The 288,358-nt window shown below is 52.1% G+C and overlaps 2 protein-coding genes and 2 long non-coding RNA genes across 6 annotated transcripts; 2 read left to right on the forward strand and 2 right to left on the reverse strand.

Annotated features, from left to right (window-relative positions):
* Positions 1 to 19,869: 19,869 nt before the first annotated feature.
* Positions 19,870 to 133,399, reverse strand: LOC116949495 (uncharacterized). Its single transcript, XM_076072419.1, has 6 exons — positions 133,268 to 133,399; positions 106,858 to 107,876; positions 87,020 to 87,147; positions 33,674 to 33,832; positions 30,457 to 31,064; positions 19,870 to 27,626 (listed from the first exon to the last, which is right to left on the reverse strand). The coding sequence occupies exons 2-6, from the start codon at positions 107,799 to 107,801 to the stop codon at positions 26,379 to 26,381; spliced, it is 3,087 nt and encodes a 1,028-aa protein (XP_075928534.1). The 5' UTR covers positions 107,802 to 107,876; positions 133,268 to 133,399; the 3' UTR covers positions 19,870 to 26,378.
* Positions 133,400 to 155,441: 22,042 nt separating this feature from the next.
* On the forward strand, positions 155,442 to 174,920 carry LOC142930190 (uncharacterized). The gene is made up of 3 exons (XR_012946252.1): positions 155,442 to 156,589; positions 171,211 to 171,304; positions 173,666 to 174,920. It is a non-coding gene; the product is annotated as an uncharacterized LOC142930190 (long non-coding RNA).
* A 64,214-nt stretch (positions 174,921 to 239,134) lies between these two features.
* Positions 239,135 to 251,666, reverse strand: LOC142930192 (uncharacterized). Of its 2 annotated transcripts, none has more exons than XR_012946253.1 (3): positions 251,558 to 251,666; positions 244,280 to 244,521; positions 239,135 to 239,789 (listed from the first exon to the last, which is right to left on the reverse strand). It is a non-coding gene; the product is annotated as an uncharacterized LOC142930192 (long non-coding RNA). The 2 variants fall into 2 exon arrangements; XR_012946254.1 differs by lacking the exon at positions 239,135 to 239,789 and adding an exon at positions 242,880 to 242,959.
* Positions 244,520 to 255,435, forward strand: LOC142930191 (uncharacterized). Of its 2 annotated transcripts, XM_076072421.1 has the most exons (3): positions 244,520 to 245,770; positions 249,223 to 249,470; positions 251,541 to 255,435. In XM_076072421.1, the coding sequence occupies exons 2-3, from the start codon at positions 249,260 to 249,262 to the stop codon at positions 253,463 to 253,465; spliced, it is 2,136 nt and encodes a 711-aa protein (XP_075928536.1). In that variant the 5' UTR covers positions 244,520 to 245,770; positions 249,223 to 249,259; the 3' UTR covers positions 253,466 to 255,435. The 2 variants fall into 2 exon arrangements, with proteins under 2 accessions (XP_075928536.1, XP_075928535.1); XM_076072420.1 differs by lacking the exon at positions 244,520 to 245,770 and having other exon boundaries at positions 247,769 to 249,470.
* The last annotated feature ends 32,923 nt before the right edge of the window (positions 255,436 to 288,358 follow it).

Below are 288,358 nucleotides of genomic sequence, written 5' to 3' on the forward strand. Positions count from 1 at the left end.
GTACCCCTAACCCACACACACACAGTGTACCCCTAACCCACACACACAGTGTACCCCTAACCCACACACACACACAGTGTACCCCTAACCCACACACACAGTGTACCCCTAACCGACACACACACAGTGTACCCCTAACCCACACACACACACAGTGTACCCCTAACACACACACACAGTGTACCCCTAACCCACACACACACAGTGTACCCCTAACCCACACACACGCAGTGTACCCCTAACCCACACACACAGTGTACCCTTAACCCACACACACACAGTGTACCCCTAACCCACACACACAGTATACCCCTAACACACACACACACAGTGTACCCCTAACCCACACACACACAGTGTACCCCTAACCCACACACACAGTATACCCCTAACACACACACACACAGTGCACCCCTAACCCACACATACACAGTGTACCCCTAACCCACACACACAGTGTACCCCTAACACACACACACACGCGGTGTACCCCTAACCCACACACACACACAGTGTACCGCTAACCCACACACACACAGTGTACCCCTCCAACTGCCCAGTAGCGTCCTTCACGAGCCTCCTCCACAGAGGCCGATCTTGACACCGCTGGTACCAGTCATCGGCAAGTCCACTCAGCTCCACGTCCTCCTGTACCACATCACTCCATCTCTTCTGTAGCCCGTGCCGCGCCCGTTTTGCCCCCTCGATCCGGCCGAACAAAAGCTAGATTTAAAGCTTTCATGACTGCAAGGATCCATACTCTTTTGTTCTATTTTTTTGTTTTATTTTTTACCTACGTGACTTTACCGAATAGAACCAAAGAGTACGAACAAAAGCTGTTTCGGCAAGCGGTGGCTGGGCATGCGGGCTACATGACCCAGCCAACGCAGCCTTGCCTGCCGGAGGAGCTCACTGATGGGACCTTGCCCAGATCTTTCAAGGAGTTTTGAGCTCCTCACACAATCCAGCCTGGTTAAACCCAGGATGGATCGTAGGCAGGCCAGCCTAAATGTTTCCAACCGGCGAAGACGTTCCATTAAGGGGGTCCACGTTTCGAAAGCGTAGAGAAGGGAGAGAATGACCGTGGCCTAGAAGACCTGAAGCTTAGTGCGGAGCGACAGACCAGGTAGCTTCCACACAGCGTTACGCAACCGATGAAAAGATATTGCCGCTCGACTGATTCGGAGTGAGACCTCTGTTGTTAAACTGGAGCCGGTCATAAGCACACTGCCCAGGTATTGGAAACTCTCCACTCTCTCCACAACTGCCCCATCACTGATTGGGAGTTGTGGGGGTGGAGTGTCCGATGGTACAAAATACCCAGGCAGGTGCTTAGTTTTGGTGGGGCTGATGGTAAGGCCCCATCTCTTAGTGGCACACTCCAGTCTCAGCAGCAGCGTCTCCAACTCCTCCTCTGAATGAGCAGCTATTACCAAATCATCAGCATACATAACGTGGTTGAGCAATAGGGAGCCATCCCTTGACCACACCCGGGCATCGATCAGCCTCCCATTATATCTGTACCAAATGGAGATTCCCCCGGTACAGCTATTGAAGGCTTCACGAACTACGTGGTCAAAATAGATGTTAAATAATGTGGGAGCCAGAGGACATCCCTGTCGCACCCCAAGGTGTACAGGGAATGGCTCTGACTCCCGGCCACGTAGTTTTACCCGGGCCCGCTCACGATCATGAAGGTCCTTAATGATCGTAAGTAAAGGGTCAGGGACTCCAAAAGCACGAAGAACAACCCAGAGCCCAGGCCTACCGATGGCATCATAGGCCTTAACCAGGTCAATAAAGCAGAGATGTAGGTATTGTTGGAATTCCCTACACCTCTGCTGTTGCAGACGGACAGAAAATATGGCATCTGTGCAGGACTGCCCTTTCCTGAAACCGCATTGGGGCTCCGCAAGCCTCTCCTCAGCGTGCCTGGCGAGGCGATGTTGAATAATCCTTGCCAGGACCTTTCCCGGCACACTGAGGAGTGAGATGCCCCTGTAGATGTTACAGTCTGTGCGGTCCCCCTTCTTAAAGAGGGGGACCACCAGGGAATCCTTCCAATCCTGCGGAACCCGTCCAGTAGTCCAGACTGTTGTTATGATGTCATATAGGGCAGTCTGTGCACAAACGCCACCCTCCCTCAGCATTTCGCTTGGGAGATCATCTGTGCCCGCTGCCTTTTCTGGTCTCAGACTCCGGATCGCCTTTAGTACTTCCTCAACAGATGGTACTTCAGCCAGCCACTCACAGGGGGTGACTTCTTCCAATATTTTCCCTCCCCCAGGACCTCACATAAATGCTCAGCAAATCTGCAAACCTGTTCCTGGGGGTAGGAGATTGGATCACCGTTTTTTTCCCCTAATGATGGTAATAGGTGTGGCGCTGCAGGTTACTTTTTTGATGGAGTTAAATAGAGATTTGTGATCGCGGGCCACTGAGGCAGACTCCATCTCCTCAGCAACCCGCGACCATCACCCATCCTTGCAGCGCCTCACGGCTCTCCGAACCTCCGAGCGAGTGCTGTGGTAAGCCTCCTCATTCTCTGACGTGGGATTCTGTAGCCGATGACAGTGGGCCTGTCGCTTTTTCTCAACCATCCTGAACACCTCTGTCAGCCAGGGTCTCTGGGGAGGTCTGGACCGCGTACCCAAAGCAGCCATTGCAGCTGCATGAGTCACAGTCCTAAACCTCGCCCATTTACCCTCGACATCAGGAGGAGTGTGGGACGATGCCAATGCCAGCAGCAAGCGATGATGAAATTCTCGCTTGCAACTTTCATCAGATAACTGAGACCAGGCACTTTAGGTTGGAATGGGATCCTGGGTGTACACCCACCACACACACAGTGTACCCCTAACCCACACACACACAGAGTGTACCCCTTACCCACACACACAAACGCTCACTAACCCACACACACACACAGTGTACCCCTAACCCACACACACACAGTGTACCCCTAACACACACACAGTGTACCCCTAACACACACACACACTCACTAACCCACAGACAGTGTACCCCTAACACACACACACACGCTCATCAGCGAGTCATGTTCCCATGTACACCTCCCACAACTCCAAAGGCAATCGGGATTTTAATTGTGGGATGGATCCTTTGAAGCTAAACCCAGAGAGGGGGGGGGGGGGGCTAGGGGTGGTCACGTGGATTGCACAGTCGCCACGTGGTGCAATGATCGAGCTCAGGGTTCGGGCAACCAAAACAAGAAGAACATTTTTTTATTCCGAATTCGGTAAATAAAACAAACAGACCCCGTCAATATTTCAACAACAACAACAGCAGCAGCAGGATAATAACTCGTGGTAATGTTTCACACAGCCAGCGTTATGATTCGTGATTGATTTTGTTGGCCCAGGTCGCGCAACGATCTGGTCAAGTCTCGTGTCGTAAATCCCCTCCAACGCCGCTGCCACCCGAAGTCATTAACAAGCCACGAATTCAGAATGAAAACAAAAACAAATAAACCCCCGCCACACCCCAACCGCCCCCAATTTTTCAAGAATCCCAAAGCACTGTGTGGTGAATACGAGAGACACGGTGGTCCACGTGGCAGTCCTGAATGAGCTGGACAAAATGCACGGCGGCCTAAGCCTCTATTCAGGGGCGGAGCCAGGGTGGGGGGGGTGACAGGGTAGACAATTGTCACCCCCGAAAAAATGTAAAAAAAAAATCGAAAATCTGAAACATTCTGCGTATAAGTGCACGACACTCGGTCTGGCGGACTCCGTGCAACTGCATTGTCAGAGTGTGTCACCAACCGATGGCGTCTAGTTCAACAGCCTGACTCTCTAAATCATTCTTGAAATTAAAATGTGTTGAATGTCAACCCCGGGCTGAAAATCCTGGCTCCGCCCCTGCCTCTATTGCTAGACATTTATATAAGCGCGGCAAACCGTATCCTTTTAAACATACAAATATATATTCGGTTACCGGTAATTCAAAACAACGGCGTGGTTTTTGTTCTCTGGCCCGTGTCGAAACGAGTCGCAGATTCACGTTTCTCTCCCGCGCGTGACACTTACAGAGTCGATGCACGCGGTGGCAGTGCAAGCCAGAGTTTGTGGGGCTACCGTTTGGATTGTGTACAAAATGTTGGGGGCCTGCATCGCATGGGTTCACCGTCTTCGCCGAAGGATTTTGCCTCCAGCTACACGCAGGACCACCACCCCCACCCCCCTCCCATCATTAGCGTTCGACTTCAGAGGCCACACTTTGCTGATGAATAGCTCGCAGAGGTCAATACCATCAGCGTCAGTTTTGATGAATCCACTTGCTCGATGAAGGCCTCCCCAGGCTACTGTCCTTGCGATAGAAATGATCCACCTAGCAACCTGCTGCACACGAGTTGACTCCATCGCTCCGTCTCCCACGGGGTCGTCCTCTCTCGTGCCGCTATCGTTCGTCTGGACCACCGGGCATCAGATCCGGTGGTGAGATGTTAACTACCTCGCCTGGTACACAGGACGTCGTGGGTTCAATCCCGACCTTGACGCCTCTTGTATACATGTAGTTTGCGTGTATTTTTCTCCGGGACCTCCGGGTTTTCCTTCCACGTTAGGAAACACGCGTTTAGAGTATTTGGCTGCTGTAAATTCCCACGTGACAAGCCGCTTCGTTGAGCTTTCATTTGTGGCCAGGTCGCTTCTGAAAAAAGAGTTGGACAGCTCAGTGGGCCTTACCTGGTCAAATAAAAAATATAGTTTAGTTAGATGGTTTAGTTTAACACTCCTTAGAGCCACATGCCCTGCCTAAGCCCCACTTTTCTCTCCGATCGGGGCTCGACTCTGGCCATCATCATCATCATCATATCTGCGTGGTGGATTAAATTAATATCATTTTGTGGGACCTCAACAGCAGTCATACACTATAGAAAGTGACTGATACCCGTCATCAGAACGTGGAATGCGCACCACTGGGTAAGCGGTTATTAATAAACTGAATGATCACGTGCCATTTGTGGGGTCTCAACAGCCGTCGTCTCTCGCATGCAGCGTGGATTGACAACTCGCCATGGGAATGTGGAACTTCCACCGCCGGTTCATCGCACGCTAGTGGAGATGTGCAGTGGAGACAGAGAGGCGGAGAAAGACACTTTGACTTTTATTTGACTTGACCGCAAGAGATAAGTTATCAAACATTTAGAGACGATCTTTAAATTAATGCACGATCTTTAAATTCATGATGTTTGTTAAAGGCTATCGAGTCTCTTCGGGAGATTCAACGTTTTACCGAGTACACAGCGTGGGGAATGGAGGTACTTATTTTGAGGCTGAGTCGACCTAGGGGAGGCCCAGGACCGAGACCGGTTCAGATAATCGTCACCGGTGTTCGCCGTGAGCGGGAATCGAATCCGGGTCGCCAGGTTCGTAGCGCAGCGCGCTAACCGCTACACTACCGCAGACACGGAGACACACATACACCGATACATATGCAGAGAGACACACACAGACACAGAGACACACGCAGAGACACAGACAGACACTGACACACACACAGACACACGGACACACGCAGAGACACAGACAGACACTGACACACACACAGACACACGGACACACGCAGAGACACAGACAGACACTGACACACACAGACACACGGACACACGCAGAGACACAGACAGACACTGACACACACACAGACACACGGACACACGCAGAGACACAGACAGATACTGACACACACACAGACACACGGACTCACGCAGAGACACAGACAGACAGACACTGACACACACACACAGACACACGGACACACGCAGAAACACAGACAGACACTGACACACACACAGACACACGGACACACGCAGAGACACAGACAGACACTGACACACACACAGACACACGGACACACGCAGAGACACAGACAGACACTGACACACACAGACACACAGAGACACACCCAGAGACACAGACAGACACTGACACACACACACAGACACACGGACACACGAGAGCTGTCCAGCACAACCGCGACCGCCTACGCAGCCGGCGTAGTTTTGTGCCGTTCGCGATTCCACAAAGCGACGCTGCAACTGTCGCTGGTGACAAACGCGTGCGACAATTGCCCCAAAATTGCCGGTGTCACGGTGTGTATCACGGTTTTATTTTAGCCAGCGCCTGTCGCCCCCCCCCCTCTCCTCTCCCCCCGTGGACTACTCGGATTAAAATGAAGACGTTCTGTCTCTGCGCGTTAGCCCAGGGAGCGTCGCGTGAACGCGCGGACCCACGGCTTGGACCCCCCGCCTCCTACGCCCACCAGGGCCCCGCACGGCCACTGTGAGCCACCCTCCGATGTGGCCCACCCTAGGGGCCTGGCGCTAAGTCGCGAAGCGCCGCTGTGCGGATACACCGGCGCCGGGGGAGACGAAGGCGGTCCGGGGCCGTGGCGCTGGCCGAAATGTCCCTCTCGCGTGCGCGAGTTCGAGTCTTGTGATGGGCGCTCGCTGCTCACAGATCTCGTGCCACCACCACCCACCCCCCCCCACTCACCGACTGCCTGCTAGAAGGCTGCTGCGCGTCGTCACTTTAAGATGTTTTTCTTGTTCGTGTTTTTTGTTTGTTGTGGTTGCACCCGATTCAAGAGCCGAATGGCTCACAGGGCTATACCAAAATAAATAAACTGAACCGAAAAACAAAACCATGGGCGATCTGCGTCTTTGCGGGCGAAGTGAACGGGGAGCGCGCTCGCGTTAGAAGCCCCGTCCGTGGAGGACGGCGGTCCAATGTGGGATCTGAGCCTGCTGTGGACCTCCTCTCCTCTAGGTTAACTCAGACGAGCAGCCATTGGTGGTTGTGGTGATTGCTGTGGTAGTTCTAGGGGGTTGCGGTCGTGCAGCGGTTAGCGCGCTTGCTACGAAGCCGGCGGCCCGGGTTAAATTCCCGCTCACGGCGAGCGCCGGTGACGCTTATATGAATCGGTTCTGGGCCTCCCCTGGGTCGACTCAGCCTCAAAATTGAGTACCTGGTGCGGTGTGCAAACATCGCCACTGGGGAGACAAAGGCGGCCGGCCGTAGTGCTGGACACCCACCCTCTCGCGTGCCGTGCCGGCCTTCGTAGGTGTTGGCTAACAGCACTTGCCTCAACAGTCTGTTAAGGCCACACGGGGGATCTTTATCTATGATGGTGCTTGTGGTGGTGGTAATGGTGGTTGTGATGGTGAGACACAAAGACAAAGAAAGACAAACACATTCCTGCGGAGCGAGCTGGTAGGAACGTTGGGTTGCTCGGACAATGGCCAGGGTCAACGGCGACGTGGTGCATTCCGCAAATATGCCCGACTGTGAGGGCGGGCGTGAGTAGGTAAAACGTTGAGTTTTATAAGGGCACCACGGGGTGACCAGCCCCTCCCCACCTAGCCCCACCCCTCCCACCCCCAACTCAGCCCCTCCCCACCCAGCCCCTCCCCACCCAGCCCCTCCCCACCCTCCCCACCCAGCCCCTCCCCACCCAGCCCCTCCCCACCCAGCCCCTCCCTCCCCACCCAGCCCCTCCCCACCTAGCCCATCCCTCCCCACCCTCCCCTCCCCACCCTCCCCTCCCCACCCAGCCCCTCCCCACCCAGCCCCTCCCCACCCAGCCCCTCTCCACCCATTTTTGGATGCACGACGGACGGACGGACGGACACAATAATCTCCTGTGGGCTGGTGGTGTAACCAAGAGGTTCCTACCGGTAACATCCCCCGTATCGCCTTTAACAGGCCTTGATAGCGAGTGCTGTTTGGGAGTACCGATTAAGACTGGAATGGCGCAAGAGCATGTGACTTGGCTAGCGCCATTCCCGCTCGCCTTTGTCTCCCCTGCATCGATGTTTAAACAAGGCATCAGCCACTCATTTACGGCTGAGTCGACCTAGGGGAGACGCAGGATCGGTTCAAATAAATATTCGCCACTGTTATTAGTCGTGAGTGGGAATCGAGCTCAGGACGCCTGGTTCGCAAACCCCAGTGCGCTAACCACTGCGCCACCGCTCACCACATCCTACGAAACAACGACAAATACAAAGATCCCCCGTATAGCCTTCAGATACTTTTGGGGCAAGTTCTGTGTCGGGAGCAGCTATGAAGACCGGCACTAAACACGCCGGAGAAGCACGTGGTCAGATAATTCCTTTACAACCGTGAATTTTCCATGTGTTGCTTATATTGTTGTAGTCCAGAGTTAGTCTGATAACTTTAATGTATATTGTCTTATGGTTGTTATTGTTTGACTTGCATCCCACTGGGATTTTTGCACACAGCGTTGAAATACGGTCTTTTTTTCTGGAAGACTGTTGCTGTTTTTTCCAGGATTTTTCTGTTTTGCGCGTAGTCACTTTAAGATGTTTTCTTGGTCGTGTTTTTGTTTTGTTCCGGTTGCACCCGAGTCAAGAGCCGCACGGCTCACAGGGTTATACCTAAATAAATTAAACTGAGTAAATGAAACCGAGTATATCTAATATAAAAAAAATAGAAGGAAAAAAACTCGGGCATCGTTGAGAAAGGGAAAAAAAAGCCTTTTCATTTTCTCTTCATATTTTTTTTATTCACACAACATGAAAACACCAAAATGGCTGTCGGCAAAAAGCACTTGTAGTTGGTGGCATTTAAAGAAAGGCGATCGCAAAGTCTCTGGTCTGACATACGAGGACGCGGCGCCAGTGGCGGCAAGCGTGGCCATCTCGTCGAGTTGGCAAACATACTAAACAAAAAGTTACAAGAAGATTTGACCGAATGCCGTAGTGGCATTTAGAGATGTCAATTCTTAAAGGAAGTTGAATGGAATTGGCCAAACGTCCCAGAATTGTTGGACCATCGTAATAACGGAGACGCGGGAAAGCCCTCTCGTGTAAATAATCGCCAGCGTTGTTCTTGGTTGTGTGAGTTGAATGAAAAAAAATAAAGAAAATAACAGCCGCACGAATCTGAATGAAACTGAGATTTTCTGAGATACATTTGCAAAAGGTAATCCAAGAATTCAGAACAAACGTGAGGATACATGCGGAGGAGCCTGGGGAGAAAATTGGAGGAACGATCTGCTTTAATCGGGAGTAACGTAAACCAGATAAACTCGAGGAAAATCTTGGACAAAACGCAGCGCTTGATCTTGACCTGGCTGCCACGTGCCCTCATCACGCCTCCCACAGTTGGACCAAACTTCACACGTGATGTCATTTTGCCTGTGACGTCGTCCGATTATGACGTCGTCAGTTGACGTCAAAACCAAATTTGGTTGAGAGGCGAGGCAAAGGCCATCCAACTGGACACCGGACCGACAGAGCCCCAGCGAGTGAGGCCATCGGTGAGCATCAGCGGACCGCGTGGAGGGGATCAGCGGTGGCCGATATGACGCTGTGCACCGCTAATCACGAGCTGGTGGGTCGCGACAGATGATGTCTGTTGTTGGAGCTTTCTTACCCTGATCTGCAATATATATTGTTTTATCTATTCATAGCGCCTTAATCCAAGGCGTTGTACAACCCTTGGATTTGATTGTATTGGGACCTTTTTTTTGCCAGTATCAAAATGATGGAAAAATACAAGGTTGTGTATTTTTCACCATTTGTCTTTCTGGCAATGAAACAGGAGGCGTTAAGATGTTCAAACACCACGTAAATAACTTTTTGCAAGGCATCAAGTCTGCATTAACCACACGCGCGTGTGGTTACAACATGCAAACAAACATGCTCTGATAATACAATCTGATTGGCCTACACCAGAGACAGCCTTCTTTATGGACTCATCTCACCACCGGCGTTAGAGCAGAGAACGCCAAAAAGCGAACAGTACAAAGACAATGCCACAGTATCAGAGCATTCGTAGCTCTGATTGAGCACGTTATATTTATATTATCACCATTTGGATTCAATTCTCCCCGTCACTGCTAACGTCGGTGACGAATATCTGAACGAAGATTAAAAATGTGTACGTAACTTGACAGTGGTTGAGCTAGTAAAGAGGACGGGTTGTTATTACGAGTGGTGGTGGTGGTGTAGTTACGTATCTCAGAACACACCATAACCAACGCCTCGAACGTCAAGCGCGCAAAACATTCCCCCGAAACCAAGAATTCACGAATACGCTCACCACAATAACGTCCACCAACAGACGGCGCTAGTACTTTAACGTCGCAACGCCCTAAACTTGCATGACGGGGTTGCGCAATCCATCCGGGTAATTGTTGGTGATCCGCTTCCGGTAATGGGTTGCGTACTAAACCCTTCGAGATCCGCTGGGATGGATTGCTGTGTTCGCTATATTGGCCAAGCGCTGGTGTGTAGAGGAACAACACACATTTCACGGGAGATCAATGGATAGTGATTTCAAATTAACTATTACTAAACAATATATTTATTCTAGATTTCATCTAGATTTACCATATTCTTGGTTCTTTCGGTAAAGTCACGTAGAAGGGAAACAATAAAATAAAAAAATATAAAACAATAAAATTCTCAAGACGTTTCGACTGCAACACAAGCAATCATCATCAGGGTGAAAACCACAGCAAGAAAATTTTCAAATTTTCATGCTGAGAAAATTTTCATGCTGTGGTTTTCACACCTGATGATGATTTTCAAATTTTCATGCTGTTGTTTTCACACCTGATGATGACTGCTTGTGTTGCAGTCGAAACGTCTTGAGAATTCTATTGTTTTATATTTTTATTATTTTATTGTTTCCCTTCTACGTGACTTTACCGAAAGAACCAAGAATATGAATCCCTGCAGTCACGAAAACTTTAAATCTAGAGTTACCAGTTACAAAGGCCCACTGAGCTACGCAGCCCTTTTTCAGAAGCGACCTGGCTATCACAAATGATAGCTCAACGAAGTGGCTTATCATCACGTGGCAATGTGGAGCAGCCAACTGCTCTGAACGCGTGAGTGACGTCGATTCTAACGGCTCTATATAAATCCGAAATAGAGGAGAATCAACGTGGAGGTGAAAACCGGAGGAACCGGAGACACGCAAACTCCAAATATACAACAGGCGTCAGGGTCGAGATCGAACCTACGACCTCCCGTATACAAAGCGACGGAGTCAACATCTCCTAGCCACCGTGACGCCATCATCATAGTCACGATTTGCGCTCATGTCAGGGCACAGATTTTTACCATCTACGCCTAAGCCCCCTACCCCGGCACACCCACCCGCGTACTCTGAGTACCTGGCTAGCTACGCGTTTTGACGCCTCATACGACGAGACAATTGAACGATAGCTTTATAATATACACACACGCTCTCTCTTAAAGAACGAGTAAGTGTGGTTTTCGTGTCACGGACTGGGGCTGCACTGCTCCAAGACTCGCCCTCTTGTATCCTCGCTTAGCATGATGAGAAATCCACAACGATTTTATTTTCTAGGTCAAACCCGCTGAGCTAAAATCTGTTTTTTTTTTCTTCTTCAGAGGACGACCTGGTCACACGTGGTGATCGCTCATCGTCGAAGTGGCTGACATGATCATCATCATCATCATTACACGTGGGAATGTATTGTATCAGCAGAATGGTCTAAGCACGTGTTGATTATTAATGATTAGGAAGGCAAAACAATCCATGCGACATCCACCGGGAGAGAGAGAGAAAAGAGCTTCATAGCTCATCGGATTACTCATCCAGTCCAAATAAAGATTCTGCTTCAGACAACAGCAGGCATCATCGTCAGGGGTCTGGCATCGAACCCACGCGATCTGGCGTCGCAGGCGAGGCAGATCCACTTCTCCTCGCCACCACGGCGCCCCTAGACTCTTCCCTCTTGCCACGTGGCGAGATGTCATCTCCATCGCCTGGTATGCAGGAAGTCGTGTGGGTTCGATCCCGACCCTGACGCCTCTCCCCCTCTCTGTGGTCACGTAGATTCTTCTCCGAGCCTCTCCGGGGTTTCCCTCCACATTTATAATCAATGATCAACATCGCACGGCCAGAGTGTTGGGCTGCTATACATTTCCACGTGATAAACCGCTTGGTTGAGTTATCACTTGTGACGAGGTCGCTTCTGAACAAAAGCCACGTGGCTCAGTGGGTCCTTTCCTATGCTTAGCTCTTTCGGTAAAGTCACGTTGAAGGGTTTGCAAACCGACACACCTGATGACGACCGTTTGTGTTATGGTCGAAACGTCGTGAGAATTTTTATTGTGTCATAGATATTTTATTATTTTATTGTTTCCCTTCAACGTGACTTTACCGAAAGAGCTAAGAATATGAATTACTGCAGTCACGAAAGCTTTAAATCAAAATTTAGGGTCCTTTCCTGTTAAAATAAAATGAAACGTTTCGTTTAAGTGCCACGCAAATGCTGCTTTGCTAGTGGCGCGTCCTCTACGAGTTGGGTCCACCGGTGGGCGCGATGGTGGTGGTTTCGACTGGGTCAGGAATCCCGAACTCCCGAGCACGATTCCCCCCCCCCCCAAAAGTCGCGCGCAAAACGCCAGTGACGACTATCTGAAACGACTGCACCGCTTCACCAACACGCAGTGAGCAGCGTGGTGAAGTATGGTCAACAACCGACCCTGCCTCCCCCCCCCCCGCTCCCCCAATAACCGACACGGCGTGGCCGCAGTGGTTGGTTGTCAAAGGGCCTGAATATTAGAATTGTTATTACATTCTTATATAATTGCCAAGTTTAATGGCATGCCTATGCCAGTGAATTTGTTTATAACCAGGCAACAGCCCATTGAGAATGAAGATTCTTTTGTAATGGGAGCCCGGGGTATCGTTAAAGGGAGAAATATCAAAGATTTGTACGCGCAATATAAATTTGTTGAATTCCCAGATTAGTTTATACCAGGATCTGCCAGCAACGCATTTGGAAACATTTACGCGTTTAAATTCCCACGTGAGTCAGTTTGGAGGGGGGTGGGGCAGGGGATTGAGGGGAGCGGTGGCGCATCGGTTAGCGCACTGCACTTGTGAACCTGGTAAAGATACGAGTGTTGATTACCGGGCCACGGCTAACAACCAGTGGTCGCCCTGTCACCCACCCGCACTGATCAGAGTGGTGAAGTATGGTCGATCAATACCCACGACCGAACTGGTTACGGGGAGGGCCTTCATCCAGCAGTGGATTGACAAAAGGACTGTAAATCAATATTTATATAATTATATGCATCGAAGACACCTTATAGTTTCACCAGACTGTTGGGGAAAGTGCTGATAGCGAGTAGCAGCTACGAAGGCCGGCACGGCACACGAAGGCGTGGGTGGCCAGCACCACGCCCGGCCGCCTTTGTCTCCCCAGTGGCGATATTTACTCCACTCCGCACCAGGCACTCCATTGAGGCTGAGCCGACCTATGGTCCAGATAATCGTCACTGCTGTCGATGGGCGTGAGCGGTAATCGAACTCGGGTCGCCGGGTTCGTAGCGCAGCGCGCTAACCGCCGCACCACCGCTCACTACTGGATCTAAATACAGCAATACCCCGGTTTACGTCTGGGATGCGTTCGTGAAAGGTGCGACGACGAACATCGAAACGACGCAATTCAAAGCAATTTACGGGGGGAGGGCTGAGGCGCGACGGATAACGAGAAAGAACGGACGATGCTGTCAGCGGCGTAAGTGTGGGGTTGAGGCGACGCAAATCACGTGGTCGTGTTAATCAAGTGACGACGTATTTGCGAAACGACGTAAAAGGAGGGGGGGAGACGTAAATCGGGGTATTGCTGTACACACACGCACACACACACACACGCGCGCACACGCACACACACACACGCACACACACACACACGCGCACGCACACACACACACGCACGCACACACGCACACACACACACGCACACACACACGCACACACACGCACACACACACACGCACACACGCACACACACACGCACACACACACGCACACACGCACGCACACACGCACACACACACACACGCACACACACACACGCACACACACGCACACACACACACGCACACACACACACACGCGCACACACGCACACACACACACGCACACACGCACACACACACACGCACACACACACACGCACACACACACACGCACACACACGCACACACACGCACACACTCACACGCACACACGCACACACGCACACACACACGCACACACTCTCTGTGAGGCAGCCCAGGGCTCAGGAGCCGGTCATTATGAATGTCAGCGCTTTCTGGACGAGTGTGTCCGCTAACGACGAGAGGACACGCACCTCACCACAGTTGCCTCTGAAACAAAGAAAAACAAATGAATCGCCTTTGCAACAAACAAACAAAAAAGCAATGCCATCGCTCATCGAAAAAAGCTTTCCAAAAAGTACAATGCTCAAGATGCGCGCATTTAGGAATGAGTAAGTAATTAAATGCTTCCATTAAAACCAATACGTATTACACGACAAAAAAAACAACGATTGAGTCGATATGATTATACAGAAATTATGCGAGGGCGGTTCAAGGTTAACCTGTAACTTTTTTAATTGTTCGCTCTGGATCGTCGCAAAGGAATGGCGGATCGCTTCTGAACGATTGGCGGTGACAGGCGGTCTGTCAACGGACGCCCTTTGTGACGTCACACAGCTCTGGCAACAACAAAAAGCGGTCTGGGTAGAAACCTCGTGCCGTGTGCTTCTGGCAACAACAAAAAAAGAATCGTAATGTCAAGACGGCTGTGTTCAGTTCGGTGATAATGTCGGCAAGGTTTGTTTGAGTCACGCAAAAAGGTGTTTTTTTGTTTAGTTTTTATGGACGCGGTGTTTGGTTAAAAAAAAATAAAAATGTTATGCGAATGTTAAAGCAGATTGGCCCTGGAACTGCGAAATAATTTCTTCGCTTTCGGCATTAAGGCATTACGACACCGATAAGACAAATGCATACCAGTAGCAAGATGGCAGATTGAACACAGAGTTAAGTTTCAGGCGATGGACTTATAGGAATTGCCTCGGACAAACAGGTACATCTTAACCTTGAACCACGATCATATATATTCACCTGGAGCCGATTAGGGGACATGAAACTTACACCTGTTGACGTCAAGGAAGCTACAGTATTTGGCACGGGCAAGGCGTTATTGAGACAGATCCGCCCGCACGACTATCCATAAAATCCGAACGTCGTCTCCTGCCACTTAAAACGTGGTTCCTACGGCAGTATTTTTACACTCCCATCTTCATCCTCTAAAAGTTCCAGCTTAAAATGACGCTTCAGTTGGGGCAGTCAACAGCGGCCAATAATGTGTACGGAGTGACCCCCGCCGTAGCAATTTAGAATTGCCACCAATGGCTCAGGGATGTAAACAGGAGGTGAGCACCAATGTCTCAATTATCGTTTGAGCAGAAGATTTTGGAAGTCTGAAATATTTGGGAAGGTCCACCACAGTCGTTGTGCAAACGGTCTATAACTAAATTTGTGATTTAAAGCTTTCGTGACTGCAGGGATTCATATTCTTGGGTCTTTCGGTAAAGTCACGTAGAAGGGAAACAATAAAATAATAAAAAATATATAAAACAATAAAAATTCTCACGACTTTTCGACTGCAACACAAGCAATCATCATGATGAGAATTTTCGGTAAAGTCATCATGATGAGAATTCTATTGTTTTATATTTGTATTATTTTATTGTTTCCCTTCTACGTGACTTTACCGAAAGAACCAAGAATATGGTCTATAACTACTTAAACAATTACCCATAATTCCTGAGTACACCAAATGGTAAAAGGTGGATACCTTGAAATTCCTTGTTGACGATACCTTCTCGGGAATTGTTTGGCCCTCATCTTTCATTCGTGGGCCCATCAGTTCCAAACCACATGCCAACGTTGGGCCAACGTTCGTCCAACGATTAACACCACATGCCAACGTGGGGCCAACGTGCGGCCAGCGTCAGTCCATCAGGTCCAAGCCACGTGCCATCGTTGGGCCAACGTTCGTCCAACGGTTAACACCACATGGCAACGTTGGGCCACCGTTCGTCCGACGGTTAACACCACATGGCAACGTTGGGCCACCGTTCGTCCGACGGTTAACACCACATGGCAACGTTGGGCCAACGTCCTTCCGACGGTTAACACCACATGCCAACGTTGAGCCAACGTCGCTCCATCAGTTCCAAACCACGTGCCAGCGTTGCGCCCAGACGTCTTGGAAGGAGTTTGTAGGAGCGACCCTTTTTACCCCTTTAACGCCGCAAGCGACTTGCCTGCCAAACGACTGCGGAGTACCCCGTTCGTACTTGCCGGGGTGGGACAGTAGCGGTGGGCAGTGGGGGAGTGGGGGGGGTAGATTGACGATACCGGAACCAATGTTTCAACCGCTGCGCTGACCGTCAACACCGCGGTAAGAGATTTATTTTATTTTGACACCGTGTTAAGACGAGAAACACAAAAATAAAAATAAAAAGAAACCCCCATAGGACATTTTAAGCTGGAGATGTTTGCAAAACAATTTTTTCTTTGTTCCAACAGTTGAGTATCAATGACACTAAAGTAAATCCGTGTAAATATATATATACTTTAAAATATATAACTGACAAGAACGTATGCATGAATATATTACAGTATATGTTGTGGTGACAAGTTTTTGCTGGTACTTCACACGCGTAATTAAATACTGTGCATACGTAAACCGATCAGGCAGGGCGGGCGTCGCTATAGCAAAAAGAGGCGACTAATTCCAATACACTTTAAAGGGAATTGGCCGGCGGGTATTGAACGTGGTCTGTCACCCTAAGATTCCCCTTTCGGTCACGCCCAATCAGCTGTCGAGGTTATTTCACCACACTGTTCATCACTGCGAGTGAGGGGGGGAATGAGGCAGGAATCCAGAGACGTGGAATGGGTGGGTGGGGTAGGGGGGGTTCCATAGAAGGACGGTCGTGTGTACAGCACAACAATTGAACCCTTGCTCCACCACTAACCCTCTGCAGACAAGGTGGAGCCGCAGCCTACGACACCTGGCGCACGGTGGTCGACCATGGAAGCGCTATCCAGGCTAAGAACCTGCTTAGCTAGCGAGACGCAGAATTCCGCGTGGACTCGGTCGTGTGGCCTTGTCTGGGTGCTGGATGACCACGTGGAGACAATACGTGAATGTCACTGGATACATATACTGTACACCGTCCCACTAGATGGCGATATGGTTTCGGGAGATCCGAAGTCGCCGAGTTAAAATCCTAGTCGGGGGAGACCGAGATCCCTAAGGGGCCGTCCATAAATGACGTCACGCGATTTTGGACGATGTTTGACCCCCCCCCCCCTTCGTCACACGGCGTCACAAAGTCAGACCCCCCACCCCTCAAATATGACGTCACAAAGCTCTGTCCCCCCCCCCCCCCAAAATTAAACATGCTTCAAATCGCTTTAAACTATTGTCATTGTAGTGCGTATTTAATGTGGCGCTGCACCCTGATGTTGTAGGAGAAAACATTTATTAAAAAGTCTATTTAATTAAGTAGAACGTGTTGTCTATATTTATTTAAAGTTGCGCATTTTGATGTGACGTCACACTTCTCAAATCCCCCCCCCCCTCGTCACACATCGTCACAAATGTCTGACCCCCCCCCCGCCAGGTGCGTGACGTCATTTATGGACGGCCTCTTAACACAACAGGTACCTCTTTGTGGAAATTAAGACAAAACAAACAGGGGGCATTCTTTTGCAGTCCTTCGAACCTCCCTCTCCCCCCGCTCCCGTCATAGGAATGTGGAATTTCCGCCACTTGCTCAGAGCAGCGGAAGCAGATGATCGCTGCTACCGAATAACTTCGTTACAGCAGGGTGACGCAGTTAAACTTGAATCGTATGACCATATAAAGTACTGTAATAGTATGCACGCACAAATGTAACATTTTAACAAACTACCTTCACATTACAATACTGTAATATATATTGAAAGTTTATATATAATATATGGCACTTATTATTCGTTTGAAATACGACTGTCAATTTTTTTTGTAAACAGGATATTAACAGTACTCACAGACTCACACGTATGACTTGTTTATATGCACTTTGCCTCCCCCCCCCCCCGGCCATAGCAATGTGGAATTTCCACCACTGGTTCAGGACCTCCGAACTCGTTCGACTCTTGATCAGCGGCGTAAACTAGTAATCATCCCTCCAAAAAGTATTCCGTGAAATATCGGCACTCCCAGTCCATTAATCGTGCTGATTCGGGGGAGGGTGGGGGTGGGGGAATGATTATAACTCAATAATAAATTGCCTTTTTTTTTAAAACACTGTGCTTGAATGTAGCGACCTCTAGTGACTGCATGGGTCACGTTAATCAATTTACATAAAAACGAGTGCGAATCGAAACACTTTTGAGTCTGGCTCAGTGAGCCTTGGGCATTAACACTGAACCATAGTGTCTTAGTCTGGCTCTGTGAGCCTTGGGCATTAACACAGAACCCTAAGACGTTTAGAGGTGTCTGAGTATGGCTCAGTGAACCTTGGGCATCAACACTGAACCCTACGAATCCTCGTCAATTGTTTCATGATTGACACCTTTGAAACACTACAAAATGTGTATGCACATGGTTACTGATTATACAAGGAACGTAAGTCCATACTGGATGTATCAAACGTAACGTACTACACCTTCTTAAAACTAACATATATTGGGTTGAGATAAGCTAAATATATATAATCAGCACCTCGGCTGCGACTCGGCTGTATTATGCAGTGGCTGCTCCCAGTAAACATGTGGTTGGCCCAACGTTGGTCGAACGTTGGGCCAACGTTACACCTAACGAATCCACGTTTACTGGGCTCACATCGGAATAATTGTACGTACAAACTAAATAATATCCATTAAAAAAACACTGTAAGTAATCCAATCAAAGTAATCCACTGGCACATGCTAGCAAAGCAATGGGTAGTAGAGTAAATCCAGTTACAGGCGAATAACACATTGGATTACCGGTAAGCCGCCTTTGGTAATCTGATTACGGTAACGCTTCACGCTCCAACGTCGCGGGTGCAGGAGTGTAAACATATGCTCAGCGACTCGTGTCATTTGCCGTGCCCTCCGCATTACAGGACGCAAGGGGGGGGGGGGGGGTGCGTCTTATAATCCGGTACATAACGCCTCCTTCCCACATTTGCCTCTCCACGTAAAAGAATATGCCATCGGCCGCACGGCCTTCTGGGAGTGCATCTTATCAGCAATACAAGCAACGACTCTGCTCCGGTTTTGACATCCAGCCTCTCGTCGGCGGGGGTCAGGCTTGCTTGAACCAACGGGAAGGAGCCTTCGATTTGTAACTAACGTCCTCCTTCGATGACGACAACGTTACACCCGGCATACGTGCGCGTGTGCGTGACGTCACTTTGGCACAGCGGGGGAGCGCATTCGGCGCATCTTGTCAAGTCACCTCAGGCAGTTGACCCATAACAACCTGGGTTCTGTCCCGTGACCTCCTCCTGCCAGCGGCGAGCCATCGACGCCTCGCGCCACGTGGCCTCAAGGCGCGCCTAGCCTGGTGACGTCACCGGGCCACTGGGCCGCTATTGTTTGTTAACCGCATATATCCGGAACGCATTATAATCCGGAGACTACGGTAATAAGACAGCGAGCCGCAAGCGCCCGTTATTGGTTATAAAGCGCTGCAAGTCTTCACATTTTAGGTTGCGAATGTACACTATACAATTTCCACCGATCCTGTAAACACGTCTAAGGGTGCGAATTCACAGTCAAGTAAAATAACGCGAGTGATATATATAGAGTAGCGAAGTTCACACCATTATCCATACAAAGTTTACAAAGTACATTGTCGTGTTCGGGAGAAGACTGCCATACCCCGCCAAGGGAATGTGGAGTTTACACTACCACCGGACACGTCCACCCAAAGCTCAGTCGTATATATTCGTACGTACGACGCGTTTGTAATGCGGGTTTGTGTCTTGTCTTTTAAGCTGAATTTTCAAGAAGTGTGTTGACTCAATGTAAGGGTTGATATCAAACGCACCGATTCGGGATGGTTGTTCCCTTTTGGTCAAATAGGCCCCGGCAATAAGAATGTGGAATGGCTGTTGATCATCAGCGGAGATGAGCAAAACCACCCCGTGTGACACTGTTAACACGTGTTCTTTTACGGCGTGGATATGCGACATTTTAAGGTTGGACACATTTTATTTTATTTAAACAATCAAAGTTTGTTTGTGCTATGAATAAGGGCCATTGCCCTAAAAGTCACCTAGTACATACTTTCCCTTTTAAGGCCACACACACAGCGGTGTCATTGGACGAATGTGTTGAGTTTTTTTGTTTGTTGATGTGTGCTTGTGCACCACTGCCAACGCAGCAGCAGCAGCACCAGTTGATGATTTGTTCAATTTCCAAGACAACTGCGGAACCTTCTCGCTGGACGAAGACCGCTCCCACCAGACCACAGGGGGCTCTGGAGAGGTGAGATTGTTTCATTAATACGTAGGCTTTCGCAACCAATATTTTGTAAATATTTTGTAAATCAGATTGTAAATGTTGTGGCTTTGCTCTCCAACATACCGGTGTGCTGAACTAGTAACCAATTGGCATGTTCTGTTTACGTGACAAACCTTACTAATTGGCTCTGTCGGGTGGTGGCAGGCTCAACGACACATTTATATATTTATGCGATCTAACCCAAAAAAAACGTATGGAGATTTTGTCTCTGTTCCCGCGACTGTCTTCTTTCCTGCTCTCGAACTGCGATATCTCCTACCTCTCAGACCCTCACTACTTATGTGCTGTTAAGAAAGGCCCTTGCCCAAAACGTCGTCCACTATACGCTTTCCCTTTAAAGGCCACGGTGTTATTGACTAATGTGTTGGTGGTACCCCCCCCCCCCCCAAAAGCACGGAGGTGGCCGGGTGTCATCAAGTGTAGCGAGTTTGATGGTCTTAGCCCGGTCACCAATGAGTGCATGGAATAATTTAGGAAATTAAAATCGGTTCTGCACAGAAATTGTCAAAGTTCCAGCTCTGTTGTTGTCCAACCCTCGCACCTCAACATACAAACGTAAGTATCGGTTTGACTGTCATGCGAAGAATATTACTCTCATAGGCAGAGCGTGTGAGAAAGTGCGTATTCTCAACTGCGTGATCCAGAGGTCACTTGAAGGGCTCTCAGAGGTAGTTCTGTGTTACTCACTTCTGTGGGCCAACACGAATGCATGTGTCATCTCATGACGTCGATAGCACAGTCTTCTCCATAGGCAGTGTTAGATTACCGTGATTGGCTATTGAAGCCTTCATCGCCAGTGTGTGCGACCTACGTGATTGGCTATTTATGCCTCTATAGGCAGTATTAGATCACTGTAATTGGCTACTGATGCCTCTATAGGCAATGTTAGGTCACTGTGATTGGCTACTGATGCCTCTATAGGCAATGTTAGGTCACTGTGATTGGCTACGGATGCCTTCATAGGAAGTGTGTGAGAGATCAACACGAATGCCTGGAATTGTGCCCTGATGAAAGCTGAACCGCTGCTGTGTCGAACCTCAGATGAAACATGTCTGGCGAAAGCAATTGAAGTGTGAGGCAGCCAATTTCTGCATGTGCCGTGCCTTGAAGCTTGTTGAGCACCCGCGCACCACCGAAAGAACAAAGACATTTAACGTCCATTTGAATTCACCAAACAGGTCTTTCTGAATGTATTATTACATGCAAAAGTGTACTGCGTAGTAGCAGTATACACTCAGGATGGATGTTTCCGATTCTAGAACTAACCCCAAAATGTAGCCGGGATCGGACATTTCAGATTATTTATTTTGTCTCGGATTTGTCCGAGACTGTGACGTCAGGTGACGTGACGTCACTTCCGGGCGACGCCACGTTCGTTAGCACGAAGGCGCGGTTCTGTAATCGCAAAATTACCCGAAAATCCGAAATAACATCTGAAGTCCTTTTAAAAAATAATAATAATAATCTGACGTCCTTTATAATCGACGCAGAGGCGACTAAACATTAGGGCCGCGATGTGTGTTGTGCGTGCGTGTGTCCTCTGCGAGTTTGTGTGTTCAGAATACGGCACCTGCTTTCTCGCAGCGTGGTCGCGTGATTTTTAGTCGCACGTGGGGGTCGTGGAGAGGGGGAGGCGATCAAACGTTGCGTGGGACTCATTTTGAAAGGAATTGTGGAAAAGCTAAGCGGCGCAGCCCTACAATTGCTCGCTCACGCCACTGCTGGCTGAAGGCTCCTTCGCTAGTGGGAGCTTTAGAGGGTTATTGGTAGGGAGAGGAATGGCTACGAAAGGGTTATTAATAATGTTTGGTCGAAAGTTACCAGCAGAGGACGTTTCCCAAATGTCACGATGATATATTGTGCCGAATTCTAAGGAGAATAAAACTCCATTGAAGGAAAGGCCAACTGTCACGTTGCGTGTGCCAGACATCCTCTTGTTTGTGAATTGACTGAAAAGTCTGGATGTGAAAAACACCCAAATAAATTTGTGGAAAGCCCACGCGAGGCATTACACACACACACTACCACAAAGCATACACACACACGCACACACCATACATCACACGCCACATGCAGCATACACACAAACCAAACATCACACACACGCCACACGCAGCATACACACACACACACCCAGTGGCGTCACTAGGGTTGCTGTCACCCAGTACGGTATCTCACGGTGTCACCTCCCATGGACCTCCTCCCGTACCAGACCATACACAATCCTTCGTAATGTTTTTTGTACTAATGTTACTCGTAAATCGTATTTCCCGTATATCACTGAATGTAATGGCAATAGTAATGACATAAACAACTAGAAAATTAAAATGACACCTTTAAATTACAATATAAGTATAGCCTAAATGTATTTACTTTTACATAGTTTCAGGTGATTAAAATGAAAAAAACAGTAATAAAACAATAAAATTCGAAGTACAAAACGTAAAAACATCTAAGAACTACGTTAAAATCAGATATATATTTCCAAGACAGTGATGTTTTTAATACATTTAAAAAAAGACTAAAATAAAACAAATATTTTAAGTTATATTTCTAAACATGGATCAACAAACATAGCAGTCCCCCCCCCCCCCCACTTCATGTTTTAAATTGTCAATTTCTCTATTTAGTTATCAAAGATTTATATAATCAATAATTGAATCCTTTGGCGGGACCCCGGGGTCCCGCAAAACTTATTATTTTTCAGTCCGCCCACTACGTGATCCCGACAGCAACGCGCCGCCCGCCCAGACTCGCCGCACCAACAAGCGCCAGCAGCAGGCGGCGATCAACACGACGGGCGCCACCCCACCGGACAAACGCGAGCCCCGGGGGGCGTCCGCCGCAGTCGCGCGCGGCGACGACGATGCCCTCCGGTCAGCCGTCGATGCCCTCCGGTCAGCCGTCGATCCTCAGCTTCCAAGACGAGCCCCGCCGCCCCCCAGGCGGTGAATTTAACGTGTTTATGTAATTTTTCAACTTTTTACGAAACTTAGTGCCCCGAGTAGCTCTCGACGAGGCCAATCAATTGACACCAGTTTTGTTGTCGGTAAGGCAGCAAGACTCGTGTCGCTACGCGGTTTTTCCCACCCCGGGGCAGTGATGGGACCCCGGGGTCCCGCCAATTGCTTCAATTGTTCTCCATGTAAGTTTATTATCAATATTAATCATGGACTAATATGTGATGTGGTTGTAAATTTCTTAAATTTAATATTTCTTAGATTATGTGAATACTAACAAAATTGTTTCGTAAATTCTTTCTACATTAAATTGCAACATTATTAGTTACATCATTAGTAATGGAGCGGAATCCTTTTTTACATTTTTCTCCTTTTCCTTTAATTACTACTTCATTCTCAAAAAAAATATTGAGATAGGTTCACAAATACTAATTACCACGATATTGTGGCTAAAACACCAGAAAATTTGACAAAATCAGCGACTATAAAAAGGCCAGCAGCGACGAACACAACAGCACGTGCTCGTAGTGCGTGCAGACGAAACCACGTGACTCGAAGCGTCACTGTCGTTAGGTAACAATGACGGCTCTGACCCGGAGCACCATTAGAAGGTTCAAGAAGTAAATTAGCACAGAGTATGAGCCTTGTAGGTATATTGATACAACACGTGTAAGCTGGACTTACGAAAAATGTTTTTGTTGTTATAACTAACTACAGGGATATATATTTTTTTATAAATAAAAATACATTTCTGCAGAAACACTGCACAAAAATTGTTTATAGTCACTTTGGTGTCACCCCTCGCCACCTCTGAAGTTGTCATCCAGTGCGGTCCGCACCCCCCACACCCCCCTAGTGATGCCACTGCACACACCATACATCACACACGTCACACGCAGCATACACACACAGCAAACATCACACACGCACCATACACCAACACACGACAATATGCAATAGACACATGCACACCGCATTCAAAATTCATACAGATGTTGTGAATGCTATCTGGAAATCAAACTAGGATCGTAGTGCATTGTCGCCACCAATGTCGCTGTATATATCAACACCCACACACACGTACACATATTCATTGGATGATTACTGTGTGTGTGTATACAGCACACGCAAACACACACACATCACTACCTAGTGGTGTGACATCGCTGTAGCCTCTGTGCCAGGCTAGGTGCACTTTGGGGTCATGTGAAGTCGCGAAGGCTCGCTGGCAGGAGGTTCTACGCTAGACACATATGATGAGTGAACTTGTTGAGGCCACTCGCAGATTAACTACCCGTCCGAACACGCTGCGTTTTAATCGCCCCGGCTTTCTCTGCTCGTTGTAGTGAGGATCATGCCTTGAACTGCCCAGTAGCGTCCTTCATGAGCCTCCTCCACAAAGGCCGATCTTGACACCGCTGGTACCAGTCATCGGCAAGTCCACTCAGCTCCACATCCTCCTGTACCACATCACTCCATCTCTTCTCTAGCCCGTGCCGCGCCCGTTTAGCCCCCTCGATCCGGCGAACAAAAGCTGCTTGGGCATGCGGTGGCTGGGCATGCGGTCTACATGACCCAGCCAACACAGCCTCGCCTGTCGGAGGAGTTCACCGCTGGGTCTGTGTCCAGATCTTTCAAGGATCCGTGAGCTCCTCACACAATCCAAGTCTGGTTAAACCCAAGATGGATCGTAGGCAGGGTCAGCCTTAAATGTTAAACCCCAGTGGAGCATCTGGAGATGCCGTTGTATCCAGGTGAATGTTTCTACCCTACACTCTAAACTGGTTTGCATTGCTAAGTCTTCCCGTAACGGGGACCACATATTGCGAGCATAGAGCAAGGAGGGCATGCCTGTGGTCCACAAGACCGGGGGAGACTCGCGTGGAGCAAACAGGCGGGGACAATTTCCAACGCAGCGTTGACGCAGCCGATGAGAACGACAATGCCGCTTGACCGATGTGAAGTGAGACCTCTGCCACCAATCCCCGGGGAGATGGCCAATGAGCACCCTGCCGAAGTACGGGAACCCCTCCATCCTCTCCTCAACCGTCATCGTATTTAAACTAAACTAAAACGATACGCTTGTGTGTGTTTTTTTTACCGGGTAAGGATCCACTGAGCTATGTGTAGCTCTTTTTCAGAAGCGACCTGGCCACACAGATGACAGCTCAACGAAGTGGGCCCATCGCGTGGACATTTCCAGCAGCCGAATGCTCTAAACGCGTGGATGTTGATTGTAAACGTGGAAGGAAAAACCAATCCACGCGACCACGGGGAGAGTGACACGCAAACTCCAAATATACAGCGTCGGGATCGAACCCACAACCTCCTGTATACCAGGCGAGGTAGTTAACATCTCCTAGCCACCGTGGCGCCCGTAAAATGGGGGGGGGGGGAGTTAGACGGTAATCCAAAGTACCCAGGGAGGTATTTTCTCTCTTGTAGTGGGAGAGGGGCACGACGGTAAGATACTGCTTCTGTGTGGCCGGCTCGACATTCATGAGTAGCGTCCCCAAGGTCTCCTTAGCATGGGCGTAGCGATCAGATCGCCGGCTGGGGAACCTCGACTCGGGCTCTACTGGAGGGCGTCATCAACGTGCGATGGCATTGATGATGGCCTGTGCGGGGACCGGGGAGCCTCGTTGGTACAGAGAGGGGGGCTTTCTCGCACCGCGTCATCAATCAGCAAGGGGCATTGAATCCTGCAGGAGCGAGGGCACGTCCTTGTCGCGCCCCTAAAACCACACGCGCGAACGCGCGCACGTCACAGGTAAACATCGAAAATCCTGACACAGTTACCCAAATCGGCACAGTTCATGCTCCAAGTTGGTCGTTGATTGTTGTTGTTGATTTCCGCATGGCTCTTTCTCTCTCTCTCTCTCGTTTTCTCCACTTGACATTTCCATGCCTGTGGAGTGTAAAATTGCGTGTTCAAAATTCCCCCCCCTCCCACACCCTGCAATCGTACTCCGTCAACACAACCACCACCACCACCACCACCACAACAACCATCGTCATTGTCACACTGTAACCTCATTGCTCAGCCCATACATCGTCTGATGCTGATGCGGCTGCTGCTGCTGCTGCTGCTGGTGCTGATGATGATGTTGCTGCTGCTGCTGCTGCAGCTGCAGCTGCGACGAGGAGGGGGTCACGGCGGCGTGCGGGCCGACGTAGTTGAGGTGTTCCAGCGTCATGTGCCGGCGACCGGCAAACGCCTGCCGCTTGGCCGCCGTGTTCGAGAGGCTCCACGTGCGGTAGTTGTCTCCGCGCGCGACCTCCCGCACGCTCTGCATCCTCATCACGCGCCCCGTGGTGCTGGCACCTCCGCCAGCGCCGCCGACTCGCTCGAACCCGACGCGTTCGCCACCGCCACCTCGCTCGGCCCAGCCCTTGTGGAGCGACGGCGTAGACCCCAGGTGGGCCTCGGCCCTCCGCGCCCGTGCCATCACGCGGTCCGGCGTCATGGTGCCGCCCGGCCGGCCCGAGCCCGAACCGGAGCGCGCCGGCAAGCGCGGAGGGAGCGGCGGCGGTGGCCCGGCCCCCGAGGAGCCCGGCTCGGACTCTGCCTCCTCGTCCAGGGACAGCCGCGCCAGGAAACCGCGCCGCTGTTTGCCCGACTTGGATTGCGACGACGACGACGACGCCGACGTCGACTGCTGCTGCTGCTGCTGCTGGTGATGGTGGTGCGGCGGGGGCGGCTGGGCCCGGTGTTTCCCGTGCTGCGCCACGGGACCGTCGTGGTCGTCCGACGAGTCGCCTGTCGGTTGGTCGCTGTGGTGCGACGAAGACGCCGGCGCCATCGGCTCATCATCAACTACCGCGGTCTGCTGGTGGTGCAGGGCCGATGACGCGGATCGCCCGAGCGTCCCAAACGAGAATCCGACGCCGGCGCCGCCGCCGCCGCCGCCGCCGCCGCCGGTGGACCGCGGAGGAAGCCGCCCGCGGTCGAGCGCCGGCGTCGAGCCGTAGGTCTCGCCGGGGTAGCGGAGGGACATGCGGCCGGCGCGACGCTCGCGGTCGCTGCCGCCGCCGCCGCCGCCGCCGCCGCCCCCGCCCCCGCCGTAGCCCGGCGCCCCCAGCAGGGAGCCCCCGGCGTGGTGAGCGGCGCGCTCGTGCGGCGCGTGGCGCGCCGAGACGTGGTGCAGACGGCGCGCCGAGTGGTAGCGGCTCGGCGCGTCGTCGCTCGGGAAGTTGGGCAGCCGCTGCGAGAGGGTGCGCGACTCGCGGTTGAGCGCCGGGGTGGAGCCGAAGACCCCCGAGCGGTCCTGGTGGGGGGGGGGGGCGGTGGTTGGGGGGGCGGGGGGGACGCGGGGGGGGGGGGGGGCGTGGAGTCACGTGCCGAAGTGCTTTGTGAGGCTGGGTGGGAGCTCGAGGGAGTTCGTTTGCGACGGCGACTAGTCTGAGGTCACCGCTCTCGTGCAGGCAATGCAGAAACATGAGAGTGAGTGAGAGAGAGAGAGAGAAAAACACGAGACGAATTTCAAAAAGCCAATAATAATAATAATAATCTATCTTCTATCTATATGAACGCCGAACTTGATCTGTGATGAACGCTGCACGTGCCGTCGTTTTCATGCAGGGGGCGCGTGGCTTTGAACGGCGGAGGCGCACGGACGGACGTTCGATTACGTTGGAATCGATCTGCAGAACGAGGCGATTCGGTGTTGATTCCCAGAATCGACTTGGCCCCCACCGACACGACTTTGCCATTTGTTTTGCGACGACGACAATTTCCAATTCTCCCCGCACACGCTATCACAAATCAACAAGTCGCAGGGACAGACGTTCCATTGCGTTGGTAAGCGCACAACTTTATCTTTCTTTCTATGATGAACAGTATAACAATATAAGACAAAACTTCTAGACGGAGCATCGGGTGCTTGCGGGAATGCGTCGTTCGTGTGCAAATTTTGTGACTTTCCTGGCCACAGGCGCCCCCCAACAACCCTAACCGGAGATGAAATACCGTGGAGGCACGCAGGTGCTAGGCTGACGGATCAGATGCCTTCCGTGTTCGCTAAAGTTTGGGGGGGGGGGGTGGCCCCCGGGGGGAGGGGGATGCCCCCCCCCCCGATCTCAAGCGTCACCGCATTGCATCACGTCAATAGTCGATGATGTGCAGGAGTCGCCATCGTAAGGCATTGGTCAGATCGGGCTCGACCACAATCAAAGCTTTTGGCGGGGAAAGATCGAGAGAGAAAAGGGCCAATTCTGTCACCAATTCTGTCACCAATTCTGTCACCAATTCTGTCACCAGTTCTGTCACCAATTCTGTCACCAGTTCTGTCACCAATTCTGTCACCAATTCTGTCACCAGTTCTGTTACCAATTCTGTCACCAGTTCTGTCACCAATTCTGTCACCAGTTCTGTCACCAGTTCTGTCACCAATTCTGTCACCAGTTCTGTTACCAATTCTGTCACCAATTCTGTCACCAATTCTGGCACCAGTTCTGGCACCGGAGCGCCGTTGGTGGCTTTGATGCGTCAGTGTTGAACCCAGTGCCCAATCATCCTAGTAGCAAAAGTAGCTACACATGCTACGGGCCCCGCACTTTCAAGGGCCCCGCGTTAAATGTTTTCAAGCTATCAATTCGGGTTCAGTGATTCTGGGACTTGCTATATTACTATAGTACTACACTGCCTTCAAATTTTATGAACGACCGGGTGTTTAAGGTTAGCGATTTGTCGTATTCTCTGGCTGTATAACAAGTAAACAAAAATACAATTACTTCACGGTGCAAGTAAAAAATGTGTTTTTAATATTTACGGGGTTTTATTTATTTATTTAGGGCCCCTTCATAACATATGCTACAGGCCCCGCACTAGCTTCATCCGGCACCGGTTGAACCTCTTTTGCACCACACGTAGCCAACCGCGCTAACCGGAGGTGCTGGGGTAATGACAACAGACTAAACATAAAACGGCAGTTCTGAAAGAAATTCCTGTTCGACCTCGATTCAAACGGTGCCATAGCTTTCCAGTGGCTTCCTCGTAATCGGAAGGAAAGAGCGTTCCAGACGGCCGCAGAAGCGCCGCATCTGAACGCGCGCGACGCCGTGACCACCCGTCTCTGCTCGATGGCTGAGCCGGAGCTTCGCGTGCTGGTGGTCTACGCTCCTTGCCGAGATCAGCGAGGTACCTGCGGTTCATTTGTAGCAAGCACCTTGCGTGTAATTAGAGCGGCCTTGTGACGTAATCGTTCGGCAAAACCGGAAGTCAACGTAGCACGGCGAGCACGGATCTGGATCATAAGGTCGAAGGTCAGCAGCAGAAAGAAAGCTCTAGGAAAGCCCCCCGCCCATATAGCCTGCAAAGGTTGTTGGGGCAAGTGCTGTTCGCGAGCACCTATTAAGGCCGGCACGGCGATCGACGGCCAATGCTGATGTTTACGTGCCACGCCAGGTATTAATTTGAGGCTGAGTCGACCTAAGGGGCAGGGGGCCAGGAACGATTCGATTATTCGCCTCGCTCTTACTGGACGCGAGCCGGACTCGAACCTCGCTCGGGTCGCCGGGTTCGCAAAGTAGCGCGTTAACCACACACAACAACAACACAACAACAACACAACAACAACCAATTTGCGCCACTCAGTGGAGGTGACATCATCACGGCGCTTGTGCCAGGCAAGGTGCACTTTGAGGCCACGTGAAGTGTCGACGGCTCGCTGACAGGTCACGAGACAGACCCAGCTGCCATGGGTTGACTGACTGAGATGCACCACCTGTGCCCCCTACTGCTGTGCCAACTCGCTGCGTTTTAGCCGCCCGGCGCCTCCGCTCGTTGTTGTGAGCGTCGCTCCTCTGCCCTCCGTTGCTGCTGGAGGGCGACTGCATGCAATTAACCAGAAGCAGCGTCCTACGCGAGTCTCCTCCACACATATAACACACAAAGACAAAGATCCCCCATATAGCCTGAACAGACTGTCGGGGCAAGTGCTGTTAACGAGCATCTATGAAGGCCGGCAGGGCACACGAGGGGTTGGGAGGCCAGCACCACGCCCGGCCGCCTTTGTCTCCCTCGTGGCGATGTTTACACACCGCGCAAGGTACTCATTTGAGGCTGAGCCGACGCAACACGCGCGCGCGCACGCGAACCTTCTCGGAGCCGCTCCTCCACGTGTGCTGCTGGTGGTGCCGGTGCCGGAACGACTGCGGCGTCGCGCCCGTCGAGACGCTCGCGGCGACGGACGGCGCCGGCAACGCTCCCCCCATCCCGCCGCCGCCCACCACCATCACCATGCCGCGCTCGCCCTCGTCCGAGTCGACGAGGGCCGCCGACACGGAGAGCGTCACCTCGCCGCCGGCGCCGCCGTACGCCGACTCGTCGAGTACCGGCGTCGATCCGTAGGCGCGGAAGCAGCGGTGGTGCTCGCCCCTCGCGTCGCGGTCCACCGGCGCCGCCGAAGACGAGGCCGCCGCCGCCGCCGCCGCGGCCGCCGCGGCGGCCGCGGCGCGCTTCCAGTCTCGCGCCCACTCGTCGGACGCGGAGCGCGGCCCGGGCTCGGGGCTGGGCCGGTGGGACAGCGACGACACCGCCGCCGTGGGACCCACGACGCCGCCGCCGACGCCGCCGCCGCCGGAGGAGGAGGAGGGCGCGGAGCTGGGCAGCGGCGGAGTGAGGGCGAGATGCAGAGGCAGCGTGCCGCTCGCCAGCTCGGCCAGGTGCCGCTTACGCGAGTAGTAGTCGCTCATCTCCTTCTCGGCTACGGGGACGGGGGGTGTAGGTGGAGGGACGGGGGGGGGGGGGTGAGAGAGCGCAGTGGAGGAGGTGGAGGAGTTGAATTAGAAGTGGTGAGACGCGGGTGGTGAGGGAGGTTGTCGAGGTGGTAGAGGAGGTGGTGGGGGAGGTGGTAGAGGAGGTGGAGGGGGAGGTGGTAGAGGAGGTGGTAGAGGAGGTGGTGGGGGAGGTGGTAGAGGAGGTGGTAGAGGAGGTGGTGGGGGAGGTGGTAGAGGAGGTGGTAGAGGAGGTGGTATAGGAGGTGGTGGGGGAGGTGGTAGAGGACGTGGTAGAGGAGGTGGTGGGGGAGGTGGTATAGGAGGTGGTAGAGGAGGTGGTGGGGGAGGTGGTAGAGGAGGTGGTAGAGGAGGTGGTAGAGGAGGTGGTGGGGGAGGTGGTAGAGGAGGTGGTAGAGGAGGTGGTGGGGGAGGTGGTAGAGGAGGTGGTAGAGGAGGTGGTGGGGGAGGTGGTAGAGGAGGTGGTAGAGGAGGTGGAGGGGGAGGTGGTAGAGGAGGTGGTAGAGGAGGTGGTGGGGGAGGTGGTATAGGAGGTGGTAGAGGAGGTGGTGGGGGAGGTGGTAGAGGAGGTGGTAGAGGAGGTGGTGGGGGAGGTGGTAGAGGAGGTGGTAGAGGAGGTGGTAAAGGAGGTGGTAGAGGAGGTGGTGGGGGAGGTGGTAGAGGACGTGGTAGAGGAGGTGGTGGGGGAGGTGGTATAGGAGGTGGTAGAGGAGGTGGTAGAGGAGGTGGTAAAGGAGGTGGTGGGGGAGGTGGTAGAGGAGGTGGTGGGGGAGGTGGTACAGGAGGTGGTACAGGATGTGGTAGAGCAGGTGGTAGGAGGGTTGCCATGGCATCGTGCGAATGCCTCCCTGTGTGTGTGTGGGGGGGTTGTTGTTGCAACGATGAAAATTAAAGCGCCCTGCTATTTTCAGGAAGGAAAAAAAATATTAAAGGTATGATTATTTAATATGTATGGTTGCTATTAATAATCAAATTAATGTATATGCTTTATTGGTATAATCCATTCATTAATATGTATGATACTCTTTGGTTCTTTCCGTAAAGTCACGTAGGTATAAAATAAAATAAATCACGACGTTTCGGGCGGAACACAAGCGTCCATCATCAGGTGGGAAAGCATGGTCTGCTGCTGAGGCAGACTGCTTTAATATAATATGTATGTTTATTATTAATACCATTAATTAATATTAATAATAACGCATTCATATATTTATTTTTACTTTCTGCCCATCTGAAAATAAAAGGGCGCTTCAATTGTCATCATTAAATCTTGACGTAAGGCTTTCGTGACTTTAGGAATACATATTCTATGGGTCTTTCGGTAAAGCCACGTAGATAGAAAAAAATTAATAAAAAATATCACGACGTTTCGATCGCAACAAAGCAATTGTCACCTGAAGACGGTTGCTTGTGTTGCGATCGTGGCTTTACCGAAAGACCCATAGAATATTTCATCATCATCATCATTATTAATAATAATCGCTGTTGGCCGCGCAATGGCGTGGAGGGAGCTTTTTACATTTAATCTGCGGAACTCCGCCTCGGGTTGTTGCCACCTGGCCCGGTGTTTGCGGTGTCGTCGTCTTGGGCCGAGGGGGGCTGCCAGCTGCTGTCCCGGGTGAATCTGACAGTCTTACCCGGACGTTAAAGACCCACGTGTGTCTGTTTGCCTGCCTGCTGGGCACCACATGGCATGATGCTAAGGCGCCACACGCGTCTGCTGGGGTCACGTGTTAGTGCCACCGTGTCTGCCTGCTGGCACCACATGGCATGGTGCTAAGGTGTCTGCTGGTGCCACACGACGCGTCTGCTGGGGTCACGTGTTAGTGCCACCGTGTCTGCCTGCTGGCACCACATGGCATGGTGCTAAGGCGTCTGCTGGTGCCACACGACGCGTCTGCTGGGGTCACGTGTTAGTGCCACCGTGTCTGCCGGCTGGCACCACATGGCATGGTGCTAACCGTGCCTTCTTGCTACCACTCATCGTCTTCTGGTGCCCGGCACGGGCTGATGCGATGCGTGCACCTGACTGGTATATAAGCATCACAATAAAGGGTTTTTTGGGTTAGGTCACGTAAATATAAACGCGTCGTTAAACCGCCACCACTCGACGCAGACAATTAGTGAGGTTTGTCACGTGAACGAAGCGTGTCAATTAGTTACTGCTTCCAGCACACCGGTGTGTTGGAGACTAAACCCACATCTCAAATTTGAGTACGACGTTTCGCTGGAGATTACAACCAGCTTCATCGGGTGGCTTGCCACAAGTGTGAAGAAGTCTTCCTGTTACGGTATTACATCGAGCAAAGGTGATGCCATCACTCTTAAGCCTACCAGGTGCGAAGAACAGAGTAAGAGGAGCCGGGGGTTACTGTAGTCATATAAATTCCAATAGATTATTTTCATCTGGGAACATTATCATCGATAATCATATTGGCGGCGCAAAGCCTGGCGTGTTCAACCGATATAAATGCCACGTTGCCAGCCCGTACCAGCGACGCACGCTGGAGGCCTGCACGGCACGGCACGGTTGTGTCTTTTTTCCACCGGTGCGCGCACCCCGGCGTGAGAGACCCACCGAGGCGCTTGAGCGAGTTGAACTGCGCCACGTGCGGCTTGGAGCCCGGAGCGACGCCGTAGGCCTCGGAGAGGTACAGGAGGTGAGGGTGTGAGTGCGACGGCGCCAGCGGCGTCATGAGGGCGGCAGTCACGTGGATGTTGTCCAGGCGCGGCTTCTCTGCGGGCGGCACCACGGACACGGTCGCGAGTTCAGCGAGTTCGTTCGTCGCTCGTCACCAATTCCGTTGGTTTGCGAATGGACCGGATGGGTCGGATGGAACCGGATGGGTCGAATGGAACCGGATGGGTCGACTGGAAGCAATGGGGCGAATTGAACCAGATGGGTTGAATGCAACCGGATGGGTCGACTGGAAGCAATGGGGCGAATTGAACCGGATGGGGCGAATGCAACCGGATGGGTTGAATGCAACCGGATGGGTTGACTGGAAGCAATGGGGCGAATGGAACCAGATGGGTTGAATGCAACCGGATGGGTCGACTGGAAGCAATGGGGCGAATGGAACCGGATGGGTCGAATGGAACCGGATGGGTTGAATGCAACCGGATGGGTCGACTGGAACCGGATGGGTTGAATGCAACCGGATGGGTTGACTGGAAGCAATGGGGCGAATGGAACCAGATGGGTTGAATGCAACCGGATGGGTCGACTGGAAGCAATGGGGCGAATGGAACCGGATGGGTCGAATGGAACCGGATGGGTTGAATGCAACCGGATGGGTCGAATGGAACCGGATGGGTTGAATGGAAGGGATGGGTCGATTTGGTCACGTGGATGTTGTCCAGGCGCAGCTTCTCTGCGTGCAGCACCACTGGTCGGTCGCGAGTTCAGCTCGTGTGTTCCTTCATTCGTTCCATTCCGTTCATTCACGAATGGGCAGGATGGGTCGAATGGAATGGATGAGTGGATTTCGGTCAATCGCGAATGCAAGGAATGAAAATGACGCGTCGATTTGGGACGGATGCAACAAATGAGTCCATTTCTCAGCCCCCCCCCACCCCATCTGTACCCCCCCCCGTAAAAAATTAAAACGGAGGTCACCCCGACACCCCGCCTCCCGAAGTCAGGAAACCCCCTCCGCTGTCAAGCCACGCCCGACGTAACGCGGCAAATTATGCCGATGACGTCACCACACCCATGCCCGTCACCACCCGTCCAGCGGCACACGTGAGAGCAAGAGGCTGAGGCTCTTCCCCACATACCCCTGCCGTTCCGTCTCCAGCCGAGTTAAATCGGGTCGGCGATCAAATCGTCGGGCACGGCCCTGGCTCCTCCGGCGATGAGGTTCGCAACAAGACGCAACAGCAACGCGCAGAGCAGCAGCAGCAGCACGGAGGGGCGTGTGGTGAAGCGACACACGGACTTGGTGTCTTTAGTTTGTTGTCCTTCCCCCGCACCTCCGACTAGCGCGGTTGGCTACGTGCGGTGTGAAAGAAGTTCCAACACACACACCAGCAGTCCCTGAAGCACTGCGTTGTGGTGTTCTCTGGTCTAGGGGTCAGCATTAATAACACATTCTGAGCGACGGGATATGTTTCCCCCCACCCCCCCCTCCATCATTTACAGATTCGATTCCTGCGCCGATGTGAGTCAGCCCCCGCCGGGTATCGAACTCGGGTGCCGAACGTCCCCGTACCGCCGTGCGGCACGCATCGCCCGGTGCGGTGAGAATAAAAGAAATGTCGATGGAAATATGAAACGAAATGAAATATTTAGGCGGCGTGCTTTCCACCCGCAGGGAAGAGCCGACGGGAGTAATGAGGTGACATCGGGAACAGCTGCGCCGCATGCGAGCGTGTTAGCGAACGAGCGAGCGAGCGAGTGAGCGAGCAAGGGAGCGAGAGAGTTAATGAACGAGTGAGTGAGCGAGTTGGTGAGCGGGCGAGTTGGTGGGCGGGCGAGTTAGCGAGCGAGTTGGTGGGCGGGCGAGTTGGTGGGCGGGCGAGTTGGTGGGCGGGCGAGTTAGCGAGCGAGTTGGTGAGCGGGCGAGTTGGTGGGCGGGCGAGTTGTTGGGCGGGCGAGTTGAGTGAGCTTTAAAGTGGGTGGAGGAGTGAAAGAGCTAGCGGGCCAGCATTGTGGATAAACGACTCCCGCCGTGGCTTCTGCGATGGGTGCTGCTTCCGGAGACGCGGCGTTCCCAGACGGAGCTCGTGAAGGTCGCGGAAGAGACGCCTGCTTTGATTTCCCTGCTCTTAGATATCGGCATAAATAACGTACCCGTCATCACCACCACCACCACCACCACGATCCATGGGCAAATAGCCCGTAGGTGTCCACTGCACTGTTCCTCATTTGTCTCCACTTTGCTCAGCGCCGTGCCGATTCGCTCAAGTTGTTGCCGCATCGTTTCTGGCAGCAATCTCTTCTTGTCGTCTTCAAGACGTTCTCTGTGAGGTCTTCCTCTCTTTCCGGCTCCTTACGTTTTTCCGAACAACAACAACAACATGTTCCTGTTGTAGTCCATCCTACAAATGCGTCCAAATAGTTTCCTTCGCATCACTTCCTGCATCATCGGGGTCGTCTTCTCTTCATTGTGCAACTTTTCTTTCTTAGTTCTACGTTGGTCACTCTGTGGGCGCAGCTTCGATGCGGCAGCAGCATCCTCTCTGTAGCAATGCATTTATATTCCCACTATTACTGGGATACACGTGCACGCGTCTGCGCACACGTGGTTAATGCACACATGATTCCTTGTAAAAGGTTTCAGTTTGGTGTTTTAACATCTTAACAGCTGTTTTGTTGCCAGAAAAAAAGGGGAAACCCTATTCTCATATTCTTTGGTTCTTTCGGTAAAGTCACCACGTAGAATGAGAATAAAATAATAAAATAAAACAATGAAATTCTCACGAGACGTTTCGGCCACAACACAAGTAGCCGTCCTCAGGTGAAGAAACAGGACTGTCCCAGAAGACAGCGCGTGAGTGAACCCTGTCAAGCTTGACAGCGTCTTTCAAGCTGTGTGGGAGGAACAGAGAGCCTGGACAAAGGAGCATGTAACTGGGAGATTAGCATTACGGAGAGCGAACGAGCTGGCGACTGGAGGAGGGGGGAGAGGGAGTTTACATATAAATTAGCATGTAACTGGGGGATCAGCATGATGTTGGTGTGAGGGATTAGCACCACGGCGAACGACGAGCTCGGACCGGGGGACGGGGGGAGAGGAGTTTACATATAAATTAGCATGTAACTGGGGGATTAGCGTTGGTGTGAGGGAGAGAAGAGCACCATATTTTGGTACTGGCAAAGGAGATCCCATGATGATGTTGTTATCGTTTGGGTTGTGTACGTAACCAGCCGTGCTAATGGGAGGTGTATCATCATCATCATCATGACCATGTTGATGATGGTGATGGGACACAGGAAAAATCCACGTTCAATCGTGATTTTTCTTTTTCATTTAGTGTCATTAAAGTCCGGGCTGCGACCATCACCATCACTCAATCGTTCCGACTGGAGGATCCGATCGCATTCCGCGGTTCGGGTGGGATCTCGGGCCATCTTGTGCGAGACACGGCCACTGTGAGACTTCTCCCGTGAGCCTCGTGAATCGATCACTGTTGGGGTTTTTTTTTTATAATGATGATGATGATTATGCGGCGGAGAGAGAGAACGAGACAGAGATGGAACTGATTTTTTTTTATTTACCAAAAGATTCGCGTCTTCTCCCCCGCCCCCAAAGGGATCGCCACACCTTGATCATGAACGCGCGCGCGTTTTTATATTTTATTTTTTTGTTTTTTTATATTATATATGCAGTCACGAAAGCGCCAAATCAAGTTTATATTATATGTTTTCTCCCACTGAGCGGCGCGGCTTTGAAGACAGAATAAGATAGTGGTAGAGCTAGTATTAATGTATTTCAGAGGTGAGTGCGTTTGTGTGCGCGTGCGTGCGTGTGTGGTAGTGTAGTGGTTAGCCCGCTGCGCTATGAACCTGGCGACACGGGTTTCCGGGCCTCCCCTAGGTCGACTCAGCCTTAAATGAGTACCTAGTGCGGTGTGTAAACATCGCCACTGGGGAGACAAAGGCGGTCGGGCGTGGTGCTGGCCACCCACCCCCTCGTGTGCCCTGCCGGCCTTCATAGGTGCTCGCTAACAGCACTTGCCCCTACAGTCTGTGAAGGCTATAGGGGGGTCTTTGTCTTTGTGGTGCTCGCTAACAGCGCTTGCCCCAAAATGATGTGAAGGCTATAAGGAGGATTTTCTCAAATCCTGTCTTTGTGTCTGTGGTGGGAGCGGTGGCGCAGTGGTTAGGTCGCTGCGCTACGAACCCCGGTGACCCGAGTTCCATTCCCAGTCACGGCCAATCAACACCGGTGGCGATTATATCTGAACCGGCCCTGGACCTCCGCTAGGTCGACTCGGTCTCAAATGAGCAACCTGGTGCGCTGTGTTAACCTTGGCCACTGGGGGGAGACAAAGGCGGCCGGGGCGTGGTGCTGGCCACCTACCCTGTCGTGCGTAGCGTATCGGCCTTCATAGGTGCTACTCGTTAAGAGCACTTGCCCCAAAAGTCATGCTGGTGCCTTCCGGGGATCTTTGTCTGTTTTATTGTGCGTAGACAGAGATGACAGCCACCTTCAATTGACTGAGTTCACAAGGACAATAATACATATATAATGACGACGACGACGACGATGATGATGACGGTCGGACAAAATGATGGCATTCTGGCTACTCGGCAGGTTATATAATAATAATACGATGAATAATTTACGGCCTTTTGTCATTATTGAGAGAGATTGTTTGGAGTTATTTCGTCCGCGCCGGTGAGTGCGAGTTGATGAAAGTGGAGGGGGATGGAGGCGAGGACAGTTGGGTGGAGGGGGTCAAGGGTGGGAGTGTGTGGGATAGTTGGGCGGATAGAATGAATGGAAGACCGATGTATATTTCACTCGACGACCGATGTTCGCCGTAGCCGGGAAGGCAAACTCAGGCTGCGTGATGCTTCGTGCGTCGCTACGCCACTGCTGTACCACCGCTCCCCCCCCCCCCCCCCCCAGCCAACTCCTTGGCAGGGATGCGGGTAATGGAACAGCAAATCTAATCTACGAGATGGGGCTCGCAAGAGAGATAATCTTCGGGTGCATTGGCCGACGAGTCTACTGCCTCCAATGTCCCGTGCACGTGGCAGCGTTTCGTTTGCGAGAGGGACATCTGAGCGCCCCCGCTTCAACCGATAGCTGTTAGCGCTACGCTGCGCTACGAACCTGGCGACCCGGGTTCGATTCCCGCTCACGGCCAACATCAGTGACGATTATCTGAACCGGTCCTGGGCCTCCCCTAGGTCGACTCAGCCTCAAATGAGTATCTGGTGCGGTGCGTAAACGTCGCCACTGGGGAGACAAAAGCGGCCGTGCGTGGTGTTGGTCACCCACCCCCTCGTGTGCCGTGTCGGCCTTCACATGTGCTCGCTAACAGCACTCGCCCCAACAGTCTGTTAAGGCTATACGGGGGATCTTTGTCTTTAGTGGTTTTCCATCTAAGGCGGCGTTCTTCATCGCAACGCCCGCGGGGACCCCTGGAGGCCCCTGGTGCCCTTCAGTGCGGCCCCCCCCCAGACAATTACACAAAGAGTGACAGCCTCCCCATCATCATTATCGTTGTGCTGCTGTCAAACCCCCCAATGGTTTCAAATGTGTGGCTGTCCTCGCACTCATGACGACGTCTTATCGAAGGCAGTGAAAATGAGTGCTAAACAGGATTAAATTCAGCTTATCTTCCGAGATGTGGGACCCTGACGCCCGCTCACAATTGCCCCACTCCTGCGAGTATGGATTTGGCTCTCATGAAGAATTAATTGGGATGCGATATATACAGTAGATCATTATTATTTTTTTTGGGGGGGATCTTTAACGTCCGCTGTCATTGATGCGGATCGCGCGTTGTATATTATTTTGGTATTGTTGTTGACGCACACTGCAGTATTAATCAGGGCGGTCCCTGGGTTTCGAACTGCGAACGCCTGCAGCAAAGCACGTGTGTGTGGAGTTTGAATGTTCTTCCGCTTGTTCTGCATGGGTTTCCTCTGGGATTCTGCGCTTTCTCACCAATGGCTAACCAAAGACAAAGCTCCTCCGTATAGCTTTCACAGACTGTCGGGGCAAGTGCGGCGAGCACCTATGAAGGCACCACGCCCGGCCGCCTTTGTCTCCCCCGTAGCGATGTTTACAAATCGCACCAAGTGCTCATTTTAAGGCTCAGTCGACCTCGGGGAGACCCAGGACCGATTCAGATAATCGTCACCGGTGTTGATCCGTGAGCGGGAGTCGAACTCGGGTCACCGGGTTCGTAGCGCACCGTAGCGCTAACCATTGCGTTACCGCTCCCTGTCACGCTCCATTCAATGTGAACGGATATCGGCCAAAAAAACATCCCAATGTGAACAAAAATGTACCTGCAAATTGCTTAAATTGGGGAATACAGCAGCAGCAGCCACAACATCGCCCCCGCTGGTGCGAAAAACCTTGGCAGGGCCCTTCTTAGAATAACGCTTTGAGACTCAGTGAGGCGTTCCTAGGGCGCCACGGTGGTGAGATGTTAACTACCTCGCCTGGTATACGGGAGGTCGTGGGTTCGATCCGGACCATGGCACCTGCTGCTGTGTATTTGGCGTTTGCGTGCCAATCTCCCCGTGGTCGCGTGGATTTTCCCCCGGGTCCTCCGGTTTCCCCGCCCCCCCCCCCCTCCACATTTAAGAAACGTGCGCTTGGAGTATTTGACTGCTCTGTATGTCCACACGATGAGCCGCTGGAGCTATCATTTGTGAAAGCCAGGTCGCTTCTGTTAAAAGCGCTACGGTAGTTCGAGCGGGGCCTGTCCCGGCCAAATAAAAACCGCTTAGATTGCTTCCCTGCTAATTCAAAACATCAATGAGCAACTGCTATGTGAACACCGCAACCCCCCACATTCCATCATGCCCCCCCTCCACGCCCCTCCCCCCCAATGAATTTATCTCAATCACATTACAGCGGCGTTTTTTTGCTGTTTTTTCCATTTGCTTTAAATAAACGTTATTAAGTGGTGAATATATTTTAGCAAAAATTGCAAACAAACATGCAATTGGCTTTCAAACGACCGCGGCGCTCGTTAAGAACGCAATTTGTGTCGTCGTTTGTTGTTGTTGTTTGTTGTTGTTGGGGAGACCCCCCCCCCCCCCCCCCCGTTCCTCTCTAACGAGCTCCGAGCCGTTTGCCACCCTCCCCGCGACGTCACGTCAACACCAACAACAACAGTAAACAAAAATACAAAGAGCCCCCACCAAACCCAAAGTATTGCCTCGACAGACGTTTGGGTGGCCACCACCACCACGAACGACCCGGCCGCCTTTGTCTCCCCAAGTGGCGACATTTACACATCGCACAGCAGGTAGTGGTTTGAGGCTGAGTCGACCTGGGGGAGGCCCAGGACGGGTGTCGGTTTGCTGTGAGCGGGAATCGAACTCGGGTTTACCGGATCCGCAAGATCAGCGCGTTGACCACTGCACCACGTCTCGTCGCACACAAAGACAAAGATGCCCCGTATAGCCTGAAGACACATGAGGGCGGGGGGGGGGGGGGTGGCCAGCACAACGCCCGTCCGCCTTTGTCTCCCCAGTGGCGATGTTTACACACCGCACCAGGTACTCAATTTAGGCTGAGTAGACCTAGGGGAGGCCCCATGGCCGGTTCAGATAATCGTCACTGGTGTTGGCCGTGAGCGGGAATCGAACCCGGGTCGCCAGGTTCATAGCGCAGCGCGCTAACCGCTACACTACCGCTCCCCACACACATACACATACACTGACACACACACAGACACGCACACACGCGTTTTTTTGTGTCCCGCGAGAGTTCACCGCCGTGATTATGCAAAACGTGTTTAGCCTGACAACTTCCCTGTCGACTTCGGTTACCGCTAATTAAACACTTCCATTGACAGCCGTGCGTCGCGAAAAGCGCGTTATGTAACACGCGCGTAGGCACCATTATTCCCGTAACCTGTTCAACTTACGCTGGCGGCGGTGGGTGGGGGGCGGGGGGCACCCAAGGGCCTCCACCAGTGCATTCATTGATCTGCAGCGTTTAAAAAAATAAAATAACGCATCGGAACTGATCAGCCGAATATCGCACTGCCAGAGAGTGTGACGGGACTCTGCTTTGCGAATCGTAATGTCACGCTTGCCTTGCGCGATATGACGAAAGGTAAGTCCTCGCTTAACGCGTCTCCGCTACAACACGGCTCCTCTGTTGAGGAACACGCCGAGAAACGCGCAACGCTGCAACGCCACCGGTGCCCGTTATAACGCGACTAGCGCCCGTTATAGCGCGGTTTCTGCGCTGTCGGCGACAAACCACTTTCTTGATCTGCGCGGCTGAGCGGTATGGGATTTCTGGGTGTACGCACGGAGCGATACGGCACGTACTCTCATCTCGGCTCATTGCACCGCCATGGCAAGACCGCAGGCGGATTACTTCATCGTGCAAACATGATTCAGCAGCAGTGAGTCCTCGCTTGATGCGCGTTTCGCTGAACGCGGTGCTCTTTAAAGGAACGCGTCGCAGCGAGGGATCGCTGCGTTTTGCGTTTTAACACCGTTGCTGTGCATAGGCCCAGAGGTCACCGAAAGGTCAAATGGAAAGCAGCAAGAGGACGTGGGCTGGGGTGGACTCAGGGGTCAGAAACGACGAACTCTCCCTCACTCCTGGAACACTGCGTTGTCATACTCGGTTCTGCCACTCGTGATTAAACCACTGCGTTATCGAGTTATCCTCCTACCGAGTCATCCTCCTCCCGAGTCATCCTCCTCCCGAGTCATCCTCCTACCGAGTCATCCTCCTCCCGAGTCATCCTCCTCCCGAGTCATCCTCCTACCGAGTCATCCTCCCGAGTCATCCTCCTACCGAGTCATCCTCCTCCCGAGTCATCCTCCTCCCGAGTCATCCTCCTCCCGAGTCATCCTCCTACCGAGTCATCCTCCTACCGAGTCATCCTCCTCCCGAGTCATCCTCCTACCGAGTCATCCTCCCGAGTCATCCTGCTACCGAGTCATCCTCCTCCCGAGTCATCCTCCTCCCGAGTCATCCTCCTCCCGAGTCATCCTCCTACCGAGTCATCCTCCCGAGTCATCCTCCTACCAAGTCATCCTCTTACCGAGTCATCCTTCTCCCGAGTCATCCTCCTACCGATTCATCCTCCTACCGAGTCATCCTCCTACCGAGTCATCCTCCCGAGTCATCCTCCTACCGATTCATCCACCTCCCGAGTCATCCTCCTACCGATTCATCCTCCTACCGAGTCATCCTCCTCCCGAGTCATCCTCCTCCCGAGTCATCCTCCTACCGAGTCATCCTCCTACCGAGTCATCCTCCCGAGTCATCCTCCTCCCGAGTCATCCTCCTCCCGAGTCATCCTCCTACCGAGTCATCCTCCTACCGAGTCATCCTCCCGAGTCATCCTCCTACCAAGTCATCCTCTTACCGAGTCATCCTTCTCCCGAGTCATCCTCCTACCGATTCATCCTCCTACCGAGTCATCCTCCTACCGAGTCATCCTCCCGAGTCATCCTCCTACCGATTCATCCACCTCCCGAGTCATCCTCCTACCGATTCATCCTCCTACCGAGTCATCCTCCTCCCGAGTCATCCTCCTCCCGAGTCATCCTCCTACCAAGTCATCCTCCTACCGAGTCATCCTCCTCCCGAGTCATCCTCCTCCCGAGTCATCCTCCTCCCGAGTCATCCACCTACCGAGTCATCCTCCTACCGAGTCATCCTCCCGAGTCATCCTCCTACCGATTCATCCTGCTCCCGAGTCATCCTCCTACCGAGTCATCCTCCTCCCGAGTCATCCTCCTACCGAGTCATCCTCTCGAGTCATCCTCCTACCAAGTCATCCTCTTACCGAGTCATCCTCCTCCCGAGTCATCCTCCTACCGAGTCATCCTCCTACCGAGTCATCTTCCCGAGTCATCCTCCTACCGATTCATCCTGCTCCCGAGTCATCCTCCTACCGAGTCATCTTCCTCCTGAGTCATCCTCCTACCGAGTCATCCTCCTCCCGAGTCATCCTCCTACCGAGTCATCCTCCTACCGAGTCATCCTCTCGAGTCATCCTCCTCCCGAGTCATCCTCCTACCGAGTCATCCTCCTCCCGAGTCATCCTTCTACCGAGTCATCCTCCTACCGAGTCATCCTCCTCCCGAGTCATCCTCCTACCGAGTCATCCTCCTCCCGAGTCATCCTCCTACCGAGTCATCCTCCCGAGTCATCCTCCTACCGAGTCATCCTCCTCCCGAGTCATCCTCCTACCGAGTCATCCTCTTCCTGAGTCATCCTCCTACCGAGTCATCCTCCTACCGAGTCATCCTCCCGAGTCATCCTCCTATCGATTCATCCTCCTCCCGAGTCATCCTCCTACCGAGTCATCCTCCTCCTGAGTCATCCTCCTACCGAGTCATCCTCCTCCCAGTCATCCTCTTACCGAGTCATCTTCCTCCTGAGTCATCCTCCTACCGAGTCATCCTCCCGAGTCATCCTCCTGAGTCATCCTTCTCCCGAGTCATCCTCCTACCGATTCATCCTCCTCCCGAGTCATCCTCCACCCGAATCATCCTCCTACCGAGTCATACTCCCGAGTCATCCTCCTACCGAGTCATCCTCCTCCCGAGTCACCCTCCTACCGAGTCATCCTCCTACCGAGTCATCCTCTCGAGTCATCCTCCTCCCGAGTCATCCTCCTACCGAGTCATCCTCCTCCCGACTCATCTTCCTACCGAGTCATCCTCCTACCGAGTCATCCTCCTCCCGAGTCATCCTCCTACCGAGTCATCCTCCTACCGAGTCATCCTCCTACCGAGTCATCCTCCTCCCGAATCATCCTCCCGAGTCATTCTCCAACCGAGTCATCCTCCTCCCGAATCATCCTCCTACCGAGTCATCCTCCTCCCGAGTCATCCTCCTCCAGAGTCATCCTCCTACCAAGTCATCCTCTTACCGAGTCATCCTCCTCCCGAGTCATCCTCCTACCGAGTCATCCTCCTACCGAGTCATCCTCCCGAGTCATCCTCCTACCGATTCATCCTGCTCCCGAGTCATCCTCCTACCGAGTCATCCTCCTCCTGAGTCATCCTCCTACCGAGTCATCCTCCTCCCGAGTCATCCTCTTACCGAGTCATCCTCCTACCGAGTCATCCTCCTACCGAGTCATCCTCTCGAGTCATCCTCCTCCCGAGTCATCCTCCTACCGAGTCATCCTCCTCCCGAGTCATCCTTCTACCGAGTCATCCTCCTACCGAGTCATCCTCCTCCCGAGTCATCCTCCTACCGAGTCATCCTCCTCCCGAGTCATCCTCCTACCGAGTCATCCTCCTACCGAGTCATCCTCTCGAGTCATCCTCCTCCCAAGTCATCCTTCTACCGAGTCATCCTCCTCCCGAGTCATCCTTCTACCGAGTCATCCTCCTACCGAGTCATCCTCCTCCCGAGTCATCCTCGTACCGAGTCATCCTCCTCCCGAGTCATCCTCCTATCGAGTCATCCTCCTCCCGAGTCATCCTCCTACCGAGTCATCCTCCTTTTGAGTCATCCTCCTACCGAGTCATCCTCCTACCGAGTCATCCTCCCGAGTCATCCTCCTATCGATTCATCCTCCTCCCGAGTCATCCTCCTACCGAGTCATCCTCCTCCTGAGTCATCCTCCTACCGAGTCATCCTCCTACCGAGTCATCCTCCTACCGAGTCATCCTCCTCCCGGTCATCCTCCTACCGAGTCATCTTCCTCCTGAGTCATCCTCCTACCGAGTCATCCTCCCGAGTCATCCTCCTGAGTCATCCTCCTCCCGAGTCATCCTCCTACCGAGTCATCCTCCTCCCGAGTCATCCTCCTACCGAGTCATCCTCCCGAGTCATCCTCCTACCGAGTCATCCTCCTCCCGAGTCATCCTCCTACCGAGTCATCCTCCTCCTGAGTCATCCTCCTACCGAGTCATCCTCCTACCGAGTCATCCTCCCGAGTCATCCTCCTATCGATTCATCCTCCTCCCGAGTCATCCTCCTACCGAGTCATCCTCCTCCTGAGTCATCCTCCTACCGAGTCATCCTCCTCCCAGTCATCCTCCTACCGAGTCATCTTCCTCCTGAGTCATCCTCCTACCGAGTCATCCTCCCGAGTCATCCTCCTGAGTCATCCTTCTCCCGAGTCATCCTCCTACCGATTCATCCTCCTCCCGAGTCATCCTCCACCCGAATCATCCTCCTACCGAGTCATACTCCCGAGTCATCCTCCTACCGAGTCATCCTCCTCCCGAGTCACCCTCCTACCGAGTCATCCTCCTACCGAGTCATCCTCTCGAGTCATCCTCCTCCCGAGTCATCCTCCTACCGAGTCATCCTCCTCCCGAGTCATCTTCCTACCGAGTCATCCTCCTACCGAGTCATCCTCCTCCCGAGTCATCCTCCTACCGAGTCATCCTCCTACCGAGTCATCCTCCTACCGAGTCATCCTCCTCCCGAATCATCCTCCCGAGTCATCCTCCAACCGAGTCATCCTCCTCCCGAATCATCCTCCTACCGAGTCATCCTCCTCCCGAGTCATCCTCCTCCAGAGTCATCCTCCTACCAAGTCATCCTCTTACCGAGTCATCCTCCACCCGAGTAATCCTCCTACCGAGTCATCCTCCTACCGAGTCATCCTCCCGAGTCATCCTCCTACCGATTCATCCTGCTCCCGAGTCATCCTCCTCCCGAGTCATCCTCCTACCGAGTCATCCTCCTTTTGAGTCATCCTCCTACCGAGTCATCCTCCTACCGAGTCATCCTCCCGAGTCATCCTCCTATCGATTCATCCTCCTCCCGAGTCATCCTCCTACCGAGTCATCCTCCTCCTGAGTCATCCTCCTACCGAGTCATCCTCCTACCGAGTCATCCTCCTACCGAGTCATCCTCCTCCCGGTCATCCTCCTACCGAGTCATCTTCCTCCTGAGTCATCCTCCTACCGAGTCATCCTCCCGAGTCATCCTCCTGAGTCATCCTCCTCCCGAGTCATCCTCCTACCGAGTCATCCTCCTCCCGAGTCATCCTCCTACCGAGTCATCCTCCCGAGTCATCCTCCTACCGAGTCATCCTCCTCCCGAGTCATCCTCCTACCGAGTCATCCTCCTCCTGAGTCATCCTCCTACCGAGTCATCCTCCTACCGAGTCATCCTCCCGAGTCATCCTCCTATCGATTCATCCTCCTCCCGAGTCATCCTCCTACCGAGTCATCCTCCTCCTGAGTCATCCTCCTACCGAGTCATCCTCCTCCCAGTCATCCTCCTACCGAGTCATCTTCCTCCTGAGTCATCCTCCTACCGAGTCATCCTCCCGAGTCATCCTCCTGAGTCATCCTTCTCCCGAGTCATCCTCCTACCGATTCATCCTCCTCCCGAGTCATCCTCCACCCGAATCATCCTCCTACCGAGTCATACTCCCGAGTCATCCTCCTACCGAGTCATCCTCCTCCCGAGTCACCCTCCTACCGAGTCATCCTCCTACCGAGTCATCCTCTCGAGTCATCCTCCTCCCGAGTCATCCTCCTACCGAGTCATCCTCCTCCCGAGTCATCTTCCTACCGAGTCATCCTCCTACCGAGTCATCCTCCTCCCGAGTCATCCTCCTACCGAGTCATCCTCCTACCGAGTCATCCTCCTACCGAGTCATCCTCCTCCCGAATCATCCTCCCGAGTCATCCTCCAACCGAGTCATCCTCCTCCCGAATCATCCTCCTACCGAGTCATCCTCCTCCCGAGTAATCCTTCTCCAGAGTCATCCTCCTACCAAGTCATCCTCTTACCGAGTCATCCTCCACCCGAGTCATCCTCCTACCGAGTCATCCTCCTACCGAGTCATCCTCCCGAGTCATCCTCCTACCGATTCATCCTGCTCCCGAGTCATCCTCCTACCGAATCATCCTCCTCCTGAGTCATCCTCCTACCGAGTCATCCTTCTCCCGAGTCATCCTCCTACCGATTCATCCTCCTCCCGAGTCATCCTCCACCCGAATCATCCTCCTACCGAGTCATACTCCCGAGTCATCCTCCTACCGAGTCATCCTCCTCCCGAGTCACCCTCCTACCGAGTCATCCTCCTACCGAGTCATCCTCTCGAGTCATCCTCCTCCCGAGTCATCCTCCTACCGAGTCATCCTCCTCCCGAGTCATCTTCCTACCGAGTCATCCTCCTACCGAGTCATCCTCCTCCCGAGTCATCCTCCTACCGAGTCATCCTCCTACCGAGTCATCCTCCTACCGAGTCATCCTCCTCCCGAATCATCCTCCCGAGTCATCCTCCAACCGAGTCATCCTCCTCCCGAATCATCCTCCTACCGAGTCATCCTCCTCCCGAGTCATCCTCCTCCAGAGTCATCCTCCTACCAAGTCATCCTCTTACCGAGTCATCCTCCACCCGAGTCATCCTCCTACCGAGTCATCCTCCTACCGAGTCATCCTCCCGAGTCATCCTCCTACCGATTCATCCTGCTCCCGAGTCATCCTCCTACCGAATCATCCTCCTCCTGAGTCATCCTCCTACCGAGTCATCCTCCTCCCGAGTCATCCTCCTACCGAGTCATCCTCCTACCGAGTCATCCTCCTACCGAGTCATCCTCTCGAGTCATCCTCCTCCCGAGTCATCCTCCTACCGAGTCATCCTCCTCCCGAGTCATCCTTCTACCGAGTCATCCTCCTACCGAGTCATCCTCCTCCCGAGTCATCCTCCTACCGAGTCATCCTCCTCCCGAGTCATCCTCCTACCGAGTCATCCTCCTACCGAGTCATCCTCTCGAGTCATCCTCCTCCCAAGTCATCCTTCTACCGAGTCATCCTCCTCCCGAGTCATCCTTCTACCGAGTCATCCTCCTACCGAGTCATCCTCCTCCCGAGTCATCCTCGTACCGAGTCATCCTCCTCCCGAGTCATCCTCCTATCGAGTCATCCTCCTCCCGAGTCATCCTCCTACCGAGTCATCCTCCTTTTGAGTCATCCTCCTACCGAGTCATCCTCCTACCGAGTCATCCTCCCGAGTCATCCTCCTATCGATTCATCCTCCTCCCGAGTCATCCTCCTACCGAGTCATCCTCCTCCTGAGTCATCCTCCTACCGAGTCATCCTCCTACCGAGTCATCCTCCTACCGAGTCATCCTCCTCCCAGTCATCCTCCTACCGAGTCATCTTCCTCCTGAGTCATCCTCCTACCGAGTCATCCTCCCGAGTCATCCTCCTGAGTCATCCTCCTCCCGAGTCATCCTCCTACCGATTCATCCTCCTCCCGAGTCATCCTCCACCCGAATCATCCTCCTACCGAGTCATCCTCCCGAGTCATCCTCCTACCGAGTCATCCTCCTCCCGAGTCACCCTCCTACCGAGTCATCCTCCTACCGAGTCATCCTCCCGAGTCATCTTCCTGAGTCATCCTCCTCCCGAGTCATCCTCCTACCGATTCATCCTCCTCCCGAGTCATCCTCCACTCGAATCATCCTCCTACCGAGTCATCCTCCCGAGTCATCCTCCTACCGAGTCATCCTCCTACCGAGTCACCCTCCTACCGAGTCATCCTCCTACCGAGTCATCCTCTCGAGTCATCCTCCTCCCGAGTCATCCTCCTACCGAGTCATCCTCCTCCCGAGTCATCTTCCTACCGAGTCATCATCCTACCGAGTCATCCTCCTCCCGAGTCATCCTCCTACCGAGTCATCCTCCTCCTGAGTCATCCTCCTACCGAGTCATCCTCCTCCCGAGTCATCCTCCTACCGAGTCATCCTCCTACCGAGTCATCCTCCTCCCGAATCATCCTCCCGAGTCATCCTCCAACCGAGTCATCCTCCTCCCGAATCATCCTCCTACCGAGTCATCCTCCTCCCGAGTCATCCTCCTCCCGAGTCATCCTCCTACCGAGTCATCCTCTCGAGTCATCTTCCTACCGAGTCATCCTCCTACCGAGTGATCCTCCTCCCGAGTCATCCTCCTCCAGAGTCATCCTCCTACCGAGTGATCCTCCTCCCGAGTCATCCTCCTACCGAGTCATCCTCCTCCCGAATCATCCTCCCGAGTCATCCTCCAACCGAGTCATCCTCCTCCCGAGTCATCCTCCAACCGAGTCATCCTCCTACCGAGTCATCCTCCTTCCGAGTCATCCTCCTCCCGAGTCATCCTCCTCCCGAGTCATCCTCCTCCCGAGTCATCCTCCTACCGAGTGATCCTCCTACCGAGTCATCCTCCTCCCGAGTCATCCTCCTCCCGAGTCATCTTCCTACCGAGTCATCCTCCTACCGAGTCATCCTCCTCCCGAGTCATCCTCCTCCCGAGTCATCCTCCTCCTAAGTCATCCTCCTACCGAGTGATCCTCCTACCGAGTCATCCTCCTCCCGAGTCATCCTCCTCCCGAGTCATCTTCCTACCGAGTCATCCTCCTACCGAGTCATCCTCCTCCCGAGTCATCCTCCTACCGAGTCATCCTCCTACCGATTCATCCTGCTCCCGAGTCATCCTCCTACCGAGTCATCCTCCTCCTGAGTCATCCTCCTACCGAGTCATCCTCCTCCCGAGTCATCCTCCTACCGAGTCATCCTCCTACCGAGTCATCCTCTCGAGTCATCCTCCTCCCGAGTCATCCTCCTACCGAGTCATCCTCCTCCCGAGTCATCCTTCTACCGAGTCATCCTCCTACCGAGTCATCCTCCTCCCGAGTCATCCTCCTACCGAGTCATCCTCCTCCCGAGTCATCCTCCTACCGAGTCATCCTCCCGAGTCATCCTCCTACCGAGTCATCCTCCTCCCGAGTCATCCTCCTACCGAGTCATCCTCCTCCTGAGTCATCCTCCTACCGAGTCATCCTCCTACCGAGTCATCCTCCCGAGTCATCCTCCTACCGAGTCATCCTCCTCCCGAGTCATCCTCCTACCGAGTCATCCTCCTCCCGAATCATCCTCCCGAGTCATCCTCCAACCGAGTCATCCTCCTCCCGAATCATCCTCCTACCGAGTCATCCTCCTCCCGAGTCATCCTCCTCCCGAGTCATCCTCCTACCGAGTCATCCTCTCGAGTCATCTTCCTACCGAGTCATCCTCTTACCGAGTGATCCTCCTCCCGAGTCATCCTCCTCCAGAGTCATCCTCCTACCGAGTGATCCTCCTCCCGAGTCATCCTCCTACCGAGTCATCCTCCTCCCGAATCATCCTCCCGAGTCATCCTCCAACCGAGTCATCCTCCTCCCGAGTCATCCTCCAACCGAGTCATCCTCCTACCGAGTCATCCTCCTCCCGAGTCATCCTCCTCCCGAGTCATCCTCCTCCCGAGTCATCCTCCTCCCGAGTCATCCTCCTACCGAGTGATCCTCCTACCGAGTCATCCTCCTCCCGAGTCATCCTCCTCCCGAGTCATCTTCCTACCGAGTCATCCTCCTACCGAGTCATCCTCCTCCCGAGTCATCCTCCTCCCGAGTCATCCTCCTCCTAAGTCATCCTCCTACCGAGTGATCCTCCTACCGAGTCATCCTCCTCCCGAGTCATCCTCCTCCCGAGTCATCTTCCTACCGAGTCATCCTCCTACCGAGTCATCCTCCTCCCGAGTCATCCTCCTACCGAGTCATCCTCCTACCGAGTCATCTTCCCGAGTCATCCTCCTACCGATTCATCCTGCTCCCGAGTCATCCTCCTACCGAGTCATCCTCCTCCTGAGTCATCCTCCTACCGAGTCATCCTCCTCCCGAGTCATCCTCCTACCGAGTCATCCTCCTACCGAGTCATCCTCTCGAGTCATCCTCCTCCCGAGTCATCCTCCTACCGAGTCATCCTCCTCCCGAGTCATCCTTCTACCGAGTCATCCTCCTACCGAGTCATCCTCCTCCCGAGTCATCCTCCTACCGAGTCATCCTCCTCCCGAGTCATCCTCCTACCGAGTCATCCTCCCGAGTCATCCTCCTACCGAGTCATCCTCCTCCCGAGTCATCCTCCTACCGAGTCATCCTCCTCCTGAGTCATCCTCCTACCGAGTCATCCTCCTACCGAGTCATTCTCCCGAGTCATCCTCCTATCGATTCATCCTCCTCCCGAGTCATCCTCCTACCGAGTCATCCTCCTCCTGAGTCATCCTCCTACCGAGTCATCCTCCTCCCAGTCATCCTCCTACCGAGTCATCTTCCTCCTGAGTCATCCTCCTACCGAGTCATCCTCCCGAGTCATCCTCCTGAGTCATCCTTCTCCCGAGTCATCCTCCTACCGATTCATCCTCCTCCCGAGTCATCCTCCACCCGAATCATCCTCCTACCGAGTCATCCTCCCGAGTCATCCTCCTACCGAGTCATCCTCCTCCCGAGTCACCCTGCTACCGAGTCATCCTCCTACCGAGTCATCCTCTCGAGTCATCCTCCTCCCGAGTCATCCTCCTACCGAGTCATCCTCCTACCGAGTCATCCTCCTCCCGAGTCATCCTCCTACCGAGTCATCCTCCTACCGAGTCATCCTCCTACCGAGTCATCCTCCTCCCGAATCATCCTCCCGAGTCATCCTCCAACCGAGTCATCCTCCTCCCGAATCATCCTCCTACCGAGTCATCCTCCTCCCGAGTCATCCTCCTCCAGAGTCATCCTCCTACCAAGTCATCCTCTTACCGAGTCATCCTCCTCCCGAGTCATCCTCCTACCGAGTCATCCTCCTACCGAGTCATCCTCCCGAGTCATCCTCCTACCGATTCATCCTGCTCCCGAGTCATCCTCCTACCGAGTCATCCTCCTCCTGAGTCATCCTCCTACCGAGTCATCCTCCTCCCGAGTCATCCTCCTACCGAGTCATCCTCCTGAGTCATCCTCCTACCGAGTCATCCTCTCGAGTCATCCTCCTCCCGAGTCATCCTCCTACCGAGTCATCCTCCTCCCGAGTCATCCTTCTACCGAGTCATCCTCCTACCGAGTCATCCTCCTCCCGAGTCATCCTCCTACCGAGTTATCCTCCTCCCGAGTCATCCTCCTACCGAGTCATCCTCCTACCGAGTCATCCTCTCGAGTCATCCTCCTCCCAAGTCATCCTCCTACCGAGTCATCCTCCTCCCGAGTCATCCTTCTACCGAGTCATCCTCCTACCGAGTCATCCTCCTCCCGAGTCATCCTCCTACCGAGTCATCCTCCTCCCGAGTCATCCTCCTATCGAGTCATCCTCCTCCCGAGTCATCCTCCTACCGAGTCATCCTCCTCCTGAGTCATCCTCCTACCGAGTCATCCTCCTACCGAGTCATCCTCCTCCCGAGTCATCCTCCTACCGAGTCATCCTCCTCCCGAGTCATCCTCTTACCGAGTCATCCTCCCGAGTCATCCTCCTACCGAGTCATCCTCCTCCCGAGTCTTCCTCCTACCGAGTCATCCTCCTCCTGAGTCATCCTCCTACCGAGTCATCCTCCTACCGAGTCATCCTCCCGAGTCATCCTCCTATCGATTCATCCTCCTCCCGAGTCATCCTCCTACCGAGTCATCCTCCTCCTGAGTCATCCTCCTACCGAGTCATCCTCCTCCCAGTCATCCTCCTACCGAGTCATCTTCCTCCTGAGTCATCCTCCTACCGAGTCATCCTCCCGAGTCATCCTCCTGAGTCATCCTTCTCCCGAGTCATCCTCCTACCGATTCATCCTCCTCCCGAGTCATCCTCCACCCGAATCATCCTCCTACCGAGTCATCCTCCCGAGTCATCCTCCTACCGAGTCATCCTCCTCCCGAGTCACCCTCCTACCGAGTCATCCTCCTACCGAGTCATCCTCTCGAGTCATCCTCCTCCCGAGTCATCCTCCTACCGAGTCATCCTCCTCCCGAGTTATCCTCCTCCCGAGTCATCCTCCTACCGAGTCATCCTCCTACCGAGTCATCCTCCTACCGAGTCATCCTCCTCCCGAATCATCCTCCCGAGTCATCCTCCAACCGAGTCATCCTCCTCCCGAATCATCCTCCTACCGAGTCATCCTCCTCCCGAATCATCCTCCCGAGTCATCCTCCAACCGAGTCATCCTCCTCCCGAATCATCCTCCTACCGAGTCATCCTCCTCCCGAGTCATCCTCCTCCAGAGTCATCCTCCTACCAAGTCATCCTCTTACCGAGTCATCCTCCTCCCGAGTCATCCTCCTACCGAGTCATCCTCCTACCGAGTCATCCTCCCGAGTCATCCTCCTACCGATTCATCCTGCTCCCGAGTCATCCTCCTACCGAGTCATCCTCCTCCTGAGTCATCCTCCTACCGAGTCATCCTCCTCCCGAGTCATCCTCCTACCGAGTCATCCTCCTACCGAGTCATCCTCCTACCGAGTCATCCTCTCGAGTCATCCTCCTCCCGAGTCATCCTCCTACCGAGTCATCCCCCTCCCGAGTCATCCTTCTACCGAGTCATCCTCCTACCGAGTCATCCTCCTCCCGAGTCATCCTCCTACCGAGTCATCCTCCTCCCGAGTCATCCTCCTACCGAGTCATCCTCCTACCGAGTCATCCTCTCGAGTCATCCTCCTCCCAAGTCATCCTCCTACCGAGTCATCCTCCTCCCGAGTCATCCTTCTACCGAGTCATCCTCCTACCGAGTCATCCTCCTCCCGAGTCATCCTCCTACCGAGTCATCCTCCTCCCGAGTCATCCTCCTATCGAGTCATCCTCCTCCCGAGTCATCCTCCTACCGAGTCATCCTCCTCCTGAGTCATCCTCCTACCGAGTCATCCTCCTACCGAGTCATCCTCCCGAGTCATCCTCCTATCGATTCATCCTCCTCCCGAGTCATCCTCCTACCGAGTCATCCTCCTACCGAGTCATCCTCCTACCGAGTCATCCTCCTACCGAGTCATCCTCCTCCCAGTCATCCTCCTACCGAGTCATCTTCCTCCTGAGTCATCCTCCTACCGAGTCATCCTCCCGAGTCATCCTCCTGAGTCATCCTCCTCCCGAGTCATCCTCCTACCGATTCATCCTCCTCCCGAGTCATCCTCCACCCGAATCATCCTCCTACCGAGTCATCCTCCCGAGTCATCCTCCTACCGAGTCATCCTCCTCCCGAGTCACCCTCCTACCGAGTCATCCTCCTACCGAGTCATCCTCTCTAGTCATCCTCCTCCCGATTCATCCTCCTACCGAGTCATCCTCCTCCCGAGTCATCTTTCTACCGAGTCATCGTCCTACCGAGTCATCCTCCTCCCGAGTCATCCTCCTACCGAGTCATCCTCCTCCTGAGTCATCCTCCTACCGAGTCATCCTCCTCCCGAGTCATCCTCCTACCGAGTCATCCTCCTACCGAGTCATCCTCCTCCCGAATCATCCTCCCGAGTCATCCTCCAACCGAGTCATCCTCCTCCCGAATCATCCTCCTACCGAGTCATCCTCCTCCCGAGTCATCCTCCTCCCGAGTCATCCTCCTACCGAGTCATCCTCTCGAGTCATCTTCCTACCGAGTCATCCTCCTACCGAGTGATCCTCCTCCCGAGTCATCCTCCTCCAGAGTCATCCTCCTACCGAGTGATCCTCCTCCCGAGTCATCCTCCTACCGAGTCATCCTCCTCCCGAATCATCCTCTCGAGTCATCCTCCAACCGAGTCATCCTCCTCCCGAGTCATCCTCCAACCGAGTCATCCTCCTACCGAGTCATCCTCCTCCCGAGTCATCCTCCTCCCGAGTCATCCTCCTCCCGAGTCATCCTCCTACCGAGTGATCCTCCTACCGAGTCATCCTCCTCCCGAGTCATCCTCCTCCCGAGTCATCTTCCTACCGAGTCATCCTCCTACCGAGTCATCCTCCTCCCGAGTCATCCTCCTCCCGAGTCATCCTCCTCCTAAGTCATCCTCCTACCGAGTGATCCTCCTACCGAGTCATCCTCCTCCCGAGTCATCCTCCTCCCGAGTCATCTTCCTACCGAGTCATCCTCCTACCGAGTCATCCTCCTCCCGAGTCATCCTCCTGACTCATGCTGCTTTCCGCTGTCACTCCACCACCTTTTGAAGTGGACGGCCCTCGGCCTTCATTTTTCCCCTGCGCGTGGCAGCGCAGCGCCTGCCACTGCTGGCGATTCGTCGCCTCATCAAAGCGCGTGTTTTCCCGAACCGGATTTCATCTTCTGGATGTCATCAGCAGAGTCAGGCTCACTGTAAGCAGCAAACACCAGATGTTAACGGTGACAGAACCCAGCCCCCTCCATCCACTACCCCCCCCCCCATCACCAGCTCTCGTTAAATGGCAGGGCCCTGTCACGGCGCAAAATGAATTAAAAAACACGGCAAGATTTCGTGAAAACGAATTTCACACTGTAACCGCCGGAGCATTGTGCCCCATAAATTAAATGAGTCAACATGCCGCGTTCTGCCTTTTATTTTCCTCTCTCTCGCAATATAAAGCCTTGGCTTTTGTTGTGATCACCATCATCATCACTCACAATTCTGACGACGATGAGGAATAAATACAAGACCCAGCCATCTCCATGTCGCCTTTAACAGACATACAAAGACTCCCCCTATAGCCTGAACAGACTGTTGGGGCAAGTGCTGTTAGCGAGAGGCACGGCACACGAAGGGGGTGGGTGGCTAGCACCACGCCCGACCGCCTTTGTCTCCCCAGTGGCGATGTTTACTCCAAGCCGAACCAGGTACTCATTTGAGGCTGAGTCGACCTAGGGGAGGCCCAGGTCCGGTTCAGGTAATCGTCACCGGTGTCGGCCGTGAGCGGGAATCAAACGGTTAGCGCGGCGCGCTCACCGTTGCACCACCGCTCCTCGACACACACGCGCTCTGTGCATGCGTGGGTGACTTGTAAATACATAGTACGGATTGCGGCTGTGTGGGAGCGCGAGCGATTTGTGGACGACCGATCAGGACGCTTTGGTGGGTCTAAGCCCGAGTTGAATTACATTGTCCCTCCAGCCTGCTCTCACCCCATCGAAGTGCGTGCGCGTGTACGTGCGTGCTCGTGGCGTGTACATGCATGGTGTGTTAACGTGTGGGGTGTGTGTGTGTGGTGCGCGTGCTGTGACGGGCGCGTGCCATTGTAAAGGGTGCACAAGAGACAAAGATCCCACCCCACCTCGCGTGTAGCCTGGGGAGCCGTGGCGTGGCGGTCAGCGCACTGCGCTGCGAACCCGGCACTTGCGCCAACAAGTGTGTTTAAGGCTACACGGGGCATCTTTGTCTTTGCACATTCCCATCACGTCCCCACCACGTCCCCATCACGTCCCCACCACGTCCCCATCACGTCCCCACCACGTTCCCACCACGTTCCCATCACGTCCCCATCACGTCCCCATCACGTCCCCATCATGTTCCCATCACGTCCCCACCACGTCCCCACCACGTCCCCATCACGTCCCCACCACGTCCCCATCACGTCCCCACCACGTTCCCATCACGTCCCCATCACGTCCCCACGGTGAAACGGAATCGCGCGCTCGCCCCGAGCGGCGTGGCCCTTCCGCCAGCAAGTGGCGTGGGGTTGGGACTCACAGGGGGTACGCATTTGCCTGCACGCAGCTAAGGACAGGCGATCAGGGAGCGAACGCAGTCACGTGCCTGGCGTGGGGGCAGGCAGGGTGCCGTGCCACCTCCCCTCCCCCACGGTGGCCTAAGCGACGAGCTGGGGGCCCCACTTGACACCCACCGATCACGAGATATGCTTTCAGCGGTTTCATATGGGAAGCAATACCGTTTTGTTTCAATGCAATGGTGCACACAGGGTGTACACAGAGTACACGCAGAGTACACACAGAGTACACACTGAGTACACACAGAGTACACACAGAGTACACACAGTAGTAAACACAGTAGTACACACAGAGTACACGCAGAGTACACACAGAGTACACACAGAGTACACGCAGAGTACACACAGTAGTACACACAGAGTACACACAGAGTACACACACAGTACACACACAGTACACACAGTACACACACAGTACACAGAATACACACAGAGTACACACACAGTACACACACAGTACACACAGAGTACACACAGAGTACACACACAGTACACACAGAGTACACACACAGTACACACAGTACACACACAGTACACACAGAGTACACACACAGTACACACACAGTACACACACAGTACACACAGTACACACTGAGTGCACACAGAGTGCACACAGTACACACACAGTACACACACAGTACACACACACAGTACACACAGTGCACACAGAGTACACACACAGTACACACAGAGTACACACAGAGTACACACACAGTACACACAGTACACACACAGTACACACACAGTACACACACAGTACACACACAGTACACACAGAGTACACACACAGTACACACACAGTGCACACAGAGTACACACACACAGTACACACAGTACACACAGAGTACACACAGAGTACACACAGAGTACACAGAGTACACACAGAGTACACACAGAGTGCACACACAGTACACACAGTACACACAGAGTACACACAGTACACACAGAGTACACACACAGTACACACACAGTACACACAGAGTACACACAGAGTACACACACAGTACACACAGTACACACACAGTACACACAGAGTACACACAGTACACACACAGTACACACAGAGTACACACACAGTACACACTGAGTGCACACACAGTGCACACAGAGTACACGCAGTAGTACACACAGAGTACACACAGATAGCGAGAGGCAAAAATCCATCGATTTTCATCAGTTCGCAACGCTTCAAACCAAAACGAAATCGCTGCTGATGGTGGCGAAGATGCACGGGAGGGGACGGGTTGTAAGGTGGCTGGTGAGTGCGAGGTGAAACGTGAAACCACTTCGTCGGGCTCGCGAAGTCATCAGTGGCGCTATATTCGTCATTCGATCGACGTATTCATCAATGCGTACACTCATTCGTCAACTCATGCATTCACTCATTCGAACATATTTTCGCTCATTCAGCCCTTCCTGGGTACACAAGCGTTATAAGATTAATTATAATAAATCCCCTGTGCAGACTCTTGCACGCATGTTAATTAAACAACATCTCGGCAACATCTCAGAGTGGGAATTTGCGAATTGAAAATGAAAATACAACATTTCAGTACGTGCGATTAATGTCCGAACCGGTTCCGGGCCTCCCCTAGGTCGACCCAGCCTAAAGACGAATACCTGTGGTAGATCGGTCGGGGGTGGTGCTGTCCACTCAGCACCGTCCGTGCGTAGTGCCGGCCCTGGGTCGGAGGTGCTGCTCGCTAACAGCACTTGCCCCAACATAGTCTGTTCAAGACTAGACGGGGAATCTTCGTCTCTTTTTGTATGTTCCCATAACTCCCTCCTGCCCCTCCCCTCCCGTGCCCGCCCCCACCTCGAATGCGAGCCGAGCATTCTCCGGGTTCTTCCGGCCCACACGAAAGTCCGAAAACAAACTTAAGAATGGAACCCCGCGGAGGAACATCGCCATTCGTATGCGGAAGGATCCTCCCGAGAAGCAGTCTTGAGACTCGGTAAGGATTCTCTTTCGTGGATAATTAATTTGCCGACCCCCGCCAGGCTTAAACAACACAAATGGGGGGTGGGGGGAGGCGGGGGGGGACATTCTTCACAGAGGGGTAAATCGGTCAGGCGAGGAGAGCGAATGACAGCTCCAATTGATGGTGCCGCACAGACCATCGTGGTCGGTCGGGCTTTCTGTAAAATGATTGTTAATGTTATTAAATTGTTGCTTTTTAAAGGGCTTATTAACGTCTCTTTGTAAAGGTTAGGGTATAAACTATGCGCCCTTTTTGTTTTATTTTTTACAAGATTCAAACGGTGACAGCGAAATGTTGCCGGAATGATGCATTTGCGTGTGTGTGTGTGTGTCAGCGTCGAGCGGTCTCTGTAGGGAGCGTGTGTCGAGGGGTATCTGTGGGAGCGTGTGCCGAGGGGTCTCTGTGGGAGCGTATGCCGAGGGGTCTCTGTGGGGAGCGTGTGCCGAGGGGTCTCTGTGGGGAGCGTGTGTCGAGGGGTCTCTGTGGGAGCGTGTGCCGAGGGGTCTCTGTGGGAGCGTGTGCCGAGGGGTCTCTGTGAGTGCGTATGCAAGAGAAGCGGTGGCACAGCAATTAGCACATTACGGTACCAACCCGGCGACCCGATTTCGATTTCCGCTCACGACCAATAACAGCGGTCGACTCCGCCTCAAATGAGTATCGTAGTGCGGTGTAAACATCGGCACTAGGGAGACCTCCTGTCAGCAGCGAGGCTTCGACACTTCACGTGGCCTCAACGTGCACCTGGCCTGGCACCGTGGTGACGTCACCGCCACTTAGTGGCCAATGGCGGCTGTTGTTGTTGTGTGTGTGTATGGGAGTGTGTATGCGTATATCTTTGTGAGTGTGAGCATATGCAAGTGCGTGTGAACACAGCGGGAAGCGATAGTGTAGCGGTTAGTGCGTCCGCAACTAATTGATGATTTATGTTGTTCAATATTTGGCTTCTATAAATCTTCACCTTTGTGTCAGCTGGTTGTATGAGTGTGTATTGAGTGCGCTTCCGGGGTGTCAGGATACATCAATTCATGCATTAATATTGATTAAATTTCTTAATATATGTAATCAACTCGTACGTGTAAAAATAGATGTATGCACTGTTATGGATATCGTATGCAAATCAGCTAAACCCAGCGCTTCAACCCTGCAACTGAGCAGTGCTGACTCATTGTCACTGACTCGGCCATGATGAACCCCCTTAAGAGACACCCAGACCCAGGGCTTGAACCCAGGATCTCAGCAGGGCTGGCTCATTGTGAATGACTCAGCAACGATGAACCCCCTTAAGAGACACCCAGACCCAGGGCTTGAACCAAGGATCTCAGCAGTGCTGGTTCATTGTCACTGACTCGGCCACGATGAACCCCCTTAAGAGACACCCAGACCCAGGGCTTGAACCCAGGATCTCAGCAGGGCTGGCTCATTGTGAATGACTCGGCCATGATGAACCCCCTTAAGAGACACCCAGACCCAGGGCTTGAACCCAGGATCTCAGCAGGGCTGGCTCATTGTGAATGACTCAGCCACGATGAACCCCCTTAAGAGACACCCAGACCCAGGGCTTCAACCCAGGATCTCAGCAGGGCTGGCTCATTGTGAATGACTCAGCAACGATGAACCCCCTTAAGAGACACCCAGACCCAGGGCTTGAACCAAGGATCTCAGCAGTGCTGGTTCATTGTCACTGACTCGGCCACGATGAACCCCCTTAAGAGACACCCAGACCCAGGGCTTGAACCCAGGATCTCAGCAGGGCTGGCTCATTGTGAATGACTCAGCAACGATGAACCCCCTTAAGAGACACCCAGACCCAGGGCTTGAACCCAGGATCTCAGCAGGGCTGGCTCATTGTGAATGACTCGGCCATGATGAACCCCCTTAAGAGACACCCAGACCCAGGGCTTGAACCCAGGATCTCAGCAGGACTGGCTCATTGTGAATGACTCGGCCATGATGAACCCCCTTAAGAGACACCCAGACCCAGGGCTTGAACCCAGGATCTCTGCAGTGCTGGTTCATTGTCACTGACTCGGCCACGATGAACCCCCTTAAGAGACACCCAGACCCGGGGCTTGAACCCAGGATATCAGCAGTGCTGGTTCATTGTCAATGACTCGGCCATGATGAACCCCCTTAAGAGACACCCAGACCCAGGGCTTGAACCCAGGATCTCGCAGGGCTGGCTCAGTGCCTCTGACATGGCCATTATGAACCCTCTGTGCCACTTAGCTACCTCCATTATGATTTTAAATTACTCTTTTTTTTGGGGTCTTGTCAGCTCATTTCACATTAGCTTTGTGCAACAGCTTTTAAGTTGGAATGCCCTCGCGTAACACGCTCTCTTTTTGTCACTTAAATTACTATCATTTCATTTTCAACTTTCCGATCAACGTGGTCGGTATTTTTTTTAACGTGTGTAAAAATAACAGACGCCTTCAGCCGGAACACGAAAATATAATGGCTGTATAACCAAGTCCTTCAAAGGTCTGTCTGTTTTGTGTAGCCTAACAATGTGTGCATTTGCGTCTGGGTGCGTGTGTGTGTGTGGGGAGCGGTGGCGCAGCGGTTAGCACATTACGCTACGAACCCGGCAACTCGAGTTCGATTCCCGCTCACGATAAATAGCAGTGACGGATTTTTTAACCCCTCCTGGGCCTCCCCTAGGTCGACTCGGCCTCAAGTGAGTACCTGGTGCGATGTGTAAACATCGCCACTAGGGATACAAAGGCGGCCGGGCGTCGTGCTGGCCACTCACCCCTTCGTGTGCCGTGCCGGCCTGCATAGGTGCTCGCGAACAGCACTTGCCCCAACAGTCTGTTAAGGCTACACGGGGGATCTTTGTATTTTTGTCTGTGTGTGTGTGTGGGGGGGGGGGGGAGCGGTGGCTCAGCGGTTAGCACATTACGCTATGAACCCGGCGACCCAGGTTCGATTCCCGCACACAACCAATAATATGCCTGGCTGCCATGTATTAATATTTAATAACGGACATATATCGATAGGTACTGACATCATATTTAACAGCTCTAAGAGTTTGATGTGCTCACACCGTGCCGCTCTGTCAGCCACACTTTGGGCAAAACACGTTTCGGATCTCGGGCAATTTTTTTTTTCAATTTTAATTTTGGCCCTCAGATTTGGAACGCTCTCTGACTGACAACTGCACCTGGCCACTGCTTTTCTCGCATTAAGAGAATTTTATTGTGTTATTTTATTTTAGCAATTTATTATTTTATTGTCATTCTACGTGACTTTACCGAAAGAACCAAAGAAGATGTTTTATTTCATGTTATAAGATGTGAACATGTATTTCAAGTAAAGCACCACTGAGTTAGATAACTCTTTTTTTCAGAAGGGACCTTGCCACAAATGATAGTCTAACGTTAGTTAGTGGCTGGTCACGTAGACATTTACAGCAGCCAAACACCCTAAACGCGTGACGTTGATTCTAAATGCGGAGGGAAAAACCGGAGTACCCGGGGGAAAAAATACACGCGACCACGGGGAGAGAGACACGCAAACTCCAAATATACAGCAGCAGCAGGTGTCAGGGTAGGGGTCGAACCCACTAACATCCTGTATACCAGGCGAGGTAGTCAACATCTCCTAGCCACCGTGATGATGATGAGAGAGACACGCAAACTCCAAATATACAGCAGCAGCAGGCGTCAGGGTCGGGGTCGAACCCACTAACCTCCTGTATACCAGGCGAGGTAGTTAACATCTCCTAGCCACCGTGATGATGATGAGAAAGAGAGACACGCAAACTACAAATATACAGCAGCAGGCGTCAGGGTCGGGATCGAACCCACTAACCTCCTGTATACCAGGCGAGGTAGTTAACATCTCCTAGCCACCGTGGCGATCCGGAGGCCTTCGTTGGGTCTGCTGCGCATTATAAAAACGTAAATAATAACAACAACAACAATAATAACACGACGAGGAGGTCTCTCTGAATATCCTGACGAACTCTAAACACGACTGCAACAACAACGACAACAACGACAACAACAACGACAACAACGACAACAACGACGACACGTTCAGCGATCGGCGGTGGCGGACTCTGCGGTGCGCATCTCGAGATCACACGGAGATAGCACGGAGATCGCATCGAGATTGAACGGAGATTGCACGAAGATCGCATGGAAATCGCACGAAGATTGCATGGAAATCGCACAGAGATTGAACGGAGATCGCACGGAGATTACACGAAGATCGCACAGAGATCGCACGCAGATTGCACGAAGATTGCACGGATATTGCACGGAGATTGCACGGAGATTGCACGGATATTGCACGGAGATTGCACGGAGATTGCACGAAGATCACACGAAGATCACACGAAGATCACACGGAGATCGCACGAAGATTGCACAGAGATTGCACGGAGATCACACGAAGATTGCACGGAGATTGCACGAAGATCGCACAGAGATTGCACGAAGATCACACGAAGATCACACGAAGATCACACGGAGATTGCACGGAGATTGCACGAAGATCGCACAGAGATTGCACGAAGATCACACGAAGATCACACGAAGATCGCACAGAGATTGCACGAAGATCGCAGTGGCGGCAACGAACCCTTCGCCGCGAAACGAGCGCGCGCGCTGCCTTCCGCGCATGCGTAGTGCGCACCGTCCAATTACCCCACTCAACGCCCCCCCCCTCCTCCCTCGCCGCCGCCTTTGATGACCCCTCCCCCCCCTCCACTCCGTCTACCCCCACCCCCTCGTCCCCTGTGGGCGCTCCCCACAGCACCCCTCACGCCGTAGTTTCACTCCCACGCACAACTCCGCCTCCCCCCCTCCTCCCAGTCTCCTCCTCTTTCTACCCCTCCCCTCACCAACCCCCCCCCCTCATCCCCCCCCCTCCCCCTACTTACCCCATCACCCCACCTCCTTCTCCCACCACACCCCTCCCCCCTTCCTTCCCTCCCCCTCCTCCCCTCGACCTTTGCGTCTTTAAGGAGGCTTCCTCGCATGAGGAGGCGGCTCTCAATTGAACGGCATTGATAGGGCAAGCAACTTGGAGGTTAAGAATTGGAGCATGAGGAGGAGGAAGGAGGGAGAAGGAAGGAGGAGGCAGTGATGGGTGGGACACGTGGTGTGGGCGCAGGGTGGATGAGGGGGATAGGGCAAGCAACTTGGAGGTTAAGAATGGGAGCATGAGGAGGAGGAGGAGGAAGGAGGGAGAAGGAAGGAGGAGGCAGTGATGGGTGGGACACGTGGTGTGGGCCCAGGGTGGATGAGGGGGATAGGGCAAGCAACTTGGAGGTTAAGAATGGGAGCATGAGGAGGAGGAGGAGGAAGGAGGGAGAAGGAAGGAGGGAGGAGGGGGCAGGAGGAGGCAGTGATGGGTGGGACACGTGGTGTGGGCGCAGGGTGGATGAGGGGGATAGGGCAAGCAACTTGGAGGTTAAGAATAGGAGCAGGAGCAGGGAGGGGGCAGGAGGAGGCAGTGATGGGTGGGACACGTGGTGTGGGCCCAGGGTGTGCACAGGGCCGGATTCAGGCACGGGGGGCTTTAGGGGCTGTAGCCCCAGGGGCCTCCGCCAGCTGGAGGGCCTCCAGAGATGGAGTGAAATGTTACTTCACTCGTGAATGCTGAATTTTAGGGATAATGTCAAGAAGTGCACGCTCCGACCACCTGTTTGTCAGCAAGTGCACGCTGTGTCAAGAAGTGCACGCAAGCGCGAGCACTTGTTGACATTATCTCCGCGCTTGATCGTTCGACGAGTCCGAGTTGGCAGTGTCCGACTTGTACGCGTGTGTGGTGCATATGTGTGTGTGTGGTGTGTGTGTGGTGCATGTGTGTGTGGTGCATGTGTGTGTGTGGTGTGTGTGTGGTGCGTGTGTGTGGTGCGTGTGTGTGGTGTATGTGTGTGTGTGGTGCTTGTGTGTGTGGTGCTTGTGTGTGTGTGTGGTGCATGTGTGTGTGGTGCGTGTGTGTGGTGTGTGTGTGTGGTGCTTGTGTGTGTGGTGCTTGTGTGTGTGGTGCTTGTGTGTGTGTGGTGCTTGTGTGTGGTGCATGTGTGTGTGTGTGGTGTGTGTGTGGTGTGTGTGTGTGGTGCATGTGTGTGTGGTGTGTGTGTGTGTGGTGCATGTGTGTCTGGTGTGTGTGCGGTGCGTGTGTGTGGTGCATGTGTGTGGTGCTTGTGTGTGTGGTGCTTGTGTGTGTGGTGCTTGTGTGTGTGTGTGGTGCATGTGTGTGTGGTGCATGTGTGTGTGTGGTGCATATGAAATTCTCTTCCCAGAAATGAGAGAGGCTCTCCTCCCACATGCGGCCTCCGAGCGAGCGAGCGGGCGAGTCGACGTTTGTTTTCACGGCTTTCTTGGGAAAACATCTCCCACGCCCTGTCTACTACAACCCACACACACACGCGCCACACACACACATGCACCACACACGCACCACACACACATGGACCACACACACACACCACACACACAAGCACCACACACCACACACACACACGCACCACACACACATGCACCACACACACACAAGCACCACACACACACACACCACACACACACCACACACACACACACATGCACCACACACACATGCACCACACACACATGCACCACACACACACATGCACCACACACACATGCACCACACACCACACACACATACACCACACACACACACACCACACACATGCACCACACACTCGTACAAGTCCGACACTGCCAACTCGGACTCGTCAAACGATCAAGCGCGGAGATAATGTCAACAAGTGCACGCGCTTGCGTGCACTTCTTGACAGAGCGTGCACTTTCTGACAAACAGGTGGACGGAGCGTGCACTTCTTGACATTATCCCCTGAATTGTATTTGTTGTCAGCCTTGTAAGAAAATAAAATTTTACTTTTCTTTAACTTTGTTTTCCTTTTGAAAATATCGCTCACAGTACCTGTAGTCCATGAGGGGCTCACACAATCTGAATCCGGCCCTGGTGGATGAGGGGGATAGGGCAAGCAACTTGGAGGTTAAGAACATGAGCAGCAGGAGGAGGGATGAGAAAGGAGTGAGAAGGAGGCTGTGATGGGTGGGACACGTGGTGTGGGCGCAGGGTCGAGGACGAGTTGCAGGCCAGGTCACCGAGCGAGACCGGCATTGGAGTGACACCTAGAGTTCGGCGACCCTTAAATCGCTTCGGAGGCGCGTGTGGAACTCGTCATGAACTCATCCTCGTCTCGTTAACGAAGCCGCCGACTCGTGCGGGACAGCCCGAGGCGCGGCAGCGTGTAACTACGCGATAAGGAATCAACGATTCATGCCCAAGAAAGAGTGGCTCGGCGTTGCTCTGAATGTCAAGTTGACATCGCCCGCTCTCTCTTGCGCACAGCGCGCAGACACAGGGAGAGAGAGAGAGAGACGGAGACTTTGAGTTGAATCTGACGACAGGCAGCCCACAACACTTGCCTGACGGCGCCATGAAGATAATTCAATTCAATTTCCCGTCATTCTCGTGGATAACCACGAGCGCGCGCGGGGAACTGAGAGGGGAGGATGATCCCGTTAGGCTGGTTAGACAGTTGGCAAAAGCAATAAGCGAGCACCGATTGTGTTCAGCATGACTCCCCCTTCCCCTCGCCAACCCCCCCACTCTCCCCGTGTCTCCCTTCAACCTTCAAATTCCTTCGTTCCATCGCCCCCCCCCCCCACACCACTGCTCCCACCACGACATCTCGCACACACTCTCAATGCCGTAACGTTCTTACGTTTTAGGCTGAGTAAACCTATGGGAGGCCCAGGCCAGCACACATATACGTATTTGTCTATAGCAAGTGATGGGCTCAGGGATCTTTGGAATGTTTGTGTCAATGTAACGTCCATCGCTAACAACATCATCACCACCACCACCATCATCTAACCGCTCACCAACCCACCCAATCACTCACCACCACTCGCTTTAGGATATCCCTCACGGATAGGTGCTGTCCATGGTGCTGAATTCAGAGCCCGATTGACGATTCAGGTTATAAATGATATTGGGTATCCTACCAGGCAAAGCCCACTGAGGTATTAACTTATTTTTTCAAACGCGTCATAGGCCACAAATGATAGCTCAACAAAGTGGCTTACCATTTGGACATTTATAGCAGCAAAATCATCGAAATAATCTCAATGCACGATTCTAAACTTCTAATGGAAAAACAGGGGGACCCGGATATAAAAAAAAAAAAACATCCACGCGACCACGGGTAGAACATGCAAACTCCAAATATACATAGGCTTCGGTTCTTTCGGTAAAGTCACGTAGTTAGAAATAAAATAAAATAAATCACTGTGAACCAAGGAGAATATATTCCTGCAGTCACGAAAGCTTCAAATCCAAATATACAGCAGCAGGCGTCAGGGTCGGGATCGAATCCCCGACCTCCTGCACACCAGGCTAGGGAGTTAACATTTCTCCACCTACTACTGCGCTGGGTGGAGAGACAAAGGCGACCGCCAGGTGCCGTGGCTGCAGGCCCTAATAGGCGGTTGTACCCACCCAAGGGTTTACGCGGCTTCTTCCCGAGTTGATACATCTCCCATATTTAGGGCGGCCTAATGAGGCATTCGCAAACAACGACGTGCCATTACCCAGGTGATACAAGTCGCTTTCCTATCTCTCTCCAGCCCTCGCTCTCGCCCCATAAAGGTCCCTTCTCCTCCCACCTCCCCCTCCTCTCTCCCCCTTTCTCCTCTTCAGCATATCGCCATCTCTCCTCTCTCACTTTAACTCTCTCCGTCTCTCTCTCTCTCGCTGTCTGCCTCCTCTCTCTCAACTACCTGTTTCCAAACGCGCGTGTTTTTCCTTCAAACGGGAGACGTTCACTGGGAAATGGATCGGAGGAATAAATATTGTCGAGGTCTGTTCAAAGATAACTTCCAAAAAAAGATTGGTACGTGTTCTGTCTCTCCGCGGTCTCGTGCTTATGCATTCAAGCCCAACTACAGCAGCCCTTCACACTAATGATCTCCGCCCTATTGATATATATTGACACCAATGATATCCCTATTGCTAACCCTACCCGTATACATAGCCCGAACCCTAACACTATTCGTCAGTAAAGCCACATTTCTAAGCAAAAACGCAACTATTAACCCCAACTGTAGCCCTCACCGGAACACAAGACCTAACCTTATACCCCTAACACTACACCCCTAACACTACACCCCAAAACACAAGCCCTAACAAAAACCCACACGATATCCCTGTCTTAACACCGGCCCTAACTTGACCCTAGCCCTTGCTTACGCCCACCACTAATTCCACAGCGACCGGCCCCTAAGTCTCGTGCGACGTGTGGCTGGTGCTGATATAGCCACTGCATTCCCCGGCAGTCAAATCCACTTAATGTGGGATCGCCATGGGTCATTGATGCAGTAAAACCGAAGGGAGTGAGACAGTAAATTGTGAGGTTGCTGGTTGGGTGGGTTGGTGAGCGTTTGGTTGGAGGGGTGGATAGGTGAGTGGGTAGCTAATTGATTGTGTAGGTGAGTGAGCGGTTAGTTGGAGGGGTGGATGGGTGAGTAAGTGAATAGGTCAATGTTCTTCACTCACATTCAGGGGGAGTGGTGGTGGCGGGGGGGGGGGGGGGGGGGGGGCTGGCACTTTCGCCGAAACGACATCATCAGTGTGAGAGCCGCCGCGCATTTGGAACCATTGGGGTTTGACAGCAGCACGAGAATGATGATGGGGTGTTCTCACATTTGTGTATTGTTGGGGGACCGCGCATGACGGCCGCAGTAAGGGCCATCAAGGGCCGCCAGTGGCCTGCGGGCCTTGCAATGAAGAATACTTGAAGAGGTAAATAATTGGATGAGCGGTTGGTCGGAGGGGTGGATGGGTGGGTGGGTGAGTGAGTGAGTAATTGATTGAGCGGGTGAGCGGTTATTTGGAGGGGTGGATGGGTAGGTGAGTGAGCAGGTAATTGATTGGGTGGGTGGGTTGGTGAGCGGTTAGATGGAGGGGTGGATGGGTGGATGGGTGAGTGAGTAGGTGATTGATTGGGTCGGTTGGTGAGCGGTTAGTTAGAGGGGTGGATAGCTGGGTGAGTGAGTAATTGATTGAGCGGGTGAGCGGTTATTTGGAGGGGTGGATGGGTAGGTGAGTGAGCAGGTAATTGATTGGGTGGGTGAATATTTGGTAACTGGGTGAAAAGTTGGATGTTTGGTGGGCGGTTTTGTAGGTTGGTGGTTGGGTGGGTTGGTGAAGTGATTGGGTGGGAGAAGTGCATTGATTGTCTCTTCTTGTCCTTGGCATTTTCTTAACTTTCAACGCAAAATCTCAGTTGTAGCTCTGCTGCACCCCGCGACGAAATTTTTTTTTATACGTTTGTCCGTGTAATTGTTAATCTTTTTTTTTTATGTGACCGACACCGATTCCTCTTCATCGTCCACAAAAGCCGGCCACAGCGCACATTAGTCATGCGTTTATCTCTTCCCAAACGGGAGATGGACACCGATTATGAGAATTACAAACCCCGTAAGCCTCTTATCGAACGCCTATGAATTGCCCACGGAACCCGCACAGGAGAGGATAATGGGACATTTAGAGGACAACCCCACGGATTTAGCAGGTCGCATTACCAATTTTAATAGACACACACAAATACAAATATCCCCCGTATAGCCTTAACAGACTGTAGGGGCAAGTGCTGTTATCGAGCACCTATTAAGGCAGGAACGGCACACGAGGGGGTGGGTGGCCAGCACCACGCCCGACCGGCTTTGTCTCCCTAGTGGCGATGTTTACACATCGCACCGGGTACTCATTTGAGGCTGAGTCGACCTAAGGGAGACACAGTACCGGTTCAAATAATCGTCACTGGTGTTGACCGTGAGCTGGAAATCGAACCCGGGTCGCCAGGTTCGTAGCGCAGTGCGCTAACCTCTACACTACCGCTCCCTACCGTACATTCACACACACGCACCAGTGACCACACACATATGATGTGCATTATTATGTTACTTCGCACATGATTTGCATGCACTGAAAGAACGACCCGCGTCTTATGATGGCGACAATTGACGGGTGCATAAATCAGTGCCTCGTCGCATCGCTTCATCGGCAGCCTTGCTCTATCCACTGCTTAATTCACAGCCCCCTCCGCGCCGCTCCCCCTCCTCCGTACCACCCTACCCCCACCTCTCATTGAGTGGGAACCCAAAAATGGAACGGGCAACAAAATTAGCACAGCCGCCCGCGGAGACGGAGCGTCAAAACAGGCTCGCGGTGGGGGGCCCTCATCCAACGCGGCCTTCATCCAGCAGTTGATTGATCACGGCCGATGACGATCACCTCCACACGCCGCGTGGAGCTCGGAGTTTGCTGCTTTTGTTGTGTTTTTTATTTGGGGGGGGGGTGAGGGTAGGGGTGGGGGGCTGAAAAGGTCACGAACACCACGCAGCCGATGTACCGATCCTCCTCCTCTTGGTAATTCCCCTCCTTCTCCTCCCCCCTCCGCCTACCGCCTCCTCCCCCTCCTCCTCCTCCCCCACCTCCTCCTCTTGTCCGTGCGTCTTTCTGCTGAGGCCCCAGCGCCAGTGCCCTGACGTCCCCGTCACGCGTCTCCCAAAGGGGCTGTGGTGGGGGCACCACTGACATCGTCCCCAAAACAAGACGGGGCGAGGCGGGCCGACGGCTCTGCTTGATCTTCCCACCCGCTACGATCCTCCATTCACTGCTCGCCCCGCGAGTGTAGCGAGCGTGGGGGTCTTGCGCTCCCCCCCCCCCCGCCCCCCACCCCCCGCGACGAGTTGGGGCCCCCTTGACACCCATCAGCAGTTTGGTATGGGAAGTAACATCGGTTCTTTTTAACGCAATGTAACGTAATGAAACGTAATTTGCTTCGAATGACAAGCAACTTGGGTGAAATAACATTGGACATAGAACTCCGTTTCTGGGATATTTGTTCCATTAGATACGCGTCAATTATATTGCAGAGATTGCACCACTACGGAGCTGTCGTGGCTGCATTCTGCGTAGACGGAGCGCGCCCCTGCAGCGCTAAATGTCTGAGACTGTGAGCGTAACGACGATGTGGTTACTACGTCACTGGTAATGTAGTTACTACGTCATTGATAATGTAGTCACTACGTCACTGGTAATGTAGTTACTACGTCATTGATAATGTAGTCACTACGTCATTGATAATGTAGTCACTACGTCACTGTTAATGTAGTCACTATGTCACTGATAATGTAGTTACTACGCCACTGATAATGTAGTCACTACACCACTGATAATGTAGTTACTACGTTATTGTTAATGTAGTTACTACGTCACTGGTAATGTAGTTACTACACCACTGATAATGTAGTCACTACGTCATTGATAATGTAGTCACTACGTCATTGATAATGTAGTCACTACGCCACTGTTAATGTAGTTACAACGTCACTGATAAAGTAGTCACTACACCACTGATAATGTAGTTACTACCACTGATAATGTAGTTACTACACCAGTGATAATGTAGTTACTACGTCACTGATAATGTAGTTACTACACCACTGATAATATAGTTACCACACCACTGATAATGTAGTTACTACGTCACTGATAATGTAGTTACTACACCACGGATAATGTAGTTACTACACCACTGATAAGGTAGTTACTACACCACTCATAATGTAGTTACTACACCACTGATAATGTAGTTACTACACCACTGATAATGTAGTCACTACGCCACTGATAATGTAGTTACTACACCACTGATAATGTAGTTACTACGCCACTGATAATGAAGTTACTACGCCAGTGATAATGTAGTTACTACACCACTGATAATGCAGTTACTACACCACTGATAATGTAGTTACTACACCACTGATAATGTAGTTACTACACCACTGATAATGTAGTTACTACACCACTGATAATGTAGTCACTACGCCACTAATAATGTAGTCACTACGTCACTGATAATGCAGTTATTACACCACTGATAATGTAGTTACTACACCACTGATAATGTAGTTACTACACCACTGATAATGTAGTTACTACACCACTGATAATGTAGTCACTACGCCACTAATAATGTAGTCACTACGTCACTGATAATGTAGTCACTACACCACTGATAATGTAGTTACTACACCACTGATAATGTAGTTCCTACGCCACTGATAATGTAGTCACTACACCACTGATAATGTAGTTACTACACCACTGATAATGTAGTTACTACACCACTGATAATGTAGTTCCTACGCCACTGATAATGTAGTCACTACACCACTGATAATGTAGTTACTACACCACTGATAATGCAGTTACTACACCACTGATAATGTAGTTACTACACCACTGATAATGTAGTTACTACACCACTGATAATGTAGTTACTATACCACTGATAATGTAGTTACTACACAACTGATAATGTAGTTACTACACCACTGATAATGCAGTTACTACACCACTGATAATGTAGTTACTACACCACTGATAATGTAGTTACTACACCACTGATAATGTAGTTACTACACCACTGATAATGCAGTTACTACACCACTGATAATGTAGTCACTACACCACTGATAATGTAGTTACTACACCACTGATAATGTAGTTCCTACGCCACTGATAATGTAGTCACTACACCACTGATAATGTAGTTACTACACCACTGATAATGTAGTTACTACACCACTGATAATATAGTTCCTACGCCACTGATAATGTAGTCACTACACCACTGATAATGTAGTTACTACACCACTGATAATGCAGTTACTACACCACTGATAATGTAGTTACTACACCACTGATAATGTAGTTACTACACCACTGATAATGTAGTTACTACACCACTGATAATGTAGTCACTACGCCACTAATAATGTAGTCACTACGTCACTGATAATGTAGTCACTACACCACTGATAATGTAGTTACTACACCACTGATAATGTAGTCACTACGCCACTAATAATGTAGTCACTACGTCACTGATAATGTAGTTACTACGCCACTGATAATGTAGTTACTACACCACTGATAATGTAGTTCCTACGCCACTGATAATGTAGTCACTACACCACTGATAATGTAGTTACTACACCACTAATAATGTAGTTACTACGTCACTGATAATGTAGTCACTACGCCACTGATAATGTAGTCACTACACCACTGATAATGTAGTTCCTACGCCACTGATAATGTAGTCACTACACCACTGATAATGTAGTTACTACACCACTGATAATGTAGTTACTACACCACTGATAATGTAGTTCCTACGCCACTGATAATGTAGTCACTACACCACTTATGATGTAGTTACTACGCCACTGATAATGTAGTCACTACACCACTGATAATGTAGTTACTACACCACTGATAATGTAGTTACTACACCACTTATGATGTAGTTACTACGCCACTGATAATGTAGTCACTACACCACTTATGATGTAGTTACTACACCACTGATAATGTAGTTACTACACCACTTATGATGTAGTTACTACGCCACTGATAATGTAGTCACTACACCACTTATGATGTAGTTACTACGCCACTGATAATGTAGTCACTACACCACTGATAATGTAGTTACTACACCACTGATAATGTAGCCACTACACCACCGATAATGTAGTTACTACACCACTCATAATGTAGTTACTACACCACTGATAATGTAGTTACTACGCCGCTGATAATGTAGTTACTACACCACTGATAATGTAGTTACTGCACCACTGATAATGTAGCCACTACACCACTGAGAATGTAGTTACTACACTACTCATAATGTAGTTACTACACCACTGATAATGTAGTTACTACGCCACTGATAATGTAGTTACTACGCCACTGATAATGTAGTTACTGCACCACTGATGATGTAGTCATTACACCACTGAGAATGTAGTTACTACACTACTGATAATGTAGTTACTACACCACTGATAATGTAGTTACTACGCCACTGATAATGTAGTTACTACGCCACTGATAATGTAGTCACTACACCACTGATAATGTAGTTACTACGCCACTGATAATGTAGTTACTACATCACTGATAATGTAGTTACTGCACCACTGATAATGTAGTCACTGCACCACTGATAATGTAGTCACTACACCACTGATAATGTAGTTACTTCACCACTGATAATGTAGTTACTACGCCACTGATAATGTAGTTATTACACCACTGATAATGTAGTTTACTACACCACTGATAATGTAGTCACTACACCACTGATAATGTAGTTTACTACACCACTGATAATGTAGTTTACTACACCACTGATAATGTAGTTTACTACACCACTTATGATGTAGTTACTACGCCACTGATAATGTAGTTACTACACCACTGATAATGTAGTCACTACACCACTTATGATGTAGTTACTACGCCACTGATAATGTAGTCACTACACCACTGATAATGTAGTTACTACACCACTGATAATGTAGTTTACTACACCACTTATGATGTAGTTACTACGCCACTGATAATGTAGTTACTACACCACTGATAATGTAGTCACTACACCACTTATGATGTAGTTACTACGCCACTGATAATGTAGTCACTACACCACTGATAATGTAGTTACTACACCACTGATAATGTAGTCACTACACCACTTATGATGTAGTTACTACGCCACTGATAATGTAGTCACTACACCACTGATAATGTAGTTACTACACCACTGATAATGTAGTTACTACACCACTGATAATGTAGCCACTACACCACTGATAATGTAGTTACTACACCATTGATAATGTAGTTACTACACCACTGATAATGTAGTTACTACACCACTGATAATGTAGTTACTACACCATTGATAATGTAGTTACTACACCACTGATAATGTAGTTACTACACCATTGATAATGTAGTTACTACGCCACTGATAATGTAGTCACTACACCACTGATAATGTAGTTACTACACCACTGATAATGTAGTTACTACACCACTGATAATGTAGTTACTACACCATTGATAATGTAGTTACTACACCACTGATAATGTAGTTACTACACCATTGATAATGTAGTTACTACACCACTGATAATGTAGTTACTACACCATTGATAATGTAGTCACTACACCATTGATAATGTAGTTACTACGCCACTGATAATGTAGCCACTACACCACCGATAATGTAGTTACTACACCACTCATAATGTAGTTACTACACCACTGATAATGTAGTTACTACACCACTGATAATGTAGTTACTACACCACTGATAATGTAGTTACTACACCACTGATAATGTAGTTACTACACCACTGATAATGTAGTTACTACACCATTGATAATGTAGTTACTACACCACTGATAATGTAGTTACTACACCATTGATAATGTAGTCACTACACCACTGATAATGTAGTTACTACACCATTGATAATGTAGTTACTACACCACTGATAATGTAGTTACTACGCCACTGATAATGTAGCCACTACACCACCGATAATGTAGTTACTACACCACTCATAATGTAGTTACTACGCCACTGATAATGTAGTTACTACACCACTGATAATGTAGTTACTGCACCACTGATGATGTAGTCATTACACCACTGATAATGTAGTTACTACACCACTGATAATGTAGTTACTACGCCACTGATAATGTAGTTACTACACCACTGATAATGTAGTTTACTACGCCACTGATAATGTAGTTACTACGCCACTGATAATGTAGTCACTACACCACTGATAATGTTGTTTACTACACCACTGATAAGGTAGTTACTACACCACTGATAATGTAGTTTTCTACGTCACTGATAATGTAGTCACTACACCACTGATAATGTAGTTACTACACCACTGATAATGTAGTTTTCTACGTCACTGATAATGTAGTTACTACACCACTGATAATGTAGTCACTACACCACTGATAAGGTAGTTACTACACCACTGAGAATGTAGTTACTACACCAATGATAATGTATTTACTACACCACTGATAATGTAGATACTACACCACTGATAATATAGTTACTTCACCACTGATAAAGTAGTTTACTACACCACTGAAAATGTAGTTACTACACCACTGATGATGTAGTTACTACACCACTGATAATGTAGTTACTACACCACTGATAATGTAGTTTACTACGTCACTGCCGCTCACCCAGCCTAAATCCTATACGAACCACATCCAACCACTGATGCCTCCACCTCATCTCCCCCTCCCCCGCCCCTCTTCCATCCCTGTCCTCCCCCCACTCCTCCTCCTCCTCATTACTGAGTATGTTCGTGACTTCCACAACGGCGACGAAGATGAACCGGCAGCGGCAGCAGCAGCAGAAACGTCGACTCCGCTCCCCGTGCCCCCCATCGCTGGCTAGGTGGCAGCAGCAGCAGCGTGGCGCCCGTGACCTTCTCTAAATCCCTGGCGGAGGAGCGGGTGGGCTGTGGTGCCACAACGAAAAGCTATGGGGGGGGGGGGGGTGGGAGGAAGGGGGGGGGGGGTGGAATGGCCCGGGACCCGAGTTGGATACCCGCCGAGGGCTGACATCGGCGCAGACCAGGGACGTGCGGCCAGGGGAGGCAGGGGAGCCAGAGCCTCACCTGTCACACGCCAATGAAAATCGCCGTTACGAAAAGTAAAAAATAAAAGAATAATCAAATAAAATAAATATTAAGATTTTTTTTTTCCACTGATCTGTGTTATAAATGTAATTTCTGTACGATTCCAATCATTTTCATGGTCAAAATCGCCAAATTTGCAGAGCTCCGCTGCAAATACGGGGAGAGGTGAGGCAGCGACGAGCTCAGCCTCCCCTCTGATTGCGCAACCTTCAGTAACTGGATGGAGCGCGGGTAATAAGCGCGTGCCTGTTACTATCTCAGTATGTCACCAATGTCATGTTTGTAGACCCCTTCATTTCATGTCCTCGCCTTCCATACTCCAGGTAACTTATTTCACGTATGTGTATAAAGATATTTAGGCACGCTGGTCTCGTTATGAAACTGCAATGAAAAAGCACCAGGGGAGGCAGCTATTACATCTGCCTCACTGAGGGGGACGTGTCTAACACGCCCCCCTCAGTAAGGACACGCCCCCCTCCGTGAGGCCACGCCCCCCTTAGTGTGTCAATCTGGCTCTGACATTAGCCAGTGCCTCCCCAGCCATTGGCCTCACCGCACGTCACTGGCGCAGACATGGAATCTGTGAATGACGGGGAAACTCCATCCCGTCGCAGAAGAATGTCATTGATGGTGACGTAAGACGAGACAACTAACACTGCAGCTCTTCAGCGACTGCTGATTTGTGTGTGTATAGTTGAACTTCGTTCGCACCGTGCGTAGCCAAGCGTGGTAATCGGAGGCGCAGGATGAAGACGAAAAACTGTCTCTGTGAGTGTCTATGGGTCTCTGTGTGAGTCTATGGGTCTCTGTGTGAGTCTATGGGACTCTGTGTGAGTCTATGGGTCTATGTGTGAGTCTATGGGTCTCTGTGAGAGTCTATGGGTCTCTGTGTGAGTCTATGGGTCTCTGTGAGAGTCTATGAGTCTCTGTGTGAGTCTATGGGTCTCTGTGTGAGTCTATGGGTCTCTGTGAGTCTATGGGTCTCTGTGTGAGTCTATGGGTCTCTGTGTGGGTCTATGGGTCTCTGTGTGAGTCTACGAGTCTCTGTGTGAGTCTATGGGTCTCTGTGAGTCTATGGGTCTCTGTGAGTCTATGGGTCTCTGTGTGAGTCTATGGGTCTCTGTGTGGGTCTATGGGTCTCTGTGTGAGTCTATGAGTCTGTGTGAGTCTATGGGTCTCTGTGTGAGTCTATGGGTCTCTGTGAGTCTATGGGTCTCTGTGTGAGTTTATGAGTCTCTGTGAGTGTCTATGGGTCTCTGTGTGAGTGTATGGGTCTCTGTGTGAGTCTATGGGTCTCTGTGTGAGTCTATGGGCCTCTGTGTGAGTCTATGGATCTCTGTGTGAGTCTATGGGTCTGTTTGAGTCTATGTGTCTCTGTGTGAGTCTGTGGGTCTCTGTGTGAGTCTATGGGCCTCTGTGTGAGTCTATGAGTCTCTGTGTGAGTCTATGGGTCTCTGTGTGAGTCTATCGGCCTCTGTGTGAGTCTATGAGTCTCTGTGTGAGTCTATGGGTCTCTGTGAGTCTATGGGTCTCTGTGTGAGTCTATGTGTCTCTGTGTGAGTCTGTGGGTCTCTGTGTGAGTCTATGGGTCTCTGTGTGAGTCTATGGGTCTCTGTGTGAGTCTATGAGTCTCTGTGTGAGTCTATGGGTCTCTGTGTGAGTCTATGGGTCTCTGTGTGGGTCTATGGGTCTCTGTGTGAGTCTATGAGTCTGTGTGAGTCTATGGGTCTCTGTGAGTCTATGGGTCTCTGTGTGAGTCTATGGGTCTCTGTGAGTCTATGGGTCTCTGTGTGAGTCTATGAGTCTCTGTGAGTGTCTATGGGTCTCTGTGTGAGTGTATGGGTCTCTGTGTTAGTCTATGGATCTCTGTGTGAGTCTATGGGCCTCTGTGTGAGTCTATGGATCTCTGTGTGAGTCTATGGGTCTGTTTGAGTCTATGTGTCTCTGTGTGAGTCTGTGGGTCTCTGTGTGAGTCTATGGGCCTCTGTGTGAGTCTATGAGTCTCTGTGTGAGTATATGGGTCTCTGTGTGAGTCTATCGGCCTCTGTGTGAGTCTATGTGTCTCTGTGTGAGTCTATGGGTCTCTGTGAGTCTATGGGTCTCTGTGTGAGTCTATGTGTCTCTGTGTGAGTCTATGGGTCTCTGTGTGAGTCTATGGGTCTCTGTGTGAGTCTATGAGTCTCTGTGTGAGTCTATGGGTCTCTGTGTGAGTCTATGGGTCTCTGTGTGAGTCTATGAGTCTCTGTGTGAGTCTATGGGTCTATGTGAGTCTATGGGTCTCTGTGTGAGTCTATGGGTCTCTTTGTGAGTCTATGGGTCTCTGTGTGAGTCTATGGGTCTTTGTTTGAGTCTATGAGTCTCTGTGTGAGTCTATGGGTCTCTGTGTGAGTCTATGGGTCTTTGTGTGAGTCTTTGCATCTCTGTGTGAGTCTATGGGTCTCTGTGTGAGTCTATGATTCTCTATGTGACTCTACGCATCTCTGTTTGAGTCTATGGGTCTCTGTGTGAGTCTATGGGTCTCTGTGTGTGTCTTTGTTTCTCTGTGTGAGTCTTTGTGTCTCTGTGCAAGTCTTTGTGTCTCTGTGCGAGTCTATGGGTCTCTGTGTGAGTCTATGGGTCTCTGTGTGAGTCTATGGGTCTCTGTGTGAGTCTATGGGTCTCTGTGCGAGTCTGTGGGTCTCTGTGTGAGTCTATGGGCTCTGTGTGAGTCTATGGGTCTCTGTGTGAGTCTATGGGTCTCTGTGTGAGTCTATGGGTCTCTGTGTGAGTCTATGGGTCTATGTGAGTCTGTGGGTCTCTGTGAGTGTCTATGGGTCTCTGTGTGAGTCTATGGGTCTCTGTGTGAGTCTATGGGTCTCTGTGTGAGTCTATGGGTCTATGTGTGAGTCTATGGGTCTCTGTGAGAGTCTATGGGTCTCTGTGTGAGTCTATGGGTCTCTGTGAGAGTCTATGAGTCTCTGTGTGAGTCTATGGGTCTCTGTGTGAGTCTATGGGTCTCTGTGAGTCTATGGGTCTCTGTGTGAGTCTATGGGTCTCTGTGTGGGTCTATGGGTCTCTGTGTGAGTCTATGAGTCTCTGTGTGAGTCTATGGGTCTCTGTGAGTCTATGGGTCTCTGTGAGTCTATGGGTCTCTGTGTGAGTCTATGGGTCTCTGTGTGGGTCTATGGGTCTCTGTGTGAGTCTATGATTCTGTGTGAGTCTATGGGTCTCTGTGAGTCTATGGGTCTCTGTGTGAGTCTATGGGTCTCTGTGAGTCTATGGGTCTCTGTGTGAGTCTATGAGTCTCTGTGAGTGTCTATGGGTCTCTGTGTGAGTGTATGGGTCTCTGTGTTAGTCTATGGATCTCTGTGTGAGTCTATGGGCCTCTGTGTGAGTCTATGGATCTCTGTGTGAGTCTATGGGTCTGTTTGAGTCTATGTGTCTCTGTGTGAGTCTGTGGGTCTCTGTGTGAGTCTATGGGCCTCTGTGTGAGTCTATGAGTCTCTGTGTGAGTATATGGGTCTCTGTGTGAGTCTATCGGCCTCTGTGTGAGTCTATGTGTCTCTGTGTGAGTCTATGGGTCTCTGTGAGTCTATGGGTCTCTGTGTGAGTCTATGTGTCTCTGTGTGAGTCTGTGGGTCTCTGTGTGAGTCTATGGGTCTCTGTGTGAGTCTATGGGTCTCTGTGTGAGTCTATGAGTCTCTGTGTGAGTCTATGGGTCTCTGTGTGAGTCTATGGGTCTCTGTGTGAGTCTATGAGTCTCTGTGTGAGTCTATGGGTCTATGTGAGTCTATGGGTCTCTGTGTGAGTCTATGGGTCTCTTTGTGAGTCTATGGGTCTCTGTGTGAGTCTATGGGTCTTTGTTTGAGTCTATGAGTCTCTGTGTGAGTCTATGGGTCTCTGTGTGAGTCTATGGGTCTTTGTGTGAGTCTTTGCATCTCTGTGTGAGTCTATGGGTCTCTGTGTGAGTCTATGATTCTCTATGTGACTCTACGCATCTCTGTTTGAGTCTATGGGTCTCTGTGTGAGTCTATGGGTCTCTGTGTGTGTCTTTGTTTCTCTGTGTGAGTCTTTGTGTCTCTGTGCAAGTCTTTGTGTCTCTGTGCGAGTCTATGGGTCTCTGTGTGAGTCTATGGGTCTCTGTGTGAGTCTATGGGTCTCTGTGTGAGTCTATGGGTCTCTGTGCGAGTCTGTGGGTCTCTGTGTGAGTCTATGGGCTCTGTGTGAGTCTATGGGTCTCTGTGTGAGTCTATGGGTCTCTGTGTGAGTCTATGGGTCTCTGTGTGAGTCTATGGGTCTATGTGAGTCTGTGGGTCTCTGTGAGTGTCTATGGGTCTCTGTGTGAGTCTATGGGTCTCTGTGTGAGTCTATGGGTCTCTGTGTGAGTCTATGGGTCTATGTGTGAGTCTATGGGTCTCTGTGAGAGTCTATGGGCCTCTGTGTGAGTCTATGGGTCTCTGTGAGAGTCTATGAGTCTCTGTGTGAGTCTATGGGTCTCTGTGCAAGTCTTTGTGTCTCTGTGCGAGTCTATGGGTCTCTGTGTGAGTCTATGGGTCTCTGTGTGAGTCTATGGGTCTCTGTGTGAGTCTATGGGTCTCTTTGTGAGTCTGTGGGTCTCTGTGTGAGTCTACGGGTCTCTGTGTGAGTCTATGTGTCGCTGTGTGAGTCTATGGGTCTCTGTGTGAGTCTATGGGTCTCTGTGAGTCTATGGGTCTCTGTGTGAGTCTATGAGTCTCTGTGAGTGTCTATGGGTCTCTGTGTGAGTGTATGAGTCTCTGTGTGAGTCTATGGGTCTCTGTGTGAGTCTATGGGTCTCTGTGTGGGTCTATGGGTCTCTGTGTGAGTCTATGAGTCTGTGTGAGTCTATGGGTCTCTGTGAGTCTATGGGTCTCTGTGTGAGTCTATGGGTCTCTGTGAGTCTATGGGTCTCTGTGTGAGTCTATGAGTCTCTGTGAGTGTCTATGGGTCTCTGTGTGAGTGTATGGGTCTCTGTGTGAGTCTATGGGTCTCTGTGTGAGTCTATGGGCCTCTGTGTGAGTCTATGCATCTCTGTGTGAGTCTATGGGTCTGTTTGAGTCTATGTGTCTCTGTGTGAGTCTGTGGGTCTCTGTGTGAGTCTATGGGCCTCTGTGTGAGTCTATGAGTCTCTGTGTGAGTCTTTGGGTCTCTGTGAGTCTATGGGTCTCTGTGTGAGTCTATGTGTCTCTGTGTGAGTCTTTGGGTCTCTGTGAGTCTATGGGTCTCTGTGTGAGTCTATGTGTCTCTGTGTGAGTCTGTGGGTCTCTGTGTGAGTCTATGGGTCTCTGTGCGAGTCTATGGGTCTCTGTGTGAGTCTATGAGTCTCTGTGTGAGTCCATAGGTCTCTGTGTGAGTCTATGGGTCTCTGTGTGAGTCTATGGGTCTCTGTGTGAGTCTATGGGTCTAAGTGAGTCTATGGGTCTCTGTGTGAGTCTATGGGTCTCTGTGTGAGTCTATGGGTCTCTGTGTGAGTCTATGGGTCTTTGTTTGAGTCTATGAGTCTCTGTGTGAGTCTATGGGTCTCTGTGTGAGTCTATGGGTCTTTGTGTGAGTCTTTGCATCTCTGTGTGAGTCTATGGGTCTCTGTGTGAGTCTATGGTTCTCTATGTGACTCTACGCATCTCTGTTTGAGTCTATGGGTCTCTGTGTGAGTCTATGGGTCTCTGTGTGTGTCTTTGTGTCTCTGTGTGAGTCTTTGTGTCTCTGTGCAAGTCTTTGTGTCTCTGTGCGAGTCTATGGGTCTCTGTGTGAGTCTATGGGTCTCTGTGTGAGTCTATGGGTCTCTGTGTGAGTCTATGGGTCTCTGTGCGAGTCTGTGGGTCTCTGTGTGAGTCTATGGGCTCTGTGTGAGTCTATGGGTCTCTGTGTGTGTCTTTGTGTCTCTGTGTGAGTCTTTGTGTCTCTGTGCAAGTCTTTGTGTCTCTGTGCGAGTCTATGGGTCTCTGTGTGAGTCTATGGGTCTCTGTGTGAGTCTATGGGTCTCTGTGTGAGTCTATGGGTCTCTGTGCGAGTCTGTGGGTCTCTGTGTGAGTCTATGGGTCTCTGTGTGAGTCTATGGGTCTCTGTGTGAGTCTATGGGTCTCTGTGCGAGTCTATGGGCCTCTGTGTGAGTCTATGGGTCTCTGTGTGAGTCTATGGGTCTCTGTGTGAGTCTTTGTGTCTCTGTGTGAGTCTATGGGTCTCTGTGTGAGTCTATGGGTCTCTGTGTGAGTCTATGGGTCTCTTTGTGAGTCTGTGGGTCTCTGTGTGAGTCTACGGGTCTCTGTGTGAGTCTATGTGTCTCTGTGTGAGTCTACGGGTCTCTTTGTGAGTCTATGGGTCTCTGTGTGAGTCTATGCACGTTTGTTGAGCGTCTTTCGCACCGTACGTAGCCAATCGCGCTAATCGGAGGTGCGGGGGAAGGACAACAAACTAAGCACGCCAAGTTTTCACCACACGCCCCTCTGTGCTGCTGCTCTGCGCGTTGCTGTTGCGTCTTGTTCCGAACCTCATTGGCGGAGGAGCCAGAGCCGTGCCCGACGATTTGATCGTCGGTCCGATTTAACTCGGCTCATCAGACGAGGGGTGTTTGGGGGGGTGGGAGGAGGGGGGTGGGAGGAGGGGGGGGGCAGGGGTTGGCAGGGCCGTGGGGGTCACGGCACAATCTGTGCCAAGCAAAAACAACTTTGACACAACGGTCGAAATCGCCGATGGGGTAACGAGGTAACGATGCCGTTCGGCACGAGCCGTTGTGCACATTGCGCGACGAGACGTCCCGTGGCTGAACTCGCTCGTGGACTCTGGGCCGCTCACCTCCTCCCCCCCCCCCCCCGACCACTGCAGACCAAATAGCAGCGAGTTGTGTCAGTCGGCGCTGGTGGGATGTCTCTCGCCAGAGCTGTGCCGCATTGCAGGCTGCCGGAGTAAAGTCGAACGCAATACCGATACTGGTGGATGAGCGAGCGAGTGGGTGAGCGGGTGGGTGGGTGAGTAAAGTGTGTGAGTGGGTGAGTGGGTGAGCGGGTAAGTGCGTGAGTGAGCGGGTAAGTGCGTGAGTGAGTGAATGGGTGAGCGGGTAAGTGTGTGAGTGAGTGACGGAGTGGGTGAGCGGGTAAGTGTGTGAGTGAGTGACGGAGTGGGTGAGCGGGTAAGTGTGTGAGTGAGTGAGTGGGTGAGCGGGTAAGTGCGTGAGTGAGTGAGTGGGTGAGCGGGTAAGTGAGTGAGTGAATGAGTGGGTGAGTGACTGGATGAGTGAGTGGGTAAATCCGTGAGCGAGCGGGTGAAAAAATGAAGGAGTGAGTGAGTGGGTGAGTGAATTAATGAGTGAGTGAATTAATGAGTAGGCGATTGACTGGATGAGTGAGTGAACGAGTGGGTGGATGCATGGATGGATGAATTACTGAGTGTGTGGGTGGATGGGTGGGTCAGTGGGTGACTGATTGAGTCGGTGAGCGAGCAGATGAGTGGGTGAGTGATAGATTTGCCACCCTTTTCACTGATCAAACGTCGGACAATATTTCTCAGTCAGCCCCACAGATCTATCATCAGAACTGCTGCAGTGTACGGTATAATGCTCAACAAAGCGATACCGGTACCAGACCTCGGTATGGAGCAATTTCTGCCAGCCGGAACACCAATGATGCACGTGCGCTGAACTTCTTTCGCACAGTACGTAGCCAACCGCGCTACTCGGAGGCGAGACGTGCTCCCCGGAAGGACGAAACCGCGTTGGAGCGAAAACGCGTTGTAGTGTGAACAGGGGCCGTCCATAAATGACGTCACGCGATTGTGGACGATTTTTGACCCCCCCCCTCCCCCTCGTCACACGGCTTCACAAAAAGTCAGACCCCCCCCCCTCAAAATGACGTCACAAAGTTTTGCCCCCCACCCCAAAAAAAATAAAACCTGCTTCAGATCGCTTTAAACTATTGTCATTGTAGTGCGTATTTAATGTGGCGCTGCACTCTGATGGTGTAGGAGAAAACATTCATTAAAAAGTCTATTTAATTAAGTAGAACGTGTTGTCCATATTTATTTAAAGTTGCGCATTTTGATGTGACGTCACATTTCTGAAACCCCTCCCCCCTCGTCACACATCGTCACAAATGTCTGACCCCCTCCCCCCCGCCCCCCCCAGGTGCGTGACGTCATTCACGGACGCCCCCACACCACGCGTTAAGCGGGGACCTACCGTGCCGTACTCGCTTAACCACCCCCCCGCCCGCGCCCCATCCACCACCTTCACTTCTGCGTCAGCCCCCCCCCAATCACCCAAGAGGGTTCCCGTGACTCTCACGAGAGGCAACGGAGGCCTTGACAGGGGGCAAGCGGTCGAGTCCTGACACGGCCAGGCAAAGACGACACTCACGGCAGGGGCAGGGGATGGGCGCGGGGCTCGTGGGTGGGGGGTGGAGGGGGGTGGCGGCGGTGGTGTCGGGTGATGCGTCCGTCAGTTTCGTTTTTTGACTTTTGCCTGCTCATCTCCCCCGCGCGCGCGAGTGGTCTGCCGCAGGCTTCCTTGCGATTGACTTTTGATGTTGTTGTTGTTGTTTTTGTTGTTGTTGTTTGACCCGGAGGGAGTTGATGTGCTCGCCCAGCAAACCCGACGAGTCGCTGCTATTACAACGGTAACCTTGATGGAGAGAGAGAGAGGGAGAGAGAGAGACTCTCTCTCGACGGACCCTACGTTCACCGACTCTTCCACGGTGGTGAGACGCTTTGCTAAAGGGTCGGGGCCATCCACACGGCGTGTGGCTCAAGACGGCGGTGGTCACCGCATCGCGCCGCGCGTTTTTCAGATTCGCTGCTTCTGCGGCCGTCTGGAACGCTCTTCCTGCCGATGTTAGGAAGCCGCTGAAGCTGTTCACTCTGAAAGCATTTTCCATTGGCAAACGCGTTTTGCGTAGAGCTGCTTTTTGTGCCGAGATTATTGCACTTCCGCTCCGCAACTCCGATTAGCGTGGCTGGCTGTGTACGGCGCGAAAGAAGTTTCCCCACCACACGCGCCTTCCGCTACTAACCGTGGGGTTAAGCACTTCCACTGTTGGGTGGACAGGACAAAGTGCAGTGAGTGGGGCTGGTGGGGTGGTGGTGGGGGGCAGGGGGGGGGGTTAAGAAACCTGCTATTGTCTCACTTGCCACGCCAGGAGACGGAATCGAACCTGCGCACACGTAGCAAACGTGGGAGCTCAAATGATCGAATTCCTGTTAAACGCGTAGGCTGTCGCCTGATGACGCTGGGTGTGATTACTGGCGAAACGTCGTACTCGAATTGTTACTCTCCAACACACCGGCGTGCTGGGAGAGTAACGAATTGACGCGGTTTTGTAAACGTGACAAACCTCACTAATTGGCCGTGCCGGGCGGTGGCGGGTTTAACGACGCATTTATATTTAGGTGATCTAACCCAAAAAAAAACTCTATTATGAACCGAATTCCTCAATGCGCATCGTGCCCCTATGCGACGCGAAGCTCCAATATCCCAACCATCATCATCATCGCCGGCTTGCTATCTTGAGGCTCACAAAAGGCACGAAACAAGTCCCGGAAGTAGGAAGCGCGACTGAACAGAGCGCTGCACATCGAAAACAAGAGCACGTGAACTCAGACTCACGCAACAACAAAAACCCTCCCAGGACGACAAATAACATCGCGTACGCTGGCTTGTATCATGGACAAACTCGCTAACCCACTCTCTCAGTGTCCCAGAGTCCCAATGCCCCGTAACCCATTTCCCCAGGGTCTCAATACCCCGTGTCCCATTTCTCCAGGGTCTCAATGCCCCGTGTCCCATTTCTCCAGGGTCTCAACGCCCCGTGTCCCATTTCTCCAGGGTCCCAATGCCCCGTGTCCTATTTCTCCAGGGTCTCAATGCCCCGTGTCCCATTTCTCCAGGGTCTCAATGCCCCGTGTCCCATTTCTCCAGGGTCTCAATGCCCCGTGTCCCATTTCCCAAGTGTCTCAATGCCCCGTGTCCCATTTCTCCAGGGTCTCAATGCCCCGTGTCTCATTTCCCCAGGGTCTCAATGCCCCGTATCCCATTTCTCCAGGGTCCCAATGCCCCGTGTCCCATTTCCCCAAGATCTCAATATCCTCATGTTCCATCTCCCCGTGTCTCAATGCCCCAAAATCCCAATGCTGCACTGCCCCAATAAACCAATGTCCCAACGCTATATGCCCCAGCGTTCCAAAGTGTCAATGTGCCAAAGATCGAGTGCCCAATCGCCCCAATGCCACCGATGCGCTGGTCCATCCGTCGTCGCGTGGCTCACCGATGTTGTTCTTGAAGGAGCGCGGGAGCGAGCCGCCCCTCTGGGAGATTCCACGCAGAGAGTGGCTCTCCGCCTCCTCCTCCCGGGTACCTCCCCTCCTCGGCAACGCGGCCACGAGAGCGGTCCTCCTTGTGTGTGTGGGGAGGAAGGGGGAGAGGGATTGAGATGCATGGAGATAGATTGAGAGATGGGAAATAGAAGGATGGAGAGAGGGTAAGAAAGGGAGAGAGATGGACATGTACGGAGTGTGGACAAGAGGAATGGAGAGGGATGGAGAGAGGGGGAGAGATGGAGAGAGATGGAGAGGAATGGGGATATATTGAGAGAGGGGGAAGAGAGGGATGAAGAGAGGGAGAGAGATGGAGAGAGATGGAGAGGAATGAAGATAGATTGAGAGAGAGATGGAGAGGAATGGAGATAGTTTGAGAGAGTGTGAACAAGAGGGGTGGAGAGGGATGGAGAGAGGGAAAGAGATAGATGACGAGAGAGAGAGAGAGAGGGAGGGAGGCAGGGTGAATGTGAGTTTGAAACAGGGGTCCTAGAAACATCTGGCAATTCATCAGCATTGCTTACAGCAAGTCCGATGACTGCTGATGAGACGCTGCATGTCGAAACGGGACCAGCGTTCGCTTGCATTGAACCAATGTGGAGCACAGGTCTAGGTTGGACATCACTCGCCACTGATGTTAGCCGTGGCCACGGGTGGGGAAGAGGAGAGGGAGGGGGTAGGGTAGGGGGGGTCAACAACGACGTTCTTGGGTCGATGAAGAGGAGATCGTTTGGGAGGCCGATTTCCGCCCTGCGCGACACGACAGATGTTCCATATCTATCGAACCAGGACCACGCGTACATGTGCATGCAGACACACAGAGACAAGACTACACACATTAAATAGAGAGATGCACGTACAGAGAAGGAGATACACGGGCAGGGAGACGAAACAAAGACAAAGATCCCCTGTGTAGCCTCGAACAGACTGTTAGGGCAAGTGCTGTTAGGAACACCTATGAAGGTTGGAACGGTACACGAGGGGGTGGGTGGCCAGCACCACGCCCAGCCGCCTTTATCTCCTTAGTGGCGATGTTTTTACGCACCGCACCAGGTACTCATTTGAGGCTGAGTCGACCTAGGGGAGGCCCAGGGCCCGTTCAGATAATCGTCACTGGTGTTTGCTGTGAGCGGGAACCGAACTCGGGTCGCCCGGGTTCGAAGTGCAGCGCGCTAATCGGGAAACAGGCAGACACACACACACACACACAACAACAACAACCGCCATTCACCACTAAGTGGCGGTGACGTCACCACGACGCTTGTGCCAGGCTATGTGCACCCTGAGGCCACGTGAAGTGTCGAACGCCCGCTTGCAGGAGGTCACGGGGCAGACCCAGGTGTCACGGGTCGACTGACTGAGATGAGTGGCTAATGCACCACCTGTGCCCCCTACTGTGCCAACCTGCTGTGCTTTAGCCACCCGGCGTTCCACTCGTTGTTATAAGCGTCGCTCCTCCGCCCTCCGTTGTTGTTGGAGGGCGACTACCTCCAACTGCCCAGTAGCGTCCTTCACGAGCCTCCTCCACAGAAGCCGATCTTGACACCGCTGGTACCAGTCATCGCCAAGTCCACTCAGCTCCACGTCCTCCTGTACCACATCACTCCATCTCTTCTCTAGCCCGTGCTGCGCCCGTTTAGCCCCCTCAATCCGGCCGAACAAAAGCTGTTTTGGCATGCGGTGGCTGGGCATGCGGGCTACATGACCCAGCCATTGCAGCCTTGCCCGCCGGAGGAGCTCACCGATAGGACCTTGCCCAGATCTTTCAAGGATTTGTGAGCTCCTCACACAATCCAGTCTGGTTAAACCCAGGATGGATCGTAGGCAGGCCAGCCTAAATGTTTCTAACCGGCGAAGATGTTCCATTAGGGGGGTCCACGTTTCGCAAGCGTAGAGAAGGGAGGGAATGACCGTGGCCGAGAAGACCTGAAGCTTAGTGCGGAGCGACAGACCAGGTAGCTTCCACACAGCGTTACGCAACCGATGAAAAGATATTGCCGCTCGACTGATTCGGAGTGAGACCTCTGCTGTTAAACTAGAGCCAGTCATAAGCACACTGCCAAGGTATGGGAAACTCCACTCTCTCCACAACTGTTCCATCACCGATTGGGAGTTGTGGGGGTGTAGTGTCAGATGGTACAAAATACCCAGGCAGGTGCTTAGTTTTGGTGGGGCTGATGGTAAGGCCCCACCTCTTAGTGGCACGCTCCAGTCTCACACACACAGACACACACACAGACACACACACAAACAGACACACACACAGACAAACACCAAGCACTGAGACAGTGAGATAAACAGGGAGACACAACACACGTACATACACGTAGTCACACAGACAGACACACACACACAGACACACACACACACAGACACACACACACAGACACACACACAGACACACACACAGAGACAATGAGATATACAGGGAGACACAACACACGTACATACACGTAGTCACACAGATAGACACACACAACAACAACCGCCATTCGCCACTAAGTGGCGGTGACGTCACCACGACGCTTGTGCCAGGCTATGTGCACCCTGAGGCCACGTGAAGTGTCAAACGCCCGCTGGCAGGAGGTCACGGGGCAGATCCAGGTGCCACGGGTCGACTGACTGAGATGACTGGCTGATGCACCACCTGTGCCCCCTACTGTGCCAACCTGCTGTGCTTTAGCCACCCGGCGCTCCGCTCGTTGTTCTGAGCGTCGCTCCTCCGTCTTCCGTTGTTGTTGGAGGGCGACTGCCTCCAACTGCCCAGTAGCATCCTTCACGAGCCTCCTCCACAGAGGCCGATCTTGACACCGCTGGTACCAGTCATCGGCAAGTCCACTCAGCTCCACGTCCTCCTGTACCACATCACTCCATCTCTTCTCTAGCCCGTGCCGCGCCCGCTTAGCCCCCTCAATCCGGCCAAACAAAAGCTGTTTCGGCATGCGGTGGCTGGGCATGCGGGCTACATGACCCAGCCATCGCAGCCTTGCCTGCCGGAGGAGCTCACCGATGGGACCCTGCCCAGATCTTTCAAGGATTTGTGAGCTCCTCACACAATCCAGTCTGGTTAAACCCAGGATGGATCGTAGGCAGGCCAGCCTAAATGTTTCTAACCGGCGAAGATGTTCCATTAGGGGGGTCCACGTTTCGCAAGCGTAGAGAAGGGAGGGAATGACCGTGGCCGAGAAGACCTGAAGCTTAGTGCGGAGCGACAGACCAGGTAGCTTCCACACAGCGTTACGCAACCGATGAAAAGATATTGCCGCTCGACTGATTCGGAGTGAGACCTCTGCTGTTAAACTGGAGCCAGTCATAAGCACACTGCCCAGGTATGGGAAACTCCCCACTCTCTCCACAACTGCCCCATCACCGATTGGGAGTTAGACACACACACACACAGACACACACACACAGACACACACACACACAGACAAACAGCGAGCACTGAGACAATGAGATATACAGGGAGACACAACACACGTACATACACGTAGTCACACAGACAGATGACTACGAGACCCTAGCCTCGTGACCTTTCACTCAATGACCCTTAGCACCGTGACCTGTCTCACCCATAAGCAGAGCACACGAACAAAGAGTCCCCCGAGTAGCCATGAACAGACTGTCGGGGCAAGTGCTGTCAGCGAACAGCTATGAAGACCAGAACGGCACACGAGGTTGGTGGGTGCCCAGCACCATGCCCGGCCACCTTTGTCTCCCCAGTGGCGATGTTTACACACCGTAACCAGGAACTAATTTGAGGCACATGCACACACGCATACACTTTTATCGCAACAAACCGTGAAAACCAATCGACCGCTCCTGTCTGGGTCAACGACCCGGCAAATGAATGTCCACACCCACCACACCACATCCAGTATACCCTCTCGCTTATGGGCTCTGAGGAATTAACTTATTGGTTAAACCCATTCTGCTGTTGTCTTATTCCAGAGTCTCTCTCCCCTCTTGTCTCCCTCCCCTCATCCTTCTCGACTCTGGGTATCATCTTCTTTGTTTTTTTTAGGTGAAAGGGTATCATCTGCTTTGGTTCTTTCAGGTGAAAGGTACAGACCTTTCACTTGAAGACGGCCGCTTGCGTTGTGGCCGAAACGTCGTGATAATTTTATTGTGTTATTTTATTATTTTATTCTCATTCTACGTGACCTTACCGAAAGAACCAAAAAAGATGAATCCTTGCAGTCACGTAAGCTTTAAATCGAAATCTGGGTATCATCTTAAGCATTCACGAAACCCCGAGTGCATAGCGGCGAACACGTGTCACCATTAAAGCTTCCACGTGCATACAAAGCAAAGACAACCCCCCCCGTATAGCCTCTTCACACTTTTGGGGCAAGTGCTGTTAGCGAGCACACCTCATACAGAGGCACACGCGCAGCAGTCTTCACTTGGAACCGCATTCATTCACCCACTCGCTTACTCGTCAATACAATCATTCATTAATTCAAAGGTTTATTAATTCATACAATCGTGAGATGAAGAGTCCATTTACATAAAATATAAACGAGGTGTGGGGGGGGAGGAGGTTATCAATACGTAAAGAGACGCTGAATAATTATGCGCATGACTGTGTGTGTGCGAGAGTGTGTGAATGAGTATGTGAGTGGGGTATGAGTGAGTGATTGAGTGGATGAATGAGTGTGTGAATGAGTGTGAGTGTGTGCATGAGTGTGAGCGAATGAGTGTGTGAGTGGAGTATGAGTGAGTGAATAAGTGGGTGAGTGTGTGTGAATGAGTGTGTGAATGAGTGTGTGTGTGGGAGCGGTAGGGTAGCAGTTAGCGCGCTGCGCTATGAACTTCGCAACCCGGGTTCAATTCCCGCTCGCGGTCAACGCCAATGACGATTATCTGAACCGGTCCTGGGCCGGTTCAGGTCGACTCAGAATCAAATGAGTACTTGGTGCGATGTATAAACATCGCCACTGCGGAGACAAAGGCGGCCGGGCGTGGTGCTGGCCACCCACCCCCTCGTGTACCGTTCCGGCCTTCATAGGTGCTCGCTAACAGCACTTGCCCCTACAGTCTGTTAAGGCTATAGGGGCGATCTTTGACTGTGTGAGTGGGGTGAGTGGGGTGAGTGGGGTGAGTGGGGTGAGTGGGGTGAGTGGGGTGAGTGGGGTGAGTGGGGTGAGTGTGTGAATGAAGGAATGACTGCCCCAACATTCCTTTAAGGGCTATGCGGTGGATCTTTGATATGTGTGTGTCTATTAAACAGTTAAGATATTCGATTATGCAGCATAGTAGTGACCCTGGACTCGAAATCAGTCACACGTGAAGTATGCGCATCGCAAGTACTGTACTGTATATATGTGTTTAAAACATCGGTACTGGCTAGACAAAGGCGGCTATTTATTTAAACCGATCCTGGGCCTCCCCTAGGTCGACTCAGCCGCAAAAAAACAAATAGTGGCGCTGGCCACCCACAGTGCTACCCACAGTGCCGGGCTTCATAGATGCTGCTCGCTCCTCGCTAACAGCACTTGCCCCAACAGTCTGTGAGAGATGACACGGGAGGTGGGGTGGAGGAGCTGTGGGGGGGGGGAGAATCTGTCTTTGCGTGTCACATCACCGCATTACGTGTGTGTACATTATATATATAAATACATCTCCACTTAATCTCGTTCACGTCTCGGGCGACATTCAGAACGCGAGCTGACGCAGCGGAGAGCGAGCGAGCGAGCCTCGTCAGTGGCAGCCGGGGAAAGATTAAATGGGCCCCGTGCACACACACGCGCGCGCACACACGCACACACACGCGCGCACACACACGCACGCGCGCACACACATACGCACACACACGCACGCACACACACGTGCACACACACGCACGTGTGTGTGTGTGTGTGTGTTTAAATATACATAAGCTATTTTAAATAAAAAAAGACATCGCGGGGGATTTTTTTGTTGCGTGTCCATCTATCACCCCCTCCAATTGAGGATTTATGCTAAAACGAGAGACTTGAGTCGGTGGGGGGAGGGGGGAGAGATGGGGGGGGGGAGAAGTCACCATTGGGCCTCTCAATTGAGTGGCTGATTAATCGAGGAGCGTGAATCTGGCGGATGAATCAAGATGCACGTTGCAGGCTGCTGTTGTTGTTGTTGCTGATGCTGCTAAGGAGTTGTGTGCACGTCCATTAAAATATAGATATAGATATACACCAGCACGTTATATATATACAGCATGACGGAGAGCGGAGAGAGACGCGTTCGCAAAAAATATAGACAAGGGTAAAGAATCCCGGCTGTAACAGACGGTCGAGGGCCAAGTGCGGCTAGCGAGCACCGGTTATGAATTCGCAACACAAAGACAAAGGTCCCCCGTATAGCCTTCGCAGCCTTTTGGGGGACAAGTGTATCGAGCAGAAACCTATGAATGTCGGTAACAGCACATGAGGGGGCGGCGGCTGTGGGGGGGGGGGGGGGGGGGGGGCAGCACAACGCCCGGACGCCTTAAGTCTCGTTTGAGGCCGAGTCGACCTAGGGGAGGCCCAGGACCGGTTCAGATAATTCTCACTCGTGTCGGTGGCCGTGTCAGCGTGGGATTCGAAATCGGGTCGCGCTAACCACTGCGCCACCGCTCCCCAAACAGCGATTCACCACTCAGTGACGTGAGCCCCATCTAGCCCCATGATGCTGCTTCCACCAAGGCGCTCTGCATCACTCAAGACGTTGCAGCATACTCAGAATATCCGCGCAGGATGCTGCGTGAAACGTCGTGACCGGAAACGGCTACGCGTGATGACAAAGCGCACAGGCACCTCGCAACCTCCTGCCCACGAGCCGATTCGGCCCCCATGGCCTTTCCAAAACACTTTCACGCAAGCGTTCGTAATCATATCGCACTCAGGCAATGGGGTTAGCTAATGACCTCGCTTTGACAAACACACACACACACGCGCAAGCCACCTTCTAATACACAAGGACAAATTGATCCCCCGTGTAGCCTGTAACAGACTGTCCGGGGCAAGTGGTGTTAGCGAGCGCCTATGAAGGCCGACACGGCACACGAAGGGGTGGATGGCCAGCACCACGTCCCGCCGCCTTTGTCTCCCCCAGTGGCGATGTTTACACATCGCACAAGGTACTTATTTGAGGCTGAGTCGACCTAGGGGGAGGCCCAAGACCGACGCAGAAAATCGTCACCGGTGTTGGCCGTGAGCGGGAATGGAACTCGGGTCGCCGGGGTCGTAGCGCAGCGTAGCGCTAACCCCTACGCTACCGCTCCCCACACGTGCCTTCTCTAAGACACACACGCACCATCAGCTCCCTACACACACACACGCACATCATTATCACCTACCAGGTCTCATACACGCCTGCTTCGAATACACACCCACAGCATCTCCATGCACACACACACCAAAGCCTTCTTACCCACACAGACGCATTGCCTCGAACACACACACACACCTCACCACGCCATCACCATCACCACCCACACATCATCACCACCACCACCACCACCACCCTCACACCATCACCAAACACACGCCATCACCACCCTCACACCATCACCACACGCCTTCATCACCCTCACACCATCACCACACGCCATCACCTCCCTCACACCATCACCACACGCCATCACCACCCTCACACCATCACCACACGCCATTACCACCCTCACACCATCACCACACGCCATCACCACCCTCACACCATCACCACACGACATCACCACCCTCACACCATCACCACACGCCATCACCACCCTCACACCATCACCACACACAGGCCATCACCACCCTCACACCATCACCACACGCCATCACCACCCTCACACCATCACCACACGCCATCACCACCCTCACACCATCACCACACGCCATCACCACCCTCACACCATCACCACACGCCATCACCACCCTCACACCATCACCACACGCCATCACCACCCTCACACCATCACCACACGCCATCACCACCCTCACACCATCACCACACGCCATCACCACCCTCACACCATCACCACACGCCATCACCACCCTGACACCATCACCACACGCCATCACCACCTTCACACCATCACCACACACCATCACCACCCTCACACCATCACCACACGCCATCACCACCTTCACACCATCACCACACACCATCACCACCCTCACACCATCACCACACGCCATCACCACCCTCACACCATCACCACACGCCATCACCACCCTCACACCATCACCACACGCCATCACCACCCTCACACCATCACCACACGCCATCACCACCCTGACACCATCACCACACACAGGCCATCACCTCCCTCACACCATCACCACACGCCATCACCACCCTCACACCATCACCACACGCCATCACCACCCTGACACCATCACCACACGCCATCACCACCCTCACACCATCACCACACACAGGCCATCACCTCCCTCACACCATCACCACACGACATCATCACCCTCACACCATCACCACACGCCATCACCACCCTCACACCATCACCACACACAGGCCATCACCACCCTCACACCATCACCACACGCCATCACCACCCTCACACCATCACCACACGCCATCACCACCCTCACACCATCACCACACGCCATCACCACCCTCACACCATCACCACACACCATCACCACCCTCACACCATCACCACACGCCATCACCACCCTCACACCATCACCACACGCCATCACCACCCTCACACCATCACCACACGCCATCACCACCCTCACACCATCACCACACGCCATCACCACCCTCACACCATCACCACACGCCATCACCACCTTCACACCATCACCACACACCATCACCACCCTCACACCATCACCACACGCCATCACCACCCTCACACCATCACCACACGCCATCACCACCCTCACACCATCACCACACGCCATCACCACCCTCACACCATCACCACACACAGGCCATCACCTCCCTCACACCATCACCACACGCCATCACCACCCTCACACCATCACCACACGCCATCACCACCCTGACACCATCACCACACGCCATCACCACCCTCACACCATCACCACACACAGGCCATCACCTCCCTCACACCATCACCACACGCCATCACCACCCTCACACCATCACCACACGCCATCACCACCCTCACACCATCACCACACGCCATCACCTCCCCACTCGCCATCACCACACACAGGCTATCACCTCCCATGGTGGTGATGATGATAATTGTGATGACACTATTGCTCTTCTCGCTTCTGTTGCTACTGATGATGGCGCTGCTGTTGATAATGCTGCTGATGGTGATGATGCTGCTGCTGCTGCTGATGACCATAATGACTTTGATAAGAGAGATATTGTTTTTTTACTCCGTTATTGCTGCTGCTGTTGGGTAAAATACCTGAACCGATCCTGGGCCTCCCTACCCTTTCATCAGCCCGCACGGACCAGCGTGGTGAAGTATGGCCACCCCCCCCACCACCCCGACACACACAATGACTATCACGGCGTGGGCAGACCATCTAGCAGCGGATTAACACAGCTCTGCCCGTAAATACATAAAATAAATACCCCGACACTTGGGCGGATTTTAGTTTTTTTTGTTTTTCCCAACGAGGCCGAGAACTTTACGCGTCACGTTTCAAAATCCCGTCCGTGAATGACGCCGACGGCACGGAGAAAAAAGCAGCGTCGAGATCAGCCCCGTGCGGCGATGCCGTGCGGATCGTCACCGTCGCTCTCACAACGTCGCAGCACCCGCGAGGGAGCGAGGGATGGCCCACGGCAACGGAAGGCCTTCATCCAGCGGTGGATTGACCTCGATCGACGATCATTGCGCGTGCCGAGTAAGAAGGGCCATTGCCCGAAACGTCGCCGACCGTTGTTGTTGTTGTTGTTGACGAACGTGATGAGTGTTGTTGTTCTTCTTTGGTTCCTTCGGCAAAGTCACCACGTAGAATGAGAATAAAATAATAAAATAAAACAATGAAATTCTCACGAGACGTTTCGGCCACAACACAAGTAGCCGTCCTCAGGTGAAGAAACAGGACTGTCCCAGAAGACAGCGCGTGAGTGAACCCTGTCAAGCTTGACAGCGTCTTTCAAGCTGTGTGGGAGGAACAGAGAGCCTGGACAAAGGAACATGTAACTGGGAGATTAGCATTACGGAGAGCGAACGAGCTGGCGACTGGAGGAGGGGAGAGGGGAAGTTTACATATAAATTAGCATGTAACTGGGGGATCAGCATGATGTTGGTGTGAGGGATTAGCACCACGGCGAACGACGAGCTCGGACCGGGGGACGGCGGGAGAGGAATGTTTTATTCTCATTCTACGTGGTGGTGACTTTACCGAAAGAACCAAAGAAGAGGAATCCTTGCAGTCACGAAAGCTTTTAATCGAAATGTGTTGTTGTTGTTGTTGACGAACCTGCTGAATGTGTTGTTGTTGTTATTAATTGTTGCTTGTGAACCAATGCAAACGCAGCAGCAGCAGCATCGCCGCATAATTTGTTTAATGGGCGTCGACCGATGGTGATAGATGACGGATGGAGGTGTGAACTTCTGCGGATTACTCTATCATCATCATCATTATTATTTTATAATAGGCGAGAGACGGGAGTGCTTGGGATGAGATTTGCAATCTCCTCTCTCTCTCTCCCTGTCTTGTCCCCCTCGCTGGAAGCTATAGAAAACGAGGCATGCAAAGATGCGCTCGTGATATTGCTAAGCCCGCATTCGCTGGGACTTGGACACATAACGGAGGAAAGATAACAAAGCCATTTTTATCGGGTTGGTCCCAAACACCCCCCACTGCCCCCCCACTTGCACCACCACCCCCCCCCCCTTCCCCCAGCCCACGCGGTCTGGGAGCAAAGATTCGTTTGATTCCATACAGGACGATCTATGCCATGATGCCATGAGATTCAGAATTGGAATATTCAGCCTGGAAGGAATCCCTAGTGCGCCACGGCCTTCGCCGCGTCGGCGAAATTTCACGCACCCAGCACCCAGGTGCCCATTCGACGCCGAGTCGACCTAGGGGGAGGGAGGGCCCCCAGCGACGCGGCGTCGGACAACCGTCGCCGGCGTCGCTGACCGCCGCCGCCGGTGGAACACGACGACCCAGCGGCGACGGCCGCTTGGCAAAGCCCGTGGCGCGAACCGGCTCAGACTCGAGGATTATTCCGCCGGGGAGCTGGGGTCCAACTCTGCAGGCCGGAGACCCGCGGCCGGGCCGCACGAGGCCGTGGCGCGTTGCGCGCGGGCAACCGCGGCGGAGCCTGGAGGCGCCTGCAGCGCCATCGGCGGGGAGTTTGCAGGGCCGCGCCTTTGTCTTTGTGTTGTTGTGGTTTGTTTGTTTGTTGTTGTTAGGGTTCTCAATTCGCCTCGTCAACCACCTCGTCAGTCTATAACCTCGTCAGTCAACCACCTCGTCAGTCAATAACCTCGTCAGTCAACCGCCTCGTCAGTCAACCGCCTCGTCAGTCAACCACCTCGCCAGTCAAAAACCTCGTCAGTCAACCGTCTCGTCAGTCAATAACCTCGTCAGTCAACCGACTCGTCAGTCAACCACCTCGCCAGTCAAAAACCTCGTCAGTCAACCGCCTCGTCAGTCAATAACCTCGTTAGTCAACCGCCTCGTCAGTCAACCGCCTCGTCAGTCAATAACCTCGTCAGTCAACCGCCTCGTCAGTCAACCGCCTCGTCAGTCAACCGCCTCGTCAGTCAATAACCTCGTCAGTCAACCGCCTCGTCAGTCAACTGCCTCGTCAGTCAATAACCTCGTCAGTCAACCGCCTCGTCAGTCAAAACCTTGTCAGTCAACCGCCCCGTCAGTCAACCACCTCGTCAGTCAATAGCCACGTCAGTCAACCACCTCGTCAGTCAATCACCTCGTCAGTCAACCGCCTCGTCAGTCAACATCCTCGTCAGTCAATAACCTCGTCAGTCAATAACCTCGTCAGTCAACCACCTCGTCAGTCAATCACCTCGTCAGTCAACCACCTCGTCAGTCAACCGCCTCGTCAGTCAACCACCTCGTCAGTCAAAAACCTCGTCAGTCAACCGACTCGTCAGTTAAAAACCTCGTCAGTCAACCACCTCGTCTGTCAACCGCCTCGTCAGTCAACCACCTCGTCAGTCAAAAACCTCGTCAGTCAACCACCTCGTCAGTGAAAAACCTCGTCAGTCCACCGCCTCGTCAGTCAAAAACCTCGTCAGTCAACCGCCTCGTCAGTCAAAAACCTCGTCAGTCAACCGACTCGTCAGTCAACCACCTCGTCAGTCAAAAACTTCGTCAGTCAACCGCCTCGTCAGTCAATAACCTCGTCAGTCAACCGACTCGTCAGTTAAAAACCTCGTCAGTCAACCACCTCGTCAGTCAACCGCCTCGTCAGTCAACGACCTCGTCAGTCAATAACCTCGTCAGTCAACCGCCTCGTCAGTCAAAAACCTCGTCAGTCAACCGCCTCGTCAGTCAAAAACCTCGTCAGTCAACCGCCTCGTCAGTCAATAACCTCGTCAGTCAACCGCCTCATCAGTCAAAAACCTCGTCAGTCAACCACCTCGTCAGTCAACCACCTCGTCAGTCAACCGCCTCGTCAGTCAACAACCTCGTCAGTCAATAACCTCGTCAGTCAACCGCCTCGTCAGTCAAAAACCTCGTCAGTCCACCGCCTCGTCAGTCAAAAACCTCGTCAGTCAACCGCCTCGTCAGTCAATAACCTCGTCAGTCAACCGCCTCGTCAGTCAAAAACCTCGTCAGTCAACCGCCTCGTCAGTAAATAACCTCGTCAGTCAACCACCTCGTCAGTCAAAAACCTCGTCAGTCAACCGCCTCATCAGTCAAAAACCTCGTCAGTCAACCGACTCGTCAGTTAAAAACCTCGTCAGTCAACCACCTCGTCAGTCAACCACCTCGTCAGTCAACCACCTCGTCAGTCCACAGCGGCATGTTCCCCGAGGGTTAAGGACGGTATCCATTGTTTTTATTTAGTTTCCTTGTTTAACCAACACAACAATTGTCTTAGCAATGGGACAATTGGATTCGATCTTCTACCTTTGACGCGCATGACTGGACGGACGTTTGAGAGATACGTGTCGTATTAATGGAGCGAGATTAAATCACATTTTCCACAGCTCTCTGCCACTCGCAAGCCATTCGCTCCAGAATGAGAATATTTATTCATAAAGTGGAGGAATCCGCTGAGCTGTAAAGCTCTTCTTCACAGATGCCCAGTAGGGGCACGTGGTTAGAACGTCACCTAACTCCCCCCCCCCCCCCCCCCCCCACGACAGCTTCATCTCAAGACGCTTTTTCAAGACGCTTCTGCCACACTGAAACGCCTGGACACATTTCCACCGAATGAGTTGCTTGGTCAATCACGGAAACAAACAAAAAATGGGCAACCCTGATGATTCTCGGCGAGACAAAGGGAGACAAAGGCGGTCCGGGAGTGGTTACTGGCCATCCGCCCTCTGCCTTCACCGTTAACGCCCAAGCCTCAGACTCAGAGAGACAGACTCAATCACCCGTGTACGATTGTTCGGGTTCAGTGTTAATACCTAAGGCTCAGTAGGGCCAGGCAACAAAGTCGTCATTATTATAATTTGTAGACAAAACAAGGAAAGTATTTATATCTTTTATATTTCTCCTTGCTCATGGAGCAATGAGGACATCCATACTTCATCTCAGCTTCTGACCCTAAAAAACAATTTGATGGCAATTCCACGTTACTTTGGCAATGGGACGGGGATAGGAGGCGTTGAGCCAGCCGATCTGTGGATTGTCACAGGAGTGGAACTTCACAACCACCGCCATCCCCTCCACAACCTCCCCCAAAGACAAAGATCCCCCGTGTAGCCTTAACAGACCGTAGGGGGCAAGTGCCGTTAGCAAGCAGCACCTATGAAGGCCGGGACGGCACACGAGGGGGTGGGTGGGCCAGCACCACGCACGGCCGCCTTCGTCTCCCCCAGCGGCGATGTTTACTACACACCGCGGCACCAGGTACTCGTTTGAGGCTGAGTCGACCTCGGGGAGGCCCAGGACCGGTTCAGACAATCGTCACCGGTGTTGGCCGCGAGCGGGAATCGAACCCGGGTCGCGTCGCCAAACCTCCGCCTCCGCCGCCACCCGCACCACGGCAGTGCAGACGCACCGCCCCTTGATCCGTCTCAATACCGCCGACATGGCCGATCGATACCTTTTAATACCGCCGCCGCCGCCGCCGCACTCAACGCGGTGACATCCTGTTGGCTATATTTTTTTGTAAGCCAAAGTGAACGCCGCGAGTGGCCTTCGAGCGCCCTGTCAAAGTTGTCCGCGCGGCCTGCAGCGCGCCTCTGCGGTCGGCCGGCGCTCTGCTACCACGCGAGTTCGATTCTAGGTTCCGCCTGGGGGTGGGGTAGGGTGGGGTCTGGTCTTCGCGACGAACGCTGTCGTGATTTTTTTTGTGTGATCACCGTCATCGTCGTCGTCAGCCTTCATGGATCCATTGCTGGATGATCAAGGCCTTCCCATGCTGCCCCCCGCGTTTTGTTTAGATTTTTTTCCCACGATATTATTACTATCATTATTCTTCTTTGGTTCTTTCGGTAAAGTCACGTAGAATGAGAATAAAATAATAAAATTGATAACATAAAATAACACAATAATATTCTCTGGTAGGACAGTCTGTCCAACCAGACAGTCTCGCCCCCCTTCACCTGATGAAGGCCGCTTGTGTTGTGGCCGAAACGTCGTGAGAATATTATTGTGTTATTTTATTTTATCAATTTTATTATTTTATTCTCATTCTACGTGACTTTACCGAAAGAACCAAAGAAGATGAATCATTGCAGTCACGAAAGCTTTAAATCGAAACTATCATTATTATCACTATTGTTATATTATTGCCATTATTGTATTATCGTTATTATTAACATTATTATTAACATTATTGTATTATCGTTATTATTAACATTATTAGTAACATTATTGTATTCTCGTCAATATAACGATTGTGTTCGTCTAACCCAGGAGAGCCTCGCTGAGCCTCGCGACTCATTGCGCGGGAATGGCCCTGGACAAATTGTTGGTACACATTTGCTGTTGTTCACATTTGGCCAAACGTGGTCCATGCAAACAATCCATCCACAATGGGGGCCTCACGACCGGATGTTTTTTTTTAAACGCCATGTGTGTAGTTATGTAACTGTTAGCTGGGCCATCACAAATGATAAGACTATTGAGTAACGAACAACAAACGACCCCTTCGATAGCCACCGTTAGCAACTATTGTCATAGCAATTAAAACATTGGTCAACATAATTCTATTTTTTTTCTCATGATGCTCCGTGGTATGAACACGTGAAGTCTCCAACTCATTTTGATGACTGTTATTATACACTCCGTCTCTCTGGCCATTATATTTAATTCATATTAAGAAAAGGTCCAAACCTGACGCGTGGCCTATTATATATTATTGTCCTTGCAATGCCACGTCAGGAGTCATTGACAAATGTGTCGAGGTTTTATTTACCACTATAATGAGCCAAGAATGTATGTGCGTCCCGCGCATGACGTCACTCCACGTCGACCAGCCCCCCTCATTAGTAATCATGAACAGGTTACGTCCTTCACATGGAACCCCCCCTCATTAATAATCATGAGCGGGTGACGTCACTCCACATGTGGGGGGGGGGGGGCGGCTCCTCTCCCCTTCTCGGCGTCAACTGACAACCCTCACTACAAAGGCAGAACCCTCACGTCACGCGATCTCCGTTACGCTGTTGAAACATCAAAGTAAAAAGGGCGTCATGATGAACAAGGGATTATAACCCTTTAAATGAAATAAGTCTGTGTCACCGCGGCCTTACAAATAGCACACGAAGTAATGCAATGAATATATCAAGTCGCGGTCTGATTTTCGCTTGCAAGTTTCAGATTTACTACAATACACCCGTCCTTGGACGGGCAAAAGGCTAGTTTCTAATAATTATTCTAACATTTACCACAACCGAAACGCGTGAGGTCGGTGGGGGGTTGGTGGCTCAGGGGGTTACGGAGATTTAATTGGCTAATTGTGTTCACGTGATTGACTGTCGGTATGGTGGAGGGTTGTATGACACACGTTTTACGCGACCTAATCCCCTAAACATCGACCAAGAATTGTAAGTGGTCGCGGAAGTCTGCGCATTTAAATGGTTATTTTTATTTACTTTTTAAACAGATTTTAGCAGGCAAGGCCCACTGAGCTCCATGTCAGAATCGACATGGCCCATCACAGATGATCGACAAATGAAGTGGCTCATCCCTTTGAAAATTACAGCAGCCAAAATTTCGTTTCACGAACGCAGCTGGGTTTTGAAATGTCACTTTTTTTCTTGATGACCTGCGATGACACGACGATGACACAGAATCATATTTGCTTTGTGCAATTTTTTATAATGATGATGATGATGACAGCGGCGGCGGTTATGGTGGTGATGATTAATGCAATGCCACCCACATTAATTATGAATGCTGGCTTAATTAACTGGCCTTCTAAAAGCCCGGGTTCACAGCTCTTTAGAGCTTCGCTAGTAATGCCTCATCAAACATTGATCACCGACTTTGCCACGATGGCATTAGCAAGAGGCAGACCTGCTCAGATGAAGTTTTTTTGAGTTAGATCGCGTAAATATAATTGTGCCATAAACTCACCCCCACCTGACACAGCCATTTAGATCCACAGAGACCCACAGACTCATACAGAAGGCCATATACTCACAAACGCATAAACTCAAACAAAGATCCATAGACTCGCACAGAAACCCACGGACTCACACAGAGATCCCCAGACTCACACAGCGACCCACACACTCGCGCAGAAACCCACAGACTCACACACATACCCACATACTCACAGAGACCCACAGACTCACACAAAGACCCATAGACTCACTGAGATCCATAGACACACACAGAGCCCTACTCGATACAACAGTCCCAACAGTCCCAATGTTGCCGTGACTCCTTCATTCAGCGTTAGTGACGAGCTGCGCGGTGAGTCGTTAAGGAAGAATGGAAGACGAACGACTTATTTCTCTGTAACCTTTTTTTCCGGTATCAAAATGATGAAAGAAGAATAATAGGCGTCAGGCTTTCTGGCAATGACACAGGAGGTGTTAAGATGTAAAAAAAAAAATCTAAAAATAGATACCCATTGCATAGACTACTTTTTTGCTGTGCCCTGAAAATATCGTGTCCATCCGTGGACTCTTCAGCGGTGGAAGTAAGGCCATGGGTTTATCCAGGTAAACTTCACAGGCTCTCAAGACTGTCCTGCCACATTGGGGTGTTTACTGAAGTCACGAATGGGCAGAGTTTGGCTTCCCGTGCGGGAGGAGGAAAGCGGATAAAACGGGGAGAAAGCGCCCACCACGCCCACCACTCAGAGCTCCGCACAAATGGATGCGATCCACGAGAGAGATTCAATCCTTTGATTTATCTTGCGCGCTGAACCCAACGCTGTACTGACATCTCCTGGCCACCAGCACATCATCGTCTACAAAATTGTCCGTGAGTCCAGGCCAAATAACTTACAAATAAAATAACAAAAATAAAGTAACAATTTTATTGGGTATATTTTTGTTTATTTCTTTAACTTATTCACATATATATTCCATCTTCGGCACGTGTTCCTTGCTACATGGTGTCAACGAAAAGTGGAGGCTGTGACGGGGCTGCCCGGGTGGCGCAGAGGTCAGGGGTCAGAGCGCTGAGCTTCCACAGCTGAGATTCTGAGATAGAATCCAGGCAGCTGCCATTGATTGAGTTGGTGGTCTCTTCCTAGCCGGTCACCAAAAAAGAACGCTTCACCTAATATCTGACACATTCGTCAATAACACTGTGGCCTTATAAAAAAAAAATAATATACAACAGACGACATTTCGGGCAATGTTCCTTCTTCACAGAATATAGAGAGGCTAGAGGCAGAGATAATTATTATTATAATAACAAGTAGAGTTGGAGAATGCATTCTTTTTTATACCACAGGGCCTGATGAGAATTACGTTTAAAAATAAAATAAAAATCTGACCCAGTTTTTTTTTTATTAGCGTATTAATAGTTACACTACGAGTAGCTGGTAAGCAACACACAACCCATCAATAATCTACAGCAGGCAGGGACATTAACATTCGGACCGTAAAATGTGGTTCTGTTTCAATTTAACTTGTCTAAATTCCATGTCCGAAAATTGAAATATCGGGGGTTTGGGTGTCTTATGTCGAATGTTAATGTATGCAGAGTGGGTGAGGAAAGTGCTGCCCACGACTGTGTTTGCAACAGAGGTCAATTTGATTTGGATTTGAATCACAGTTCCTGTGATCATTGTTACATTGTTTTTGTGGCTTTATTTTGGTGATTTTGAGGACGGTTTGGTCTGGCCATGTTTGTTTGTTGTAGTACAGAGTTGGCCTGATAACTTTAATCTACATTGTCGTATGGTGGTTATTGTTTGACTTGCATCCCACTGGGATTTTTGCACACAGCGTTGAAATGTTCGTGTTTTTGTTTTTTTGCGGGTTGCACCCGAGTCAAGAGCCACATGGCTCACAGGGTTATACCTAATAAAATATATTATAAATAAATAAACAAACTTTAATTGAGGGGACCTCAGAGGCAGCTCCCTGATATCAGCTTCCGTGGGCCGTTCTCAAATATGAAGGATTGCTCCTGGCCACTCGGACCATCAAAGGTACAGAATCCCTTAACAGACTTGCTTGCCAGCTTGTATTTTTTATTTTAACTATAATTATTTTAATCTTGATTTGGTATATGAATGTGGTTGGCTGCCTTCAGAACAACAAATCGTGCACTTAACAGCCAAGCGTACCAGCTTGTGATTATTAAAATATTAATTTTTAACACAATCCATTTTTGCATGGGCACGTTGATGTTCCTGGCCACTCAGGCTGACAAAATGTGAGGGTCATTTTATGGGTTGGCTTTTGAGTACATAATAGGTTTTAATAACGCTTGCTCTAGCGTGTTGATGTCCTGGCCAACACAATCAAGTTTTATTTTTTACGTCAAAGTATTAGTGGTCATAGTTTATTTATCCGTTAAAAGACGAAGACCTCCCTCCTCCCCCCCATATAGTCTATAACAGACAATTGGGGCAAGTACTGTAAGCGGGCACCTGTGAAGGCCAACACGGCACACAAGGGGGGTGGGTGACCGCCTTAAAACATTTTCCACGGTAATTTTGGGGTCGCCAGCACGCTAACCATTGCGCCACCACACCCCCAATACAATACACACACAATATTTACACACACCACTCTCACTCTTTACTTATAGGTAAGTTGATGTGCCTAGCCCGACACTGTGGAAGGCTCACTTACCGAACATGCTTGGCAGCTTGTAATTTCTACATTGCATTTACCCGTAGCAGCAGTATTTATATATTTACACACACAAAGATCCCCCATATAGCCTGTAACAGACTGTAGGGGCAAGTGCTGTTAGCGAGCACCTATGAAGGCCGGAACGGTACACGAGGGGGTGGGTGGCCAGCACCACGCCCGACCGCCTTTGTCTCCCTAGTGGCGATGTTTACACGCCGCACCAGGTACTCATTTAAGGCTGAGCCGACCTAGGGGAGGCCCGGGACCGGTTCAGATAATCGTCACTGGTGTTGGCCGTGAGCGGGAATCGAACCCGGGTCGCCAGGTTCATAGCGCAGCGCGCTAACCGCTACACTACCGCTCCCCACATCTACACACACACATACACACGTACACACACACACACACGCACCACCCTTCCACCGACAAGCAACCTATTCCAAATTAACTCACATGGGCAAGTTGATGTTCCTCGCCGCGTCCGCAGCCTTGTCGAGCCCCATCTTGGCGAGCACGCCGCTCAGCAGCAGCACGGCGATGACCCCGCACACGGCCGGGACGACGACCCCGGTAGAGGCGTCCACGTGGCTCTCCGTGGGCTCCTCCGCGACCGGCGTGGGAGTCCGCGAGGGGGTCACGTGGTTGGCGCACGCGTCCTGATGGAGCCGCTGCTGTGGGTCCGTGCAGCAGAAGCGCACGTTGCACGTGCCGCAGCAGTACCTGTAGCTGCCGCTGTTGTTGCAGCTGAATGGAGGGTCCCACTGGTCCATCGCGTCGTAGTAGCCACGGCAGGTGTTCGCCTCCTGGCTGGAGGACGGCGTGCGGGAGGGTCGGCCAGCGGTCGGGTTGTTCTTGTCGCTGTTGCGAGCAGGAGGAGGAGGAGGAGGAGCGGGAGTAGGAGGTCCTGGGGGGTGACGACGAGGAGGAGGAGGAGATGGAAACGCCGTGGCCAGCGCACGGCCACGGCTGTTGGCGAAGCCGGGGTGGTGGGGCCGTCGCTTGGGGCCCGTCGTGGCCCTGGGTTGGACCTCGTCAGCGGCCGACAGCAAGGCCCACACGGCGAGCAGGGCCAGCAGGAGCAGCAGGGCCGATGGGGGTGGAGAGGACGGGAAGGGTGACGACGACGACGATGTTGTTGTTGAAGATGAACAGGTATACTGCCATGATGTCGACGGCGGCACCGATGGTGATGATGATTTTGATGGTGACGTTGATGTTGGAGGTGCTTTTGTCGTTGTTCTTGTTGTCGTTGACGACGACGACGATGATGACGACGGCGATGATGGAGAAGAAGATGAAGATGGTGATGACGACGGTGACGATGGAGGCGCTGCTGGCGATGGTCGCGAGGGGGACGACGTGGGAGAAGACGCTGACAGACGAGGAGGATTCTCCATGGTCGCGGCTCCATGCAAAACGTCCCAAACTCGGGGTCTCCCTCCCGTCAGGCTTTGTGACGGGGCCTCATGTAGCTGCGGATAGAACATGGAGACAGCTTGAGTGGCAATTGGGGGGGGGGGGGAAGGAGGTCAAATATGGGGGGGGGCACAACGGGTAGCTCAGCTACCCAGCTACGGTAGCTGGGCGAAGCGGTCTGGGTGTGAGGAGCGGTGGCGCAGGAGTTAGTGCACTGCGCGACGAACCCGGGTGTTGTGTCCACTGATGTTGTGTCAACTGTTGTTGTGTATTGGTGTTGTGTCAACTGTTGTTGTGTCCACTGTTGTTGTGTCCACTGTTGTTGTGTCAACTATTGTGTGTATTGTTGTTGTGTCAACTGTTGTTGTGTCCACTGTTGTTGTGTCCACTGTTGTTGTTTCTACTGTTGTTGTGTGTACTGTTGTTGTGTCCACTGTTGTTGTGTCCACTGTTGTTGTGTCCACTGGTGTTGTGTCTACTGTTGTTGTGTCCACTGTTGTTGTGTCCACTGTTTTGATTTAAAGCTTTCGTGACTGCAGTAATTCATATTCTTAGCTCTTTCGGTAAAGTCACGTTGAAGGGAAACAATAAAATAATAAAATATATACATTTCATTGTTTTTATATATTTTTTTTATATATTTTATTTTTTTATTGTTTCCCTTCAACGTGACTTTACCGAAAGAGCTAAGAATATGTGTCCACTGTTGTTGTGTCAACTGATGTGTCCACTGTTGTTGTGTCTACTATTGTTGTGTCAACTGTTGTGGTGTCAACAGTTGTTGTGTCTATTGTTGTGGTGTCTATTGTTGTGGTGTCTACTGTTGTTGTGTCCACTGTTGTTCTGTCCACTGCTGTTGTGTCAACTGTTGTGTGTTTTGTTGTGGTGTCGACTGTTGTTGTGTCAACTGTTGTTGTGTCCACTGTTGTTGTGTCCACTGATGTGTCCACTGTTGTTGTGTCCACTGCTGTTGTGTCGACTGTTGTTGTGTCAACTGTTGTGTCCACTGTTGTGTCAACTGTTGTTGTGTCCACTGTTGTTGTGTCTACTGCTGTTGTGTCGACTGTTGTTGTGTCAACTGTTGTGTCCACTATTGTGTCAACTGTTGTTGTGTCCACTGTTGTTGTGTCTACTGCTGTTGTGTCAACTGTTGTGTCCACTGATGTGTCAACTGTTGTTGTGTCCACTGTTGTTGTGTCCACTGCTGTTGTGTCCACTGCTGTGTGTATTGTTGTTGTGTCCAATGTTGTTGTGTCCACTGTTGTTGTGTCCACTGTTGTGTCTATTGTTGTTGTGTCTACTATTGTTGTGTGCACTGTTGTGTCCACTGCTGTTGTGTATTATTGTGTCTATTGTTGCTGTGTCTACTGTTGTTGTGTGTATTGTTGTGTCAACTGCTGTTGTGTCTGAGCGAGGGTGTTTTTCGAGGAGGCCCCTTCTGCCAGCAGTGTTGCGATCGAGCTGCTTGCAAGGCTGCACGTGGCCTCTCTGTCACCACGTTGTCGAGGCAAATCTACGCTCTAAACCTACCCACTTGAGTTCGATTCCTGAGCATGGCCATCATGAGTGGCTGAAGTGTGACAACGAAATTGGTCCTCATAATAACTCACAATAAACTGTTTTGGGTTAGATCGCGTTATTTATAAATGTGTCGTAACCCTCCACCGGTGGGCTAAAGTAGTGAACTATTTTGTCTTTTGTCAACGTGACACTTTTTTTACTGATTGGCCGTGTCGGGTGGTGGAGGGTTACGACGCATTTATAAATAATGCGATCTAACCCAAAAACGTTTATTATGAATAATATTGGTCGGGAAAGCCTCCTGCTACGTGTTAAACTAAATTGGTCCTAGCCCCCCCCCCCCACCACCCCCCTCCCCCACACCGATCGCCTTCACCAAGCCGAACTCACCAGGATGGAGAAGTATGGTTCTTAAAAAACAGCATCCCGTGGGGGGGGGGAGGAGTAAATTATTAAACTTAATTAAATTAAAGTAATCTCATACTAGAATGATTCTACTTTAAAAATGCCAAATGTGATACTGTGCTACGTTAATTCTGATCCTGTGTTCCGTTAATTACGTAAAGCCATCGCGCGTTGATTGATGATCCAGCGCTCACTGACTCGCTCCAGTCACTCGCTCACCCATTCGGCTCCTCGTCCCTCTGCTATCACTGCTGCTGCTGCTACCACGGCTACTCTTCACGTGAACTTCACTCCTTCATTGCTCGACCCACGGTGTGTTCTTCAGGGTAAGGATTCTTCCACCTCATCTATGACTGTGTCCAACCTCGACACCACAGGTCGCAGCAGCACACTCACACACACTCACACACACACGTATTCACGCACTCACACACGCGTATTCACTCACTCACACACGCGTATTCACTCACCCACCTACTCACACACGCACATTAACTCACTCACCCTCCTCACACATTCACTCACTCACCCACCTACTCACACATTCACGCACTTATTAACTCACTCACCTACAAAGACAAAGATCCCCCGTATAGCCTTAACAGACTGTAGGGGCAAGTGCTGTTAGCGAGCAACTATGAAGGCCGGAACGGTACACGAGGAGGGTGGGTGGCCAGCACCACACGCCCGACCGCCTTTGTCTCCCCAGTGGCCACGTATACACATCGCACCAGGTACTCATATGAGGCTGAGTCGACCTGGGGGAGGCCCAGGACCGATTCAGATAATCGTCACAGGTGCTCGCCTTTAGCGGGAATCGAACTTGGGCTGCCGGGTTTATAGCGCAACACAATAATACACTCACGCACTCACTCGCACATTAACTCACTCGCTCGCTCACCCACCTACTCACACAGTCACCCACCCACGCACCACACTGCAGGGCACAGCACTCTCCCTCTCTCAGCGTTTTCTCTCTCCACGTTTGAATTCCCTCCCAGTCATCTATTCTGCTGATCTAACAACAACAACCTTGCTCAACTTCATAGTTCTTTCGGTAAAGTCACGTAGAATGGAGATAAAATAATAAAAATAAAACATAATAAATAAAATTATCACGACGTTTCGGTCACAACACAAGTAGCCTTCTTCAGGTGAAGGAACAGAACTGTCGGGACGACAGCGCTTCAATTGAATTCAGGCTGCTTGTGTTGTGGCCGAAACGTCGTGAGAATTTTATTTTACTATGTTTTATTTTTAATATTTTATTTCCATTCTACGTGACTTTACCGAAAGAACCAAGAAGATTAATTCCTGCAGTCACGAAAGCTTTAAATCGAAACCATGCTCAAGTCAAGAAACGCATCAACTCCTATACGTTGCAGCCTTAAGCAGTGCTCATTGTTGCTGGCTGCTTGGCGCTTTGGGGGGTAATTGGGTCCAGTGCGCAGCCACCGTGATTTACAACGAACACAAACGCTCAGATTTAACTTCACAGGGAACGTCACAGGCGTTGTCCGTGCCCTGGACTTGGGGGTTGCGGATGAATGCAGGTGCCCGTGAATTCTTTGCCGAGATTAATTCACTCAATGCAAACGCGTGTTAATTCGTAAATATTTAAAGAAAAAGAGAAATTACACGTGCGTGCATAATCAATTGAGTGCATGCCGTTTACACACACATTCGTGGCCACAAATACAAAGATCCCCCGTATAGCCTTTAACAGAACGTTGGGGTAAGTGCTGTTAGCGCGTGGCGCCTATGAAGGCCGGCACAGCACGCGAGGGGGGTGGGTGAGTCAACGCCACGCCCGGCCGCCTTTGTTTCCCCATTAAGGCTGAGTCGACCTCGGAGAGGCCCAGGACCGGTTCAAATATTCACCACCGATGTTGCTCGTGAGTGGGACTCGAACTCGGGGCGCACGGTTCGTAGTGCAGTCCGCTAACCACTGCACTACAGGTTCCCACACACGCGCACAAAGACTACAATCCCCCGTTATAGCCTTAGCAGACTTTTGGGGCAAGTGCTGTTAGCGAGCACCTATGAAGGCCGGCACGGCACACGAGGGTGGTGGGTGGCCAGCACCACGCCCGACCGCCTTTGTCTCCCCAGTGGCGATGTTCACACACCGCACGAGGTACTCATTCGAGGCTGAGTCCACCTCGGAGAAGTCCGGAACCGTTTAAAATATCCGTCACTGTTGTTGTTGGTGGTGAACAGGGAATCGAACTCGGTTCCCTGCGGGTTCGTAGGGCAGTGCGCCAACGACTCCACTACCGCTGCCCAGATAATCGTCATCGGTGTTGACCGCGAGCGGGGATCGAACTCGGGTGGCCGGACTCATAACGCAGCGCGCTAACCGCTACACTACCGCTGCATGTGCAGTTTTACACAGCACGTGCACACAGCACGCGCACAGAGCACGCGCGTGCACAAATACAATAAAAAGTAAAACTGAACATTGTCTGCTATGATGTAGGGCTATTTGTCGTAAAGTCACCGATTATATACTTGTTTTTTGGGTTTTTTTTTAAGGCATCGTTATTGACGAATGGGTTGAGGTGGTTTTGGTTTGTTTGTTTGTCTGTACATAATTGGAATTTTGTTTGGTAAGTGCCCACGGTGTGCCAACCGGGGAAAAGATGGGACCAGTGGTGACGCCGGGCACGAGGAAACTTAGCGCAGGGCAGCCACGCAGCTCAAGGGGCCTTGCCCGGCATCCGTGAAAATACAGAGAGAGACAGTGGGGTGGGAGGGCATCAATTATCACTGGACATCTGTAAAAAAAATGTTTTATAACTCATCGGATTCCTCCACTATAAATACAAATTCTGTGATCCGCTTTGACTGAGATCCTTAAAAACAGCGGTCACGTGCCTCGTAGAAGGGCCATTGCCCGAAACGTCGCCTGTGATATACGGGTTAATTTTTTTAATTTATTTTAAGGCCACCCACATAATTTGTCGTGACAAATGTGTTGAGTGTGCTTTTTTTGGGGTTTTTTTTAAACGTTCTTGCTCGCCACTAAGACAGGTGTAGACTGTTACAAAATAACTCCACCGGCAAATTCGTCTAGCAACGTGCCATTGTGTCCTCCACCTCCGCTATTAGCCCGGTCCACGGCCAGAGCGATCGGTCGCACACGCACGCACGCACACCCACACACACAAATCGCGCAACTCTATCGCCACCTGCAAAAACAAACACAAAACCACGGCTTTTGGCGCTCATCGCCCGAGCGAGTAAGTCGCTCGGCTAAAGGCAAATTGCACAGAGGGCATTTCTCGGGTTTGCAACGGCCAATCGCAGCGGAAGCGCAAAGTGTCGATGAGAGAGGCGTCGCCTGCGAGTCGAGTCCACCTCGACCGTGAGCAGCAACCGACTGCAGATGCGTTCCGCGTACAGTGCTCTTTCAGGGATTCCGTTGCAAGCGACCAAAAAGTGCGCAACTGATTGCGTGCAACCGGTGCACGCGTGAGCGGTTTAATCGCACGCAATCAGGCCGTGCATCCGCTCGCAACCGGTTGCAATTGCTTGCTCTACGCCACCGCTATAGGGAGCTCGAGAGAGATTATCCCGCGGGGCTGGAGGGTAAATTTTGGCCTACTCTTCCAAGCTGGCCAGAGGTATTAGAAGAGGCGGGAGGACCCAAACTTTACTACACCATTCGCGACCTGCCGAACTTCCATATGCGGTCAACTCATTCATGCAAGCCATCTGGCTACCATGAGAGATTCGTTCATGAGGCTATCCACATATACAAACACAGAGACAATTTCAACCGAGAAGATGGATTCTGGTTTAGCAATCATTGGAAGGATTTGATAAACCATTTCGGGTCTTAATTGATTGTTCACGCTTACGCTGGCTTTCAGACCGCATCCATTTTTTCGTCTCCCCCCTCCTCTTTTCCGAACATAGATGGACTCTTCCATCTGAACAAACTGTCAAATCGCTGTCCGTGGCGCTAACGTAATAAATAAATAAATACAAACCGCCACTTTTTTAAATTTTTTCTTGCTGTGGTTTTCACACCTGATGATGATTGCTTGTGTTGCAATCGAAACGTCGTGATAATTTTATTGTTTTATATTTTTATTATTTTATTGTTTCCCTTCTACGTGACTTTACCGAAAGAACCAAGAATATACACAGTCACTGCGGTCAACTCATTCACACAGTCACTGCGGTCAACTCATTCACACAGTCACTGCGGTCAACTCATTCACACAGTCACTGCGGTCAACTCATTCACACAGTCACTGCGTTCAACTCATTCACACAGTTACTGCGGTCAACTCATTCACACAGTCACTGCGGTCAACTCATTCACACAGTCACTGCGGTCAACTCATTCACACAGTCACTGCGGTCAACTCATTCACACAGTCACTGCGGTCAACTCATTCACACAGTCACTGCGGTCAACTCATTCACACAGTCACTGCGGTCAACTCATTCACACAGTCACTGCGGTCAATTCATTCACACAGTCACTGCAATCAACTAATTCACACAGTCACTGCGATCAACTCATTCACACAGTCACTGCGGTCAACGAATTCACGCAGTCACTGCGGTCAACTCATTCACGCAGTCACTGCGGTCAACTCATTCACAGAGTCACTGCTGTCAACTCATTCACACAGTCACTGCGGTCAACTCATTCACACAGTCACTGCGGTCAACTAATTCACGCAGTCACTGCGGTCAACTCATTCACGCAGTCACTGCGGTCAACTCATTCACAGAGTCACTGCTGTCAACTCATTCACACAGTCACTGCGGTCAACTCATTCACACAATTACTGCTGTTAACTTATTCACACAGTCACTGCGGTCAACTCATTCACACAGTTACTGCAGTCAACTCATTCACACAGTCACTGCTGTCAACTCATTCACACAGTCACTGCGGTCAACTCATTCACACAGTCACTGCGGTCAACTCATTCACACAGTCACTGCTGTCAACTCATTCACACAGTCACTGCGGTCAACTCATTCACACAGTCACTGCTGTCAACTCATTCACACAGTCACTGCGGTCAACTCATTCACACAGTCACTGCGGTCAACTCATTCACACAGTCACTGCGGTCAACTCATTCACACAGTCACTGCGGTCAACTCATTCACACAGTCACTGCGGTCAACTCATTCACACAGTCACTGCGGTCAACTCATTCACACAGTCACTGCGATCAACTCATTCACACAGTCACTGCTGTCAACTCATTCACACAGTCACTGCGGTCAACTTATTCACACAGTTACTGCTGTCAACTCATTCACACAGTCACTGCGGTCAACTCATTCACACAGTTACTGCGGTCAACTCATTCACACAGTCACTGCGGTCAACTCATTCACACAGTCACTGCGATCAACTCATTCACACAGTCACTGCGGTCAACTCATTCACACAGTTACTGCTGTCAACTCATTCACACAGTCACTGCGGTCAACTCATTCACACAGTCACTGCGGTCAACTCATTCACACAGTCACTGCGATCAATTCATTCACACAGTCACTGCGATCAACTCATTCACACAGTCACTGCGACAACTCATTCACACAGTCACTGCGGTCAACTCATTCACACAGTCACTGCGGTCAACTCATTCACACAGTCACTGCGGTCAACTCATTCACACAGTCACTGCGGTCAACTCATTCACACAGTCACTGCGGTGAACTCATTCACACAGTCACTGCGGTCAACTCATTCACACAGTTACTGCTCGGTGGGTACAGGTAGGGGGGGGTGGAGACGGAGGGAGTTGTGATGTATGACACTTTGCCCCATATTGTCTCTATTCACGTTTTAACTGCCGCGCCTGGAGATGGAACCGAACCGTCGAACCTCTGAACGCTGAGTATCCAGGACACCGCAACTCCGTTGTAATGAATCGCGGCTCTAAAGTGAATTGGCGGTCAGAGGCAACGGCGGAGATTCTGGCCCTCGATCGCGGTCTGCTGCGCTTGCATCAACCTCAGGAGCGGTGGCGCAGTGGTTAGCGCACTGCGCTCTAGACCCGGGCCAAGCTAAGTTCGATTCCCCTGAACACGGTCCCATAGATCTCGCGTCTCCCTCCGCCCCCCTTTCCCCGCCTATCCACCCGCACGCCACTAACCCGCACTGACCGGCGTGGTGAAGTATGGCCCAAAAAAAATCAGGCAAAAAAAATCCCACGACCGACGACACCCCAGTAAAACACGGAACGTCGGATGAACGTCGGGCCCAACGTTTACAACTTCCGTGCCAGGCAACGTTGGCGCAACGTTGCTGGCACGTTTGCTGGGACCGCGTAGGGAGGAGGCCTCCATACAGCAGGTGCAGCGGCAAAGGGGAGCCCCTCAAATAGTTTGAGTTAATTGTTGCGCCACTGCCTCTACGCCGCCTGTAATTGTTTCGTAATTTTAATCTAATTTGAGAGGCGCGAGCCTCCGTAATTATGGCAAACGGCACCCACGTGCGTCTCCCCTCCAGGATTCTTCAACGTGCGTGCGTGCGTGCGTACAGTATGCGCGCGTGTTGAACTTCTTTCGTGCCGCACGCAGCCGACAATTGGAGGCGCGGGGGAAGGACAACGAACTCAAACACAAAAAAGGCAGTCATGAAGAAACGATTTCAAAGTGCCATAGCTCCCAGTGGCTTCCTAATAGCGGACGGAAAGAACGTTCCAGACGGTCGCAGAAGCGCATCTGAAAGCGCCGCGCGATGCGCTGACCACCGCCTCCGTTCGATGTTTGAGCCGAAAGCCGCCGCCGCCGCTGCTGCTGCTGCTGCGAGGAGTTGGCGTGACAATGGTTTTCGTGCTGCTTGAACCACATCGGCGGCGCATGGTGGTTCCACATTATGAGAGCACGTGTTTTTGTTTCGTTTGAATGTCTCACCGCAAGCGCGCGTGGGTCCCTGCTGAGCCTGATTCCTTGCGAAAGGTTTGTATTCGGTGTTTGGACACCGTAACGCATGTTCCCGTGCCGCCAGGCATGTGGCAAGCGCTTTGTGTGTAATGAGCGCGACCTCAGCAGCGTACTCTGGTGACTGCCAGGGCGAGAAGTTCGACACATACCTACACCACTCGATACTAATTAAAATTTCGATTTAAAGCTTTCGTGACTGCAAGGATTCATCTTCTTTGGTTCTTTCGGTAAAGTCACCACGTAGAATGAGAATAAAATAATAAAATAAAACAATAAAATTCTCACGACGTTTCGGTGAAGAAGGCCACTTGTGTTGTGGCCGAAACGTCGTGAGAATTTTATTGTTTTATTTTATTATTTTATGCTCATTCTACGTGACTTTACCGAAAGAACCAAAGAAGATCGATACTAATTTATATAAATTATTATAATTATGACAATTATTATTAATTACTAGAATAAAAAATCATCGTTTCAGATCATAACACGCCGCCAGCGCAGCAGCATTCGCTCGCTCTAGCAAAGACTGACAGAGAGAGAGAGAGAGGACGACTCAGAGGCGCCTCGAGGAGGTGCCACAGACGAGCGGTAAGTCAGCAGCAGCGGCCACGAAGTGAACGGGTGCAAAATACCCCCCCCACCCTCCCTCCTCGCAAGCTCTGCGGTCCTCTATATACGAAGGTGTTATCGGCCTAATGGTAAGTCAGAACAATTGTTGTTGCGCACTATTACGAGTCCAGTCCGCCTCGAGTGCGCATTGATCACACGTTGAAGTCGGCTCTCTGAAACATCACTGTTTTATGGTGCGTTGCAAAACGGGCTCAGACTCGGAGCGATGGATCCCGATACATGGCGATGTGTGGTCGCCGTGCTCCAGGCCGTTGGGCCGGAGAGAGGCGGCTCGCAACGTGGTGTTAATGTGCGGGAGGCAACCGGGAGCACGCGTGCGACAGGGCAACGCGCTATCCCCGTACAGACGTAGACATGGCGGTAGTCCACATTTGTTTTTGCCCTACCGCCTCCGCCTGTCGCGGCCATACGGCTCCGCGTCGACGCCCACAATGGTGTGATATGGAGGTGCAGAACCATGGGTGCGCCGTGATCCACCAACCCCTAACGCTCTCCCTCCACAGTCGCTGGATGGCAGGCCAGCCACGTGCAGCAGCGTAGCCACCGCTGCCGTCCGGCGGTATCAAAGATTGTCCTTAAAGATGATACTCCGGTGCGTTTATCTATAACACGCTCCGTCCGTCCGTTCACGGTAGAGGTGGGCATCCAAAATAACAACAAGAGGCGTTCATTTTCGAGTTTGGTATTTTTTTTAAAACCCTCAATATTTCACGAGGTCGCAATGCGCTATGGTGGTGGTGGTGGCGAATACGAGACACGGCGGTGTGGTCCTTAATTAAATCACTGCCACGAAGCGGCTCCTTACTGAGCCACGTGCGGCTCCGGGACTGCAGGTTGTCGATCCCTGGTCCAAGAGATGACTTTTCAATTGTGTAGCGAGCCCGTTGCACATTTGAAGTTTAACTTTTGCCCATTATTGTATCCTGCGCCCACCAAATTCGCAACTTTTTTGTTGGTGTCTTGAAGCATTCCCCGCGGTTCATTTTAAATTTCCTTAAAAAAAAATACTTAGATTCTAGAATTTACGTTTTCATAGGTGGTCACTGACACGCTGGAGATCAACTCCGGAGCGTGTCGGTAACCACCAAATGAACAATCTGGAATCTCTATAACAAATAATAAAAACGTCGAATGAATGTCAAACGCGATTATAACTTGGCCTTAGCAGCGACGTGAAAACAATCCGCAATTTCACTTGTATCCGAGCTCTCTGAAACCAAGCTATGAATAAATAAATACATGTTTAAGTAATAAACAAAAACGATTTGTAAACGGTGGGGGCTGGGGGTTCACCATCGTCTCAGCTGCCGCGCCGCGAAATACGATCGGCCCAGCGACCTCTGGATCGCGAGTCCAACTCCGGCAGTAGCATCATCCCATCTTCGACTACCGACCGCCTACCCACCACTTACCCACCGACTACCAACCACCCACCTACTGCCAACTGCCTGTGGCAAATTGTGAAACGTTACTGATGAGTACTCAGTAGAGTGTGTGGGCTTGCCAAGGTAACGTAAACGTGATTTGGTAAAAAGGTATTCTGACCCACAGGTACATTACAGAAACAACGATCCCCCCCTCTATCCCCGTGTCGCCTTCAACAGACTCAGGGCAAGTTCTGTTTACGAGTACCGCCTCCCAATGAAGACATCCTCGGCACACGAGGGGGTGGGTGGCCAGCGCCACGCCCGGCCGCCTTTGTCTCCCCAGTGGCGATGTTTACTACACACCGCGCCAGGTACTCATTTGAGGCTGAGTCGACCTAGGCGAGGCCCAAGACCGGTTCAGATCATCGTCGTTGGTTGTTGGCCGTGAGCGGTTCGAGAGGTTCGCAACGCAGCGCGCTAACCACTGCGCCACCGCTCCACACACACACACAAAGATCCCCCGTATAGCCTTTAACAGACTGTTGGGGCAAGTGCTGTTCGCGAGCACCTGTGAAGGCCGACACGGCGCACGATGGGGTGGGTGGCCAGAAACAATACCAACAGCCTCTGACTCACCCGTGCTAATGTTTACACACCTGAGCGGGATCTATATTTAAGGCTGAGTTGACCTATGGGAATCCCAGGACCGGTTCAGATATTCGTCACCGACATGGAGCTGCGAGCGGCAATCGAACTCGGGTTTTGCCGGGTTCGTAGCGCAGCGCGCTAACCACTACACTACCGCTCCACACACTCACAGGGTCAGACAAACGCTCCATGTTTCCTTGTAGACTTTTGTGGGAAAGCGCCAGCACCACGCCAGGCCACCTTTGTCTCTCCAGCACTGATTTGAGGCTGAGTCGGCCTTGCAGAAGCCCAGGACCGATTCAGACAGTACCCCGTGAGTCATTGATGTTGGCCGTGAGCGGGAGTCAAACTCGGGTCGCTGGTGTCCAAGCACCGCACGCTAACCACTACACTGCCACACCAAATACAGAGACACATATCCCCCGTACAGCCTTCACATGCTGTTGGAGCAAGTGCTGTTAGCGAGCACCTATTAAAAATGCCGGTACAGCACACGAAGGGGTGGGGTGACCAGCACCCCACAGCACAACTCAGCCTCCCCGTGTCCCCAGAGCTACAGCTCCTCCACACAGCTACACTCAGCCTTCCCGTGTCCCCTGGGCTACAGCTCCTCCAGACAGCTACACTCAGCCTCCCCCTGTACCCTGGGATACAGCTCCTCCACACAGCTACACTCAGCCTCCCCGTGTCGTCTGCGCTACAGCTCCACCACACATCTACACACAGCCTCCCCCTGTCCCCTGGGCTACAGCTGCATCACACAGCTACACTCAGCCTCCCCGTGTCGTCTGCGCTACAGCCCCATCACACAGCTACACACAGCCTCCCCCTGTCCCCTGGGCTACAGCTGCATCACACAGCTACACTCAGCCTCCCCGTTTCCCCGGGGCTACAGCTGCACCACACAGCTACACTCAGCCTCCCCGTGTCCTCTCAGCTACAGCCCCACCACACAGCTACACTCAGCCTCCCCGTGTCCCCTGTAGCTACAGCCCCACCACACAGCTACACACAGCCTCCCCGTGTCCCCTGGGCTACAGCCCCACCACACAGCTACACTCAGCCTCCCCCTGTCCCCTGTAGCTACAGCCCCACCACACAGCTACACTCAGCCTCCCCCTGTCCCCTGGGCTACAGCTGCATCACACAGCTACACTCAGCCTCCACGTGTCACCTGGGCTACAGCTTCACCACACAGCTACACTCAGCCTCCCCCTGTCCCCTGGGCTACAGCTCCACCACACAGCTACACACAGCCTCCCCGTGTTCCCTGTAGCTACAGCTGCACCACACAGCTACACACAGCCTCCCCCTGTCCCCTGGGCTACAGCCCCATCACACAGCTACACTCAGCCTCCCCGTGTCCCCTGGGCTACAGCCCCACCACACAGCTACACACAGCCTGCTCGTGTCCCCTCAGCTACAGCTCCACCACAAAGCTACACACAGCCTCCCCGTGTCCCCTGTAGCTACAGCTGCACAACACAGCTACACTCAGCCTCCCCCTGTCCCCTGGGTTACAGCTCCACCACACAGCTACACACAGCCTCCCCGTGTCCCCTGTAGCTACAGCTCCACCACACAGCTACACTCAGCCTCCCCGTGTCCCCTGTAGCTACAGCTGCACCACACAGCTACACTCAGCCTCCCCGTGTCCCCTGGGCTACAGCTCCACCACACAGCTACACACAGCCTCCCCGTGTCCCCTGTAACTACAGCCCCACCACACAGCTACACACAGCCTCCTCGTGTCCCCTGGGCTACAGCTCCACCACACAGCTACACACAGCCTCCTCGTGTCCCCTGGGCTACAGCCCCACCACACAGCAACACACAGCCTCCCCCTGTCCCCTGTAGCTACAGCTCCACCACACAGCTACACACAGCCTCCCCGTGTCCCCTGTAGCTACAGCTCCACCACACAGCTACACACAGCCTCCCCGTGTTCCCTGTAGCTACAGCTGCACCACACAGCTACACACAGCCTCCCCCTGTCCCCTGGGCTACAGCTCATCCACACAGCTACACTCAGCCTCCCCCTGTCCCCTGTAGCTACAGCTGCACCACACAGCTACACACAGCCTCCCCCTGTCCCCTGTAGCTACAGCCCCACCACACAGCTACACACAGCCTCCCCCTGTACCCTGGGCTACAGCCCCACCACACAGCTATACACAGCCTCCCCGTGTCCCCTGTAGCTACAGCCCCACCACACAGCTACACACAGCCTCCCCGTGTCCCCTGTAGCTACAGCTCCACCACACAGCTACACTCAGCCTCTCCGTGTCCCCACAGCTACAGCTGCACCACACAGCTACACACAGCCTCCCCCTGTCCCCTGTAGCTACAGCCCCACCACACAGCTACACTCAGCCTCCCCGTGTCTTCTGGGCTACAGCCCCACCACACAGCTACACACAGCCTCTCCCTGTCCCCTGTAGCTACAGCCCCACAACACAGCTACACACAGCCTCCCCCTGTCCCCTGGGCTACAGCTGCACCACACAGCTACACTCAGCCTCCCCGTGTCCCCTGGGCTACAGCCCCACCACACAGCTACACACAGCCTCCCCCTGTCCCCACAGCTACAGCTGCACCACACAGCTACACTCAGCCTCCCCCTGTCCGCTGTAGCTACAGCTGCACCACACAGCTACACTCAGCCTCCCCGTGTCCCCTGGGCTACAGCCCCACCACACAGCTACACACAGCCTGCTCGTGTCCCCTGTAGCTACAGCTGCACCACACAGCTACACTCAGCCTCCCCGTGTCCCCTGTAGCTACAGCCCCACCACACAGCTACACTCAGCCTCCCCGTGTCCCCTGTAGCTACAGCTGCACCACACAGCTACACTCAGCCTCCCCCTGTCCCCTGGGCTACAGCTCCTCCACACAGCTACACACAGCCTCCCCGTGTCCCCTGGGCTACAGCTCCACCACACAGCTACACACAGCCTCCCCGTGTCTCCTGGGCTACAGCTGCACCACACAGCTACACTCAGCCTCCCCCTGACCCCTGGGCTACAGCTCCACCACACAGCTACACACAGCCTCCCCCTGTCCCCTGGGCTACAGCCCCATCACACAGCTACACACAGCCTCCTCGTGTCTCCTGTATCTACAGCCCCACCACACAGCTACACACAGCCTCCCCCGTCCCCTGGGCTACAGCCCCACCACACAGCTACACACAGCCTCCCCCGTCCCCTGGGCTACAGCTCCTCCACACAGCTACACACAGCCTCCCCGTGTCCCCTGGGCTACAGCTGCACCACACAGCTACACACAGCCTCCCCGTGTCCCCTCAGCTACAGCTGCACCACACAGCTACACACAGCCTCCCCCTGTCCCCTGTAGCTACAGCTGCACCACACAGCTACACTCAGCCTCCCCCTGTCCCCTGGGCTACAGCTCCACCACACAGCTACACTCAGCCTCCCCGTGTCTTCTGGGCTACAGCTGCACCACACAGCTACACACAGCCTCCCCCTGTCCCCTGGGCTACAGCCCCACCACACAGCTACACACAGCCTCCCCGTGTCGTCTGCGCTACAGCCCCATCACACAGCTACACACAGCCTCCCCCTGTCCCCTGGGCTACAGCTGCATCACACAGCTACACTCAGCCTCCCCGTTTCCCCGGGGCTACAGCTGCACCACACAGCTACACTCAGCCTCCCCGTGTCCTCTCAGCTACAGCCCCACCACACAGCTACACTCAGCCTCCCCGTGTTTCCTGGGCTACAGCCCCACCCCACAGCTACACACAGCCTCCCCGTGTCCCCTGGGCTACAGCCCCACCACACAGCTACACACAGCCTCCCCCTGTCCCCACAGCTACAGCTCCACCACACAGCTACACTCGGCCTCCCCCTGTCCCCACAGCTACAGCCCCACCACACAGCTACACACAGCCTCCCCGTGTCCCCTGTAGCTACAGCCCCACCACACAGCTACACTCAGCCTCCCCCTGTTCCCTGTAGCTACAGCCCCACCACACAGCTACACTCAGCCTCCCCCTGTCCCCTGTAGCTACAGCTGCACCACACAGCTACACTCAGCCTCCTCGTGTCCCCTGGGCTACAGCCCCACCACACAGCTACACACAGCCTCCCCGTGTCCCCTGGGCTACAGCCCCACCACACAGCTACACACAGCCTCCCCCTGTCCCCTGGGCTACAGCCCCACCACACAGCTACACACAGCCTCCCCCTGTCCCCTGGGCTACAGCCCCACCCCACAGCTACACACAGCCTCCCCCTGTCCCCTGTAGCTACAGCTGCACCACACAGCTACACTCAGCCTCCCCCTGTCCCCTGGGCTACAGCCCCACCACACAGCTACACTCAGCCTCCCCGTGTCCCCTGTAGCTACAGCCCCACCACACAGCTACACTCAGCCTCCCCGTGTCTCCTGGGCTACAGCCCCACCACACAGCTATACACAGCCTCCCCCTGTCCCCTGGGCTACAGCCCCACCACACAGCTACACACAGCCTCCCCCTGTCCCCACAGCTACAGCTCCACCACACAGCTACACTCGGCCTCCCCCGTGTCCCCTGGGCTACAGCCCCACCACACCGAACGCGCCACTTTCTCAACCCCTTCCATTGACGGCGTTAACCTCAGCCCCGCCCCTGGCGCCCCCCCCCCCCCGCGTCTTGACGTCACTTAGCCCCCCCACTTGTAAAATGGTGCTGCAGCCAATGATAGACATACATACACACACGTCAACACACGCGTGCATACATTTCAAATGCACACACCCCACATGAGTGCATGCATACGTGCGCATCGAATGCACTACACCCACGTATAAAGATCCCCCGTGTAGCTTTAACGGACTGTTTGGGCAAGTGCTGTTAGCGAGCACCTATGAAGACCGGCACGGCACACGAGGGGGGGGGGGGTGGGTGACCAACGCCACGCCCGGCCGCCTTTGTCTCCCCAGTGGCGATGTTTACACACCGCACCCGGTACTCGTTTTTAGACTGAGTCGACCTAGGGGAGGCCCAGAACCGGTTCAGATAATCGTCACTGGCGTTGTCCGTGAGCGTGAATGGAACCCGGGTCTACGGGTTCGTAGCGCAGCGCGCTAACCGCTACACCACCGCTCCCCGCTCGCACGCATGCATACTTACACATCGATCGCGCTACACCCACGTACAACACACGGGTACACGCGCACATCAAATAGCATACAATCCCACACGAATCGCACACAACGAATACGCCACACACATCAACTACACATACTGCAAATACCACATACATACATTTAACGTAAATACACATGCATCACACACACACACACTAGATACTGTATACTATACACACACATCAAATACACAAACACAGCACATACATCACACGCATCAATTTTGCACACATTCACGCTCCACATTCACCCCACCCTCATACAAAAACGTGCATTCACACCATCTATAACACACACACACATGTTACGAAACTAAACACAATGCACAACACATATGCAGATATTCACACTGCACATATACACCACACGGATACCCCTAACGAACAGACACACCACTTACACGCAACAAAGACAAAGATCCCCCATATAGCCTCAACAGACTGTTGGAGAAAGTGCTCATTGCGAGCACCTATGAAGTTCGCTACGGCACACTGGGGGATGGGTGGCCAGAACCACGCACGACCGCCTTTGTCTCCCCGAGTGGCAATGCTTACACACCGCAACAGGTACTCATTTGAGGCTGAGTCGAGCTAGGGGAGGCCCAGGACCGCTGCTGATAATCGTCACCCGGTGTTTGTGGCCGTGAGCGGGAATCGAACTCGGGTGGCCGGGTTTGTAGCGGGGCGAGGTAACCGCTAACACTACCGCTCCCAACACCGCACACACACAACATATACACCACATCCATATACCCCACATCCACCTATATGCACAAATCCCATAACACGGTATGCACGCACATATATAACTCATATTTACACCGCACGCACCACATACTCAAGGCACCAATGTATACCCCACATAAGCAGCAGATGTAGACCGATAGATGCACCGCACACGCATCAGCCACACATGAAATCCACCACATGCCGTGCATTTACTGCACACACCCCAGGCGAATATCCATGCACAGTGTGTTCACACGACGCACATCACACACATACACACGCGTACATATGACACCACACACACACAGCACACACACACACCACACATCACACAGCACACACACCGCACACATACTGCGCACAACACACAGCACACACCACACGCACACACGCACACACACACACGCACACACGCACACACACACACGCACGCACACACGCACACTCGGCGTAACGCATGCATCGTTACAGAGCCAATCCCGTACCTTGTATCGCTGCAGCAGCTGCAGCAGCAGCAGCTGCGACAGCGAGGGCACACTGCTGCTGCTACTGGCAGCACGAGCAACGGAGTGGCGAGCTTGCGCGGCGGGTAGCCGGGTAACGGTGTGGGTAGGTCAGTAACGCTTTGGGTAGGTGGCTAACGCTGTGGATAGGTGGGTAAGGCTGTGGGTAGGTGGGTAACGCGATGGGTAGGTGGGTAACACGGTGGGTAGGTGGGTAACACGGTGGGTAGGTGGGTAACGCGGTGGGTAGGTGGGTAACGCTGTGGGTAGGTGGGTAACGCTGTGGGTAGGTGGGTAACGCGATGGGTAGGTGGGTAACACGGTGGGTAGGTGGGTAACGCGGTGGGTAGGTGGGTAACGCTGTGGGTAGGTGGGTAACACGGTGGATAGGTGGGTAACGCGGTGGGTAGGTGGGTAACGCTGTGGGTAGGTGTGTAACGCGGTGGGTAGGTGGGTAACGCGGCGGTGTAATTAACGAGGAGGAGGAGGCGGAGTCGGCTGCCGCGCGCTGAGTCGCGACTCGAGCGAGGCGCTGGCGATGAACTGGGGGCGATGTCACGGCGCGTGCAGCCGCCGTCGTAAATCAGCACCGAATCTCTCCCCGTGCGCGCGCGCGCGCGCGCGTGTTTGTTCCACTCGCACGGGGAGCGGTGGCGTTGTGATGAGCGCGCTGCGCTGCGAACGACAGAACCCACCCCCCCCCCGTCCCCGTAGCCACCCTCCACGGACAGCCGATGACCGATCACGACCGATACCTGTGGGTGGATATTTGAAGCGGTCCCGAAGCCTTCCCTAGGTAGACTCAGCCTTAACAAACAAGCAAAAAAACTAATACCCGGTGCGGTGTGTAACACAACAGCGCTGGGAAGACAAAGGCGGTCGGGCGTGGTGCTGGCCACCTCAAGCGCCTCGTGTGCCCTGCTGACCATTAAAGGTTCATAGGTGGTCGCGAACGGCACTTGCCCCTACATTCTGCTAAGCTTATACGGGGGATGTTTGTCTTTGTTTAAGTCGTGAGGAGCGGTAGTGGAAGTGGTTAGAGCGGCTTAGCACATTGCACTACGAACCAAAGCGACCCCAGTTCGAATTCGGCTCACGGCAAACATCACTGACGGAATATCTGAATCGGTCCCGGGGCCTCCCCCTAGGTCGACTCAGCCTCAAATGAGCACCTGGTGGCGTGTGTAAAACCATCAGCACTGGGGAGACAAAGGCGGCCGGGTGTGGTACTGGCGCTTTCCCCAACAGTCTACAAGGCTAGATTTGGGCATCCATGAATTTGTCCTTATGTGTGAGTGCGCGTGTGTCTGACTGTGAGTGTGGGGAGCGGTAGTGTAGTGGTTAGCACGCTGCGCTACGAACCCGGCAAAACCCGAGTTCGATTTCCGCTCACAGCTCCATGTCGGTGACGAATATCTGAACCGGTCCTGGGATTCCCATAGGTCAACTCAGCCTTAAATAGAGAGCCCGCTCAGGTGTGTAAACATTAGCACGGGTGAGTCAGAGGCTGTTGGTATTGTTTCTGGCCACCCACCCCATCGTGCGCCGTGCCGGCCTTCACAGGTGCTCGCGAACAGCACTTGCCCCAACAGTCTGTTAAAGGCTACCCGGGGGATCTTTGTGTGTGTGTGGAGCGGTGGCGCAGTGGTTAGCGCGCTGCGTTGCGAACCTCTCGAACCGCTCACGGCCAACAACCAACGACGATGATCTGAACCGGTCTTGGGCCTCGCCTAGGTCGACTCAGCCTCAAATGAGTACCTGGCGCGGTGTGTAGTAAACATCGCCACTGGGGGAGACAAAGGCGGCCAGGCGTGCTGCTCGCTAATGGAACTTGCCTCAACAGTCCGTGAAGGCGACACGGGGGGATCTTTGTTTTGTCTGCGTCTGCCTGTACTCGTTCACCCTCGCTTCGCGGAAAGCCGCGCGTCTCATGTCTGTGTGATCTAAAGTCGCGTCTCTGTTTGTGTCCGAGGTGCTCGCTAACTGCACTTGCTTCCCCCCCCCCAACGGTCAATGAAGGCTATACGGGGGACCTTTGTCTTTTTTTGTTTGTTTTTGTTTTGTTTGTCCGCATGTCCTCACCTTCGCGAGCGTGCGTCCGCGTCGCGTCGTGTTTGTGTGCACGCGTCGGGGCTGGCCACGCGTGCGTCAATCTACAGCCTCTCGTCTCACGTGTCTGTCTGTCTGTCTGACGGCGCGTCTCTCTCTGTGTCTGTCTGTCTGTCTGACGGCGCGTCTCTATCTGTGTCTGTCTGTCTGATGGCGCGTCTCTCTCTGTGTCTGTCTGTCTGTCTGATGGCGCGTCTCTCTCTGTGTCTGTCTGTCTGTCTGACGTGTCTGTCTGCCTGACGGCGCGTCTCTCTCTGTGTCTGTCTGTCTGTCTGACGGCGCGTCTCTCTCTGTGTATGTCTGTCTGTCTGTCTGACGGCGCGTCTCTCTCTGTGTCTGTCGGTCTGACGGCGCGTCTCTCTCTGTGTCTGTCTGTCTGATGGCGCGTCTCTCTCTGTGTCTGTCTGTCTGACGGCGCGTCTCTCTCTGTGTCTGTCTGTCTGTCTGACGGCGCGTCTCTCTCTGTGTCTGTCTGTCTGATGGCGCGTCTCTCTCTGTCTGTCTGTCTGTCTGACGGCGCGTCTCTCTCTGTGTCTGTCTGTCTGTCTGATGGCGCGTCTCTCTCTCTGTGTTTGTCTGTCTGTCTGATGGCGCGTCTCTCTCTGTGTCTGTCTGTCTGAGGGCGCGTCTCTCTCTGTGTCTGTCTGTCTGAGGGCGCGTCTCTCTCTGTGTCTGTCTGTCTGTCTGACGGCGCGTCTCTCTCTGTCTGTCTGTCTGACGGCGCGTCTCTCTCTGTGTCTGTCTGTCTGTCTGACGGCGCGTCTCTCTCTGTGTCTGTCTGTCTGTCTGACGGCGCGTCTCTCTCTGCGTCTGTCCGTCTGTCTGATGGCGCGTCTCTCTCTGTGTCTGTCTGTCTGTCTGACGGCGCGTCTCTCTCTGTGTCCGTCTGTCTGATGTCGCGTCTCTCTCTGTGTCTGTCTGTCTGTCTGACGGCGCGTCTCTCTCTGTGTCTGTCTGTCTGTCTGATGGCGCGTCTCTCTCTGTGTCTGTCTGTCTGTCTGACGGCGCGTCTCTCTCTGTCTGTCTGTCTGTCTGATGGCGCGTCTCTCTCTGTGTCTGTCTGTCTGTCTGATGGCGCGTCTCTCTCTGTGTCTGTCTGCCTGACGGTGCGTCTCTCTCTGTGTCTGTCTGTCTGTCTGACGGCGCGTCTCTCTCTGTCTGTCTGTCTGTCTGACGGCGCGTCTCTCTCTGTGTCTGTCTGTCTGTCTGATGGCGCGTCTCTCTCTCTGCGTCTGTCTGGATGTCCATCTGCGTGCCTGCCCTCTAGTCTGCCTCTCTCGCTCCGTGTGTGGATGTGCGTGCGGGGAGCGGTAGTGTAGTGGTTAGCGCGCTGCGCTACGAAATCCGGCGAACCGAGTTCGATTCTCAAACTAGCCCTGGGCCACTCCTCGGTAGACTCGTCCTCAAATGAGTATCTCAGTGCGATGTATGAACATCGCCACTGGGGAGACAAAGGCGTCCGGGCGTAGTGCTGGCCACCCACCACCCTCGTGTGTCGTTCCGGCCTTCACAGATGCTCGCTAACAGCACTTGCCCCGACAGTCTGTTAAGACTACACCGGGGATCTTTGTAGTTGTGTATGTGTCTGTTCACCCTGTCCGTGTGTGTATGTGTCAGGGTGTGTGTGTGTCTCTCAGTGTGTGTGTGTGTATGTCTCAGGGTGTGTGTGTGTCTCAGTGTGTGTGTGTGTATGTGTCAGGGTGTGTGTGTGTCTCTCAGTGTGTGTGTATGTGTCAGGGTGTGTGTGTGTCTCTCAGTGTGTGTGTGTATGTCTCAGGGTGTGTGTGTCTCAGTGTGTGTGTGTATGTGTCAGGGTGTGTGTGTGTGTCTCTCAGTGTGTGTGTGTATGTGTCAGGGTGTGTGTGTGTGTGTGTCAGTGTGTGTGTGTGTCTCAGGGTGTGTGTGTGTGTCTCAGGGTGTGTGTGTGTGTATGTCTCAGTGTGTGTGTGTGTCTCAGGGTGTGTGGGTGTGTCTTAGGGTGTGTGTATGTCTCAGTGTGTGTGTGTCAGGGTGTGTGGGTGTGTTTCAGGGTGTGTGTGTCTCTTAGGGTGTGTGTGTGTGTGTCTCAGGGTGTGTGTGTCTCAGTGTGTGTGTCTCAGGGTGTGTGTGTGTGTCTCAGGGTGTGTGTGTGTATGTCTCAGTGTGTGTGTCTTTCAGGGTGTGTGTGTGTCTCAGGGTGTGTGTGTGTGTCTCAGGGTGTGTGTGTGTGTGTATGTCTCAGTGTGTGTGTGTCTCAGGGTGTGTGGGTGTGTCTTAGGGTGTGTGTGTGTATGTCTCAGTGTGTGTGTGTCAGGGTGTGTGGGTGTGTTTCAGGGTGTGTGTGTCTCTTAGGGTGTGTGTGTGTGTGTCTCAGGGTGTGTGTGTCTCAGTGTGTGTGTCTCAGGGTGTGTGTGCATGTCTCAGGGTGTGTGTGTGCAATGCGGTTTCAGGAAAGGGCGGTCCTGCACAGATGCCATATTTTCTGTCCGTCTGCTACAGCAGAGGTGTAGGGAATTCCAACAAGACCTACATCTCTGCTTTATTGACCTGGTCAAGGCCTATGATACCATCAGTAGGCCTGGGCTCTGGGTCGTTCTTCGTGCTTTTGGAGTACCTGACCCTCTGCTCACGATCATTAAGGACCTTCATGATGGTGAGCGGGCCCGGGTAAAACTACGTGGCCGGGAGTCAGAGCCATTCCCTGTACACCTTGGGGTGCGACAGGGATGTCCTCTGGCTCCCACATTATTTAACATCTATTTTGACCACGTAGTTCGTGAAGCCTTCAATAGCTGTACCGGGGGAATCTCCATATGGTACAGATATAATGGGAGGCTAATCGATGCCCGGGTGCGGTCAAGGGATGGCTCCCTATTGCTCAACCACGTTATGTATGCTGATGACTTGGTAATAGCTGCTCAGTCAGAGGAGGAGTTGGAGACGCTGCTGCTGAGACTGGAGCGTGCCACTAAGAGGTGGGGCCTTACCATCAGCCCCACCAAAACTAAGCACCTGCCTGGGTATTTTGTACCATCGGACACTCCACCCCCACAACTCCCAATCGGTGATGGGGCAGTTGTGGAGAGAGTGGAGAGTTTCCCATACCTGGGCAGTGTGCTTATGACTGGCTCCAGTTTAACAGCAGAGGTCTCACTCCGAATCAGTCGAGCGGCAATATCTTTTCATCGGTTGCGTAACGCTGTGTGGAAGCTACCTGGTCTGTCGCTCCGCACTAAGCTTCAGGTCTTCTCGGCCACGGTCATTCCCTCCCTTCTCTACGCTTGCGAAACGTGGACCCCCCTAATGGAACATCTTCGCCGGTTAGAAACATTTAGGCTGACCTGCCTACGATCCATCCTGGGTTTAACCAGACTGGATTGTGTGAGGAGCTCACAAATCCTTGAGAGATCTGGGCAGGGTCCCATCGGTGAGCTCCTCCGGCGGGCAAGGCTGCGATGGCTGGGTCATGTAGCCCGCATGCCCAGCCACCGCATGCCGAAACAGCTTTTGTTTGGCCGGATTGAGGGGGCTAAGCGGGCGCGGCACGGGCTAGAGAAGAGATGGAGTGATGTGGTACAGGAGGACGTGGAGCTGAGTGGACTTGCCGATGACTGGTACCAGCGGTGTCAAGATCGGCCTCTGTGGAGGAGGCTCGTGAAGGATGCTACTGGGCAGTTGGAGGCAGTCGCCCTCCAACAACAACGGAGGGCGGAGGAGCGACGCTCACAACAGCGAGCGGAGCGCCGGGTGGCTAAAGCACAGCAGGTTGGCACAGTAGGGGGCACAGGTGGTGCATCAGCCAGTCATCTCAGTCAGTCGACCCGTGGCACCTGGGTCTGCCCCGTGACCTCCTGCCAGCGGGCGTTCGACACTTCACGTGGCCTCAGGGTGCACATAGCCTGGCACAAGCGTCGTGGTGACGTCACCGCCACTTAGTGGCGAATGGCGGTTGTTGTTGTTGTTGTGTGCATGTCTCAGGGTGTGTGTGTATGTATCATGGTGTGTGTGTGTGTCTGTGTGTATGTGTATGTCTCAGGGCGTGTGTGTATGTCTCAGGGCGTGTGTGTATGTATCAGTGGGTGTGTGTGTGTATGTCTCAGGGCGTGTGTGTCTCAGGGTGTGTGTGTGCATGTCTCAGGGTGTGTGTGTCTCAGGGTGTGTGGGTGAGTCTCAGTGTGTGTGTGTCTCAGGGTGTGTGTGTGTATGTCTCAGGGTGTGTGTGTATGTATCAGGGTGTGCGTGTCTGTGTGTATGTCTCAGGGTGTGTGGGTATGTCTTAGTGTGTGTGTGTCTCAGGGTGTGTGTGTGTCTCATGGTGTGTGTGTGTATGTGTATATCTCAGGGTGCGTGTGTATATGTATCAGGGTGTGTGTGTGAGTCTCAGGGTGTGTGTGTGTCTCCGTGTGTGTGTGTGTATATCTCAGGGTGTGTGTGTGTATATCTCAGGGTGTGTGTGTGTATGTCTCAGGGTGTGTGTGTGTCTCAGGATGTGTGTGTCTCAGGGTGTGTGTGTGTATGTCTCAGGGTGTGTGTGTATGTCTCAGGGTGTGTGTGTGTGTCTCCGTGTGTGTGTGTATATCTCAGGGTGTGTGTGTATGTCTCAGGGTGTGTGTGTGTCTCCGTGTGTGTGTGTATATCTCAGGGTGTGTGTGTGTATATCTCAGGGTGTGTGTGTGTATGTCTCAGGGTGTGTGTGTGTCTCAGGGTGTGTGTGTGTCTCAGGGTGTGTGTGTGTCTCAGGGTGTGTGTGTCTCAGGGTGTGTGTGTGTATGTCTCAGGGTGTGAGTGTATGTCTCAGGGTGTGTGTGTGTGTCTCCGTGTGTGTGTGTGTATATCTCAGGGTGTGTGTGTCTCAGGGTGTGTGTGTGTCTCAGGGTGTGTGTGTGTCTCCGTGTGTGTGTGTCTCAGGGTGTGTGTGTGTCTCAGGGTGTGTGTGTCTCAGGGTGTGTGTGTGTATGTCTCAGGGTGTGTGTGTATGTCTCAGGGTGTGTGTGTGTGTCTCCGTGTGTGTGTGTATATCTCAGGGTGTGTGTGTGTCTCAGGGTGTGTGTGTGTCTCCGTGTGTGTGTGTCTCAGGGTGTGTGTGTGTCTCAGGGTGTGTGTGTGTCTCCGTGTGTGTGTGTGTGTCTCAGGGTGTGTGTGTATGTCTCAGGGTGTGTGTGTGTCTCCGTGTGTGTGTGTGTATATCTCAGGGTGTGTGTGTGTCTCAGGGTGTGTGTGTCTCAGGGTGTGTGTGTGTATGTCTCAGGGTGTGTGTCTCCGTGTGTGTGTGTGTGTCTCAGGGTGTGTGTGTATGTCTCAGGGTGTGTGTGTGTGTCTCCGTGTGTGTGTGTATATCTCAGGGTGTGTGTGTATGTCTCAGGGTGTGTGTGTGTCTCAGGGTGTGTGTCTCCGTGTGTGTGTGTGTGTCTCAGGGTGTGTGTGTGTCTCAGGGTGTGTGTGTGTCTCCGTGTGTGTTCCCACTCACGTGCGCCGCTCCCGTAGCACGTCTCTGCAGTCGCGATTGTATCTCGTTGACGAATGGAGAAGAGTGGAGCGGTAATGGCCAGAGAGGAGAGCAGAGAGGGAGAGAGAACAGCAGGGAGAGAGAGAGGAGGGAGAGGGGAGAGGGGAGAGAGGGGAGAGGGGGGAGAGGGGAGAGAGGGAAGAGGAGAGAGAGGGGAGAGGGGGGAGAGGGGAGAGAGAGGGGAGAGAGAGGGGAGAGGGGAGAGAGAGGGGAGAGAGGGGAGAGGGGAGAGAGGGGAGAGAGGGGAGAGGGGAGAGAGGGGAGAGAGAGGGGAATAACGGAGAGGGATGGGGGCAAGGGAGAGAGAGCGAGAGGTGATTGGTGGGCAGAGGGGGGACATTGGGGATAGTGGGAACGGCGTGGATTGGAGAAAGGTGAGTATGGGGTAGTGGTGAGGATGGGGTAGTGGCGAGGATAGGGTAGTGGTGATGATGGGGTAGTAGTGAGGATGGGGGAGTGGTGAGGATGGGGGAGTGGTGAGGATGGGGGAGTGGTGAGGATGGGGTAGTGGTGAGGATGGGGTAGTGGTGAGGATAGGGTAGTGGTAAGGATGAGGGAGTGGTGAGGATGGGGTAGTGGTGAGGATGGGGGAGTGGTGAGGATGGGGTAGTGGTGAGGATGGGGTAGTGGTGAGGATAGCGGAGTGGTGAGTACGGGGTAGTGGTGAGAATAGCGGAGTGGTATGTACTGTAAGTGGATGTCCTATGTGTGTGTATGTTTATGTCTACAGTTTCAGGGGTTTAATTTTTTTTTTTTACCGGACCTGACCGGTTGGGCCACACGGAATATATTTCCACACCCAGTATACCACATCCAGTATACGCCTCGCTATCACTGTGACCACTCGCCACGTGTCTATACTTCAGTCTAGCAGCGATCCGGAATATCTTCACAATGAATCCGTGCACGCACGTGGCACTCAGGCACGTGGCACTCAGGCACGTGGCACTCAGGCACGTGGCACTCAGGCACGTGGCACTCAGGCACGTGGCACTCAGGCACGTGGCACTCAGGCACGTGGCACTCAGGCACGTGGCACTCAGGCACGTGGCACTCAGGCACGTGGCACTCAGGCACGTGGCACTCAGGCACGTGGCAATCACGTACGTGGTACACACGCACGTGGCACTCACGTGGTACTCACGCACGTGGCGCTCACGCACGTGGCGCGCACGCACGTGGCACTCACTCACGCGTGGTACACACGCACGTGGCACTCACGTGGTACTCACGCACGTGGCACTCACGTGGTACTCACGCACGTGGCACTCACTCACGCGTGGTACACACACGTGGCACTCACTCACGTGGTACACACGCACGTGGCACTCACTCACGTGGTACACACGCACGTGGCACTCACTCACTCACGTGGTACACACGCACGTGGCACTCACTCACGTGGCACTTTGGGTTTTCAGGTATGGGGAGCAACCCCTCCAGCAATGAAAATTATAGAGGAGTTGCTAGTTAGTAAGGACTTGTTAGTGATAAGGAGTTGTTAGTAAGTAAGGACTTGTTAGTGATAAGAAGTTGTTAGTAAGTAAGGACTTGTTAGTGATAAGGAGTTGTTAGTAAGTAAGGACTTGTTAGTGAGTAAAGACTTGTCCCTTGCTTTTTATTCGACGCGTGTGCGGCGATGGCTCAGCCATCGATCGAGGGTCAAATTCGAACCGCGTTGTGTGATCGGCATCGCACTCGCTGAAGGTGTCGATGCCTTCAGGGAAGTCGTGCACTGTATACGCGACTGCGCACAATTCTGTGAGTCTCTTATAACTGCTTTGCCGTTACTTATTGCCAACTATGGACTCAGACTATTGTCCTACCATCTCATAGAGTCCCTGGCACGTAATAATATGCGCTGGGGGTGGGGGAGGGGAACCCCGGGGGGAGGAAGCGGTCCGTTGGTTTTGGGTGTTCGGATGGATCACAGGAGGGAGATCCAGAGTGATGAGGGACGAGTGAAACACTCGCCATAATCGAATGGAATCCTTCAAAGACGAAGGATCACCCGCCTAGCCTTTGAAGGCCGGCACGGCACACGAGGGGGTGGCCAGCACTACGCCCGGCCGCCTTTGTCTCCCGAGTAGCGATGTTTACACACCGCACCAGGTACTCATTTGAGGCTGAGTCGATCTAGGGGAGGCCCGCAACCGGTTCGGATAATCGTCACCGGTGTTGGCCGTGAGCGGGAATCGAACCCGGGTCGCCAGGTTCGTATCACAGCGCGCTAACCGCTACACTACCGCTCCCCATGCACGCGCACACACATACACAGACACATGTACAAAGACAAAGATCCCCCATATAGCCTTAACAGACTGTAGGGGCAAGTGCTGTTAGCGAGCACCTATGAAGGCCGGCAACGGTACACGAGGGGGTGGATGGCCAGCACCACGCCCGACCGCCTTTGTCTCCCTAGTGGCAATGTTTACACACCGCACCAGGTACTCATTTGAGGCTGAGTCGACCTAGGGGAGGCCCGGGACCGGTTAAGATAATCGTCACTGGTGTTGGCCGTGACACATATACACACACACATACAGACATCATTAATAGTGGCCCTGGGGCGGGGGAGGAGGGGTGAGTTGTGGGGGAGGGGGGGGTAAACGATTATTCGAACCGGTCATGAGCCTTCCCTAGGTCGACTCAGCCTCAAATGAGTACCTGGTGCGGTGTGTAAACATCGCTACTCGAGAGACAAAGGCGGCCGGGCGTGGTACTGGCCACCCACCCACTCGTGTGGCCGTGCCGGCCTTCATAGGTGCTACTCGCTAACAGCACTTGCCCCAACAGTCTGTTTACAGGCTATACGGGGTATCTTTGTCTTTGTAGGGTTGTGGGCAGGGTGGGGGTTAGGGGGGGTAGCTACTTGGGTTGCATTTCTCCGCCCGAACGAGTTAAGGAGGCGCCTAGGGAGGGGCCCAACCAAACAGATGGGTCCTGAGGATGGGGGGGGGGGCACACCCTCCACCCCCCCTCCGCACCTCCTCTCCTCTCCATGCCCCCCACCTCCCGCTCCCTACCTACCCTGGGGCTCCCAGAGACACTTCAGCAACGCACACAGAGAGCGAGAGATCAAGGGTGAGTGGGTGAGTGGGTGGGTGAGTGAGTGGGTGTGATGAGTGAGTGGGTGAGTGGGTGGGTTGGGTGAGTGGGTGGGATGAGTGAGTGAGTGGGTGGGTGGGTGGGATGAGTGAGTGGGTGAGTGGGTGGGTGAGTGAGTGAGTGGGTGAGTGGGTGGGTGAGTGAGTGAGTGGGTGAGTGGGTGGGTGAGTGGGTGGGATGAGTGAGTGGTGGGATGAGTGAGTGGGTGGGTGAGTGGGTGGGTGGGTTAGTGAGTGAGTGAATGGGTGGATGAGTGGGTGGGTGAGTGGGTGGATTGTTGGGTGGGTGAGTGGGTGGGTGGGTGGGTGAGTGGGTGAGTGGGTGGGTGGGTGAGTGGATGAGTGGGTGGGTGGGTGAATAAATTGGTGGGTGGATGAGTGGGTGGGTGATTGAGTGGGTGGATGAGTCGTAGAGGGGGGCCTAGCGTGCGCGCACGCGTGACGGCGCCCCTACTAGCCCTCCGTGAAAAGAAAAATAGCTTTGTAGCTCATCGGATTCCCCCTGCAGTCTACATTTGTTTAAGCTCTGATGACTGAAGAACACAGCAGCACCGTATACATACATAAAGAGTTCAGCTGCAAACACACAAATCTCCCAGCCCCCCCGTATAGCCTTGCGCGTACAGTTGCTGTAGGGCGGTCAAATGCTACCGGCGAGTACGATACGGCGCGAGGCGACGCAGAAAATGAAGGGTGGTGGTGGTGGTGGCGGCAGTGGCGGTGGTGGTTGGTTGGTGGTTGTGGTGGTAGTGGCCACAGAAACCAACGTCTGTCCGCCTTTGTCTCTGCGGCGTTGACGTGCACGCGACGCGCCAGGAGTGCTCATTTCAAAGGGGGTCTGGGTCGACCGAGGCGAGGCCCCCCGACGGACTGATTCGATGATCAGTCGGAACCTGCCGGTGTCAGAACCTGGCCGGGGGAGGAGGGCGAGGGGGGCGGGGGAATCCCGCCGAGCCAGACGCCGAAGTTCCACAGCTCACCAAAGCAACCACACCGCCAAAAAACGTTTGATTATCGGTTACCGGTTAAACCCGTTTAACCGTTTTCGGTTCGCGGCAAGCCGAGGACCGGCAAACCGTTCGCAGTGGCAATTTTTGGAACGAACTCGCCGAGTTTTTATTTTTTTAATTTATCTTAAGAAAGTGGCGCCCATCGTTTCAGCTGCCGCGCCGGGCGATGGAATCGACGCGGCGGGCCTCGAGACGTGGCACCTCAGCGGTGTGCCCACCACCATCGCCCCACGGGTGGTGAGGTGTTAACTCCCTCGCCTGGTGTGCAGGAGGATCCGTGGGTTCGATCCCGACCCCTGACGCCTGCTGCTGCTGTATACTTGGAGTTTGTGTGCCTCTCTCTCTCTCTCCCCGTGGTCGCGTGAATTATTCTCCCGGGTCCCTCCGGTTTTGCTCCCATTCCAACATTGAAAAACAACATCACCACGCGTTGAGAGTATTTGACTGCTGTAAATGTCCACGTGATAAGCCGCTTCGTGGAGCTGCAGAGCTGCAATCGCTCAGTGGGCCCTTGCCTGGTGAAGTAAAAATAAAATAGTTTTGAGCTTAGGGTGGTAAATGAACAGCTGTGGCACCGCGAGGTATTAAAGAGCGATGCGTGATCGCGACCATCCGGGGCACTTCTCATCTCATCAGCACGCCGCGACCACCACTCATCATCCTTGCAGCGCCGCACGGCTCTCCTCCGCACCTCCGAGCGACGGCTGCGGCGATAAAGCCTCCTGAATCTCGGAGGCGGGGATGCTGCAGTCGTCGATAGTGGGCCTGTCGCTCTCTCTCTCTCAGCTCGCTGGAACACATCCTCCATCAGGCTTGGGCTGGGTACCCAGTGGAGCCATAGCAGCCGTGCGAGCCACGCTGATGAACCTCGCCCATTCAGCCCCGTCGGCATCGCGAGAGGGCACGGGAGGAAGAGGTCGGAGTGGGACGACGCCAAACCTCCGGCTGACTTTCCAGAGCTTGGAACTTTCACGAGCGTAGCCGAGAGCTGGGTAGTTTTGGAATTGAAAGGGTGGTCCTGCGTGGATGCCTACAGCCACAGTGGAACAACAGCAGGCAAATCCTACAGCAGGCATATCCTACAGCAGGCATATTCTGCAGCAGACATATCCTACAGCAGGCATATCCTACAGCAGGAATATCCTACAGCAGGCATATCCTAGAGAAGGCATATCCTTCAGCAGGCATATCCTACAGCAGGCATATCCTACAGCAGGCATATCCTAGAGAAGGCATATCCTTCAGCAGGCATATCTAACAGCAGACATATCCTGCAACAGGCATATCCTACAGCAGGAATATCCTACAGCAGGAATATCCTACAGCAGCCACAGTCCTACAGCAGGAATATCCTACAGAAGGGGTATCCTACAGCCGGGATATCCTACAGCAGGCATATCCTACAGCAGGCATATCCTACAGCAGGTATATCCTGCAGCAGGCATATAAAGCGTATCCTACAACGGTAGGCATATCCTACAGATGGCAAGCCGATGGACACGTGGGCAGATCAGCTCCGCGGTAGGTTCCCAAGTTCTCTGTCTCGTCACCACGTAGTTCAGCAGATGTTCTTGCTCGGACAATGACGTGCATCGATGCTGCGTTGGATGCACCGATGCAGGAACACGGTGTTGGTGGTTACAAGCTAATGTTGCTGCACAGTCGTCTAGAAGCCTCCTGCCGTCGTTTTTGAACTGATCTGGCCCATGCCTTCCAATTGCATCTACCCAAGCGTTCGCGCCACGACACATTCGGGCATTAAAGTCACCCAGCAGCATGACTCTATCAGAGGGGGCCTCTGTAGCCAGCACCAAGGACAGGAGGTTACGGAAGGCGTCTGACTCGTAAGCCTTGTCTGTGTGCCTGCAACGATGTTCACCTTCGGCGGGGGCGTAAGCCGCCACCACCAGCAGCAGACGTGGGGAGGGGAACCCAGAGTCGCCTGAGACAAAGGCGGCCGGGCGTGGTGCTGGCCACCCACCCCCTCGTGTGCTGTGCCGGTATTCATAGGTTGCTACTCGCTAACAGCACTTGCCCCAACAGTCTGTTACAGGCTGCACCGGGGATCTATGTCTTCGTCTTTTGTTCTTTGGGTTATTATTTTTGAGGTAGAGGAGGGTTACCAGCCCCATCGCTTTAGCCACGAGGGTAACAGCTAATTAGCATCAGCCTGTCAACCCAACAGCCTTGCCCACAATGGCATTGCTCACAACACACGGCAGTGGAAGCAGCATCTGACAGCATCCACGAGGCGGCGGGGGGCGGCGACGGGGGGTGGCGGAGGGGGGCGGGCAGTTATTTGCCAGACGAAGACAAAGATCGCCCGTATAGCCTCTCAAAGACTGTCGGGGCAAGTGTTGTTTGCGAGTAGCACCTACAGAGAGCGACACGGAGTGTTTGCTCGGCCGGCTACGTCTCCCCGAATGTTGAATGTTCACACACCGCACCGGGTAGGATGCTCATTTAAGGCTGAGTCGACCGAGGGGAGAGGCCCAGGACCGGTGCAGAGGTAATCGTCACAGGTGCCGTTGGCCGTGGGGGGGGGGGGGGGGGGGAATCGAACCCGGTTCGCGGGATTCGTAGCGAATCGCGCGAACCGCTGCACTACCGCTCCCCGCTGTCAAGACTATAGCAAAGACAAAAATCCCCCGTATAGACTGAACAGACTGTTGGGGCAAGCGCTGTTAGCGTGCACCTGTGAAGGCGACAGACGAGTGGGTGGGTGGCCAGCACCACGCCCACCCGGCCGCCTTTGTCTCCCCAGTGCTGATATTTACACACCACCCCAGGCTGAGTCGACCTAGGGGAGGCCCAGGACCGTTTCAGATAATCGTCACCGGTGTTGGCCGTGAGCGGGAATCGAACTCTGTCCGCCGGGTTCGTAACGCAGCGCGCTAACCGCTACACTACCAGACTATACATACATTCACACACACACAAACACGCTACAACTATGAATCCCGCTCACCCTAGACATGTTGTTAGGGAAAGTTGGGTTAGTGAGCATCTATTAGGGCCGTCACAGCCCCCGAGGGCTTGACGAGCGCACGGTCCGTCTTTGTCTCACTATATTCGCGCGGAATCTGGGCAGAAGGGGAGGGGGAGGGTAGCCGAGAGGGGTGCTCAGTATGTGCTCAGATATTGCTCGGAAACCCGTGATAGTAGATCCTTGGCCGGGAATCGAAGCGCTTTGGCCGCCGTTCATCCCGCAGTGCGCTAACCACCGCGCCACCGCTCCTCCGTCAAGCGCAATTAGCGAGCAGTCGCTCCCGGGATTCCGACTGGGGCGGCTTTGCCGCGTGTTGGCCGATCTCCTACGCCGGGTGCTGATGTACTACTTGCATTATTTTAGGCCCAGTCGACCTGTAGGGAGGTCCGCGTCAGGCCGCAGACACCCAATTACCACCACGGTTATCCGCGAAGCTGGGAGCGCCTTGGGAATTCTGCTCGCTTGTATCTCGCTCATTCCACATCCCACTGCTTCTCTAGGCTACGACTGCACTCCTGCGTGTATGTGCCTCCATATATATCGTCTCACAGGCCCGTAATGGCAATGTGCTATTAGCGAGCACCTATTAAGGGTCGCGGAGCTCAGGATAGTAACCGTGACTCTTTGCCACTGATGTTGTTCGCAAGTCACACAACCGGTTACTGATATAGACGAGGTTTGTGCTGTTCATCGCGTGACGTACTGTATGTACGTCGAATTTCTTTCGCACCGTACGTAGCCAACCGCGCTAGCCGGTGGTGCGGGGAAAGACAACACCCCGAACACAACAAAGCCGTTCTAAAGAAATTCGCTTTCGAATCAACATTTCCGTCTGGATGACGAAAAGCAACCGGTTAAAACCGGCTCGTGGTTTGCGGCATACAGTAATTTGCCGATGGCAAATAAACACTTAAACGTAATTTTGTTGTTTCATTTAAACTGAGAAACAAGGGCACATCTCCCACGCGGCGGCTTGGGCCGCTGTGCCGCTTGTGGACTCGCGCGTGCCAATTGGGTCCGTTCATTGCTGACGTTGCACTGAGCTCGGTTCATGATCGATTCGCGACTTTTGCAACGGGGTATTCCATTATGAAAGCAGTTGCCCGTTTATGTCTTTGAACAACTCACATAGAGTCTAATTCATTTGTTGATGCTCCTGCTGTTGGTGGTGCTCAAGCAAAATCAGCAACAACAACAACAACAACGCGCTGTCCTCCAGATAGTCTCGTCCCTTCACCTGATGAAGGCCACTCGTGTTGTGGCCGAAACGTCGTGAGAATTTTATTGTGTTATTTTATTTTATTGATATATTATTTTATTCTCATTCTACGTGACTTTACCGAAAGAACCAAAGAAGATGAATCCTTGCAGTCACGAAAGCTTTAAATCGAAATTTAACACTACATGCTCTTTGGTTTTTTCGGTAAAGTCACGTAGGTAAAATAAAATGAATGAAAACAAATAAATTAAATCACGAAGTGTCGGAGGCAACACAAGCTTCCGTCTTCAGGTGGAAATCATCACAGCAAAATTGTTGTATCAAGTGAAGAGAGCTCTAAGATACGTCGTGATTTAATTTAGTTGTTTTCATTTATTTTATTTTACCTACGTGACTTTACCGAAACAACCAAAGAGTATGAATCCTTGCAGTCACGAAATCTTCAAATCTAGAAACAACACTACAATACATTTGCCAATAACACCGTAGCCTTAACATAAATATATAATAGGCGACGTTTCGGGCAATGGTCCTTCTCCATAGTACATACACAGAAAGTCCAGAGGGATAGAATGGTTCGCAAACGTTAGATAATGCATTTCACACCATGGGGCCTGATGAGAATTGCATTTTAATCTTTTTCGAAATTACATTGGCATTTGAATAGTTACCTACGAGCAGATATTGAGTAACTGCCGAACCCTTAGACAAAAAATCAACAACGATGTGCATTAAAAAGTTAAATCGTAATATTTTCTGACCTTCTATGAGTTCATGATTTCTGGCAGCACAAACACTGGCGCTGTCCATGGTGCTGCTGTCCATGGTGCTAAAGTCATATCTGCATACTGCACAGGTTCACCTCGTCATGTCTACATACTGCACAGGTTTACCTCGTCATGTCTACATACTACACAGGTTCACCTCGTCATATCTACATACTGCACAGGTTCACCTCGTCATGTCTACATACTACACAGGTTTACCTCGTCATGTCTACATACTGCACAAGTTCCCCTCGTCATGTCTACATACTGCACAAGTTCCCCTCGTCATGTCTACATACTGCACAGGTTTACCTCGTCGTGTCTACATACTGCACAGGTTTACCTCGTCATGTCTACATACTGCACAAGTTCCCCTCGTCATGTCTACATACTGCACAAGTTCACCTCGTCATGTCTACATACTGCACAAGTTCCCCTCGTCATGTCTACATACTGCACAAGTTCACCTCGTCATGTCTACATACTGCACAAGTTCCCCTCGTCATGTCTACATACTGCACAGGGTTACCTCGTCATGTCTACATACTGTACAGGTTCCCCTCGTCATGTCTACATACTGCACAGGTTCTCCTCGTCATGTCTACATACTGTACAGGTTCCCCTCGTCATATCTACATACTACACAGGTTTACCTCGTCATATCTACATACTGCACAGGTTTACCTCGTCATATCTACATACTGCACAGGGTTACCTCGCCTTATGCCAGGGGTGGGGAACCTTTTTTTCTGCTAAGGGCCATTTGGATATTTATATAAAATCATTCGCGGGCCATGCAAAATTATCAACTTAAAAAAATAGCCCGCTATATTTGGTCAAACATTTAATTAACTCGCCCCTAATGCGATGGCTGGAACCTGCTTCTCTTTGGCGAGGCGTGGTGAGGATGTTGGCTGGTATTGTTGATGATGTTGTTGCTACTCGCAACTGCTTTTCCAGGTTTGCTCCTAGATTTGTTGAATTTCGAGTCCCGCCTGCGGTTGTCTTGGCAGGGCCAGAGACCCAAATTGATTTCGCGGGGCCTTATACGGCCCGCGGGCCGGACGTTCCCCACCCCTGTCTTATGCGGTAGATGCGTTCCAAAAAAGGGCGCACACATCGATACCTCGCGAGACAACTGCCTGCCGAGTAGCGCACACAGTGCACACGCGCACAGTACATCCACAAAGTTGTACCCCTGTGTGTATCTTTGTACACGCACCTGTGTGTATGTATATCTGTGTATGTATATTTGTGTATGTATCTCTGTGTGTATCTCCAATGTGTTAGAGAGCTGCCTGTCGAGTAGCGTAAACAGTACACAAACAGTACACGCACAGTACACAAACGATGTTGTTCCACGTCCCACCGCATAGCAGCATGTGGAGTGAATTCAAAAACGCATATCGCGAATTTTGTGTAGAAATAGGTCAAGCTGCATAAACGCGAAATCGCAAAAACCGAACTTGCATAACGCGAGGGATACCTGTATATGCAATATAAAAAATGTTACCCATGGCAAACCGCGGGGAGCGAGTTGGAACAGATGGAGTCCGCACTCTGCTATAACCGTCTTCTCCTGGCAGAGCAAGGCAAGGGTAAGGCACCTTCTCGACACCCACGGTGATAAGGGAGTTTCGCAACGACACGTGCGCGTGATCAACCAACCCTCGCTGCCTCCACACTCAACTAAACAATGGTTTATGTTACAAGCTAAGGCCCGCTGAGCTATCTAGGTAATTTTTTTTTTCCCAGAAGCAACCTAGCCACAAATGATAGCTCAACGAAGTGGCTTATACGTGTGGGTATTGATAGCAGCCAAATACTCTCTAAACGGGTGGGGTTTGTTTTCTTCTTCTAAATGCTGAAATGAGAAATCCGGAGGACCCGGAGAAAAATCCACGCGATCACGGGGAGAACACGCAAACTCAAAATGTGCAGCAGGCGCCAGGTCTAGGCATCGAACACAGGACCCTCCTGCGCACCAGGCGAGATAGTTAACATCTCGCCACCGCGGCTACTACACAGTGCTGGCTTTACAGGCCACGTGCACATCAACCACCACCACCACTGCTCAGCTACCTGCACGGCAGTAATTGACTCCTAATTGGCGATCTCAGTCAAAGCTTACAATTGTTTCTCACGCTGTGTAATTATTGTCTTTAAACACATTGGTGGGTTTCTTTTTTTCCCACGTTCCTTTTGGATTCTCGTTATTCGCTGCCGTTGCAGTTTAATCTCCCTTGGTTCATTTGCGATTTAATTTTAGTTCCTACTCCGCGTTTTCGTTCGGTTTCGCGTTTGAACAATGATCGCTGGCTGCGATGACGGTCTTGCCGTTTTTTGCTTATATCGTTCCGTGGTGAATCGTGGAATGCTCGCGTCGTGCAACACTGATCGCCCGTTATGATGCTTCCTGTTACGTTAACTCTATTACGTTAACTCGATTTCATTGCAATGTGTTGCGCGCGAGATTCCCGGTGTTTCGCCGTTGAGGTGCCTAATCCGCGCGTAGCGTGTGACGTTACGAGCCTGGCTGAAAATGTGTTCCGATTTTAGCGTTCCACCCTTTGATGAACGTCGCCGGTTTTCTACCATAAGAAGTAACAGCACAGCGAGAAAAAAACTAAAATCGGTGGAAAAACAAACGTCATCTGTGTGAGAAGGCATCGTGACCCCCCCCCCCCCGCCCCCCCCCCCTCCTACGTTACAGACAGACGGACAGATCTAAGGCAGTCATAATCTGGAGTTTATTTCCCCACTGACTAAAGCCCATTTCGGTTTAAGAAGCTCTTTGTCAAGGGTGACTCGACCGGCAGTCAAAATCAAAGCATTCCACAATTACAGGTATATTTTTGTTAAGAAAGAAAAACACACACACAGTAACGCTTTCAAGTTTACTTGTCTAAATAAGCGCACGGTAAATTGACGTCGAACTTGCACAGAACACGCGGTGCGTCGCGCGCAGTGCCGACGGAAACGCGATGCGAGCTGCAAATGCGTCATTGTGTTCCCAGATCTGGGCTTCAACGCGTCGCTCCGCGGTGCTGATGCTGGCTGAGGTTATGGGAGAGGATTGGTGGGTGGGTGGGTGGGGGGTTAGTGGGTGGGTGGGGGGTTGGTAGGTGGGTGGGTCGGGGGTTGAGGGGGTGGCGGCGGTGGGTAGGGGAGGGTGGTGAAGATGAAGGGGTGGAGGGGGGGGGGGGTTCGTGGTGGGGTGGGGGGGGTGTTTGTGTGTGGGGGGAAGGCACAGCCTGTGGACCGATAATCTCGCCGCGTCCACGATCCGACACCCGCCCACGCACCAGCACGTGGTGCGAATGCGACTTCGCTATTAACTTCAACAGTCGGCAGTGGAAAGACGACCCCCCCCGCCCTCTCCCGCGCAGCCTCTAACAGACCGTCGGGGTAAGTTGCTGTTAGCGCGTGGCACCTGTGAAGGGTGGCACAGCACGCGAAGGGGGTGGGTGAGGAAACGCCACGCCCGGCCGCCTTTGTCTCCCCCATTAAGGCTGAGTCGACCTCGGAGAGGCCCAGGACCGGTTCAAATATTCGCCACCGATGTTTTTCTCGTGAGTGGGACTCGAACTCGGGCTGCACGGTTCGTAGTGCATGGCGCTAACCGCTGCACTACAGCTCCCCCCACACACACACACGCGCACAAGGACTACCACCCCCCGTGTAGCCTTAACAGACCCTTGGGGCAAGTGCTGTCAGCGAGCACCGATGAAGGCCGAAGCGGCACACGACGGGGTGGGTGGCCAGTGATCACGCCCGGCCGCCTTTGTCTCCCGAGTGGCGATGGCTACACACCGCACCAGCTCCTCATTTGAGGCTGGGTCAACCTAGGGGAGGTAAGCGTCACTGGTGTTGGCCGTGAGCGACAATCGAACCCGTGTCGCCGGGCTTACAGCGCGGCGTGCTAACCCCTCACTGCCACACACACGCAGACGCCTTGTTCATGTGTCTGTGCGTGTGTGTGCGCACACACAGTGGGAGCACAACCCATGTCTGTGCGTGCGTGCGTGCTTACGTAAGAGATCTGATGAGCGGTGGCGCGTTGGTGAGCGCACTGCGCTACGAACCCGACGACTCGAGTTCGATTCCTGCTCACTGCCAACATCGGTGATGAATTTATCTGAACCGATACTGGGCCCCTCCTAGGTCGATGTAGCCTTAAATGGTTATCTGCTGCGGTGTGTATACATCGACATTTGGGAGACAAAGGCGGTCGGACGTTGTTCCGGCCACCCACCCCCTCGTGTGCCATACACGGAGACACACAGGGACATGGAAGACACACATACACTGAGATATCTGCAGAGAGAGACACAGAGACACATTCAAAGACACATGCAGAGACACACATACAGAGACACATACACTGAGATATCTGCAGAGAGAGACACAGAGACACATGCAGAGACACACATACAGAGACACATGCAGAGACACAACAACAACCGCCATTCGCCATTAAGTGGCGGTGACGTCACCGCGACGCTTGTGCCAGGCTATGTGCACCTTGCAGAGACACACATACAGAGACACTGAGACATACGCAGAGAGACACACGGACACACACACACACCTATACATATGCAGAAAGACACACACACAGACACAGTTTCACATACACTGCTCGCTGACAGCACCTGTCCCAACAGCCTATTGAAGGCTACGAGTGGGATTCAGATTTTGTAAATAAACACAACCGAAGCGTATGTACACACGGTAACGCAAAGACAATGTGTTACGGGTAATTGTAGACATGCGCACACAACGGCAGGCGTCATCCGCCACGAAGTGCTGATCACCGCGGCGCTCGCGCCAGGCTAGGTGCACTTTGCATCTACGTGACGTGTGGAAGGCTCGCTCCTGGTGGGTCACGGGACAGGCCCAGGTGCCACGGGTTGACTGGTCGAGATGACTGGCCGATGCACCAGCGGCGCATCAACTTCGATGCGCTTTAACCGTCCGGCGCCTCCGCTCGTTGTTGTCAACGTCGCTCCTCCGCCCTCCGTTGTTGTTGTTGTTGGAGGGCGCCTCCCTCCCAACTGCCCAGTGGCGTATTTAATGAACAGCGCTTGACAAGATACACAGATTTACATCACCGCTCGGGGGATGGAAACAAGCCGAAAACACCGAGAATCAAACCTGAAAATCTCGCGAGACTGAACAGAACGGCAGCGAAAAGCTCTCGACAAGTAAAACAACCGCATGCGAACAATCCCGTTGAACAACCAGCGGAGCAATGCATCGCAGTAGGGAAAACGCACGCACGACTATTGAGAGAGAGGAGAGAGACCTTGACTCAGGACCTAACACGGCAGGCAGTGTTGAAGACGCAAAGAAAACTCCCGCGCCTGCACTCCGTAGACAAAGGTAAACAAAGATGAACAAAAACGCGTGCGACTCAACAGGAGGTCAACGTTACGATGATCGTGGGCGTTTACACAGCAGGCCCTCGTTTAAAGCGGTAGATGCGTTCCTGAAAAGTGGCGCGCCAAGCGGAAAACGCGTTCAGCGATAAAAAATATATATAGATATCGCCGTAAATAATGTATCGGTTGTAGCTGGATACGATCCACCACTAGGCACGCGCAGTGAGATGGCGGGACTGACAACCGAGGGTAAGCCGCCGCGTCACGGCATCATTCCGCGTGCTGTATCACGCAGCTCAAGCCGCGCAGCTCAAGAAAGTTGCTCGTTGTCGACAGTTCAGAAATCGCGTTACAACGGTGCGCGCTCCGCGTTGTACCGGGCGTGTTCCTCATTGTAACGGGCACGTTCCGCATTGTAACGGGCACGTTCCGCATTGTAACGGGAGTGTTCCTCATTGTAACGGGCGTGTTCCGTATTGTAACGGGCGTGTTCCTCATTGTAACGGGCGTGTTCCACATTGTAACGGGCACGTTCCTCATTGTAACGGGTGTGTTCCGCATTGTAACGGGCGTGTTCCACATTGTAACGGGCGTGTTCCTCATTGTAACGGGCGCGTTCCACATTGTAACGGGCACGTTCCTCATTGTAACGAGCACGTTCCGCATTGTAACGGGCGTGTTCCACATTGTAACGGGCGTGTTCCTCATTGTACCGGGCGTGTTCCTCATTATAACGGGCACGTTCCTCATTGTAACGGGCGTGTTCCGCATTGTAACGGGCACGTTCCGCATTGCAACTGGCGCGTGCCATGTTGTAACGGGCATGTCCCGCGATGTACCGGACGTGTTCCGCGTTGTAACGGGCACGTTCCGCGTTGTAACGGGCACGTTCCGCGTTGTAACGGGCACGTTCCGCGTTGTAACGGACACGTTTCGCGTTGTAACGGGCACGTTTCGCGTTGTAACGGGCACGTTTTGCGTTGTAACGGGCACGTTCCGCGTTGTAACGGACACGTTTCGCGTTGTAACGGGCACGTTTCGCGTTGTAACGGGCACGTTCCGCGTTGTAACGGACACGTTTCGCGTTGTAACGGGCACGTTTCGCGTTGTAACGGAGACGTTTCGCGTTGTAATGGTCACGTTTCGCGCTGTAACGGGCACGTTTCGCGTTGTAACGGACACGTTCCGCGTTGTAACGGGCACTTTTCGCGTTGTAACGGACACGTTTAGCGTTGTAACGGGCACGTTTCGCGTTGTAACGGGCACGTTTCGCGTTGTAACGGGCACGTTCCGCGTTGTAACGGGCACGTTTCGCGTTGTAACGGGCACGTTTCGCGTTGTAACGGGCACGTTTCGCGTTGTAACGGGCACGTTCCGCGTTGTAACAGGAACGTTTTGCGCGGTAACGGGCACGTTTCGCGTTGTAACGGGCACGTTCTGCGTTGTAACGGGCACGTTTCGCGTTGTAACGGGCACGTTTCGCGTTGTAACGGGCACGTTCCGCGTTGTAACGGGAACGTTTTGCGTTGTAACTGGCACGTTTCGCGTTGTAACGGGCACGTTCTTCGTTGTAACGGACACGTTCTGCGTTGTAACGGGCACGTTTCGCGTTGTAACGGGCACGTTTAGCGTTGTAACGGGCAAGTTCCGCGTTGTAACGGGAACGTTTTGCGTTGTAACGTGCACGTTCCGCGTTGTAACGGGCACGTTTCGCGTTGTAACGGACATGTTTCGCGTTGTAACGGGCACGTTTCGCGTTGTAACGGGCACGTTCCGCGTTGTAACGGGCACGTTCCGCGTTGTAACGGGCACGTTCCGCGTTGTAACTGACACGTTTCGCGTTGTAACGGGCACGTTTCGCGTTGTAACGGGCACGTTTTGCGTTGTAACGGGCACGTTTTGCGTTGTAACGGACAGGTTTCGCGTTGTAACGGGCACGTTTCGCGTTGTAACGGGCACGTTTCGCGTTGTAACGGGCACGTTTCGCGTTGTAACGGGCACGTTCCGCGTTGTAACGGACACGTTTCGCGTTGTAACGGGCACGTTTCGCGTTGTAACGGAGACGTTTCGCGTTGTAATGGTCACGTTTCGCGCTGTAACGGGCACGTTTCGCGTTGTAACGGACACGTTCCGCGTTGTAACGGGCACTTTTCGCGTTGTAACGGACACGTTTAGCGTTGTAACGGGCACGTTTCGCGTTGTAACGGGCACGTTTCGCGTTGTAACGGGCACGTTACGCGTTGTAACGGGCACGTTTCGCGTTGTAACGGGCACGTTTCGCGTTGTAACGGGCACGTTTCGCGTTGTAACGGGCACGTTCCGCGTTGTAACGGGAACGTTTTGCGCGGTAACGGGCACGTTTCGCGTTGTAACGGGCACGTTCTGCGTTGTAACGGGCACGTTTCGCGTTGTAACGGGCACGTTTCGCGTTGTAACGGGCACGTTCCGCGTTGTAACGGGAACGTTTTGCGTTGTAACGGGCACGTTTCGCGTTGTAACGGGCACGTTCTTCGTTGTAACGGACACGTTCTTCGTTGTAACGGGCACGTTTCGCGTTGTAACGGGCACGTTTAGCGTTGTAACGGGCAAGTTCCGCGTTGTAACGGGAACGTTTTGCGTTGTAACGGGCACGTTCCGCGTTGTAACGGGCACGTTTCGCGTTGTAACGGACATGTTTCGCGTTGTAACGGCCACGTTTCGCGTTGTAACGGGTGCTTTGCACGTCGTGATGGTCGTAGTCCGCGTTGTAACGGGCCGCACGTCAGGGACCACCAGGGGCCGTCAGTGGCCCGCGGGCCTTTGCAATGAGAAAACGCTGGCGTACACGCTTTGGTTCATTCGGTAAAGTCGCGCAGAAAGAACATAAATTACATAACAGAGTACGACGTTTCGATTGCAACACAAGCAACCGTCATCAGGTAGAACTAAATTTGAGAGAGAGACCAAACACAGACAGGGAGACACACAGACAGACACATAAGCAGAAAGGGACTCACACAGAGACACACAGAGACCCAATGCCTCTGTGTCGAGGGCCATACGATCTTCTTTCTCTTGGTCGCTTCAGGGTGGATTAATTGACATGCTAATTTCTCTGCTCCAGCAGCTGCGCCATCGGGCCCACCTCTCTCTCTATTTAAGGCCTCGACACAGAAGCATTGGGTCTCTGTGTGTCTATGTTGTGTGTCTCTCTCTCTGCTTATGTGTCTGTCTATTTGTCTATGTTGTGTGTCTCTCTCTCTATGCTTATGTGTCTGTCTGTGTGTCTATGTTGTGTGTCTCTCTCTCTCTGCTTATGTGTCTGTCTGTGTGTTTATGTTGTGTGTCTCTCTCTCTCTCTGCTTATGTGTCTGTCTGTGTGTGTATGTTGTGTGTCTCTCTCTCTCTGCTTATGTATCTGTCTTTGTGTCTATGTTGTGTGTCTCTCTCTCTGCTTATGTGTCTGTCTGTGTGTCTATGTTGTATGTCTCTCTCTGCTTATGTGTCTGTCTGTGTGTCTATGTTGTGTGTCTCTCTCTCTGCTTATGTGTATGTCTGTGTGTGTATGTTGTGTGTCTCTCTCTCTGCTTATGTATCTGTCTTTGTGTCTATGTTGTGTGTCTCTCTCTGCTTATGTGTCTGTCTGTGTGTCTATGTTGTATGTCTCTCTCTGATTATGTGTCTGTCTGTGTGTCTATGTTGTGTGTCTCTCTCTGCTTATTTGTCTGTCTGTGTATCTATGTTGTGTGTCTCTCTCTGCTTATGTGTCTGTGTGTATATATTGTGTGTCTCTCTCTCTGCTTATGTGTCTGTCTGTGTGTTTATGTTGTGTCTCTCTCTCTGCTTATGTGTCTGTCTGTGTGTTTGTGCTGTGTGTCTCTCTGCTTATGTGTCTGTCTGTGGGTCTATGTTGTGTGTCTCTCTCTGCGTATGTGTCTGTCTGTGTGTCTGTGTTGTGTGTCTCTCTGCTTATGTGTCTGTCTGTGTGTCTATGTTGTGTGTCTCTTTCTCTCTGCTTATGTGTCTGTCTGTGTGTCTGTGTTGTGTCTCTCTCTGGTTATGTGTCTGTCTGTGTGTCTATGTTGTGTGTCTCTCTCTGCTTATGTGTCTGTCTGTGTGTCTATGTTGTGTGTCCCTCTCTGCTTATGTGTCTGTCTGTGTGTCTATGTTGTGTGTCTCTCTCTGCGTATGTGTCTGTCTGTGTGTCTATGTTGTGTGTCTCCCTCTGCTTATGTGTCTGTCTGTGGGTCTATGTTGTGTGTATCTCTCTCTGCTTATGTGTCTGTCTGTGTGTCTATGTTGTGTGTCTCTCTCTGCTTATGTGTCTGTCTGTGTGTCTATGTTGTGTGTCTCTCTCTCTGCGTATGTGTCTGTCTTTGTGTCTATGTGGTGTGTCTCTCTGTGCTTATGTGTCTGTCTGTGTGTCTATGTTGTGTGTGTCTCTCTCTGCTTATGTGTCTGTGTGTCTGTGTTGTGTGTCTCTCTCTGCTTATGTGTCTGTTTGTGTGTCTATGTTGCGTGTCTCTCTCTGCGTATGTGTCTGTCTGTGTGTCTATGTTGTGTGTCTCTCTCTGCTTATGTGTCTGTCTGTGTATCTATGTTGTGTGTCTCTCTCTGCTTATTTGTCTGTCTGTGTGTCTATGTTGTGTGTCTCTCTCTGCTTATGTGTCTGTCTGTGTGTCTATGTTGCGTGTCTCTCTCTCTGCTTATGTGTCTGTCTGTGTGTCTATGTTGCGTGTCTCTCTCTCTGCTTATGTGTCTGTCTGTGTGTCTATTTTGTGTGTCTCTCTGTCTGCTTATGTGTCTGTCTGTGTGTCTGTGTTGTGTGTCTCTCTCTGCTTACGTGTCTGTCTGTGTGTCTATGTTGTGTGTCTCTCTCTGTTTATGTGTCTGTCTGTGTGTCGATGTTGTGTCTCTCTCTCTGCTTATGTGTCTGTCTGTGTGTCTATGTTGTGTGTCTCTCTCTGCTTATGTGTCTGTCTGTGTGTCTATGTTGCGTGTCTCTCTCTCTGCTTATGTGTCTGTCTGTGTGTCTATGTTGTGTGTCTCTCTCTGCTTATGTGTCTGTCTGTGTGTCTATGTTGTGTGTCTCTCTTTCTGCTTATGTGTCTGTCTGTGTGTCTATGTTGTGTGTCTCTCTCTGCTTATGTGTCTGTCTGTGTGTCTATGTTGTGTGTCTCTCTCTGCTTATGTGTCTGTCTGTGTGTCTGTTTTGTCTCTCTCTCAAATGTAGTTCTACCTTTTTTTAGACAACCGTTCTAGTCAAACACACACACAGACCTTCCCAGTAAATCCCCGTGCTTGTTTCTTCCAGTTATTCCGAGTACCAATTCACTCACAAATGCACTGAGCCCCGGCCACCACCACCACCATCACCACCACCACCATCACCACCACCATCACCACCACCATCACCACCATCACCATCACCACCACCATCACCACCACCACCACCATCACCACCACCACCATCACCACCATCACCACCATCACCACCACCATCACCACCACCATCACCACCATCACCACCATCACCACCACCATCACCACCATCACCACCACCATCACCACCACCATCACCACCACCACCATCACCACCATCACCACCATCACCATCATCACCACCACCATCACCACCACCATCACCACCACCACCATCACCACCATCACCACCATCACCATCATCACCACCACCATCACCACCACCATCACCACCACCACCACCATCACCACCACCACCATCACCACCACCACCACCACCATCACCACCACCACCACCATCACCACCACCACCATCACCATCATCACCACCATCACCACCACCATCACCACCACCACCACCATCACCACCACCATCACCACCATCACCACCACCACCATCACCACCATCACCACCATCACCATCATCACCACCACCATCACCACCACCATCACCACCACCACCACCATCACCACCACCATCACCACCATCACCACCATCACCATCATCACCACCACCATCACCACCACCATCACCACCACCACCACCATCACCACCACCATCACCACCACCACCATCACCACCACCACCATCACCACCACCACCACCACCATCATCACCATCACCACCATCACCACCACCATCACCACCACCACCACCATCACCACCACCATCACCACCACCACCATCACCACCACCACCATCACCACCATCACCACCATCACCACCACCACCATCACCACCATCACCACCACCATCACCACCACCACCATCACCACCATGCAGGGCTTGCCGGGTGTTGTGAGCGTGGGCGTGCGAGCTGTGGTCTCGTGGATGTTTATCCCCGGATTCTCCGGTTTCCTCCCGCACTCATTTAGTATTGGCCGCGAGCACCTTAATACACAGAGAATCCGCAGAGCTCGGGAAGGCATTTGGCGCCGGCTTATCATTGCCTGCATGGCCGCTGCTGGCTTCCGAAGTATGTCTGCTGAACTTCTTTCGCACCGCGCGTAGCCAACCGTGCTGTGCTAAGCGCGGGTGCGGAGGAATGATAATAAACAAAACACACCTGTCGTTCCTCCTGGCGCCCCTGAGTCGCCCTCTCTCTCTCTGAGTCGTCCTATGTCTCTCTCTCTGAGTCGTCCTCTCTCTCTAAGTCATGCTCTCTGTCCCTCTCTGAGTCGTCCTCTCTCTCTAAGTCATGCTTTCTGTCCCTCTCTGAGTCGTCCTCTCTCTCTAAGTCATGCTTTCTGTCCCTCTCTGAGTCGTCCTCTCTCTCTAAATCATGCTCTCTGTCTCACTCTGAGTCGTCCTCTCTCTCTAAGTCATGCTCGCTGTCTCTCTCTGAGTCATCCTCTCTCTCCGAGTCATGCTCTCTGTCTCTCTCTCTCTCTGAATCGTCCTTTCTCTCTAAGTCATGCTCTCTGTCTCTCTCTGAGTCGTCCTCTCTCTCTAAGTCATCTTTTCTGTCTCTCTCTGAGTCGTCCTCTCTCTCTAAGTCATGCTCTCTGTCTCTCTCTGAGTCGTCCTCTCTCTCTAAGTCATGCTCTCTGTCTCTCTCTGAGTCGTCCTCTCTCTCTAAGTCATGCTCTCTGTCTCACTCCGAGTCGTCCTCTCTCTCTAAGTCATGCTCTCTGTCTCACTCTGAGTCGTCCTCTCTCTCTAAGTCATGCTCTCTGTCTCTCTCTCTGAGTCGTCCTCTCTCTCTAAGTCATGCTCTCTGTCTCTCTGAGTCGTCCTCTCTCTCTAAGTCATGCTCTCTGTCTCTCTCTGAGTCGTCCTCTCTCTCCGAGTCATCCTCTCTGTCTCTCTCTGAGTCGTCCTCTCTCTCTAAGTCATGCTCTCTGTCTCACTCCGAGTCGTCCTCTCTCTCTAAGTCATGCTCTCTGTCTCTCTCTGAGTCCTTCACCTCTCTCTAAGTCATGCTCTCTGTCTCTCTCTCTGAGTGGTCCTCTCTCTCCGAGTCATCCTCTCTGTCTCTCTCTGAGTCGTCCTCTCTCTCTAAGTCATGCTCTCAGTTCCTCTCTGAGTCGTCCTCTCTGTCCGAGTCGTCCTCTCTGTCTCTCTCTGAGTCGTCATCTCTCTCCGAGTCATCCTCTCTGTCCCTCTCTCTGAGTCGTCCTCTCTCTCCGAGTCGTCCTCTCTGTCCCTCTCTGAGTCGTCCTCTCTCTCCGAGTCATCCTCTCTGTCCCTCTCTCTGAGTCGTCCTCTCTCTTCGAGTCGTCCTCACTCTCTCTCTGTCTACTAAAGCGAGGAATGGATACGGTGCTTAATAAGTCGACTTTATTATGATTGTTGTTCAGGTTATTGGCAGGAGCACTTCAAATCGTCAACCCTTCTTACCCTGCCAGATCTAACCAAACGTTTGTGGGGCCTTGAAAGAACGGGAAAAAAGTCCATATATTAGACGACATTTCAGGTAAGGACCCTTCTCCATTACTCACTAAGGGATTCGGGTTGATCTGGCCACGTGGTGCTGGCCACCCCCCCCCCCCCCTCGTGTACTGGTTCGGCCTTCATAGGTGCTCACTAACAGCACTTGCCCCTACAGTCTCTTGAGGCTATAGCAAGGGGGAAGAGGGGGTGGAATGTTTATCTTTGTGTGAGAGAGAGAGATGGCAGCTATTGGGTAAGCGTTCGTTTAGTGCCCTCGAGCTGTGTGTGTGTCCGTGTGTGCGTCTGTGTGTGTGTCTGTGTGCGCGTACATGTGTGTGTATGTATATGTGTGTGTATGAATGCTGTTTTATTGTGTGCGCGTACGTGGGGAGCGGTAGTGTAGCGGTCAGCGCGCTGCACTACGAACCCGGCGACCCCAGCTCGATTCCCGCTCACGGCCAACACCAGTGACGATTATCAGAACCGGTCCTGGGCCTCCGCTAGGTCGGCTCAGCCTTAAAATGAGTACCCGGTGCGGTGTCTAAACATCGCCACTGGGGAGACAAAGGCAGCCGGGCGTGGTGCTGGCCACCCATTCCCTCGTGTGCCGTGCCGACCTTCATAGGTGCTCGCTAACAGCACTTGCCCCTACAGTCTGTTACAGGCTATGCGGGTGATCCTTGTCTTTTTTGCGTGCGTCTCTGTGTGTGTGTGTGTGCGCGTGCCTGTGTGTGCGTGCGTATGTGTACGCGTCTGCGTGCGTGCCTGTGTGTAACTGCTACGGCTGCGTTCCGCGTAACAGACGAGAGAGGAGAAGGCAACTCGCCATCATCTCCTCACCACCCTCACCACCCTCACCACCCCCCACCCGTGCCTCTCCGCACCCGCGTGCCCCTCTCCATCGGCACGGGTGGCGATGCTCGCGATGCTCGCGGGCGGGGCGCGAGCGGTGGACTCACGGACGGACGAGGCCGTGAGTGATCGTCCTCATTACGCCCGGCTTGTGTAGGCGTTTTGAGCCGTGGACGGTTTAATAGGCGGGACTCTGATTTATGGAAGCCTTCTGCGGGGGGGGGGGGGGGGGGCGGGGGGGGGGGCACGAATTTCGCTCGAGGGAAAAATAACGGTGATCGAATTTTTTTTCGTGTTTTTTCATTTTGATTCTCCGATTTCCACCACCGACGCCGACGGCGGTGGTGGGAACGCGGCGGCATTGTCCTTCGCCTCGTCGCGATCGTCGTCGTCATCATCCTCACAATTACCGTCATGGTCACAGTCACCGTCACGATCATCGTCACAATCACCGTCATTATCGTCGTCGTGACGATGACCGTCATCATCGTCGTCGTCACGGTCACCGTCATCATCGTCACAATCACTGTCATGGTCACAGTCATCATCATCGTCACAATCATCATCATCATCGTCGTCGTCATATTCACCGTCATCATCATCGTCGTCGTCATAATCACCGTCATCATCATCGTCGTCGTCACAATCACCGTCATCATCATCATCGTCGTCACAATCACCGTCATCGTCACAATCACCGTTGTCATCACAATCACCATCGTCGTCACAATCATCGTCACAATCACTGTCCTTGTCACGATCATCGTCACAATCACCATCGTCACAATGATAGTCATCGTCACAATTACTGTCATCGTCACAATCATCGTCATCGTCACAATCGTCATCACAATCACCATCGTGGTCACAATCACTGCCATCGTGACAATCACCATCGTCGTCACAATCACCATCGTCGTCACATTCATCTTCGTCATCGTCACAATCACCAACGTCCTTATCACAATCATCGTCACAATCACGGTTGTTACAATCACCGTCATCGTCACAATAATCGTCATTGTCAAAATCACTGTCATCGTCACAATCACCATCGTCATCGTCACAATCACCATCATCGTCACAATCACCATCGTCATCGTCACAATAATTGTCATTGTCAAAATCACTGTCATCGTCACAATCACCATCGTCACAATCACCATCGTCATCGTCACAATCACCATCTTCATCGTCACAATCATAATCGACATCGTCACAATCACCATCGTCGTCGTCACTATCACCGTCATCGTCACAATCGTCGTGATCGTCGTCATCATAGGAGCATTGCGAATAGGCCTCCTGGTGACTGATTCGACCTTCTGTGTCTCATCAGCAGAGCCAGGCCTGTTAAGCGAATGCTGTAAGAATATCGGCGCCACATTCCCCCCACCCTCTAAGCTTTGCCTGTCCTCTGTATATTATGATGGTATCGGCCAATTTGGTTGAGTTGTTTATGCCATACGCCTGGGGAAAAAATAAACCACGCGTGCGAGGGGGAAACACTCTATCCCGTACAGACAGAACAGTTGGGACATCCATATGTTTGCTGTGCCGCCTTCTGCTGGCAGAGCCAGGGAGTACGGCACCTCCTCGACACCCTACCCACGGGAAAGGAAGTTTCACAACTATCTGCGCGTGATCCACCAACCCCTAGCAGCTGCCTCCACAGTGCTGGAGTGTTACGTCGGCCTGGGTAGTCAGCGAGTGAGTACGCGTATGTAGCCAGCCGCAGCACATGTGCCGTGCCAATCCACTGCTGGATTAGTGCCCTCCCCACACGGCAGCAGTACTCCTACGCCGAATCTTGATTTGAAGGTTTCGTGACTGCAGGAATCCATCATACTCTTTGGTTCTTCCTATTGGCAGCGTGGGCTCGAAGGCAGAGAAAGGCGGCACGGTGGTGCTGGACACCCACCCCTCTCTCGATAGGCGCTCCTCGCGAACAGCACTTGGCCCCAAAAAGTATGTGGAGGCTCCACGGGGGATCTTTGTATTGAAGGCGAGGGTGGGGGTGGGGGGTATTGTAGGCAAATGGGAGCGGAGAGGTACAAACGATTTGTGTTGGCTGCCACTGTACATCTATGCCGGGGGGGGGGGGGGTGGGGGTTCGCCAAGTAAACGAACGAGGAGAGACAACCAATTTTTGTTCAAATTCGCTTTAAACAACAACAACAAAACTCCCTCCCAATGTTTCGAGAGGCCGCAGTGCACCGCGTGGCGGTGGTGAAAACGAGACCACGGTGGGTCCTTAGTTAAAACAAAACAAAAATTTTAACGTCACCAAAGCAGTCCCCTTGAAGAGACGCGTGTGGCTCCTGAGGCCCGGGTTCGCCGACCCCGGGGTCTGTGCCAACAACCTGTTTTGTGAATGAGTTATTTGTCAAGCGTATGTCTGTCTGTCCCGCGCGGCCAATGTAAGGGCAGTTACAGAATCGACGTGACGAGTCCTCGTCTTCTCACGCGCAAGGGCCTTGAACGAGTTGGCTCCTCAATGTCATCGCCACCCATTAGCCGACGCCAAGTTTTATACTCCGCTTTGAAAAACTTAGAGGCGCCGATTCGGGTCTACTTCTCATTACGATTCCACAAAGAGCCGGACTGTGTTGGGCCATTCGAGACGGAGCTTTTGTGGACGGGAGGCTCTGCGATTGTGGAATCCTGTTCGCCGGTCCATTCGGGAATCTGAGTCGGTTACACTTTAATTAAATCGCGTCTTAAAAGTAACTTATTTTTTATTTTATTTTACAACGGGCTTTCTCTATAACTTAACAAGTTTGCATGTAAGCCTCCTTGAGACCTTGTCAGAGTCGGAAAAGTTATTTGTACTGGTGCAATCCGATGAGCTACAAAGCTCTTTTTCACAGACGTCCCTTGTGCGGATTGCCATATAGAAAACCGAGATTAATTATTGTGATCATTCTTCTTCTTCTTCTTGGGAGTAAAATTCATTTCACAGAGACATTGACTGCGGCCGAGGAGTTACATCGCTGTGTGGATTTGCGCCTTCTCCTCGGCAATAACAAACCTGCGCATGAACCATGCAATGTGCCGACAATATTTTACGATGAAAATTCTGCACAACAGCGCATGCGAAATGGTCATCATTATTGAAGATTGTATCTGTAACTTAATTGCTCCTGTTGGGTAACTCCTCATATGCCCGTTAGGCCGGCGTTAGATTAACGTTGAACCAACGTTGGGCCAACGTTCGCCCAACGTTTCGCGCAACGTTGACTTAACCTCGGGCCAACGTTCGACCACCGTTCGACCAACGTTGGACCAACGTTGGGACAACGTTCGCCCAACGTTCGCGCAGAGTTGGATCAACGTTCGGCCAACGTTGGCTCAACGTTTTTTCTTTTACTGGAAAGCCACACTCGGGCTTTTAACCAAAGGTTTGCGCTCTGACGTGTGTGCGCGTGTGTGTGTGCGCGTGTGTGTGCGCGTGCATGCGTGTGCGTGTGTGCGCGTACTTCGCTACGTGCAGCCGTTTGGAATGTGACATTTGTTGTCGTCGTTGTTGTTGTTCTAAGCTGTTGCGACACGGCCATTATGAACTTCCGTGGTCGTGGTAGTGGGGGGGGTGAGAATGTTTGTAAGGGGGGGAGGGTGGGTGGGTGGGCTCTGGCAACGCTTCCAGTTATCACTTCTCGCACACAGAGTGGCAGCCTCACTGCAGCGTGCGCTGCAAGTGATAAGTGATTGTCGGGGTTATTTTGTGCGCGCGTGATGGCCACCGTGCAGCTCGCAAGCTTTAGCAACGTGTTGCCTTTGCTAATGAGACATTGAGCATCGTTAGAGCTTATCCAAGTCTGTCTTGTGGGTGAGTAGGTGATTGAGTGAGCGATTGGGTCAGTGAGCGGGTCAGTGATCGGGCTTTTTGCCAGCGCAGCTCGAAAGCGACGTGTAACGCTCTGCTAATAAGACAATAAAGTTGTGAGCCATATTTAAGTCTGTCTTGAAAACTCACCTCTTTAAACTGACCTTTACCTACCGCCTAGTTCAGGCTTTTTAACCTGGTTCTGAGCAAGAGGGTGAGTGGGTTGGTTAGTGGGTCTTCTTCTTCTTTCGTATGGGTCAGTGAGTCGCTGGGGTGGATGAGTGAGCGAGTCGGTGTGTGGGTGAGTGAGCAAATGAGTGGGTGAGTGAGCGAGCGAGCGGGTGGGTGGGCGAGTTGGTGAGTGAGCGAGTGAGCGAGCGAGCGGGTGGCTGGGTGCGTGAGTGGATTATTGGGATTACAATAATTGGGATTACACGGGCAGCGGTGGCTTATACTGCACGTGGCTGCCTGTAATCCAGCACTGCGTGGGGAGGAGGCAGCAGCAGCAGAGAGGGGTTGGTGGATCACACACAGATGTTGCGAAACTCCCTTCCCGTGGACGTCGAAGAGAAGCCGTGCTCTTGGCTTTAGCACGAGAAAGCCTACGTGTTAAACAGAAGGCGACACAGCAAACAATGTGGACTCCACCTGTTCGGCCAGTATGGGATATAGTGTTTCCCCCTCGCACACTGCGGTTTCCTCCCACACGTAAACACTGATTAATTGACCGATCACACCTTCATATAGGAGCAGAGCTTGGGCGACGTGGCGTGGCCGCTGCTGCTGCCTCCCCACTCGTCTGTGATCCCTCCTCCCCCTGGCCCCTCTGAGCCCCCCGCCCCCTCTCCTCTCTCTCTCTCTACGAGAGTTGGCGAATACTGTGCACGGTACAGGTTAAATTGACAATGTTTAATCATCGTCATCATCATCATCGTCACCCCAACTCTGACTGCGATAAATCAGGCAGCACCATCCTGCAAAGACAGTCTCGAGACTTAGCGAGGATGTTTCGTGGCTAAACAAGCGGGAAACGAACAATCGCAAAGTATGAATAAAAACAATCATTCGGTAAGTGTAGCAGGGCGTATGTGTGTGTGTGTGAGACGTGTCGGGAGCGGTGGCGCAGCGGTTAGCGCGCTGCACTTTGAACCCGGTGACCCATGTTCGATTACCGCTCTAGGCCACCAACGCCAGTGACGATTATCTGAACCGATCCTGGGCTTCCCCTAGATCGACTCAGCCTCAAATGAGTATCCGTTGCGTTGTATAAACGTTGCCACTGGGGAGACAAAGGCGGCCGGGCGTGGTGCTGTGTGCCATGCCGGCATTCATAGGTGCTGCTCGCTAAGAGCACTTGCCCGAAAAAGTCTGCTAAGGCTATACGGGGGATTTGTTAAAACTTTATTAACACCGGGCACAAGATTGGGGGTACGTCTCATTCTCTTGTTGCATCTCATAATTCGGACGCGAACAGGCGTTTACAATTCACTCCGTTATCTGTCCCTCCCCCCACCGCTCTCTCTTTCTCTATCCTCCATCTCCCTCCCTCTCCCCGTGCCTCCTCTCTCCCGGCACTGCCCTTGAGTTGCGGCATGAATCTTTCATCTAGTTTATTGAATCTCAAAATGTTGAGATATAGTTTGAGATTGTTTGCCATTTTTGCTTGTGACAGGAGTCACAAGCAAACTGTCCCATGTCCAAACTGTTCCCAAAACTGCCTCTATCTAAGCAATCTGAGCTGTCTCAAACTACCCAAACTGTCTCACGCACCGAACTACTCACACTCACCCAATCATTCACTAACCCAGCCACTCACGCACCAAATAAATCACTCAGCCACCCATTCACTCACCCGATTATCCACTCACTCATTCACCCGCATATTCACCCGATAACGCACTCACCCAACCATCCAATCGTCCATCCACTCATCCAATCACCCAATCTTCTCCACGCTGCCCTATCCCTGCGCCATCTCTCTTTTTCCGCTCGTCAGGCCACCACGGCCCAATCGCACCACATCGCCCCCCCCCCCCACCTCTTCTTCTGCCTTCCTCTTGATCTTTTTCCTTCCACTTGCATCGCTTGCACCCTTCTGCCTCACGTAATGTTCCTGTTGTCTCTTAGCATGACCGAACCACACCAGAGCCTTCTCTCTCTCTCTCTCATCTCCTCTGTGATCTCTACCACCTCAAGTCTTCCTCTCGCTTCTTCATTTCTCACCCTGTGTCCTTCCTTGTCAAACCCAACATCCACCGCAACATCCTCATCTCTGTGACTGCCATAGCATGGTCCTCCCTCTTTCTAGTGCCCCGGCACTCGGCCCCATACAACAGCACCGGCCTCACCACCGTCTTGTACTATACACTACACTATACACTACACTATACACTGCACTATACACTGCACTATACAAAAAAAGACAAAGATCCCCCGTATAGCCTGAACAGACCGTAGGGGCAAGTGCTGCTAGCGAGCGCCTATAAAGGCCGGCACGGCACACGAGGGGGTGGGTGGCTAACACCACGCCCAGCCGCCTTTGTCTCCCCATTGGCGATGTTTACACATGTTTACACATCGCACCGTGTACTAATTTGAGGCTGAGTCGACCTAGATGAGGCCCAGGACCGGTTCAGATAATCGTCACCTGTATTCGCCGTCAGCGGGAATCGAACCCGGGTCGCCAGGTTCGTAGCGCAGCGTGCTAACCGCTGCACTACCACTCCCCTTACACTACTATACACTACACTATACACTACACTATACACTACACTATACACTACACTATACACTACACTATACACTCCACTATACACTACACTATACACTACTATACACTACACACTACTATACACTACACTATACACTACACTATACACTACTATACACTACACTATACACTACACTATACACTACACTATACACTATTATACACTACACTATACACTACACTATACACTACACTATACACTACTATACATTACTCTACACTCCACTATACACTACACTATACACTGCTATACACTACACTATACACTACGCTATACACTACTATACACTACACTATACACTACACTATACACTACACTATACACTACAATATACACTACACTATACACTACACTATACACTACACTATCCACTACTATACACTACACTATACACTACACTATACACTACACTATACACTACTATACACTCCACTATACACTACTATACACTACACTATACACTACACTATACACTACTATACACTACACTATACACTACACTATACACTACTATACACTACACTATACACTACACTATACACTACACTATACACGAAACACTTTTCCCTTCGACCAAACTGGAAGCCTCTGATCGCACACCACGCCGGTCATTCATCACAGCCCTTGTTCTTTCTCTCGCCTCTCCTTCTCGTGTCTTCCATCGGCACTTGTCGCTGCACCAAGTTACTTAAACACTCCTTCGTCCTCATTCACTGCTTCACTTACAATTCGCTATTTTCCTTCCACATTATTTCCACTGAAATGTGCCACCACGCACTCCGTCTTGGGGCCGTCCATAAATGACGCCACGCACCTGGGGGGGGGGGTCGGGCGGGGGGGGTCAGACATTCGTGACGATGTGTGACGATGGGGGGGGCGGGTTGAGAAATGTGACGTCACATCGAAATGCGCAACTTTAAATAAATATAGACAACACGTCTACTTAATTAGATAGACTTTTTAATAAACGTTTTCTCCTACAACATCAGAGTGCAGCGCCACATTAAATACGCACTACAACGACAATAGTTTAAAGCGATTTGAAGCAGGTTTTTTTTTTGGGGGGGGGGGTAGAGCTTTGTGACGTCATATTTGAGGGGGGGGGGTCTGAGTTTTTTGACGCCGTGTGACGAAGGGGGGGGGGTCAAAAATCGTCCAAAATCGCGTGACGTCATTTATGGACGGCCCCTTTGCCCGACTGATCCCCAATCCTATTCCCTTCTATCTTTTGCAACCAGATCTTCAAACACCCTTCCACCACCCCTCTGTTTTCACCACATGGCACAATGTCGTCTGCCCACAGCGCGCGTGTGTGTGGCGATGTTGCTGCTGCTACGGTAAGCGAACGCTGCGCTACGAACCCGGCGACAGGACACGGCCAACACCGGTGACGATTATCTGAACCGGTCCTGGGCCTCCCCTAGGTCGACTCGGCCCTTAAATTAGTACCTGGTTACGGTGTGTAAACATCGCCACTTGGGAGACAAAGGCGGCCGGGCGTGGTGCTGGCCACCCACCACCTCGTGTGCCGTTCCCGGCCTTCATAGGCGCTGCTCGCTAAAAGCACTTGCCCCAACAGTCTGTTACAGGCGACACGCGGGATGTGTGTCACCCTGACATGCACATCGTGATGAGGATCACTGGGCCATTTCCGTGTGTGTGTGTGATTACGCTTCTACTCTTGAACCGGTGAGATCGTGATAGTGGTAGTCGTGGTGGTAGTGGTCGTGGTTGTCGTGGTGGTGCTCGTGGTGGTGGTGGTAGTGGTCGTGGTGGTGGTGGTCGTGGTGGTTGTGGTCGTGGTGGTGGTCGTGGTGGTGGTGGTGGTGGTCGTGGTGGTGGTGATGGTCGTGGTGGTGGTCGTGGTGGTGGTGGTGGTGGTTGTTGTGCCTGCTGTTGTGCCACTTGTTGTTGCTGGTGCTGTTGTAGCTGCTGTTGTTGTTGGTGGCGTTGTTGTTGTTGTTGTTTCTGTTGTTGCTGCTGTTGTTGTTGGTGGCGTTGTTGTTGTTGTTTCTGTTGTTGCTGCTGTTGTTGTTGGTGGCGTTGTTGTTGTTTCTGTTGTTTCTGTTGTTGCTGCTGCTGTTATGCTTGTTGCTGTATAGCCGCTGTTGTTGCCATGGTTGCTGCGTAGCTGTTGTCGTGGTTACTGCTGTTGGTGCTATCGCTTTGCTTGTTGTCACTATCGCTGTTGTTACCGTTCGTATTGCTACATTATTGGTGGTGTCGCTGCCTTTGTTAGCTGTGTTTGTTGTTGTTGCTGTTGCTCTGGCTGCTGTCGTTGTTGTTGTTGTTCAATGCTGTCACCCTCACGGCTCGGATGATGGAAGCCGCTTCGAGTAGGAGCAGGGATGACTGAGTGACCCGGTTGCCATGGCTACCGAGCAGCAATCACCGGCGTTCCGCCAATCATCGTTACAGGCAATTAGCGGGCTGCCTCGACCGCCCGTCAACACCATCACCTGCAGAACCACCCCAATCACCAACCACCCACCATCACCACCCACCCACCATCACCACCCACCATCACCACCCACCATCACCACCCACCACCAACACCACCACCTGCAGAACCACCCCAATCACCCACCCACGATCACCACCCACCCACTATCGCCACCCACCATCACCACCCACTATCGCCACCCACCCACCATCACCACCACCTGCAGAACCACCCCAATCACCCACCCACCATCACCACCTACCCACCCACTATCACCACCCACCATCACCACCCACTCACTATCACCACCCACCCACTATCATCACCCATCCACTATCACCACCCACCCACCATCACCACCCACCCACCATCACCACCCACCCACTATCACCACCCACCATCACCACCCACCCACTATCACCACCCACTATCACCACCCACCCACCATCACCACCCACCCACTATCACCACCCACCCACTATCACCACCCACATCACCACCCACCATCACCACACACCCACTATCACCACCCACCCACTATCACCACCCACCATCACCACCCACCCACCATCACCAGCCACCATCACCACCCACCATCACCACCCACCATCACCACCCACCATCACCACCACCTGCAGAACCACGCCAATCACCCACCCACCATCACCACCCACCCACCACCACCTGCAGAACCACCCCAATCACCCACCCACCATCACCACCCACCCACCATCACCACCCACCATCACCACCCACCATCACCACCCACCACCAACACCACCACCTGCAGAACCACCCCAATCACCACCCACCCACTATCACTACCCACCCACCATCACCACCCACCCACCATCACCACCACCTGCAGAACCACCCCAATCACCCACCCACCATCACCACCCACCCACCCACCATCACCACCCAACACCAACACTACCACATGCAGAACCACCCCAATCACCCACCCACCATCACCACCCACCATCACCACCCACCCACCATCACCACCCACCCACCATCACCACCCACCATCACCACCCACCCACCATCACCACGATCTCCATTACTATCACCATCACATCACCTCCAGAACCACCCCACCCATCACCATCACGATGACTGCTCACAGCCAGGCTGCCCGTGGTTCGTGAGCGTTCGTGCGATGCAATTCGCACGAACGATGCGACCTGTAAAAGGAGTGCATTAAAATGCACTCCTTTGGTGGAAACTTTAACTCGTCCAGTCACTCATTAACCGGTACATCCACTCGCTCACTCACTGGGGCAAGGCCGATGAAAGGTTTGCGAAGGCCCGAGGCAAAATTACATATGAGCCCCCCCCCACCCCTCCAGCTCCCCCCCCCCAGAGCGCCCCACGGCTGTTTCTGAAGCCCCCTTAGATCTTAGACCTTTTGGCAAATTACACCATCTTCCCCTCCCCCCACCGCCTCGCCCCCCACTACCCCCCCCTTCAACTACTACCTTGCACTCAGTCACACGTGAAGTTGCACAGTCACTCACCCACCTTACGCGCTCACTCACTCGCTCATCCACGACTCACTCGCCCATTCGCCCATGCACCCAGCTCAGCCGCTCACCCGTTCACTCAACCAGCCACCCATCCACCCTCTCACGCACCTGCTCATCCATTCACTCACCCACCCGCCCGCACCAAATTATTCACCCACCCACTCACTCGAGCATGCGAGTGTTATTTTGTTTAACCAAGGTGAAACCTCAAGAGGCCAGGACAAGGTCTCATTTGCAAGAGTGTCCCTGGGTCACAACATTTTTTTTTTAAATAACAACGTAGCAAAAAAAAAACACTCCCTGACCCAACCATCCACTCGCTCACCCATTCATTAAGTCACTCACTCACGAACTCACTCACCCACTCATTCATTCAGTCGCTCACTAATTCACCCACGTACCCACCCGCTTACCCATTCATGCATCAACTAACTCACCCATCTGTCTACTCGATCACCCATTCATTCACAAACTCATCCACATACCCACTCGCTTATCCATTCGTGTATTCACTCACTCACCCAGCTCCCCACTCGCTCACCATTTATGCATGAACTAACTCATCCAGCTGCCTGCTTGCTCACTCTTTAATTCACTGACATCCACCAACCCACTCGCTCGCCAACTACACTGGTCTACAGCCAAAATGCTTCCGAAATAAATTAAGTCCAACTTTTTTAATTCTGGGTCACTGAGAATGAAAATTATGCTTAAATTGTTGATTGGCTCTAGTTTACAAGATACGCTACTGGGTCAGTATATATGACCCTTAACTTGGGAATGGCGGGAGGATAAGTGAGTTTTAAGGGGAAGGGATCTCAAATTTTAACCAGAAATGACTGAAATACATATTTGACTGGATTTATTCATAAATCTATGATTGGGTTTGGACAGTACTTGCTTTTTGAGCAAAACAATGAATGATGTAATCTGAACCTGGTATTGCCTCATACATGATATGAATTGCATCATGTTATTCCTATAAGTCATGGATGATGCAATCATAACTAGGGTTTCATCCCTCTGCTGAACAATTCCACTATATCAGCTCTAGAAATCATAATGTTTTGCTCTCTTATTTGTCAGTGTTTGATTTTGCAAAGGGACACATTTATGTTTAGCCAAAGTGTGTAGAGATGCCTCGTACTTGTGTGAACAAAGCAGATAACTTCTGCTATGTTTGTGGTGAAGTGACATTTGCATCACAAAAGCGCAGTATAACCACTATGGTTAAGAAAGCCTATCAACTTTATTTTGGCTGAAAAATTGGAGCTCAGGACAAGATGTGGGCCCCACACATATGCTGCAACACTTGTGCAGCAAATCTTCGCCAGTGGTTGAACAGGAAAAGGAAATCTATGCCTTTTGCAGTGCCAATGATTTGGAGAGAGCCAATAGATCATATCAGCAATTGTTACTTCTGCATTGCGCCTCCAGTTGGGAAAGGTGTTTCAAAGAAGAAAAAGTGGACTGTGTATTATCCAAACATTCCATCAGCTATACGCCCAGTACCCCACTGAGGACTGCCGGTTCCTGATGCACCAGAATCATTCTCACTTGAGTCGGACGAGGAAGAGGATGAAACGTCTGGTCCTGAACCATCAAGGTCACATGACCCAGCTTTTATCCCATCCTCCTACTCTGAACCACACCTCATAACAGAAGGTGAACTGAAAGACCTTGTCAGGGATTTGGAACTACCTAAGAGTAAGGCAGAGCTGTTGGGCTCCAGACTAAAACAGTGGAATCTCCTGGCAGGTGATGTTAGGGTTTCCATGTTTCATGACCATTAAAAGGATCTTGTCCCATTCATCTTCATGGAAGGTGATCTTGTAGCCTGCAAAAAACATCGATGATGGGATGGCAGCCCTCAACATCGTTCATGATCCAGATGAGTGGAGACTCTTCATTGATTAATCGAAGATGAGTCTTAAAACTGTTTTGCTGCATAATGGCAATGTTTTGCCATCAATTCCAGTTGATCATGCAGTCCATATAAGGAAACTTATGACAACATGAAAAATATTTGAGGTGCATAAACCATGACCAACATCGGTGGTAGCTTTGTGGCGATTTGAAAGTTGTTGCTCTCTTGCTTGGTCTGCAGACTGGATACACAAAGTACCGCTGTTTCTCTGCGAATGGGATAGTCGTGCAAGAGATTCCCACTACATCAAGATAGATCAAGGCCACTCCGACAGTCATTGGAGCCTGGGGGGGGCGGGGGGGGGAAGTGTTCAGCATCCACCACTCGTTGAATCAAGGAAGATTTTGTTACCACCCTTACACATCAAGCTGGGTCTGATGAAGAACTTTGTCAAAGCCATGGACAAAACACAAGCGGCTTTCAAGTACCTCCGTGGAGAATTTCCAAGGTTAAGTGAATGCTAATATAAAGGAAGGTGTCTCAGATTCGTGAACTTCTTCGAGTTGATGCATTTGACGGCGCTCCGCGTGGCATGGAAAAGACGGCATGGAAAGCCTTCCAGTTAGTGGCAACACATTTTCACGTAAACAACAAGGCAGACAACTACGGGGAGTTGGTGAAAAAAACCTCCTCAAGGCATACAAAAGCCTTGGTTGCAACATGTCACTAAATATACATTTTTTTTTGCCCTCCCATCGAGATGTTTTTTTCCCAACGAACAACTGCGGAGCAGCGAGCGACGAGCATGGCGAGCGATGTCACCAGGACATTGCGACAATGGAGAGACGCTGTCAGGGCAAATGGAGCCCATCAATGCTTGCTGACTATTGCTGGACAGTGTCAAGAGATGGTCCATTCAATGAATACAAGAGACAAGCCAATAAGCGCCGAGTGGAGACTGAATATGGACTGGGACTATGTACTTATATATATATACACGTAATATTTTTTATTCATTTTGTTTCATGATACATTTTTTTTATGTAACCCTTTTGCTGATTTTTTAAGTGTTACATGAACAGGACAGGTGACATGTTATCATGTAAAGCAACCGTAAACACATGAAAAGACCTAGGTTTACAATTCATGAGTAAAACTCGACAATCTACACAATTTACATAGACGTAAATTTTTTAAACTTGATTAACTTGCGAACAGTAGCCAATCAGTTGTTTTAATTGTCATATTTGAATTCAGCACATCAAAATCCATAATAAACAGCACATTTCATTTCTGAAGCAGAAGACGTCTAAAAGATTGTAGACCAGTGTTATTTTAATTAACTCTCTAACTCACCCAACTACCCACTCGCTCACCCATTAATTAATTCAATAACTCACTCAGCTACTCACACCCTATCACTAACCTATTCAATAACCCACCCACTCACCGCTACACCAAAGGGAATATCAGCCTCAGCAGATTGTGAGAGCAAGTGCTGTTAACGAGTAGCACCTATGAAGGCCGGCACGGCACACGAGGGGGTAAGGGGCGGTCCATAAATGACGTCACGCGATTTTGGACGATTTTTGACCCCCCCCCCCCTTCGTCATACGGCGTCACAAAAAGTCAGACCCCCCCCTCAAATATGACGTCACAAAGCTCTGCCCCCCCCCCACCCCCCGCCCAAAAAAACCTGCTTCAAACCGCTTTAAACTATTGTCATTGTAATGCGTATTGAATGTGGCGCTGCACTCTGGTGTTGTATGATAAAACATTTATTAAATAAGTATATTTTACATATACAAACACAGAGACAATTTCAACCAAGAAGATGGATTCTGGCTTAGCAATCATTGGAAGGATTTGATAAACCATTTCGGGTCTTAATTGATTGTTCACACTTACGGTGGCTTTCAGACCGCATCCATTATTTTCGTTTCCCCCCCCCCCTCCTCTTTTCCGAACATAGATGGACTCGTCCATCTGAACAAATTGTCAAATCGCTCTCCGTGGTGCTGACGTTAAAAAAACCGACACTTTTTTCAAATGTTCTTGCTGTGGTTTTCACACCTGATGATGATTGCTTGTGTTGCAGTCGAAACGTCGTGATAATTTTATTGTTTTATATTTTATTGCTTCCCTTCTACGTGACTTTACCGAAAGAACCAAGAATATAAGTAGAACGTGTTGTCTATATTTATTTTAAAGTTGCGCATTTGGATGTGACGTCACATTTCTCAAACCCCCCCCCCCCCCTCGTCACACATCGTCACAAATGTCTGACCCCCCCCCCCCCCACCTAGGTACGTGACGTCATTTATGGACAGCCCCGAAGTGGCCAACACCGCACCCGGCCGCCTTTGTCTCCCCAGTGGCGATGTTTACACACCGCACCAGGTGCTCATTTGAGGCTGAGTCGACCTAGAGGAAGGCCCAGGAGCCGATTCAGATAATCGTCACCGGTGTTGGCCGTGAGCGGGGAATCGAATTCGCCGAGTTCGTAGCGCAGCGCGTTAACCACCACACTACCGCTCCCAACACACTAAGTCACACACGCACACACATACATTACATTAACTGTGCCCAAGCAGCGATTACGCGTTCCCTATTGAGACTCAATCCCGGTTTTGTCGTTTCTCCAGTTTTAATTGAGTTCAGTTAAGAGGCAAGCTCTGTGTGGGGGGGGGGGGGGGGCGAGTAGAGGACGCGGTGAGAGAGGGGTAGGGGTGGTAGGGGATATGAGGGGAGGGGTGAGAGTGCCAGGAATTTGTTTCAGGATTCCGCGGAGGGACCGCGGGAGCATAGAGAGCAGTGAACGAAGTGTGGCTGGCTGCTCGTATTTTGATCTCATCATCCGCCCGACTTATATCGGCTTAATTAGTAGCAGTAGCATGAATTATAAATGATGAAGATAATCGATGATAAATCATCATCATCATCAATCACCCGGCCAATCAGTTGAGCGTATTGCTCACCATTTGACCAGTTAGGGCTTTATCAGCACCACCACCTCGACTATTATCATCGTAATTTGCTTCGCCATTTTATCACAATAATCAGTCTTAATCAGACCAATCAGCGATACATCATCATCATCACCATCATGCAGTTAATCTCTATGCCTTTGTCTTCCTACCAGTGAGAATGCCATCATCATCATCACCATAATGCAGTTAATCGCTATGCCTTTGTTTTCCTACCAGTGAGAATGTCATCATCATCATGCAGTTAATCGCAATGCCTTTGTCTTCCTACCAGTGAGAATGCCATCATCATCACCATCATGCAGTTAATCGCTATGCCTTTGTCTTCCTACCAGTGAGAATGTCATCATCATCATGCAGTTAATCGCTATGCCTTTGTCTTCCTACCAGTGATAATGCCATCATCATCATCACCATCATGCAGTTAATCGCTATGCCTTTGTCTTCCTACCAGTGAGAATGCCATCATCACCATCATGCAGTTAATCGCTATGTCGTTTGTCTTCCTACCAGTGAGAATGCCATCATCATCACCATCATGCAGTTAATCGCTATGTCTTTTTCTTCCTACCAGTGAGAATATCATCATCATCACCATCATGCAGTTAATCGCAATGCCTTTGTCTTCCTTCCAGTGAGAATGCCATCATCATCATCACCATCATGCAGTTAATCGCTATGCCTTTGTTTTCCTACCAGTGAGAATGCCATCATCATCATCACCATCATGCAGTTAATCACTATGCCCTTTGTCTTCCTACCAGTGAGAATGTCATCATAACCATCATGCAGTTAATCGCTATGACTTTGTCTTCCTACCAGTGAGAATGCCATCATCATCATCACCATCAAGCAGTTAATCGCTATGCCTTTGTCTTCCTACCAGTGAGAATGCCATCATCATCATCACCATCATGCAGTTAATCGCTATGCCTTTGTCTTCCTACCAGTGAGAATGCCATCATCATCATCACCATCATGCAGTTAATCACTATGCCCTTTGTCTTCCTACCAGTGAGAATGTCATCATCACCATCATGCAGTTAATCGCTATGCCTTTGTCTTCCTACCAGTGAGAATGCCATCATCATCATCACCATCAAGCAGTTAATCGCTATGCCTTTGTCTTCCTACCAGTGAGAATGCCATCATCATCATCACCATCAAGCAGTTAATCGCTATGCCTTTGTCTTCCTACCAGTGAGAATGCCATCATCATCATCATCATGCAGTTAATCGCTATGCCTTTTGTCTTCCTACCAGTGAGAATGCCATCATCATCATCATCATGCAGTTAATCGCTATGCCTTTGTCTTCCTACCAGTGAGAATGCCATCATCATCATCACCATCAAGCAGGTAATCGCTATGCCTTTGTCTTCCTACCAGTGAGAATGCCATCATCATCATCACCATCAAGCAGTTAATCGCTATGTCTTTTTCTTCCTACCAGTGAGAATGCCATCATCATCATCACCACCATCATGCAGTTAATCGCTATGCCCTTTGTCTTCCTACCAGTGAGAATGCCATCATCATCATCACCATCATGCAGTTAATCGCTATGCCCTTTGTCTTCCTACCAGTGAGAATGCCATCATCATCATCACCATCAAGCAGTTAATCGCTATGCCTTTGTCTTCCTACCAGTGAGAATGCCATCATCATCATCACCATCATGCAGTTAATCGCTATGCCTTTGTCTTCCTGCCAGTGAGAATGCCATCATCATCACCATCATACAGTTAATCGCTATGCCTTTGTCTTCCTACCAGTGAGAATGCCATCATCATCATCACCACGTGTGAGATTCTGCGACACAACCCGCCCGGAGCCGACAACGCAGAATCCCGGTCGACAGAAGCCTTCCCCACTCTCACACCAAAGACAAAGATCCTCCCCCCCAGCCCCCGCAAGTGCCGTTCGCTCGTAGCACCGATTGAAGGTCGGCAAGGCACACGATGGGGTGGGTGGCCAGAACTACGGCGTTGATTTTCTTTCTTTAACGCACCGCGCCAGCTACTCTTTTGAGGCTGAGTCCACCTAGAGGAGGCCCAAGACCGGTTCATACGATCGTCACTTCGTGTTGGCCGTGAACCGGAATCGAGCTCAGCGCTGACGCCGGGCTCGTAGGGCATTGGGCTAAGCACTCCAATACAACAAAACAAAGACCCCCCGTATAGCCTGTAACAGACTGTAGGGGCAAGTGCTGTTAGCGAGTAGCACCTATGAAGGCCGGCACGGCACACGAGGGGGTGCGTAGCCAGCACCACGCCCGACCGCCTTTGTCTCCCCAGTGGCGATGTTTACACACCGCACCAGGTACTCATTCGAGGCTGAGTCGACCTAGGACCGGATAAAATAATCGTCACCGGTGTTGGCCGTGAGCGGGAATCGAACTCGGGTCACTAGGTGCATAGCGCAGCGCGCTAACCGCTACACTACACGCACACACATTCACACACATACACACATACACATGCACACACGTGCACAACACACACACGCACAGCAGTTGCATAGATAAGAAACCATACATAGGTAATGGAGCCTTGACTGCCGGCGCAACACACAACAAAAAAATAGCTGCTGCTGCACTGAAGGGCAACGGGGCAGGCCGTTCGTGCGCGCACGGCGCGGCTCGACGCACAGATGCATAAATACAGATTCGAGATCCACGGCGGCGAGGGACATTTAAATGAAGTTCTGAGCGAAGGCTGTGGTGGTTGGTGGTTGATGCTGGTGGTGGTGGCGGCGGTGGGAGGAGGATGTCATGCAGCGGGGGAGCGGTGGCGTGGCGGTTAGCGCGCTGCGCTACGAACCCGGCGATCCGAGTTCGAGTGCCGCTCACGGCCAACATCAGCGGCGACTATCTGAACCGGATCTTGGGCCTCCCCCTAGGTCGACTCGGCCTCAAATGAGTACCCGGTGCGGTGTGTAAACATCGCCACTGGGGAGACAAAGGCGGTCGGGCGTGGTGCTGTCCACCCACCCACCTCGCGTACCGTTCCGGCCTTCATAGGTGCTCGCTAACAGCACTTGCGCCAACAGCCTCTATAGGCTATACGGGGGGGGGGGGTTGTTTTGTATGCAATGTGTGTGTATGTTGAAATTCTTTCGCACCGTACGTAGCCGACCGTGCTAATCGGAAGTGTGGGGGAGGGGGGGGGCAAGGCAACAAACTAAACACGCACAAGGCAGTTCTAAAAAAAATGCGCTTTAAAATCCAGATTTTTAAAAGTGCAGCGCTCACAGGGGGCTTCCGAAACTCGCAAGGAAGGCGCGTTCCAGACGGCCATCGCATCGGACGGCGCATCCGATGCGATGGCCGTCTTTGTTCGACGGTTGAGCCAAAAGACGCGGCTGCCGCTGCCGCTGCGAGTTTGTTCAAGGCTACACGGGGTCAGCTTCGTCTTTGTACCCAACAGAGTGAGATGGGGTCAGGGTTCGATTCCCAACTCGGGCGCCTTTCTCTACCGCATGGGGTTTCCTCTGGGTTCACCGGTTTCCTGCCCATAGCTCCCCCCCCACACCTCCCAATAACCCCCTCCCTCCCCCCGCACCCCTTACAATGTAAGGTCGTATTTGACCAAAACCCATCCCCGCAATCAGAATGTGTATGTCTACTGGACGAATCCGATGAGAGCGACAAAGCTCATTTTCACAAATGGCCAACGTCGTTGTGTTTGTCTGCGCACGGTCGCAGACAAACACAACGACGGGGGGAATCGCTGCCCTTACCAGACCGAGACACACAGAGAGAGAGAGAGACAGCAAACGGTGTGAACCCATCATCATCATCAGCAGCAGAGAAACTCTCACGGCTTCAGCGCAACAGGTCCGGTGGTGGCTCTGCCTCGCTCACGAGAACGGTGTGAGGAAGCCGACTGGGAGCTCCGCCACTTTTGCATCATCTCCATTGACAAACTCATTTCTTTACAACTGCTTTTGCGTGTGTGTGCGTGCGTTCGTTCGTTTAATCTCCTTCCTCTGCACCGCCGACTAATTACGTACGGTGCGAAAGAAGTTCAACATGCAAACGTTTGTTGGACATTTCGGGTTGAGACGTAGCCCGGCTTTTGGCTCGGCCATCGAACAGAGACGGCCGTCTGGAACGCTCTTCCCCTTCCGATGTCATGGAGCCACTGGGGGCTATAGCACTTTTAAATCATCTCGATTGTCAAACTGATTTCTTTACAATTTCTTTTGTGTGTGTGTTTAGTTTGTTGTCCGTCCCCCGGCACCTCCGATTAGCGCGGTTAGATAACGTACGGTGCGAAAGAAGTTCAACATACACACATACATATAAACATACATACACACATACATACACACATACATAAACACACATACATACACATACATACACACATACATACACACATACATACACACACATACACACACACACATGCATACACACATACATACATACAAACACACATACATACAAACACACATACATGCATACACACACATGCATACACACATGCATACACACACATGCATTCACACATACATACACACACGTACATACACACACACATACATACACAACAACAACTACCGCCATTCGCCACTAAGTGGCGGTGACGTCACCACGACGCTTGTGCCAGGCCATGTGCACCTTGAGGCCACGTGAAGTGTCGAACGCCCGCTGGCAGGAGGTCACGGAGCAGACCCAGGTGTCACGGGTCGACTGAGTGAGATGACTGGCAGATGCACCACCTGTGCCCCCTACTGTGCCAACCTGCTGTGCTTTAGCCACCCGGCGCTCCGCTCGTTGTTGTGAGCGTCGCTCCTCCGCCCTCCGTTGTTGTTGAAGGGCGACTGCCTCCAACTGCCCAGTAGCGTCCTTCACGAGTCTCCTCCACAAAGGCCAATCTTGACACCGCTGGTACCAGTCATCGGCAAGTCCACTCAGCTCCACGTCCTCCTGTACCACATCACTCCATCTCTTCTCTAGTCCGTGCCGCGTCTGTTTAGCCCCCTCGATCCGGCCGAACAAAAGCTGTTTTGGCATGTGGTGGCTGGGCATGCGGGCTACATGACCCAGCCAACGCAGCCTTGCCTGCCGGAGAAGCTCACCGATGGGACCTTGCCCAGATCTTTCAAGGATTTGTGAGCTCCACACACAATCCAGCCTGGTTAAACCCAGGATGGATCGTAGGCAGGATAGCCTAAATGTTTCTAACCGGCGAAGATGTTCCATTAAGGGGGTCCACGATTCGCAAGCGTAGAGAAGAGAGGGAATGACCGTGGCCCAGAAGACCTGAAGTTTAGTGCGGAGCGACAGACCAGGTAGCTTCCACACAGCATTACGCAACCGATGAAAAGATATTGCCACTCGACTGATTCGGAGTGAGACCTCTGCTGTTAAACTGGAGCCGGTCATAAGCACACTGCCCAGGTATGGGAAACTCTCCACTCTCTCCACAACTGCCCCATTACCGATTGGGAGTTGTGGGGGTGGAGTGTCCGATGGTACAAAATACCCAGGCAGGTGCTTAGTTTTGGTGGGGCTGATGGTAAGGCCCCATCTCTTAGTGCCACGCTCCAGTCTCAGCAGCAGCTTTCCAACTTCTCCTCTGAATGAGCAGATATTACCAAATAATCGGCATACATAATGTGGTTGAGCAATAGGGAGCCATCCCTTGACTGCACCCGGGCATCGATCAGCCTCCCATTATATCTGTACCAAATGGAGATACCCCCGGTACAGCTATTGAAGGCTTCACAAACTACGTGGTCAAAATAGATGTTAAATAATGTGGGAGCCAGAGGACATCCCTGTCTCACCCCAAGGTGTACAGGGAATGGCTCTGACTCCCGGCCACGTAGTTTTACCTGGGTTCGCTCACCATCATGAAGGTCCATAATGATTGTGAGCAGGGGGTCAGGGACTCCAAAAGCACGAAGAACAACCCAGAGCCCAGGCCTACTGATGGTATCAAAGGCCTTGACCAGGTCAATAAAGCAGGGATGTAGGTCTTGTTGGAATTCCCTACACCTCTGCTGTAGCAGACGGACAGAAAATATGGCATCTGTGCAGGACCGCCCTTTCCTGAAACCGCATTGGGGCTCCGCAAGCCTCTCCTCAGCGTGCCTGGCAAGGCGATGTTGAATAATCCTTGCCAGGACCTTTCCCGGCACACTGAGGAGTGAGATGCCCCTGTAGTTGTTACAGTCTGTGCGGTCCCCCTTCCTAAAGAGGGGGACCACCAGAGCATCCTTCCAATCCTGTGGAACCCGTCCAGTATTCCAGACTGTTGTTATGATGTCATATAGGGCAGTCTGTGCACAAACGCCACCCTCCCTCAGCATTTCGCTTGGGAGATCATCTCTGCCCGGTGCCTTTCCTGGTCTCAGACTCCGGATCGCCTTCAATACTTCCTCAACAGATGGCACCTCAGCCAGCCACTCGCAGGGGGTGACTTCTTCCAAAATTTGAGGCACTGCAGCCTCAGCAGGGTCATCTCCACTTTGTGCCACGATGTTTTCCTGGCTGAGGGGTTTCCCCTCCCCCAGGAACTCACAGAAATGCTCAGCAAATCTGCAAACCTGTTCCTGGGGGTCGGAAATTGGATCACCGTTTTTTCCCCTAATGATGGTAATAGGTGTGGCGCTGCAGTTTACTTTTTTAATGGAGTTAAATAGAGATTTGTGATCGCGGGCTACTGAGGCAGACTCCATCTCCTCAGCAACCCGCGACCACCACCCATCCTTGCAGCGCCTCACGGCTCTCCGAACCTCCGAGCGAAGGCTGCGGTAAGCCTCCTCATTCTCTGACGTGGGATTCTGTAGCCGATGACAGTGGGCCTGTCGCTTTTTCTCAACTATCCTGAACACCTCCTCTGTCAGCCAGGGTCTCTGGGGAGGTCTGGACCGCGTACCCAAAGCAGCCATTGCAGCTGCATGAGTCACAGTCCTAAACCTCGCCCATTTTGCCCTCGACATTATGAGGAGTGGGGGACGATGCCAACCCCAGCCGCAAGTGATGATGAAATTCTCGCTTGCAACTTTCATCAGCTAACTGAGACCAGGCCACTTTAGGTTGGAATGGGGTCCTGGGTGTACACCCACCACCGGAATGGAAGAATGGCAGGCGCATCTTACAGATGACTAGTCGATGGTCAGAGGGCAGATCAGCTCCACGGTAGGTCCTGGTGTCATGGACATGGGCTCGCATCCGCTGGTCCGTCACTATATAGTCCAGCAGATGTTCTTGCTTTGACCCGGTATGCATCCATGATGTTGTGTGGATGCGCCGATGCCGGAACAGCGTGTTGGTAATTACAAGCCCATGGGCTGCACAAAAATCTAGCAGCCTCCTACCGTTGTTATTGAGCTGATCTGGCCCATGCCCTCCAATCACTCCAGACCAGGTGCCAGCATCATGACCAACTCGGACATTGAAGTCACCCAACAAGATGACTCTATCCCGAGGAGCCACTTTAGCCAACACCTGTGACAGGAGGTCATAGAAGGCATCTGACTCATTGGCTTTGCCTGCATCCCTCCACGGATGTTCGTCTTCGGTGGGGGCATAAGTAACCACGGCCACCACTCCTCGCCTCCGGTTGATGGGAAGTCAAGCCCAAAGTAGCCTGGGGCTTACAGCTTCCCACGCCTCACCGCCACACTCCCACGCACCCTTCATTATTTTGTTCAGAAGAAGAGCCACACCCTGTTGTTTGGCAGTCTGCTGCCCCGAGTAGAGGACTGTCCACCCCTCATGGTGGCAGGAGCCAGAACCGGTACACCGGACCTCCTGAATGCCACAGAGATCCAGGCGGTACCGGTCCAGCTCCCGACAGAGGATTGGCAGCCTCTCTTCCGCAGTGAGCGTTCGAACATTCCACGTGGCCACACGAAGTGGCTTTTCGTCGTTTCTGGAGTAGCCAGGGTAAGGATTCAATCTCCTGGCTCCGCCAATTGGGGTTTGGCCAGGAGACGTCATAGACGCCTGTCCCCCCGGGGCCTCTGGCACAAGCTTATTAGTTATGTATTTAAGTCGTGGTTTCGTGGTAATTTATTGAAGGTGGAGGGGTTACCAGCCCCTCGCACCCGTCCAAAGCCCCCGTTTAGCCACTGTGGTGGTCACAGATGCTATAAGGGGAGAGGGCCAATCGGAATTGGCCCTCTCCCCACAGCACTGTCCCACGACAGAGTTGCCCGTCCGGCACCGCGAGGAGGTAGCGGGTTGTTTTGCCGGACATACATACACACATACACACACACACGTATCATGATGCTGCTGCGTGCCGCGTGGCGTTGTGGGGGGTGTCTTGGGGCGGGGTGGGGTTATGGTATTTGTGGGTGGGTTGTGTTGTTGTTGTTTGTTCCTGGGGGAGGTTGGTTGGATCACTCAGTCTCATCGTCGCGGCGAATTGTCCCTCCTGCTTTTCGTCGACGCTGCCTCCCATCGACGGCGCTCCGATATCGGCCGCCGCGTTAGCTTTAAACGACGAATGTGTGCCTGAGTGTGTGCCTGCCTGTCATAGGTGCTCGCTAACAGCACTTGCCCCCAACTGCCTGTTAAGGCTACACGGGGGAACGTTGTCTTTGTGTGCCGTGCCGGCCTATAGAGGTGCTCGCGAACAGAACTTGCCAGAACACTCTGTTAAAAGCTATACGGGGGATCTTTGTTTTTGTGTGTGTGGGCAATGGTTGCCTTCATAGGTGTTCGCTAGCAGCACTTGCCCCAAACTGTCTGTCGATGCTATGCGGGGGTTCTTTGTCTGTGTGCGAGTGAGCGTGCCGTGCAGACCTCACTCCTGCGTGGGCGGGTGAGTGCGTGGGTGAGGAAGTGAGTTTGAGTTGGCGGGCGAGTTGGATGGTGAGTGCGTGGGTGAGAAAGTGAGTTTGAGTTGGTGGGCGAGTTGGATGGTGAGTGGGTGGGTGAGGAAGTGAGTTTGAGTTGGCGGGCGAGTTGGATGGTGAGTGGGTGGGTGAGGAAGTGAGTTTGAGTTGGTGGGCGAGTTGGATGGTGAGTGAGTGGGTGAGGAAGTGAGTTTGAGTTGGCGGGCGAGTTGGTTGATGAGTGGGTGGGTGAATCAGTGGGTAGATACATTATTAAGTAAATGAGTGAATGGGTAGGTAAACTAGTGGGTTGGTATATGCATGATGGGTGAGCGAGTGCGTGGGTGTGAGCGAGTGGGTGGGTGAGTGGGTGAATGGATGGGTGGGCGGGTGAGTGAGTGAGTAGGTGGGTGAATAAATGAGTGCACCTTTCGAGGAGGGAGTGAGCGATGGAGTTGTCGATCTAGCGAGCTGAGTGAGCGAGCGATTGAGCGAGTGAGTGAAGGAGTGTGTGAGTGAGTGATTCAGCGAATCGTTGGGTGGTTGTGGCCCAACCCTGCCACTCTGTCCCCTCCCCCCTCTCGTCCTTCTCTCTCTCTCTCCCCCCTCTCCCCGCCATCTCCCCCTCTCCCCCCTCTCTCTCTCCTGACTCCCCCTTCTCTCTCTCCCTCCCATCTCTCTCCCCGAGGTCTGACCACACCCAGCATCAAAGGTCCAGAAATTCCCTCTGATATCAGCCGGCAGCACCGGGGATCTGTGAGTTCGGTCGAATGCAATATCATTTCAGGTCTTGGTGTTCCCTTACAAGGCCATGAAAACATCACAATCCTCGTTTCACACATCGGCATACTCTTCGTCGTCGTCGTCATCCTCGGCGCAGTGATCATCTTCATGAACGTCATCATGAACATCGTCATATCATCAACCAAATCATCGTCATCAATCAGATTAATCACCGTCATCAAAAGCATTTTCGTCATTGTCGTCATCATCATTGTCAATCATCATGATCATCGTCATCATCATCGTCATACCTATCATTGATTGTCAGTCAATCCAGTCATGATCATCGTCATCATCGTCGTCATCATCATCATCAATGCCACTGTCAATCATCGTCATCATCATCATTGTCAATCATCATAATTATCAACCATTGCCAGTCATAATCATCGTCATCATTATCATCATTATCATCAATGTCACTGTCAATCATCATCCTCATCACCTCATTATTATCAACCATTGGCAGTCATGATCATCGTCATGATTATCATCAATGTCACTGTCAATCATCATCCTCATCACATCATGATTATCAACCATTGCCAGTCATGATCATCGTCATCATTATCATCAATGTTCATAATTGACGCCGCGTCGAACCCGCGATGGACAGCCCGCACACACACACGCGGATTAGGTGTGTAGCTACACACACACACGCGGATTAGGTGTGTAGCTACACACACACACGGATTAGGTGTGTAGCCACACACACACACACACGCGGATTAGGTGTGTAGCTACACACACACACGGATTAGGTGTGTAGCTACACACACACGCGGATTAGGTGTGTAGCTACACACACACACGGATTAGGTGTGTAGCTACACACACACGCAGATTAGGTGTGCAGCTACACACACACACGGATTAGTCGTGTAGCTACACACACACGCGGATTAGGTGTGCAGCTACACACACACACGCGGATTAGGTGTGCAGCTACACACACACACGCGGATTAGGTGTGTAGCTACACACACACACGCGCGGATTAAGTGTGTAGCTACACACACACACGCGGATTAGGTGTGTAGCTACACACACACACACGCGGATTAGATGTGTAGCTACACACACGCGGATTAGGTGTGTAGCTACACACACACGCGGATTAGGTGTGTAGCTACACACACACGCGGATTAGGTGTGTAGCTACACACACACACGGATTAGGTGTGTAGCTACACTCACACATGGATTAGGTGTGTAGCTACACACACACGCGGATTAGGTGTGTAGCTATATACACACGGATTAGGTGTGTAGCTACACACACACACGGATTAGGTGTGTAGCTATACACACACGCAGATTAAATGTCTAGCTACACACACACACTGATTAGGTGTGTAGCGATTTATTGCGTTTGCATCTTGATATCTCGCTCACACACACATACTAAAATACACAAGTCGATCTCCGTTCCGTATCTCCGCACCATCATCATCATGCTCAGCCATGCTCGATCCACTGCTGGACGAAGGTCTCCCCAAGTGATGTAAACATCCACCCAGCGACCTCACGCACAATAAAACATAAATACAAACTCTCTCTCTGTCCCTCCTTCTCCCTGTGCCCAATCCCGTGTGGGATGTTCATCCCTCCTGCACCCCTCCACTGGAATCAACTTCCCCCGTACATTGAGCAGCACTGCCCATAAACTCAACACAGCCCATAGACTCAACATTGCCCATAGACTCAGCACTGCCCATAAACTCAACATTGCCCATAGACTCAGCACTGCCCATAAACTCAACACTGCCCATAGACTCAACACTGCCCATAAACTCAACACTGCCCATAGACTCAACACTGCCCATAGACTCAACACTGCCCATAGACTCAGCACTGCCCATAGACTCAGCACTGCCCATAGACTAAACACTGTCCATAGACTCAACACTGCCCATAAACTCAACACTGCACCATAAACTCAACACTGCCCATAGACTCAACACTGCCCATAAACTCAACACTGCACCATAAACTCAACACTGCCCATAGACTCAGCACTGCCCATAAACTCAACACTGCCCATAGACTCAGCACTGCCCATAAACTCAACACTGCCCATAGACTCAACACTGCCCATAGACTCAACACTGCCCATAGACTCAACACTGCCCATAGACTCAGCACTGCCCATAGACTCAAAACTGCCCATAGACTCAACACTGCCCCTGTACGTGAAGCAGTCCGCTTCCATAACCTCGTTTCGTTCCTCTCTCAAAGCCTCACCTCTTCTCTCTCCCCTCGCCCCTCCACTCCTTTCCCGTCCCTCCCCTGTAGCCCTTCCGTGACCCCCACGTGTCCTCTGCTACGGTCACTCATCCATCGGCCCTTGCACTGCCGCTTGCCATCTCAATCACTCGATTTTGTTACTGCTTTTAAACTATGTTATGGAAGCGCGCCTCGAGCTAAGGCGCTCTGTAAATATAAAATATAATATAAGTTTGAGTCGAGCGACCTATCGACTTTACAATTTAAAGGCAATATATGGCGATGATGCTGCGTTGCCAGTGGTGCACAGGCACATATTAACAACAACAACGCAACACACTCGTCAATAACATCAATGCCAGTTATGTGCTATGAAGAAGGCCCGTTGTCCGAAACGTCGCCTATTACATGCATCCTTTGAAAGCCAGACCGTGTTATTATTGACGGACGCGGTGACCTGCTGCTGTTGTTGTTATTGAGGTTTAAGATTCATGTCGGCCAAGCAAGCAAAACAAAACACTCTTTCTGGACCGGTATCCACCTCTATGGGTCTCATCAGCAGAGCCACGCCCGTAAAATCTGTCAGGTGAGGTCCACTCACCTATGAGCTCTTGTTCAGAGGCGACCTGGCCGCGCGTGATGATAGCTCACCAGCGAAGTGGCTGGTTTCATCATCATCATCATCATCACACGTGGGAATTTGTCGTATCAGCAGCATCATTATCAAAGCGCGTGTTGATTATTAATGAGGAAGGAGGGCACACCCGGAGGAAACCTGTAGAACAATCCACGCGACCACCACGGGGAGAGAGAGAGAGAGAACACGTGCACTAAACAACAACAACAACAACATGTATCGTTATCATCATCAGGGGTCTGGGATCGAACCCGCTACCCTCCCGCGCAGCGGCCGAGGGAGGTGACATCTCGCCACCGCGGCGGCTCCACAAACAGAATCATCGCTCACGCAGAGATGAGCGGAGAAGTGGAAAGTGGTGGTGGGGGGGGGGGGCAGGTTATTTGTATTTGCGCACGGCAAACGGAGTTTGAGACGTTTTTATATTATTTGGAGTTACACAAAAAAAATAATCATCAAACGAGACGAGACGTAGTGCGACTCAAAGGTATTGTCTAACGGCTGGGATTTTTTTTATTTTTAGATTTTTTATTTGTCAAAACCAGCTGCGAGGAGGAGGAGGAGGCTAGACTGAATAAAGAGTGGAGACAAATGACAAGACAATCGTTGAGGAAGGCAGAGACGATAATGGGATAGAGTCCCGAAATCTCTCGTGTGTGTGTGTGTGTGAGCGAGGGGGAGAGAGAGAGAGAGAGGGAGGCAGAGAGCGAGCAAATACAAAGATCCCCCGTGTAGCCTCAACAGGCTGTTGGGGGCAAGTGCTGTTAGCGAGTGGCAACCTATGAAGGCCGGCACTGTGGCACACGAGGAAGCGCGTGAGTGGCCCAGCACAGCAACTATACCCGACCGCCTTTGTCTTCCCAGTGCTGTTGCTTACACACTGCAAATCAAGCGACTCGTTTAAGGCCTAGTCGACCTAGGGGAGGAGCAGGATAGGTTCGGATATTCGTCATCGATGTTGGCCGTGAGCGGTGGAATGGAACTTGGGTCGCTGTGCCCGTAGCGCTAACTAAGGGCGCCACCATTCCCCGTCGCAAGCAAACACACACACATATATAAAGATAAAGATCCCCCGTATAGCCTTAACGTACTGTAGGGACAAGTGCTGTTAGCGAGTACCTATGAAGGCCAGCACGGCGCACGAGGGGGTGGGTGGCCAACGCCACGCCCGGCCGCCTTTGTCTCCCCAGTGGCAATGTTCACACATCGCACCAGGTACTCAATTGAGGCTGAGTCGACCTAGGGGAGGCCCAGGACCGGTTCAGATAATCGTCACTGACGTTGGCCATGAGCGGGAATCGAACCCGGTTCGCCGGGCATGTAACTAACTTAATCACTGCGCCACCGTTCCCCCCACTCCACACGCACATACACTTCACAGATGTACTCTGACACGCACATACAATGCTTGCTGCTTTATAAATTACATCACTGTCAGTGATGGATTACAGGAGGAGTTGAGGAGGGCGAGAGGAGAGGGGAGGGAGAGGAGAGGTGGGGGAGGTGAGAGGGAGGGAGAAAGAGAGGAAATATAGGCACGGGGGGGGGGGGTTAGGGGGGTAAAAGGGGGAGCTGCATTGGGGCTGAAGGGTACGACAGGGGTTATTTAGGGGTCATAGAATTTGGTGCTCGAGTCAAGAGCCACCGTTATTAAATTGTACTGCGCCGATATGAGCTCGATCTCTTTAGCGCACAGAGGCTAAGCAGGGTTTTATTTTTGTAAAGCCTGGCCAGTATTTGGATGGGCTACTCACCACCACCAGCAGTGCCGCAATTATCCTCGTTGCAAAAGTAGCTACAACATATGTAGTAGCTACTACTACACATGTAGTAGCTACTACTACACGCTACTACATACGTAGTAGTAGCTACTACATATGTATTACTACATATGTATTACTACATATGTAGTAGCTACGGGCCCCGCACTTTCAGTGGCTCTCCAACACAACGGTGTTGCTGTACTAGTGACGAATTGGCCACGTTCTGTTTACGTGACAGCCCTTGCTAGTTGGCTGTGTCGGGTGGTGGCGGGTTTTAACGACACATTTATATATTTACGCGATCTAACCCCAATAAAAAACTCTATAATGGATGATGTTGGTCGCAAAAGCCTGCCAGGGACGTGTAAATAAACATTGTCATCATGCGGGCACTTTGCGTTCCCAATTTTAGAATGTTACATTTTTAAGAAAAAATAAACCCTTAACAAAAATGAACAACCATGAATTATTGTAAGCTATGTTCACATGTGCAAAGGGAAACATAAATCCATTAGCTCGTGTGCGAAGTACAGACGCGGGCCCCGTGTGTGCGTGGCGGCGTCTCTGTGTAGGTGTCTGTGGGGGAGCGGTGGCGCAGTGGTTAGCACACTACGCGATGAACCCGGCCCTTCGACTCAAAGTAGTACAGCACACGGTAGGCTGTGTAAACATGAGCTATGGGGACACAAAGTCGGTTGGGGGTGGTCGCTGGCCACCCACCCCCCTCGTGTCCCGTTTCGATCTTCGTGGGTGCTACTCGCGAAGCATCTGTGTGTGTACGCGTAATCCCTGGTTGGTGGCGATAGTTTCTGACGACGAAGCGAGTTCGGGAGTCGACTTGCGGTTGGTCAGGGCGGCGACAATGTCCCCTTGATGCGAAATCTGTAGCTGTTCCTCTGCATCGACACCAGCGGCCACACGAAAGGAGACGAAGGGCAGAGATCAGACAGAAGCACAAATAGCTCACAGACTCAGCACAGTCCTCGATAACATAGCGGTGCAAAAATGGGGCGGCGGGGACAGAGAACGGGGGGGGGGAGGGGATACATAAATTATAATGAGGCCAACGTTTCGGGCAAAGGCCCTTCTTCACGACGAGGGGATGGGGGCGGACGGGTAACACCCATCGAGGTGTCTCAGTGGCGGTGTTGGGGAGGGCGGGGCACTGGTGGTGCATCTGCCGCTCATCTCCTGTCACGTTAAGCCGTAACACGCGGCTTGTGTCCCACGGGGAAACCCGCGCACACGCGCGGCGTGAAGTCTCCAGGGCTGGGATGTGCCCGAAAGGAATCGCCTACGAGGACGCGGCGTCCACGATTCCCCTGCGAATACAGCGACAACGTCGACAACAACACCGACTGCTCGTCTTGGGCCACGTGGATCCGGACGCACGGCCGAGGTGACGTAGGGGGTCGTCCGTAAATGACGTTCACGCGATTTTGGACGATTTTTTACCGCCCCACTCGTCACACGGCGTCACAAGAAGTCAGACCCCCCCCCCTCCCTCAAATATGACGTCACAAAGCTCTGCCCCCCCCCGCCCCAAAAATATATAAACATGCTTCAAATCGCTTTAAACTATTGTCATTGTAGTGCGTACTTAATGTGGCGCTGCACTCTGATGTTGTAGGAGAAAACATTTCTTTAAAACGTCTACTTAATTAAGTAGAACGTGTCGTCTATATTTATTTAAAGTTGCGCATTTTGATGTGACGTCACATCTCTCGACCCCCCGCCCCCCTCGTCACACATCGTCACAAATGTCTGACTCCCCCCCCCCCCACTAGGTGCGTGACGTCATTATGGACTGGGAGTGTCGTGCTGCCAGCTACGGCTGCAGGTTTTGTCGTACGTGCTATGTATATCGTTTATTGTCACATTTAAAATCACAATTCCTATGATATACTGTTGTTACATTGTTTTTAATCGCTTTATTTTGGTCTGGTTGTGGTGTAATAGTTTTCTGCAATGTAGATTCATATTTTGTTTGTTGCGGTTGCACCCGACTTAAGAGCCGCATGGCTCACAGGGCTGAACCTAAATAAATGAAACTTTAAAAAAAAAAAAACTAGGGAGCGAGGCGCGTGGTGGCGATGTCGCTGGGAGGAAGGGAGCCAGGTGCCTGTTCAGGAATCATCGGTTCGCCGCGTGCCGTTCCCGGGCTGCGCGCTGCGAGCCTGGAGTCCCTGCTGCGCCGCGTGGAGAGCGGAGACCGGCGGCGATGAGCGGCGCTTACTGCTCATTGTGCGTGCGAGCGTGCGAACGAGTGAGTCGCGTGCATCCCTCCTGCGTTGCTATGGGGAGCGGTGGTGTAATGGTTCGCGGGTTGCGCCACTGAAACCGGGCTATGACCCGAGTTCGATTCCCGCTCACGGCCACGAACACACCAGTGGCGATTATCTGAACCGATCCTGTGCCTCCTCGCCTAGGTCGACTCAGCCTTTAAAATTAGTGGATGGTGCGGTGTGTAAACATCGCCACTGGGGAGACAAAGGCGGCCGGGCGTGGTGCTGGCCACCCACCCCCCTCGTGTGCCGTGTCGTCCTTCGTAGGTGCTCGCTAACAGCGCTTGCCCCTACAGCCTGTGAAGGTTGTATATAACCTGTACACTGTATCACATGGTATCTATATGTTAGTTAGTCTTTCTTTATATCTGTATGTTCTTAATTCTTCACAAAACCGATGAAACTTTTTTCCATCACACACGTTCCACGTTTAGTGCCAGGCTCCACGGGAAATCTGAAATTACGTCTCATCCCAAATGTAGGAGGCATGCAAATATTCACGCGGTGATTTTATATTACTACGTTAACGTATATACAAAGATCCCCCGTATAGCCTTAACAGACTGTAAAGGCAAGTGCTGTTAGCGAGCACCTATGAATGCCGGAACGGTACACGAGGGGGTGGGTGGCCAGCACCACGCCCGACCGCCTTTGTCTCCCCAGTGGCGATGTTTACACACCGCACCAGCTCACGGCCATCAACAGCAGTGACGATTACCTGAATCGTCACTGCTGGTTGCGGAATGTAAATATCTCCAATGGGGAGACAAAGGCGGCCGGGCATGGTGCTGGCCGCCCACCCGCTCGTGTGCCACAGCGCTTTGCCCCAGCAGTTTGTTAAAAGCTATACGGGGGGATCTTTGTCTTTGGCAACAAACCCGCTCCTCTCAACACAACCGCGAGCTGTCCCCCGTGGGATCACCTACTCATAGTGCCGTGATTGCTGTGTTGTGAACCAACCCATCAGGGAGTCACGGCTGATGCCAGTCGTCTGATTGCCCCTGTAGCGGGCACACGTCCAGACACTAACGGAAACTTTGAGCCGAAATATGATTTGTTTAGCTTTATTTATACTCGAAACTACAAACAAAACCCGTTTTGTTTTTTACTTACCAGGTGAGGCCCCACTGAGCTACACAACTCTTTTTCAGAAGCGACCTGGCCACAAATGATAGCTCAACGAAAGTGGCTTCTCATCACGTGGACATGTATTACGGCAAATACTCTAAAGGCATCTTGATTCTAAATGTGGAGGGTAAAAAATACGTAACAAATACAAATGTCCCCCTATATAGACTCACAGGAGCTCACGGGCAAGTGCTGTTAACGAGCATCTATCAAGGCTGTCGCGATGCACGACGCTGTCTATATTCTGTATACGCATACACACAAGCACGCAGGAATATTTATATCCACGTGCAGTGGCATGGGATGAGTAATGTAGCGGCATAGCGCTGGCTGCTGGCGGAGAAGGGGATCGTGCGGCTTACAGCAGCCGTGACGTCAGCAGGCCACGTGACACACCAGAGGGGGATCTAGAGGGGAAAGGTCACAGAAGGGACACACCAGGAACCCGCTGGTAGGTTCTTGAAAGGGGGCGTGGCCGGGGGCGGAGCCAGGCCACGCTGACAGTATAAGAAGGGCCCCTGTCGGGGACCTCGGGGCTGTTGACTGTAAGTGGGGTTCCCGTCGTGCTGCTCAAGTCCGTCGTCGCCATTCTTCTCTTCGTCGCCGCAGTCGCCGTAGCTTGACATTGCGCTGCTATGCGGTTGTTGGCTGGATCGGTCAGCGCCATCGGTGTCAGACGGCTCGTGTTGTGTATAGGCTCGGGTGTGTGTAGCCTCGGCGACTGCAGGATGGGTGAAGGGAGATTGTGAGTACAATAAAATAAGTGCCGCCAAAAACTACTGCCTCCGAGTTGAACCACAACAAATGTATACAAAGACAAAGATCCGCCGTATAGCCTGTTGGGGCAAGTGCTGTTAGCAAGCACCCATGAAGGCCGGCAGCACAGGACAAGAGGAGGTGGGTGACCAACACCACGTCCGGCTGCCTTTGTCCCCCTCGTGGTGATGTTTACACACCGCACTGGGTACTCATTTGAGGCTGAGTCGACCTAGGGGGAGGCCCAGGACCGGTTCAGATAATCGTCACTTGTGTTGGTGGCCTCGAGCGGGAATCGAACTCGGGCCGCCGCGTACGTAGGGCAGCGCGCTAATCGCTACACCACCGCTCCCCCAATGTATATACTCTCGCATACATATGTAGTGACATAGAATGAGTCACTGGATCGCGTAGCGCTGGGTACTGGGGGTGAGTGGGATTATGGGTAGCAGCCCGGTCTACCAGTGGAACACGTGGGCGACGCCCAGAGCCTTCTGGGGGAATCCAGAAAAAGGCGTGGCCGAGGGCGGAGCCTGGCCACGCTGGGGAGGATAAAAGGCGAGCTCCGACTCACAGTCGGGGCTGCCGTGGTCTGGAGTGAAACTTGTCGTGCTGCCGCCATCGTGATCTTCGCCTCTTCGACCTGTGGGTCTGGCAGCATGTTGGCTGTCCTGGCCCGCTGTATGGTTATCCCCTATAGCTGTGAAGGCCGGAATAAATGAGAGTGCCTCCCGCTAGTGTCTCTGAATTAGCACACTACACGTACAGATATACAAAGATTCCCAGGATAGGCCTTAACAGACTGTTGGGGGCAAGCTACGACGCACGTGCCCATAGACACACCACCAGCAGCACCACGCACACTCCACCACCGTGACCCCCACAACCTTCACTAACGAAGCAGAGTTCTCCGTAACCGCCTCCCCTCCTCCTGCACCGGTGGGGGGGGGGGGGGGGGGCATGCCCCCCTCGTCCTCGCACTCTCTCTCATCCCCTTCGTGCCCTCCCCACCTACTCCGACATCCCTTGGAGCGGCGCCAATTAGCGCGCCGTACCCATTCAAGTCACTTTAATCTCCCCACCCCCCTCCAAACAGCTCCATTAAGTTCGTGTGGCTAAGTGCGCGTGTGTGTGTGCACGTGGCTGTGCGTGGGTGTGGGGGGAGCGGTGGCGCGGCACTTTGCTACGAACCCGGCGGCCCGAGTGCCATTCCCGCTCAAGGCCACCACAGTGACGATTAGTTGAACCCATCTTGGGCCTCCCCCTAGGATCGACTCAGCCTCAAATGAGTACCTGACCGGGCGTGGTGCTGGCCACCCCATCCCCTCGTGTGCCGTGCCGGTCGTCATCGGTGCTGCTGGCTAAGAGCGCTTGCCCCAAGAGTCTGGTCAGCCTCTAGGGGGGGATCTTTTGTCGAGTATATTTATGCAGGAAGCCAATTGAACGGATATGAATGTATGTATGTGGGTTTTTTTTTTTATATACGCCTCCGCGTGTATGTCCTTGCATCTGCGTATGCTTATGTATGCGGCCGTATATTTCTGTGGGCTTATATGTATACGCGTGGTTATGGATATGTAAAATACCTGTTGGAGGGGAAAAAGGGGGGGGGGGTGAGAGACAGGCCAGGGATCAAACTGATAGGAGTTAGCGCAGGATGGAATGGGGTTTATTTTGGGGGGAGGGGGAGCGGGGTGGATTGTATCGTTTTATGATGAAAATGAACAACCGCTCCGTATTCAGTGGCGGTTTTAAGCCGCTCTGGCGTTACGCATCGCGACAGCTAAAAAGGGTACAGAGAGACGTGTTGAGGGGGGGTACAGAGAGACGTGTTGAGGGGGGGTACAGAGAGACGTGTTGAGGGGGGGTACAGAGAGACGTGTTGAGGGGGGGGTACAGAGAGACGTGTTGAGGGGGGGTACACAGAGACGTGTTGAGGGGGGGTACAGAGAGACGTGTTGAGGGGGGTACAGAGAGACGTGTTGAGGGGGGTACAGAGAGACGTGTTGAGGGGGGGGGTGCAGAGAGACGTGTTGAGGGGGGGTACAGAGAGACGTGTTGAGGGGGGGTACAGAAAGACGTGTTGAGGGGGGGGGTACAGAGAGACGTGTTGAGGGGGGGTACAGAGAGACGTGTTGAGGGGGGGTACAGAGAGACGTGTTGAGGGGGGGTACAGAGAGACGTGTTGATTGAGGGTACAGAGAGACGTGTTGAGGGGGGGTACAGAGAGACGTGTTGAGGGGGGTACAGAGAGACGTGTTGAGGTGGGGTACAGAGAGACGTGTTGAGGGTGGTACAGAGAGACGTGTTGAGGGGGGGGTACAGAGAGACGTGTTGATTGGGGGTACAGAGAGACGTGTTGAGGGGGGGTACAGAGAGACGTGTTGAGGGGGGTACAGAGAGACGTGTTGAGGGGGGGTACAGAGAGACGTGTCGAGGGGGGGGGGTACAGAGAGACGTGTTGAGGGGGGGTACAGAGAGACGTGTTGAGGGGGGGTACAGAGAGACGTGTTGAGGGGGGTACAGAGAGACGTGTTGAGGGGGGGTACAGAGAGACGTGTCGAGGGGGGGGGGTACAGAGAGACGTGTTGAGGGGGGGTACAGAGAGACGTGTTGAGGGGGGGGTACAGAGAGACGTGTTGAGGGGGGGTGCAGCAAACGCAGATAGATTTTCATTTGGGGGGGGGGCAAAACCGGTGATAGGTAACGGTACCGGTTCCCCCTCGCTCTACGCGGGTTCCGTTTGTGCGATTTCGCCTTCTGTATATGCGGCTAAGCGATTTCTCACCCAAATGTCGCTGTCCAGTATGCGGTTTGAGTTCACTCTAGATGCGGCTATGCGATCGGACTTGGGTCAACATCGTGTGTGTACTGTGTGCAATGTGTGTGTGCACTGTGTGTGTACCGTGTGCACTGTGTGTGTACCGTGTGCACTGTGTGTGTACCGTGTGCACCTCGTGTGCGTACCGTGTGTGTACCGTGTGCACTGTGTGTGTACCGTGTGCGCACCGTGTGCGCACTGTGTGCACCGTGTGTGCCCTGTGCGTTCCTCAGCAGACAGCTGTCTCTTGCGGTGCATTGTGGGTTGGATGACCGCGTGCTCTACGCTACGCGATTTCGCTTTGTGCGCCATTTTTTTTGGAACGCATCTCCTACTGCGACTACTGCCACCGCACAGAGCGAGTGAAACCTGTGGGGTACATTGAAAATCTGAGCACACTCGCTGCCAATGGTTGTACGACGTTTCGCTGGGAGGTTACACCCAGCAGCGGCAGGCGTTCGCAAGAGATGGTGATGGAAAAAGCCCACGTGCGAAATAAAAAACATGTTGTCATCGTCGTTTACGCAACGTGCCAGGAAGTCGTTCACGGCAGATGCCTTGCCCTTATGTCCCCAACGACCGGACATCCGTCACGCAAATTTGCGCATGATTTGGCCGCACATTTGGGCGTGGCGCCCCTTCATACGCATGGAGCAAAGTTAATTGCTGCTCATTTCTCGTTTACATCCGCGTGCCAGTGTTGGACACTCCACGTTCCTAGGACCGAGGGCGAGATCATACAGAGGACATTCGACGGGATGATGTACCGAGTCCACCGATTTGAGCCCCCCGGGAACGAGAGAGCCGCTTACTCTCAGTCACCTGCCAGCGCCGATTTAATTTTATTTCGTGTAAAATTTGACAGAGCGGGGGTCTCTCGCTCAAGGCTCGAGGCGGGCTTAGGGGTCAGGACCCATGAGAGACCCGAGGCCAAGGCTCTGAGCTCGTGGTGGGAGGGGCGGGCGGGGTGGCCCCCGCTCATCTCGAGACCAGTGTCAGTCGGGTTGCCACCTCCAAGATGCAAATAGAACCGGGACGGTTCCGCGGGGGAATACCTCGCGAAGAGGGGGAGAGTGGTGGGAGAGTGGTGGGGAGGGGGGGTCGCGTGTCAGTCAGCGCATCGCCTTGCAGTGGAGAGCGGCATGGCAGTGGCTTCTGCGCACTGTGACGCAAAAAAAATCCGAGTTCGATACCCGCTCACGAGGTTGATTCGGCCTCAAATGAGTACCTTGTACCGTGTGTGTACACATCGCCACTATAGGGAGACAAAGGCGGCCGGGCGTGGTGCTGGCCACCCACCACCCCCCTCGTGTGCCGTGCCGGTCTTAATAGTTGCTCGCCAACGGCAGTTGACCCAGCTGTCTGTTAAGGCTATTATCGGGGAGGATCTTTGTCTTCTTGCTGTGTCATTGCACAACGCACAGCCACTGGGTGTGGTGACGAACAACAACAATCACATTTCCGGGACAGCTACTTCATTGCGCAATGCGCTCTCGGCCTCGCTCAACAGAGCCGCCTCTTCGGGCCTCATCATCATCATCATCACCATCCTCATCATGACGTATTGTTGTCCCCCCCCCCCCCATTTATAAATAAACATTCCGATTACAGAGACCAACAGCTCACAAAGAAGCGTTGGGGAACGTTCGCGCCGTCGATCGGAGGCGGCAGGCGACGCGCGCGCGCTCTCTCGTTCCCTCTCCTGTTGTGGACGCGCGATGATTCTCGTCCACGTGGAGCGCACAGAGCGTGGGGACTTCAATCTTCGTAACCTCCGCTCACCACATGCTCCCCAAATCTGCACGCTTACCATCGAAAGTGATTTTGGCCGCGCTAAGGTCGGCTTCGAATCAGCGATGATTCTTCTGCTTCCCCACCCCCCACCACCACCACCCGCTAGCGCCGTAGATGTTGAGCGCGCTCAAGTGTGGCGATGGAGGTGTCTATAATAAATAATAAATATGTATAAATAGCATTCCCCGCAAACCGGAGCGAGACAATTTATACAACTCGCGATGGCTATCGGGGGGGCGGGTGGGGGGGCTCGAGTCACGTCTCGGGAGCCCGCGCTCGGCGGCTCTTCAAGGGGGGCTGCTTCCGTGACGTTGTTTTGATCAAGGATCTCCACCCACCGTGGCCTCGCATTCACCACCATCACCAGGCGGTGCATTGCGGCCTCTTGAAACATTGAGAGAGAGAGAGAGAGGGGTGGGGGGTGGTTTTGTTTAAAGCGAATTCGAACTAAAATGTTCGTCTCTCCTCGTTAGTTTACTTGTCGAACCCCCCCCACCCCAGGCATAGACGGTTATTCGGGGCCAGAGGACAGTGGCAGCCAACACAAATCGTTTGTACCTCTCCCATTTGCCTACAATACCCCCCACCCTCACCCTCGCCTTCAAGACAAAGATCCCCCGTGGAGCCTCGACATACTTTTTTGGGGCCAAGTGCTGTTCGCAAAGGAGCGCCTATCGAGGCCTGCACGGCACACGAGAGAGGGGTGGGTGTCCAGCACCGCGCATGGCCACCTTTGAGCCCGTTCTGACCTTCGGCGTTTTTTTACCGAATTAGAAAAAAAATGACTCCTCTTGTTAGTTTACTTGCTGAACCCCCCCCCCCACCTTACCGCCCCCCCCCCCTGGGCTAGAGGAACGCCTGAGTGTGTAGGAGAGACAGCAGCAGCAGTAACTAACGCCGTTCGGCGCTTGTGCCAGGCTAGGTGTACGTTGAGGTTCGTTGCTGGTAGGAGGAAATCGCGGGACAGAACCCAGGTGCCGTGGGTTGTCTGACTGAGGATGATTGGCAGATGCATCAGCTGTGCTTCCCCGCTGTGCCAACTCGCTGCGTTATAATCACCCGACGCCTCCGCTCGTTGTTGTGAGCTTCGCCGCTTCTTCACACTCCGCTGTTGCAGGAGGGCGACTGCCTCGCAACTGGCCAGTAGCCTCGCAATGCACCTAGCCTGGCACTGCCCATTAGCGTCCTTCAAGAGTCTCCTCCACAGAGGCCAATCTTCTCTCTCCTCTCCAGCCTGTGGACAGACGCACAAAATACAGGTGGCAAGCACTACCCCCGGCCGCACTTTGTCTCGCGCGTGGCGATGTTTACACACCGCGTTAGGCTGAGTCGACCTAGGGGAGGCCCAGGACCGGTTCAGATAATCGTCACTCGTGCTGGCCGTGAGCGGGAATCGAACTCGGGTCGCCAGGTTCGTAGCGCAGCGCGCTAACCGCTACATTACCGCTCCCCACTCGCATATATACACACACATATATAGACAAAGATCCCCCGTATAGCCTTAACAGACTGTAGGGGCAAGTGTTGTTAGCGAGCACCTATGAAGGCCGGAACGGTACACGAGGGGGTGGGTGGCCAGCACCACGCCCGACCGCCTTTGTCTCCCCAGTGGCAATGTTTTTATCCACCGCACTAGGTACTCATTTGAGGCTGAGTCGACCTAGGGGAGGCCCAGGACCGGTTCAGATAATCGTCACTGATGTTGGGCGTGAGCGGGAATCGAACCCGGGTCGCCAGGTTCATAGCGCAGCGCGCTAACCGCTATACTATCGCTCCCCACTACACACATATAGACACACATATATACACACACATATAGACACACATATATATACACACACGCAGGCCCCGACTGTCTGTCCTCTCTCCATGACGGATTTGCTCTCAGGGCCGTGACTTATGAGATGACGTGGGCAAAATAACATCAATGCCACACGGACACAACGCAGCGCGCTGTGACGGATCCTGCGTGAGTGTGTGTGCGTGTGTGTCAGTGTGTGTGTCAGTGTGTGTGTGGGGAGCGGTGGTGTAGCGGTTCGCGCGCTGCGCTACGAACCTGGTCGACCCGGGTTCGATTCCCGCTCACAGCCAACACCAGTTACAATTATTTGAACTGGTCCTGGGCCTCCCCTAGATCGACTAAGCCTCAAATGAGTGCCTGGTGTGGTGTGTAAACATCGCCGCTGGGGAGACAAAGGCGGGCGTGGCGTTGGCCACCCACCCTCTCTTTGCCGATCCGGCCTACATCGGTGCTATTCGCTAACAGCACTTGCCCCTACAGTCTCTGTTCAGGCTATACAGTGAGGGAAAAAAAGTATTTGATCCCCTGCTTATTTTGTACGTTTGTCCACTGACAAAGAAATTATCAGTCTATAATTTTAATGGTAGGTTTATTTGAACAGTGAGAGATAGAATAACAACAAAACAATCCAGAAAAAACGCATGTCAAAAATGTTATGAATTGATTTGGTTTTAATGAGGGAAATAAGTATTTTACCCCCTCTCAATCAGAAAGATTTCTGGCTCCCAGGTGTTTTTTTATACAGGTAACGAGCTGAGATTAGGAGCACACTCTTAAAGGGAGTGCTCCTAATCTCAGCTTGTTACCCGTATAAAAGACACCTGTCCACAGAAGCAATCAATCAATCAGATTCCAAACTCTCCACCATGGCCAAGAACAAAGAGCTCTCCAAGGATGTCAGGGACAAGATTGTAGACCTACACAAGGCTCGAATGGGCTACAAGACCATTGCCAAGCAGCTTGGTGAGAAGGTGACAACAGTTGGTGCGATTATTCGCAAATGGAAGAAACACAAAATAATTGTTAATCTCCCTCGGCCTGGGGCTCCATGCAAGATCTCACCTCGTGGAGTTGCAATGATCATGAGAACGGTGAGGAATCAGCCCAGAACTACACGGGAGGATCTTGTCAATGATCTCAAGGCAGCTGGGACCATAGTCACCAAGAAAACAATTGGTAACACACTATGCCGTGAAGGACTGAAATCCTGCTGCGCCCGCAAGGTCCCCCTGCTCAAGAAAGCACATATACATGCCCGTCTGAAGTTTGCCAATGAACATCTGAATGATTCAGAGGACAACTGGGTGAAAGTGTTGTGGTCAGATGAGACCAAAATGGAGCTCTTTGGCATCTACTCAACTCGCCGTGTTTGGAGGAGGAATGCTGCCTATGACCCCAACAACACCATCCCCACGGTCAAACATGGAGGTGGAAACATTATGCTTTGGGGGTGTTTTTCTGCTAAGGGGACAGGACAACTTCACCGCATCAAAGGGACGATAGACGGGGCCATGTACCGTCAAATCTTGGGTGAGAACCTCCTTCCCTCAGCCAGGGCATTGCAAATGGGTCGTGGATGGGTATTCCAGCATGACAATGACCCAAAACACACGGCCAAGGCAACAAAGGAGTGGCTCAAGAAGAAGCACATTAAGGTCCTGGAGTGGCCTAGCCAGTCTCCAGACCTTAATCCCATATAAAATCTGTGGAGGGAAGGTTCGAGTTGCCAAACGTCAGCCTCGAAACCTTAATGGCTTGGAGAAGATCTGGGACAAAATCCCTCCTGAGATGTGTGCAAACCTGGTGGCCAACTACAAGAAAAGTCTGACCTCTGTGATTGCCAACAAGGGTTTTGCCACCAAGTACTAAGTCATGTTTTGCAGAGGGGTCAAACACTTATTTCCCTCATTAAAATGCAAATCAATTTATAACATTTTTGACATGCGTTTTTCTGGATTTTTGTTGTTATTGTCTCTCACTGTCCAAATAAACCTACCATTAAAATTATAGACTGATTATTTCTTTTTCAGTGGGCAAACGTACTAAATCAGCAGGGGATCAAATACTTTTTTCCCTCACTATACGGGGGAACTTTGTCAGTGTGTCGAAGGTTGTTTTTTACGGAGTTTCTAATATGTATGAAACGTGAAACGCGGAACGGGCATAATAAAAAAATACTTGGCTGATAAGATGCCAAGCACAACGCTAATAGCGTAACAGCTGTCTCGGAGCGCAATCGTTCGCAGCGAACGCGAGGAAAATTTATTAATACAAAAAAACAATAGTTTATTAGTTTTGTGGTTATATTATTTTCCTATTGCGCCGGCTTTCGTGCACGCCGCATCTCTCAACAGTTTACGGGGAACCACGGACACGAAATGGCAGGCAGCCAGGCTGCGGGCCGGCGCTCCCAACGTTTTCCCAAGCTCCGCAGTCCTCTACGTATTAAGGTGTTTATTTTTTAATTTTTGTCTGTTCAGGCGATCAATTTGTGGGAGAAAAATGGGAGCAGGCGGAATCGAACTCAGGTCGCCGGGTTCGTAGCGTAGTGCTCTAAAACCGTGAGACTACCACGAGCACACACACACACACACACGCGAACACACACACACACGCACGCGAACACACACACGCGCAGGCGAGCACACACACACACGAGCCGTACACGCGCGTGTACGGCTCTTCATAAATGTATTTACTATTTACGTGTAACTGTGATATCAAACAAATCAATAACACTCCGGCATCATTTGTCACCACACACGCGCGCACGCGTGTCAATTCATTTTGTCACGAATCTGTCGCGTCACCACAGCTCAGCGTGATTCCAATTGGAAAATTTCCCACAAAAGGCACCCATGGCCCCTGCGTTGTTCCGCCGTAGCGGGCTGAGAAGAGCTGCGGTCTATTTACTTCCATGCACTGGCGGGCCCCGCTTTTACGTTGCGTAGAAACCTCCGTCGTAAATCGGAGACCGCCACGCATTTCTTTTCCGCTCAGAGATACAGCACTCTGGCGGGCCCCGCTTTTTACGACGCGATGCGTTCCTTGGAAACCCCCGTCGTAAATCGGAGACGGCCTGTATTTATTTTCTGCCCAGATATACAGCACTATGGCGGGCCCCGCTTTTACGACGCGATGCGTTCCTTGAAAACCCCCGTCGTAAATCGGAGACGGACTGTATTTATTTTCTGCCCAGAGATACAGAACTCTGTCGGGCCCCGATTTTTACGACGCGATGCGTTCCTTGTAAAAACCCGTCGTAAATCAGGGCCGTCGTAAACCGGGGACCGCTTGCGTCTATTTTCCTCTCAGAGATACAGCAAGCCCCCCTTTATTTTTCTGCTGTAAATTCCCGCGCGATGACGATGAGCCCATTCGGTTTGCGCCATCGTTCGTGATCGCCACTCTCCTCCTCTGCTCTGGCTACATCGCAGGGGAGGAGAGGAGGAAGGGGGGGGGTTGGAGATGTTCTTATCAGTCCGGTTAATCAGGAGAGACCAAACAAGGAGACAATGGTCAATTTAAATTGATTAAACATCTGACCCAAAGGAAGTTGATTAATCAGGAATGAATTATTCATTTGTTAAGGATAGACAGGAGTGGTGATGGGGGGGGGGAGTACATGGAGGGGATTTTTAAAACGGATGAAAATAATATTCGTTTTGATGATGGGAGCGATAGTTGGAAGACCAATTCCCGGGTACTGCTCGCATCAGCGGCACAACATCTGTTATTGTTGACACGTGGTGTGTGTGTGTGTGCCGGACAGACCGTGAGACTGCCTGGGACTGTCTGCGGGGAGCGGTGGTGCAGCGGTTGGCGCGCTGCGCTACGAACCTGGCCTACCGGGTTCGATTCCGGCTCACATCCAACAACGGTGACGATTATCTGAACCGGTCCTGGGCCTCCTCTAGGTCGACTCAGCCTCAAAGGAGTACCTGGTGCGATGTGTGGAAACATTGCCACTAGGGAGACAAGGGCGGCCGGGCGTGGTGCTGGCCACCCACCCCCTTCCGGCCTTCATAGGTGCTCGCTAACAACACTTGCCCCAACAGTCTGTTACAGGCTATACGGGGGATGTTTGTCTTTGTAGTGGTTAGCGCACTACGCTATCAAACGCAGGCGCCCCGAGTTCGATTCCCACTCGCGGCTACCACCAATACGCAGGGACGGCAATCTGAACCGGTTCTGGGACTCTTCTCGGTCGATTCAATCTGAAATTAGTCGCTGGTGCAGTTGAGTAAACATCCACCCACCCCTCGTGTGCCGTGCCGGGCTGTATAGCAACCCGTGCCCCCCACTATCACGTTAAGGCTATACGGGGGGATTTGGTCTTTGTCTTATATCTGCACGCACATGCAAATGTCTGCGTGTCCTTATATCTGTGCGAACCACCGTGCCGCTGTTTAAACGCGATGCTGAATAAGCAAACTATGATATATACGAAAACAAACACAGCCACAGATCTCCCATGTAGCCTTAACAGACTGTTGGGGCAAGTGCTGTTTCGCGAATAGCACCAGTGAAGGAACGGCACGGCACACGAGGGTGTGGGATGCCAGCACCACGCCCGGCCGCCTTTGTCTCCCCAATGGCAATGTTTGCACACCGCGCCAGGTACTCATTTGAGGCTGAGTCGACACACACACAAACGCATACACACACGCGCGCGCACGCGCACACATACACACGCGCACCTATTTAGAATCTGTGCAGCCGAGCATTAATTTTTCAATTCCCCGCGCGCTTCGTTAACTGACGGCAAGAGCTGACGCGTGGAAATGAAACAAAGCGGTTCGCGTAGGCTTGGGGTGGTGGTTGGTGGTGGGTGGAGGGGATGTGTTGATGATGGATGCGAGCAGGGCCGTCCGTAGGGGCGGGGGTGGGGGCGGGAGGGGGTGTGGCGCACCGCCCCCCCCCGCCCCCACTCCCGACAACTGTGACGTCAAAGCGCGCACCCCCCCCCCACAAAAAAAGCGCGGGGCCCGGGGCGATCGCCCCGATTCGCCGCACCCGAGGCGACGGCTCCGGCTGCTCGTGTTGTTGCAGGGTTTTGGAGAGGGGGTTGGGGGACAGCCCGAACGTGCAGTCAAAGTCGCTGGACACGAAGCAAGCAGTGGCTCAGTAGTTCGGGTCGGGTGGCACCAGCCCCACGGCAGTAAGGTGGGAGAGAACCAGGATGCCACCTTGCACCGGGCACAACGCAAACAACAACAAAAAACCATCGTCCGTTTGCTATATGGCCGCGGGTAGTTGTGGCACGGAGGTCGCGTGTGCTGAACAAGCAACGCGGTAACATTCATTGCTTATTCACCCAGGGATGGGCCACACAACAGTCTGCAGGAGGGTCCTGTAAATTGTGGGATGTTTGGCCAACACCGATGGAGTTGTACGCTTGCATCGCTGTTTTCTGAAACCCGGAGGAAGGCGAACACACAAACGTCACTCAGGCACGGGCCCAGAATCAGGAATCTCAACCGAGTGGTATGCCGTCTTGCTGCGAGGCACGGCGGTTACCGACTGCAAAAAGCCCTCCCTGGTCCCAGGCGCCACCCCCCCCCCCCCCCCGCAAACCCTCACATCGGACGCCACGATCGCAGGAGGCACCTCCCGTCACAACTCGCAGCGACGCGCAAGAAGCGACACGGCAATTGGTCACGTGCCATAAAAATATATATGCAAACATGATGCCCATGGGCACTTCGTGAAGAAGTGCATTGTGGGTCCAGCTTGTCTGAGGTCACCGTCAAGCAAATGTCCTCGACTGGTGTGGCAGCAGTTTCTATTGAGCGCTAGCGAGATGTCGTGGGTTCGATCCCAGCCCTGACGCGTGTTGTATATTAAGAGTTGGCGTGTCCCTCTCTCTCTCCGCGTGGATCTTTCTCCAGGGCCCTGCGGGTTTTTTTTTCCCTCCCCGTTTATAAACACGCGTTTAGAGTATTTGGCTGCTATAAATTTCACACACGGTGTGATACGCAACTTGCTTGAGCTATCCTTTGTGGCCAAGTCGCTTCTGAAAAATAGATACATAGTTCAGTGGGGCCTTACCTGGTTAAGAATATATATAACTTATAGTTTGCATTATATTCTGTTCCCACGGACGATGGCGGCGGCAGCAGTAATGTGGTTCAGGCGAGATGTCTACTGGACATCTGTTGAAAGAGAGCTTTATAGCTCGTCGGATTCTTCTAGCATAAAATAAATATTCTAACTCTGCGAGAGATTGGTGCACTCAAAGACCTCTGTCCGATCGGTTTCTGGCCCTTAAGCGTGCCTTGTTTTCGGCATTTAGCGCGACTCATCACAGCTTGATTCGAATTTACGACGTCCGTTTTCACGTGCCAGGAGCACTCCTAACGACAGGCTGGAGCAAGCGTCGCTACCGTCTCCCACCCAATTAGTACTCATCAAGCACCCAGCGTACGCCACCGATGGCCACTGTGGTGAAAAGTCTGCTTCCGGGAACCATTTAGAGCGGTGTTCTTCACTAATTTTAAGCACCATGATGATGATCATGGGGGTGTTTTCCCATTTTGTGTATTGGCAGGGACCGCCCTAAAGGCCACCACGGCACGGGCCTAGCAATGGGCCTTGCAATAAAGACCACCGCGCGAGACTGTGAGGTTTCAGTTTCATTTAGTAGGTACGCGCTTTACTACCCGGCTTCGCCCGGGACTTGGATTCACCACGCCCGGCCGCCTTTGTCTCCCCAGTGGCGATGTTCACACACCACACCAGTTACTCGTTTGAGGCTGAGTCGACCTAGGGGAGGCCCAGGACCGGTTCAAATATTCGTCACCGGTGGTGGCCGTGAGCGGGAATCGAACTCGGGTCGCCGGGTTCGTAGCGCAGCGCGCGAATCGCTACGCAGTCGCTGCCCTCCCCCACCACACACACACAGGCTAAAGACAAAGATCCCCCATGTAGCCTGTGAGACTGTAGATGGCAAGTGCTGTTAGCGAGCACCTATGAGATTTCTTTTCTTCGGGGCTGCTCTGCACGCTGCGTCGCCTGCACGCTGCGTGGCCGCCGGAACTTTCGCTGGGAGCCAGCAGCCCCCGTGGCGAGACATCATCGGGGACGTCCGCGCCGTGACGCGTGGGCAGGGTAACGCGGGCACGTGGAGCGTCGCCTTTGCTGCTGAGGCCGCGATACGCTGCGGGTGTTGTCGGCGGCGGTGGTGCTGGTGGTTGTGGTTACCGTGCCACCTTGGTGTGTACAAAAAACTGCTCAGCTGGCTTTGAAAGAGTTAAGAGATAGGTGGGGGGGGGAGACATATTTTTCTTATTGTCCTTAAATCGTGTGTGGGCTAAAGCCCTGCAACATTCTACGTATATGCCTACACGGCACTTTTTGTGTAGAGTTGGGGATGATTCGTCGAAAAGACGGGACGAACAGTCGCAATGCCGATCGCTCGGACTACTTTGAAGATCGCTCGGACTACTTTGACGATCACGCGGACTACTCTGACGATCACTTGGACTACTCTGACGATCACTCGGACTACTTTGACGATCACTGGGACTACTTTTTTTAGGGCAAGTGACCGCCCACATCCCGCCTTCATAGCAAAAGACTACGACGTTTCGGTCGCAACACAAGCGTTCGTCACCGAAACGTCGTAGTTTTTTGTTATTTTTTTCGTCATTTTCTTTGAACCTATCTACGTGACTTTAGCGAAAGACCCAAAGAATATGAATTCCTGCAGTCACGAAAGCTTTAGGTCAAGATTTCCCACGTAGATCGTTGTATTGGCTCTGAAAGTCTACGCTTTAGGTTATTACAGTGACACGTTACTACGTACGGCCTTGCATTACCAATGCGCACGACTTCTAAAAACAATCTTAAGTGAACACACACCATGGTGTACCTACTATATATTCATTACCATTTAAATCTGTGGTATTACGGCTGCCTCTATTGTTTAAGACATGTTCCCATAATCTATTCATGCTTTACTTTCTTCAATAATTTCGCGCACAGGGTAGAGATTAAAATTACATCTGGTGGCTGTGCTGAGTGCATCGCTCAGCACTTTAGTTTCTCGCCGACTGCCCCCAGTAAACAAGGAACGTTGAGCCAACGTTTGTTTGCAACGTATTAACAACGTTGGGCCGACATTGAATGTTGACTGGGTCTCACCCACTTCACACCCACAGTGTGTTGATGCTCAGCGAATCCCTCCTACACCTTCCTGTCGACTCGTGACGATACGCCAACTTTGTTGAAACCAACAACAAAAATAATCGAATGTGATCCGGGGCTTGCTTGTATTGAAGCAATGCTGCTACGATTGCGCACTCCGCAGAAGGCCGTGATTCACAATTGAAAGCCTCCGTGTTGGATTTACCGATGGGTCGTGTTACGCAAATGTTTTGTAAGCAGCATTTTATGCCGAGACAGCAGATGTGTATTTATATGCGTATTCATATTCTGTGACCTACAAAACTCAAATCACTTTCTTTTAAGCTGCAAGAGTGTACGCACAGCCGACGGACAATAAACAGCACCTCGACACATTTGTCCGCAACAACGCAACGTCGGCGACGTTTCGGGAAAAGGGCCTTCTGCACGGTGCCTGCAACGCCACGGAAAATGGCTCTCACCGCAAGATGTTGGATTTCTCATGCGGAGCAGTTGTTTTGGGGGTTTTTTCGTGCTGATTTATATTCGCTTCATCGCTCTTCTTTATCTTATCTTTCTTTTTGCCTTTGGTAATTTTGGTGACCCCGTGTCACCCTTGCCGATAAGACTCCGTCCGCCGTGCTGTCGCGAGTTCTCACGTGGCTAGACAAAGGGCAAGGGCCGTTGCCCGAAACGTCGCCTGTTGTACCTGTGTGTTTCCCCTTGTATGGGGGCATCACAAACGAGCGAGCATCGATGCACGTTATACACTGATTTTATTTTGGGGGGGGGGGGTATATCAATGATGGAGCACACGGAGCCGTAACGAACCTAGGGAGAGGAGGGAGGGAGGGAGGGATTCCAGTGACCGCAGATCCTCTGCCCTCCACAGCCGTACGTTAATACATTTAAATCGTAAATTGGACACAAATCCTCGACAGGATTCGAATCAATTCGCTTGCAACAAAACCAGCGGCTGCTGTGGCCGTGGCGCAGGGCTCGGCAAAGGGGAGTCGAGGCCGCAATGGACGCAGAGCGATAATGAAAGGTGGCAGTGGGGAGGCGAGAGAAAGAATGGGAAATGAGGGGAGAATGGGAGCAAAGGGTCCGGAAAGGAGGGAGGAGGGGGAGAGAGGAGGGGGAGGGGGCAGGAGGAGGGAGGAGGAGGGAGGAAGAGGGAGGAGGAAGGAGGAGGAGGGGCCTCGACGCTGCTGCTGCACGGAGGAGCGGCGTCTGTTTTCACAGTGGGCGGCGGGGAGAGGGGAGGGGTTCAGAGTGAGTGGTGGCCACACCGAAGTCACGTGGTTTACGTGAGGCTTGAGCTGATGTAGACAGAGAGGTAGAGATATATAGATGAGAGGGGAGGGGTTCAGAGTGGGTGGTGGCCACACCGAAGTCACGTGGTTTACGTGAGGCTTGACCTTATTTAGATAGAGAGATATATGTGAGAGGAGATGCGTTCAGAGTGGGTGGTGGCCACACCGAAGACACGTGGTTTACGGGAGGCCTGAACTGCTTTAAATCGAGAGATGTTCCCATAGCCTGCACATAACCGCGCCACTGAATCTCTCGTCCCGTGCAAATCGCGTAGCACTCTGCGCATTCCGCACCACTTCAAGTTCTCAATAAGCAACCAAAAGACCTCAGCCTCAAGGCAAAAAAGAAGGAGGACATTCCGGAAGGGAGGACATCACTCCCGAGGAGTCGGTTGCAAGCCAAGAGGAGACTCGAAGAGGCGCCGAGTGCGTGCCAGGAGAGTCTCGGCACGGCTCGGGTGCCCGTTTCTAATGTCCGTGGGGAGCGCAGCGCTTCGTGGTGTGGGTCGCGTCCCCTTGCTGAGTGTGCGCGCGTGGTCCTCGTGGATTTTCATCTTGACTGTCCCCATTCTGTTCTGCTCTTTTACGTCGTGTTCCCAATGTTATGCATGCAGAACACACATATTGATAACACACGTATTCATTTTGATACTTTTAGAAATGTGTAAACATTTTTGAAAAACTTTTTTTTACATGTATATATACATTTCAAGATTATTTTTCCAATGGTCTTTTTTTTTGTAAATAGATGATGATTTTTTTCTTTGTGTCGTGCACCGGTGTGAAGGGTTCATTTTGTTGTTCCCTGAGATCGCGCAGCGCTCTGCGCCGCCGAACCCAGAAGGCAGAATTGCTCTATCGGTGCGTGTCGAGTGTCTTCCTTCGCGACGAAGATTTTGTCTCGCAAGGACGCAGAGGAGAACAAAGCCGCTGGCCGACCGTCAGTCCGCACCCTGCGGAGCGCGAGCGTCGCAACGTTCAAAAACGGCTCGAGGATTTCAGCAGGCACAACGTGAGGTTGCTTTGAAATGAGAAGAGAGTTCAAACACGCACGCACACACACACACACACTCTCGAATTCGTGGCGGTAATTCCAATAGATTGTTAAACATTAGCGGCGGCAGCATTATTATTATTGTTCAAAACAATGTTATGCAATATAATGCGCATCAGAGTATTAGTCCAAGCTGGTGGAAGAAATTAGATAAACTTAAACGAAACAATTTTAGTTTTTTTTTTAACCAGTTAAGGCCCACTGAGCTTCATAACGCTTTTTCAGAAGCGGCCTGGCTATCACAGATGATAGCTCAACGGAAGTGGCTCATCACGTGGCAATGTATAGCAGCCAGATTCTATGGACGCGCGATGTTGATTCTAAATGTGTGTGGGGGGGGGGGGGAAACGGAGGACCCCGGAGAATAATCCACGCGGCCACAGCGAGAGAGAGAGAGAGACACGCAAACTCCAAATATACAGCAGGCGTCGGGGGTCTGAATCAAACCCACAACCTCTTGAATACCAGGCGACGGAGTTAACATCTCGCCACCGAAATAGCGAGTGGCAGACAATGGAGGGAATACGCCCAAGAGAATCGATCGGCTCACGTGGTGCAAGGTGCAAGGTGGGTTGTTGCATCGCTGCACCTTGATCAGAAACACAACGGCGACTGCTTGCGGAGGCCTTCATCATCCAGCAGTGGATTGAACAAGGCCGATGATGAAAATACTTATGATTGAATGTACATTATGTGAATCGGACATATGCTTGCCTGAGAAACATACGCTCATTAACCCAAACCGCTTTTATGATGAATTCACGCACCACCCCCCAACACCCCCGCCATGAATTCTAAACGGCAGTCAAAGATATTTCAACGATACAGAACAACGCTCCGTTATTAAAAGGGGTTTCATTTGTTTTATTCTAATATTAAAACGCGCTGACAGAAGGATGGCGCCCCGATTCACGGTTGGAGCGGTGGGATTCATCAAATTATTATTCTTATTTCTTTTATCACGAAACACGTTATTGAATCTTTATTTTTTAAATGAAAAAAAAAAGTTTAAATCTCTCTCCCGTCTATTCAGGGTTACACTGCTGACCTCCCACCCTCCCTGCGCTAAATCATCCACACGCTGCTCCATGTAGCATCGCTCCTGGGCGGATACAAATCGTATATGGCACGTATGTGTGATGAACTTCTTTCGCACCGTACGTAGCCAAACGTGCTTACCGAAGGTGCGAGAGAAAGACAAGAAACTAAGCACAAAAAGCAGTTCTAAAGAAACGACTTTTCAATCGAGATGTTTTTTTAAGTGCATAGCTCCAGTGGCTTCCTGATATCAGAAGGAAGAGCGTTCCAGACGGCCGCAGAAGCGCGCCTGAAAGCGCACTGTGCGGTGACCGTCCTCGTTCGATGGCTGAGCCAAAAGTTGCCGCTACTGCGAGGATGACCGGAGTTCATGTGATGGTGGTTTCATGCTCCTTGACGAGATCAGCAAGGTACAGTATTGTGGTTCGATATATCCGACCGTCGCACATCCGCCATGACCAATTAAGCGCCCGCACTCAGCGCAGTGATTCCTTGCGCGCTGGTGTAACTGTCAATTTATATGTAAAGGCAAAAAATGCAGCGGCCCGTGAATTTCTTGCTCCCGGCACTACTAAAATACCATAAAAGAGACAGCCCCTCTCGACTCTAAAATGTGCTTCGGCCTACTCTTCTACGCTGTCCAGGCGTCTTGGTAAAGGTCACATTTTCCGCATATCCGTGGGGGAGGCCTTCATCTAGCAGCGGATTGACAAAGGGCTGCAACCTATTACTGATATCAATTCATTCATTTTTTTGTTAATGCTCTCATAAGGCTGTGGTAATGATCATAAAGCCATGAAAGAGGCTGTAGTTTCGTGTAGGTCAATCAATTTCAAGGACAATGCATACGTTATAATCAAAGCATATGTATTTGCATATTTTACCACGAGCATGTGTGGTTCATGCAGACTTGATGCGTTGAAATAATTGGTGTCTATTTGGTGTCTGCAAATCTAACACCTCCTGTATTATTATTTTTATCATCTTCATACTGACAAAAAAGGGTGCCATAGATGGCAATGATGATGCTGATGATGATAGGTAATTTATTGATTTGTGCATTTGCACCTCCATAAGTGTGGCGCGGCTATCGAGGAGACTCGGGCTTTATTACCTCAGCCGGTAAGCAGGCCGAATTGTTTAGCTCAGCCGGCGTTCTTCATTGCAAGGCCACCAGCGGCCACTGGCCGTCCTCGGTGGCCTTTAGTGCAGCCCATGACGCGCGGCCCCGCGAGACTACACAAAGAGTGAAAATACCTCCCCATCATCATCATCATCGTCGTGCTGCTATCAAACCCCCCAATGCTTTCAAATGGTGTGGCGGCCCTCGCACCGATGATGCCTTATCGGCGAAAGTGCCCCTCTCCCCCCATCCCCTTGAGAATGAGTGAAGAACACCGCTCTGTGGAATAGTCCTCACGACTCGGTGCTGTCCGTGGTGCTGAATTCGCGGCCCGCTGGACGAGTCAGTTTGTGAACGAGCCTCGGTTGTAGCTCACTGCCACCTCATCCGTGGCCCACGGCGTAAGGGGGCACCGAGCTAAGCAGCTCTGCTACAGGCACGACGACGGCTCGAGACGCTGGCAGTGGTGGCAATCGCGTGACATGGTGGGGTGGAGGCAATAAAAGTGCAAACTAAGCAGGAGCAAAAACAACAACAACAACAATAATCCATTGTTTAGACAACACATTAGTGCCCAGGCGGTGCAACTGCACCAGTACCGGCTGGCTGGAGGGTGGCCCAGGCGCTAGATTATGAAGAGGGGGTGGGGGTAAGAGAGAGGGGGGGGGGGGATTTGGCAGGGAGGGTCGGGGATGATTGATTCTTCCTTGCAGTGTGGCGCGTGCCAACCGCGCCGCTTTGCTTACTCCCCTACGCACAGTCCCGAAGTAATTTCCTTGGCATTATCACTTTTACAGTCGATAAGAGGAGTCACATTTTATTTTGTTAATGACACCTAATTGTAAGATACATGAATAATGTCGGTAATCAACACTTGTATATCGTTAATTAAAAGTTGCGTTTTGAGCGAGGGACAATTTGCAAATTGTCATTTTTTCTTACTTTCTACTATTTCTGCCATTCCAATGATTCTCCCGAGAGAGCCGAATTGAGTCTCAAGATTTGTGCATTCAGGAGGGTCTTGCTACCTGAGAGGGTTGGTTGGCCAGTTCCATTCGCGAGTTGTTTGACTTCGTGTGGAGATGAGGTGAGGTTTTGAGAGACGAACGAAAGGAGATTAAGGAGGGGATCGATGAATTTACAGGGACAGTCTTGAATCTCGGTGCAGTCTTGAGTCTGTCGGCAGTATTGAGTCTATTGGCATGACTGAGTCTATGGTACAGTGTTGAGTCTATGGACAGTGTTGAGTCTATCGGCAGTGTTGAATCTATGGGCAGTGTTGAGTCTATGGGCAGTGTTGAATATATGGGCAGTGCTTAGTCTATAGACAGTGTTAAGTCTATGGTGCAGTGTTGAGTCAATGAGCAGTGTTGAGTCTATGGGTAGTGTTGAGTCTGTGGGCAGTGTTGAGTCTATGGGCAGTGCTGAGTCTATGGCGCAGTTTTGAGTCTATGGTACAGTGTTGAGTCTATGGTGCAGTGTTTAGTCTATGGACAGTGTTAAGTCTATGGGCAGTGTTGAATCTATGGGCAGTGCTTAGTCTATAGACAGTGTTAAGTCTATGGTGCAGTGTTGAGTCTATCAGCAGTGTTGAGTCTATGGGCAGTGTTGAGTCTATGGGCAGTGTTGAGTCTATGGTACAGTGTTAGTCTATGGGCGGTGTTGAGTCTATGGTGCAGTGTTGAGTCTATGGGCAGTGTTGAGTCTATGGGCAGTGTTGAGTCTATGGGCAGTGTTGACTCTATGGGCAGTGTTGCGTCTATGGGCAGTGTTGAGTCTATGGGCAGTGTTGAATCTATGGGCAGTGCTGCTCAATGTACAGGGGAAGTTGATTCCAGTGGAGGGGAGCACAGAGGGAGAAGGACCGAAACGAGATTGGGCTCAGGGAGAAGGAGGAACAGAAGAGAGACAGAGAGAAGATTGGAAACGATGACGACGAGAGGGTGGGGGGCGGGGAATGCCGTCAGATCAGAGAGGCGAGATAAGTTGGGGAAAGGCCATTGAGATATTTCAAGACTGAACAGTTCGCCGGCATCGCTTCGAGCGCGGGGGACTCTGCTGACGACGAGCCACTGACTGTCAAGACCCGTGCAGTGCCGCTGAACGATGCACTCGTCAGAAGGCTGTATGTGCTGACGGGATGTGTGAAATCGCGTGGGGAGACAGATGCGCGAAGGAGGGGGAGGAGGCGTATGACGTCTGCTTATTGACTGCGTTACAGACGAGACGAGCCGGGCTGCGTTTTGAGTGATACGTTCACAGGCTCCAGTCGGCAGTGATATCTGTATTTTGGCAGAGAGGAGTAATTCACCCTTGGCACCCCGGCCTCTGTGATTCTTGGGTGTCTGTGTGAGTGTACAGCCCTCTATGCGAGTCTGGGAGTCTTGATGTCATCCTTTAGGTCTCTGTCTGAGCATACCGTTCTGTGTGTGAGTTTGTGAGTCTACATATCAGCCTATGGGGCTCCGTGTGAGTGTAAGAGCATCTGTGTAACTACAATGCAATGTGCAGAGAGCGTGAGATAGGTCGATGCAGTCGGTTATAGGCAGGGCAGAAGTGAAACTTCTCAAGCAAGGACTTGAAACCCGAACAGAGGGAGGGAGCCAACAGCATAGTGGCGAGATGTCAACTCCCTCGCTTGCTCTGCATGAGGTCGTGAGTTCGATCCTGACCCTGACGCCTTTATATTTGGAGTTTGCATGTTCTGCCCGTGGTCGCGTGGATTTTTCTCCCGGTCCTCCGGTTTTTCCCTCCACATTTAGAATCAACAACATCACGTGTTTAGAGAGTATTTGGCTGCTATAAATGTCCACACGATAAGCCACTTCGTTGAGATATCATTTGTGGCCAGGTCGCTTCTGAAGAAGAGCTACGTAGCTCAGTGGGCCATACCTGGTAAAATAAAAAAAATAGTTTAGTTCAGGGAAGTGAGTTCCAGACTTTGGGGAGGAGGGGTGGGGGTGCAGCAGAAGAGAAGGAGCGACCTCCTACTGAGCGAAAGTTGACCGGAGCTGGTGTTGCCAATAACAACATCATTATCACAACAATAACAACATAACCACAACACCTTGTTGATCTCGTCACCCTCGCAGCAGCGGCGGCGTTGGGCTCAGCCTTCGGACAAAGACGGTCAGCGCATCGCACGGCGCTTCCAGATGCGCTTCTGCGCGCGTCTGCAACGCTCTTCCTTCCGATATTAGGAAGCCACTACTGCACTTTAAAACCTACATTGAAAACTCTTTCCTTTAGATCTGCCTTTTTGTGTTTAGTTCCTTGTCTTTCACCCCGTACCTCCGATTATCACGGTTGTCTATGCACGGTGCGAAAGAAGTCCAAGCATACATGCAACATACATCTAACATACATCCAACATACATCCAACATACATTCAACATACATCCAACATAATCTAACATACATCCAACATACATCCAACATACATGCAACATACATTCAACATACATGCAACATACATCCAACATACATCCAACATACATGCAACATACATGCAACATACATTCAACATACATCCAACATACATGCAACATACATCCACATACATGTAACATACATCCAACATATATCCAACATACATACATCGGTCGTGGCTTCCATCTCGAGTAAAACAATTAAAATAAAAACACTGGCATAAATAACATCGAGAGCACTGTTGTCTCCGATCGCCGTTCCGAAGTCGCCTCTGAAACGTCAAAATAGCCCCGGTGGAGTCTCCTCGGCTGGTTAAATAAAGGACGAGGGTCGATCAATGCCGAGCAGCGGCGCGGGCCGGCTCCATTATTCAACCTCGCAGCGTTTCGCTCGCTCTCGTACGGAGACACAGAGAGAGGTGGGGTGAGGACGATTAAAAGAGATAGAGAGGAGTCGGAGAGAGAGAGAGAGAAGACGACTCAGAGGGAGAGAGAGAGAGAGGGGGGTCGACTCAGAGAGAGAGTGGACGACTCAGAGAGAGAGGGGGATGACTCAGACAGAGAGGAGACGACTCAGAGAGAGAGGGGACGACTCAGAGAGAGGGGACGACTCAAACAGAGAAAGGACGACTCAGAGAGAGAGGGGGGATGACTCAGACAGAGAGGAGACGACTCAGAGAGAGAGAGGACGACTCAAACAGAGAAAGGACGATTCAGAGAGAGAGGGGACAACTCAGAGAGAGAGGGGGGATGACTCAGAAAGAGAGGAGACGACTCAGAGAGAGAGGGGTCGACTCAGAGAGAGAGGGGACGACTCAGAGAGAGAGGGGACGACTCAGAGAGAGAGGGGACGACTCAGAGAGAGAGTGGACGACTCAGAGAGAGTGGACGACTCAGAGAGAGAGGACGACTCAGAGAGAGAGGGGACGACTCAGAGAGAGAGTGGACGACTCAGAGAGAGGGGACGACTCAGAGAGAGAGAGAGGACGACTCAGAGAGAGAGGGGATGACTCAAACAGAGAAAGGACGACTAAGAAAGAGAGAGGGGACAACTCAGAGAGAGAGGGGGGATGATTCAGACAGAGAGGAGACGACTCAGAGAGAGAGAGGACGACTCAAACAGAGAAAGGACGACTCAGAGAGAGAGGGGGGTCGACTCAGAGAGAGAGGGATGACTCAGACAGAGAGGACGACTCAGAGAGAGGGGGGTCGACTCAGAGAGAGAGAGGGGACGACTCAGAGAGAGAGGGGATGACTCAGACAGAGAGGACGACTCAGAGAGAGAGGGGGTCGACTCAGAGAGAGGGGACGACTCAGAGAGAGAGTGGACGACTCAGAGAGAGAGGGGGTCGACTCAGAGAGAGAGGGGACGACTCAGAGAGAGAGTGGACGACTCAGAGAGAGAGGAGACGACTCAGAGAGAGAGAGAGGACGACTCAGAGAGATAGGGGGTCGACTCAGAGAGATAGGGGACGACTCAGAGAGAGGTAGAGGGGGACGACTCGGAGGCGCCAGGAGGAAGAGTAACCACAGATGAGCTGGTAGACAGCAGCAGCCAAGCGGTGAGCCGACGCCAAATCATCCCCTCCTCCAAGCTCTGCAGACCTCTATATACAAGGGCGTTATCGGCCAATGAATAAGGAAACTGGGGCACCTGGAGAAAGAAAAAAATTCGACGCGTGCGAGGGGGCCACACTCGATCCCATGCAGACGAAGCAGGTGGAGTGGAGTCTACCTTCTCCACAAACAGTGTAACAGCACGCGTGCGACAGGGAGTCATTGGTTCTCTCATTCTCGAAATCGGTTTTGCCTCTTTTTTGGGAGTGGGGCGGGGGGTGAAATCGAAGAACGACCGAGGAGGCATCGTTATGTCGACGAGTTATAGAATATTCTATGGCTCTTTCGGTAAAATCACGTAGATAAAAACAATATAACAATAAAATAATAATAAATAATAATAAAGATATCACGACGTTTCGATCGCAACACAAGCGGTCGAGTGCACGTGTAAACATTTAGTTAAATAGGGCCAACAGCCGTTTCCGCTTCTTTGATAATGTCCGCAGGTTTGATATCCCGGAATCCCGGGAACTTTCCCCTCGACATCTGGAACATCATCTTCCCTTCATCGACTACGTTTATACTCGGCGACGTTTCGAGCAACGGCCCATTCGCGGCACGCGGATAGGCCAGAGAGGAGGAGCGGCCTGCGTGACGCGCTTCCAAACATGTTATGATAAAGAAGAAGTGACGTTAAATTTTGATTTAAAGCTTGCGTGACTGCAGGGATTCATATTATTGGTTCTTTCGGTAAAGTCACGTAGAAGGGAAACAATAAAATAGTAAAAAAATATAAAACAATAAAAAAAGCAATAAAATTGTTTTATATATATTATTTTATTGCTTCCCTTCTACGTGACTTTACCGAGAGAGCCAAGAATAAGAAGCGACGTTGCCTTTAACGTCGCCTATTGCACAAGCGTCTTTTTTTTAAAAGCCCATGCCCAGCGCTGTTGACTGAGTTGCTTGCTACCTGTGCTTGTGCATCACTGACATCGCGGCGCCACCATCGTCGCCCGGAGCCACAAGCAGCCGGCGCCCGTCGCGAGGTTTGTCCCATCGTGGATGTAACCCATCGCTCCGAAGTGGGGGTCGCTATTTTTGCTAAAGGGGCGATGAACCGCGGTGGACTCGTGGGTCCGGTTAAACAACAAAATAAACATGAATGACGAATAAACATGGACAGATTGAATAGATAGAAGGGCAATCAAGTGGATGCATTCGACTGCGAGGTGGCCGAGTCGGGTGGCCCGGCTGGACGATCGCTGGCTGAGTCGTCACTCGCAGGGCCGCCAATTCGTCACGCACAGCAAGTGATTGCCGCAAATGAACCGCGGGTGCCTCGCCGATCTCGTCAATGAGCGTGAAACCATCGCCACGCCGCGAACTGCGCTCATCCGCGCGACGGCAGCAGCGGCGGCGGCGGCTTTTGGCTCAAGCCGTCGCACAAAGCCGGCGGCCGGCGGAATCATCGCGCCGCGCTTCTGCGGCCGTCTGGAACGCGCCCTTCCTTCCGATGAATAATTATAGGACGCCGCTGCAGCCATGAACTTTCAAATAATCTAGATTGAAAAACGAATTTCTTTAGAACTGCTCCCCGTGTTTAGTTTGTTGTCCTTCCCTACGCACCCCGATTACGTACGGTGCAAAAGAAGTTCAACGTATATACAGACATATCAGAGCCGCTTAGCCACCTCTCCCGTCTAGGTCTATCCGTTCCTTTCTCTCTCTCTCTCTGTTGTTGTTGTTGCTTTTAAAGTTCATAATGGCCGTGACAAAGACAATTGATCAGGAACGCTGAAAATTTGGGTTCGCGCTCTAGGGTTGCCACCTCCTGAGGCACTAAAAAGACCTGGACGTACCATGGGGAGACAAAAGAATACTCAGAATACCGGGAGAGTTGGCAACTCACAAAAACCGGGACTTGCAGTGCCCCGTGAAGGCTTCTATATTTCCCTGGACAGCAGCTGCCCCAGATATAGAGGACGTCCCTGGGAAAACCAGGACAAGTGGGAACACATGTTGACGCCCTGGGCTGGCCGTGTGTGTGTTTGGTCTGTGTGTGGGTGGGTGTCAGTGTGTCTTTTGACTGTGTATCTATGTGGGGGTGTGTGTGTGTGTGCGAGTGGGGGGCAGTGACGTAGCGGTTAGCGCGCTGCGCTACGAACCTGGCGCAACCGAGTTCGATTCCCGCTAACGGCCAACACCAGTGACGATCATCAGAATCGGTCCTGGGCCTCCCTGTGGTCGACTCAGTCTCAAATGAGTACCTGATGCGATGTGTAAACATCACCACAGGGGAGACAAAGGCGGCCGGGCGTGATGCTGACCACCCACCCCCTCGTGTGCTGTGCCGGCCTTCATAGGTGCTACTCGCTTCCAGCACTTGCCCCTACAGTCTGTTACAGGCTACAGGGGGGATTTCTTGTTTTTTGTCTCTTTATAGGTGGTGCATCGGCCAGTCATCACAGTCAGTCGACCCATGGCACCTGGGTCTGTCCCGTGACCTCCTGCCAGCGGGATGTTCGACACTTCGCTTGGCCGCCTTAAAGTGCACCTAGCCTGGCACAGGTCACCGCCACTGAGTGGCGAATGGCGAGTGCTGCCTCTTCACAGGGTGCTGCTCGCTGACAGCACTTGCCCCCAACAAGCCTGCTAAGGCCACGCGGGTGTTCTTTGTTTCTGCGCGAGTGTCTGCCTTTGGCTGAGTTATCGTGCGCTCTAAAAATTCACCGCAGGCACTGCGGGTAGCAATCTGCCACGCAATCGACTGGAAGCCATTGCCCGGCTATCTAATCTGGACGCAGACTCCGTGAGTCGCTATTCATCCGAGCCATGCGCGCACACACCGAGGAGGAGGAGCAGAGGAAGAAGTTGGTTCAGAATGGCCCTGTCGAAGTCACTCAGTCAGCAATGTTGACGACCTCGGTTCAAGCCCTAGGCTGGGCGCATCTCCTCCTCGGAGTTGGTTCACAACGGCCCAGTCAGGGCCACGGAGCCAGCATTGTTGAGGACCTGGGTTCAAGCCCTGTGCTGGGTGTATCTCCCTCTTGTAGTTGGTTCATAATCATGATGACGATTACGATGATATAATTTGTCATCATTTGATATCATTGTCATCGCCAACATGTATCATTAACAAAGGCAAAATGATTCTCAGCTCTAACCACGGCGCGCATCAACCAGGGCATTAGATTACCAGTTTGCCAAGAGACAATGATGATTACGATCACGATGAGAATTAGAACAATGACGATGATGATGATCATGACATTGTTAGCAGCTAATTATTATAGCAATGGCACTGATGTGACGATTATGATCAAGGTAGTGATTATGATGATGATGATTATGGTGATTATGGTGACAGTGATTATAACGAAGAAGAATGATGATGATGATAATAACACTTTTTTAAAATCATAAAGGTTGCTCATTATAACAATATAAATTACTGATGATGATGATGACGATGTTGACGATGATGGTGATCATGGCGGCAGTGCTGCTGCTGATGATGATCCTGATAATAATGCCAATGATGCTGCTGCTGATGATGATGCTGCTGATGATGATGCTGATGATGGTGATGATGATGATGATCCTGATACGACTGCTGATGATAACGATGCTGCTGCTGATAATGATGCTGCTGATGATGATGATGCTAATGATGGTGATGCTGATGATCACGCTGCTGATGTGATGATGACGATGCTGCTGATGCTGCTGCTGATGATGCTGCTGCTGCTGCTGACGACGACTCAGGGGCAGCGTGAATCTCAGTGGGCACAGCGCTAATCGAGGGCTCGCTTCCAGCCAGGGCTCACATTAAATCGGCCGTTTGCTAAGAGGGTCTTCGTGGCAGATGGCTCGCGCACACACGCGGCCAGCTCATTAATAAACTCGCCCTTCATTAACTCATTCATTAATCGAGGCCGCCGCGCGGAGGGGACAATGTTATCTCCCTCGCCTGACTCGATCCTGGACCCTCGCGGTGCCTATCGTTGCATATTTGGAGTCCGCGTGTTCTCTGAACCGTCCGTGGTCGCGTGGATTGTTCTCCGGGTTTCTGCGGGTGCAAGGCGCTACCACGACAGTGCGAAGTCCGTCTTATTCGTGACGAATCACGCATCGTCGTCGTTACCCTTATGTCCCTAGAAATCCGACGAATACGTCTGTTTTATATGCTTTGGGCATATTAATTCCTGCGGTCACGACAGCTTTAAGTCACGCTTTGTTTTAACCAGTCCGTTCACAACGTGGATGCTGTGGCGTGGGCAAATCATTCCCGTTCCGGATGTGTTCCGCCTTTGACAATTTGAGCGCCGAGTATGCCAGTTTACTGACTCGCCACTGGCGTTGGCCGTGAATTGAACTCGGGCTCGGCAAGTTCAGGACACGTTACTATTGAGAGTACACGCTGCACCAGATTGGGCAATTATTATTTTTTCTGCTCAACACAAAGAAGAGTAATGCAGTATGAAATTAATATATATATATAAAAATACATCTCATTATTCGATAATGCGATGCAGGAATTATTTTCCGAGAGCTGGAGGGGCCAGATGTTATTGGCAAGAGCACTCCGTATACACCACGGGTAGTCTGGGTGAAAGAAGCAATATTGCATTGACGAGGTTAAACAGTATCGGCTGGCCTACATGGAACACCACAACCATCAACACAGCAGCAACAGCAACAACAGCCTGGAACTCTCCACAATCGAATCATTTGGTGGTGGTGCTGCTGCGTTGGCAGTGGTGCAAAAGCACTATCAACAACAACAACTCAACACTGCCATTAGACTCAACACTGCCCATAGACTCAACACTGCCCATAGACTCAACACTGCACCATAGACTCAACACTACCCATAGACTCAACACTGCACCATAGACTCAACACTACCCATAGACTCAACACTGCCCATAGACTCAACACTGCACCATAGACTCAACACTACCCATAGACTCAACACTGCACCATAGACTCAGCACTACCCATAGACTCAACACTGCCCATAGACTCAACACTGCACCATAGACTCAACACTACCCATAGACTCAACACTGCCCATAGACTCAACACCGCCCATAGACTCAACACTGCACCATAGACTCAACACTGCACCATAGACTCAACACTGCCCCATAGACTCAACACTGCCCCATAGACTCAACACTGCCCCTGTACATTAAGGCAGTCCCGCTCCCTAACCTCCATTCATTCCTATCTCAAAGCCTCGCCACCTCTTCTCCATCGCCCATTCTCTCCCTCTTCCCTCCCCTCGCTCCTCCACTCCGTCCCGTGACCCCCACGCGCACTCTGTTACAGTCACTCAAATCCTCGGTCCTTGAACTGCCCCTTGCCATCTCAATCATCGAGCGCCTCGGGCTGCGAAGGCGCTCTGTGTGAATATAAAATAATACAACAACAACAACAAGAACGACACCCGTGTGTGGTGTATGCGGAGGGGCCCACGTGAGACGAGGATGCGTATCGGCTGCTCCTGTCCGCTCTCGAGGAGAAGAGGGAGCTGTTCCATTCAGCTCCTCAAGAAGCTCCCAGCACATGGAGCGGAACGTCGGACATCGCATGGGAGAAAGGTGCGAGGAGGAGGCCCTCATCCAGCTGTGGATTTACAAAGGTCAGTTCGTGTTCCTGTATATCCGTCTATCTGCGTGTGTGCGTGCGCGTGTCTGCCTGTCTCTGTGTGTGCGCGTGTCTGTCTGTGTATCTGTCCGTCTGTCTCTGTGTGCGCGTGTCTGTCTGTCTGTCCGTCTGTCTGTCTCTGTGTGCGCGTGTCTGGCTGTCTGTGTATCTGTCCGTCTATCTCTATGTGTGCGCGTGTTTGTCCGTGTATCTGTCCGTCTCTCACTGTGTGCGTGCCTGTCTGTCTGTGTATCTGTCCGTGTATCTGTCCGTCTGTCTCTGTGTGCGCGTGTCTGCCTGTCTGTCTGTGCATCTGTCTCTGTGTGCGCGTGTCTACCCGTGTATCTGTCCGTCTGTCTCTGTGTGCGCGTGTCTGCCTGTCTGTCTGTGTATCTGTCCGTCTGTCTCTGTGTGCGCGCGTGTCTCTCTGTCCGTGTGTGTCAGTCCATCCTTCTCGCCTTCCACCCCTCCGTACGTTTGTCGGTCCGACCGCCCGCCCGCTGGCCCGCGCGTGCGTGACACCTGGTTCACTCGCGGGATGGAGGAGGTGGGCACAGGTGGCACAACGCGCGGTGATGCTCCCAATCAGTGCCCCCATTCACATCGAGATGGCAAGAGGGGGGGGGGAGAGGACGCCCCCTCCCTCGCACCCCCCCCCCATCCCCGCCTCCACATCACGCTCCAGCGCCCCCAAACATCACAATCATCTCTATTCTCGCACCGCCAGGGTGCCGATTGACATATACAGGGCGTCAGGTCTGCTCGTGGCGTCTGTGGCCAGTTATAGGTTAGGGATGGTGTGGGGTTAGGGGTGATGTGGGGTTAGGGATGGTGGTGGGTTAGGGGTGATGTGGGGTTAGGGGTGGTGGTGGGTTAGGGGTGATGTGGGGTTAGGGATGGTGTTGGGTTAGGGGTGATGTGGGGTTAGGGATGGTGTTGGGTTAGGGATGGTGTTGGGTTAGGGGTGATGTGGGGTTAGGGATGGTGTTGGGTTAGGGGTGATGTGGGGTTAGGGATGGTGTGGGGTTAGGCATGGTGGTGGGTTAGGGATGGTGTTGGGTTAGGGATGGTGTTGGGTTAGGGATGGTGGTGGGTTAGGGGTGGTGGTGGGTTAGGGATGGTGTGGGGTTAGGGGTGGTGGTGGGTTAGGGATGGTGTAGGGTTATGGGTGGTGGTGGGTTAGGGGTGGTGTTGGGTTAGGGATGGTGGTGGGTTAGGGATGGTGGTGGGTTACGGGTGGTGTTGGGTTAGGGATGGTGGTGGGTTAGGGATGGTGGTGGGTTACGGGTGGTGTTGGGTTAGGGATGGTGGTGGGTTAGGGATGGTGGTGGGTTACGGGTGGTGGTGGGTTAGGGATGGTGTTGGGTTAGGGATAGTATGCTGGTTGTAATAGGGTAAGGAGTGTGAGGTATAGATTGTGCTTTGGGTAAAGCTAGATTAGCGCTTGGGGTTTTGGTTAGATTAGGGTTATGAGTTTGGGTTAGATTATATGTACAGTAGTTATGGGTTTCTGTTAGATTAAGACTAAGGGTTTGGGGTAAAGTTTGAGCTGTGGCGAGGGTTGTGAGCTTTCGGGAGAGTTTAGGTTCGGGTTAGGGGTTTGGGTTCGTGATGAGTCGTTCGTGTCCGCACGGATTTCGAGGAGGCTGTGGACCGTGCGATCATTCAGCCGTCGCTGTTGGCGCTGATGTTGACAGCGATCGAGGAATCTAAACTCGGACTTGTCGATGTGAGTTCAAGGCGCAGCCGCGACAGCCGCTGCGCCACCGCTCCTCCCCCCCGCCCCCCCGGGAGCAATCATCTGTTTAACGTCAGAAGGTATCGCCACTCTTTGGGCATAAATTATCCCCCGTGTGCCCCCCCCCCCCCCCCCGATCAAAACACGCGGCTATAATTCTACGGCTCGCATTAAAACGCAACTCAACATTTCCAACGTGGCATTTTTTTTATGTTTTTAGTGGCGGCTACACACGCGAACGTGCGGAGTTACGTAACGCAACTGCGCTAATGGTTTCGCTTGGTTGTTTTTTTGTCGTTTTGTTGACGACGATCTTGAGATTGCACGGCGACGCAGAATTAGCCGTGGGCAATCGGGGAGGGGGGCAGGGGGGCGGGCAGAGAAATGCGACGTTGTATCACCGACGGCCAACATCGGTGGAGAGTGTCGCGGGACTGGTCCCGGGGCCTCCCCCTAGGTCGACGCGGCCTTGAATTGGCAAACGCCAACGTTGGGGGAAGAGACAAAGACGGCGATGGGTACGGTGCCGGTCACCCGCACCACTCCCATCGTGTGCCGTGCCGGCCTTCATAGGAGCCCCGCGCTACCGGCACTTGCCCCAACAGGCTGTGAAGATTGAACACGTGGCAGGCTCTCGCGACCAATATCATCCATAACAGAGGGAGGTTTTTTTTTTCGGGGGGGAGGGGGGGTTAGATCGAGTAGATATATAACTGTGTCGTTGAAACCCGCCACCACCCGACACAGCAAACTAGTAAGGGTTGTCATGTAAACAGGACGTGGCCAATTCGTCACTAGTACAGCACTAATCGGTGTGTTAGAGAGCCAAGCCACGACGTTTTAAGGCCATTAGAAGACTACGCGGGGGATCTTTGTCTTTGTTATTAACTCGAGGAAGAGAGGAGCTGGGGGACCCGGAGTAAACCCACATGCAAAGGAGGCTCCTGCCAAGGCTGTCACACAGTTTCCCTGGGTCGGCGATCGCTTGCTGCGCACACTCCCAATTGACGGGTCATTTTTTTGCGCGTGTTTCTAATTTTTTGCTTCAAATCGTGGCCACGCTCGGACCGCGGCGCCGGAACGTGGCCGAGCCCACCTCCCGCGAAGGGCGTCACGGGAATCTTTTAGCCGCGTCCACTGTGAAGCAGACGGGCCAACGGGGTACTGAACCCGAAAGTTATTAACCAGTGCTGCCCGCCGGAAATTCGAACCGTGATCATCTGCAACGACACGCAGAGAACGCCGTCGGGGGGGAGGTGAAGTTAATAACAAACAAATTGGCATTGAGCAGAGATACATTGGGCTGAAGATGGTGGTAGAGTGGTGGTTGTTGGTGCGAGTGGAGAGGTCACGATTGCTCTAAGTGATGGATATGGATATCCAATTTGCACGAATCGCAATGCGATAAACTTGACGCCTGAAAGAGCGGTGTGTATGATGATGACTGCTGCTTGCTAAAGAAGACGACGACGATGATCTCTGGGCACATATCACATGAATGTGTGCTCGCTAACAGCACTTTCCCCAAGAGCTCCACCAAGGCTATTATGGGGGATCTTAATCTATGCTGTGTGTGTGTGTGCGCGAGAAACAAAGAGAGCAGTGTGGGAGTGTTGTCTGTGTGTATATCGCGTGCGCGATTGGGGAGGGGTAGTGTAGCGATTGGTGCGCTACGCTACGAACCCGGCGGCCCAAGTTTGATTTCCGCTCATGGCCAACATCGGTGAACATCACCACCGGGGAGACAAATGCGGCCGGGCGTAGTGCTGACCACCCACCCCTCGTGCGCCGTGCCGACCTTCGTAGGTGCTACTCATTAACAGCACTCGCCCCGACAGTCTGTTCAGGCTATAAGAGGGATCTGTGTCTTTGTGACATTGAGGAACAGCAGCGCAGTGGTTCGCGCTCTGCGCTACGAAGCCGGAAACACCCAATTCGATTCTCGCAAATAACAGTGGCTAATATATGAACCGGCCCTGTGCCTCCCCTAAGTCGACTCAGCCTTAAATGAGTACCTGCATGGAGTGGTGTGTAGAAATTAGCAGTGGGGGAGACAAAGGTGGGCGGGCGTGGTGATGGTCACCCACACCTTATTGTGCCGTTACGGCCTTAATAGGTGCTCGCGAACAACACTTGCCCCAAAAGTCGGTTAAAGGCTATACGGGGGATCTTTGTCTTTTGTAGGCATGGCGAGATGCACTCTGCTGCATGGAGCTGGAGCCGCCCTCATCTGGTTGAGGTCATTCGAATGCGACTCATCTGGTTGAGGTCGTTCGAATGCGACTCATCTGGTTGAGGTCATTCGAATGCGACTCATCTGGTTTAGGTCATTCGAATGCGACTCATCTGGTTGAGGTCATTCGAATGCGCCTCATCTGGTTGAGGTCGTTCGAATGCGACTCATCTGGTTGAGGTCATTCGAATGCGCCTTATCTGGTTGAGGTCATTCGAATGCGACTCATCTGCTTGAGGTCATTTTAATGCGACTCATAAAACAACGCATATACCACTCCGATTGGCATCGGTAGCTGCTACGGGCCCGTGTGCACCTTAATAGGTGCTCGCTAACAGCACTTGCCCAAACAGTCTGTTAAGGCTACACTGCGGATCTTTGTGTGTGTGCGTGTGTGTGCACGTGTGTGTGTGTGTGTGTACACGCGTGTGGGTACACGCACGAGTGTGTGTACACGCTCGTGTGTGTGTGTACACGTGTGTGTGTACACGTGTGTGTGTACACGTGTCTGTGTGTACACGTGTGTGCATGTGCGTGTGTACACGTGTGCGTGTGTACACGTGTGTGTGTGTACACGTGTGTGTGTGTGTACACGTGTGTGTGTACACGTGTGTGTGTGTACACGTGTGTGTGTACACGTGTGTGTGTGTGTGTGTACACGTGTGTGTGTGTACACGTGTGTGTGTGTGTACACGTGTGTGTGTACACGTGTGTGCACACGTGTGTGTGTGTGTGTACACGTGTGTGTGTGTACACGTGTGTGTGTGTACACGTGTGTGTACACGTGTGTGTGTGTACACGTGTGTGTGTGTACACGTGTGTGTGTGTACATGTGTGTGTACACGTGTGTGTGTGTGTACACGTGTGTGTGTACACGCGCGCGCGCTGGTTTAACGAGCTCCGTCGAGAGAAGACGACTCCACCACGTGGCATCCGCCCTCTAATTGGCCGCTTTAACGCCAAATTGAACGAGACCCGGGCGCTTGGCGAGGTCACATTGAGGTGGGCGGTAGGGGGGGGGCGCGGGGCGGGGTGGGGGATGCGGGTGACACTCACAGACACAGAGACACAAAGGCAAATATCCCCCGAATAGCCTTAACAGGCTGTTGGGGCAAGTGCTGTTAGCGAGCAGCGCCTGGTTTGGCTAAGCACCACGCCCGGCCGCATTTGTCTCCCGAGTGGCGATGTTTACACATCGCACCAGGCACTCAGGACCGGTTCAGAGAATCGTCACTGAATGATGTTGGCTGTGGCCCTGTACTGGAATAGAACTCGGGACGCCGGCTTGTCCGTAGCGCAGAGCGCTAACCACTACACTACCGCTCCAAAGACAAAGATCCCCAATATATCCTTAACAGACTGTTGGGGCAAGTGCTGTTAGCGAGCACCTATGAAGGCCGGAACGGCACACGAGGGGGGTGGGTGGCCAGCACCACGCCCGGCCGCCTTTGTCTCCCTAGTAACGATGTTTTTACGTACCGCACCAGGTACTAATTTGAGGCTGAGTCGACCTAGGGAGGAGGCCCAGGACCGGTTCAGATAATCGTCACTGATGTTGGCCGTGAGCGGGAATCCAACTCGGGGCGCCAGGTTCGTAGCGCAGTGCGCTAACCGCTACACCACCGCTCCCCGCACCGCCGCTCCCCCCACTGCACCTCGTTCACACCACCCCAGGTGCACACAAACACGCACGGCAGTGGTACAGCACAATTAGGAGACGGGGTTGAAAGAAGAGACAGCGTCACAGCAGCCTACACCGCCCGTTTAGCCCGTCCGTATAGAGCAGGCACGTGACCTCATCGAGAATACTGCATGGCCTGTGACCACACCACACGGAGTGCAGCTGATCCCTTCAGACCGTGCATGAAGCTGAGCACGCGCTGAGCCTGGGTAGTGCTTGGATGGGTGATCCAACACTGGTGCGAGTGAGCCTCGCAACCCTCACTTTCCCGCATTGACCAGGGTGGTGAAGTATGGTTAAATAACCCTCCACTGTCTGCACGGCGTAGGGAAGCCCTCCGTCCACACACCGCCCTCACTCTCGACTCATCAGCGCGTCAGGTCCAGCCGTGCCGTTCCAACGAGAGCGCTCACCGATACGCAGGCTTCGACTTCATCGGGACTCATCAGCAAGCCACGTTTAAGCCCGCGCGTCAACGCCAACCGTTCCGCTTTGTTCCCACGTCCTCGTGTTCCCAAGTCCGCGTTGCTCCATGTTTCCGTGTCCCCATATATCCGTTTCCTCGTGTCCCTGTGTCCCAGCATCCCCACGTTTCAATGTCCACGTGTGCCCAAGCCCGCGTGACCTCATGTTCCCATGTCCCCGTTGTCCCGATGTCCCCGTGTCCCCGAATCCCAGTGTCTCCATGTCCGCATATCCCTCCGTATATCCCGTTTCTTCGCGACCCCCGTGTTCCCGTGTTTCCCAGAGGACCTCGTGTTTCGCATTTGATCCGGATCGGCGCTACACGAGCGGATTATTGATTATTGGATCAATGCCAGAGGCGTCCGCAGACTCAAAGCACGGAGGGTCGTTGCTGTCACATTGGGTCGGGTTTTGTTGGCACGGCGAGAGACGGACAGACAGAGGCACAGAGAGGCAGACACAGAGACGCAAATAGACACACGCGCACAGAGAGGAAGACGCGTTCGCGGAGAGAGACAATCGTGAAAGGAGAAAGCACGCAGAGAGACTGGCAGACATAAGGACGGACACAGAGGGACACACCGAGAGAACAGAGACACTGCCCGAGACAGACACGGAGAGAGAGAGAGAGCGCGAACGAGACAGAGACAAATACAGATACAGCGACATGGACCGACAAAGAGACACATATCAAAAAGACAAAGATCCCCCGTATAGCCTTTAAAAGACTGCTGGGGCAAGTGCTGTTCGCGTGTAGCACCTATGAAGGAAGGCCCGAACGGTACACGAGGGGGTGGGTGGCCGCACCACGTCCGACCGCCTTTGTCTCCCCGATGCAGATGTTTACACACCGCACCAGGTTCGTCTCACCAGTGTCAGACCAGAGAACAGTACAAGGGCAATACCACTACCAGAGTATTTATAGCTCGGGGTTGAGCAGCAACACAATGGGACCTTCTTTTTGCCGGTATCAAAGTATGAAAAAGCATAAGAAGATGTTTCACCACCTTCTAGATTTGAAGTTTTCGTGACTGCAGGGATTCATACTCTTTGGTTCTTTCGGTAAAGTCACGTAGGTATAAAATAAAATAAATTAAATCACCACCTATTTTATTGCCAGAAAGAGTGATGCCTATTCGCATGTTTTCACGTCGTCTCTCATCAGCAGCAGAGTCGGGCTCACTGATCTTACAGGCAAGAGGCCCCCCTCTCTGCACGCTGTTCTTATTCTACTTCGACTGTATAGAGGGCCCTACCCAGGGCGCTTTAATAACGCGAGATGAGCGACAGGGGGAGGCACGGGTTGGGTGGAACGGCTGTCGGTGACGGAGGTGACGGAAGGAACGGGGGGGCAGGGGCTTGGGAAGGAGCTGATGATGTTGCAGGAGTATCGGCGGGGGTGATGGGGGAGGGGGGGTCTCTTAGTTCAGTTCAATGCAAAGTGCTATAGCAATGCACAACTATATTCGAATATAAATAACACCAAACGATAAACTAAAACTATACTTTGTTTTTTTTTTACCAGGTAAAGCCCATTGAGCTGTATATCTTTTTTTTTCAGAAGCGACCTGGCTACACAAATGATAGCTCGACCAAAGTGGCTTATCATCACGTGGAAACCTACAGCCAGCCACACACTCTAAACGCACGTTATTGATTCTAAATGTGGAGGGGAAAACCGGAGAAAAATCACACGCGACCACGTGGAGAGAGAGAGAGACACGCAAACTCCAATTATACAGCAGCAGGCGTCAGGGTCGGTATCGAACCCACGACCTCCTGGATACCAGGCAAGGTAGTCAACATCTCCTAGCCACCGTGATGATGAGATACAGACACGCAAACTCCAATAATACAGCAGCAGGCGTCAGGGTCGGTATCGAACCCACGACCTCCTGGATACCAGGCGAGATAGTCAACATCTCATAGCCACCGTGATGATGAGATACAGTCACGCAAACTCCAATTATACAGCAGCAGACGTCAGAGTCGGTATCGAACCCACGACCTCCTGGATACCAGGCGAGGTAGTCAACATCTCCTAGCCACCACAATGGATAGATAAGCGGACAATGCGTCTCTTCCTTCGCGCGTCGACGGAGTGGACTCCACTCGTAACACACGGGCGAATGACTGCAGCTAGGGAAGGCCGTCTGTTTAAAACCCACCGCGTTGTCTGTGACATTTACTTTAGCGGTGTGTGGCGTGCGCCCTGAGTATTGAGCGGCGATCAGCCCCCCCCCCCTCCCCTGCCTTTGTATATCTACTGCTGGATGAAGGTCTTCTCCCAACCCGTATGCTGCGCCACGGTGGCTCGGGGATGTCAACTACCTCGCCTGGTATACAGGAGGTCGTGGGTTCGATCTCGACCCTGACGCCTGCTGCTATATATTTGTAGTTTGCGGTGTCTCTCTCTCTCTCCGTGATCGCGTGGATTTTTCTCCTGGTCCTCCGGTTTTTCCCCTCCACATTTAGAATCAACGTCACCACGCGTTTCGAGTATTCGGCTGCTGCCATAGATTTCCACACGATGATGATGATGATAAGCCCACTTCGTTGAGCTATCATTTGTGATGGCCAGGTCGCTTCTGGAAAAGAGCCACGTAGCTCAGTGGGACTCGCCTGGTGAATCGAAATAAATAAAAACAAGCGGAAAGCCATGAGAGCAATTCCTGGTCAGGCATCGGGCTCAGCCTACTAAAATAACTATACCGTGGTGAAGTATGGTCAATATAATCCCGCATGGCGTGGGGGGAGGCTCTCATCCAGGCAGTGGATTTTTTTTCAAAGGTGCTGCAGATTCTTCGTTCTTTCGGTAAAGTCACGTTGAAGGGAAACAATAAAATAATAATATATATAAAACAATAAAACAGATGTTACCACCTCACTTTGTTTGGAAGTCGGGAGAGGTTGCATCGATGGAAATGCGGATTCCTTGCCCGCCACGGTAACGTGGATATTCCAACACTGGCCGAGACACCATCGGACATCAGTAGAACATAAATTAATCATCCTCATCAGCAGTAGCAGCAGAAGCATTAGCAACAGCAGAAGCATCATCAGCGGTAGCAGTACGGCATAGTAACAGTGTCAACATCGACAATCCATGTACATCTTCTGTACGCCGCAGCACCATTCTCCTCCCATCAACCCGTCTCCCTCTCTCTCCTCCCATCAACCCGTCTCTCTCCTCCCATCAACCCGTCTCCCTCCTCCCATCAACCCGTCTCTCTCCTCCCATTAACCCGTCTCTCTCCTCCCATCAACCCATCTCTCTCCTCCCATCAACCCGTCTCTCTCCTCCCATCAACCCGTCTCTCTCCTCCCATCAACCCGTCTCTCTCCTCCCATCAACCCATCTCTCTCCTCCCATCAACCCATCTCCCTCCTCCCATCAACCCATCTCTCTCCTACCATCAACCCGTCTCTTTCCTCCCATCAACCCGTCTCTCTCCTCCCATCAACCCGTCTCCATCCTCCCATCAACCCATCTCCCTCCTCCCAACAACCCATCTCTCTCCTCCCATCAACCCATCTCTCTCCTCCCATCAACCCGTCTCCCTCCTCCCATCAACCCGTCTCTCTCCTCCCATCAACCCATCTCTCTCCGCCCATCAACCCGTCTCTCTCCTCCCATCAACCCGTCTCCCTCCTCCCATCAACCCGTCTCCCTCTCTCTCCTCCCATCAACCCGTCTCTCTCCTCCCATCAACCCGTCTCTCTCTTCCCATCAACCCGTCTCTCTCCTCCCATCAACCCATCTCTCTCCGCCCATCAACCCGTCTCTCTCCTCCCATCAACCCGTCTCTCTCCTCCCATCAACCCGTCTCTCTCCTCCCATCAACCCGTCTCTCTCCTCCCATCAACCCGTCTCTCTCCTCCCATCAACCCGTCTCTCTCCTCCCATCAACCCGTCTCTTTCCGCCCATCAACCCGTCTCTCTCCTCCCATCAACCCATCTCCCTACCCCTCCTCCTCCCATCAACCCGTCTCTCTCCTCCCATCAACCCGTCTCTCTCCTCCCATCAACCCGTCTCTCTCCTCCCATCAACCCGTCTCTCTCCTCCCATCAACCCGTCTCTCTCCTCCCATCAACCCGTCTATCTCCTCTCATCAACCCGTCTCTCTCCTCCCATCAACCCGTCTCTCTCCGCCCATCAACCCGTCTCTCTCCTCCCATCAACCCGTCTCTCTCCTCCCATCAACCCGTCTCTCTCCTCCCATCAACCCGTCTCTCTCCTCCCATCGACCCGTCTCTCTCCTCCCATCAACCCGTCTCTCTCCTCCTCCCATCAACCCATCTCTCTCCTCCCATCAACCCATCACTCTCCTCCCATCAACCCGTCTCTCTCCTCCCATCAACCCATCTCTCTCCGCCCATCAACCCGTCTCTCTCCTCCCATCAACCCGTCTCTCTCCTCCCATCAACCCGTCTCTCTCCTCCCATCAACCCGTCTCTCTCCGCCCATCAACCCGTCTCTCTCCTCCCATCAACGCGTCTCTCTCCTCCCATCAACCCGTCTCTCTCCTCCCATCAACCCATCTCTCTCCTCCCATCAACCCATCTCTCTCCTCCCATCAACCCGTCTCTCTCCTCCCATCAACCCGTCTCTCTCCTCCCATCAACCCATCTCTCTCCTCCCATCAACCCATCTCTCTCCTCCCATCAACCCGTCTCTCTCCTCCCATCAACCCGTCTCTCTCCTCCCATCAACCCATCTCTCTCCTCCCATCAACCCATCTCTCTCCTCCCATCAACCCGTCTCTCTCCTCCCATCAACCCATCTCCCTCCTCCCATCAACCCGTCTCCCTCTTACTCCTCCCATCAACCCATCTCTCTCCTCCCATCAACCCGTCTCTCTCCTCCCATCAACCCGTCTCTCTCCTCCCATCAACCCATCTCTCTCCTTCCATCAACCCATCTCTCTCCTCCCATCAACCCATCTCCCTCCTCCCATCAACCCGTCTCCCTTTTACTCCTCCCATCAACCCGTCTCCATCATAATTATCCACCTCCCCCCATCAAGCCATCTCCCTCCTCCTTCTTCCATCAAGCCGTGAATCTCCCCACCTCCCTGCCGCCTCCCCCCATCCCCTCCCGCACCCAACCCCTCTCCATCACGAATCCATTCGGCATCGAGCGAGCTAGGGAGAGGGAGAGCGTGGGAGAGCGAGAGCGAGGGAGAGCGAGCGAGGGAGAGGGAGAGAGAGAGCGAGGGAGAGAGAGCGAGGGAGGGAGAGAGCGAGGGAGAGAGAGAGCGAGGGAGAGCAAGAGGGAGAGCGAGGGAGAGCGAGCGAGGGAGTGAGAGGGAGCGAGGGAGAGCGAGAGAGAGAGCGAGAGGGAGAGCGAGGGAGAGCGAGCGAGGGAGTGAGAGGGAGCGAGGGAGAGCGAGAGAGAGAGCGAGAGGGAGAGCGAGGGAGAGCGAGCAAGGGAGTGAGAGAGAGAGCGAGGTAGAGGGAGAGCGAGGTAGAGGGAGAGCGAGGTAGAGGGAGTGAGAGGGAGCGAGGGAGAGCGAGGGGGAGAGCGAGGTAGAGGGAGGGCGAGGGAGAGCGAGAGAGCGAAGGAGAGCGAGATGGAGAGCGAGAGGGAGTGCGAGGGAGTGAGGGAGAGTCACGGTGAGAGAGGACGCGCTTCGTTTGAGCTCCCCGTGGTAACTTTATAAATCTAACATACCCTCTTCTAATTAATTTATTTTCTTCAAGTTTTTACTCAGCAGGAGTAAGTATTCTGCCTTTTGCACACAGAAGTAGTACTTATTGTGTGTTGCTCTATTTTTCTTTACTTTTTTTAAGCTTAACAGTTCAGGGTGAGGCCATAGCCTTTTGAAACACGGTGGTGTTTCTTAGGCGATGGGCTCAATCCCATAGTTAATTAAAGCATCGTTTTCATACTTTACAGGTATTTTTTTATACTCTACTTATTGTTCCTTTATTCTTCTGCTTATGTTTTTAATCTCAGTTTACGAATCTCAGACTATTTGAGATTTCTTATAACTTGCATTTTGTGTGAGCCACGTGGAGTCTTCTGCACTGTAGCGCAGAAATTTAAGGCCACACAAGCAATTGTTTACTTTGAGGCTAAAGCAACCTATTAGTTAATGATTCCTTAACACACTGCGTTTTTTTTGTTTGCCTCCACGAGTGTGCAAGGACTCTAAGTTATATTTATTTAACGATGAGTGAATGTATTTAATAAACACATTTTTCTAAAAAGTAGATTTGTTTGCAAAATACATTCATTTATTTAACACGCAAATTTATAATTAGATATCACTATCAAATTATCTTTTTTATTTACTGCTTCATAATTTATTCCATAAAAATAGTTTATTGAATACATAAATATATATCTTTCCTTTCTTTTTTTCTTTCATAATTTTCTTAAACGAGGATTCTTTATTCATCCTCAGTTTACATTCTCTCAAGGGGAGCTCTGTACAGAAGCGCAGCACCACAGTCAGGTAGAAATTGAAGGCAGCAGGAACAAAATGGCCACCTACGCAAAGGTCGCAGCTGCCAATCTGCCTGGAGTCACGAGGCCCCCCACTAGGGCCTCTGCTCCAAGGCCAACCCCCCCCCGAGCGCACAGCGACCACTGCCGCTGCGCGAGAACGGCATCCGCTGCTACGCCTCGAGCTCCGTCACGATCGAGGCGTACGTCGAGGCCCCGGCCGCCATCGTCCCGCCAGCCACCATCACCCACGCCTCGAAGGTCAGCGGGAAAGCCGTCTTCTTCCTGACGACGAAGAAGGTGGCCGATGCGGCCGTCGAGAAGGGGGTGACCGTGGGGGGACTCTACAGAAGGACCCGGATCTGAAGGGTCAAATTCAGAGGAGGAACCCCTCCCAGACCTCGAACAGGAAGAAGCAGTGAAACCCCCCCACACTAGGGGAGGAATCAGAACAGCTGCCAGACGCCGAAGACGCGTTTTTTTCCTTCCCGGACGCCACGCCGAGTGACGTGCGGGTGGCGAGGAAGAAACCCGCCAAGAGGAAGAAGCAGCGTGCGTCTGGGGAAGGGTTTCTACAGCAGGAGACCGTGGACGATGAAGGCAACATCACCATGGAAATCGACCCGTCTACTGTTGTCATAGAGACTCACTCCCCACCAGCTATACATGAAGCCCTTGACCAAGAGGAAGACGTTGGCGGAGAGACACTCACCAAGGGCAAGGACGAAATGGATGGGAATGAGGAGGAAGGTCCCAGTCCCACTGCTGATCCAAAACCAGCGGAAGAGACACCGGGCCATCCACCCGAAGAGCCTGAGCAGGAGCCATCCCAGGTCATCCCTGACACCGGGGGAGAGGACGCCGCTGGGCCATGTGCCAGCTCAGCCGCTGCAGCTCTTCCAGCGGAGCCGGACGCCGAGGAAATCGATTCAGATCGGGACGACTGCTTCAGCATGGGGAGCGAGAGCAGCCAGGGGTCTACACTCCTTGACCCTCAGACTCCCCTGATCTCCTCGGAAGATCTCTGGAAATTCCTCGACGAGACCAACATGAGGAAGGACAGAGCAGACATTGCCTTGGCTCGATGGAAGGACAGCAAGGCAATAAAGGCCTCTGTGACTCAAGCAGAGAGACTCCTTGCCAAGCAGAGACTCGAGTCCCGGGGCAAGGAGAGGGCAAAGCTGAGATTTTTCCGCAAACAAATTATAAGGTGGGAGGCCACGGGGGAAAGGAACAAGCAATGCCTTTGTACATCGGCTCCCTGAACGTGAACGGGTGCAGGGAGGCAGTGCGGAGGTTTTCCGCAATGTCTCTTGCGAGGAAACACGCTGCCTCTGTCTTCTTCATACAGGAGACGCATCTCACGGTCGAGGACGAGGATGACTGGAGGAAGGAGTGGGGAGGGGACTCCTTCTACAGCCACCTTGACAACACCTCCTGTGGAGTCGCGACCCTGTTTGCTAAAGGGTTTCATCCCGAGCTCATCACCCACACCGAAGTGGTGAAGGGAAGGCTGCTCGCGGTAACGGTCAGGGTGGGCGATGTCACCACCCACCTACTGCACGTGTACGCGCCTGTGACCAACAAGGAGAAGATCCCGTTTCTGCACGTCCTGAGGAGGCACCTGGCCAGGATCCCGGACGACGAGTGCGTGATTGTGGGTGGCGCACAACTGCACACTCGGCACTCTGGATCGTTCGGGGGGACAGCCGGGGGGAGTAGGGCCTAAGAGGGAAATGCAGGGACTCCTGGAGGACGCCGCCTTGGTGGATGTGTGGCGCATACATCACCCGGGCCAACGCCAGTTCACGTACACGAGGCCGAGGCGCGATGGCTCGGTGACGCAGTCCAGGCTCGACAGATTTTACATCTCTAAGAGCTTTGTGACGTGCGCCATAACGTCTGGCATCAGGACGGCACCCTTCACGGACCACAACCTCATCGTGCTCCGTGTCAGGCTGGAGAGGGCCCGTGAGGGCGCGTCTCACTGGCATTTTAACAACTCACTGCTCGAGGATGGCACCTTCTTAGAAATGTTCGAGGACTTCTGGGAAGAGTGGCGAAAAACCAAAACGCAGTTCGACTCTCTGGCCCAGTGGTGGGATATGGGCAAAGTGCACACCAGGCTGTTGTGCCAACAATATACCTGGGGGAGTACCAGACTGAAGAACGCGGACATCACCGACATGGAAGCCCGAGTCCTCAATTTGGAGGGTCGCCTCGCCGAGGACAGCGACCCTGCTCTTCTCCAAGAATACGAGGAGAAGAGGGAGCGTTTGAAAGGGCTACATGAGGAGCAGACGAGGGGAGCGTTTGTGCGATCCCGGGTGAAGCTCATCACGGACCTCGACACGGGATCCCCGCTTTTCTACTCCCTCGGGAGGCAGAATGGGAGACGCAAATCCATGGAGTGCCTCTTTAATGGTGACGGTGTCCTGGTGCACGAACTCCAGCAGAAGTCGACCATCATCAGAGACTTCTACGGCAACCTGTTCTCCCCTGAAGAAACATCGGAACCGGCCCAGGCGGAGGCATAGAGTGGTCTACCCACCCTGGGGGAAGACGGGAAAGAGCTGCTAGAGCAAAAGCTCACCAGGACTGACCTTGACGCAGCCGTAAGAGGACTGGCCCCGAATAAATCCCCAGAGTTAGACGGGCTAACAGGGGAGTTTTACGCCGCTTTTGGCCATCCCTGTGGGAGGACTACAGAGAGGTGCTGGAGGAAGCCTCAGTCACCGGGGTGATGCCTCAGTCTTGGAGGAGAGCGGTGCTCACTCTGCTTCCCAAGAACGGAGACCTGAGGCACCTACAAAACTGGCGTCCGGTGTCCCTCCTGAACACAGACTACAAAATATTGACAAAGGCTCTCTCCCTGCGACTGAAAGGGGTGATTGCACAAGTCGTAAACGGGGACCAGTCGTACACCACCCCCAGACGAACCATCCACGACGGCATCTTCCTGGTCAGGGACCTCATCGCAGTGTCCCAGAGGTTGGGCATCCCAATCGCGTTTCTGGCTCTTGACCAGGAAAAGGCTTTTGACAGAGTGGACCACAAGTACCTGCTGGGAACCCTCAAGACCTTGGGTTTTGGGGATGCCTTTGTCCAAACGATCCGCCTACTCTACACCAAGGCGGAATGCATGATCAAGATCAACGGCGCCCTCACTGCCCCGGTCAAATTCGAGCGAGGAGTGAGACAGGGATGCCCATTGTCGGGTCAACTTTATGCCCTGGCATTAGAGCCTTTCCTGAGTCTCATAAGGCGGAGACTCAGCGGCCTGGTGCTGAGGGAACCAAGCATCAAGTTGGTCCTGACGGCATATGCCGACGACGTCCTCCTCATCCTGCGCTCCTTGGCTAATGTTGCCCTGCTGCATGAGTGCCAGGAGGTCTTTTCGAAAGCCTCGTCATCAAAAATTAACTGGCAAAAGTGCAGCGGCCTGCTGGTTGGAGTGTGGGACATGACCAAGTGTCCCGAGAAGGCAAAAGCCATCAATTGGAGCACAACATCGCTGCACCACCTGGGGGTGTTCCTCGGACCAGAGGAGGAACCACCGCAGAGGAACTGGGTCGAGCTGGAGGAGAAGGTGAAGGAGCGGCTGGCCACCTGGGGTCGCCTGTGCAAGTTCCTCACCTTCAGGACAAAGACGTTGGTGGTGAACCAGCTGGTGACGTCCATGCTGTGGCACCGACTCTTCTCCCTGCACCCCCCCATGAGCCTCGTCAACGCACTTCAGAAGCGAGTCCTCGACTTCTTCTGGTCGGGTGGAGGACACCGGGTCGCGGCTGGGGTCCTGGCCCTGCCACTGGACGAGGGCGGTCACGGGCTGGTGTGCGTGCGGAGTCAGCTGGCCACCTTCCGACTGCAGGCAGCGCAAAAGTTCCTGCACGCCGCCCCTGCACCGGCCTGGAGCGTCACGGCCTCCTTCCTCCTGAAACAGCTGGGGGGTCTGCAGTGCTCCAAGCAACTATTCTACGTGGACCTGCAGGGCCTCCCACTGGGACAGCTGCCACCCTTCTACAGAAGCGTCCTGCAGACATGGAGCTCCCTCGCCGTCAGGAGGCTGAACCAACCGCAATCGGCCGAGGATCTGGTCTTCGAACCGATCCTCAGGAACCCACAGACAAAGCTGCCATCCACCACCACCACCCCTGGCATGGAGAGGTGCCTCGCCAACGCGCGGCTCACCAGGATGGGGGATCTAGTGGAGCCTGAAACACGGGGCCGGTGGCTCGGACCAGCAGACATGGCCGTAAAGACAGGGCTGCAGTCGCTCCGGGTGGCTGCCCGGATCCTGGCCGAAGCCAAGGGGGCCTTCGCAGCGGCAGCGGGGAGAACGCCCCCCATCGGCGTTGGGGATGACGAGGCCCCTCTCGATCTCCCTCCACCGGAGCTCTCCATCGTGCCACTGCATCGCCAATGCCGACAGACGAAGGCGGATCACAACCTGTGCCGGCTGGAAGACCTGCCGGAGGGGGCCTTCGCCAACATAAAGAGGAAGGTGCTCTACTCCTACATGGTCCAGTTCCACCAACAGGACACCCTGAGGAGCCACAAGGACCACGCCTGGAGGAAAGCCCTGCCCTGCGTCTCTCCGGAGAGGCCTATCTGGAGGCAACTCTACTCCAGCCCGACGTACAACCGCATCGGCGACCTCAGCTGGAGCATCGCCCACGGCACCGTCACCACCAACGTCTCCCTGGCGCGCTTCACCGACACGTCCCCGGAGTGCCAGTTCTGCGGTAAAGTGGAGACGGTGGCGCACCAATACGTGGAGTGCAAGAGCCTGGACTCGCTGTTCAAGGTCCTGAGAAACATCCTCCTAAGGTTCAGCCTCCACTTCTCCCCGACGGTCCTCATCTTTGGATACCCGAAGGGCGACGGACCCCAACATCTTCAGGGGCTGGTCAACGTGCTCTTCGGCTATGCCAAGCTCGCCATATACAGGGCGAGGAAGGTGGCCCTGGAGGGGCAACGTCCAGCCAGCAGCCTGGGCATCTTTCGCGCTCTGGTCGGAGCCAGGGTGTGTGGGCCGGAGTTCCGCCGTGCGTGGCTGACCCACGCCGTGCCGGCCTTCAAGGAGCAGTGGGCGCTGGAGGAGGCCGTGTGCTCGGTGGCAGATGACGGAGAGCTCTGCATGCAGATCTGAGCTACCCGTCGAAGGCCGTTTGACTGTGGGAAGGGCTGCGTGCAGGTGCAGCACTTGTCGTAGTTATAAAGAAAAAAGAGAGAGAGCGAGAGAGAGCCAAATGGAGTAGGAAGAGAGGGGGCAGAGAGAGAGGGGGGGCGGAGAGGGGGGTAGAGAGAGAGGAGAGGCAGAGAGGGAGGTAGAGAGAGGGGGGCAGAGAGGGGGGTAGAGAGAGAGGGAAGGGGAAAGGAGAGAAGAAAAATAAATAAAAAATTGTTGGGTCTTTCATTTAAAAGAGGGTGGGGGGGGGGGTTTACATAAAGCAAAGCATTAAAAAAACAAAAATACGAAATGATGAACGGAGCAAAGTGCCTACTACACCGAGCATCTTCTTGTTTCCTCTGATCGTAAAAAAAAGAGAGAGAGCGAGGGAGAAGGAGAGCGAGGGAGCGAGGGAGAGGGAAAGAGAGAGGGAGAGCGAGGGCGAGGGAGAGCGAGGGAGAGCGAGAGGGAGAGAGAGAGAGAGCGAGAGGGGGAGAGAGACAGAGAGGGAGAGAGAGCGCTGCATGGAGACGTGAGCTACCGTCGGAGGCCACAGGACTGCGAGGAGTGCTGGGTACAGATGCATCACTTGTCGTAGTTTAAAAAAAAAACTTACATAGAAAACAAGGGGAACATAGACTTGTGACTTTTAAACAACTTTTTATTGCCTCCAGCAGCAACAGCACTGGAGGCGACACCGATATGAAATTACACAAAGTCACCAGCAACACAAATACACAAAGTCACCAGCAACACAAATAATCGCTATAAATCCACGCGCTGTGGCGCTAAATGCACCGCGCACAACACGAAAGAAAAGTCACGTGGTGGTGGTGGTGGTGGTCATCGCGCACGCCACGGTGACGAGCGAGCGCCTCAGAAGGTGAACATAGCGAGAGACAGTAGGGAGAGGGGGTAGAGAGACAGAGAGGGGTGGTAGAGCATAGAGAGAGAGAGTAGTGAGAGGGGGGTAGAGAGAGGGGGTAGAGAGTTAGGGAAAGTGTAAGGACGAGGTGCAGAGCGTGATCCTTCGTGTTGATGTTTGTGTCTACGAAGAAAGTAGCACAGATTGATTTTGTTGCACAATGGGAAAGGAGTGGAGGAGGGGGGAGCGCATAAAGCAAAGCAATGGGAAAAAAAACAAACACAAAAACGAAATGATGAACGAAGCAAAGTGCCGACTAAACCGAGCATCTTCTTGTTTCCTCTGATCGTAAAGGAAAAGAGAGAGAGAGAGAGCGATGGGGAGAGAGAGCGAGGGAGAGAGAGCGAGAGAGCGCGAATCTTTCCGTCCGTGACATTTAAGTGATGTTCAAAGTGACAGTGGTGAGCTCGGAGTCTTCTTTTCTCACGGTGACCCCCTCCTCCCCTCCTCCTCCTCCCCTCCCCCCCTCCCGCCCCTCCGCGTGGTGCGCGAGACCCCGGGATCGGAGCCGAGGAGCTTCTCGCGGGTGATGGATGCGAGGTCCCCATCACCTGCCAAGCGCGATTGTGTCCACGCTTTGTCCATCTCAGTGGTTACTGGCTTCTGTTGCTGTTATTATTATTAAAGTCCTTCTCGATTGATGCGCGTATATATTATTTAGAAAGGTCAAAGGTGAATGAGGCCGTGCCATTGCTCACTCACTCCTCTGCTGGCGGAAGCGCCTCCTCCTCCTATTCCTCGTCATCCCTCTCGCATCAACCCTCCACCTCCTCTTCCTCCTCCCTCTTCCTCCTCCCTCCTCCTCCTACTCCTCCCTCCTCCTCTTCCTCCCCGCATCAACCCTCCACCTCCTCTAGTGAACCCTTCGAACAATCTATCCTTGGCCCCTACTCTTCCAACGCTGGCCGCCCGTGCTGGCAGGGCACTTGACCCCACCACTGGCGACCTGCAGCCCATCGACTCGCTGTGGTGGTGCTGGGTGGAGAGAGGTCTGCGGGTGGATGCGGAGGTGGTGGGGGAGATTATATAAAGATGTTCATTGTTTCGACTGGAGGTCGGACCGGCCAACTCTGCAGAGAAAATCCGTTGTGCTCGCCATGACCCCACGGCAGTGGTCACTGCAGCGTGCTACCTATGGGCAGCACCGTCGGAATCAGAATCAGAATATTTATTTATACTGTAGGAGGATGAAGATATTTTTCACAGATGTCCAAACGGGGCACGTACGAACGTTACATTAACAAACAATACAAAAAGAAGCACACGGCAGCACTGCAAAAGGTAAACAGATCACCCCGACACAAACCAATACAACTCTAAACCTTCCCCATCCTACCAGGCAAAGCCCACCGAGGTAGCAACTTACTGTTTCAGAAGCCACCTGGCCACAACTCATAGCTCAACAACAAAGTGGCCCCCATCATTCGGACATTCATGGCACCAGAATAATCTGAATAATCTCAATGCGCGTTTCTAAATGTGGATGGGGAACACCACAAAAAAAACACACCCGGAGGACCCCATGGAGCGTGCGCGTGCGGTGCACGGGGCAACTCACCCCCTCCCCCCCCCAGAACGCGGGGTCCAGGGCGGTCGCCGCCATTCGCCATACCCTAGGCACGCCTCAGCATCATGGCTCCCTAAATCGCTCGCTACTGTTGCAGCTCGCGACCGCTGTGGACCCGCCACAATTCCCAGTTCGACTCCCTGCGAGGTGACGAGGTGCAGTGAACTCACCGCAAGGATTACTGCATCCATCTGTGCGGAGCATTTAAACTGTTGTTACCCCCCATCGTGAGCTGCATCGTCGTCGTCGTTATCAGCCTTGGGCGGACGGGCAGTGCTGTCATACGCCGCCCGATGCCACGAATCCCGCGGCCCCAGTTCGATTCCCGGCTACGAATAAGATCCATCGGTCGCGAGTGATATCCAAACCGGTTCGGGTTATCCCTCTCGCCTACCCCAACCCGCACTGAACCAGCGTGGTGAAGTATGGGCAACCAAACCCCCGCGATCGGAACGACGTGGGGAGACGTTCATCCCATCAGTGGATTGACAAAAGGCCCCATTGTTGTGGTTGTTGTTGTTCATAACAGGCAAGAGAAATATACAAAGCGTCCCTCCGCCCCGTTGGAGGGACGCGTTCTGCCCCAGACAATGGTGGAAATTCCACAGTCCCATCCCGGGGGGGCGCAGGATGGTAAATTTCAAATATAGCCACTGATGTCTTCCGGCAAAGGGGATGCGTGGTAATCGTGTTCCTTCCTCTCCTCCGTTGAAGAAGCGCAGCCCACGGTGTGTTTACTGTGCGCTCCATAGTGCGGGTTGCATGGTGACACTCGTCTCTATGGGCCTCTACGAGTCTCTATATATCCCTATGGTTCGCTATGGGCCTCTACGAGTCTCTCCTTGTCTACACGAGTCTCTGTGCATTTCGACGCGTTTGTGTCGTCGTCCGCGCCTTTACTAAACGGTCCTAGAGTTTGGCTTGCATGGCCACGATCGCACCACCTGCTGTGACTCGCGTCTTTTATTTTCCATCCATTCGGGAGACGTGTGCATCTCTGTGTGTGTTGATCTTCTTTAGCACCGTACGTAGCCGACCCGCGCTAATCGGACAACAAACTGAAACACACGAAGCGGTTTCAATTAAATCGTTGATGATTTAAAAAATGCATAGCTCCAGTGGCTTCCTAATATCGGAAGGAAGAGCGTTCCCGACGGCCGCAGAAGCGCATCTGAAAGCGGCGCACGATGCGCTGTCCGCCTTCTTTGTCCGACGGTTTGCCAAAGAGCCGCTGCGAGGATGACCGGAGTTCGCGTGATTGTTCATGGACCTCGACGAGAGCAGCGAGCTATTGTCGTGGTTCATTTGTGGCAAACAGGGCATCGGCCCTGGGGTTGATGTCCTGATGCGCGTTCATTCAGTTTTATTCAGTTTATTTTGATACAGCCCTGTGAGCCATTCGGCTCTTGAATCGGGTGCAACCACAACAAACAAACAAAACAAAAACACGAACAAGAAAAACATCTTAAAGTGACTATGTGTTGACTGTGCAAACAAAAAATACATGGGAAAATAACAGCAAAAATATTCCTGAAAAAAGCACCGTACACCAACGCTGTGTACAAAAAATCCCAGTGGGATGCAAGTCAAACAACAACAACAACAACCACAAAAACTTAGATTAAGGCCATCAGTCTAACTCCGTACTACAACAAAACAAACATGTCCAAAACAAAAAACGTTTTCCAAATCACCAAAAAATAAAGCCATAATTGCAACGTAACATTGATCACAAGGACTGTGACCGAATTTTTACAATAAACTACATAAATAACATGTAACACCGAATCCTAGAGCCATAGCTGGCTGCATGAGTTACTCCACAACAACAGAAGCATCAGTCGGAGTATCACATTTTTCAATGCACCTTTAAGATCAGCACGCTAAATCAAAAAACAGATAATACTTTGCAGCGTCATCCGGAGCGAAACATTTTATTTTATATTACGCCAATGAATAGCAGTTCATGATCTCCGCCACCAGAGAGTCTTCAGTGAGAAGGAGGAGGAATGTCAAAGCCAGGAGGTGCAATGATGGTTGCGTCTCGAGCGAGGAGTTTATGGTGGACGCCGGCGTTGTCCCACTCACGTTCGCCTGTTCAAGAAGCGAGCTGGGAGGGTGGTGGGGGTGGTGGGGGCGGTGGGGGTGCCTCCGCTTGTTGCGTTAAAGCCCCGTGACGATGGCTGTAATCTCTTCGAGAGGAGGACAAACGCATCGACTGTCTAAACGAGACCATAGAAAGCGCCCAGATGCCGGCGGTGATGGTGCTGGTGGTGGTAGTGCTGGTGGTGGTGCTGGTGGTAGTGGTGGTGGTAGTGCTGGTGGTAGTGGTGGTGGTAGTGGTGGTGGTAGTGGTGGTGGTGGTAGTGGTGGTGAGACTGTTCCAGGCTCATGTTGATTTTATTTAACTGGGTGAGAACTCAGGGGACCAGGATAAGCGTCTCGTTTGCACGAGTGAACTGGGTCACAAGTTTGCCCGTGGTGGGGGGTGGTGGAGGTGGTGGAGATGGTGGGGGTTGTGGGGGTGGTGGGGGTGGTGGTGGTGGAGGTGGTGGGGGGTGGTTGTGTAGGGGCCCATATTTGCTGCTCTGTGCGCATGATCCCAATTGAGTGGTTTTGCGGGGTAGTTTTCGAATTCCTCCTCATCCAGGTTGTTCCCGCTCTGGAGACACGAGGTTTCATCACCGCTGCCGCAAATCAACCTTGGAGGCCGAGTATCGGCCGTGTGGCAACACCTGTACGTATGTACATATATATACACACACATATGGTGCTTCAATAAAAATGTAAAAACTTCTGAGAATTTGCGGCAATGCCACTAGAATTGTGCTGCTGCCTCCGGGCTCTGGAAGCCACCTGATGAAGATTCCAGGGCACGCGTTGACAACGATGGCGAACAAGTGGGAGACTCTTTGACTTCTTTAAGCTATTAACATTACATTTGTTATCATGTTACGGTCTATTATCCGTTCTTCTTCCATTCAAAACGATAGTCCCATATCAGTGTAAAAAAAATGTTAAGCACCCTGTATATTTTTTTTATTTAAAGCTTTCGTGACTGCAGGGATTCATATTCTTGGTTCTTTCGGTAAAGTCACGTAGAAGGGAAACAATAAAATAATAAAAATATAAAACAATAAAATTCTCACGACGTTTCGACTGCAGCACAAGCAATCATCATCAGGTGTGAAAACCACAGCAAGAAAAAAAACCGCCACTTTTTTCAAATTTTCTTGCTGTGGTTTTGACACCTGATGATGATTGCTTGTGTTGCAGTCGAAACGTCGTGAGAATTTTACTGTTTTATACTTTTTATTATTTTATTGTTTCCCTTCTACGTGACTTTACCGAAAGAACCAAGATTATGTTTTTTTTTAAGTTATCGATTTGGGCTTAAGGGAACATCCACGCGTTATTCATTCATGTCAAAATCTCGGGTGTGCGCTTAATCCGCAAATCGAATAAACCGCACACGGATAATAATCGAGCCTACTGTACATACACACATGGCCAGGGTGTCGCACGTATACACACACACACACGCGCACGTATACACACGCGTATGCATAACAAGCTCCAGCGGCATGAATACTCGCCGTGTTGTGACCACACACACACACGCGCACTGCAGGTGTGCGTAATGATTACGGAAAACACGAGCGATAAGGCCCCATCATCCCCTGTAGGTCATATCCGACTGGACGAAAACAACGAGCTCACGTCATAGGAATGTGGAATTTCCAGCCCAACGCGAACTCCGATCATCCTCGCAGCAGCTGTGGGGTCACCGCATCGCGCGGCGCTTTCAGATGCAGGTCTGCGGCCGTCTGGAACGTTCTTCCCTTCCGACATTAGGAAGCCACTGGAGCTGTGCACTTTTAAATCATCATCTAGATTGGAATCTCATTTCTGTAGAACTTGTTTTGTGTGTTTAGTTTGTTGTCCTTCCCCCGCACCTCCGATTAGCCGCGGTTGGCTATGTACGGTGCCAAAAGAAGTTCATTCATAATCATCTATCTCAATTGCGGTGTTATAGTTACGTGTATTATTCTTACCTCTGTCAAATAGTTGCATTTTCTGTCGCCCCAGCACCGATCGTGTGCTGATTGTTAAAATTTGCACACACGGTTGATGAATTGATCTGTATCCGTGCGTTTTGCGTTTTCGAATCCAAGGTCTTCCTTTCTCCTCCGCGGCGAAGTGGAAAAGCGGGACCTGGGATCGCACTCCCGACTCCGCGTGGAGTTTGTGATTGTTCGTGTGCTGCGCTGGTTCTCCGGTTTCCTCCTCCCCGTAGCTAACCAACAACAACAACAACGACACGGGTTAAACGTAACTGGTTCTGGCAAGAATACTCGAGATGTGAAGATATTAAAACGCCAAATAGACGCCTACCGCAAGGTATCAAAGTAACTGTTAACCACACGTGCTCGTGGTAATACTACTGCCACCTGACGCAAATCAGGTGGCAGTAGTATTGCTCATGAAGTGCCGACGTATTTGCGAAGCGGCGTAAAAGTGGGGAGCGCAGAGACGTAAACCGGGGTTATTTTGTCGTCTCTAAAGCGCTATGACAGAGGGATGGATGGGGGAGAGGTGGCGGGGTGAGGGGAGGTTCCCTCCCATCTCACTAACAACAGCCAGTGCCGGATGATCCTAGTAGCAAAAGTAGCTACGTATGTAGTAGTAGCTACTACCTGTTTTCGTCGCTGTCTCTCTGTCGCTGTGTGTCTGTCTCCGTGTACCTGTGTCTCTTTGCGTGTCTCTCTGTCTTTGTAGTAGCTACGCGCCCCGCACTTTCAAGGGCCCCGCGCTAAATGCTTTCAAGCTATGAATTCCGTACTCTTTGGTTCTATTCGGTAAAGTCACGTAGGTAAAAAATAAAATAACAAAAATCAGTCACGAAAGCTTCAAATCTAAAACTATGAATTCCGGTTCAGTGATTCTGCACTTGCTCTATTACTATAGTACTATACCGCCTTCAACTTTTACGAACGACTGGGTGTTTAAGGTTAGCGACTTGTATTATTTGGCTGTATAGCAAATACAAAATATTTGACTATGCAAGTAAAAAAAATGAGGTGTTTTAATATTTACGGGTTTTATTTTGTAATTTAGGCCCCCCCTTTATAACAACTCGTGCTACAGGCCCCGCACTAGCTTCATCCGGCACTGCCCACACCCCAGCACACACCAGGCCTAGGCTACATCACCGACGGGCACAAGGCACGTGCTTCGCTTTGTTTTGGCCCAAACACCGTCGCGAGAGATTGTGTACGGCTCGCGCTTAGCCGTGGGATCGCGTTCGCATTCAGCCAGAGTCACTGAGACTCGAACACCGCTGACCGGTGTTCACGTGACGTCAACGAAATTCGCGACGGCCACATTCGTAAGCCGAGTACTTTATTTTGTTCGTATTATTTTTAAACTAATTCTTTTAGACGATGACTGTGGTGAACAGGCGAAGGCGCAGCCCCGCAATTCCCTGCTGACGCCGCTGACTGTTGGGAAGGGCCTGCACGCTGGCGAGACGTCTTTGGATAGAGGTGGGAGCCACCCACACTTTACCCCACTGTTACGCAGTCACCTGCCGATCGACTCGCTGTGGTCGTCGACCCAAGTTTACAGCTGGGCGGGTGGACTCTGAGTGGACGAGCATCATTAGGCGTTACGATGAGCATGACTGCTAGCCCACCAGTAACATCATTATCATCATCACCATTATCATCATCATCACGACTACCATCATCATCACTAGTACCATTATCGCCACCATCATCATCGCCACCATCATCATCATCGCCACCACCATCATCACCACCATCATCATCGTGACTATCATCATCACTACTACCATCATCATCATCATCGCCACCACCATCATCACCACTATCACCACTAGCATCATCATCGTGACTATCATCATCACTACTACCATCATTATCATCATGGCCACCATCATCATCATTGCCACCAATATCATCATCGCCACCATCATTATCATCGCCACTATAATTATCATCATCGCCACCACCACTATCATCATCACCATGATCATCATCACCACAATCAACACATTACCATCACCACCACCATCATCACCATCACCACCACCATCACCATCATCGAGCAAGCAAGGTACCAGGAGAACTGTGACCGACTGTGGCGAGACGAATGAGCCTCGTGTCTGAGTGAAGTCGCAGACCCGGACAACAATTTACTAATTTGGTCGCCTTACTCGAGATCTGCAGTGCACTGCCGAGGAAGACCGCGATATGACAATTGGCTAAACATGTCCCCCCCACCTGATGACTGACGCTTGTGTTGCGCCCGAAACGTCGTGATTTATTTTATTTTATACCTACGTGACTTTACCGAAAGAACCAAAGAGTATGTCCCGTACCCCATATGTGTGAAGATTGACTGCGTTCATGAACAGATTATTTGGTGGTTACCGCTGATGCTTTTTCCGTGGTGCCCACACAATAATAATACCAACACATTGTGTCAACAATACCATGAGTCTTGACCTTAAATTAAACAATGTAATGCGCGACGTTTCGGGCTATGGCTCTTCTTCGGAGTTATCAACATCGTCATAGTGTAGCGGTAAGCGCGCTGCGCTATGAACCTGCCGACCCGGAATCGATTCCCGCTCACGGCCAACACCAGTGACGATTATCTGAACCGGTCCCAGGCCTCCCCTAGGTCGACTCAGCCTCAAATGAGTACCTGGTGCGGTGTATAAACATCGCCACTGGGGAGACAACGGCGGTCGGGCGTGGTGCTGGCCACCCACCCCCTCGTGTACCGTTCTGGGTTTCATAGGTGCTCGCTAACAGCACTTGCCCCTACAGTCTGTTAAGGCTATATGGGGGATCTTTGTTTTGTTACTGTCACTGTTTGATTATACAATAATAGTTCGTTGTCCTTTAGGATGATACCACTTGTTTTTACGTCTTTGGGTGCGCGTGTTGAGACGGGTGGGGGCGCGTGGAGTGGTGGGGGGGAGGCGCGTGGGTGGGGTGGGGTGGGTAGTTAGTGGGGAGGGTAGCCGGTGGGGAGGGTAGTTGGTGGGGAGGGTAGTTGGTGGGGAGGGTAGTTGGTGGGGAGGGTAGCCGGTGGGGAGGGTAGTTGGTGGGGAGGGTAGTTGGTGGGGAGGGTAGTTGGTGGGGAGGGTAGTTGGTGGGGAGGGTAGTTGGTGGGGAGGGTAGTTGGTGGGGAGGGTAATTGGTGGGGAGGGTAGTTGGTGGGGAGGGTAGTTGGTGGGGAGGGTAGTTGGTGGGGAGGGTATTTAGTGGGGAGGGTAGCCGGTGCGGCGGGTGTCTCGCTGCAATTAGCGGCGGCAGAAACGTGTTGACGAGAAAGTAGTAGAAGTAGACTAAGAGAAAAAAACAAATCCTCAAATATTCTTAGTTTTTTCGGTAAAGTCACGTTGAAGAGAAACAACAAAATAATAAAATATATATAACAATAAAAAAATTCTCACGACGTTTCGACCATAACTCAAACGGTCATCTTCAGGTGTGTTGTAAACCAACACAGGGGTAGTTGTGTTGTAAACCAACACACCTGAAGATGACCGTTTGAGTTATGGTCGAAACGTCGTGAGAATTTGTTATTGTTTTATATATATTTTATTATTTTGTTGTTTCTCTTCAACGTGACTTTACCGAAAAAACTAAGAATATGAATTACTGCAGTCACGAAAGCTTTAAATCAAAATTTAAATCCTCAAATGTTTTGCCTTTCAAAATGAAATGTATGCAGCTGATTGATCGCCAAGCGACGTCCTACGACTCCCCCCATCCGTCCGTCTGTCGGCTGGGGTTTGTGATGCGGAGTTAGCGATCGCCTATCAAGGTCCAAACACGACGAGCACCTTGTCACAGCAGGCACTCGCGGTGCTGTGCGCTCTGCGAGTTGAAGAGCGACTGTTCATATATGCTGTGTGTGTGCGTGCCTGTTGAACTTCCTTCGCACCGTACGTAGCCAACCGTTGCTAATCGGAGGTGCGGGGGAAGGACAAACTACACGCAAAAAGCAGCTAAAACATAAAATGAGTTTTCAGTCTCGATTATTTCAAAGTGCCACAGCTCCCTTTGGCTTCCTAATATCGGACTGAAGAACGTTCCAGACGGCCGCAGAAGCGCATCTGAAAGCGCCGCGCGATGCGCTGACCACCGCCTCTGTTCGACGGATAGCCAAAAGCCGCTGCTGCTGCGAGGATGATCGGAGTTTGCTTGATGGTTCGTGCTCCGAGACGAGATCAGCAAGATAGTGTGGTTCATTTGTTACTGATGATGATGTTGATGATCGTACTGCTACCAATGATTCCGCTGATTGTGTTGCTGCTGCTGATGACGATATTACTGATGTTACTGATGATTGTGATACTGCTGATACTGACGACAATGCTACTGCTGATGATAACGATTATGATTATGCGTTTGAAGGCAATAATGCTGCGACTGATGATGATACTGTTGATGATGGCTATGATAATGATGCTGCTGCTGCTGATAATGCTACCGCTGCTGTTGCTGCTGCCTATGATGTTACGACTGCTCGTGATCATGATGATGTGATCACTGCTATGATGATGATGTTACTGATAATGATGATGTTGCCATTGCTGCTTATTATTGATACCGCTGTTACTGCTGCTGGTACTGCTGCTGATGATATTATTGACACCGCTGTTACTGCTGCTGGTACTGCTGCTGATGATGATGATACTGATGCTTCTGCTACCGATGTCGCTGCTGCTGATGATGATAGCGACGTCGATGATGCTGATGCTGCTGATGGTGATGATGACACTGATGCTGATGACACTGATGATGATAATGATACTGGTGATGATCACACTGGTGATAATGACGACGTCCGTGATGCTGATGATGATGATACTAATGCTGATGGCACTGGTGATGATGATGATCATGATGACACTGATGATGATGACACTGATGATGATGATATTATTGTCACGCAGGCCAGAGCCAGTCCACGCTTTGTAACCAAACTAAGCCATGTCGCCTCTCCATCCTACCGCCATCATCACCACCACCACCATCATCACCATCACCAACCTCCTCCTCAATCTTGCTGTCGCAACGAACGGACATCCACAACAACAACAACAACAACCACAACAACAACAAAGACAACAGCAGGGGGAGAATGGAACTTGCCTGCCCACCCTCTGTCGCTGCGAGGGCGTCTGTGCGGAAGCCCTGGCCGGTGAGCACATGAGCAGCCACTCCGCTCCCGAATTCTCCCAGCCGCAGCGCATTGCCGCTGTCCGTCTGTGACAGGGCGGCTGGGGGCTGGAGGGGTGAGGTTTTGGGTGGTGGACAGGACGACTTTGACAGCGAGGCACTGAGTGCGAGTCGTGAAGTGCGCGTCGCTCCCTGGGATGTCTCGCCGCAGGCAATGGGGTCCTCAGACAATGCGGCCCTCAGACAATGCGGCCTTAAGACAATGGGGTCCTCAGAAAATGGGGTCCTCAGACAATGCGGCCCTAAGACAATGGGGTCCTCAGACAATGGGGTCCTCAGACAATGCGGCCCTCAGACAATGCGGCCTTAAGACAATGGGGTCCTCAGACAATGGGGTCCTCAGACAATGCGGCCCTAAGACAATGGGGTCCTCAGACAATGGGGTCCTCAGACAATGCGGCCCTAAGACAATGGGGTCCTCAGACAATGGGGTCCTCAGACAATGGGGTCCTCAGACAATGTGGCCTTAAGACAATGGGGTCCTCAGACAATGGGGTCCTCCGACAATGCGGCCCTAAGACAATGGGGTCCTCAGACAATGGGGTCCTCAGACAATGGGGTCCTCAGACAATGCGGCCTTAAGACAATGGGGTCCTCAGACAATGCGGTCCTCAGACAATGCGGTCCTCAGACAATGCAGTCCTCAGACAATGGGGTCCTCAGACAATGCGGTCACCAGACAATGGGGTCCTCAGACAATGGGGTCCTCAGACAATGCGGTCACCAGACAATGGGGTCCTCAGACAATGGGGTCCTCGGATAATGCGGTCCTCAGACAATGGGGTCCTCAGACAATGCGGTCACCAGACAATGGGGTCCTCAGACAATGGGGTCCTCAGACAATGGGTCCTCAGACAATGCGGTCACCAGACAATGGCGTCCTCAGACAATGGGGTCCTCAGGCAATGTGGTCCTCAGACAATGCGGTCACCAGACAATGGGGTCCTCAGGCAATGGGGTCCTCAGACAATGCGGTCACCAGACAATGGGGTCCTCAGACAATGGGGTTCTCAGACAATGCGATCCTCAGACAATGGGATTCTCAGACAATGCGGTCCTCAGACAATGGGGTCCTCAGACAATGCGGTCCTCAGACAATGGGGTCCTCAGACAATGCGGTCCTCAGACAATGCGGTCACCAGACAATGCGGTCACCAGACAATGGGGCCCTCAGACAATGTGGTCACCAGACAATCCGGTCCTCAGACAATGGGGTCCTCAGACTCTGTGGGCCGCATTCACCGCAGTGCCCTCGTGCTCTCTCTCTCTCTTTGTTCTTCCATGAAACTCGGAGGAGACGGCGACTCCCCCCGCCACCTCCCCCCACCTCCCCCCACCTCAGCCCCGCCCCTCCCGTCCTCACCTCCACCCCCACCCGCCCGGCGCCACTCTCTTGTTGCGCGACCTGCAACGTGAACGCGACTGTCGCTAAGTACCTCCCCAAGATGGAGCGCAACTTGTCAGGAATCCCGTGCGCGCGCGTGGGGGTTGTTGTTGCTGTTGTTGTTGCTGTTATTTTGTTGTTGCTGCTGTTGTTGCTGTTGTTGCTGTTGTTTTGTTGTTGTTGTTGTTCCCTTCCTCGTCTCGACTCGCGAGGGAGACAGAGAAAGCGGCCTCCAACGGCCGCAGGACAGCAGCCAAGCGTCGTGAATTTTCACTTGAAACTTTCGTGACCGCAGGGATTCATATTCTTGGTTCTTTCGGTAAAGTCACGCAGATAGAAAATAAATTAAAAAGAATCAAATAAAATGAAATGTAAAAAATAATTGGTGGTGGACTTTTTGCTTTTATTATTTTCAATCTATTATTTTTTACTCTAATTTAATTTATTTTTATTATTTTTTTCCATCTACGTGACATTATCGAAAGAACCAAGAATATAAGCGTCATGACACCCACCGATTGGAACGCGCGCATTCATTACCCTCCCCTACCCCCATAAGCCCACCTCGCCGTCACGATCCACCTCGAGTCGCCCTCATCCCCTCCGACTCCCTGGTTCGCCTCCCTTCTCGCAAAAACCCTCGCGCAGCTCCCGCCAGCCCCTACCTGGCGTCGCTCTTCACCTGCTTCCGCTCGTGCCCGTCCCTCCACCTCGACGCCACGGCCGCGCCGGGCCCCCAGGCCGACCGCGGCCTCCTCCTGCACGCGTCCGCCTGCTACGTCGCTGCGGTGGACCCCACCGCCCTCGGCGACCTCCGGGTCCTCGTCGTCTCCGACTGCCGCTTCGCGTCCGCCGCGGTGCTCCTCTCGCTGCTGTCGGCGCGCGCCGCACGCCTCGAGGTGCTCGTGGTGGCCGGCGAGGGGTCCGGCGCTCTCGGCGGGGAACTGCGAGCGGGAGTCTTGTCGGGGTTCCCGAACCTCGCCACGCTGGGGCTGCCCCGGTGCGGCGTTGAGGCCGTGGGGTATGGCGCCCTCGAAGAGCTTCCCAGGATCAGGAGGCTGGACCTGAGCGGCAACAACGTTTCCTCCTTCTCCACCGCGTGGTTTGGTGGTGGTGGTGGTTGTGGCACCAGCGTGCTGACGACGGCGAACAGCAGCAGCAGCAGGAGTAGTGGCGATGGCAGCGGAAGCAGCAACGTCACCATCGCCACCACCACCACCACCATCAGCAGCATTGATAACATCAACACCACCATCGGCCCCATCACCACCAACACCATCGATGGCATTGACACGACTAACACCACCACTACCAAGACCACCTCCGCTAGCGCCACCAACAACATCACCATCACCACCACCAATAACATCAATACCACCAACCCAACCATCACCACAATCAACATCACCACCGTCAGCACCACCACAGCCACTGCCTTCACCACCGGCACCCTTACCACCACCCCCATCACCTCCACCAACGCCACTAATATTATCACCACCACGCTCAGCACCACCACCACTGCCAGCACGCCTCCCAGCACCACCACCACCACCACCGCCACCCTCACCGTGGACCTCAGGGGCAACCCCCTGTCGTGCGCCTGCCTCTTCCGCGGCATGCGACGCCGAGACGCTCGGCAGCCGACGCCGCGCGTCCTGTGGGACAGCGCCCGCTGCAGCCCCTCGACAGACCCCTTCTCGGCCGAGTCGCCGCTCCCCGACTGCGAGGCGCCCTCGTTCCTCGCCGCGTACCAGGAGGTGGTGGCCGAGAGCCGCGGCGCCGCGCGCCTCTCGTGCGCGGCCCGCGGCGTCCCGACCCCGAGTCTCTCGTGGCTGGACCCGCTCGGAGTGCCGTTCGGCGCCACCACCGCGGTCACCTGCGTCCGGCGAGGCCCGTGGACCTCAAGCACCGTGACGCTCGCCACGGTGAGCGCCGCGTCCGCGGGGCTTTACGCGTGCCGGGCGTCGAGCGCCGAGGGGGCAGCCGCCTCGCTCGTCCGGCTCACCGTGGCGAGGACGGAGGACGAGGGCACGGCAGTCGCGCTGGCAGCGGGCGGAGCCCTCCTGGCCGCGTTGGCCGTCGGCTTCGCGCTCACGAAGCTGCTGGTGGGCAGGAGGAGGGTGGCCGAGGCGATGGCGGTGAGGCGCGGCTGCTGCTTCCAGTACTGGAAGAGGTTCGGGAGTCCCGCGACTCAGCCGAGGAGGTTCCATCGCTTCGTGGACACGCCGAGCATCATCGCCAGGTCGCGGAACGCCTCGACCGCCTCCGACTCGATGCCCACCGCCGTGAGGTGCAGAGCGGGGAGCGGTCACGCGGGGAGGCGCGCTGGAGAAGAGGCCGCGGCGGCGGCGGCGGTGGCGGTGGCACCGACCGGAGGTGCCCACCCGACCGGAGGTGCCCACCCGACCGGAGGTGCCCACCCGGCCGAGCTCAATGAGTTCCAGCTGGGGTTCGAGAACCCGGCGTACGTGGACGTCAACGAGCCGTCGCCCGGTCCGTCGGCGGGAGACGCGACGGACGGCCCGGGAGACGTGCACCCCGGGCAGGGTGCCGACTCGACGGAGGTGTGACCGGAGCCCCGTTGCTCCCCGGCGCGGTGCGAGATCGGGATGGCGTGGGGAGCCCGCGGGTGGTGCCCGTCGTTTAGGCGGGGGGGGGGGGTCTGGGAGCCATCGTGGAGGAGAGGCTTCAGTGGAGATTCGAAACGTTGCCCCGATTGCGCGAAATCAATCGGTCGTTTGTTGTTTAAACATCGCAGGGGACTCGGTGGCGTCAACGGTCGCTCAACGCAGCAGCGCCTCGCGGTCCAGACGTCGCCGGTTGGATTCAACTTCCCGGCGCGCCAGTTGGAACGATGGGGGCAAAGTTCATACATCCCCCCCCCCTCCAACCCCCCCCCTCCAACCAGCAGTGGATAGATCCAGGGTGATTAATGGTGGTGGTGGTGACGATGATGATGATTAATTGAGACTGAGATGTATCCAGCGATTGCAAAAAACGAGGCTGAGGAATTGCACGTTAAGCGATTGCGTACAGGTGATGTGTCACAGGGCTTCACTACAACACCGATTGCGTACGGATGATGTGGCCCAGGGCTTCACTATAACACCAATGACGAGGCCTGTGTGTGCCTGACGAGGTCAGCTGTGGGGTTTTGCAAGCGCCTAGAATGACTTTGGTCAAGCTCCGGAGGTGTTTGTTGCTAATCATAAATAAAATATGAACAAAATATAACAGTTGAGGACACAATAGGGAGAAACAAAAAATATATATTATTTTTAAACAATGCAGAACAATGAAGGAGCGGTGGCGCAGCAGTTAGCACACTGCACTATGAACCAACTAAGTTCAATATCCAATCGCGGTAAATATCAGCGGGTAAAATTAAGGGTGAGGGTAAGTGGTTCGGATTTACGAGTTTGGGTTCATGTTATTAAGTGGAATGTTTATAGGTTATGGTAACTGGGTAGGGTTAGTGTTAGAGATCGTCTTCTGGTTAGTGTCATGGTGATTAGCGTTAGGGGGTCAGGGTTCAGAGTATTGATGGGGGTTAGGATTTTTTTTCGTGGTCAATGTTAAAGATATACTTAGCGGTAGTGTTAGGGTTATAAGCTTAGGGTGAAGGATCGGCTTTCATGGGTTCGTGTTAATTTAAATTATTGCGATAATTCCGGTGTAATTGTAATTCGGGTTGGGCGCGACAGTTTATTGGGGTTTAGAGGTTAGCGTTCAGATTACATTAAAGGGTATGGGGGTTAGGGTTATGATTTGCATTTAAGAGGATAGGGATGTGAATCGTGTTCGGCACTCGGGTTGTGCGTTTGGAGTTCTAGGAAGCGTTAAGGGGTATGGGAGGGGGGTAGTGTTATCGGGGTAATGCTTATCCTTTTTTTACCTTTGGGGTTATCACAGATTATTTGCGGTTAAGGTTACTTACGGGTGAGGGTTCGAGGTTATGGATCCGCGGTGTGGTTTCACGCACGTAGTGTTATAAGGGTAAGCGCCGAGTGTTAACCCCCCACCCCCCTCGTTTGCCGTACCGAACCTTCATAGCTGCTGCTCGCTAACAGCACTTGCCCCAACAGTCCGTTAAGGCTACACGGGGGATCTTTGTTGTTCCTGTATAACTAAAGGGGATATCGGGGGCCGAGGGGGAGGGGCTGTATATGAGGGGCCGGCTGTCATCACCCACCCCTTCCCTCCCCACAGTTGGATGAGCCAATGTCAATGTCTCGTTCAAGATCTGCCTCCCTTTACAATCGTACGATGCCGAGGGAATTGAAATTCTGGAAGGAGAAGAAAAATAAAAAAATAAAAACCATGCCGAGGGAATTGCAATTCTGGAAGGAGACGAAGAATAAAAATTAAAAACCATGCCGAAGGAGAAGAAAAATAAAAATTAAAAACTAAACAATCCCTTTGAATGTGCCGCAGCGCGCGTGAATCACGGCGTCTCATCTGCGTGAATGAATGTCTTAATTATTACATTTTGCACAGCGGTTTATATTTATATTAAATATATATGCTTCATTCAGAAGTGTATTATTATTGTCTGTCAGGTTTAATTGGATTATAGCTGGTAGCTGAACAGGAAGGGGGTGAGAGAGCGGAAGGAAGGTGGGGTGGGGGGAGGAGCGGTGGCGCAGCGGTTAGCGCACTGCGCTACGAACTCGGCGGAGCCCCGAGTTCTATTCCCGCTCACGACCAATAACAGTGACGAATCTGTGACCCGGCTCTGGGCCCTTCCCTAATGAATACTTGCTGCGGTGTGTAGTAAACATCGCCATCGGAGAGACAAAGACGGCCGGGCGTGGTGCTGGCCACCCACCACCTCGTGTGCCGTGCCGGCCTTCATAGGTGCTCGCTAACAAGCGTCTGTTAAACGATATAATGGGAATCTTCGTTTTTGTCTTCGTGGCTTCCTCCTGTGGGGGGGGAGGGGGGAGCGGTGGCGGCAGAGACCCGGCAGAGACCCGGAGCGGGTCGTGGTGGAGATATTTGACCATACTTCACCGCGGGGAGCACAGAAGTACCGAACAACACTGGGCATTGCTGGACTGCCCGCGACTCGGCCTCAAATTGAGTTTTATTCTGCTGCGATGTGTAAACATCGTCACTGGGGGAGACAAAGGCGGACGGGCGTGCGTGGTTACTGGCCACCCACCCCGTCATGTGCCGTGCCGTGCCGGCCTTCATAGGCCCAGCTTGGCCCCAACAGTCTGTTAAGGCTACACGGGATGATCTTTGTCCTGTAGAGATATATATATATTGGCTCGGCTTGTTTGTTTTTAATCCAGCCACGGTCTACAGAGCACCGCGCCGCGCAGACCGAGGGCAGCTGAGCTCTCGTGGAGTCGGAGATCACTCGAGATAAGAGCCGGACTGGACGGGTCTGGCTCGCTTCAATTATCCGTCAACAAAACATTGAAGGTCAAGGTCAAGAGAGGTCACGACGGCCGATGTCGTCGAGGGCTTTCGCCGCCACCGCTACCACCACCACGAACCACGCGTTGCCATCCCTTCCTTCCTCCTGCCAGATCCCGCAACTGTTGCAAAAGTCGACGATTCGATGAGAACTTCAAGGCGTTGTCGGCTCGGAGATGTTTGGGGGGGCCCGCTGAAGCGATTCGCTTTTTTTTCTTTCAGAGGACAGCTGGCCACGCGTGATGGTAGCTCACCATTGGCGTGGCTGATATCATCATCATCATCATCACACGTGGGGATTGATCGTAGCAGCCAAATAATCTTGAGCACGTGTTGATTCTAAATGTGGTTGGGGGGAGGGGGGAGTACAAAACCGGAGGTACCCTGAGAACAATCCACGGGGAGAGAGAGAGAGGCAGAGAGAAAACACGGCACCTCCTAAATTTACAACAACACGTATTGTCGCCAGTGGTGTCCGGGATCGAGACCACCAAGCTCCTGCCTAGCAGGCGATGGAGTCAACATCTCCTGACATGGACAGAAAGAGAGAGAGGAGGGAAGTGGGGGGGAGACACGCACACATGCACGCAACAACAACAACAACCGCCATTCGCCACTAAGTGGCGGTGACGTCACCACGACGCTTGTGCCAGGCCATGCGCACCTTGAGGCCACGTGAAGTGTCGAACGCCCGCGGGCAGGAGGTCACGGGGCAGACCCAAGTGCCACGAGTCGACTGACTAAGATGACTGAGATGACTGATTGATGCACCACCTGTGCCCCCTACTGTGCCAACCTGCTGTGCTTTAGCCACCCGGCGCTCCGATCGTTGTTGTGAGCATCGCTCCTCCGCCCTCCGTTGTTGTTGGAGGGCGACTACCTCCAACTGCCCAGTAGCATCCATCACGAGCCTCCTCCAGTCATCGGCAAGTCCACTCAGCTCCACGTCCTCCCGTACCACATCACTCCATCTCTTCTCTAGCCCGTGCCGCGCCCGTTTAGCCCCCTCGAACCGGCTGAAAAAAAGCTGTTTAGGCATGCGGTGGCTGGGCATGCGGGCTACATGACCCAGCCAACGCAGCCTTACCTGCCGGAGGAGCTCACCGATGGGGCTTTGTCCAGATCTTTCAAGGATATGTGAGCTCCTCACACAAACCAGCCTGGTTAAACCCAGGATGGATCGTATGCAGGCCAGCCTAAATGTTTCTAACCGGCGAAGATGTTCCATTAGGGGGGCGTCCACGTTTCGCTAGCATAGAGAAGGGAGGGAATGACTGTGACCGAGAAGACCTGAAGCTTCGTGCGGAGCGACCGACCAGGTAGCTTCCACATAGCGTTACACAACCGGTGAAAAGATAATGCCGCTCGACTGATTCAGAGTAAGACCTCTGCTTTCAAACCGGAGCCGGTCATGAGCACACTGCCCAGATATGGGAAACTCTACACTCTCTCCACAACTGCCCTTTCGCCAATTCGTTATTTCCCCTAATGATGGCAATAGGTGTGGCGCTGCAAGTTACTTTTTTGATGTAATTAAAGAGCGATTTGTGATTGCGGGCCATTGAGGCAGACTCCATCTCCTCAGCAACCCGCGACCACCAACCATCCTTGCAACGCCTCACGGCTCTCCGAACCTCCGAGCGAAAGCTGTGTGGGATGCTGTAGACGATGAGAGTAGGCCTATCGCTTTTTCTCAGCCAGCCTGAACACCTCCTTTGTCAGCCAGGGTCTCTGAGGAGATCTGGACCGTGTACCCAAGACAGCCATTGCAGCTGCATGAGCCACAGTCTTAAACCTCGCCCATTTCCCCTCGACATCAGGAGGAGTGGGGGACGATGCCAACCCCAGCTGCAAGCGATGATGAAATTCTCGCTTGCAACTTTCATCAACTAGTTGAGACCATGCCATGGGTGCACACCCACCACCAGAGTGGAAGAATGGCAGACGCATCTAACAGATGACAAGTCGATGGTCAATGGGCAGATCAGCTCCACGGTAGGTCCTGGTGTCAAGGACATGGGCCCGCATCCGCTATTCCGTCACTATATAGTCCAGCAGATGTTCTTGCTTGGAACCGGCATACATCCATGATGTTACTCATTGTTTTTTTCGGTAAAGTCACGTATGTAGAAATACAATAAAATTATATTTTTGTTTTCATATAATTTTATTGTATTTCTACATACGTGACTTTACCGAAAAAAACATTGAGTAATTTTATGCAGTCACGAAAGCTTTAATAATCCATGATGTTGTGTGGATGCGCCGATGCCGGAACAGCGTGTTTGTAATTACAAGCCCATGGGCTGCACAAAAATCTAGCAGCCTTCTACCGTTGTTATTGAGCTGATCTGGCCCATGCCTTCCAATCACTCCAGACCAGGTGCTAGTATCATGACCAATTCGGGCATTGAAGTCACCTAACAAAACGACTCTATCCCGAGGGGCCACTTTAGCAGGCACCTGTGACAGGAGGTCATAGAAGGCATCTGACTCATCAGCCTTGCCTGCATCCCTCCACGGATGTTCGTCTTCGGTGGGGACATAAGTAACCACGACCACCACTCCTCACCTCTGATTGATGGGAAGGTGAGCCCAAAGTAGCCTGGGGCTTAAGCTTCCCACACCTCACCGCCACGATCCCACGCCCCTTTCATTCTTTTGTTCAGAAGAAGAGCCACTCCCTGTTATTTGATCGTCTCCTGCCCCGAGTAGAGGACTGTCCACCCCTCATGGTGGCAGGAGCCAGAGCCGGTCCACTGGATCTCCTGAATACCACAGAGATCCAGGCGGTACCGGTCCAGCTCCCGACAGAAGAGTGGCATCCTCTCCTCTGCAGTGAGCGTTCGAACATTCCACGTGGCCATCCGAAGTGGCTTTTTGTTGTTTCTGGAGGAGCACCGAGGGTAAGGATTCAGTCTCCTGGCCCCGCCAAATAGGGTTTGGCCAGGAGACGTCATAAACGCCTCTCCCCCCGGGGCCTCCGGCACAAGCTTAATACGTTTTTTTACATCGTAGTTTAGTGGTAGTTAATTGAAGGTGGAGGGGTTGCCAGCCCATCGCACCCGTCCATAGCCCCCATTTGACCTCTGTGGTGGTTGCAAACGTCATGAAGGGAATGGTCAATCGAAATGGGCCCTCCCCCCATGGCACTGCCCACCACAGCGTTGTCGTCTGGCACCACGATATAGGGGGTTGTTTTTGCCGTACCGTATCGGGTCACGCACATGCAACACACCAACCGAATTGCAATACAGGGTTAGGATTTAGTGCGTGCTAATTGGAAGAATACGGTAAAGTTGTAAGCCGATAACAATAGCGTTGGCAATAACTGACGCTGTAGCTACTACCCACTTACACTGACACGCGCTTTTACAAAGATAATTAATCTCAGTCGCCCGGTTCAATAGAGGAGGCAGAATTAAATTGAACTTTGGCGGTTGGGGGTTAGCAAAGCCTGGCATGTGTGCGACGTCAGCCCCTCCGTACCATCCCACATCCTCATCATCATCTTCATCATTAACCTCAACCATGATCAATCCACTGCTGGATGAAGGCCTCTCTCCGGACCGATGCCGCCGCCCCTCGCGATGGTGAACCGGTCCAATTCGGCTGCACCTTTTGCACTAAAATCCGGCGAAATGTTGGGATTGTGGTATGAGTTACAGAGACCGAACGGGTTTATTTATTTCCACTTATTTTGTTCCGTGATGATCATTTTCTCGCTACGTGCACAACCCCTCGTTATTTATCTATTAATCTTTTTCGTTTTTTCCATTTGCTGAGTGGCGGTATTGTTTTTGTTTGCCACCTGTGCAAGGGACTGGCACATTGATGTGCATCGTTGTGGTATGCAATTGCATGAATGACGATTTATAAAATGAAATTATCATTATTATTATGATTCCCACGCCGCGAGCCGATTGAATCGCTCCGTCTCCGCTTCGGTGGTGGTGCATTCGACGCGTGTCTTGAAGAGCCGAATGGCTCACAGGGCTATAACAAATAAATGAACTATGAACTAAAAATAAATGAACTATGTGTCCACTCCCGTCGTCATTCTCAGCCGGCAGTGGATTGAGCCTGGCGGCTGATGCTCGCTGATACACGATGCGTCCAGCATTAAACACGCGCGTTTTCTCTTGCCCGCTGCACGCTGTTGCCTCTCAACGCCGTGGTCTATCCACCGCTGGATGAAGGCCACCGTCGCGACCTCTCACGATCGTCCAGCTGATTGCATCGCTCCGTGATGGGCTGATTTTTCACATATATATAGAGAGAGAGACGAGACAAAGAGCTCCCCTGGAACCCTGGCGGGCAAGCGTTGCTCGCGAGTAGCACCTATGAAGACCGCCACGGCACACGAGGAGGTGGGCGGCCAACACCACGCCCGGCCGCTTTTGTCTACCTACTGGAGATGTTTACACGCCGCACCAGGCCGAGTCAACCTAGGCGGAGGTCCAGGACCGGTTCGGATAATCGTCACGGGTGTTGGCCGTGAGCGGGGGGGCGGGGGGTGGTAGAGCTCCGGGTTTGTAGCGCAGCGCGCTAACCATTGCGCCACCGCTCCCCACACACGCACACACACGTGACCTATATTTCACCACACATTCTGACGGCTATTTTAATTGCGCACTTAATTCCGCAGCTAAAATACATCAAGGGGTTTTTTTTATGGGGGGTGGGGGGGGGGGGTCTCTTTTCACTAAATCAAATCGTGATGGTTTAAGTGTGCGTCTCTGCGTGTCACCATGCAGTGCGTGCGTCACCGCAGCACCTCCCAATAGTATCGGTGTGGCTACGTACGGTGCGAAAGAAGTCCAACGCACTGTGGATATAGACATCGATTTGACTCGCAGCGTCTCTTTGAGATAGCCCGAGTGGGGTGCATGGCGCAGCGAATGACCGGGTCACGAGGCACGGGAGAAAGCTACGTTGGGGTGTTCAGTCCTCTGCCTAGGATCTCAGTGGATTTTACTTTGATGGCTCAAAATAAAAAAATGTAAACACCCACTGCGTTACTGGGTTCGAATTCAGGTTTCAGCCACGTGTAAATTACACAGGGCTCTCAGCTGTCGCGCGAGACCCACATGCTCGCACTGAGACCCACAGACACACATAGCGGCCCACAGAAACACATAGAGATCCATAGACTCACACAAAGACCCATAGAATCATCGATTGATTTGTGATAAAAACGGGTTCTCAAATGTAGCGAGTTCACGGTTTTAGCTCGGTTATCAGTGTCTCACATAGAGACCCACATACTCCCACTGAGACCAACAGACACACATAGAGACCCACAGACACACATAAAGACCCATAGACTCGCATGGATTTACCAAAGACTCATAGACTTGTGTTTTGTTTAAAACGGGTTCTCAAATGTAGCGAGTTCATGATCTCAACCCGGTTATTAGTGGCTCACACAGAGACCAACATACTCGCACTGAGATCCATAGACAAAGATGGAGACCCATAGACTCACGTGGAGACCCACAGACACAACATGGAGACCCATAGACTCACATAAAGACCCACAGACACAACATGGAGACCAATAGACTCACATAGAGACCCATAGACTGAGTTTTGATTAAAGAGAATTCTCAAATGTTGCGAGTTCATGATCTCAGCCCGGTCCCAAATGACTGCACTAAAATACAAAGAAACTTAGAGTTACATTTTAAATTGTAGCTTAACTCCGACAGATTCCTGGTGACCTCAGCACAACAAATGCATTCTCGAGTGGATTCTTGAATCACGCTTTCACCAACCCGCACTGGACAGAGTGGTGAAGTATGATTTTTAACAGCGGCTTCGGTTTGAGGACTTCATCCACCAGTGGATTGACAGAGGTGTTTGTGGGTCGGCGACCAACGAATGGGACGTCGTCCTACGTACGGGACGTGCGCTCGGGGAGATGGAGCAATTGAATCGGCGCGTGTGCAAGGAGCTAGGTGCGTTGTTGTTCCGTCGCAGGAGCGTGAGAGATGGAGACCTCAGTGCAGCAGTGGATCGATCACGCACGATGATTATGATGATGAGTTGTAGGCGGCGTGAATTGAGTGCGCGCGTGTCACGATGCGTACGGTAGGCGCGCCTCTCGAATGCATTTCGTCAATTGAGTGCAGTTGTGTCGCGGTGCATTTACGGTAATCGTGCATTCAACGCATTTTGTCAATTGAGTGGGCGTTTCACGGTGCCTCTACAGTGATCGCGCATTCAATGCATTGCGCTGCGCTATGAATCCAGCCACCCAAGTTCGATTCCCGCTCACGGCCAACACGATTGACGGTTATTTGAGCCGGTCTTGGGCCTCTCCTAGGTCGTCTCAGCCTCAAATTAGTACCTGGTGCGGTGTGTAAACATCGCCACTTGGGAGACAAAAGAGGCTGGGCGTGGTGCTGGCCACCCACCCCCTCGTGTGCCGTACCAGCCTTTATAGGTGCTACTCGCTAACAGCACTTGCCCCATCAGTCTGTCAAGGCTATACGGGGGATGTTTGTCTTTGTATATACGGTGATCACGCTCCCAATGCATTCCGTGGAGGGTCGTGCGCTTGTGACACGGTGCCGTCAGTGCCGGATTATCACAGTAGCACAAGTATCTACACATGTATATATGTAGTAGCTACTATATATGTAGTAGCTACTACTACATATGTAGTAGCTACGGGCCCCGCACTTTCAAAGGCCCCGCGCTAAATGCTTTCAAGCTATCAATTCCGGTTCAGTGATTCTGCACTTGCTCTATTACTATAGTACTATACCGCCTTCGACTTTTATGAACGACGACCGGGTGTTTCAGGTTGGCGATTTATCGTATTATCTGGCTGTATAGCAAATGCAAAAATACAATTACTTTACTATGCAAGTAAAACAATGTATGTGTTTTAATATTTGCGTGTTTTTAAAAAAATTCAGGGCCCCATTATAACATATGCTTACAGGCCCCGCACTAGCTTCATCGGGCACTGGGTGCGTGTACTTTTAATTGCGCCTGCAACCCATTTCGTCAATTGAGTGCACGTGGGTCACGGTGCAAATACGGTAATCGCGCCTCTCCAAATGCACTCCGTGAATGCAGGGCGCTTGCCGCGCGGCGCTTGCCACGGCAAAAAATCCACGCCTCCAGCGCATTAAGAGTGCGCGCGTGTAAGCGCGGTGCGTATATACGGTAAACGCTCCTCTCCAATGCGTTACGTGATTCGAGTGCGCGCGTGTCGCGGTGTGTACGGTAATCGCGCCTCCGTTCTCAGGGACCGGGAGCGATGATTGCGGTTGCCACGGAGACCGCGGTGTTGATTTCCCCGCACGGGAGACGGGCCTCGTGTCGTCACGGCGTTCACAGCTGATACCATCTCACGCCGAGATAGCTTATTTTTTTTTCCTTATAAATATAAAACAAATTATATTTTGGTGATAACTGCGACGGCAGTTGCGCAACAAACAACACGAACAGCACCATAACTTAAACGCATTCGAATATAACGCGCAAAAAATAGTCGACGTTTCGGGCAATGAACCTTCTTCATAGCACACACATCAGAAGGATCGTTTACCGAAACGTCGCCTTTATATATATTTTTATTGTAAGTTACACAGTGTTGTTGTTGTTGCCGTTGTTGACGAGTGTGTTGAGTTTGCTGTTAGCGTGTGCTTGTTCACCACCACGAGATAATTTACTTCCATTCCCAAGTTCATCTATTCCCGAAAGCCCTCGAAACTCCCTCTCGTTTCGCCCATGTATGTACTCATTAATATATAATGCCACCATGTGATTCATTGTCTTTCTCTAACGAGACGACGTCCCGTTACGAGTGTTTATTTATTTCCGGCTATTGCTCCCGAGACATTTCAATTCCAATGAGACGCCCCGGACTTTAACCACTCAGTACTTGTTATTTTTGTTGTTATTATCATCATCATAACGTTTGTTTACTCCAACAAAAATACTTCACGATGACGAGATGTTATCTCCCTCGCCTAGAGTTTGCGTGTTGTCTCTCTCTCTGTGGTCGCGTGGATTTTTCCACATTTGGAACCAACATCGCCACGCGCTCAGAGCAATTGGTTGCTGCTATACATTTCCGCACGACGATGATAAGCCCACTTCGTTGAGCTATCATTTGTGATAGCCAGGTCGCTTCTGAAAAAGAGCTATACAGCTCACTGGGCCTTAACTGGCTAAATACAATATAGTTGAAAGTCTCGCTGAGTCTAGTGACTCATTTTCAAGCGGGTCCTGCCAAGTTTTTTTTTATTTTTGAGCAGCAGGTTGCAATGATCGCTGTGCCACATTCCCATGACGTATGTGCGTGCGTATGTTCAACTTCTTTCGCACCGAACCATAGCCGGCCGTGCGAATCAGAGTAATTAGCGGATGCTCTTTAAAACCAAACAAAAAATTGAATTCGGAAAGAAAATGTTGACTAATGGGGCCGTGGCGCACATTGGGGATAACTCTTGCGAATTACGCCACGGGATCTTTAACGTTCACGGTCATGCAGACGGCGCGTGTTGTTTTGTTATGGCTAATACACCCACAGTAATAAGCAGGGTGGCCGCTGGATTCGAACCGCAGCTCTCTGGAGATACCTGTAGGTGGCAGTACAGCGCGGAGGACTCCTCACCTACACCGTTTGAGTTACATCGCATAACCCAGGTATATTGTTATTGCTATCAGGATACTGCACACGTTAAACCGCCCGCGGAAGAGGATGTCACAGAATTGCTTTCGAGAGCCCTTCTATTGCACCTCTGATCCACAGACACCAGGGGACGGCGCTGTTACCACCCGCCTCGCTATGCAGAGTAATAATATTCTACCCGTGACGGACAACTCGTTACTTTTAATAGAAACAGCTGACATTTTGCCAAATGAAGTGCAAAACCAAAAAATATATATAAACATGTGATGGGGTTTTTATTGTGGAATTATTGGTGACTTGGCTGAGGCCTTCAACTCACTTCAACTCGAGAACCCGCTTAAGCACGGCTTAGTCTATGGGGTCTATTGGTCTATATGCAAGGCTATGGGCCTCTATGCAAGTCTATGGGCCTCTATGCGAGTCTATGGATCTCTTATGTAAGTCATCGGTCAAGGGAGATGAGGCGATCAACTCGTTAGAATTGAGAGGGCGGTTTTAATCATGGGTGGCTGAAACTCACATTTTAAAACCCAGGACCTCTCAGGGATGTTATCTCTGCGCTGCTGCACGCGCCCGATGATTGATAAACAAGTTCCACGGTGACGCACTAAGTCATTAACACTGCCTGCGTGACGTGAAACACGTGTACACACACACGTGGATCACACGTACACACGTGGGACACGTGGTATACGTGTACACAAACGCACACTGCGATCTCTGGGCCAGTTGACCACTCGCTCCACACGTGTTCAATACTCATGTAATAACAACTTGACACACTTCTCTTGAGATGGCACTTTATTGAAGACGCCTTCACCTGGCATCAGGCGGAGACCCCCCACTGCAACAGCCCCGAGTCTCCCGCGCATCTCCCTTTTATATACCGACACGTGGCCACGCCCCCCTTCTAGATTATTCTCGCTGACTCTGGATGCTCGCTCCACCGGCCTCTTCCGTCACCTGACCACGCCCCCCCCTTCACGATCATTCCCCTAGCCACCAGTCCATTCGCACTCGCAACTGACTCCCCCTTGTCATTACCTCCCGTGGCCACTAGTCCATTCGCACTGTAGGCTGACTCCCCTGTCATTACTTCCCGTGGCCACTAATCCATTCGCACTGTAGGCTGACTCCCCTGTCATTACTTCCCGTGGCCACTACTCCATTCGCACTGCAGGCTGACTCGTCTGTCATTACTCTGTGGTTCTTTCGGTAAAGTCATGTAGGTATAAAATAAATTAATTCACGACGTTTCGGGCGCAACACAAGCGTCCGTCATCAGGTGGGGACAACCACAGCAAGAAACAACTGCTGAAGTAGGCAAAAGAGCTGCTTGTAACAAGGGGTTATATAGATGAGGGAGGGGGGAGGAGCCAAGGATAGATAATGTAGGGGCGGGGCATGAGTCAGAGGGGAGTGGAAAGCTGTAATTCTCGAAATGCACGGCAAATGTCCAAGTGATGGGAGTAAGCAGGGCTGGGCATAATAAACTGGAGATGCGGATATGAAAGCAAACTATAAAGTAGCTAAGGTTTTACTTGATTAATAGCATCCTTCCAATGATTGCTCAATTTGCATCCATCTTCTCGGTTGAAGTTATGTCTATGTTTATATATCTGGATGGCTTCATGAACTAACCTTTGATAGTCTAGCCAGAAGGTTTGCAGAGCACCTTGGTCTCGGAAAAAAACAATATCATGAGTCATTACCTCCCGTGGCCACTAGTCCACTCACAGTGCATGTAGGCTCTCCTGTCATTGCACGTACACGCGACTTGGCCTCCCATCGCCAGCAGGGGACCGTTGCTTAATTCTTGAGCGCGATGCACTGGCAATGCCATCGGTAGCCGGTCCCATTCCATCTCCCGGCACTTCAAACAACGGTGCAGGTTTCTCTTTTTATTTCGCTGCTTTTGTAATCTCCTTCTGACTCCTCTACGAGCACACAGCAGTTTAAACCTCCGATTGGCGCGGTTGGCTACGTACGGTGCGAAAGAAGTTCAAGGTACACACAGACGTGTCATGCTCCCACCGATCGGCAGTTTGTGTGCGGGTGGGGTCTCGGTCGGCGTGGCAGAGTATAGGCCAAAAACGCCGGCCTCTGGAGCTGCCTCGATCGTGGAGGCCCTATGGGCCAGCGGTGGCGTGAGCAAGGAGTTGCAGGGCCGCACCTGTGAGTGGCTGCGTCCTGAAATCTCTCCGCGCGGAGCTCCTGAGTGTCACCTTCGTCGTACGCGTGGTGGGTTTCCTCCGGGGTCGCCGCTCTCCTTCCACATTGAGGCCGAAACAACTTACGAGCGGAATCGGCCGGACGTCCTCAATGTCAGCAGGATCCTCCTTAATAACAGCGTCATTAATATTAAAAAATAAAAGTCTTGAGACTCGGCCAAAGACTTTTATTTTTTCTTTTTCTGGGTCAATAAAAGCACAGGCAACGCTGCTGCTGCTGCTGCTGCGGCTTCGGGCCAAGTTCGGCTGCGGTCGCTCTTCGACGCTCATCGCGGCAAATCCGCGCGCAAAAGACATCCGTGAGGCGGAGGAATTGCTTTGGCAACACCTTACGGGGTGATGAAGGCTGCGAGAGATTCATCGGTGCGATTACAAAACGACTTACGAGGCGCAGGAAGAGGTGCCGAGAGTCGCGTTTGCAGCGGTGGCACCTCGCGGTACAAATTGGACAATATTTGTCAGCATTTGACAGCATCCAGTAATCAGGTGAGGTCACAAGGTGAGCGGAAAACAGAACTCATTAAGCAGCAGCAACAACAAAAACAATTCAAAAACACGTGAAATATGAACACCCTCATCAGCAGCATTCGTAATTAGGTATTCTTGGGTGAGATCGCGCAAGAGGCATCCTGACAATTCTCGGTGATGTGACATAGTACCCTCCGTCAACCCGACAGAGCCAATCAATTGGGGTTGTCACGCCATGGGGGAAAATGTGGGTGTTGTTTTTGTCGCTTTCGCAAGAAAAAAATCGGTTACGTTTTGTTCAAAAATAGAGCAAAACAACTTCGACAATTCCGCATGACGTTTCGCTGGATGTTACATCCAGCATCGTCACGCGTTAACAGGTGCCCCGCTCTCGCCTCGTGGTAGTGCCTTACGCCGATCATCCTTATTTAATCCCTGGCCCAATAACACCCACAACGGCATGGATTGTCTGGTGATTCTGCTGCTGCTGCTGCGTTGGCAGCGGTGCACGAGCACATTTAAAAATTAGAAGAAAACAAAAACCTCAACAAATTCCGCGTCAATAACACCGTGATCTTAAATGGGTGGAAATGTTTTATATGCATAACAGACGACGTTTTGGGCAATGGCCCCTTTTGGTCACGTCACGTAAACCTCAGCGTCATCAGGCGATAGCCAAATTCTGGCTAATCGCCCGATGAAGCTGGTTGTTGTTGTTGTTGTGGTTGTTGTTGTTGTTGTAATCACAAGCGAAACGTCACAGTGCTCTCCAGCGCACAGCCGATGTGCTGAACTAGTCACGAATTGGCACGTTTTGTTCACACGAGCAAACCAGACTAATCGTCTATGTCGGGTGGCGGAAAGGTTTAACGACACATTCACATTTACGCGATCTAACGCTCACCACCCCCCCCCCCCCCCAAAAAAAAAATCCTGTTTACGTGCTGTAATCGGCGACGTTCCGGGCAACGACTCTCGTCCACAGCGCCTCTCCGACACCCCCCGCCCGCCCGCCTTGCCCACGCTATTTCAGCAGAGACGCTCGACCGCGCTCGACACGAGTGCACGGCGCGGGGTGGCGGTGTTGTCATGAATTAATAATGCGAGCTGATTACCGCCGTGAATAATTCATGTGCGGGGACTTAGACGGCCACCTCTGTGGTGGAGGTGAGGGCCGCGGAGGCGTGCATCAGGTTTTTTTTTTTAATAACCACGACGATTGCCTTTTGTCAGCTCACACGTACGCGGGGAGTTGGGGGGGGGGGGGAACAGGTGCAAGCAACGTGTAAAGAACAAACATAGATAAAGGCGCAGCCCTGCAATGTCTTGCCCACGCCACTGCTGCTGGAAGAGCCTCCTCTAGAGACAGACGTCTTGATAGCCGCGCGAGCAGCAGAGGGCAGTCCAGCAATGCCCAGTGTTGTTCGGTACTTCTATGCTCCCCGCCTTCAGTAACCCGCACGTGCTCCCCGCGGTGAAGTATGGTCAAATATCTCCACCAAGACCCGCTCCGGGTCTCTGCCGCTAACCGCTGCGCCACCGCTCCCCCCACAGGAGGAAACCACGAAGACAAAAACGAAGATTCCCATTATATCGTTTAACAGACGCTTGTTAGCGAGCACCTATGAAGGCTGGCACGGCACACGAGGTGGTGGGTGGCCAGCACCACGCCCGGTCGTCTTTGTCTCCCCAGTGACGATGTTTACTACACACCGCACCAGATACTCATTTGAGGCTGAATCGATCTAGGGGAGGCCCGGAACCATCTCAGATAATCGTCACCGGTGTTGGCCGTGAGCGGGAATCGAACCCGGGTCGCCAGGTTCGTAGCGCAGCGTAGCGCTAACCACTACGCCACCACTCCCCCCCCACCCACACACACCCACGCACACACACCCACGCACACACACCCACGCACACACACCCACGCACACACACCCACGCACACACGTGCACGGAGACGGTAGAAAGCGAGAGATGCGGGGGCGGGGGTGTGACAGGCTCGGGTTAAACCACCGAGCAGGTATTGACGGACAAGAACTCAAATTGCGGAGGTCAGCCACACGGTGTATCGATGGGCAGTGGAGCTGGCGAGAATAGGGACCCACTCAGAGGCGGATCCTTGAACATTCCCCTGGGGGTGGTGGGGGGAGAGGGGGCGGCTGGGGTTGGGGGGCGCTCTCGAAATTTCAAGATTTTTATATTGGACCCTACTTTAATTATCGATAACGTTCAATGTGTGTTCACTGGTGAATATAAATGTAATATCGATTTTTTTTTGGGAGGGGGGGTGGGAGAGGGGGGGTCTCAAGGAAGGGGCCGCTCACACAAATTAACCCCCCACCCTCCACCCCCCCATCCCCCCTAACCCCCCCCCCCCCCACTACATTGTATCCGCCACGGGACCCACACCACCAACATGATTTGCCTTCCATAATAAAGGGTGGGGCGGGGGAGGATGTTTGATCGCGCAAATATCAATGTTTCGTTAAACCCGCCACCACCCGACAAAGCTAAGGGGCCGTCCATAAATGACGTCACGCGATTTTGGAAGATTGTTGACCCCCCCCCCGTCACACATCGTCACAAATGTCTGACCCCCCCCCCCCCCCCATGTGCGTGACGTCATTTATGGACGGCCCCTAATTAGTAAGGTTTACAACCGGCGATTAGCCAGAATTGTGAAGAAGTCCTCCTGTTTCGGTCTTACGCGATTTAACCCAACGAAACATTATTATGGATATTGGTCGCTAAAGCATGCGTGTTAAAATAATTTGACTTATTATTATCATTACTCACGTGGGGGTTTGCACAACAACTCCGTGCTGCGTCCTTGCGAGCAATTTAAATGTCCCCTCCGGGTGGCCAACCTGTTGGACACCCCTAACTTCACACACACACCCAGTCCCAGTTGCTTAGATAACCGCGTGTGACAACACAGTTGTTACTCTCCCTGCCGGCCACTGTCTGCTGCTGCTGTTCCCTGAGTGTTGGTTGCTGATCGCTCACTTGCTGTTGATATTCGACCAATGCTGCTGCTGTTGCTGCTGCTGATGATAATATTGCAGCAGCAGTAACCCGGTTAAGCTGTCCAGTGCATGTGGGTGCTGATCTCTGGCAACTGTCCCCTACAGCACCAATTCTTTCCAACGCATAAGACAAAATAAAATCAATATTATTATAAATAGCGGATGTTGCGAAATAAGTAGGTGATAGGCATTCGTCCCATTTCTGTGTGTATGATTATTTATTTATTTGTTTATTTGCACATCCCATCAGCCACACGGCCGACTGGGAGTGATTTTTTTTTTCAGCATCGTTGGTTTAATGCAAGGAAACACACACAGTGAGAGAGAGAGAGAGATAGGCTCCTTGCCTATAGAGATATCTGGGCAGTTCTCTAAAATTGGTTTCAGAAAGCCTGCCTCCGCCGATGAGACACCGAATGTCGAAACCGGTAGAAAGTTTTCCTGTGTTTAACCAACGCTGCTGATTCGCAAACGCGGGGGAGATGCACTGGGTCTGCAAAAGTTCGGAACGGACACTGTTATCATGGCTTGGCACCAATGTCGGCACATTGGCATGCATTTGGGGAAAATAACGAAGCACACAAATTACAAAATAAGGGTGATCAGAGGAAACTATAGCTGGCAGGTATTACTTTCTCACTTAATATCTTAGGTTGGAGAATGTAGCAAGTGACGAGCAGTAAGCACAGCCAGCAGCGATAAAGAGGTGTACAGGATCAGGATCAGAATCAGTATTTAGACTGGACTTCTATGTCTCAACAGCGTGACGGAGATGTGGAGTGACGTCACCTGCTCATGATTATTAATGAGGGGGGAGGGTGCTCCATGTTGTCTGACGTCACCTGCTCATGATTATTAATGAGGCGGGGTGGGGGGGGGGGTCCATGTGGAGGACGTAACCTGTTCAATATTATTAATGAGGGGGGCTGGTCGACGTGGAGTGACGTCACGAGCGTTGCACACAGACATTCTTGGATTATTATGTAGTGAATAATAATTGGGGGGGGGGGGTCCATTTGGAGGACGTCACGTGCTCATGATTATTAATGAGGGGGGCTGTTCGATGTGGAGTGACGTCACTTGCGCATGATTATTAGTGAGGGGGGAGAGTACTCCATATTGAGTGACATCACCCGCTCATGATTATTAATGAGGGGTGGGGGGGGGTGTCCATTTGGAGGACGTCACGTGCTCATGAATATTAATGAGGGGGGCTGGTCGATGTGGATTGACGTCACGAGCGTTAAGGACAAACATTCCTGGGTGATTATAGTAGGTATTTTTATTTTACCAGGTAAGGCCCACTGAGCTATAAAGCTTTTTTTTCAGAAGCGACCTGGCTATCACAAATAATAGCTCAACGAAGTGGCTTACCGTGTGGAAATTTATAGCAGCCAAATACCCTAAACGCGTGATGTTGATTATAAATGCGGAGGGGAAACCCGGGAGGATCTGGAGAAAAATCCATGCGACCACGGGGAGAGAGACAACACACAGACTCCAAATATACAGCAGCAGGCGTCGTCAGGGTCGGGATCGAACCCACGACCTCCTGTGTAGCGAGCGAGGTCGTTAACATCTCCTAGCCACCGTAATGATAATGAGAGAGACAACACGCAAACTCCAAATATATAGCAGCAGCAGGCATCGCCAGGGTCGGGATCGAACCCACGACTTCCTGTGTACCAAGCTAGGTAGTTAACATCTCCTAGCCACCGTGATGGTGATGAGAGGGAGAGAGAGAGAGACACGCAAACTCCTAATATACAGCAGCAGTAGGCGTCAGGGGCGGGATCGAACCCACGACCTCCTGTGTACCTGGCGAGGTAGTTAACATCTCCTAGCCACCCTGATGATGATGAGAGAGACAACATGCAAACCCCAAATATACAGCAACAGGCGTCATCAGGGTCGGGATCGAACCCACGACCTCCTGTGTACCAGGCGAGGTAGTTACAGTGAGGGAAAAACGTATTTGATCCCCTGCTGATTTTGTACGTTTGCCCACTGACAAAGAAATTATCAGTCTATAATTTTAATGGTAGGATTATTTGAACAGTGAGAGACAGAATAACAACAACAAAATCCAGAAAAACGCATATCAAAAATGTTATGAATTGATTGGCATTTTAATGAGGGAAATAAGTATTTGACCCCTCTGCAAAACATGACTTAGTACTTGGTGGCAAAACCCTTGTTGGCAATCACAGAGGTCAGACTTTTCTTGTAGTTGGCCACCAGGTTTGCACACATCTCAGGAGGGATTTTGTCCCACTCCTCTTTGCAGATCTTCTCCAAGTCATTAAGGTTTCGAGGCTGACGTTCGGCAACTCGAATCTTCAGCTCCCTCCACAGATTTTCTATGGGATTAAGGTCTGGAGACTGGCTAGGCCACTTCAGGACCTTAATGTGCTTCTTCTTGAGCCACTCCTGTGTTGCTTTGGCCGTGTGTTTTGAGTCATTGTCATGCTGGAATACCCATCCACGACCCATTTTCAATGCCCTGGCTGAGGGAAGGAGGTTCTCACCCAAGATTTGACGGTGCATGGCCCCGTCCATCGTCCCTTTGATGCGGTGAAGTTGTCCTGTCTCCTTAGCAGAAAAACACCCCCAAAGCATAATGTTTCCACCTCCATGTTTGACGGTGGGGATGGTGTTCTTGGGGTCATAGGCAGCATTCCTCCACCTCCAAACACGGCGAGTTGAGTTGATGCCAAAGAGCTCCATTTTGGTCTCATCTGACCACAACACTTTCACCAAGTTGTCCTCTGAATCATTCAGATTTTCATTGGCAAACTTCAGACGGGCATGTATATGTGCTTTTTTGAGCAGGGGAACCTTGCGGGCGCTACAGGATTTCAGTCCTTCACGGCGTAGTGTGTTACGAATTGTTTTCTTGGTGACTATGGTCCCAGCTGCCTTGAGATCATTGACCAGATCCTCCCGTGTAGTTCTGGGCTGATTTCTCACCGTTCTCATGATCATTGTAACTCCACGAGGTGAGATCTTTCTTGGAGCCCCAGGCCGAGGGAGATTGACAGTTCTTTTGTGTTTCTTCCATTTGCGAATAATCGCACCAACTGTTGTCACCTGCTCACCAAGCTGCTTGGCAATGGTCGTATAGCCCATTCCAGCCTTGTGTAGGTCTACAATATTGTCCCTGTCATCCTTGGAGAGCTCTTTGGTCTTGGCCATGGTGCAGAGTTTGGAATCTGATTGATTGGTTGCTTCTGTGGACAGGTGTCACTTATACAGGTAACAAACTGAGATTAGGAGCACTCCCTTTAAGAGTGTGCTCCTACTCTCAGCTCGTTACCTGTATAAAAGACACCTAGGAGCCAGAAATCTTTCTGATTGAGAGGGGGGTCAAATACTTATTTCCCTCATTAAAAGCAAATCAATTTATAACATTTTTGACATGCGTTTTTCTGGATTTTGTTGTTGTTATTCTGTCTCTCACTGTTCAAAGAAACCTACCATTAAAATTATAGACTGACCATTTCTTTGTCAGTGGGCAAACGTACAAAATCAGCAGGGGATCAAATACTTTTTTCCCTCACTGTAACATCTCCTGGCCACCGTGATGATGATGGCACGCGTCACTCGTAGCTCGCCCCAGCTATACACAGGTGGGGGGTGGGGGCCTCCTGGACGTGGTGTTCCGGGAGCACGCTGACCTTATTTCCCGGGTCACTGACCTGGACAGAAAGCCCCATCTGTAAACGAATCCCCCGCCGATGATGATGATTCATGCTGATGGCGACAGTTTTCACGGAAAGATAATCAAGTGTGTATTGGGGGGGGGGGGGGGGGTTATTTTATTAATTTTGAGAAGACCGAGCCCCTTCCAATGAGTTGGGGGGGGTAGTGGGGGGTATGGCAGTGGGAAGGAGGCTAATTAAGGCAAGAATGGTCTCATCGATTCCCGTCTCTATCTGCGAGAGTGCATCCTTTGTATTTAGGCAACAGTGGGACACGCTCCGAGTCAATCAATGAGCATTGGGGGTGGCCGCAGTCCCGCGCGCCGCCACGGTGGAGCAGATCTGCACCGCCCCCACAACCACCTCGCCCCCCCCCCCCCCCGGCACGCGCGTATTTGCCTCTCCGTCTGTCTGTGTGTGTGGAGATCCGGGGGGGAGCGGTAGTGTAGTGGTTAGCGCACTGCGCAGCGAACCTGGCGAACCGGGTTCGATTCCCGCTCACGGCCAACACCGGTGACGATTATCTGTCCTGGGCCTTCCCTAGGTCGACTCAGCCTCAAATTAGTTTACCCGGTGCGATGTGTAAACATCGCCACGAGGGAGACAAAGGCGGCCGGGCGTGGTGCTGGTCACCCCCTCGTGCGCCTTGCCGGCCTTCATAGGTGCTCGCTAACAGCACTTGCCCCAACAGTCTGTCACAGGCTACACGGGGAATCGTTGTCTTTGTTTAGTGAGTGAAGATTATCTGGATCGGTGCTGGGCCTCCCCTAGGTCGACTCAGCCTCAAACGAGTTACCTGGTGCGGTGTGTCAACATCGCCACGAGGGAGACAAAGGCGGCCGGGCGTGGTGCTGGTCACCCACCTCCGTGGTGTGCCGTGCCCGGCTTTCCAGCACTTGCACCAACAGTGTGTTCACGGCGGGGGGGGGGGGGGGTGTGCATTAGAGAGACGGCTGCATCGCGTGGTTTGTCGATTCCCGCATCGCTGAGGGAGGTGGAATGAGCGTGTCACGAGAGAGGACTACGTCAACACGAGAGATAAAGATTCCCCCCCCCCCGTACAGCCTTTAGACAGACTCATCGGGCCAGTGCTTCCAATTTGAATGCGTCGGAGGCATTGCACGTGTCAATGCCTCGAGATCACTCTCCAACAACGCCGCCACTGCTGCTGTTGAAGAAACAGACAAACGTTGGCCACGTTTGATCCACGCGACGCTTTTGTTAATTTAGCTGTGCCGGGTGGAAGAGGGTTTGACGACACACACACACGTGTAATACACCATGACCTTACCCCCAAATAAGAAACCAATTATGAATCGCGGGCAAATTGCGGCACGGCACTCGGAGCAGTGGGTGGCCAACACCACGCCCGGCCGCCTTTGTCTCCCCAGTGTTGATTATCCTCCTCGTGCAGAATATATGTAACGTACGTGAGCAGACTGTAGGCGTCCTTCCCATGTCCGCAACCTCAGCGTGGAAAGCAAATCCCAGTGCCGTATTTGTTACACATCCCAGCAAACCCACACGGCCTCCGAGGAGTCATTTGTTTTCGGCAGTGTTGCTTCAGTGCAAGCAAACTTCTGGACCGGCCCCAACCTTGAGGGGTCTCCCATCAGCAGAGCGAATGAGGCTCCGCTCTCACAGGCATCGGCGAGCTGCCAGGTATTTGGTTTTGCTCGCCCTGCAACCAACGCCGCTCCAGAAAACTCACTCCTCATGGGTCGCGCGGCTGATGGGATGTGCACACACACACACACAAACAATGACAAAGATCCCCCGTATAGCCTTAACCGATTGTAGGGGCAAGTGCGGTTAGCGAGCACCTATGAAGGCCGGCACAGCACATGAGGGGGTGGGTGGCCTCCCCTGGGTAGACTCAGCCTCAAATGAATACCCGGTGCAGTGTGTAAACATCGCCATTGGGGAGACGAAGGCGGTCGGGCGTGGTGCTGGCCACCCACCCACTCGTGTACCGTTCCGGTGCTCGCTAACAGCACTTGCCCCTACAGTCCGTTAAGGCTATACGTGTCTTATTTGTGTTGTTCTAGCGGCGAATGGTGGCTTGTGGTTGCTGCTGCGGTGTTTGTGGTCGTGGGCACTCGGGCGCCAAGAGCGCTGACCTGAGCCGTGAATCCATGAAGGGGCCCAATTAATTAGGAGCCTAATCCTGCAAGACCACTCGGTGTGTGCGCGCGCGTGTGTGCTTGTGTGCGTGGTCGCCACCCACCCACTGGTGTGGCCGTGCCGGCCTTCAATTGTTGCTACTCGCTAACAGCACTTGCCCCAATAGTCTGCTGCAGGCTACACGGGGGGGGGGGGGTTCTTTGCGTTCGTGGTGGGGAGCGATAATGTAGCGGTTAGCGCGCATCCCGAGTTCGATTCGCGCTCAGGGCCAACACCAGTGACAATTATCTGAACCGGTCCTGGGCGTCACGTAGATCGACTCAGCCTCAAATGAGTACCTGGCGCGGTGTGTAAACCGAATCAGAATATTTATTCATACTGGAGGAATCCGATGAGCTATTTTGTTCACAAATGTCCACTCGGGAGACAAAGGCGGCCGGGCGTTGTGCTGGCCACCCACCCCCTCGTGTGCCGTGCCGGCCTTCATAGGTGCTCGCTAGCAGCACTTGTCCCAGGAGTCTGTTAAGGCTACACGGGGCATCTTTGTCTTTGCCTTGTACGTCCACGTTCGCAACAAAGGTCACCCTAATCATCCTGTCCGATGGCTGGACAGGGCCTCGCTAAGCTGTGGCGAGCGAAAGGAAAAAATAAGCTTTGAGCATCGATTTGCGAGAGTAATAAAAAATACTTCCCGAATCAATTTGCCATCGATTTCTGATGGAACATTTTACAATTGCGCCACTGTGGACCTTTGCATGTAAAACGAGGTCAGACTTCACAACCCCCGGGGCTAGGGCGCTATCAGTGAAACTGACTCAGGGGGGAGCGGGGGTTCGGTCGGAAAACCAAAAATAACAAGAAATATATTTTTTTGTTTCGAATTCGCTCCAAAAATGTTTATTAAAAAAACTCCTTCAATATTTACAAGAAGCAGCAATGCACTGTGGTGCTGAATACGAGACACGGTGGTGGTGGTGGTGGTGCTCCTTAAATAAATAACTCACGAAGCAGTCCTTTAAAGAGTCGCATGCAGTTTCCCGGAAACGGAGGTCTCCGACCCCTTGGACTCGCCAGACGCGGTGCTGGCCACCACACCCAACGGTAGTGTAGTCGTTAGTGCTACGCTGCTCTATGAACCCGGCGACCCGAGTTCGATTTCCGCTCGCGGCCAACACCGGCGATGATGATTTGAACCGGTCCTGGGCCTCCCCTAGGTCAACTCTGCCTCAAATGAGTATCTGGTGCGGTGTGTAAACATCGCCACTGGGGAGACAAAGGCGGTTGGGAGTGGTGCTGGCCACCCACCCCCTCGTGTGTCGATCCGGCCTTCACTAAGCGCTACTCCCTAACAGCATTTGCCTCTACAGTCTGCTCTTTTGTGGATGTATACAGTGGTTCATTTCATCTGGAGATGTCCGGGGCTGAGCTCCGGAAATGTAAAGCCCTGCGTCTACGCTAGGTTGGTATCGCGTGGTGGCGCTGTGGTTATCGCACTCAGTGAAATTCCCAGTCGCGGGTACGTGATCACGGGTCTCTGTGTGAGTCTCTGGATCTCTGTGTGAATCTGGGAGTCTCTGTGCGCGTCTGTCGTCTCTGTGTATTGGCCACGGGGTGAGCACACGGATCTCGGTGTGACTCAGCGGCTCTCTATGTCAGTCTCTGCGTGAGCGCGTGATTCCTACACTCACGCAGTCTATGGCCCTCATCACAGCACTAATCGGACACTAGAGGGACGTATTTTCGACCCTGATATCAACACTGAAATTCTCTCATATTTGTTATTTTTATATATGTGGCGTTGAGTTGCTTCTGTCACTGCTAGGGCCTCTTGCTGTGACAGCAGTGGCTGAGACGCGTGATTCAATGCGTGGTGGCCCACCGCCAATAGTATTTCAAAGTCCTGCTCAGCACTCCATAAGTAAAAAATATTCCCAACCCCCTGCCTTGTGTATGGTTATAGAGAGTCTTCATTCATTATGTATGCACGTTTTATAACGCGCATTCATTACTTATTTATTCACATTCATAACGTGTGCTAAATTCAACTTATGGAGGGAGGACAGTCACGTGGAAATTTATAGCAGCCAAATGGCTCTCAATTATCTAAGCGCATGTTGGTTCTCAATGTGAAGAGAGAAAACCCGGAGCTCTGGCACAGTCGACGAGCCTGTGGTACGGGTGACCCATTTAGCACTCTGCCTACACGCAAGAGTCATTTTGATATATGTCAATGACAGGAAACATCTTCGCAAGAGAACTATTGGATTCAATTATGAGTTCAATTATCCACTAAATTGTGTCCAGTAGAACTCCTCTTAACGACCACATCTATTAATGACTAATTGCTTAACGACGGGCGTCCATAGAGCCCAATGTGTAGTGTATAGTGTAGTGTATAGTGTAATGTATAGTAGTGTAATGTATAGTAGTGTAGTGTATAGTGTAGTGTATAGTAGTGTAATGTATAGTAGTGTAGTGCCTCCATAGAGCCCAATGTGTAGTGTATAGTATTGTGTATAGTGTGATGTATAGTAGTGCAATGTATAGTAGTGTAGTGTATACTGTAGTGTATAGTAGTGTAATGTATAGTTGTGTAGTGCCTCCATAGAGCCCAATGTGTTCAATTACCGACCATTCTCCTGTTAACGACGGGCTGTTATAGGTACAGTAAATATTAATAGTAAATATTAAGTAAATATTACATGTTAATATTATTAACTTTATATTTATTATTTTATTGTTATTATAACTTTTTTCTATCTACGTGACTTTACCAAAATAACCATAGAACATAGAATATTAATCAATGCATTGATTAACCATGTTTCCTTGAATAGCATTTGTTTATAATGGTGTTAGTATCACTATATATTCATATCTATTATTTAAATATAACAAAGTACGCTTTTTAGGTGAAAAGGGGGGTAATTTCGATCCTATCGGAACGAATGAAGCCACTAACGTGCACTTCCTAATACTCGCTTAGCGACCAAATCACTGAACGACTGGATTAATCGAACCACTCTTAACGACCGATATTAACTACCTCGCCTGGTATGCAGGAGGTCGTGGGTTCAACCCTGACGCCTGCTGCTCTATACTTGGAGTTCGCGTTGTTCTCCCCGTGGCGGCGGCGGCGGTGGTGGTGGTGGTGTGGATCTTTCTCCAGGCCCTCCGGGTTTTTCCTCCGGGTATTTGACTACTGCTCCACATCTCCGCCTGGTAGGCCACTTTCGTTGAGCTATCATTTGTGATAACCAAGTCGCTCCTTAAAAAGAGCTACAGTGAGGGGAAAAAAGTATTTGATACCCCTGCTGATTTTGTACGTTTGCCCACTGACAAAGAAATGATCAGTCTATAATTTTAATGGTAGGTTTATTTGAACAGTGAGCGACAGAATAACAACAACAAAATCCAGAAAAACGCATGTCAAAAATGTTATAAATTGGTTTGCATTTTAATGAAGGAAATAAGTATTTTACTCCTCTGCAATACATGACTTAGTACTTGGTGGCAAAACCCTTGTTGGCAATCACAGAAGTCAGACGTTTCTTGTAGTTGGCCACCAGGTTTGCACACATCTCAGGAGGGATTTAGTCCCACTCCTCTTTGCAGATCTTCTCAAAGTCATTAAGGTTTCGAGGCTGACGTTCGGCAACTCGAACCTTCAGCTCCCTCCACAGATTTTCTATGGGATTAAGGTCTGGAAACTGGCTACGCCACTCCAGGACCTTAATGTGCTTCTTCTTGAGCCACTCCTTTGTTGCCTTGGCCGTGTGCTTTGGGTCATGGTCATTCTGGAATACCCATCCACGACCCATTTTCAATGCCCTGGCTGAGGGAAGGAGGTTCTCACCCAAGATTTGACGGTACATGGCCCCGTCCATCGTCCCTTTGATGCGGTGAAGTTGTCCTGTCCCCTTAGCAGAAAAAACACCCCCAAAGCATAATGTTTCCACCTCCATGTTTGACGGTGGGGATGGTGTTCTTGGGGTCATAGGCAGCATTCCTCTTCCTCCAAACACGGCGATTTGAGTTGATGCCAAAGAGCTCCATTTTGGTCTCATCTGACCACACCAGTTTCACCCAGTTGTCCTCTGAATCATTCAGATGTTCATTGGCAAACTTCAGACGGGCATGTATATGTGCTTTCTTGAGCAGGGGGACCTTGCGGGTGCTGCAGGATTTCAGTCCTCCACGGCGTAGTGTGTTACCAATTGTTTTCTTGATAACTATGGTCCCAGCTGCCTTGAGATCATTGAAAAGATCCTCCCATGTAGTTCTGGGCTGCTTCCTCACCGTTATCATGATTATTGCAACTCCACGAGGGAGATTGACAGTTATTTTGTGTTTCTTCCAATTGCGAATAATCGCACCAACTGTTGTCACCTTCTCACCAAGCTGCTTGGAAATGGTCTTGTAGCCCATTCCAGCCTTGTGTAGGTATACAATCTTGTCCCTGACATCCTTGGAGAGCTCTTTGGTCTTGGCCATGGTGGAGAGTTTGGAATCTGATTGATTGTTTCTGTGGACAGGTGTCTTTTATACAGGTAACACGCTGAGATTAGGAGCACTCCCTTTAAGAGTGTGCTCCTAATCTCAGCTCGTTACCTGTATAAAAGACACCTGGGAGACAGAAATTTTTCTGATTGAGAGGTGGTGAAATACTTATTTCCCTCATTGAAATGCAAATCAATTTATAACATTTTTGACATGCGTTTTTCTGGATTTTGTTGTTATTCTGTCTCTCACTGTTCAAATAACCCTACCATTAAAATTATAGACTGCTCATTTCTTTGTCAGTGGGCAAACGTACAAAATCAGCAGGGGATCAAATACTTTTTTCCCTCACTGTACATAGCTCAGTGGGCCTTATCTAACAAATAAAAATACGTGTTTTCATACTCTTTGGTTATTTCGGTAAAGTCACGTAGGTAGAAAAATAATAGATCACGACGTTTCGATCGCAACACAAGCAACCGTCATCAGGTGGGACAACCACAGCAAGAACAAAACTGCTGAAGTAGGCGAGAAATCTGCCGTGGCACGAGGTTATAGAGGCCTCGGCAGTAGGGGGGGGGGGAGAGAAGTGGGGGGGAGGAGGCGGGGCTGAAAGTGGATCCCGCAGCAGCATCCGGGTCATTGGGGTGTTTTGCTTAATATATTAAACGTTCACCCTAAGGCTACACGAATTATCTTCTGATGATGATGATGCTGCGTTGGCAGTGGTTCTGGAGCAAACAAAAACAACTCTACACACTCGTCAATAACAACACTGTATAGCCTGGAAACAATATAAGAGGCGACGTTACAGGCAATAGCCCGTCTTCATAGCACATACGTAGTAGAGGCCAGAGACAGAGCGGATAATACGACGATTTGGAGATTGCACTTAACATAATATGGGACCGAATAAGAATTCAAATTTCAAAAGTCTTTCTGATTGCCCAGTTCTTTTTTAAACAGGCGTGTGGATAGTTAGGTAATAGTAGCAATTTGATGAACAGACAACCCCTTCAATAATCAATAGCATGAGAGTAAAACTATTATTTATATTACTTGTAAAAAACGTATTATTCACTATATACGTGTGACCTATTTGTGTGCTATTAAGAAGGGTCATGACCTAAAACGTTGCCTACTTTTTGTTTTATTATTTTCGGGCCACTGTGCCATTGACGCACGACTTTGAAGTCGCGCCACACGTGGCATCTGCGCCACGTGGTGGACCACGTGCGTACTACAGGCAACGACCGCTGGCCGAGCGATTGGTGTTGATTGTTGGTTGGTTGGTTCGTTGTGTTTATGTCAAGGGTGTCCCGAACCTCAGCACTCGCGGGCCCCCACCGCCACGCTACCCACGTCTTTCCGCGTGTCACCAATTTACTCCTCCTCCCCATTCGAATACAGATTAGGGGCCGTCCATCAATTACGTCACGCACCTGGGGGGGTGGGGTCAGACATTTGTGACGATGTGTGACGAGGGGGGGGGGGTTGAAAAATGTGACGTCACATCAAAATGTGCAACTTTAAATAAATATAGACAACACGTTCTACTTAATTAAATAGACTTTTTAATAAATGTTTTCTCCTACGACATCAGAGTGCAGCGCCACATTAAATACGCACTACAATGACAATAGTTTAAAGCGATTTGAAGCATGTTTTATATTTTTTTTGGGGGGGGGGCAGAGCTTTGTGACGTGATATTTGAGGGGGTCTGACTTTTTGTGACGCCGTGTGATGAAGGGGGGGGGGGGTGAAAAATGTTCAAAAATCACGTGACGTCATTTATGGACAACCCCTTAACTCGTTTCCAGCGTTGCTACACGCGCCCGATGATTGTTAAACGCGTCCCACGGTGACGCGCTAAGCCATTCACGCTGCCTGCGTCACGTGGAACACGTGTACACACACGTGGAACACGTGTACACATACACACGTGGAACACATGTACACACACACGTGGAACACGTGTACACACACACGTGGAACACGTGGTGCACGTGTATATAAACGCACACTGAGATATCAATCTTCATTTGAATGGGCTCCATATTCTTTGGTTCTTTCGTTAAAGTCACGTAGATAGAAAACAATAATGAAAAATAAAGCGGGTAATTTTTTTTTCATCTTCATAAAAAAATATTTGTATTAACTTTATTTGTATTTTTCTATCGACGTGACTTTACCGAAAGAACCAAAGAATATGAATTCCTGCAGTCACGATAGTTTTAAGTCAAAATTTAATTGGCTCTATAAGTACGCACTGGTGATCCGACCTAATTATTGAATAAGCTGCCCCCTCCCCGCCAAAGCAATGTGGAATTTGCACCATCGACTAAAGGCTCTCCAGCAGTGATGAGCAGGCAGCGCCGTGAATAACTATGCATCTGAGCAGCGAAATGACATCAACCTGTACATAAACTGCTGGAGTCTTCGTATCTTGGGTTCAAACTTAATCTGGGGACCAAACTTCATCTGGGGTTCAAACTCCATCTGGGTTCCAAACTTAATCTGGGGACCAAACTTCATCTGGGGTTCAAACTCCATCTGGGGTTCAAACTTCATCTGGGGTCCAAATTTAATCTGGGGTTCAATCTTCATCCGGGGTTCAAACTTCATTTGGGATTCAAACTCCATCTGGGGGTTCAAACTTCATCTGGGTTCCAAACTTAATCTGGGGTTCAAACTTCATCTGGGGTTCAAACTTCATCTGGGTTCCAAACTTAATCTGGGGTTCAAACTTCATCTGGGGTTCAAGCTCCATCTGGGGTTGAAACTTCATCTGGGGTCCAAACTTAATCTGAGGTTCAAACTTCATCTGGGGTTCAAACTTCATCTGGGGTCCAAGCTTAATCTGGGGTTCAATCTTCATCCGGGGTTCAAACTTCATCCGGGGTTCAAACTTAATCTGGGTTCCAAACTTAATCTGGGGTTCAAACTTCATCTGGGGTCCAAACTTAATCTGGGGTTCAATCTTCATCCGGGGTTTAAACTTCATCTGGGGTTCAAACTTCATCTGGGTTCCAAACTTAATCTTGGGTTCAAACGTCATCTGGGTTTCAAACTCCATCTGGGGTTCAAACTTCATCTGGGGTCCAAACTTAATCTGGGGTTCAATCTTCATCCGGGGTTCAAACTTCATTAGGGACGAAGGGGGTGGGGGCATGTGGGGGGTGGGGGAAAGGGGGGGAGCGAGGAGGTAACGGAGGACGGGGGGGGGGAGGCAGGGTGGGGGAGTGCCACGTGGGGCAATAATAACGACGCAGCGTGGAAGTGCGCGGCACGCGCTCCTCAAATCGCTCGGTAATTATAATTGCAGTCGTAAACAACTCCAATTTCACTCCTTGCAGCACACGCAAATTGCTCCGAGTCCGTCCGCAGCAGTAACAGACAAATACAAATGTCCCCCGGCTTACCCCACCCCCCACATACACAGTCATATTTGTCTTAACAGAGGATTCGGGGCCAAGTGCTCTCTGAGCGAGCGCACCTCTGCAGGCCGATACGACGGCGCGGTTCGAGTCAGGGGTCATGTAGCCCGCACCACGATGGATGATGACGATGGATGAATGATAACGATCATTGACGGTGATGGATTATGATGGATAAATACTCTCTAAGATTTACGGACGATCATTATGATGTAACGTATGTTGAACCTCTTTCGCGCCGTACGTAGCCAAACGTGCTAATCGGAGGTGCGGAGGAAGGTCAACAAACTAAACACAAAAAGTAGTTCTAAAGAAATGCTTTTTTTTAAATGGCCATGTCTCAGTGGGTGATGGATGATGATGCTGATAATGTTGATGACAAAGACGAGTTGCTCACCAGCTACGAATTTAATCTCGCGACGTTTCTGCTCTGAGCGCAGTGCCACTCGGGGGTGGGGGGGGGGGATTTGCAAAACCCGGCCCGCGTCTTTCATTCACACGCCCCCACGGCGACAGGAGACCTACGACCCACTCAGAAACGTCCTACAAACGATGTTTATCCGTCGGAGCCGCGACGACTTCAGGGGTACGACAATTATGATTCACACCTCTTGGGTTCTATTTCCATAGCCCAAGGCTTTGAGTTAGTTTGACTTGTCACACGGACGATTCCCATTTAGCCAGTTCACCCACGCCCCCCCTCCCCCCAGCGCTTGACACGGCAGATCCGTAGCGCGCGTGAGCAGAGCAGCAGCAGCAGTAGCACTGCATGGTGATGACGAGTTGAGTTGGTCACCAAACGTCAATCTTTTCCAGAGAGCGCGTAGAGAGCAGGGACCTCAAGGAAGGTTGCAGGGCTCGTCACAAAGAAGCTTCGTTTCGCAATGTTATAGTCGGGGGCGGGGGGGGGGGAGGGGGCTGGCGACGTTTCTGGGACGTGGTTTGACCCGGGGCTTAATGTCTCGCTCGCTATTTTCCACGCCGCTGCGAGGCCGATTGGGGAGTGGGGACGTAACGGCACTACCACCACTACAGGAGCAATGTGGACTCCACCTGTTCCATCTGTACGGGGATAGAGCGTTGCGCCCTCTCGCACGCGTGTGTTGTTGTTGTTTTTTGTTCTTCCTTCCGGGCGCTTCAGTTTCCTCCTGCACGTATAAACACTCGTTAATTGGCTGAAAACATCTTGATCTATAGAGGAGCGCAGAGCTTGGACAATTGTTAGTAGCGCCGGTCAGTGCCGGATTATCCTAGTAGCAAAAGTAGCATATGCTATAAATTCCAGTTCAGTGATTCTGCACTTGCTCTATTACTATAGCACTATACCACCTTCAACTTTTATGAACGACTGGATGTTTAAGGTTAGCGATTTGTCGTATTATCAATCTGGCTGAATAGCAAATAAAAAAAATACAATCACTTTACTATGCAAGTACAAAATTTGTGTTTTTTATATTTATGTGGCTTTAAAAAAAAATTAGGGCCCCTTTATAACATATGCTACAGGCCCCCTGCACTAACTTCATCCGGCACTTGCGCGGGTTCGCCGCCTGGCTGTTGCTGCCGCTGACGCTACGGCTTTCCCCGCTCGCCTGTGCGTTCCTTCGGCGAGTGTGAGCGACCCACTTGGCAGCAAGAGACGGAAACGTAGAAAATTAAACACGGCCCAATGTGTTGAACGTCCGATGCGGGCATCGGCAATGAAAATGGTTTCCCCACGCGGCTTCTCAACGCGTCGACACCGAACCCGCAACAAGAAACTGCGGCAAGGGATGATACAACAGACACTCGACACCGTCATCACCATCACCACCACCACCATATCACAAGGACAAAGACACCCCCGTATAGCCTTAACATGCCGTGGGGGCAAGTGCTGTTAGCGAGCACCTATTAAGCAAGGCCGGCATGATACACGATGGGGGGTGGGTGACCGGCATCACGCCTGGCCGACTCTGTCTCCCCAGTGGCGACGTTTACACATCGGATACTAATTTGAGGCTGAGTCAACTAAGGGGTGGCCCAGGACCGGCTCTGATAATCGTCACCGGCGTTTGTGGCACGTGAGCGGGAATCGATCTCGGGTGGCAGGGTTCGCAGCGCCGTTGCGCTAACCGCTGCGCCACCGCTCCAATCAACACCACAAAGACGCAAGAGGCACGGACCACACCACCACCAGCACCACCTGAACCCGATCATCCGTCCCCGTTCGCCAACAGCTTCCGTGAACGATTCGGGGGGCTCCAGTGCAGCAGAATGAATGAATGCGGGGCCGTGAGGTGAGTGAGGTGCTCGTAGCTACGACGCGCACGCGCGTCTAAGTTTCTCTCCGCCTGCTACTTCTTCGGCTTGCTCCTCCGTGTGTGCGTGCACGTACGTTGGACTTCTTTCGCACCGTGCGTAGCCCACCTTGCTAATCGGAGATGCGTGGCTGGCGTTCGATGTTGAGCGGTGGCAGCAGCTGTACAACATGCAAATGGGCATCGAGGTGGGACCCCTTTTTTGCCGGTTATCAAAAATGATGAAAAAATAAAAATAGGCTTTAGCCTATCTGGCAATAAAAAAGGCGTTGAGATGTTCAAGCACCAAATATGTAGTTTAACACGTAGGCTTTTGCGACCAATATGATCCATAATAGGAGTTATTTGGGTTATATCGCGTTAAAAAAAACCCTCTGTTATGGATAATATTGGTCGCGAAAGCCTACGCGTTAAACTGAGTAACCTCTATCGGGAGGATACTTTTATTCAAAACAAATAGAAGCCTAGTAAGGGCAGATGACCATGATGATGATAATAATCATTGGCGGATGATGGAGTGTTTGGTGGATGATCATGATGATGATGAATTACGGATGATGGTGATTCATATAAAGACAATGACTTGTTATTTAACTAACGTACTAATCATGATGATGGAGTTGATGATGATGATGGAGTTGATGGTGATGATGATGGAGTTGATGGTGATGATGATGATGATGGAGTTGATGGTGATGATGATGGAAATGATGAACGCATGACTGGTGAAGATGGGGGAAACATCTCCTTAAAAGTAATCGATGATGATGATGACAGTCGTGGAAATTACCAATTACTTCACGATGTGGGTCAACATCGTCATTGTCATCGTCACCATCGTCATCATGGCCAGGTATGTCGTGGCTGCATCTGCCATGAGACTCGTATCTTACCTTGTATCGATTTACATGGCGACTTAGTCGAAGGCGTATTACAATGATTAAGGTATTGTACGTGAAGTAAAGAGTCGGGGATTGTGATTAGAAGTGGCGGTGTAGTTATGGTGATAGGACAGGTGGGGTTTTATTAAGGAGGGGTTGGGGTAGGGTCAGTGATAGGGGTAGTGATAGGGGTTGGGGTAGTGATAGGGGTTGGGGTAGTGATAGGAGTTGAGGTAGTGATAGGGGTTGGGGTAGGGTCAGTGATAGGGGTAGTTATATGGGTTGGGGAAGTGATAGGGGTAGTGATAGGGGTTGGAGTAGTGATAGGGGTTGGGGTAGTGATATGGGTAGGGGTAGTGATAGGGGTTGGGGTAGTGATAGGGGTTGGGGTAGTGATAGGGGTTGGGGTAGTGATAGGGGCTGGGGTAGTGATAGGGGTTGGGGTAGTGATAAGGGTTGGGGTAGTGATAGGGGTTGGGGTAGTGATAGGGGTTGGGGTAGTGGCTAGAGTAGTGATAGTGGTTAGAGTCGTGATATTGATTATAGTGATAGTGGTTAGAGTAGTGATAGTGGTTATAGTAGTGATAGGGGCTGGGGTAGTGATAGGGGCTGGGGTAGTGATAGGGGCTGGGGTAGTGATAGGGGTTGGGGTAGTGATAGGGGTTGGGGTAGTGATAGGGGTAGTGATAGGGGCTGGGGTAGTGATAGGGGTTGG

The sequence above is a fragment of the Petromyzon marinus genome, chromosome 37 (genome assembly GCF_048934315.1).
Source record: "Petromyzon marinus isolate PM22_M1 ecotype Great Lakes invasive population chromosome 37, UKy_Petmar_22M1.pri1.0, whole genome shotgun sequence".
NCBI lineage: Eukaryota > Metazoa > Chordata > Hyperoartia > Petromyzontiformes > Petromyzontidae > Petromyzon > Petromyzon marinus.

Excerpts from the sequence above, each read along its gene's own strand:
- LOC116949495 (XM_076072419.1), bottom strand. The coding sequence starts at position 107,801 with ATGGAGAATCCTCCTCGTCTGTCAGCGTCTTCTCCCACGTCGTCCCCC. Across the intron at positions 87,148-106,857 it reads AGGAACATCAACTTGCCCAT|GAGGACCGCTCTCGTGGCCG; the intron begins GTGAGTTAATTT and ends CACACACACAAG. Across the intron at positions 27,627-30,456 it reads GGAGGAGCGGCTCCGAGAAG|GACCGCTCGGGGGTCTTCGG; the intron begins GTTCGCGTGCGC and ends CCCCCCCACCAG.
- LOC142930191 (XM_076072421.1), top strand. The coding sequence starts at position 249,260 with ATGTCGCCTCTCCATCCTACCGCCATCATCACCACCACCACCATCATC. Across the intron at positions 249,471-251,540 it reads CTGTGCGGAAGCCCTGGCCG|CTCCCGCCAGCCCCTACCTG; the intron begins GTGAGCACATGA and ends ACCCTCGCGCAG.